Source organism: Tachysurus vachellii, chromosome 15 (assembly GCF_030014155.1).
Source record: "Tachysurus vachellii isolate PV-2020 chromosome 15, HZAU_Pvac_v1, whole genome shotgun sequence".
NCBI classification, from domain to species: Eukaryota; Metazoa; Chordata; class Actinopteri; order Siluriformes; family Bagridae; genus Tachysurus; species Tachysurus vachellii.
The window spans coordinates 13,494,731-13,704,561 of record NC_083474.1 but is presented as its reverse complement, the minus strand read 5'-3'; the positions used below and the strand labels follow the sequence as shown (position 1 = coordinate 13,704,561).

General features: G+C 37.1%; 12 protein-coding genes across 17 annotated transcripts; 9 read left to right on the top strand and 3 right to left on the bottom strand.

Moving 5' to 3' along the window:
* Positions 1-2,649: 2,649 nt before the first annotated feature.
* Positions 2,650-5,264, bottom strand: lpar6a (lysophosphatidic acid receptor 6a). The gene has a single exon (XM_060888038.1). The coding sequence runs from the start codon at positions 4,526-4,528 to the stop codon at positions 3,380-3,382; it is 1,149 nt and encodes a 382-aa protein (XP_060744021.1). The 5' UTR covers positions 4,529-5,264; the 3' UTR covers positions 2,650-3,379.
* A 7,729-nt stretch (positions 5,265-12,993) lies between these two features.
* Positions 12,994-25,680, bottom strand: rcbtb2 (regulator of chromosome condensation (RCC1) and BTB (POZ) domain containing protein 2). 3 transcript variants are annotated; one of them, XM_060887925.1, is made up of 12 exons: positions 25,538-25,680; positions 24,349-24,480; positions 23,523-23,673; positions 21,550-21,716; positions 21,175-21,333; positions 20,868-20,975; positions 20,003-20,145; positions 19,340-19,587; positions 19,105-19,231; positions 18,577-18,716; positions 17,850-17,980; positions 12,994-17,047 (listed from the first exon to the last, which is right to left on the bottom strand). In XM_060887925.1, exons 2-12 carry the CDS (start codon positions 24,472-24,474, stop codon positions 16,907-16,909), a joined length of 1,641 nt encoding a protein of 546 aa, XP_060743908.1. In that variant the 5' UTR covers positions 24,475-24,480; positions 25,538-25,680; the 3' UTR covers positions 12,994-16,906. The 3 variants fall into 3 exon arrangements, 2 of the variants coding, with proteins under 2 accessions (XP_060743908.1, XP_060743909.1); XM_060887926.1 differs by having other exon boundaries at positions 19,397-19,587; XR_009649607.1 differs by having other exon boundaries at positions 16,908-17,047; positions 17,850-17,952.
* Positions 25,681-28,765: 3,085 nt separating this feature from the next.
* cysltr2b (cysteinyl leukotriene receptor 2b) lies at positions 28,766-31,899 on the top strand. Its single transcript, XM_060888024.1, has 2 exons — positions 28,766-28,924; positions 30,320-31,899. Exon 2 carries the CDS (start codon positions 30,328-30,330, stop codon positions 31,360-31,362), a length of 1,035 nt encoding a protein of 344 aa, XP_060744007.1. The 5' UTR covers positions 28,766-28,924; positions 30,320-30,327; the 3' UTR covers positions 31,363-31,899.
* Positions 31,900-35,271: 3,372 nt separating this feature from the next.
* fndc3a (fibronectin type III domain containing 3A) lies at positions 35,272-99,179 on the top strand. Of its 3 annotated transcripts, none has more exons than XM_060888501.1 (26): positions 35,272-35,739; positions 46,829-46,964; positions 65,084-65,159; positions 80,569-80,645; positions 80,931-81,183; positions 82,295-82,519; positions 83,682-83,740; positions 84,743-84,912; positions 85,364-85,423; positions 85,518-85,656; positions 85,860-85,913; positions 86,119-86,243; positions 86,436-86,610; positions 87,050-87,136; positions 88,304-88,442; positions 88,529-88,597; positions 88,677-88,795; positions 90,538-90,643; positions 90,731-90,906; positions 92,336-92,449; positions 92,628-92,777; positions 93,229-93,605; positions 94,044-94,256; positions 94,497-94,663; positions 94,773-94,894; positions 96,514-99,179. In XM_060888501.1, the coding sequence occupies exons 2-26, from the start codon at positions 46,845-46,847 to the stop codon at positions 96,826-96,828; spliced, it is 3,687 nt and encodes a 1,228-aa protein (XP_060744484.1). In that variant the 5' UTR covers positions 35,272-35,739; positions 46,829-46,844; the 3' UTR covers positions 96,829-99,179. The 3 variants fall into 3 exon arrangements, with proteins under 3 accessions (XP_060744484.1, XP_060744482.1, XP_060744483.1); XM_060888499.1 differs by having other exon boundaries at positions 82,295-82,603; XM_060888500.1 differs by lacking the exons at positions 35,272-35,739; positions 46,829-46,964 and adding an exon at positions 62,628-62,720 and having other exon boundaries at positions 82,295-82,603.
* A 4,402-nt stretch (positions 99,180-103,581) lies between these two features.
* zgc:153184 (uncharacterized protein LOC751652 homolog) lies at positions 103,582-120,271 on the top strand. The gene is made up of 7 exons (XM_060888650.1): positions 103,582-103,814; positions 113,331-113,414; positions 114,486-114,560; positions 114,817-114,888; positions 116,596-116,796; positions 117,584-118,057; positions 118,916-120,271. The coding sequence occupies exons 1-7, from the start codon at positions 103,809-103,811 to the stop codon at positions 118,946-118,948; spliced, it is 945 nt and encodes a 314-aa protein (XP_060744633.1). The 5' UTR covers positions 103,582-103,808; the 3' UTR covers positions 118,949-120,271.
* Positions 120,272-122,730: 2,459 nt separating this feature from the next.
* LOC132858205 (uncharacterized) lies at positions 122,731-132,988 on the top strand. The gene is made up of 8 exons (XM_060888444.1): positions 122,731-123,048; positions 123,603-123,683; positions 124,394-124,468; positions 126,593-126,728; positions 127,372-127,505; positions 127,782-127,852; positions 128,383-128,561; positions 130,240-132,988. Exons 1-8 carry the CDS (start codon positions 122,986-122,988, stop codon positions 130,248-130,250), a joined length of 750 nt encoding a protein of 249 aa, XP_060744427.1. The 5' UTR covers positions 122,731-122,985; the 3' UTR covers positions 130,251-132,988.
* Positions 132,989-137,392: 4,404 nt separating this feature from the next.
* Positions 137,393-140,175, top strand: guca1c (guanylate cyclase activator 1C). Its single transcript, XM_060888179.1, has 4 exons — positions 137,393-137,713; positions 138,342-138,491; positions 139,181-139,268; positions 139,589-140,175. The coding sequence occupies exons 1-4, from the start codon at positions 137,519-137,521 to the stop codon at positions 139,744-139,746; spliced, it is 591 nt and encodes a 196-aa protein (XP_060744162.1). The 5' UTR covers positions 137,393-137,518; the 3' UTR covers positions 139,747-140,175.
* A 2,255-nt stretch (positions 140,176-142,430) lies between these two features.
* thrsp (thyroid hormone responsive) lies at positions 142,431-143,075 on the top strand. The gene has a single exon (XM_060888542.1). The coding sequence runs from the start codon at positions 142,515-142,517 to the stop codon at positions 142,929-142,931; it is 417 nt and encodes a 138-aa protein (XP_060744525.1). The 5' UTR covers positions 142,431-142,514; the 3' UTR covers positions 142,932-143,075.
* An 884-nt stretch (positions 143,076-143,959) lies between these two features.
* On the bottom strand, positions 143,960-146,722 carry ndufc2 (NADH:ubiquinone oxidoreductase subunit C2). The gene is made up of 3 exons (XM_060888543.1): positions 146,475-146,722; positions 144,259-144,402; positions 143,960-144,135 (listed from the first exon to the last, which is right to left on the bottom strand). Exons 1-3 carry the CDS (start codon positions 146,611-146,613, stop codon positions 144,086-144,088), a joined length of 333 nt encoding a protein of 110 aa, XP_060744526.1. The 5' UTR covers positions 146,614-146,722; the 3' UTR covers positions 143,960-144,085.
* A 624-nt stretch (positions 146,723-147,346) lies between these two features.
* On the top strand, positions 147,347-155,082 carry rab30 (RAB30, member RAS oncogene family). 2 transcript variants are annotated; one of them, XM_060888540.1, is made up of 6 exons: positions 147,347-147,504; positions 147,600-147,626; positions 148,887-148,985; positions 149,304-149,387; positions 149,859-150,042; positions 151,136-155,082. In XM_060888540.1, exons 3-6 carry the CDS (start codon positions 148,899-148,901, stop codon positions 151,384-151,386), a joined length of 606 nt encoding a protein of 201 aa, XP_060744523.1. In that variant the 5' UTR covers positions 147,347-147,504; positions 147,600-147,626; positions 148,887-148,898; the 3' UTR covers positions 151,387-155,082. The 2 variants fall into 2 exon arrangements, with proteins under 2 accessions (XP_060744523.1, XP_060744522.1); XM_060888539.1 differs by lacking the exon at positions 147,600-147,626.
* A 419-nt stretch (positions 155,083-155,501) lies between these two features.
* prcp (prolylcarboxypeptidase (angiotensinase C)) lies at positions 155,502-164,603 on the top strand. Its single transcript, XM_060888026.1, has 9 exons — positions 155,502-156,092; positions 159,188-159,328; positions 159,439-159,540; positions 159,628-159,809; positions 160,060-160,217; positions 160,403-160,572; positions 162,860-163,027; positions 163,135-163,322; positions 163,555-164,603. The coding sequence occupies exons 1-9, from the start codon at positions 155,925-155,927 to the stop codon at positions 163,757-163,759; spliced, it is 1,482 nt and encodes a 493-aa protein (XP_060744009.1). The 5' UTR covers positions 155,502-155,924; the 3' UTR covers positions 163,760-164,603.
* A 3,370-nt stretch (positions 164,604-167,973) lies between these two features.
* LOC132857978 (protein FAM181B) lies at positions 167,974-170,379 on the top strand. Its single transcript, XM_060888131.1, has one exon. The coding sequence runs from the start codon at positions 168,224-168,226 to the stop codon at positions 169,190-169,192; it is 969 nt and encodes a 322-aa protein (XP_060744114.1). The 5' UTR covers positions 167,974-168,223; the 3' UTR covers positions 169,193-170,379.
* The last annotated feature ends 39,452 nt before the right edge of the window (positions 170,380-209,831 follow it).

The window sequence follows — 209,831 nt, the reverse complement described above, 5'->3', positions numbered from 1 at the left end:
TGTTTTACAGAAATCCCCATGTTGAACTTTGCATATTTGCAAAGTGCTAGAGCTGCATATAGCCTTCTTCCTGTAAAACATTTCTAACAGGAAAGAAGACTGAAAAACACAAAATTCACTGGTATGTTGCACTCTGGAACCGTCACCCTTGGTATTTCTGTCAAACGATAGTGTGGTTAAAGACTTTCAAATTCTAAAACCACTTTTTAAATCTAAATCTTTCAGAATCTGTCAATTCCGGACTTTCTTCACACTCATACTACAAACAATAAGTCAATAATAAACTGGGACATAAAGGGTTTCTTGTCTATTTATAGTGCCTTTATATTCAGCACAGTGCTTTAAAGGTAATTTGATAAATTCATGCATGTGAAAAAAATATACTTGCTTAAAATACTGGAATAATATTGAGTTTAATTATTGAGAATTAAAAGATTGTATAAAAGTAAATAACAAATGAACCAAAGCAATATCAGTAATCACTTGACCTAAATCATCAGCATTTAACCTCAATAGTAGTATTTGTAAAATGTCACATATTCAGAACTAAATGTTAAAGAAGAGGCATCAGGCAGACTCCTGACTTAGGCCTCCTACACACTTTTACTTATTTGTGCCAAAGCAGTGAATCAATCTGATGAAGTCTAACCAAAACAGGATGGGGTGTTCTTTTTTTACTAACCCAGTCACAAACAGCAAACTCATATTGGGTTTGGATTTAATAATTGGCAGAAATGCCTACATACAATGTACACCACAATAAGCAATACAATGAGCCATAATTTCCATTTTCCATTTTTACTCACAAATGTCAATTGCAGGTGTTAAGTCTGAGCACACAGGAAAGAGAGGAAAAATATGTCTACATCATATACTGTGACTCCAGAAAGTATGCATGTTTTAGTGATGATCTTTTTTGCTGCATTTAACCATATTAGTTTATTTTCTTATCTGCTTAACTTTTGTTCTTGCAGATTTTTTTGTCTGCTACGTTTGAAATGATTCTCTACAGACATCAAATTTAATAATTGATTTAAATAGTGTTCTCTAATTAAAAATTTGATTCATCAGCATTCATCCCCTTTTTTTAACAGGCTAACCCAGGATTAGCATTTGATCCCTACATTGAAATATACTAATATGGGCACACATGTTTAGTTCCCCAGTGAATATCTCTGACTTTGGAAGGTCTCATAAGATGCATAAAGGTATTCCTGAAGTTTGATAGAAGGCATTTGACAAAATCCAAGAGTTTTAGAAAAAGATTTTGAGCCATTTGGTTTTAAGAAATAAAAGTGTTTAGATCAAATACAGCCCAACATCCATGTGTGGGAAAATAATTTTAAGTGATTGTTTTATTTCCTTTTAGTTCTAGCATATTTTTGTGGATCATGTAGAAGCCAAATCAAGTTACAATGCTAGTTAAATTCAAACTTTACATTAGACTTGTGGTTCCTGTATCTCATTAATATGAAAGGAAAGGGGCAAGGTAACTCAGCAGATCATTTGTCTCTTTGTGCCATTTGTCCCATTGTTTAAGGTGGCCATTTGATTCAAGGTCTGAGAAAGACTGTTATGTTAATGGGATTAAGGGTGAAATTCCAGGATCTGGTGTGGGGGCTGTTACATCCTCTCATGGTTTGATTGTCACCTGAGTGTTTTGTCTCTATCTGATGGGACTGCCCTCTAAAATGTGTATATTTACAATGTATTACAACTTTATGTCAGACTTGATGACTGCAGCGCCCGTGCCAGTACGCTCTGACTTGCAGACTCGTTTCATCGTGTATCTACAATAAAGACTACTGCACAAGGATATCCAAGTCTCCTGGTCTTCTCTGGAAAAAGTTTACAACACATGTAACACTATTCCTGCCATTGAGGATGGTGGTGGTAGCATCATGCTATGGGGTTGCTTTTCAGCAGTTTTGTGGATTGGAACAAAACAACAAAATAAAATTGCACATAACTCATAGCGACATGTAAAAAAAAAAGTCAAAAGCTATACATTTTTTGTGTGGGAGGTTAATACTTCATTAATAAATAATTCATTAAACATATATATATATATATATATATATATATATATATATATATATATATATATATATATATATATATATATATTGCAAGACAGCCACAAGCACATGACATACATAATATTATAGCTAAAGCATGCAGCAAACAGAAGGCCCATGATTTCAACACCTCCGTGTCAAGAGTTCAAATTTTTCTGCTTGCTCTGTGTTATTTGTACCTATCTGAAGAGTTAGAGCAGCTGCTTCTGGCTTCAAAATCGCCCGGATGAAAGGCTGGCACTTTGCCAATAGACTCTCCCTTCCACTGTATAAGCTTCAGAAAGCTTGTCATCTTTAATACAAAAAAACTCTCCGCAGACATATATCCGTTACCTTTTGTCAGCTCACAATAAACGGAATGATTAAGAAACTTCCAGCGTAACTCTTATTTCTGTCGTTATAATTGTGATTTACAGTTCGTCATTCATTTTCTGTTAAGTGAGTTACATGTTCTGCTTCATTTGCTTCATCTGTCTTGCATGTTAGAGACAAAAGCCGGTCAGTTTTCAGCGTTACTGTAGGCCAACTGACCAAGTGACCATATAACACCAATTGTTCTAACAGTAAACAGTGTTGTCAGAGTTCATGTTTATTCTGTACTTGTATTTCTTGATACACACCAGATCCAAAACACATCTGGCTTTCATCATGTGTCCAACGCAGTTAATGCCCTATAATACTGTATTATTTATACTTTAAAGTTTTTTATTCATGTTACAGGTAACAGAAATATAATCAGTGCATAAGAAAATGTGAGATGACAATGTACACTAACACTGTAGCATAAAGTGCTATAATGACTTTTATAAACACTATGACACGTCACGATGTTAAGATTATGATTTGTTAATATGCATAAAAAAAATAATAATAAAAAAAACATTCAATGTGACAAAGCCCAACTCACGAAGGATCAGTGATAAGAATCCCAAAACTGTCCTGCTAGGTGTTTCTAGTTTCAGATTGAGTCTCAAACCAATTTTCATATTTTTAAATACTGTAAATGTACTGATTAAATGCATTTACCAACTTATACATGTAAGTGCACAAACATATGGATTTTAAGTAATTTTGCTCTCTGGTATTCACAGTAAACTAATTACAATTCATTATAATACTTTATTCTAGATATTTTTACACATTCTGTTCTGATATCATGCATATTTAGCTGTTCTGATATGTTAAAATAAAATGGCACAGACTCTTCAAAACAATGTGGTAACAATTAACTGTTAACTGTCCATTAACGGAACAGATGTTTGTATCAAATATCCAACAGCTCAAAGAGTCAAGAAGTCTCCTCACGCAATGGACTCTTGCAATGGATTGAAGAACATCTTGTTTGTAAGGGACCTCAGGCTGAAATTAAAGCTTGAGCTTGTCTCTGATTGCAATGCTTCAGAGTACTTCATGCTATAGTTTGTATCTAACTGTGACTTCCTTCTTATGGAGTTTTGTATAGTTTCTGAAGTAAAATAGTACACGATAGGGTCAAAGCAACAGTTGGTTACAGCTATGCACAAAGCAATTGGATAAATGGTCCTGACTACAGTCTCTGCTGCACAGCCTTCCAAGATTTTGGTGCGCACCAGTGAGTAAAACACGAGGTTGACATTATAAGGAATGAAACAGAAGCAGAAGATAAAAAGGTGCACCATTATCATACGCAAGATCTTCGTCTTGTTAAGTTTCCCACCTCGAGTGACTGTCTGTGGCCTCCTCAGTGTCTGAAGAACCATTGCTGAACAGAAAACATTGAGGAGCAGTGGTATAAGGAAACCTACAGTCTCTATGAAAATCACCACTTTGGATAGATGAGACTTCCACTGCTTGGAGGAGAAGTTCTCAAAGCAGAACTGGGCAGAGGAGTTGTTACTTTGGCGGGGGGTAGAGTCCAGCAAGAAGCCTGTTGGCAGACTGCCTGAGAGCACCAGCACCCATACTGCTACACATACTATCTTAGCATTGCGCTTGGTCCGAAGCTCCCGCGAACGGAGAGGGTAAACGATGGCCAAGAACCGGTCCACACTGATGCAGGTGAGGAAAAGGATGCTGCCATACATGTTTGTGTAAAACAGGGAGACTGATAGCTTGCACAGCAAACCACCAAACGGCCAGTCTCGGCGGATGAAGTAAAAGACCCGCAATGGTAGCGTGAGAACAAACAGCAGATCTGAAACAACTAGGTTCATCATGTATGTGGTGGTTTCATTACGGACTTTCAGCGTGCAGGAAAAGATATACATGGCTATTACATTCATTATAAGTCCCACCACAAAGACAATGCTGAACACTGTGCTGTAGAGTGGATACTTGAATCCGTCATTCTTGGGGCACACTTCATTACTCTGCTCCGAGCTGTTAGAACTGTTCCAGTCGCTGAAGTGGAAGCTTGTATTGTCCATCTGTAAGGTGATGTTGTGCATCCTTACAGGAAAGAAAGCTAGCATATTTGGTTGAAATTATACAGCAGATATACTGTGGGGGGAATTCCCTTGATGCAGGATCCAGAATGAATGGCAAAAGAGAATAGAGGCATTCCTTTAAAGTGTCTTTGACCAAAATGCTCTTGCTGCCCGGAACACAGAGATCTCTTTCATGTGCTTTCTTTTAGAGCCGCATGTGGTTGAAAGCATTTAAACGCTTCCCCTCGGCATTCTTCAGTAGAGACACTGGGGTGAATGCAATCCTCCCTAGAGACAGGAGACAAGCTATAGCTTCCTCATTTCCTCCCCCCTTTCTTTACCCTGCCGCCCTTTGCGTATTTTCCCAAAAGGTAAGGAGCTTGCGCCGTACTCACTCAGAACCTCCAGTTCAGACAATTCATCCGTGCTAATTCATTTAGTCCAAGAGAAACATGCAGTCCAATTCAAAAGTCAACAATGGTAACACATAGTCTAGTGAAAAATTCCTTCCTGAAGACAAACCATGGATCCAAAATCAGTCACTTCAGTATTTCCAAAGTGATCCAGTAGCTGTTACTCCATAGTGTGTTTTCAAAATATTCCAACACTTCAAGTAGTCCCTTTTGTTTTGTGGAATCATGCAGCTGGTCGAGTTTAAGCAAAGATACACTGAAAGCACCTGCAGACTACAACTCGCTGCGCTCCCACAGCATGGATACAACACAGTGCCTCGGCTTTACTCACTGTGTGTACGTCAATGTGAACTCCTTACTTCTCTTTACAGAGACTATTTCCTGCCCCTGCCCCACCCTCTCTCTCTCTCTCTCTCTCTCTCTCTCTCTCTCTCACTTTCTCTCTCAGTATCTCTGCCTCCAACAGCCTGAGGAACATTCTGTCTTACATGTGTTGGGCGGGGGTGGGGTAATATAGGGCATTCGTTATCACATCGAGTTCATTTCTTGTCTCCTTCACTCTCAGTGTATTAAGTGGAAATTTGTTTTTATTAACACTATGTTTGGTCTGTTATTCATGTACAAATACATTTATCTCTGCCCTGGTAGTCTTTTGAGAGTTGCTTGGAAGGAGCAGATCATTTTGAAATTGTTGTATCATTATGTTTTGTCAATAGAACTTGTTTTCCTACCATTGAGTGTGAAATTCTCTGGCATCTTGCAAGGAGAGTTTTTGAACACTACAACTTGTGCGTGGGCTTGAGTAAGTCATTGCGGTCACTGAACTTTCTTAAGGAAGACTTACAAACATGGGGTGCAGGGTAGACTTAATAATGGTTGGTTTAAAAAGCTTTTGTTTTGTGGTATGCTTTTGTCCCGTCACTTTACTGAACTTTGCTCAAGTGAAAAGTTGCCTGCTTTCCACATATGCCCCAATGTCCACAAATCAATATTCTAACAGAAGATTTTGTTATTAATGACTTACAAAGTGAGAAAGAGACAGATGCAGATTTCTAATTATTTGTTGTTTAATTGCAAGTTGGCTGGTGATCAGCTTTATAACTGGATATGAATTGTATACAATTATTAGCTTAGATAGTTCTGGAAAATATTTTTCAGAGATGTATTATTTTATTTATTTTGAATTCATTTAATTGATTGACTGGGCTTTTTTGTATCCCACAAGCTTGTGGAACCTAGGGGACCTTAAAAACTGACACTGAACCCAAAATACACATTAAATCATATTTGTTCCACAATAATAATCTGCAACCTTGCTCAAGTTTTTTTCTTCATTCTGGATGTGTGTTAATTTTTCATTTCATGCATGCACGCACATGCAAAATAAAAAACACATTCACACATATTATGACAAGTAGCAGCTTTCACATGTTCCAACATGCAAAAGCTTAGATGTAGTAAGACGGGCAGACAAAAATCTTCCTTTCGTTAGTGATCTAACGTCTAAAAATTGCTTAATCCGATACCTGAATACACTATCTAGATAGTTACATTATCTAACTGTAAACCTAACCATAAGCCTGAATGTAAACCAAACTATAAACCTCAGTAAACAGCCCCTCCTTTGTTATCCCATACACAAACAAACACTCCCAGTTTGCCCCCGGGACCCATACAGTGCTCTAAACAATGAATACCACTGCACTGTAATATCTAACACATCTTTACAAATGCTCACATTGTCATGGCTTTGGAAAAAAGAGAACAAAATAAAATGTGAGCAACGTTAGTGCTGTACTCAACATCCTCTTGGAAATTGCATGCCACTCCTTCATGAGTCATCCACTTCACTTCTAGCATTAGTTAACGTTCTAGAACAATTGACTTTGTAATAGTGTAACATATTATGCTAGTGTGTGAGTTTAGACTTGTTCAAGAAAGTAGGATGATTAAACAGTTACACAGCCAAGCCTGCAACAAGTGTGCAAACCTTTTATTTGTGTGACCAACAATAAACTCATCATTTTGTTCCACAAATATACACACATTTTCTTTATATAGTGTCTATAATGCCTGTGAAATTACACATAAACAGTCCATACAGCTGTAATGTAATTACTGCTAACGTATGCACTTTTACAGATCTAAATCCATGTGTATCAACATGTGTATGTGTGTATGTTGTGTAATTTATGAAGTACTGCTCTAAACACATATAACAATAATGACCTCATCTGTAGTTAAACCAAAGTTGCCTGTACAGACTATGATCAACAACACAGGCATTAGAAAGTGCTAGAGGTGTAATGCAATGACACTAGCTACATCCTTATTTGTATATAACTGTCTTAGGGGGCACGGTGGCTTAGTGGTTAGCACGTTCGCCTCACACCTCCAGGGTCGGGGTTCGATTCCTGTCTCCGCCTTGTGTGTGTGGAGTTTGCATCCGGGTACTCCGGTTTCCTCCCCTGGTCCAAAGATATGCATGGTAGGTTGATTGGCATCTCTGGAAAATTGTCCCTAGTGTGTGATTGCGTGAGTGAATGAGAGTGTGTGTGCCCTGCGATGGGTTGGCACTCCCTCCAGGGTGTATCCTGCCTTGATGCCCGATGACGCCTGAGATAGACACAGGCTCCCTGTGACCCGAGGTAGTTCGGGTAAGCGGTAGAAGATGAATGAATGAATGAATGTTTAGTCTTATCTGTATCTGTAAGAATATTTGTAGTTATGCCTTCTTAACCATCTTAAATAGATACCCTGTGAACCCTTCTGGTAATAACAACCAGTGTGTCTCCTATTCGCCTTGCTGTTTCTCAGAACACGAGAAGCTGTGGGTTTCTTGGTTTGTTTTTTTGTCTAATTAACTTCAAGAGAAAGAAACAAGTGAACCTGGTAAGGGACTGACTATTTATAACTTCAAAAACCTAAGTAAAAACAGCACAGACATTCCACAGCATTGACGGCCACTAACAGATAAAGTATTTTTATTCATTATTTAATACAAACAGTTTATTCATTATTTAATACAAAATATAATGACTGGCAAATTCATTTATTTTCATTTGTATAGCACTTTTAACAATGGACATAGTCTCAATTGTTATGTAGATTTATTTGTATTTATCCTTATTTATCCCTGTCTTACAGCAAATTGTTGTGGTTTTCTGTCCAAATAATTAGATGAGAAATATCTGGACTGTTAATAAACAGGGTCAGACTGAGCAGTGTTATAAAATAATAATGTTATTTACAGTACTGAGAATGTTCACAGACAGCTGATGACATATTCCATTAGTTACAAAGCCTCAAGGTAATTGTGTGTTAGATATACCAGATGTTATGGTTTTCTTTTATGGAGCACGTTGCTACATGCTCCGCTCAATAGGTTTGGTGTGGTGAGACTGTAAATCAGGTAAAGAGCCGTTTTGAACAGTTCACTGACAATGTGCAAAGTGTAAACATGTACGATGTAGGCATTGTTCCTTCTCCCCTGCGGTTTTCTCCAAATACACATACCACTGAGGTCAAGGAGATGGCACACTTAAAGCCTTTAAGACAACTGAGCATGACGTCTAAATGAATCACATGTGGTCCCAGGTCAGTTAAACCACCTACAATGGCAGGAAACACCAAGGCTGAGACAGCGAGACGGTTTTCTGTTATTCTGTCTGAGACACGCTCACTTTGTTTTATGTAAATTGGGTTCAAAGTTGTTGGCCGTCTTCCAGTCTATTATATCTACAAACACTCTGTTGCTTGCTTTATTCCTTATATGTTTGCTTTCATTGTTTATTTCACTTTAAATCACAGTGTGGTTGAATTTCCTTTTGATCAGCTCTGACGATTGTCCCATAATATCAATAAATTAAATTACAGGTTAATATAATGTGTTAATTATGATTACAGAAGCCTTATGGTTTCATAAGTAAAGATGTAAGGATGCTCGACATAATCTGTGCCTAATAAATGGACATTTAAAAAATATATATTGTTATTTAACAAGGTAAAATGTATATCTGTTGACATATTATGCGTAAGGAGATGTGTATTTAATAATTAAGGAAGGAGTCTACAGTGTTGTGTAACTACATTTTTCACCAAAGGCTTGAGTTTTTTCTCATAATAATTAAATAAACACAAAAACAATGTGTTTATTAGCTTCGAGAGGCTTGTGATGGTATGAAAAGCTGTTATTACATGTGATTATAGGAACTGAAGCTTGCTCTATAGATATTCCACAATATTAAATATAATTATAAACAGATATGTATGACATAGAGCATTTCCTTAAAGAAGCAAGCCCTAAGGTTTCATTCAACATTCATTACATTGCTTCAAATAACTCAGTTACTTGAATGACTGCACTGAATTCCAAGCTCCATCATGATTTACAAAGCATGTCGTGACATCCTTAAAGTTTGTTTAAAGAAGTATCAAGCTTCCACAAGCTTCCATTACATGTGTCTCTTCCTGCAGCACATTGACAACATCCCAATAACCAGATCACTAAACATCTGCTAACTCTTATCTCAATGTATTCCTGAACTCAGCAACTTCATTCAACTGTGGGATGTTTACTTTTCTCACTAAGGTCACTGAAGTCAGCTGGTAGTGCCAGGGAGGACAGAATGTGTGGAATTTACAGTACGAGCCAAGGATTCTTTGACCGCACAGTATAATGCACAAGCTTCCACGTCAGCACAGTCGAAGTAAGCTTGAGTTCATCTCGGGTTTTCCACATCTGCAGAAGAGAGAGAGAAACTGTAGAGCTGCTTGACATTGGACAGATAAATACAGTAAGGCCAATGGAGGTCAGAGGTTTGAAAATGCTAGATGTTATATATGGAACACAAAATTATGGGAATTGTGGGAAGCATCTGTGCCAGCAGTCTTTGATAAATAACTAGATTATGACACACCGTTTTCATTTTGCTTTACCAAACAGGTTATTCAAATACCCTGTAGGTTACAGACCGAAGGGTTGATTATTAATGTAATAGTGATAGAGACATTTGCTTTTGATCACCACACAATGCCATGTGTACCTGGGATAGATGTTTATTGAGGATACAAATCATTTGGTATTCAGTTGATAAACCATTTTTGGTTTATTTATTTATTTATTTATTTATTTATTCTTAATTTAATTTAATTACATCCCACCTTATACTTTAAATTGTCTTTTTTCCAGAAAAAGACAAAGATAAAATTAATACACCAACCACAGTTTGAGAAAATGCAAGAAAAGTGTTGCTTAAATTGCAGATATTGCGTCATTGTCTATATAATATCCTGTGCAACCTTGAGCTAATAGTTTTCTCAATGCAAATCTTGTAATCAATTTCAGACGTCACAATGTGACACCAATAACATTATGCTGTTAACACGGCTGTTTGTTGTTGGTGTCAGGGGCAAGATGAGACGGCAAACTAGTGTTTTTAGTAAGGATTTTGCCAGAGATGATTCAGAAGATTGTTACGCAATGTGGATTTTTAATGCAACTCAAGTCAAAATGAGCACCATTTCATCATATATGGAGAACGTCTGATTCTGATCACACACACACAGACAGACAGACAGACAGACAGACAGATATCACTGCCAGTGCACTTCATCTTATCAGTCTTCATCTGGACATTCTATATATTCTTATATTCTACATGCACATGAGCTGTGCCAGGAACAGGAAACACACATGAACAAGAAGGGAACAAGAAGGAAACAAGAAGGAAACAAAGGCAGAACATTTCATTTACACATGAATTACACAAACATTTACACACAATTTTATGAAAAAAAAAAAAGATAAATAAGATTCCATGTTATAACGTGTGATGCCTAAACATTTATGAAAGGACTTGAGTATCTACTGGCTAGGTACTAGGTATCTGATAAGGAATAACTGTCGCTTATGACTGTTACATGATTACATGATATGATTCATTTGCAATAAGAACAAATACACAGAATAATTTCTCATTTGAAGGCCTTTATTCAATCAGTTTCACACCGCTGGCAATTGAAACCACAAATAAAAGCACAAAAGCACACTAACATGAATTGAACAGAAGCGAAACAGGAATTTAGTTTCATCATTTTTGTAAAAGGGTGAGGCAAGAGCCATTCTTGCCTTTTTTTAAATGACTTCCACATCAGTGTAAACATTTTTTTGACATTGCATCATTAACCAAACTTCTCATTATTTTTCGGTGTTTTCATTTCGTGTGGCGATGGCTGGGAAAATACGAATAGCAAATGATCTCACTTAAGAGATCAGGGAGGGAGCCGAATTTCTTGTAGTCAAAACAACTGGTATGTTTATTCAAAATTTCCTGGTTACTAACATTGTGATTTTTGCATAACGCTATTGTCTAACATTGAGATCATTGACAATGAGGTGGCTTTTTCTCTCAATATCCGAAGGCAGAGAGTCTATCTACTCATGTAAATCAATAAAGATGATAAATATCTATCTGTATAGTATAGTATACTTTGCTACACTATATAGATTGATAGAGAGGGAGAGGAGGAACTGGATAGCCTTACACCATGAATTTTAAATAGGTTTGTGTCAGTGTAATAAGTCCAACGGGAACCATTTAGTATCATGTGACTGATGGTAAGTCGGATTAAATTGCTATTTTTCTGTCAATAAGGGAAGAGCTGGAAGCTGGAACACATTTGCGGGTTTAAATGGATTAAATGTAATCCATATAGCATTTGAAGTCTTCTGGCTTTATGCACCACATGGACGTTATTTGATGACAATTACAAAAAAGATGACATGCGAAAAGGATTAACGATTGAAGTTTAGTACCATGATGCATTATAAAGCAAACCACTTTAGAAACAAAGTTTAGAGCCTGTTATTATATTCTGTACTTAAATGAATTTACAGCTCTAGTCTATTTGTACTGCACACACAAATTCAAGCTAATGTGCTGTTTGTTAATCTAAAGTACAGTTTTTCCACCTTCCCACTACAAGCTATAAGATGACAGTGACAGAGAAAGTGCTGGCAAAGTGATGACTGTGGGCAGCACTGAAGGTGAAGGATATCCTGTTTTTATGTTATGTTATTGTGATACAAACAGATCATTTTACAGATCATGTGAGATCTCATAGCCCTTCAAAGAAAATACTTGGCTATGTTAATCTCACAGAAGTAAAGTGTAAATTTCATTATAAGATAAGAGGTCTGATGTGAACAGTTTAGCGACAGTCTCACAGGTTCAAGTGAGACACATCATGTGTTTAAACAGAATACTGCCATCTGTTGGTGGGATCTTAGCACTCTTAAACCATATAGCACTAGCAGGGCTTAATTTTCATGGATGACAAACTCCACCCTGAAATACATTAATATGCTTATAATGATATATTTGCCATATGCTTACTAATTATGGTGCAAAATGGTTGCTAGGACAGAGAGCAGCTATATCAATATATAAACACACTCAAGGTTTCTATATCTATACCATTATATACACCGTATTTAGGAGTATCTTTATTAACTCCTAATATCCAAACAGCTCAAGCTTTTCATCTGACATTTTCCAGCACTGTGTAATGAAATATTAAAGCAAAATAACTAATATCATATAGAAGAGAAAACAAACACTGTCTTTACTCAAAGTTCCAGAAGTCAGTGCAGCTATACAACATAGATATACACAGTTATAGAAGAGAATTGGTGCAGATGGTTAGAAATCTGCGAGATGACAATGACGATGGTGTTGTTAACGTTAAAGTTGACACTTTGGAAGCTCATTTGTTTGAGCGGAGATTACAGATAAAGTGGTGAAAGAGAGCTGGACAGATTAAAGGACTAAAATCCTGCATCAGTCTCTTTAGGTAGAGATGAAGCAAAGACTAGGACTATCTTTCCACTACAGGTGGCAATTATAACAATTTCCAAACTTCCAAGGTAGACGTAAGGCAGCATAAGTCTCACTTGTGCCATTAACCACAGGACTTTAGACAGATAAAAGAAAAAGAAAAGAAAAAAAAAAGAAAACATCAACTCAGAATTCCAGCAAAGATAAAATGTTAATACTAGCACAAACAGAATTGTTATAAATCATCAACCACAATTAATTCATTGGACATATTCAGATCTTTATTTCAATACCATCAATAACATTACGCTGGGCAAGTTTAAGATTTATATATTTTTTAACTTAAATCTGCATCTAGTGAAGATGGAAAGGGAATGTGGTATCAGCTGCAGATTTGTATTAGACCTTATTAAGCAAGACATGAGCAATGGAGTTATTCAGCACGCCATCACTTGGCAAACAATAATACCACTGGCTATATAATAAAAATTTGTATAGTGAAAATTAATAACAAAAATAAATAAATAAACAAATGAAAGAAAAAACAGCTTTGAGACTTGTTTGGGACTCGATAATGCTAAAGAGAGATCAAACACAATCATAATATCTTGTAATGCAGAGATTATAAAAGAAAATTGAGCATGAAACATTTTAGTTCAAATACTAAAGATATTACAAACCTTATGTATGAATGCTATAGCATATGGTCCATCATTTCTCTTATAACTCTAAGCTCTAGAACAAAAACCTATCGAAATATTAGGTCTTTGAATGATCAAGGATATCATCAACACTTGTAAGACTATCCTGACTCTTTTGTTTATGTAACAAAGTATGATATATCACGTAAGAAGCTAGGCTTCAGAATAAAACACAAAAAAATGCTGAGTGACAAAAGAGGACATGATGCCCTTTTTACTCTGTTGTGTAAACACCACCTATGGGAACATATCCTTGTTGTTTCCATTCCCAACTTCCATCCCAACGGTCTGGACTCATGGACACACAGTGCACATTAAACAAACAGGCACACTTCTACAAAACAAAAACTGACCCTTCAATACTTCATTAAGAAAAAATATATGTATCTAATCTTATCATGCTGCTTTGAGCTGTAAATAAAGACATTTCTAAAAAAAAAAAAAAAATACATACATACAGATACTGTACAGAATAACAGACCAGTAAATAATCATGTTCTCTTGTCTGAAAAGAGGTCTAATACAAATGGATATCACACTGCAAAATTCCAAAAAGAGTTTAAATATGTTTTAGTATTGGGTATATCTTTACAAAAACATAAAATAAAAGTAAACATGAACACATTTACGAGTGCTTTAAATGCTGCTGGTTAAGTGGTTAGTTTAGTTATCTACACAATGTATTTAATCAAAGTCGGTACTGGAGGGAAATAAATTGAATTGTAATATCAATATGACCAAAGCATTTTCACAGAATCCCATATCTACTGTGTCATTCTTATTTTTTTCTTTGGTCCTGGGGTAAGCTTGTTCCTTATTTACTACTATTATCATCCTATTTATTCTCAGTCATCTGGTTTTTGCTATAAAACTTGTTATAGTTGCATGCTCACTGATTTCCCACCAAAGGAAAATACAATGTGTACAATGTTGAAAAAATAACAAAACACACAATTGGCCACTGTCCAGATAAAACCATAATGGAGTCCATCTGGTGTACTGGATGAGACAAAGCAGCCGACAGCCTCCAGAACAGGACTGTAGCAGCTTGTTCAAGATGCAGTAAAACTGCTGAATTAAAGGCAAAGGACGGTACGGCAGATAATGATCTGGGCTTGTTTACACCGAATATAGATCTGTTTTAGTATTACTGCTCTTTATTATTCCATGTCAGATAGAAAAGCAATTGCGCTAGGTGGGAAACAAGAAATCCAAGACACAGCAGGGATTGTTTTTCACCTGCGACGTGAGGATAACGTGCCTGAACTTTATTTAGTATGAATTAAATGCTGATTTGGGATCAGAAGTGAATGCTGCATGTAAAATCCCATTTGTACTGCATTTCAGTTTCACCTGTGCACTTCAGTCATGCCACACTGAAATGCAATCACTGTCCAATTACAGTGCCTTGCAAATTATTCATACCCACTGAACTTTTCCACATTCTGACACGTTACAAGCACAAAGAAAAATGTATTTTATTGGGATTTTATGAAATAGACCGAAAGAAAGTGGCACATAATTGTGAAGTGGAAGGAAAGTTATAAATGGTGTCCAATTTTTTTTTTTTTTACAAATAAATATCTGAAAAGTGTGCCGTGCATTTGTATTCAGCCCCCTTTACTCTGATACCCCTAACTAACATCCAGTGAAACTGACTGCCTTCACCTAATGAGTCACCTAATGAGTAAATAGAGTGCACCTGTGTGTAATTTAATCTCACTATAAATACAGCTGTTCTGTGAAGCCCTCAGAAGTGTGTTAGAGGACATTAGTGAACAAACAGCATCATGAAGACCAAAGAACACACCAGACAGGTCAGGGATAAAGTTGTGGAGAAGTTTAAAGCAGGGTTAGGTTATAAATTAATATCCCAAGCCTTGAACATCTTACAGAGCATTTGTACAATCCATCATCCTGAAATGGAAAGAGTATGGCACAACTGCAAGCCTACCAAGACATGGCCGTCCACCGTAAACTGACAGGCCGTGCAAAGAGAGAATTAAACAGAAAAGCAGCCATGGTACCACGGAGGCCCATGGTAACTCTGGAGGAGCTGCAGAAATACACAGCTCAGGTGGGAGAATCTGTCCACAGGACAACTGTTAGTCGTGCACTCCACAAATCTGGTCTTTATGGAAGAGTGGCAAGAAGAAAGTCATTGTTGAAAGAAAGCCATAAGAAATCCTGTTTGCAGTTTGTGGAGGACACAGCAAGCATGTGGAAGAAGGTGCTCTGGTCAGATGAGACCAAAATTAAACTTTTTGGCCAAAATTCAAAACGTTATGTGTGGCAGAAACCTAACACTGCACATCACCCTGAACACACCATCATGTTGTGGGGATGCTTTTCTTCAGCAGGGACAGGGAAGCTGGTCAGAGTTGATGGAAAGATGGATGGAGCCAAATACAGGGCAATCTTAGATGAAAACCTGTTAGAGTCTGCAAAAGACTTGAGACTGGGGCCGAGGTTCACCTTTCAGCAAGACAATGACCCTAAACATACAGCCAGAGCTACAATGGAGTGGTTTAGATCAAAGCATATTCCTGTGTTAGAATGGCCCAGTCAAAGTCCAGACCTAAATCCAATTGAGAATCTGTGGTGAGACTTGAAAATCGCTGTTCACAGACGCTCACCATCTAATCTGACTGAGCTCGAGCTATTTTGCAAAGAAGAATGGGCAAAAATTTCACTCTCTAGATATGCAAAGCTGGTAGAGACATACCCCAAAAGACTTGCAGCTGTAATTGCAGCAAAAGGTGGTTCTACAAAGTACTGACTCAGTGGGGCTGAATACAAATGCACGCCACACTTTTCAGATATTTATTTGTAAAAAAAAATAATAATAATAAATTGGACACCACTTCACAATTATGTGCCACTTTGTGTTGGTCTATCACATAAAATCCTAATAAAATACATTTTTGTTTGTGGTTGTAACGTGTCAAAATGTGAAAAAGTTCAGTGGGTATGAATACTTTTGCAAGGCACTGTACAGCCCTAAGCCACAGTCAGTGACATTGCTGAAAATTTCAAAGGAATGCAACAAGAAATTACATTCAATTCAGATGTGAAGCAAGCATTCAATTCCCTGCTGATTGTTTTTCATTAAAAAGTTAGAGTTTGACAAATTAAAACAGTACAATCTGCATATGCTATGCTGTGACTGTTTTTCTATCTGGCACAAAATCATCATATTTTATGGTCAGTGTTACATTATTTTGTTTTATGTGCCTGAGACCTTTGCACAGTACTGTATAGTGGTCAGCCTAACCAGGAGTCTACAAAACCACAAATGCATTTCTTGTTATTCTGGGATAGTGCAGCTTCAAAGAGCCTGTGGAGTGGTTTATCCAAAACAAGGACGTTCTGCCTCGCACTTTCGCATACCATGGAACACTGCCTGGTTCTGGTAAAGCTGATCCACAAGTCGTGTCCTGCCCTCACTCTTTGCTCTGCTCATGTTCCAGCTCAGTTTTTGAAGGCCCCATAGCGACTTGCTTTGCTAATAAAGTCCTTCAACAGGTCATGGTCCATGTCAGCGAAGGCCTGGGTTTGAGTGACGGCAGTCAGATGGTTGACGCAGAATTTGAAGCAGAACTCTTCCAAGTCCTCAAAAAAAGAAGAAGTAGTTTCACCAAGTAATACATCTCCAGATGCTTGATGTTTAACATGTGGAATAATGGGTTCTGTTTTTAACAGTAAAGTGCATAGTGTATGCTTTAATACTAAACATGGCAAAGTGAAAATCAACTAGTAGACATTAAAGCTCAGAGCTCCTCACTACCACGTGCCAGAGCCATCACTCAGCAAGTAAACAACCAAAAATTCCCTATTCAGTTCCCTAGTTGGTGAAAACTGTTTTCTATACAATAGTTTACTGTATAGAAAACTAAAACATGGCTGCAGATAACTATCATTTGATATATTTTAAATGCTTTCATCAATTATTTCAGTTTCTCTTGTATATTACATACAAACCATCTAATAGGATACCAACATTCAACAAATATTATTTACATCATTAAAATATTCTTTATGCTATTATATTATTATCAAGTTATTATAATTATTATTATACATATTTTAGTAAAAAAAATAAACAAATAAGAGGAATTTAAATATGTAGAGAATTTTACAGAAATTCTTTAGAAATACTCAACACAAGAAAAATTCCCTTATAAAAACTCAGTTTTCCACTTTCAGGTCCGTTTTGTAACTTACTCAAACTCATTTATGTGTAGCAAGCTGAACTTTCTCCACAAGAGGGCACTGTTGTTGTTTCTTCAGTCTTTGTTTGCTACCATCATTGAGGACACAGGCAGGTAGAAAGTTTTGTCTACATTCGGACTGAGTACAGGTGTGTGTGTGTGTGTGTGTGTGTGTGTGTGTGTGTGTGTGTGTGCGTGCTTACCCGTGCCTCATACTTAACAGCAGCAGATAGAAGTGTGATTGCATTCTCTTCCGAAATACCTCTTTTAATGGTTTCTTGGCAGAGCCTTTTTAGATGAGTCTCTCTGTAGTAGGTAGCAAGATCGAGAAGACCTGAACACCAGAGAGTCAATTAATTCTTACAAGATCAGTCAATTAACTCTTACTAGCTTTCATTTAATATTCAATATAAGTCTTACTATACGTTATATACAGCATTTCCTTGATACACACACACACACACAATGTGTGTGTGTGTGTGTGTGTGTGTATATATATATATATAAATAAATACATACACACACAAACATACCCACACACCAACTCCACACCAATATTAACATTATGAAATGCATGTATTGCATGCCTTGTTATGCATATGTTATGATAAAATTGTTAAATCAAATCTGTTTCATCTTTGAAATTATTATCAGCATTCCTCTGGAAGCGCTGCAACATTCTTGAAATCACACTGACTAGCTTCAATTGGAAGCCAGCCAGGAGTCTTTTATTAAAGTAAGCCAAGCAGATTTTAGTGCTACTTGTTTGGGGGCACAAATTACTTTGAATTACAAATATTTTAAAAAAATATATACTAATTTACTACTGAATTAATAAATTAATTTGATTGGTAGTTTTCTTTGATATTGATTACAGCACAGCTTCACACATGTATAGGAGTATGAATGCATATAAATGTATGAATTTACCAATGGCATCCTCAGGTGGCAAGTTAATAGTGTCAGTGTAGAGGTACTCCAGGAAAGCCCGGTAAACCATGTAGGAGAACTGATGGATTTCGATGGCTTCCTCATCGTTTTCATTTAACAGTGCACGAAAATGCTCACATCTTTTAATAGAGAAAAGCAAAATATGTATCAAAATATGAAAGTATATCCTTGTGAAGCCTGTAAACTTGTTCGCAAATATGTCCATGACAAATGAGCTCTTTTTTCCATACAGCTTAAAAGTTGACTTTACTTCCTTGAGCAGGCTGTAGCATGTTTCTCTAAAATTACTGCCATATTTTTGTTTTACCTGTTTTGCATTGCCATCGGGAAGTACATTTTTTATCTATTCAGTGTCTGGGAAAAGGAAATCCCCTAAAATCTGTTTTTCCAAGGACAAACATGTCATCCTGGTTCAATGACTTGTCCATTATATTCGCTATTCTATAATTCTATAGTTCCCATTATAAGTAAAACTAAAAAAAGGGAACTTTTGATGACAGACTTTACCTGATTTTGAGAAGAGCTTTGTGAACATGAATACATTTCCCATCAACTAGGAACTTAAGGTCTGAACTTTCTGGGCTGTCAAACTCTCTCTTAAGGGACTGTGCCACAGTTAAGTAGTCATCCCCATCTAACCAGGAAAGAAAAATCCAATTTAACATCCCAGGCATGATCAGACAAGGATTTAAAAAATACAAGTGAATACAAGTGAAGTGATGCTAGTGAAAACAAGATTTACACGCAATAATTCTTTTCGTGTCTTCACAAGACGAACCCAAACTGATTCTCTTCTTACCCACAGTGAGAAGACGCCAGGTTACGGCAGGAGTAGCAAAACAGGCAAACACATCATCTGTGCTGGAAAAATGTGTGCTATGTGGGACAGGAACAGCTTGACCTCGACACTGACCCCACATCAGCACCTGACCACTCTGCGTCTTGGCGGATGATGTGTGACTGGTGTGACACGCAGCCACTTCCACCATCCTGATGGACAGACAACACACAAAAGACGTTTGCCTGTTCCATTAAAAAGGATAATCAGGGTCTGTTTAGTCTGTTTTCACTCAGAGTTTTGAATAAAGATAAAACTCTCAGAGAGCCACTAGCTAATAGCAATAATTACATTTCCAAAAGTGATTTGTTTTGATTTCTGTTCATCGGTTTACGCATTATTCTGTCCATTACATACAGAATTTGGTTTTAGTATGAATTCACCTGCAAACACACACCCACCATCTCTATGCTACTATTTAAAAAAAGCTTAATTGAACAATCTTGACTATGAACACAATGCCACTCCTGCACTTAGATAGATAACACATCTGCACATGTTGAGTGCTTAATCAGTGCAGATGCATGGAGGTGGAAATGCTGTGTGATTGTGCATGTTTGTTCTCACCTCTCCTTGTCCATGTTGATGAGTACAGGCAATGCCTGATTGCTCTTGTTTCCTGTGCCTAGCTGCCCATAAGCATTGGCACCCCAGGCATAAACAAACCCCTCATCTGTTAATGCCAGCGTGTGTGCATAGCCACAAGCCACCTGCCGAGATAAGCAAGCAAAGGTTTACCTTTCCACTAATGTGAAATGTGAACAAACATCTCTTTATTCCAAACTGAGCTTGGCAGAGATTAACCTGATAAACATTAGTGAATTATAGACCTGAACCAAACTAGTACTTTCTTGTGGAATACAGGACACTGTATCATTTGTTTCAAACTGCATTTAGGGCTGTATATTCTGACAGTCACACTACAGTTTGTATTTTATCTACAGTCAACTTGTGTCACTGTAACTGTGGTCATGTACAGTACATGAAAAATTAAGTCATCTTAGTTTAGCTAGCTACATTATACAATCTGGTTGAACTCTGTAACCTCACAGCATGCGATGGAAGGTGAATACAGGGCTCTGTCTGTGGCTAATTTATCATTATTTTTGTGTGATCTATATGTTTTTTGTTACCAGGCTCCTATATATTATCACAATCAGAGCAAGTAAAAGCTTGTGTGCTTATTGCGAGACATGTATTTTTCAACCTACTGCTCATGTTGCATAACACACTCAGAGAAAAGTGCATGCACAGGCTTACAAACTCCCATGTTTGGCTACCCCTGTAACTGATAAAAATAATATTTTTACAAGTAAAGGTGCTCATTCTGAAGAAAAATAATATGTGGGTAAGAGTTTGGGAGCTTAAACAGTGATGTGCACACGTGAGTCATGCAGCTTCATTTATTCTGTGAACTTGTTTAATTCCTCACCTGGACAACGGTGATTCCCTGTAGAGCAGCAATACGACACGGTGTTTGTTGGTTGCCGTTATTACCCAGACCTAGCTGCCCATTACAGTTATAACCCCAGCCATAGATCTGTTAGCACATGACAGTCAGAGCACATAATGTCTATAAAATCTCACAGAAAGGAAGAATTATACCACTTATTCAACATAAATCCCTTTAATGGTCTGAATTAAATATAAGCACACCAGAACAAATCAGGTCATTGCTTTGTATTAGCATGATATCAATCACACACAAGAATAATTTAACATGAAACATGGGCCGTCACCTCTCCGTTGTCTAGGACAGCCATGGAGCAGAGCTGGCCGCAGGCAATGTTCACTACGACTTTGTTCTGCAGACAGCTGCTGACCCTGCGTGGTGTGGGTTGGTTAGCTGTAGAGCCTGAGCCTACCTGGCCAGAGTTATTGTAGCCCCAGGCATATACCTGAGCATGGAAGGATAAAAGGAAATTTGCAGGGTTACTAACGTACTTAACAGAGGAAATAATTATAATGATGTAAGTAGACTCAACCCTAGACTGGGGTGTAACAACAGTACAGTATATAGTAAATACAGGAAACCCAACATCCACAAGGATTAAACAGTTCAGTGAAATCAATATTAAAATGACTTCATTCTTTAACAAGTTTAAAAACAGTACCTCTCCATCAGTAGTGAGGGCGATGGTATGATGGGAGCCACAGGCGACCTCATTTACCCTCTTATTAATGAGGTTGGTGGACACCAGGGCAGGTATCAGGCCGTGGTTGGTGGTGCCATTCCCCAACTGGCTGTAGCCATTATGGCCCCAGGCATACACCTCTCCCTCTGCATAGTAAATAAAACAAACAAACAATGGGTTCAGACTGCATGTCAGTAAAATAGAACATTTGACAGGCATTTCATTTTATATATTTTGCATAATTCATATTTTAGATAATTAAACATAATGCAGAATGGTGTAAAAGTAAAGATCACATTTATATCTAGAACATTTCTAAAAACTTTTTTTTAATCCATAGTACTAATAAAGCCACGTTGTAACATTGTAATACATGGACTGTAAGCTATAAAAGTATTTTATCAAACATCTTTATTCATCTCACAATTCTGCATAGCTACAGTTTCCCTTCACTAAAACTAAATATCTGTTCCAACATGAAATGCCACTGTGCACAATGGGGTTCAAATAAAGACATCCACATAAACACTCATGGATTTGAGGTGTGACGTTAAGGTGCTGGTCAGCTGTAGACATATTTTTCACCATACAGGGTATTACAGCACTATATTAACAAATTAGCAGACGTAAATTGAGGCAAGTAGCATTTGTCAAAGGAAACTGTGCATAATGTGGGGTTAAATAGAAGGTATCTGCTTGCTGGATCATTAAAAATCAGTTGCAGTGCAAGGCTATAGACAAAATCAACTCAGATTAAATACTAAGCTTACAGATTGCTGGAAAAAATTTTTGCTTCGGTTAGCTATTGTTGATCAATTAGTTCAGGCACATAGAAGAGACCAAGTATGACCGGAGAGCTCTTTCTGTTTCACCACCACAGACTGGTATGCTGACTAACACTGCTCCCACTAACCTGAGCATTTGTCAACCTGAGACAGATGGAGGCTTTGGTACATTACAAGGATACCCCATTGTCAATTCTCATTACAGCTGCATCCCACTGAATGTGGGGACGTTGGGAAATACCCAGAATCTTCTGGACTGGACATGAGAGGTTAGGCCAGGAGGAGCTGAAATATGTAGCTGGGGATTAGTAATGTCCTCAGATCAATTAAAACGTTCTCAGTCTGTTGCCACTGCAACCCCCACCAACAGAAGCAAACGGAAAATTAATGAATTAGTACAGGTTATGCAACTGACAGCCGGCCAACCTAGAAAGTTTCATCATTGGTGATGGATGGTGTAGTGTAGTGTCTCCAGGTCTCCAGACAGTTCAACTTCCTGAATAACTGGAATGTAATTCATCCTCATTTTGGCTGGCATGGAAGGTCATTATCTACAGTGATACCATTGATTTCTATCTACCCGTGACTATTCTGCTAGTGCAGCAGCTGGTTCAATCTTTCTTACCCTTCTGGCTCTTTATAAATCTAATGCCATCATTTAAACCATATATTCTGGTTCAAACTGATATGGCCTTGGGAAAAAATATTAAACATTTTTGATACCCTCGTACTCTGAGCCTCAGTTTGATGGACACATACAGTACAGTAAAAGAAAAGCACTGAAACACACTTGGGAACAAACCCTTACAAATGAAAAGCCTCTAAAGCATCTGACAATGGATTTGCTAATATTTAAAGCAATTCAGTGATTATTCAGACTATTGATTAATGTCAGTGTTAATGTTGAAATCTAAATGGGTTTGTTTATTTCTCAACTTGTAAATTATGCAGAGATACTGAGAAACTTCTTGAAAAACCTTTAGGCAGAGGCTTAATTAACATATAGTCATATAAAAGTCATATTTTTCATTAGACAACAAAAATAAAACACTCCAGGTATTTTCCAATGTTAGTTCAAGTTCAAAGTTCAAGTTCGTTACCATATTATGACATCTTTTAGGACAAGGAAAGACGATTCATTAAAAGTGGAGTAGGCATATCACCAACCCGCAGTTGCAATGATGACATGCGGCCCGGTGCCATAGCTCAAAGAGATAATCTTCTTCCCACACAGGGAGTCTATCCGTCTGGACTCAATGGTGCTTTGGACATCTCCCAGACCCAAGCATCCGCTGCAGTTTGTTCCCAATGCAAACACCTGTGAACACAATCAAATTAAAATAGAAAATTATTTAATATATAATTATAATATAATTAAATTATATTCATAATTTAATTATATATTAAATATATATTATATATTATATATATAATATATTCAGTTTTTACACTTTCATAAGAAATTTCAATACATTCTGATATAGACTCATGCACACATGAATTTGGTGTATAGACAGGGATACCAGAGTTTTTATCTGCAAAAAAAAAACAAAACAAAAAAAACAACAAGTGCTAAGTGTAAAGGCAAAGTGTAAATAGCTTGACAGACACAGAGATTAATACAATATCCAGGATACAAACAAGGCTTGTGTTAGTATTACAGGCCTATTTTTAGCTTAACTCCATCTGTCCTTTCTGAAGAGTCAACCTGGAGGGGGAGGGGTTAAAGACACACACACACACACACACACACGCACATACGTATGTACATGTATGCACACACATACACACACATATGCACACACATATGAACATGTGTGATATGAGAGAGAGAGAGAGAGAGAGAGAGAGAGAGAGAGAGAGAGAGAGAGACCCCACCCCCACCACACACACACCTGCTTCAACTCAGTAAGGGCTGTTAATTAGGTCATGTGCAGGACAGGGGGTACCCTATAACCAGGGCTGGAAACCTGTGGTGGAGAGGAAAGCCTACCTCATCATTGACTGTAACATAGATGGCCTCATTAGCAGCACTGCCAAACACACAGGCCTGACGGATGAGACGTAGTTCCTCAGGAGGCAGAAGTGCAAACACTGGCCACTTTCCCACGTCAAGCATCCTACTCTGCAGCCAACAAGATAAACAGATGAATACAATATCTTTATACGCAAATCAACTAATGATAAAAACAGCCCCAGAAATTGGATCCTGAACAAATCACGTGCTGGCCTTCACACCTCCAGGCTGGTAGCTGTGTTACAGTGGGGCGAGCGATTAGTTAGTGTCTAGATCTCAAAGTTCCCTGTTTGACATCCTGTAATTCAACTGCACACGAAAAGTACTGAGATGCAAATTATAATCCACACTTGATTTGAATGGGTTTAATGCAACAACAAAAAAAGTAGACATAAAAAATCTGTAACTTTAATCTAGTGTGTTCAATCAGGTAAAAGTTAAATAGTGTAAAATGTCAATGCAAGTTTTGGACATTATGTTAAACAGTTCATGTCCAAAACAAACATTTATTTATTAATTAATAATGTACCCAGTGTTATGTTTGACATTCTGGAGGTCCAGTTCTCTACACTGTTTACTTTTCATGTCAGGTTATATACCTGAATCAGCAGGTCATAAAAAAGTGAGTTGAATCAGATCTTTCGGGGTCTGTGTTGTGTTGTGTTGTGTTGTGTTGGTCCAGAACACGTAAAAGGTAACTACCAGGAGCAGGAGAAAGCGGATGTTTCTGTGATTGAAAGCCTGTATCATTGTGTACACTATAATGTCTGCTATATGACAGCGGGGTTAAACTTTAAAGAATCCAACCGGTTAACTGCTGCTGTTGGTGTTATCATACAGCTCTATGTAGCATGAAGCAGAGTGACGTCTACTTTAGCTTTGACAGCTAGCTAGCTAACTAACTAACTAACTAGCTAAGCTAAGCTACGCTAAGCTAAGCTAAACTGCACCCGATGTTAACTATCTGCTGGCTTATCCACAATGTTCAGCCAGGAAACATTCACTTTTTACCCATAACAGACACAAATGTAAAGCTTTAAGCTAATTAGCTAACTTTGTGTCAAAGCTAGTTAATAGTAGTATGCTAGCTTGGTAAGATAAACACCGCTTAGCTAGCAATGCTAAATGTTAAGCTTTAGTCGTTTACACTGCACTATTACATTACCCCTTTGTCTGTGTTGTATGTTGTCCAGCTGCTTTAGCTTCCTTTATCAGTTTCGTGTCCATTCGCGGTGAACATGGACTTCTCCAAACTGACCGCTACACAATGTGTGTGTGTTTGGAAACACTGCTGTGAGATGGGGTTCACGTGGGTGTTCACGTGATCACAGACACACGCCGAATCCACTCAGGCTATTATACTGTAGTGAAATTACTCTTAAACATAAAACGGAACAAACCTTTTTCCTATAAAACACAATATATTATAACTATTCATTTTTTCTTGTTATACATGTTTGTATATGGTTTGTTATATTTCACATTATATATATATATATATATGTGTGTGTGTATATATATATATATATATATCACACACACATATATATAATCTTATATACATACACAGTTGTCTAGAATGATTTCCCCTCACTAGAAAGAAGAGGCACAAACATACTACAATTCCTCTTGCCCAAATGGAGGGCAATGAAGACATTTTTTTTGCCCAGGATGATGTGGAAGAACTTATGTTTCCTGAACCAACCCTGACATCAACTCTAATGAACCCCCTAATGTTAGTTGAAGCTTCTCAGATCTGTTTTTCAAACGATTTTTGCGTTTGGCTGTTCACATTACCTTTTAAAATGTGGCCTATATCAGATACCAGTGTGAACTGTTTGCTGTTTCGAACTGACCCGCATGAGCAAACGAACAATAACAATGACGTCACATGCAGCACGCCGTTGCGCTAAAGTTGGCGAGGTTATGGAGGAAGTAAGCATTTTCGCTTTTCTTTCTAAATGTTTGTGTAATGGCAACACAGAGACGCAGTGTTTTGAAAATTTTCGGATGTCGACGGCAACTTTTGATTATTTGATCCATTTTGTAGGCGTAGTCACGTTTGTGTGCGTACTCGCCGGCGCATAATTGTGACGAATGTCGATGTAGATTGACGTAAAAGTCGCATCAAATCCGCCTTGGTTGTTCACACTTTGGCCACATTGGAAAAAAAATCAGATTTGGGTCTGATTCAGGAACACATGGAAGTGGTCTGAATCTGATTTGAAAAAAATCAGATCTGGGCTAGATTTGAGTGTTCACACTACGCCTGAAGAAGTTTGACCTGGTCACTTGACCCCAAAAAAATCAGATTTGGGCCACTTTTACCTGCAGTGTGAACGTGGCCAATGCCTGATCTCGCTAATGCTCTTGTGGCTGAATGAACAAATCCCCACACCATATCTAATCTCTCTCCAGAAGAGCGGGGTTATATCAGCAAAGGAGGACTAAATCTTGAATGGAATGCTCAACAAATACATGTAGGTTGGATTAATCAGGGATCCACATGCTTTTGGCCATATGGTGTATCAAAATGTTGATGTTCATTACTCTACATACTTTGATTGAATAATCATAACATGGTTGATTTAAAATAAATAAAGTTGGAGCTGACACGTTGGTCTATTTTCACTTAAGAAATAAGAAGATAGTCATTTGCCTATCTGCTGATAGAGACAGCAGTGCTTCATCTCTAGCTAAAAAGACTAATGTAGTAACACTTTAGTCCTGTAGTCTGTTCCGATCTCTCACTCTTTTCACAATTTTTACACTCTGCTCAAACAAATCAGCTTTAAAGCTTACAATTTCATGCTAATACCACCATCAACAGCATCTGAAATCTGAGCCAAATCTCTGCCTTACTCAATGCAACTACGTTTTATACTGTAGCTGCACTGCATTTTGTTCCAGGGTTTGCTTTGGATTTCTTGTTAACTTTTCATTGGCTGTCATTGGAAAATTGTTCACTCTTTTGTTTTTAGAGGCTAACAGCAAACCTTGATCATTGTCATGAGTTTTTGCAATTTTTTTTCTCCTATAAAGACTCAAACAGCACACAACTTATCACAGAAATAAAAATACAACATACAATCTCACAAATTATCAGCAGAATTTCTAAACACATTACAAATATGGGGAAGTCATGTTTTCTTAACTTGTTTCAACTGTTTTTTTCTACCAGTTTGAGAAGTTTGATCTGAGTTACATTATACAGGATTTTAGCAAGGGATTTATTTTTGCTCAGCTACAGTATCAATAGAATGGCTCACGTGTGTGCATTTCTGACCTAAATTGACTGCTAGGTTTACTAAGAAAATTACTGTCAAAATTTCTGATATTAACTTATTCATTGCAGTCACATTTCAGCTTTTTAGTAAGTATAACACACCACATTTCAACTAATTGAGGAGGAGGAGGAAAAAGTTTCTTGAAAACGCTATATTATATTGAATAAAACTATATTATGTCTTAAATCTATTTTCAAACGAAAAAATAGAACTAGACAGAGACTGAGAAAATACACCAGACTGAGGAAATAAGATTTCCTTTTTCCGTCAACACACATTATTTACATATAATTAGCAATTAAGAAATTTCAATTAACACAAGCACGTCACAATTAGCAATGAACACCATTATGTAATGTTTAGCTTAATATTTTCCAAAACCTGATAAAATGTGTCTAAAAGTAGCCTAATTATAACTATTATAGTAATTATAACAGTATATTTCATTATTAGAAATATGGCAATTTTGGCAAAGTTTGTGTTATTACTGATAATGTCACATTCATGACCATGGTTGTGTGATTTGATATTTTTACTAATAGGTAACAGAAGAAAATACACATATTGTAAAATGCAGGTGTTAATGTATCCACACAAAGTTATGTTCCTGCAGTGTAAATACTTATACATATGGTGATTTAACCAAAATTCCAAGGAACATAGTCTTTTACTGTTAGCCAAAATCTTTCCATGTATGGTCATCGTTTGTGAGCTTGTTTTTAACAGGCAAGACAGGATCATCTGCTGCAAACAAACACATTTTCTAAGTGTGGTATACAGTATAAACTTCTTCAAGCAAGCTTGAACACGTCGCACTGTTCACCCTTTTATAGACATGACGCAAGACCTTTTATCAGATATTACATCTTTACAGGTTATAAAACAAATAAAGTGAGTTAAGAACTATGTGTGAATATTAGTTTAGTTTCCTTTTTTTTCTTACGTTTCTTACTTTAATGTAAACGTTTAAATACATTGTTCAGATTTGATTTGTTCAGATTATGTGCAACAACAGTATTTCATACCTGTGGGAGCAATTTTCATAGTAATTATGCCATTTCCTAATCATCTGGTGCATTTTTCCTAATCTTTTTTTCCTAATCAGTACACAGAAGTTTTGAAGCAGTATCGTTGTCTGGGTGTGTCTTGTGTAACAGATATGTATCACAGAGTCAGCAAAGGAAGTATTCGCTTTTTCCACTCTCTGTAAAGCTCTCATGATAACTTTTGCTTTCGTTCAGCATTACTTTTTCAACAATCAATAGGTAAGTGTGTTTTCTACAATGTGTACAGATGCCTCACTTTTGTAAGGGTTTGTTTTGTCTGTACATTGCATGTTAATATTTAATCATATGAACTCTCTTGATTAATAAACCATTGGTTTAATAGAAATTAAATAAAAGAAATCTTGGTCTAATGGATTTGATAGTGTTTGCATGTTTTATTTTCTTGGTTTGACTTTAATTTCAGTAATAATCATGGATTTATGAATCAGATTTGTTTACATAGTTTGGAATCTCTGATTGTTATGCAGACCACTTTTCAGGACGTCTGTGTCACACCTCATACCTGTGTTCATAATAAATCCAAATGTCTGTACAGACTCAGACATAGAAAAATAGGATTTTAATATTTCAGCATTTTGCATGATTTTGTGATTTTCTTTGTTGTTTATCTGCAATATCAGAAAATGTAAAATACCTGCATGTTTTACTACCATTATTCATACACAGTGAAAATCTAGCTCTTATGATTCGCAGTAGGGGACAACAATTTGTTTTTGATACATGCAATATTTGTACAAACTAAAATACAAAGTGAACTTTTAGATATAAAATAGGGGTAGTTTAATTTTATGTGTCATAATGGAGAACTTTGTGCTAGATCGAACACTGTTTTAGTTACACGATTCTCAAAACAGCTCAAATTTACATCTAAACTTTTTAAAGGAATTTTAAAGCCTTTTTTATTTTTTTTTTGTAATTTGTATGACTTACTGCAAGAAGTGTGTGTGGCAAGTCATCACATGAACATGAATTGCTGCACTGGTATGCTATCAGCATATCACCTAGTACCTACTTAGTGAAATCTTGTTTTAGAAGTGAATATTTATGCAGCATATTCAGGTTATGCACAAAATTCCCAATAGAGCAAGATGTAAGCAAGAGGACTTGCTCACTTTCCTAATAGAATAGAGTGTAAGAAGTTATATCATAAGATATTTAACATAAGATATTTAAGGTATATCTCCTGAAAATATGCATTACTTCACCTTCTCTTCAAATGAATAAGACAAAGTCGCTTATTATTTTACTCAGAAACCCCAAAGCTAAATGTCCACAGTCTTGAAGACTTTAAAATAGAGTTTTATACTGGAGACTTCATCTATAAATGTTAAAGAACCATCTCCAAACATTCAACATATAGATGATTTTTTTTTTTGTAAAATAGCAATTTTTAAAATAAGTCACTAAGAGACACTGTTAATTAATTAATTAATAACTGCAGGAATTACTTTAGCATGGTGCATTTATAAAAAAAACAAACTATGATTTGAACTACAGCCAGAACTACGGAAAATGAGTTTTCCTTGGTGATGTGTTATTATTAATTATAGCAATTAAAACGCACCTCATATTTTGTCTTCTTGTTTTTTCCAGCCACAACAATGAACCAGTCGCATAACACTGCTGAAGGCAACTGTTCAATCAGTGACTTCAAACGCAATATCTATCCAGCCGTCTACCTGTTTATCTTCTTCTTGGGATTATTCGCAAGTCTGCTCTCCTTATGTTTCTTCATTGGTGTGAGCAGGACAAGAAAGTCCTTCAGTTCAGTCCATTTATTCATGATGAACCTTCTCATTTCTGACCTGATGCTGGTGTGTTCCCTGCCGTTCCGAGCCGCCTACTATCTTATGGATTCCCACTGGATTTTCGGAGATGTCACTTGTCGCATCATTGGTTTTGTGTTCTATGTGAACATGTATGCCAGCATTTACTTTTTAATGGTCCTTAGTGTCGTTCGCTTTGTGGCCATTACTAAGCCCTACAGCTATGTGTACTTACAGAGTAACCAAGGGGCTTTCCTGGTTTGTGCCTTCATCTGGCTGTTGGTGTTGGTTGTCTCCATCCCTCTTTTGATGACAGGCACTTTCCAGGATCCATCTGGCCAGATTAAATGCTTTGAGCTGGACTTGTCTCAGTTGAAGCCCATCATCACCTTGAACAAAGCTGCGCTGTTCTTAGGCTTCATCTTTCCCTTTGTAGTCATTTCTGTCTGTTATTTAATTGCAGCTAGGAAGCTCCTACAGCTTAGAAAAGATTCAACGAAAAGGGCACCCCATTACAAGTCCTGCGCATTAGTGATCATTGTTCTCTTCATTTTTCTATTGTGTTTTATGCCCTATCATGTAGTACGCACTGTCTTTCTAGAAGCTGAAAATCAGGTTCAAAAGAATGCCTATCAATCATGTCACTACATTGAATTTGTAAGGAAAGCAGCTGTGGTTACGCATTGCCTGGCTGCTGGAAACAGTTGTTTGGATCCTCTTCTGTACTTCTTTGTGGGTGAAAACTTCTGGATCTACTGGTATAAGAAGAAAAAGAGGAAGCTGAGCACAAAACGATTCAATCACAGAGGAAAGCGATTAACAAATACAACAAGGACAGAGTTAAATGTGGTCCACGCTCAATGTAACTAAAGGGCCACTTATTTCAGTTATACAGAATTTCAGATAAATCTGTGGGGAAAAAACACAGCTAAAACTTGCATTATCAATTATATAACTGTACATTGTTTTATATGTTAAAATTGTACTGTAATGTATCTAGATTTCAATAAGACACGTTGACAGTAACACTTTAAAATAACGCCACATTGTGAAGCATTAATTGAGCACGAGTAAGTATTTGGTAATTGCATGTACATACTTTATTAATGATCAATTTTTATTTTATTTTTTTAAATTAGACATAAAGTTGTAATGTAATGATGTAAGAGGTTCATAAGATCATTTAGAAAGTGTAAGTTTATGATTAATATTAATTTCAATATATTTTATGTATTTAAAATGTATTTAAACTATGGAAAATTACATATCTAATTACTATGTATATGTAAATATATTGTAATATTACATATCTATTTAGACCTACTGTTAGTGTGTGTTAATAAATGCTTTTATTTACTCTGTGTGTGTTTTAACAAATGCTTGAATAAATATTTCTAATATAACCTATTTTAATTCAGGTCATTAAAAAAGATTTAGTACTTGTTAGTTAACTATTTTTGAGAGCTCATCTAAAGTATGTAAATGCCTTGTAAAGCTTTTACAAGGGAGATTTAAAGACCCAGTTATCTTCTCAACAGAAAAAGGAAACAAACAAGGAACAATGATAAAGAACAAAGAAATATTTATTTCAAGTGTTGAAGAATGGAACTGTACAACTGTACAACTTCATATAAAATCCAAAAAGCATCTGCAATCTCATAGAAATATAAGCAACAAAATAAGCAACAAAATAAACACAATAATAACAACAAATGCTACAAAATGAAGAAAATCAGCAAAATATGAAAAACACTGAAAACGTTTCATGTAACAGTAAACATTTGCTGTGGAGCACAAATATTGAGTCCTAAAAAAGTGCAAGAAAAGTGTAAGCAAACGTTACACATAAAATATTTGTGTGTGTCAAAATCCAAATAAATTCCACTTTTCAAACTAAAGACACAATTAGCAGAGACAGAAAAACAAATAAACTAAGTTAATCTCTCCCACAGAAATACATCAGTTCTGCCGTCTCAGTTCTAGTGGTTAAAGAGACTGAATTTGACTATTTGTACTTTGTGAATATCTCATGAATCAGTCTGCCTAATGCACCATCATGGTGTTTCTCTGCCAGCCATTCATTCCAGTCAATCACTGCAAGGTGGTCCGAAAACAAACTCAATCTGATTTCCTCTAAGCTTCTAGATCTGCTATTGTAGGATCCCTAGGCCAGAATGCTGGGCACCAGTGTGGGGATCTACATACCACCTGCTGTGGCTGATAGTGTGATGGTTGTACCCTATCGCAGTTAGTATGATACTTGCACTTTTCAATACTCTCTCTCCTCAATCTCATCAATCTCATCAATCTCTGATTGATGGTCAGCTCATCAATCTACTCCTTTTGCTACTCTACCCTCAGCTTACACATCTCCAACTCATGATTTTCTTTTGTCTGCAAGTTGTGCAGTAGGGGCCTAACTGAAAGTAACTGCACAACGAAACATAATTTAAAGCCTAAATATGGCCTGAATCAAGGTTTGCAATAATCAGGTTTGACTACGACATGTTTGAGTAGAACGATTTTTTTTTTCTCAAACCTGATCACCGGATTAGGGACTCTTGTTGTACCACAAAGTGTTGAACATGACATGGTATTAGGAAAATAGCTGTCAGGTAATATGAGATGCCAGAATCTTATTTACTGTGCTAAAAATGGTGCACACCACAAGAGGGGAAATTTGATAAGGCAAACCTGATGTACGTAAATAATTCATAGAATTCTTATTCAGACTAATTCTGTGGTCAGAACTAATATAACATGGTTTGGTAAAGCTTGAAAATTAATTTTAATGATGTAATGGTAAATATTGAATCTTTAATTTCAACAAGCTATCCACTCCAAATGGAATAATAGTCTGAAAAGAACAATGGTTATGACTGGATTTGTTATATTGCCGCTTGCAATGTATTTACTAACAGCTCCATCTGCTGGTCTGTCTCTGTAACACATGCACTGTACTGAATTACACACCAGGGGTTATTTGTAGGCCTGCTTTATCTGGCTATATTTGTTATTCGAATGTGTTAAATACATATATACGAGAGTATTATATTTCTGAATATTACTCTAGAAACCTCTTATTACTTTGTGAAACTGATTTTTTCAACAAATAAAAAACTAAAATACCCTTTTTTAGTTTATTTAAAAATTGCACCATGGACCTAGAGAAACATTGTTTACTGCATCAGCTATATATGGGTGAAATGACAATAAAGGCTTCTTGAATTCTTGACCAGTGAATTTATGAGTGTAGTAAATTTACATGTCATGCAGGCTTTTTAAAATTTGTGTTCGTCACCTTCTAGACAAACATAGCATATATAACTTAATAGAAACATATGGGTATTTGAGAGATGCATAAAAAAGATATTAAATTAATATAATAATATTCAAATATTAAAATAACAATTAAGTTTCTCATGAGATGAAGTATCTCATATCTACAACACCATAACAAATTTGCACCCTGCAGGGTATCACCTCATTCACAAGGAAAGGTGCAGTTTAGTACCTTTGAGTACTAAACAATGCAATAGTTGTATATTCACTATAAGCTAGAAAACGTGCTTGCGTACACAGTATGGCAGCCCCCCTCTACACTGTCCTTCAATGACTAAAAACCACCATATGACTATTACTGATCAGATATTATTACAGTGACGAACAATTCTCAGCACATCGGTGACACTGGCGAGTTGTGTTTGTGATGATGGTCTGAGTGTATCAGGCACAAAAGCTTCGTTCGAGTCTATTGACCGTGATGAGATGAGGTCAGCTCTGATGTCAGACAATGACAATGACAGTGAGAGTTTGGAACCTTTTTTTTTTGCAGTGTGTCTAACTGGACAGTTAGGAACAGTGTTCCATCCCTCATTTCAATGATGGATCATGACACATTGAGAACAATGAGCTTGGGTTACTGCCTGTGTGGAGTTTTACACATTTATATGTGGGTGATCTGTTTTCCTCCGACCTTCCAAAAACTAGCTGGTAGGTAGATTCGGTATGCAAAAATTGCTCCTAAGAGTAAACGTGTGTGCATGATTCGCTGTGATAGACTGATGTCCTATTCAGACTATATCTCTGCCTCTTGTCCAGTGTTTGTGGGATAGCCTCCGGATACTGAGAAGGACTAAGTGGACGAAGTGAAAGAATGAATGAGTGAGTGAGTGAATGATTTATTATTATTAGGGAAGCACAGTGGTGCAGTGCACACATTTGCTGCCTCATTGCTCCAGGCTTCCAGTTTCAACCATGAGCTCGGGTTATCGTCTCTGTGGAGATTTTTTGTGCTTGACAGGATCTCCGGTCTCCTCTCACCTGTGTAAAATATGCCAGTTGGTGGAATGCCCCTAGGTGTTAATAAGCATGTTAATGTGTGTTCATGGCGTCCTGTGATAGTGATAGTGTGTTCCTGGGATATGCTCTGGATCCACGAAGACCCTGACCAAAGTTTAAGTTGTTACTGAAGACGAATGAACAAATGATTATGATTTTTATTAATAACTATTAATAATAATAATAAGAAGAAGATTTAATTGACATTATAGATTAATATGTTTAGTAGTAGTTGTAATATTAGGCAGATCTATTGTATATTCAGCTACTGACTTTTAAAATAGCTTATTCTTCAAATATTAATACAGAAGTAAACATTAAATAGGAAAATCTTTGCAGTATTTTCACACAGTTAGCATAAAATCAGGAGCAGACAGAAAAGCTCGTGACATAAAAGCAGAAAGAGATAAAGGGCGCTGATACGCATGCGCAGCGGCTTGTGTACATTCTTGATAGAGAAGCATAATGGCGGGCGTCCAAACGGTTAAAGAGCCCAGCTCACGTTCAGATGGAGGCTGAGTTGCAGAAGTAGAGTAACACTTCGAAGCCGTGGTTTATTTCGGAGATAACGACGTGTCCCTTGACCTTCTCTAGTAGGGAAAACACGTCAGTTATGTCTTGTTGTGGAAGAGTGGGATTTTTTAAAGCTCGTCGAACAAGCTAGCGAGTCTTATGTTTAACTATTTTTATAGTCTAAAGCTTAGCTAATAGCAGTCAGACACGTAGATTAAAAGGCTAGCGCTCTGCTTAGCTCGCTCTGTGCTTTGTAAAGCACTTGTGTCGAGCGAAACGAGGTTCGATAGAGGGTTAAAAAACAAAACAAAACAAACAAGAACCAAAAAAAAAAGAAAACGCAATCCAGATATCCTGCGGTGAAAGAAGCGGAACGAAGAACAACTGCAGCGAGTGAGTACTGAGCATTAGCGATAGCTAGCTTGTGTACACACACCGCAAACGTGACAATGTACGCTTATTAACACGTCATGCGGTGAACTCTAACGCCAAAGTAGTTTGTTTTTGTTTATTTGTTTGTTTTCTTTTCGTGTGAACTCGTGTAATCGGTTGTCAACAGGGATTGAGCAAGCAAGCTAAGTGAAAATGCACACGTCAACGTTATCTGGAGCCGTGTAACTTAGCTCGCATAAACAAACTGGACTTTACACAGCATGTGTTCAGGGATCCTGTACCTTTAGGAGTTTTATGGAAAATTTGTATATATATATATGAGTATGATTTAAGAGACGAATTGCCTGTTGAATCAGTCACTAAGATAAGTAGGTAACTCGGATAGTTAGCTAGCACAAGTGTACGGTTTATATTGGAAGAGAAACTGAGAGACTATTTAAAGATCCACCCTCAGATTTCTCTCTGCTGTCTTGCCAATCTGTGCATTGAACTTTAAACTTTGTTATATAAATGTGGTGTTATTCCAAAAAAAAAAAAAAAAGTCTGGATTTCAGGGTCATGTGGGATAATAAACACACACAACTCCAAAAGAAGAAGAAGAAACAGCTTTATTGTCATTACAACCAAATTTTGTTTGGTCACCATATTCTCAGTAGTGATAAACACATTTTTTTTAAAATTCCACTGTGTTTTTTATATATATATATATATATATATATATATATATATATATATATTATATACACACACATACATGTATAAAAAAAAAAAATTAAATGTCAGGTTCACACATCACCTGATGCTTGACACTTTAAATTAAAAAGAACCTACAGAAAATGTGATGTACTGCGTAGGCCTCTGTTTCTGCAATAAGTGCATGTTTAAACTAATAAAGCTTTAAGTGAGAAGTGAAAATATTAGTCTTCCTTAAGTCTCGAAAACCCGGTTAAGATTTGCAGACAGGATTTTACAAAATGATTTGTGTGTTTTGTACAACAGCAGCTAGTTTTCACCGCTTTAGATTAATCGGTCAGCTCAGATAAATCAGTCAGGTTGTGTCAGAGCAACTGGATGTGCTGTATAGATCTCTGTTTTTACACTTGTATTTAATAAAATGTTTTATAGCAATCACTGAAAATAGTTTTTTGTCTTGGATGTTTCACAAATGGTTCAGATTTCTGTGCATTATTTCAAAGACTTGAATCCCAAAGTAACCAATATTCGCATCAGATATTTTATATTGGTGTCTCGGATTCACCGGTTTATTTTTCACAGCTGAAACCTTGTATACTTCAGTTATTTGACTTTTTACCCTTTTGTGTCTTTTCTGCTCCACTGCTGGTGTAACGCCTCACTGCTTTGCAACATACTTGTGCTCCAATAACACAGTGTCTATCTGTTTCTTTTCTGAGTCTCCACATTGTGTGTAGAGCAGTAGGCTTTTGTGTATGCATGGCAGATTGGGTTGCACTTAATCCTTCGGAATATAAGCAGGCCGTGATTTGGCCCATAGCCAGATTGTGATGAGAACTTCAGCTGCACCGCCATGTCTGCAGGAGTGAGATTAATGATGCCTAACCTCATAGGCTCAGTGTGTTGAGGCATGAGCAGGAGAAGTCCTGTACTGGAGTAAAGGTGGAAGTAAATGCAGCTTGCTGCTCATTGTTTGAATTACAAGCAATTCACCAAATGATATCACCAAAATTTTATGTGGATCTGATAAGACAAATCTTAAGCAAGGTAATGTGAAATTAGTGTTGTATCTACTTTCACAAAGACATGTTAGATGGGATTAGTGTAATGCCACAGCATTGGCTTGACCAACAATTGTAGTATTGATACTGATATGAGCCTGATGGTGATATCGGTATTCTTTAATTTCCAAGTAAAATAATTGCACCAAGAATTGCCCAGTTATTTTGTTCCTGTGAATTTCTGTCTTGTAATATACATCGATGAGTTAGCTTAAAGAAACCATCCAATTTTTTAGTGATATAGTAAAATGGTATTATTTGGTCCCCTCTAGGCTTCCTGCAAAGATAATATAGGGTAAAGAGACAGTTTAACAAATGTGGGGATAGAAGTCAGTTAAAAGATGTCTAATTTCTTGCTAGATACCAGTGATGGTCCTCACAAAGTGAATGTCGCATTGCAATTGACTATGCAATTGGTTATTATGAAAAAGACAAGCCTAATAAGTTCAGCTTGTAATCAAATACAAGCTGTAAAAAATGTCTGTGATTCTTCTGTGGCACAGTTGTGGTGCAGTCTTTAAACATCTTTGAGATTAATTAAAAAAATGTTAGAACTTCAGAGTGAAGTGCCTTCAGATTCAGTTGGAGAACATCTGTAGCTTTAAGAACTATATGATCGGAGTTGTTTGTCCAGCAGAATCCACAAATGCTTTAGACCATCCTTAAAGGATTTTTGCAGTGTGGCAGGATGCATTATCCTGCTGAAAGTGGCCACAGCCATTGGGGAATACTGTAGCCTTGAAGGAGTGTACTGGGTTTGCAGCAATGTAGGTGGTACGTGTCAAAGTAACATTTACATGAATGCCAAGACCCAAGGTTTACCAGAAGAGCATTACACAGAGCATCCCAATGTCCCACTTTTGTTGGTAGAGAGTGTTGAGCATGGGCACTCTGACCGGTCTGTGGCTACGCAGCCATGTCGTTTTGTGTGTCCTGGCACTTATCTTTCAAAACCAGCATTAACTGTCTCAGCAATTTGGGCATTTTTATCTGCTTCCAACTTCCACAAACTGACTGGTCACTTTCCTGCCTAATATATCTCAGCCCTTGACACATGCCACTGTAATGAGATAATCATTGTTATTCACTTCACCTGCCAGTGGTTTTAATGTTATGGCTGATTACTGTACATGTAGTCTCATCACACCTCTACTCCACCTGTCCTAGCTCTCTTCTGCTAAATAAGTACTATTGATTTAACAAAAGATTTATAAAAGATTTATGTGAGAGATTTCTTAACGTAGTCTATTAGCAGGTAACTGCATGCAAATGTCAACTGGATCACATGCAAAAAAGCTGTGATCTTATTTAAATAGCTTATTAATTCTGTATTCCACTGCTGTGGTGGTGTTTTGTAAGGACATTGTAATTTGTCAACTATGAGAGTATCTATCACACAAATGCTTACATTGCACTGTTTAAAGCGAATGTCATAGTTTTAATGTTTTCATTATTGCTAAACACGGTTAGGGCTGGGTTGTGGGGGTATTTTATTCTTAGTCATTTCTTAGTCCCTGTTTTCATTGTTTAATGCAATTAGCTACACAGCTGTACACGGACTGGTCCAAACCACAAAACGCCAGTCATAAAGCTCGCTTTTTCCTCATGAATGTATAATGATAATGCTTGTGTTTGTCATTTTTATGTTAAATATTAACAGAGGAGTTTTTCCCAAAGCACTGCATAGATGTCCCTGTGGATGGGAAAGAAAACACTCTGTTCATGCGAAGTCATATCTTTAAAGCTCTAGGCATTTTTTTTCTACTGAAAAGTGCTGTCCAGAGCACCTTTAGTGCCAACATGAAAAAAATAAACCAGCTCATATGACCCACTGAAACCATAGCAACTATCCTACCTAGAACAAAGCTAGTCGTCATAATAATAATAATAATAATAATAATAATAATAATAATAATAATCATCATTATTATTATTTTCAGCTTTTAGTCTGACGATTGTAAGCAGTTTTGGTTTGGAATACAAAAGTGAAGGAGTGCTTGTGAGACTAAGCAACATTTAGAACTTGACCAGAAAGTGACCTCAAGTACTAGATAGACAAAGGTCCAAAATCTAGCATTTGTTACAAAGCAGTGATGCTGAAACACAATATCTCAAACTGAACATCTTGTTAAACTCCTCATGTCCTCCATGTTTGTTTATTCTCACTTTGTTCAGAATTGCAGGCTGATTGTTTGAGATGAGATGCTAAAGATAACTTTAAAGATAACATTTCTAAAAAGGTGCACATTAACTTTTGGAAGTGCTCCACCACGGCAAACGCTCGTCTGCCACATGGCACATTTAATTACACTGGAGGTTCACTGGTGGTGCAGAAAGAAGTTTGCAAATAGCCGTTTGAAAAAAACTTATGAATGAAATTTTGCAAACAAAATTGTGTTTAATGGTATAGATTTTACTATATCCAATGTCTTTCAACTTTCCAGTGTGAACTTTTGAACAATGACATGCCAGGTCACGTCGTAGACCGATGGCTCAACTGCTTTGGCTGTTCTGACATAAGCCTTTCAATGTGAAATAAACCTTTCTGCTTAGATCTTTTTTCCTGTTTTGTTTTTCTGTTCCCCCCAAATTGGCAAATCGGCCTTCTTGCTAGCAAGTGCCTCAGCTGATTTGACAAGCAAGGTAGATTACCAATGAACTGCATGGACAAAGTCCCAACGTTTTTCCTGTTCATAGCTCTCTTTTTTTCTTTAAAAACATCACCACAATCCTACTTCCTTGTTCTTACCACATCCTCCATCACCACAGCTAAAATGCTATGTCACAGTTACACTGCTAAGGGAAAACCGCAAAGCAGACCTCCCTCTCCAGCCCCCAATACCCAAAGTTCCGGTCCCACATTGGTCATGTTTATTTCGCAAGCGGACTTAAGCAGCGCATTTCTTTTGTGTCCGTGACATGCCGATAAACCGCTAGTCAGTAATATGTACACAAATAGCTTATGTTGTTTATTTGCATTCGCTAGGAAAATTTACACCACAAGATACAATCCTCAGCTTGTAATGGAACAATTTCTTCTGTCAATATAAAGTCGGACGTCATGAAATGCTGGCATTGACTCACTGCTGAAGGCAGTGCATCTGCCAATAGTTTAATTTCCCAGGATGTGCTGAATATTTATTTATTTAGAGTTTCTAGCTTATGCAGCTGTACAATTATTTTGACATGAACATCAGACACCAGGTATTGACCGTTTTGTGTTGTGAAGCTAATGTTGTGTCTCAGTTGTACTGCTACGCAGGGCTAAACCCATAGTCACTAACCCAGAGCAATCTGTTCATTTTTTTTGTTTTGTTAACAGCATGTTACTCACCTCAATACTAAAGGTGTGTCGAAATCCCACTGAAAGTGTGATGTTGCAGGTAGTTTTTTTTTATTCTGCTAATTTGTCTGTTTTAGTGATAGAAGATGAACTCAAAGTACGATGGAAGTATGATGAAACATAACAGGTGCACGTTAGCGTTGCACTGGACGTCAAGATGGTAGTCGCATGGAAAGTTAAGAGCATTACAATTGCAAATACAAAACACTGCATTTTAAAAACATTGTTAGAAAAGGACAATAAATAAAGTTCTTGCTTTTTCCTATTTGTGCTAATTAAATCACTTATTTTTTTCGTTATTCTAAATCTTGAATCCAGATCACCAAAACACGAGTCTGGGCACACTGCAGCTTTTACTGGCTCGGCACTGCAGAGTTTTGCGCTTGTTTGAGTTAACTTCCATGCTTATTCTTCTAATTAACTCCAGCAGGAGTTGAATCAGGTTTGTTGGGACAGACGTTTAACTGTGCAGTGTGGTTTCTCTTCAGTTTTTGAGTTTGACAGTCCAGGTGCTGTCTGTATACACATAATTCAAGGTCTGAGCTGCTTATTTGTGCCTTGCTGTGTCATAGGACTAAAGTTCAACCAGATGTACATAGCAAAATGCTGGGAAAAGCTACTGAAACTGTGTAGTGAGAAACCTGATAAGCTCTGAGGGGTTAATCAATGAAACCGAGAGCCTAATAATAAAGTGAAGAAAAGCTGTTTAGATTTTAGGCTTTGTAGTTCTGTTAAGTTTAATGTGCTGTCACTGTTTATTTTATTTTGAATGGGAATACTGTACAGCCATTTTAATAGTTGTAGTTTCAATCCAGTGAAATGTAAATTATGTTCTCATTTTTACGTTTTCATTTCATATGTTTAAGCTTCTCTGCAAGGGAATCTGTGGTCATTCTTCTTTCGTCAGTTGCTGAGCAGATGTTTTCATGGGTCATCTCTTTTCTTATTTCATTCTCGTTTTGCTATTTTCCATTTCCCCACCCACGTAGTTTACTTTTTTTTTTTGGTTCTTGTAGTTTCAGTGTAATTTCTGGTAAAAATTAGGAAGTTGTGCATGTTTGAGCTTTGATAACGTTTAATCAAATGACTGACGTAGCGTTGTGTGTAGCCCGAGTTTGTCCCTGCATTTGGTCTTTCCTGTTGTCTAGAGAATGCCATTTTAAATACGGGATTCACCCTTTACATGTAGGTGTCATCAAAGAGACCTGGGAAAGTCCTTACAGCAGACAGATTTCCCCTGGAACTGTACAGCTGCTTATCTGTTTTAAGCAAATGGTCAAACTCTTTGAGGTTGTGTTTTTTTAAAAGTCGAGCTGTGAAGGTTTCTGGGCCATGAAACACAAAATGTGGATCGGTCATATAGGTGTATTGACAAAAACAAAATGAGCTAAATATGATGGTGGACTAATAACCAACCGTAACGTTTGTATAAGGGTTGGTGTGTATGAAAGATTAATATGATTAAAGAAGTTGAAGTCATAGGGTTTTGTATATAATGTTAAAATTTTTCAAAACCATTTGACAATCCAGATATCCTTAAACCACTAGTTTGTATATTATACTCTGTTCCCATTAATATGTTGTGTGTGTGTGTGTTTGTGTGTGTGAATAATTCTATAAAATAAGAAACAGAAAAGCGTTCACCCTAGTGAAGGGAGATTGTAAGTTTCAATCCTGATGATGCCACAGACAGAAGTATAGACCGCAAAATGGCGTGAAAGATGGAATACTCTCTCTTTCTTATCGATCACAGTGACAATAGCAGGTCATGGCATATCTGTGAGCCCATGCTTCCAGAAGTGGTTTGATAGAGCTGTCTCTGAATTGTAACACTTTCCTTTAATGCCGCATGAGCAATATGTATTGATGATGAAACTTGTATAATAAAGTGTTACGAGTGTAAAATAACAGGTACACATTTGTAATCAACTTTGTTACTCGGAATTATGTGTGAGAGAGAGAGAGAGAATTTGGTTTTTATAAGTTTCTTTGTATTCTTCAAAAAACGTTTTGTTTCTGTCAGTAAATGTGCTCTGTGCTTTGTGGACAGGTGACCATTACACCTGTATGCACCTTTTGAACATCCTATTCCACATTTAGTCCCCACTTTACTGTTACATTAAGATCTGTTCAGACACTTTTCTTGGAAGGCTTTCCTCTAGATTATTGTAGCATGGCTGTTGGGACAGAAACAAGGTCACACTGGAACAGACTTGGGCCTGTAATATCCAGTGAAGGAAAATGTTAATGCTACACCATACAGACATGCTGTAGAATTGTGTGCTTTAAACCTTGTGGCAGCAGTTTGGTCAAGAGCTACATATGGCAGAGGTGTCCAATCTTATCCACAAAGGGCCGGTGTGGGTGCAGGTTTTCATTCCAACCAAGCAGAAGCCACACCAGAGTCTACTAAAAGCTAAGAACAACAGATTAAACAGGTGGAATCAGGTGTGGCTTCTGCTTGGTTGGAATGAAAACCTGCACCCATACCGGCCCTTTGTGGATAAGATTGGACACCGCTGACATGTGGGCTTGATCAGGTGTAGGATTTTGGCCATATATTGCATATACATATTATGTGATTTATATAACAAACTATTACAGTTCTCTTATTTAGTTATATACACCTAATTAGGTATGTTACACACTGTATAGGGAGAAAAGATGACAAAGAAAATGATTAGATGTTAAAAAAAGACTTTTCTAATAATGAATGGAGCATATACCAAATTTTACCATGAGGCTATAATTTGGAATATAATTTAATCTTTTTTTTTAGAGTTTACTTGTCAATATAAAACAACCACCTTTTATCCTGTAGCTAATTCCCAGTGCAGTCTTTGCCTTATTGTAAGCCAGCAGTGCCGGGCTCGGTGGTGAAGAGCTGGCAGTCTTCTTCCTCATGAGCCTCTTTGAAGTAGTAACTTGTGTCTATTACCAATTTGCAGCTTCACACAAACACAGATAACCTGTAGGTCCTGATGACGTGCAGCAGAGTGTTTTGTTATTCTGGCTTTGTAGCACCTGCACACCATTAACCATTTTCTCGCTCTCGCTCACTGTGTCCCTGTTTTCTTGCTGACCTGTAATATCCTCATCATTGTGGAATTGTAGGGTTGTGTGGGCGTTGTTGAGTGCTGTGACATTGCAAACGAAAACCCTTGTGTGACCAAAGAGGGGTGGGGAGACAGCTCATGTCATCACCACTTGAAATAATTGCAGCTGACTCAGAGGCGTAGCACATGAGCCTAGCTGTCAGTGTTCCCTCTCATCTCTCACTTTCCCCAAGTCCTAATAAGAAGTCGTGTTTGCACTCTGGCCTCTTACTCAGTAGAGAGCAGATTTGGGCATTGAGGCTGCACGCCGTTGCTTGCGTCACCTGGTCACAAGGCTGAGAAGGATGGCGAGAGCACGATTGCACTTCGTGAACCATCTCCCCTCTAGCACTCTTGTGTTCTGACTTCTTCTGTGAGAATAGAACTAATATTATCGTAATATAAAAAATTTGCACAAACTTTCATACCACATTTCTTAAGTTATCAAGTTTCTTTTTCTTTAGGATGCTGCAAAAACACAACACGACAATACACATGATATAAGGCTATAATAAAATGTGTGTGTAGCTGCTGTAGTGAAAGTGATCAAATTGCAGGACTAAATTGCACACATGGTTAAAATGCATTCATTAATAAAAAAAAAAAACACAATTGTTTTGTAAATTCACTGTGGTATAAGAGGATTAAAACAAATGTACTCTTATAGGAATCTATTTGTCTTCAGGGTGGCAATAGTCCCCTCTATGGATTATTTTCCCAAAGCGGCGCGGCCCATTGTGTTCTGCTCGTCACACAAGTCTTACTGTTCTGAGATTTGCGTAGCTTTTTTGTGTGCTAGCTCTTATTCCAGCCCTCTCTTTTTGTTTTCCAGTTATCTGTGATCATATGGTGGAAAGTTGTAGTGTATATCACCATTAGCTCATTTCACATCTTTGTGTATCAATTGTATTTCACTTCACTTGTAAATTGCTTTTAATTAAAGCATCTGTCAAAGGAGTAAACCTTTTTAGGTACATGAACACTCTCCTACGTACTTGTCATTTTCTTACAGCTGATGAAATGACAATAGAGCTAACAAGGCATTATTAACACACACCTTCAATTATTGTAAAGTGTCCATTTCTTTGTGCGACACGGTTTCAACTAGAGCCGTAATCCTTGTTGTGCCACATCACCTTATAGTTAAACCAAGTCTTACCTGATTTCCAGCCTTATTGTAGTTTAGGTAGTGTTCTTGATTTGTATGGGAGAAGTTATCTTTGTACAAATCAGAGATCGAAGTGTCTTCACTCGTCTGGATTGTTGTCAGACTAAAAAGTCTACGTACTCTGCATTAACTCTAAGCACTTCTGGTTTATGATAAGCATTTGATCATTAGTAGTAGTTTACATGACCATGAACAATGAAACATCTTTGCCTGTGAACTTTAACTTGCCTACGACATCTGGAAGCATCTAGCAAGACTTTAAATATCACCTTTGGTTTTTATTGATTTTGGTTTTTAACTCTTGGCAGGAAATGTTGTAAGTGGTTTTTTTTTTTTGTTATTTTTATTATTTTATTTTTTTTAAAGATGTGTCTGTACTAAAGAGGATGTGTAAAGCCTCTTCTCCCATAGTGGATATATATTTTATGCAGTGTAATTTTTTTTTTTTAGATGCGTTTGTGTCAAAAATTGCTGGTATGATTGATATGGATTGCACTCCAATCAAATACAGATATTTCTGTAATTATTACATTTACTTCACCTCTCCATGCAAAGCTTGTCCAAAAATAGGCCTTTAGTGGGATTCATCCTTATAAACATCACCCCTGACACTTAAGCAGGGGTCTGGCAGGCTGATTAAGCTGATCATCATCAGCTCTGTCCACGCATGCGCTAGATACTAATTAGCTTCAAGGACACACGCCATTTCCTACTTATTAACTCCCTGTCTATGATTCACTTCAAGTCTGATTAATCTCTCTCTGTGTGTGTGTGTGTGTGTGTGTGTGTGTGTGTGTGTGTGTGTGTGTGTGTGTGTGTGTGTGTGTGTGTGTGTGTGTGTGTGTGTGTGTGTGTGTGTGTGTGTGTGTGTGCGCGCATCCATACTGTGACTGATGGGCTTTTATTTGCATTATATTGAATGCGTATGGTGGTATAAATGTGACCGGGAGAATAAAATAGATTTCTTAGGGCTGTTTCATGTCACCCAGGCAGCTCAGTCCTTAAATACAATGAGTCAGGCTAAAAATAAGCCCTGTTACACACACAGCTGTGTTAAGTGTGAACCGGGTGAAGAATAAGTGACGTTTGACATGTGGCTTATTCAGTATCCTACATTTGTTAACCCCAAGAAGCTAAATAAACTACATGAATGGTTAGAAACGTTAGAGATCGGATGCTTCCCATTCATTTAGTATTTAACTTTGCATTCCTGCTTGATTGAGATGCAAATAAACACACATTCAGTTTATAACATATCTACTATTTAAATGATCTCAAAGCATAACTATTTTAACGTAAGGTCATATTGCTAGTTTTAATATTCAACTATTATGGCACCTGTCTTGACAACTGTGAGTATTTTCGAATAACATCATGTGCAAAGTTTATTTTCTTACTTTCTCCTTCTGTATTTAAAAGAGCAGGAGCAAATGCATCTGTTATAGTTTTTGTTTTTGAATCTATTCTGAGCATCATGTACAAGGGTAAAGTTGTAAACATGCTTAAACACGATCTATTAGTGAATGCAGTTTGAGTTTTATTGCACTTTTTAGGTACATTGTTACTCAAAGTAACTATAGCACACTGGACTTGGGCTATAGAATATATAACACCTCAGTACTGACGGCCTTTCCTAAATCCCTGTACTGCTATATAATTGCTCTGAGGTCCTTTACGTTGTACATGTACATAACCGTCTTGACAGTGGTGCATTTTGTGCCTCTTCTAGGTTGAATGAAGGAGTCATGGCTGAACACACCCCTCCGCTGGAGTCCGGCCAGTTACTCAGCCCAGATCTGCCACTCCTCACCCCACCACCTTCTCAACCTCCACCCAGCATGGTCAACGGAGATGGGAGCCAACAAGTAGGCATACCAGGGAGATTAATGGTTCAGTTTGCATTTCGTCGTCAGATTCTTGTTTTTAATTTTTTATTAAAGTTGAGTTACCAATTTTCACATGATTCATGTTTGAATGCTCAGCATCAGTAGAATTGCTCATCATTTAAATAGACAAGATGGTGAGGAGTGCTGTTATGGCGTCGCTGTTAGTCATGGATTATGATCAGGCTGTTACCCATTCGTCAAAGTTCTCAAGATACCAGTTAAAAGAAATTTCTGGCTAGTGTCATCTACATCTGTGTGTTTTTTTAATATAAGTAAATGAACTTACTTCAGTTTTTCTTGTGCCTTCCCTCTCACTTCCTCTAAATCATGCTGCAGTAATCTCTATTTTATCTAATCAGGGGATGTGACTACACTAAAAACTCATGGGCTGTGTAATCCATTACTGTTGAAAACATTAACTTGCTGCCACTCACATGTACCTAACCTGATCATAAAAATGGCTATGAAACACGTAGAACCTGACATTGCTGTCCAGATCTCAGCAAAATCAACAGTCTGTTTTTCTTTCCTTTTTTAATAATGAATTATCAAAGCACAAATAAATGACACATTATCCCTTCATTTTGTTTTTAAATGGGGGATTAATATAAGTTAATTAGATTTGACTATAAGGTTGACATAACATGGAAATTTTATCCCTTTAAAAATCATACCGTTATGATTGTATGCAGAGGATTTAAAGCCTTTTAACTTGCTCATATCAAGGACAGGCAAATGTTGCACTCTGTGAAGGTTTTGGCAGGTATCATTGTGCATCATGTAGTGTATCAGAGAACAGTAAGCAGGTTCATGGTTCTATGCAGGCAGTGCGTCAGAGCCTTGTTCTGATGGTGAGCAATGTTAAAGGGAAAGATTTGAATGAGTTAGAAATAGCTAGAAAATGCAAATCCCATCATGCCATCCTTCTCTCGATTTTCCTTATTACCTCATCGACTTTCTCTCTGTTATTTCACTTGCTGCTTTATTTAATCATAAATCTTGCAGCTTGTTAAATGCACTAACTTCTTTTAGGGAAATTTCAAGCAAGCAGTCCCGTATATCTGTCCATGTCCTCCTTTATTGCTTTATTCCCCTCAGTAAAGTATAAAACTTTGTTTTTCCCCCCTTTTCTCTCAGGGGAAGCTGTGTGTAAGTTCTCTGATATGGTGTTGATTAGAAAAGGTTGTACCACACACACATTTAGCACAGGATTAGAATATTAGTAATTACTCTTGAGGTATAAACAGGAAAGGCTAGCTTGGTGTTAATTATAGAATATCTGTAGAGGAAGTCACATGCGTAACTCTGCGCTTTGGCATTTAAGCCTGTGGCTTTGTGCCCTCCTCTTCAAATCCTAGTCTAAGGGTCACTCTCCAGGTGTGAACTATGCTGCATGTTGTCCACTAATGACAAGTAGAGAGTGTGTTAGGGAAAGAGATAACGTATGGTAAAAATCAGGGTACGATTAAGTGGTGTGTTCTCGTGCATGGTAATATTTTAAGTGTTGCTAAAGTGATTGTGTTTGTGTGGCGTATGTGTAGACAGACTGTGTAAGAGAAAGATATACCAGGAAAGCTTATTTGGGCCTGGAGGAGTTGTGATGGTCTACTGGATGAGACTGTCGTCTGATGGTTGATCCTTCTGTCCGTGACCTTTTCCAGCTACACACTCACTCAACCGCCACCCACCACCAACGCACTTGTTGCCCAGTGTGCTGCTTGGTATTAACGCACCACTGCTCCATTACTCTTCAGCCAGATTAGAGTGGAAAATACTGAGGCCAGATATCAGTGTTGCGCAGGAGTCACTGCCTATCAGCATCGTCACCACTCTTTTACGAAAACCAAGCAGAATATGCAATTCACATTTTCCATTCATTTGCCACCCCCTCCCTTTTGTCTGCACTCTCCTCTTTTCTCTCTGCCTGCTTATGTGTCTGCAGCAGATTTTGACCCAGATGATTCAGACTCTTGACTATTCTTTACCTGATAACCAAGGTACCCAGCTGTTTAGCCACTTGTAGACTGTAGAGCTAAGAACCATTTTTCCTTTTTCTTTCCTTTGCAAGGCTCTGCAGATAAGCCCTGATACATGCCCTTTTATGTTTTTGTTATTTTTTTTGCTACCTCACACAGCTCATGATTTATACACGTCTTAAAACGTTTTTATTTTATGTGTGTGTACCTTTGGGGGTGTTAAGTATTGCATCTAACTGAACACTTGAGAGGAGGCACAATTGATATTACTTGTGAATGGCATTGGCTTTTGCTGTAGACATAAAAGCTATGTTTGTGTTTTATAACCCATTGCTAGCGTGGCTGTTACTGCCACAAACCTGAGCGCAACTCAGACCTCCTACTTGTCGCTAGAAAGGTGTAGCACAAAGAAGGGATCTTAGGATAGCAAGTCAGCTTTAGGTTTAACCTGGGCTTAATGGTGTCACAAAAGGGGTTCAATATCTAGGTAGCTCAATCACTATAGCAACCTGCTTCAGAGAAGATTATGTTGTAAACCACAATGATTAAATGGACCAAATATCCGTTTTTAGTCTTTAGTGTCTATTGTCCCTGCATCCAGAATCTATCATAAAAAATATTTACATTCAAATGTAGCCTGACATTTTGCTGCTGTCATCTCTTGTGTGCTTTGTTCAAAAGTCACACCCATCTGATAAAAATTCAGATTGGCCTAAAGTACGATAAGAGAATGATTTAGGCGACTGGCTCTTCTTGTGGAAGCCCCAATGTAAAACGCTGCCACAGTTGGAAGGTAGTTTAATTACATTGTGGTCAAATTAGGGCTGGGCAATTAATCGAAAAGTAATCGAAATCGACATTCAGAACCTATAATCGATCAAATTTTTCCAGGTCGATTATTTCGATTACTTTCCCATTAAAAACACTACCGCATGTGGAGTCACGTGACCCTGCTCCGTTACGTTACGTTATTCCGCCGACATGTCGAACATGGAGAGCTTAAACACTCAGACAACTGAGCAACAAGAGCAGCTTGTACCAAAGAAAAACGCAGTCTCCTTCGTTTGGACACATTTTGGCTTCAGTAAGGATGACATCGAACAAAATGAAGTCAGATGTAGACACTGCAGAAAAACAGTTTCGACGCCCAAAGTTAACACCACCAGTTTGTTTCAACACTTGGAGCGCAATCACGTTACTGAATATGAACAGTGCATTGCTCAAAAAAACAAAAAGAGACTGACAAGCGCCCAGCAACAAGTGCCTCCGCAAAGCAGATGTCTAACAAATGCATTCACAAATGCCACACAGTATGAGAAGAGTTCAAGAAGATGGAAAGAAATAACTGACGCTATTTATTACATCGCAAAGGATATGACTCCCTTGGCTACAGTGGAGCGAAGCGGGTTTAAACACTTCGTTAAAACTCTCGACAGAAGATACACTGTGCCATCGCGATCACATTTTTCTAAAACTGCGCTGCCAGACATGTACAAGACATGTTGTAAAAATGTAGCTGCTGAACTGAAAAATGTTCAACACTTTGCAGCCACATCTGATCTCTGGACAAGTAGGACGATGGACCCATTCTTGAGCCTTACTTTGCATTACATTGACGACGATTGCGCCAGAGATGCCTTGAGACGGCATATTTTCCAGCCAATCACACGGCAGATATGATTGCGCAAGGTCTGAAAGATATGCTTTCTGAATGGGACCTCGCGGAAGAAAAACTTTCAGCCATTATGACAGACAACGGTGCTAATGTTGTCAACGCTGCTGCACTTAATGGACGGATACGGCAGCAGTGTTTTGGACACCGACTGTAATATGCGAGCATATTTACTAAACAAAACTTGTCAGTGAACTATGAGGGCAAAAAAAATAAAAATAAAATAATCGTTCATTAATCGTAATCGAGTTAAAATGTTCAATTAATCGAGATTTTGATTTTAGGCCAAATCGCCCAGCCCTAGGTCAACCCAAATTTTATTACAAAATATCTGTTGGATGCCAATGAAGATCATGTTGTTATTGTAAGTGCATGCAAATACCAGTTAAGGTTTATAAATGAAAATTAAATTCAGATGCTGTGCTTTATACATGACATTTAAAGCTAATTAATGGAACATGCACATTCACAGGTAGGAGATGCAAAGAAAAGGTTCAGAAGTTGTCACTTTGATGGTTACAACAGTACAATATACACTGAGCAGGCCACATAAAGTGCTAGGCATCTTCTGCTATGATATTGTTCTCTGTTTAGGTTCATATTGGCCTTGCATACAATGAACTCTTATACTAAGAATAAATAGGAAGTAGGAATTGTCAATATCTATGACTCATAGTCATCTAGTTTTGTGCAAGGTTGTCAACGTCTAGTCTAATGGACAAGTCCCTCTGTCTGCACATTCAGTTGGTTGCTTTTCATCCACACTTTATCTTATGTCTATTATGATAAGTTTTCCAGTTGTCCTTGACCACGTGATTCTCATAGATATCTCAGAGAAAAGACTGATTAAATACCGCACCCGGCTGGGGCTCCCTATACAGTCCTGGGGTTGTTTAAGTAACTTAAATTTGTTTAAACATTTGTTCAGCCTTTCTTTACACTGTGGGAAAGATATATACACATTTCTCAAAGTCGAATGTAGACAGTATGCAAGAGATGAAATATTGAACTTATTGATGTCTTGGATACAATCATGCACGCAGTGACTCAACACCTAGCTGAGTGGACTAAAACTTAATAGGACTCTGCAATAGTCTGCTATGACAAGCCTTCATATTAGTATCTGCTTTTCTGGTGGATAGAAATAGTCTTATCCATATGAAGGACATTCTGGGAAAATGAACAGCTGGCCTAGTGTGAGTAAATGTGTCATGCATGCACCTATCAAAAAGTGCACAGATATTGGCATTCTGTTAAAGAAAATGTGTCTCATAGGTGCAGTGTGATAGGAGCTGAATTCAGAATGACCTTTATGGGGAAAAAGCTCAAAAGAAAGCAGCAGTAGTAGTGCATCTAGTACAAGTCCCTTGGTGGGGTTTAATGATGGGAAAGACTGAACACTCTTTTCACAAACTGGCAAATGAGACTCTTGAGCTGCTACGGTATTAAAATAACAATGTAATCAGAATTACATCCAGGGTGGCTCATTTAGAACTGGGTTTATGGAAGCACATTTGAGTGAGTCCTGTTGAATTTGGCTAGTCAATATATCTTTGGATATTTGCAAATTTATGGGACCCCATTGAATCAGTTCAACTGCGTCACTTGGGTGGGGTCCCCGCCCCCTTTCTCACAGGGGGCACTAACGACATTTCGACATTGAGGGCTTCACAGGAACAGGAACAGCAGTAATACTTATTGAAAAGGGGAAAATATTGATTAAAATCCAAGGTATACTTATGGGAACGGAAACAAAAAATGAACGCTAACACCACATTACCTGCAATGAAATAACAGCTGTCGAAGTCTCATTTAACACCAGATGCAGTAAACACATCAAACAACGTTGCCATGTTCAGTAATCGTCACCGTTAATCAGTGTGGCCTTTTAAACTGAAAGCACCGTTGAAGCGTAATCAAAGCATTTAAAAAAATATTCATGCTGTTAGATTATATGCCATTAGAAACTTATTACATCTCAATTAAAAGTTAAAAAAATGTTTATATCTTAATTATATTGCAATTTCTGAATTATGATGTACCCTCTTAGTAAAGTGGTAAATCTGTCTTTATTCCCCTCATCAGCCTTCAGCTGTGTGAAGAAGCAATATTTTGTTTTAGAGCTTGTTATAGATGTTGCCCTAATCTCATGGACTCCTTAGACACAACAGTTCTGTACATGGTACCAGCGTTCCAGTGAATTTTGTCTTCATCAAGAAAACTAATAACAAGCTAGCTGTAAATAGAACACAGTTCACTTAAAATGCCTCATACGACGACACCAGAGCAGTAAACAGAATATTGATATTTATTTCAGTTACACTCATTGGTGGTAAAATAATCATGTTGCAGCATAAACACTTTCTTCTGCCGTCATAGTCCAGTACAATGAGACTCTTAATTCGAAATTCAAATATAGTTTACAATATGTAGAAAGTGCCATGTGGATTGTGGCTTTGCTGTGAAATAAGTGAAATTTGCAGTCACTGGCCACTTTAATAGGAACACCTATACTTCTGTTTGTTGCATGCAGTTTCCTATTTTATTTATTTATTTATTTCAAAAGCAAAAACCATTAAGTGTGCAACCATGCTGTTAATGAAAGAGGTTAGTTATAACACAACCACTCTTTGTTGCCAGGGTGAGCAGAAAAGCATCCCAGAACACACAATGTACTGACCCTTGAAACGGCTGTAACACCAGAAGACCCATATAAAGATCCCATTCCTGAGTTACATCTATGAGGCATTTTTACATAAATGAAAGATCATGCACAAATAAAAAACATCATGCCGCATTGGACCTAAATGATAGAATTGCTGTACTTTAACCGAGTCCATGTTATATCGAAAAAAATGTTATATTTTTTTCATCATAGAGGAATGTTGAGAGCATTTGTGTGTAATGTGCATACAGCAGATGCTGTCTGTAAAGGAGTGCATCTGAATCTGTGTCTGTGAGATGTGTACGGCTACAACTAAGCACCCTGGGACACGCTGAGCATAGTGTTGCTGAGCCTGCAAACGAGAGAATCATGCATATGTGACCAGTATTGTAGCTGATGCAACTCTCTACAACGAGGAACCAATACACCTTTCTCCTGCAATGCCACAATACTAGGGTGTATTTTGTCTGGTAGAGTACAGAAGTGCTTCTTTTAAATCCCTCAACTTTACAAAAAGAACTCAGCCTGCTGTGCTAAGGCCAGATTTCAAGGTGTTTGAAGGCTAGATCTTCATCTATGAAAGTGAGACAACGGTGAACCCTTGAAGGTCAACCATTTACATAGAATAATTGATCAAAGCAACACCTCACTTTACAAGTCCAGACTTTTCAGCAGTGTCTTTAGAGAATATAAAAATCTTGAAATGGAGTGAAATTTGCTCTTAGCCTCTTTGTTCTTGGACAAAACTCAAACAAGAATATTTATCTCTGGTAAAACAATTGTATTGATCTTTCATTCAGCTATAAGGGCATTTAATGTTTGCGCACCCCAGAAGACCTAAACTTCTATTCCTCTGTAATTGTTGTCAGAACCAAAAGGGTAGATTTCATATGCGTTGTGAAAAGTAACTTCCCTTTTGGACAATTTCCCTGAAGACCCTCTAGGCAAACTGGGGCTCTTGGGAGACTTGCTAAACCTGAACTGTACATCCAAGCTGCAGGGCAAACTTTAAACCTCTCCTAAAGCAGTTCATTTTTAAAATTTCCAACTTGCTTTGTTCATAGTGAGTAGTACTTCTGGATGTAGTAGCTAGTTATTACATTAACTAGCTAGTTATTATTGTACATTAAGTACATGGATATCCTTGACAGAGATCAGGGACTATTGGATCACATACAGATCTAGTGCAGAGAGGTGAAATAGCAGCATGTGTTAAAGGTGCTCCACCTGGGATGATCATTTTGATAAATATTTATATTATTTATATCTACACACCCCTTTTAAATGACAATGTATGACTGTATTTTCAAACTATTGCGTACTTTATCTAGTTTTTTCTATGTTATGTTTTTGCAAAATGTTATGACTATTTAAATTTATCTCTGAACATTGTGACTTGGATTTGAAAACCGTGTATTTTTATTATTTAAGCGGCTGCCTTAAAACTGTCATGGGTTCAAGGACAGATGTCGATTTTCTTCTATAGCTGCTTTTCCATTTTAAAGTATATTTTTAAGGCTATTTCAGCAGTAAAATTAGTAAAAAGATGCAGGTTCATCTTCAGGGGAAAAAGGATGCTGAACCATCTTTTTTGTCAGACAGACACTGACAGCATCGCACCCATTTTAACATGCATCACATATGGGCCAGTGTTCACCAAATAGCCAGGAGTGTTGAGATTAGACTTTTTCTTGCCATATTCCATGGAGAGGTTTAACCGCAGTAGAAATTGAAGTCCATGCTGCTGCATCTATACTGTTGTGGCTTTGAGGCAGCATGGAGTCATGAATTACAGCTACCACAGCACCTGAGTAAAAGCTAAATCTGTGCCTGTGCAAATCATAAAAATTCAGAAGCAAACATTAATCTTGTTAGGCTTTCTTCCTAACCCAGTGCCATTTCTCCCTGTGGTCACTGCCGATCTAAGCAATGTTTCCATAGCAATGCGTCCTATCTTTTTCCGGTTCTGCTCTCTTTCAGTGTGTGTGCGTCATCTAAATGGAGAGAAATGGTAATGGTTGAGAATATTCTCAGTAGGGCTAGCAAAATGTCTCAAATAACAGCACCCTCTATTCAATGTGCTGTAGCAGGAGTTCTTACTCTTGTCACCAGGAGCATGTTGATAACACCAAAAGGATAAGGTTGCATTTGCATAATAGGGTTCAGTAGCACCAGACTGCACCTATTCAACTCTCATGATGTCCTGCAAAATGCAGGCAGAAATTTGGCTTTTGTGTTTGCCGTGACCTGATTTGTGAGGTGTAGTAGGCCTTTGAGACGTGTGAGGGTTTAGATCAGAATGAGATATCTGAATGTTCTCTTCCAGCTAGGTCTTGGGTTGAGGATATAGGATACACGTGTCTTATAGTTCATTTTTCTTACCTATTCATCTATTGTTTTCTGGTTTTTGCACCATGCTCATTTGTAGTATTTTTTAAAGCTGGATTATATTTAATAGGTTTATAGCTTTTTGACATGAAATCTAAGCTTGTGGGGTGCTTTCCCTCACATGGATAAGTGATGGTACTTGAGTTTGTTCAAAAAAAGCGAGTCACCTCAGAGATAAAGCTGAATAAACCTACATCATGCTTTATTAGTCCTACACTACCACCCACCCTGTCTGAGCATTAGGAGACTCCACAGAGAGGCCAGTCTGTAGAACAGTCATTCCTGGTCGCCTCCAGTCAGATTGATTTCATGGGCCCATCACCGTGTAAGTCAATACTCCCCACAGTGACGCTCTCCTTCTCTCCTGTCATACTCCTGCCTTCACTGCTTAACATGCTCACCTCACTTCTCACCACTGGCACCAAGTGGGCCGTGTGGTTATTACTGTGTTTTTTTTTGTTTTTTTTTTGCCAAAACCCAGTTGGATGCACATGACTACATCCAGCTCATTGCTAAGAAAAGCTTTATTTTAATTAATTTATTGTTTATTTATTGCTTGGGTGGTGTTCTTCTGTGTTGTTTGACAGCAGTACAAGCTTACAAGATAGACAAACATGCTAGGGCACCATATGTTGTTAATGCATATATCGTCTTGCCCAATATTACTGCAATATGCAAGCTGCATTTGTATTCTGTACAAAGAATTGTTTGGTGAGGTCATTCGCATTTTAAGTTAGGGTTATATTTATATCACTCTTCTTTGGGGTACTGTTAATTGCTGTGAAAATAAATCATATGCATGTTTGTAAGCTTGTAAATGCTAATTAGGGAAAAAATGGTTCCTCTGCTATAGCGTTAGAACTTCACAAGCCTTTGGCCCATACAATCAACCACAGAGGATCCAAATCTAAACCAGACACACAGTATGACTCAAAATCTTCAACATAATTTGACAATTTATTGCTGATGTACTAGAATTGCTGAATGATTATTTGAGATTACTGTACGGTGGTGCAGTGGGTAGCATTAACATCACTTGGCTGAGGTTTTTTCTTTTTTGGTGTATAGCAGCTCGTATCCGTTCCCACTTTAGAAATAAATTGTCACACTCTACAATAGTAGTTCAATAATAATCACAGTACCAAGTGGCTTTATTGATTATCTTATCAATGACAAAGCTATATGATTAGGTTCACCTTAGGCTGATTTAAAGTCTCTGCAAAGACTGATGCCAGGATGTCATCAAGGCTATATTCAGCTTCCACTCTGATTTTAGAGGTTTTCAAAAATACAGTTTATGCTGAACTCAGGTGATGGCTACATCATACAGCTACCTACATCATTTGGCATCTGCACAAATGCCATAAATGTAAACATACAGTTTGTTGCCATCTGTGGGCTCAGTAATGTACTGATTAGTTATTGATCACTGATCAATAATTGATTTCATTTTAAACATTTAGACTGCTCTAGATGTATGGATGCTAATACAGAGTACAATAATGAATTTTTCCAAGTCTGCAGTCTATCGGGGTAATGAAATGATCGATAAAGGCATCGGATAATAAAAATGATTAAAAACAAACAAAACACAACTCCATTCTAAAGCATGGAATTGAACATTTTAGTCAGTACTACCTACAAAACTTTCTCTAAAATTTCAGTTGCGTGGCATTAGCAAATGCCAAATCCTATGAAAGCTGGTTGTCCAGATGGTATTCTTTCTTGGGCCTTAAAGCAATGTGCATCTGACCTACCACTAGTCATCGCTCATTAATAATGCTTGTCCAGTGAACAGCGTGACTCGCCATGGCTCAGCAACAAATGCAAATGCGGTGACCATATCCCAGCCTACTGCTTAGCTTTGTGTTCTTATCACATAACACTACAGGAGGAGTTTTACCGGAGGTTATAGTTAGTGACTTGATTGGCATTAGTAATAAAATAATATCTGGCATTCACATAAATTAGTTTGAAATGCAAACAGGCAAATCTCATTCGATTGATCTCTGTATTTTCATGTAATATATTTGTTAATGTTTGTTAATCAACACCAATTATGCTAGATCTATACACACTGCTTCACAGCAAGATAACAGGAATTGAGAGAATAAAGAGGATTGATCAAGTGACTGGATCTAAGAACGCAACAGTTTTTATACTTCAGACAGATTTACTGTCAGTAAGTGTGCATACTGTAACCTACTTTGTGCTCAGTGCTCACAGAGATGAAGCGCTTGCAGCTCCTGCACTTGCTCCCATCACTGTTCTATATTAGCGAAACCCTTTTAACCTCCATTTTAATTTTCAATCCAATGTATTTGTATAGCGCATTCACATTGTCTCAAAGCAGCTTTACAGACGTATAGAAAGAGAGAAGAATAAATATAAATAAATAAATACATTTAAAGTTTTAAATTAAGTGAAAAATATTCATTTAAAATACTATATCTCTAGTATCTCTAACCTCTATCCATCAATGACCTGCTCAGTGCCCTCAGGTCAGCAGCTAACACACTTTTGACTCTATTGCATTTGAAAACCATACAGTTACTTGTGTCATTGGAGGATGCTGTAGTAGCTCCTCTAGATATTTTACACAGTCCACAATATGCTTTGGTTTAATGGTTAAAACCTCCTCCAGATAACTTGAACAATATTACATGATCATCGGATGCTATATATTTACAAGGAAGCGGAAATAAGCACAATATCATGTTGATAGGGCATCATATTATACCAGTATTATACGTGTGTATACAGTATATACAAGTATGTGTGTTTTTACTAGTTGCAGAGAGTGAAGTTGAAACTTTGTCTCAAACACAGCAGAGGAACATTGTGAAATATTTGTGGGATCTGCATCGAAACCACAAGTCATGATGGACAAGGTTTAGATAAAGGCCATCAAAATATGACTTTCATATGACTGCATTACATCTATTGACAGACTGTAAGGTCCAGGCTATTGCAAGACTGAGGAAATGCATCTGTTTAACTGTTTGTTCTAATGACAGGTGAAATCAGCTGTCACATAATATATAGATCAAATAGGCTGAGAAACTCCACCATTCCAGCCACATCAAGCTTCTTAACATTTCAGTACAGTTTATTTTTTTAGATGCCTATTTTATATACATGTACTGTATATTTAATGTTGTTATTGTTTCTAGCTTTACAATCTGCATCACTCTTCTTAGCAAATCCAGAACTCCACACACAGCAGTTTCACAGTCACTTAGCTGCAGTGTCACAGTGTTCAATGGTAAACAATTAAAGAGGAACAAATACTCAGGAACCTGAGCCTTGACTCATGGAAGGGGGAAAAGACGTCAGCCGTTAACAGACGTGAACGCAACACCAGCACTGGCGCATCTCCAGGGCAATAAAGCCAGCACTAACTGCTGGAGCCTTGTTTGCTAATCACTCTTGCTTCCCCCTCCCTGACAGCCTTGTGCTTCTTCCCAGCAAGTTCAGTGTGCCCATGACGCCACAGAAGGAATTCTTTGTCCCCATTTCTAATTTCTGGAAGCAAATCATTTATTAGTCATGCTGGGGAATATCTTGTACATCTTATCTTTGACATTTTCATTTTATAACTTCAGGTTACGTTATTACAATAATTTTGGCTGGTTTTTCCCACCTTGTAATCTGATAGCGAGAGAACTAATTTTTTCTCCAAATACAACTGCTTGCCAGTTCATTATTTCCTTCCGTTTATCAGGATCCTGATGGGGAGCACTGATGGGAAGAGAGAAGGGTTGGTGAGAGACAGACTGCTGCATTGTGATTCTAGCCATTCTTTGCCAGAAATGTTTTCTCAGATTTAAATCCACTTGTGTTATCTGAAACATTTGAAAAGAAGAGCTCTAAACCTGTGCCCCTGGTTCGCAAACACGGTATACAGTGGATTTGTGTACTGTTGTTATCTTGAGCTGTATGACTTGCCTTTTTGCGCAATATTGTGCTGTTTGTCTGGCACACAGTACTCAAGTTGTATTGTTTCATTCAAAAGTGCTTTCTAAGCTAGAGACAGTATGTGGTGATGGTGTAGAGCCAAGTGGAGTGTGCCTAAATTCATCATTCCATCACCTCACCATGTTCCTTAAGCCACTGGATTAGTGCCAAAACACAGCTCCTAATGAGACAGTCCTTTAAGACAGCAGAAGGGCCCCAAACCCATTTTCTTGCACATCGATCATAGTATTAATAGAAGCTGTGCAGCGGGTCCCTCTGTAAATTGAGAGAAGTGTAGGGGGTGGATGAGAGATGGTGTGCTGAGTGTGTCGTACGTGCAGGCAAGGCCATCCCATCACAGCTAAAGAGTTGAGGATAGCGGGTCTCACCTGGTATTTCCATGCGTCCTGGGTCTTACAACCCAGTGGTGCTTTACTTCTATCCAATACCAGCAAGAAAGTTATTTACTTATTTCAGTTCAAATGAAATCATTGCAAATGCAGAAAAAAGTCCTAAAATTGAGAGGCGTGTGATACTGTAGTTGTAGTCAAATATGGTATAGCGCTGAATCTTTTGATTCTGCTCATTTACAGCTGCTGTGCTGCTTGTAAAGGTTTAGGATACTTTTATTGGTACAGGAAGTCTTAAGATGCTTCTCTGGCTTGATGTAGAGAAGTACATGGCTTCATTGGAACAGCAAATAATTTTGTGAGAAGGCTCATATTTGCCACCATCTACTATTATGTTAAGTTTCAGTCTTCACACAGACATCAGCTTGAAGATGCAGGTAATCATAGCAAGAGGAAAAGTTAGCGGTGTTGCTCAGCTTCAGCCTTTCCTCCACACTGTTACCCTTCTCTCATGAGCAGCACACAGGTGATCATCTGTTCTCATCTCTTTTCTGCATGGAACACTACAGCCATCGGAACGGCTTATTTGTTGAAGGGGTTGCTGTGGAGACTGGCAGTGGCAGTGAGGCAGAGAGGGAGAGAGAGAGAGACACATCCATCTGCTGCAGAGAGTGCTGGTGAGGAGATAAAGAGAGAGAGAGAGCAAATAGGTGCTATGCTCTCTGTATCTAGCAAACAGATTCCAGCTAGCAGACAGAGTAGAGTCGTACCTTCTCGTCTATCGCAGGGTTGGGGGTGGGGGCTTAAGGGAGTTCAGGCGTGCCTTCCATGTGTCTATCACATGAGTGGCAGGTAAAAGAAAGAGAAGGTGACTCCAACCCCCTGGAGGTCTGTGTGTGTCTCTGTCTGTGTGTGTCTCTGTCTGTGTGTGTCTCTGTCTGTGTGTCTCTGTCTGTGTGTCTCTGTCTGTGTGTGTCTCTGTCTGTGTGTGTCTCTGTCTGTGTGTGTCTCTGTCTGTGTGTGTCTCTGTCTGTGTGTGTCTCTGTCTGTGTGTGTCTCTGTCTGTGTGTGTGTGTGTGTCTGTGTGTGTCTCTGTGTGTGTGTGTGTGTGTCTCTGTGTGTGTGTGTGTGTGTCTCTGTGTGTGTGTGTGTGTCTCTGTGTGTGTGTGTGTGTCTGTGTGTGTGTCTGTGTGTGTGTGTGTGTGTGTCTCTGTCTGTGTGTGTCTCTGTGTGTGTGTCTCTGTGTGTGTGTCTGTGTGTGTCTGTGTGTGTGTGTGTGTGTCTGTGTGTGTGTGTCTGTGTGTGTGTGTCTGTGTGTGTGTGTCTGTGTGTGTGTGTCTGTGTGTGTGTGTCTGTGTGTGTGTGTCTGTGTGTGTGTCTGTGTGTGTGTCTGTGTGTGTGTCTGTGTGTGTGTCTGTGTGTGTGTCTGTGTGTGTGTCTCTGTGTGTGTGTGTGTGTCTCTGTGTGTGTGTGTGTCTCTGTGTGTGTGTGTGTCTCTGTGTGTGTGTGTGTGTCTCTGTGTGTGTGTGTGTGTCTCTGTGTGTGTGTGTGTGTCTGTGTGTGTGTGTGTGTCTGTGTGTGTGTGTGTGTCTCTGTGTGTGTGTGTCTGTGTGTGTGTGTGTCTGTGTGTGTGTGTCTCTGTGTGTGTGTGTGTCTCTGTGTGTGTGTGTGTCTCTGAGTGTGTGTCTCTGAGTGTGTGTGTGTCTCTGTGTCTGTGTGTGTGTCTCTGTGTCTGTGTGTGTGTCTCTGTGTCTGTGTGTGTGTCTCTGTGTCTGTGTGTGTGTCTCTGTCTCTGTGTGTGTGTCTCTGTCTCTGTGTGTGTGTCTCTGTCTCTGTGTGTGTGTCTCTGTCTCTGTGTGTGTGTCTCTGTCTCTGTGTGTGTGTCTCTGTCTCTGTGTGTGTGTCTCTGTCTCTGTGTGTGTCTCTGTCTCTGTGTGTGTCTCTGTCTCTGTGTGTGTCTCTCTGTCTCTGTGTGTGTCTCTCTGTCTCTGTCTCTGTGTGTGTGTGTGTTGGAGGGGGGTGGGGTTGGAGGGGGTGGGGGTGTTGGTGTACGAGATTCCTGACACAGTGGCTAGCCTTGTTGAAGCACAGGTTTGAATGGGAAGAGATGCGGGCAACAGTAAGTAGCAGTTTGTTCTCGCTCTCTCGCACTCTCTCTCTCTCTCTCTCTCTCTCTCTCTCTCACACACACATACACACACCCACTTCTCTGACTCGCTCACACTCTCTCGCGCTTTCTCTTTCTTGCTAGACACTCACATTATTGTGTCTGACTCGGTGCATGCTTACGGAATTAGAGGAGCCAGAATCGTGGAGTATCCTGCATATAAAATTGATTTAGAGAGTTGTCATTAAGAGGAAAAAGGGGTGGATAAGCCAGCATTTTGCAGAACAAAGGAAAGAGGCGAGCAATAGAAGAGACACTGTTGCATGCGCGTGCAGCCAAATGACTGTAGCATCTTGACTCTAATTCAATAAGACTTCCCTCAGCCACCCCCTCATAGTACTGCCTTGCTAATGCATCACTGTTTACTGCTGCGTACGTAGGTGTACGCGAGCGTGAGTGTGCGTGGAGGGCCAGTGCGTGCGTGCCTGTGTCTCTCTGGCATTCATGAATGGGAAGAGGGAGTGAGAAGGAAGTGCAGAAGGATGGCTGTGTTGGGGGAGACCCGTAGCCGGAGCCCCATGCCGTGGGAGTATAGGCATTATGACAGCAACAAGACTGAGGTAAAGCAAATACACACAGCGTGGCTTCTATTTATTCATTAGCATTTTTAATACAAAATGTGCTCAGAGTGTAGAAAATGTCCTACTTCGTCTGTCACCATAACCTGATTAGATGTTTTAGCCCTGCTGTGTAATATCCTGTTAAACTTTTTTGCTGCATGTTGTGTTGATATAATATAGATGATGTGTCACCGAAGCTGTGCATGTTGTAGGTCATAGTGTATTGCTGTGGTCTTTAAATCTGATGTGCTTAATGCGCTAACATGGTCTGAAGCAGGTGCCACAAGCCTCTCCAGGTTGGTGATGATGCACATTTTATGTCTGCGTCTAGCTCCATACACTTCTGAACTGGGAGTTGAATTAGGTGTGGCTGTGAAGGATAAAAAAAAAAAATCTGGATAACCTTATCTATGTCTGGATAAGCAGACGTTTGAAATAAAAAAATAAAATAAAAAGGGTGCGTGCGTGTGTGTTGGGGGGGGGGGGGGTGTTTCAAGCTTGTTTACCTGTGTTTCCATGCAATGTCTAAATTTGTACCGAGTTACATGATTTGCATTCACGTCTATCACTTTTTTCATTTGCTTTGTTATTAAATGTTAAAGTTGTTTAGCATGAATGGCTATGACGATGAGCTCAGAATTAGTTTCTGTGTGAATGATGGGCTTCAATCTACTATGATCAGGCTGACAAATCAGTCAGTCTCTTTTGTGCTCACAAGGCAACAAAAGCTAATAATGTTTCAGCTGCATTGCATCTCATTCACCATGGCTTCACCTCAGCCTGTGATGTAGCCTCTATCCTTTTCTTTCTCTCTCCAAACCTTATATATAATCTGTGACTCCAGGCTATGAGTTAATTCACGACAGTGAAAAGTTTTGTTTTTTTTTGTCCCCCCCTTTCTTTTTTTTAATTTTTTTTCCCCTTTTCCCGGTAGAGCTTTTTGGATCAGGACCCCTGCATTGCTGAAACAGATCAGTGCTTCTGCTCTCCGCTAAGCCAGATGTGTCATGAATGCTCCTCAACAAAGGCTCAGTGGAGGGCTGACTCAGACTGATTTCATGGAACAAGTGTCCCTGTAATGAGTGCCGTTAGCGTGTCTCTGTGACGTGGGTTTGAAAGTCATAGCCAGGAACATGCTGTTATTTACCTTTAACTCCATTTCAAAAATGACTTATGGGTTCAAGATAAAATGGAGCAGCATGAAAGATATTTAGATTTCAGTTTTATTAACCATAAAATTGGTTTTATTAACCATAAAATTTATTGGTCAATGAGTTGCTGTTGATTAAAAATGACGTGCTGCTTTAAATTCAGCTTTTCAGGGGTTATTTGCTTATTTGTGTCTTTCATTCCGGTAGAACAGGATGATTATAGTGAAATTTGCTTTCAGGAGTTAAACACTGGTTGACATTTAAATAAGGTATAAGCTGAGAGAAATAATTCTGTAATAGGAAAGTAATTAACTCAAGGCAGGTTTGTTCTCATTGCCAACTCCAAGTTTCTAGTAATAACGGATAATGTGCCAGATTGTTTATTCCTCTTATACCACTGCAGTTTGTCAATTTATCCATGAATGACTTGTTACTTTTCGAGACAGAAAACGCACTGACGGCTAAAAACTCCCTCCATACATTAAATAAATGTTAAATAATCAATTCTGAATAGTTGCTCAACAGATCTTAAGTTACTTTTTGATCAAATTGGTCAGACATAGTTATTTCGAAATGTAATATATAAACTTGTGATTCGAAGGAAATCGATCAACATCTTAGAACTACTAAATTCTCAAAACAGATTATTCCAGTGTTCTAATGCATCTGAAAACAAAAAACAGTAATTAAACAGTAGAATGTGCGAGAACTCAACATGGATTGTACCACCGCATTACGTGTATTGTGTCTATACTGTAAACTTTCCTTATTTTACCACATATATAAGTAGGTTAAGAGTTCGTGTCAGATCCATTTAACAGAAATGAGTTCTGATGTTCTGCTTTTTTGTAGGTGTTGCTGTACTTTTTGGTCAGTCAGTAAATCAGTAAGGTATTTTTAGCTGGAAGCTGAGAATAAGGACAGCTGGTTCACTTGACACTGATGCACAGTCCTTTTTGTTGGCAACAAGTGTTCAACACAAAATGTACTTTTACTGCATATAGCAAGGACAAAACCATAAAACTGAGTTACAGCTGTTTATGTTCACTTTACCCTTCATGTTTATTTATCACCCCCGGTTTGCATAGTGTTGATAAATCTGTATAAATTCAGCTTATCGCTGTAGTCACAGCAGGAGGAGTGGAATAAAAAGCCTTATTCATTATGGCATTTCTGAAGCAAGTGACAATTTCATTTCTTTACTCTTCTCAGGTCATTTTGGTGCAAGTTAACCCAGGTGAGGCCTTCACAATTCAGAGAGAGGATGGTCAGTTTCAGTGTATCACAGGTAAGACTATTACTGATTTCTTACTGTTTGTTTTATTGTACATATGTTATTTCCTTTCAGGTTGAGCACTAAATAAAACTATTACAGCAAGCATGCATTGCCGTTTAAAGTACAGATGCTTTCAACAAGATTTAATCTTCATAGACCTGTCTATAATTAAACCCTCGCTGGTTTTATTCAAACGAAAAAGCAACAGTGGCTATATATTTATCATTACCGCAACTTCTTATTTTTGGTTTTAACTCCGATCTGATTTGAGCATTCAACTGTGCTATGGTATACACGTTTAGTCATTGATCTGTTTCCTTATCTCTTACTTGTATGCTAATGAGGGGGCATGTCCTGTTTGCTCTGGGCCGTTATCACCATGCACAAGATGTGCTTGACTGTTTTAACCCAACAACATCACTGCCATTTTGACTCCATTCAGTGTCTGAGAGATCGTAACTGGGCCAACATATTTTAGGAAGGTGAGTTTATTGGCTCAGAAACGTTTCATTTTCATGAACAAACAAACCAATGTGGGAGAAGAACACTCACGAACCATAAAGTGGAACATCTGTTATCTGTTTGAAGTGTAGTGCTTTATTAATGCAGCAGGATGATTAGAAACTGAGCTCCGTATAGACAGTCATTCGTGCTAAATCATGTAATGCAGCCAATTGGAACAGAATCTAAACTCTGTAAATATGGTGCTTTAATACTGCACTGCAAGATGTTGTAATATTTATTAATCACTGTTTAATAAAGCTTTTATTCTGATTCTTTTTTTTTTATTTTTTTTTATTATTATACGGTTTGCTTTCTACAAGCACTACCACCACAAATGCATTATTTCTTGTGTGTCAATAGAACATAGAGCCCAGGGACAGTCGAAATGAAGATCACTTGAAGTGTAATACGAGAGTGCGACTAATCAAACAGCATCATTTTATTTCTTCTGGTCTTCCATGTTGGTTTCCTCTTTCTTGTTACTTCACATTTGCACAATGTTGTTTTCAAGTGTTTTGATCTTAAAGCTTTTAGAAAGTGGAACCAAATGACTGGTAGGGATTTTTAAGGAACTTAAATTCCTAAATGGGCAGCAAAAAAAAAAAGAAAAGAGTTTTTAATGTTTGACACTCATGTCGCACTGTAGTTCAAATGAAAGCACAGGATCCATCTCGTCATGCACAACACAACATACTCATATATACGGTGAATGTGAAGTGGCTAATAATTATGTTGAGATGTTGTGATACTAGAAGTTGAAATTTGAGGTGGATTGAATAGAAACACTGGAGCCTTGTCCACTCAACAGCGACGGCTTTTTTTCTTCCCTCTCTCACATGCTCTACAATGCAGATTTGTCTTTATCTCTCTACATTGTAGCACAGCATCCAAAACTCTGAAGTCATTTTTATTTTTAATAGAATGCACTCTAAGCACTTTAAAGTTTCCCACTGCTTTTATTTTTAGTCATATCAGCAAATTAGAAGTTGGTAATGCCGTGCATTTTAAACCACCATGCTTTACAGAATGTATTTTAATTATGCAGCAAGCAAAACATTTCAGCATTTGATTTACCGCATGAAAAAAACGGACCATGTCTGATCAGATTCCTGGTATTCAGTAGCTACTGATTGTTGTATGAACTTTTACATGGCTAACTGCCTCAAAGTGCTTCTCGTGTTCATTATCTGTTTGGGCATTTTTCTTTTTCTTTGTGTTTATTTCAGTTTCTCCTTCTTCTATAACTTTCCAAATCTGTCTGTAGTACAGACTGGTCCTTAATTTAGATTTTCTATTAGTTTAAAAGTTTATTGCTGATGAACTTCTTGAAGCTTTGATGTAGCAAGTCTTGTTGCTGGATGTTTGAGGTAACTGTACTGGATATCAACAGAAGGCGCTAAATCCAGGAGCTTGTTTTTGTTTTGTAATTTTAGCTTTAAATCAGAGGTTGCATATATGTAGTCATTTTATCATCAATTATTGTGGGGAAATCCAAAGAACTTAACATAAATGTACATAAATGTAGATAGATGGCTAATGACCTGAACAACAATCAAAATCAAACCCAGTTGTTCAGAATCGTCTTGGTTATAAAACCATGTTTGGTGACAAATTGAGACTGCATCCGAAGAAAAGCACCTGATAGTCAGAGTATGGTTGTAGAGTGGAGGGATGCTTTGGAGTGGTGTGCTTTGTGTGCTCTTCACAAATCATGAATTCTGCTAATGAAAAAGACATTTCTATAGTGCCTGAGCCAAATGGTTCAGATTTGGTCGTAGATGGAGCTTCCAACAAGATGCTATTTGCAACTCAAGTGGTTAAAGAAACATTGCAGTGTTTTGCAATGACTGTCTCAGTATTTACATTAGAACCCTGTTGAAAGTCCACATGCACAAACCTCGGAACATAAAGATTACTTGTTCTTACCTTGTTATACATTATTATACTTTTTTTTTTTTTCTTTTTAGCTCTCAATTTTGAGACAGGTTAAGAGTTCTTTCTAAACTCTTTATTAACCTTTTTCTGTATGGGTCTTGATCAGTTTGTGTGTTGATAAAGCAATACTTTTAGACCACTTACTACTCGATAAGATGTGTTATATATTTATTTTGCATTCTGTAAACTCCGCTAACCCTTTGATTTAGAGACAGTAGAAAAGATGTTTGCTGGAGTGTCTCCATACTGTAGACAGAATTCTTACAAACCTCTCTATTTGGACTGGAGCCGTTTTACATAGAGTTAATTCTTAAAAGCTTTTGTAATCTTTCGAGATCTGGAATAGTTTGAGGTATTCAGACCTACTAAAAGGCCAGAGATATACCGATAATAATTACATTATCCTACCTGCCTGTGGGGCTTTTTACACCTGGTCGTTCAAACCACTTCAGGAGGTGGTCTGGGATGCATTTCAGATGAAATTGGACAGGTGTAAATGAATGTGGTTGTTCAAGCCACATACATCAGCACTATACTCCTCCCAAACGGAAGTACGTCACTTGCAAATGACTTGAGTCGTGCATCGTGTCAGAAACAAATAACATGGACAATGTTTTTTTTTTTGTAGCATAACCGTCTTTTGATTGCATTCTGAAAACTGCATACACCAAAGCGTGTTCCATTTCAATTACCCCGGAAATGAGGTAAAATATATTTGCATTTTGGGTGGGAGTAGAAAGATCGGATTGATATCAGATTGGCCAAGAAGCATTTACGTGGCCTAATGGAACAGTTTTAACAAATCAGATAGCTATCGGATCAGAGAAAACACATGAAGTGACCAGGTGTAAAATTAATCCAGTTTGAATGGAGGCTGTGTGAAAGTAAAACAACAGAATGTGTCTGAACCTGAAAGCACTGAGCCAAACAACACTCAGTCTGTAACCACCCTTGTGTTGTACTAACAGTGATGAACAGTGAAGGTGGCTCTAATTCTCCTGGAACATTGTTACTGCATCATTTATGGCGTTATAAAGAATGTCTGTACACATGTTTGACGTGAATGCGCTCTGATGCGTCAGATGATGAAAGTCATTTTGATGGAGATCCCTCTCAGCACAGCAGTGAGTGTCGGCTCTCTGTGGGACTGCTATGAGATGTCTTACACGTTCACTGTGTCTGAACGGTTCTTTTGTGTTCAGCCATTGTGTGGGATGTATGAAAACATTGTGAACCGTGTCTGACTCAAAAAAAAAAAAGACTGGCTCTGCCAGAGCCCCTGATTGGCAGCTGTTGCTACTGTAGTACGTGAAGTGTGTCTGAAAGTGAAAGATTACGGAGCACTGCAAAGCTTTTGATCAGGCAACCAGTAGTCCAGGTTATTTTGTTTGATTGTACTCTGCTGCTGTACCGTTGAGGATGTTGTGAATTCATTTGTACAAGCTTTAGTTGTGCTGCTATTGTTGTCTATACTGGTGGAGTCAATAGTGTCTCTATATCAAAGCATGTTGTTACTCCTGACATGAAAATGTTTTAGATTTCATAACATACAGCAGCACAAAGCTGTACAAACTTGAGGCACTGTAATGAAAGATTTAAGCTTGTTTTCGACAGCATTGAGTAAGAATTGACAGGTAAATTTAAAGCTTGGTTAAATGTAATATGACCATTTAATTGTGCACCTGTTACACACTGAAATCCCAACTGTACTGTTTATAATGTATTTGTATACAGCAGATTAGATACAGCTAACTAATGATATATTAATATATTCCGGTTCCGTTTCAGCAGACTATATCTAGTAGGGGCTGATTTTTGTGATGAGTCACAGGTGTGTCACGATATGCTTTTTGAGAGATTGTGTGGAAATTATGGAATCTTTTTATTAACATGTATTGAATGCTTTTTAATCATTTTTAGCCGAGTTGAATATTAAATACAACAGGTTTTAAAAATGTAAAATATTTTGTTTTACTGATTCATGTAAACTAAATAAATCAACCTCCCCAAGACACGTGAAGCCAACCAGCTACAGCTTTTTAGAACTTCTGCTGACATGGCAGTCTTACTCTCACAGAGAAGAGCGCCGTCTGCTCTCTTCCACATACTTGATCAGACAGGTGCCCACAAATGGACGGTGTCATTGAGTGATGGGCAGATAAAGCAAAGGCAATTTCGGTTCCTGCCCACAGATGTGTGGCATCATGGATTTCTCCTGATAATAGGATGAACACTTTCTTTTGTACCAAAGACACTGTAGATCCAAACTGTACTCAGTAAATATTCTAACCATATGTACATACTTTCTGCTTAAATATTTCTCTAAGCCCTAAGCAAGAAATGTGTGCTAGTGATGATTATAGGTCACTGAAAGAAATGATTAAATGCGGTGGCATCTACATCCCAAATGAGCAGAAAATAAATGCATTAAGCAAACAAATAATTGCACAGGTGTAACTTCAGATTATAGATAATGGCTGCAGTGTTCTTTAAAGAAGCTGGCTTTGGCATCCAGCTCCTCATGCTCTGTTTGGCTTGGACAACAGATATCTCTCATGGGTTATTCACACATGATAAACCATGTGTAGGGTTCTAGATGAGGATGTGGTACACTCGGATATAGAGAAAGCACTTCCCAGTAGTGGTTAACCTCAGACTTTTTCCGGTAAACAGCTGCTATTAATAGATCACCCCTTCCTGACTAAAACGGAGCGGCCTAAATTTACAAGTCTCTTTCCTGGAGGTGTGTGAAGAGCAGGACAAAGGATAGTGAGGCTAGTGCTAACTGGCATGTTTCTGTGAGCGCTTGTCTGTCAGTGACACTGGCAGATCGATGACTCACCGCTCATCGTCTGTTCAGGGAGGGAGGTGGCTGTGCTCAATTGTTCATTAACCTCGTTCGTTCCGAGGTTAACTTCTATCGTTCTTAACCTTAATATGAACTGGAGGCAACACTAAAATCAATGAGAGAACCCCTCCTCCCAATTTCCATCTCGGTCTATTTTAAGGATTCATTCATGTATTTTTAGTAGGAGGAAGTACGTAAACGCCACATGCAGGCCAAAGGCTGCATATCTGTCTGTTTAATATGAACAGGCAGGACTGTGGAAAGATGAGAAGGTGGAAAAAAGGGGAGGAGGGGTGGACCAGAGTTTTAATTGAAGGTTTATCGCAGGTTAGTGGCAAGCGAACCATAGTACCTCTTGTGAGAGAATATAATTCTGTCCTAATCGCCCCAAGTGTGCCCTGATTATTTATCAAGGTTTGCTCGCTTGTGATTCTTATCTTTTCCTTGAAACTTCTAACACAATGAGTGTACCACAAAATAGCTAACTGAAGCTTAAATCAGTGATTAGCAATATTCCCAGCTTTGAAAACATAGTCTGATTTCAGGGTATGTAGTGTAGCTGCAGACAACACAATGGGATTAGTAGGAACCCTAATTCTGTAATGAACACTGGGTGTGGTGTGATGTGTTAGCAGATTATATTTCTTTTATTTATTAATAAACAAATTATGCTTTTTTTTATTCATGTATTATTACATTTAATGTTTTTGACTTCATTAAATGTTTGTTCATTTTAATCATGCTTCTTATAAAAGCTATGGTCAGTTTCCTCTATTGCTTTTTTTTTTCTTTCCGTGTAAGATGATAGACAATGATAGAAATGTAGCTCATCTTGTTGCTGAGAAACAGCAAACCACTATGTTCTCAAGACTTGCAAAAGAGATTGTGAGTTTGAAACCATGACAAGGCCATCTGTGGCTGAAAGCCAAGGGAGCAAAATTCACCGTGCTCTTTCTCCCCTGTCAATCAGAGCAGCAGTAACCAATCCTTGGCATTTGTGAAGTCATGTATGCAGAAACAGGAAGAGAGCCACCTCCTCCAAGTGTGTCACATGTCTTGGTGGAAGCTGGGGTTTGCCCCATCATCCCCAGTTGGAACCCGCAATGTGATAGGGAGAGTTTGCTGGTATTTGAGGGAAAGGGAAAAGCTTTACCTCTGATTGCTAGAAAATGAAGATATCAAAAGTGGAAGAGATGCCAGGCGTCATCGGGCATCAAGGCAGGATACACCCTGGACGGAGTGCCAACCCATCACAGGGCACACACACACACACTCTCATTCACTCACGCAATCACACCCTAGGGACAATTTTCCAGAGATGCCAATCAACCTACCATGCATGTCTTTGGACCAGGGGAGGAAACCGTAGTACCCAGAGGAAACCCCCGAGGCACGGGGAGAACATGCAAACTCCACACACACAAGGTGGAGGCGGGAATTCGAACCCCGACCATGGAGGTGTGAGGCGAGCATGCTCCGGTTTCCCCCCACTAAGCCACCGTGCCCCCGATTATAGAATCCATAAGTGGTATTGTAAATGAATTATAGAATAGGATTTTCATACTTTGTTGCCTCAGGATCATTTCTATTGGCAGTATTGGGTTAAAATTTTAATTGTGTGTGTTTGTCATTACGTGCGCCTGCATGTGTGCACCTGCACGTACGTGTTTGAACGTGCGCGTGTGCGCCTGTGTGTGCGCGTGTGCGCCTGTGTGTGCGCGTGCATGCCTGCGTGTGTACTGTATGTGCGCGCGCATGCCTGCGTGTGTATGTGTGTGTGCGCATGCCTGTGTGCGCATGTGTGTGTGTGTGTCCTAACATGGATTTATATGACCTTTTTGTGTGTTCTAGTTTGGATCCCAGAAAGTCCATTTGTGCTGGCCTTTAACAGAGGTCACCAAATCTAGACTGGCACTGACGTCTGAGCTTTACAGCACTTTTCCACCAGATAGAGTGCAACAGCATAGCAAGCTTATTAATGCAACCCAGTACTGAACATCCCATGTGTCTGTTTCTCACAAAGCAAAACTACATGATGGGGAAGCAGCTGAATAATTCAGTGTATGGTGAATGTAGAGCCCCAGTGTTATGGATAAACTTTAGAGAGGCCATGTTTCTAATAAACGTGATCATTTTCATCTTTAGAAGGCTGAATGCTCTTGTTCTTTAAAAAGAAGCTCGTCATGCTTTATGCCTGCTTTCTAATCTGTGTTGTCATTTGTCTGTAGTGGTACAGTGTGACATTAACAAGGTTTTATCCCACACATGCATACAATGGCCATTCTAGTTCGAAACATGTAATGCTTCTGGTGTTGTAGTTGCCATCAGTTTTGTTGTTTTGCATTTATTTAAAAAAAAAAAAATCATTTCGATTATGTACAGTACAAAAGATTGTGTAGTAAGATGTGTGGTTATTATTTAGGTATTACGTGTGAAAGCAGTTGGCTATTTATTGTGATGGTCAGTTATTGAATAATGCTCTAAATAAAATAACAGATACACAGAAAAGACTTAACTTCTAGAATTTCCTGTGCTCAACTTTTCTCATTATGTTGGCTTTGTAGAAGCCAACATTCTGTTTTCCTATTTAAGCTTAGACAAATATTTATCAAGAGTAATTCCTCCTAGGGCTTTCGAGCCACATGCACCAAATTCAGATATGTTGTAGAGCCTGGTCTGAAGTTTGTTGCTATTACTTTTCTAAGCGATCTGAGTACCGGTACGTCCGGTACCGGGTCTCAAAATGGTCTTTTTTCCCATAGACTCCCATTATAAATTTTGGAGGTTTATAACTTGGCAAGCTTTCGAACTGTCTACACCAAACTCAGCCAACTCCTTTAGGGTGATACTCTGAACAAACTTTTAAATTGGTGTACCGACTGGCCTTCCAGTTGTCCCACAGCCCGGCCCACAAAATATGCAAAATCAAAAATCTTTTTACAACATGGACTTGTGACATATCAAAACACTCAGCACAATGAGGAGAACCTCCTCAAGAGTATTCAGATGATATCACATGCTTGTCTCCACTTGCCTCCAAATGTTTTGGCACCCTAGCTTTCTGTCCACTTGCTTCTAAAAGTAAAACTGTCCCTTATGTCCACTCGCCTCCATAAAGCACCGCCTTTGCGAATACTTGCTTCATCAAAGCCAACATCAAAGTTTGTTGCAACGAAATTTACAAATCTAGTTTTATATTAAAATATTTATTTGTCCCTTCACAGGATTCCTACTGAGCATAAGAGGGGAAAAAGGAAGCTGCATGTGCCAGTGCTTTAATCTTAATGACTCTTGTGTTTTTAAAAATGATTTATAGATTTTTTTTTTCCCGCACTATAAGGCGCACCTTAGAGCCTTAAATTTTCTCAAAAATCGGCCATGCGCCTAATAATCCGGTGCGCCTTGTGTGCACCGAGTTCCAAAAATCTGTAAAAATGTTGTTGTGCGACTTTGGTAAGCGCTCCGCTTGATTGGCTTTCCGACCATTTAACGCTGACACAGGGACGTAATAAATAGAATACGTACGCTGGCAGTGATAAACAAATCAGCGAACATTACGTAATATGTAATGCTTACCTCCGCCACGCCTCCGGTAGGTATACTACCGGTATGTTGCAAAACAACATTTGTTTCTTCCTAACCATTATATGCTCCACACTCCAGTCCAGTAGGTGGCGGTAAATGCACCTTAAGTTGGTTTGCCATCCACCAATAAAAATCAGATGCTTACGAGGCACAATTCAAACTATCTGTTACGCGGTTGTAAATGGGAATAGAGCAGCTGCGAAAGAATTCAACATCAATTAATCTATGGTTCGGAAGTGGAGGAAGCAAGAAAATGAACTGCGCCAAGTTAAGAAAACACAGTAGATGAGGACTTTGATAGATTTGTGGGAGAAGACTAATTAAAAAATAATGTGTATGTATTGTTAAATAGTAGAATGAAGTTCAACTAAACTCACTGTTTTGCTTCTGTTACCTTTTTTTTGTAGACCGTATGTTTTAGCATGCGCCTTATAATACGGTGCGCCTTATGTATGGGTTAAGTACAGAAATAGACCCCGTAATTAAGACTGCGCCTTATAATACGGTGCGCCTTATGGTGCGGAAAATATGGTACTTATATTTCTTATCTTTATAGTGTAAAGACTTTTAATTGTGAAGCACAGTTCAGAAAAAAAAAAAAGAAACCCATTTAAAAAATAAAACATTTGACAGATACTGAGAGCACTGATACTGAAGATAGCTGAGCTTTACTGTCTGCTGGAATCCTCACTAATCTGAGACATCGTTACCACGATTGTGTAATGATTGCAATTGTCTGTACTATTTCTGGCTCTGCCCAAATGTGCTCTTTCAGCACATTTTTACTTACTGTTTACTTAGTGATGGAAACATGGAAACATTTACTGATGCTGTGGCCTACGATCTAATCAGCGCTTTTAGTTACTGAGCTAAAGTTCCTATTCTCATATTCATGAAAGCATGTAAAATTCTGAATTTTGCCGGGACAGACTGCCTTTACAACTCGGCACAGATTTTACGAAACGCATAACATCAAGTTGGACGTGGACTTCAATACACTTGAGTGCAATCACATTAAGTCCAGACAAGCCCATGTGACTTTATTACATTCTGCATTGATGTGTCTGCACACACACCTCCTTTCCTGTTAATTCTCATGTGTATACACACACACACACACACACGCACACCATTCATTCACAGCGTCTGTAGCTCTGAGAATAAAACAGTCGGTGACTCATCCTTCTCTACATTTGCTGCATGCAGGAGAAAGATTTTCGATCTGTGCACCTTTTGTTTTATGTTTTGGTAATATTACTGTAAGAGGGCTATTTATGAAATTAGCTATAGCTTTCCTATTTTGGGGCCGGTTCTTTTCCTTCATCATACCTCTAAGGCTTTACCTAACTTCTGTTGCATAACTGCTGTCTATATTTGATAATAAATCTGTGTGGGTTTTCAGAGTTCGTCTCATCACATTCCCCTTTGAATTAGTTGAATTATCCCCTCAAGCCATTCAAGATTTTTATTTATTAATTTTTTCCTCTTGCTTTTATTTCAGGAGGACAGACATTGAAAGGTTGATTTGGGCATGTTTTTATGAAGTGTGTGCACTTTTTTTTTTTTTTTCCCCTTTTGGTTTTAGTGATGGATGTTTGGGACCTTTTACTGGGGCCTAGAAGACACACAAATATACAAATCATGTTCTTTGCACAGGCTTATTTACACACACGCATGCGCGCACACCAATAATACTTCAATCACATTTATTTTCTCTACCAGAATAATTCCTCCTTTTCTTCCAGGTAAAAAATATTACATATGAATGTTACATGTAAATGTTACTAGTGTCTACATCTTAAATGAAGGAGTATCAGCATTTTCTATACAAAACTACCATAAAACCCTGTTTACACACACTCTGGAGGTCAGAGTTTAAAACTGTCATTTTAGTTTCATATGTTGATTGACTTGTTTTGTTTTTTGTTTTTTTTTTGTTAAATTGAGGACAGTGAAGACTTTTGTGTGTGTATTTTAAGTGAAACAGTAAGCTGAGTGATTGTTTAGTATTCTGATGTTAAATGCAGAGTTCCTACACAGTAATAATGGATATCGCTCTTCTCTTAGGTGCCTGGGGTTTAAAGTACAGATTATAATGGTGTTGATGTTTTTTAGCTGCTAGTCTAGTGGATACATTAGAGATTGCGTGTTTGTTTTAATAATTTGAGGGTCTTTGTAATTAAACGCCAGCAGGGTGCCTTCTCTAACAGTGTGTTCTTCTGGATTAGCTGTAATTAAGAGCAAAGCCCAGTCTGCTCCCAGAGCCACGGTCACTCAGACCGTACTGATAGAGGCTGGCTAGATAAACCTGGCTAGATCTCAGATATTTTAGTGCTGGTGACTGTACAGAGAGAACAGTCTGGTGTCTACCTCCAGCACAGGCACAGATGACATACTAGACAGCGAACACAGTATAAGCCTTTAGCTTGTTTCAGCTTCGCCCAACATCCCTGTCGTCTTTTTCCTCTAACATGCAGGCACACACACAGAGTGCTGTTTGTCTAATAGGAAAAGAAGTTTAGCTGCTGTTCACATGCCAAACAGGCCTGCCTGCTGGTTTGGAGTTTGGCCTGTTCCTGACTCACCCTTTTTTTCTTCTTCTTCTTCTTCTTTTTTTTTTTATAATTTTTTTTAATGTGTGTTTTTCTCACTCTGTGTTTGTTGATGCTTCCTCCGGAAGGCTGTCTCTAGAGTCCACGTCAGCAAAGCAGCAGCTTGGCTCTGTTCCTGAGGGGAGGGGTGTGCGTGTATGTGTGTGTGTGTGTGGCTGAGTGTGTGTGTGTGGCTGAGAGAGTGAATGAATAAGAGAAGGGGGATGGGGATGAGGAAAAGAGGGGAGAGAGGGGGATGTGGCCTTTGTGTCTCATCTGCCAGTGCTTGTGCGTCAGACTGATGCAAGTATGGGTGTTCTGTTTTTTTAATACATCCTATTTCTTCCATATTTTCACATCCTGTCTCTCTTGATTCCTCCTTCCTTTTCCCGTCACTCGATATTTTGTCCTGTCACATTTTTCCTGTTTCTGACAGGATCAGTCTCTTAGAAACAAACTAAATAAGGGAGAAAACCTCTAACCCTCCTGTGATCTCCATTACAGCTATAAACACCTTTTTATCCTGCCGTTGAGCTTATAGCATAGAACATGCCTTGTATTGTTTACCTCGTCTTACTCAGTAGACCAGATCACCTCTTACACATCTTAATCTTCCCAGAACTAGGCTTTGAGGAACCCAGGAACTTCTGTTTCTGCACCATATAAGTTTCTACTCCAGGAGGTACTTTTCTTATTGGAATGAACCCACTTTGTTTTTCTAGTGCAAGCTTCACAAGCTTATCCATTTCTTGTATCTAATATTCAAATTCTCTCTCACGCTTTTTCTCTACCAGAAGTTGGTCAACACAATCTGAAAACCACAATTATGCATCATACACAGTAACATAAAATGTATGGCCAAAAATTTATATCCACCTGACCATCACACTCATACTTGCTAGCTGAAAATCCTTTTTCAGGCTCCTCACTAGATTGTGGAACATGGCTTTTGTGATGTCAGGCACTGTGGAGGTCTGGTGTACGTTCCAGTTCATCACAACGCATCTAATAGACATGAGGTCGGGGCTCTGTGCAGGACAGTTGTCTTCAACTTTAATCTTGATAAGCTCTTTTTTTCTAGTGAAATTGAATCTTCAAACTCCAGTGTACCAAGACATTTCTGTATGTTTGTGTGCTTGGAGCTTTTGGGTAGCAGTGTGCTGAAGCCCTTCTTCGGTGTCCTCATAGTTCTGAGCATTTGATTATTTGCACAACAATGTAAAATAGATTTTATTCCTAACCTTCTTTACATTGTTATTTGCACAACAATGTAAAATAGATTTTATTCCTAACCTTCTCACATTTGCTGCAATCCGAAATGTCCTACATGTTGCATGATTTATGTCAGTTTGCTTAATTGCCAGTGCAGTAATGGTTTATTAAGTTTTTTAAATTTCATGTCCCTGCACGTGTGCATGCTTCAGGTCCACTCACCTGTTACACCAGACTGACTCACTTCACATCAATTATGCAGATTCAGTCTGTCCAAATCAGACTTCAAAGCTAACACAGCACTCCACATCACTGTAAAGACATAATGGCTGTCTGTCTATAAAGTGCATGTGTATTTTTGCTTTGGAAAAACAGAACTGTCTGTACTGAGGCCAGCAAATAATGACTAATGAGCTCTAAACTTCATAGCTATTAGTATTTATATATATTTTATTTATTTATTTATTTATTTTTGGTTTAGCAGCTGGTTTGGTTTGGTTTGCCGGGAAATGCCTTCTAGGCTACGAGAATGTCAGAATGTAATCTGACATAAATTGCACATGGTCTGGTGTCATATTTTCTCCTATTAGGGCCACATTTCAAACATGTTTGTCTTTTTTTCTGTCTGTTATTTACACTGAAATATTCCCAACATTTACTTGGTAAATAAGGGAAAGGTTTTTACTCAATATAGCTAAGGACACAAAATTCCTTAAAAAATAGTAACAATACAATAAAGTCAAGAATTAAACTGTTTATAAGGATATGAACTTCAGTGCCAGGTCATCTAGGTGTATAGAGAATGTTAGCTTCTGATGACAGGCACATGGAGAAAGTTAGATTTCTACATCTTATAGATTTTTATTTGGTCTTGTGTATCTATCGGTTGTCTTTAATATTTGTTTTTATTTTATTTTCCAGGTTTTTCTGACCTCATTTGAGTTCTGTTTTTAGTTATACATGTGAATCACAGTCAAGAATGATGACTTGCTTTACTTTTACAGCTAAAAGATTCATTTACATAAAATGATCTACATACTAGACCGTAAATATATCCCTGAAATCCAAAAAGAGTTTTGTTTGTTTTATGTACCTGTCCCTTAGTATTAATGCTACAGTGCAGTCATGTACACTGTATATGAAGGGGGTATGAAAAAAAAATATTCATATGTATATGAAAAAAATAATTCATGTTTATTGTGCAATACTTCACAATATTTTTGATAAGCCTATCTGTACCAGGCTTGTGTTCATCTAATATGATCCTCTCTAGGATGTATTTGTCCTGCTATGTGGGCAGGTCTTGCTGTACAGTAACAGCTCATTAGCAGTAAACCTAGATTGTCTTGTGTTTTTGGCTCTTCCTACAGACATCGTTCCCTTTTTTCAGCCGTCTTTTGGTCGAGGGGAAAACAGGCTTGTGATGATAGGAGTTTATTCATTTCAAAGAGGTGGAGTTTGTGTAGGTTGGTGGTTAAGTGTCAGAACCTTTTCAGAGAAGCATTTTACCCGCTTGAAGATGTTCAATGCTGCAATGCCTTGTTACCTCAAACTGATAAAAGATAATTCCGTATTTATACACCATCAGGGTTTCTCAATCAGTAAAACTAAGTAATAACATTATATCATGTAGAGTGACATTTTACTAACTCTAGCCCTTTAGATATAAGTCTTCCAATTTCTTTCGGTAAGTACCCTGCACTTTTTAGCACTTCTGGCCTTGGCTCAAACATAACTCCTTGAAGAAACCGCATCTCTCGTCTAATATATGAACATAACCCATAGGTGGTGGGGTGTGTCTTGTCTCAGTGTGTGTCTTGTTTCAAATGCAGCTGGCTGTTTAGTAAAATCTGTCAGCCACTCAAACTCTGACTTTCTGACTGCTTACGGAATCAGATTTTGCCTGCAAATGCTCATTAACAGAGGGTCTTTAACTTGTAACGTGAACTTGTCTGCAGATCTTTTGAATCATGCCCGTTGGTTCAGCATTTCCAGAGTCACTCAAGGGTTAATTTTGCAAAGAGAATCCTAAAATAAGCATCTGTCATTGATTTAAGACTTGTTTATACATATGTACTTTGAAACTTGTGTATGTTTTTTTTTTTTTTTTGTGTGTGTGAGATTTAATCAGACATTATAAGATACAAGAGCAAGTAGTGTGATTTCCTTAACAGTACAAATCAATGTACATTTGTATGCCCCTGCTTCCAGGATTCGTGGACTTGTTTGTAGCATTGCAAGCCTTTAGTTTTAGCTTTCCCTGGAGAGTCTGGTACTTATCAACTTATCACTCACTGTGGCGAACACCCATTTGCTTTCATACACATACACTTGCTTTATATGATGTGTCAAGCATAAGTGTGTTTTTTTTTTTTTTAAATGTTACATTAACAGAATTGGAACAGTGCTAACAGAATAACCTGTCTGACAGAATAGGCTTAATGCTAATAGCGCTGATTAATAGCACTGATGAATGTCCTAAGTTTGTGTGATGTTTTTTTTTTTGGAGAGAACATGGGGTGACTGTCACCTAAAGACAGATGGTTTTAATGGATGCTCCTAGTATTTTTGTCTGAAAAGGTCTAAATAAAGTGTTGTAAGCGCATCACTTCTGAGAACTGTTTTTTGTTCCTTGCACTGGGACCGACTCTTATAGTGACTGCTTGGTAGAATAGAGTAAATAGAATAAATTTAGATATTTATGAGAGTGTGTATTGTAATGTGTGATTGATTTGTCTTCTTGCAGGTCCTGCTCAGGTTCCCATGATGTCCCCAAATGGTTCAGTGCCTCCAATCTATGTGCCTCCTGGTTATGTTCAACAAGTGAGTTTTTTTTTTTTTTTTTTTTTCTTGGGGCATGTGGCAGCCTTGTGGTTAAGGTGTTGGGCTACCAATCGAAAGGTTGTGAGTTCGATCCCAGGGTCCACTAAGCCGCCACTGCCCTTAACCCTCAATTGGATAAGGGTGTCTTCCAAATTCTGGAAATGTAAATTTTCATTTGTGATAACATACACTCAATCGAATTCACAGTGCATACCAATTAAGGAGCTTCCTTCTTTTTGGTTTTGTTGTCTTCATTGTATTTTTTTGTGTGTGATTTGTCCTAAGATCATTGAGGAGAGTGGAGTAAGGCGAGTGTTGGTCTTGCCTCAGGCAGAGTTTCATCCTGGGGGCCACTCTCCCCTGCACCACCCTCCCCCTCCTCCCACCCACCCCCACCTGCAGGCCTTCATTCCCCATCCGCATCCAATCTTGCCTCATCCTCCTCCTCACCTGTACTCAGGCATGGCCGGCGGAACTGGAGACATGAATGCCCAGTACATCTCTCAGTACCACCCAGCCCACATCTACACAGACCAGGGTGAGTGTACACACACACAGACTAATCTCACACATCTTGTACTGATAATCCATTCCATGTTTTCTCAAATCACTCAGTAAATAGTTGCTGTTGTTTACGCATTTTTGTGTAATTAAGAAACACAGATTTAGAGGTTGATTTCTTATTGGTTTTATAACTCCATTATCCCAGCAGCTCAGTTACTTAAATATCCTTAAGTTGTAGCTGAGATTAATAATGAGTAGATACACTAGTGAATAAACAAATTAATAGCTCAAATATAAGTTAGACTCAAATTAATAGACTCAAATATGAGTCACCACTTAATTTGGAAAGCTGCCTGAAGTCACCAAAAGACACATTTGAGCTTTGTTTATATAAATTGCTTGCAAACACTCAGTAAACTGCAATGGGTTTCAAGCTGCATAAATGTTTTTTTTTTTTTTTTTTTAAACTTTGCTAAAAATAACTTTTTGTTCACATGGTTTGACTGTCTGATCAAGCATGGCATGTTCTGACCATTTTTATGGGCATGCTGTTTATTCAAAATCTAGTTTTAGAAGTCAGAAGTCTCATAAGTCTACCTGTGTACAATTAACGTGTTATATGATCTGGATATAAATACAACTGTACATGGAAGGCTCCAGAGAGAGTTAGAGAAGGTATCTCTGGACAGTATTCTATAAATCTTATCGATAAGGGTTTGGCTATAAAACCATAACTATAAAGACTATTAAAACGAATAATAAAAAATGAAAAAAGAATATGGCATGGCTCCAACTCTTGCTAATGAATTCCATCAACCAAAAGAAAGTTGTTATATAATTATGCCCATCAGTCCAAGAAGTAGAAAGAAGCCAAGGATAATGCTCACCCTGGTGTTCACCATGTCTTGTGGAGATCATGTTTGTATGTTAATGAGCAGTTTTTCGGTTTCTCCCAAATGTGTTTTGTCAGTGTATGTGTATAATTAATATATATATATATATATACATATACATATATGTATATATACATACACACACACACACACACACACACACACACACACACACACACACACACACACACATCCATTGTGTGTGCACACAAGCTTTTTCCCATATGCAATCAGTCTGTCATGTGTTTCCAGTTTCTCCAGACACTCACCCGGCACATGGACGCGCAGCGTTTCACCGGGATGAAAGGGCTAACAAAGCGCATGAACGGCTGCAGAAGAAGTTGAAGGAGCGTCAGGGTGGTCAGGCAGGAGGAGGAGCGGGCGGTCAGGCTCCTACCAAAGATAGTCCTCCACTCTCTCCACAGAAGAACCGTGGAACCCCACCAGGAGGAGACCTCCAGAATGGCCTTCTCAAAGGTGTGGAGGAGCAAAGCCAGGCTGCTACACTCAGTGGCCTAGGAAAAGCATGTTCAGGAAGAGTGAGAGACATGGAGTCTGCTGGTAGGGAGATACTGATCCCATTATACATTGTGCCATAATATTCATTAACCACTTCCAGTAATTTCCAGTTATTCATCCGTCATGCAGTAATTCTTCTGTCAGAAGTCATGTAACTTCTGTTTATGTAATGACTCCAGTCACTATCAACTGCACTGGTGACTCAGGAGCACTACGTAACTCACTATACAGGGTTAGAGGACTTGAGATTCAAGTAAACTGTTTTAATCTCAGCGGTGTTCTTTCATATAAACACTTTTACAAAATACCAACTATTCCTTCACTGTATGCCTTCAAAATATGCATTGCATTCTGGGTATTCTTTACTTGTAGTTTAGGTTTGTGCATCATCACTGTGGAATATGTTGAACTAAATAGTTTGCTGTCAGGCATAAGCGTTGTATAAGAGACTGATGCCTAAACCAAAAGTCTAGCAATTCAGAATTGGGATAATGCGAGTTAATATTAATCATGTGACATGGGAGAGTTATTGCCTCATAACATGTTCTATTCAATATGACTGTTGTATGGCAGATATAATTACGGATATGTCCCATACCACCACAGTAGTGCATCAGATAGGAATGTTTTTGGTGACTTTAAAGGGTGTAAGGTCTTAGTGCATACTGTAAATTTGTGTTGTACTGTAATGTGTGAGCTTTATGGTCCAGTGCAGGATCATCCATAGACTGCCAAGGATTTGTACCAATGATGGTTCAGATCACTGAAGTTTGCCAGACTTCATGATTCTAATAACCTTAAACTGTTCTTTTTTTTTTCTTTTTAAAATATAGATCAGTTGGTGAGGCAGACAGTTAAATAGCAGAAATGATAGTCCTGTCAAATCTCCACTCTAGCGTGGGAACTGGTGCTACAGCTTTTGAGAGTTGTGAACCAGCTTTAGGAACTCACACAATCCTGTATGTAGCCTGACTGAACTATGCATCTTTGACCTCACTATCACAGCCTGACCTGGGGCTACAGAGTTTTCTGATCTTTTTAGAATGTCCTGTATAGAGAAGTGAGAAAGTAAACAATCATGTCGAAGCTATTGTTTTCAACTGTTAATTTCTCTTCTCAGAATCGAATGAAAAGATTCAGGCTCTTCGCGAATGGTTAAAGAATATTAGCAAGCCTGTGGTAAGTATATGGAAGATTTATCCATACATTATACGAGTGATCCTCTGGTTTATCGAAAGCCTCCAACGATCGTTTATTTGTCACTGTATACGATAGCTGTGACTTTATATTTTGTCAATTGCATGATTACACATTTGTGAGTATTGTGAGTTGTGTCTCTAGAAATCGAGTAATAACTGACTGTAAAGGCTCATTAATGCTCTATATAAAACATCAGCAGCAACCAAATTACTACATCCTTGTTTAAGTCTGTAGAACATGCCAGAATAATGTGTATTTTGCTCTGTGTAGTTTTATTACGTTAAACATTCTGAGGCTGTGCCAATCAGTTAAATTCATCTGTATTAGCAAACTATTTCTAAATGGGGGTTTCCAGGTTTTTTACTGCAAGATTAAGAATGATCGTCATATCAGGTTGTTCATATTTTTTATTTTTTTATTTTTTTTTTTGGACCTATGATCTGGTCTATAAAATAAGCATAATCGCTTTTAAGTGCTGCCATAAGTGTTGTAGTTAATAAAAGTTGTGATATTCTTGTGTAGCAGCTAGTTACATTGGTTTTGTTGTCACAATCTTTACAAGAGCCCTGAGAGGCTAAATAAAGAGACAGAAGGAAATGAGGCAGGCAGTCAAGCAAGGGCTTTGGTTGAAGGCTATCTTGGTCCAGATGGACTGATTATTTCCACAGAAATGGCTACAGGGATATAAGCAGCGGTTACAGAAGTAGAGAACAGTAAAATAGCACAAACTAGGGGACGCGAATCTGTTTTAAGCTTTCAGTGTGCTATGGATTTGTGCATCTGTTGTGTGCTTTGATTATTAAAGAATCAGAGATATCCACTGCCACAAAGCTGTATCTGCAGAAACAAAACATTCTTACTCTTACTTATGTTTTGTTTTGTTTTGTTTGTTTTATTTCTGGAGTACTCATGTGCCTGAATTCATCTTGTATAACTCGATACGTAAGTGACATGAGGGTCACTGATCTGTGATATCTTTAGGTGGCAGATATTCAGGCTAGAGGAGCGTGTCTCTGCTGGAACGCTCCAGTAAGGCAAACTGCAGATGAGGAGCAGAAAGAGCCAGAAGAGAATCCTGAGGAGCCAACTGTCAGCTATGAGGTGTCCGTCTCGTACAGTGGCAAGGATGGCAAATACAACACTGCCTACAGGTAATACAATATAAATTCAGTTTGTAGGCTGCACAATAGACATTAATGACATGTCCAAAGTTCATTTGGACCTAGAAAGATCCATATGCAATAACTTAACTGAATTGATGTGACAGTCAGGGTCTAACAAGCTGTGCAATATGCTCTGTGCAAGAAAAGAATGTGCAGTTTACTACTTGCCATGTAATTTTGATCTCGATGAAATGTTATTTAGTTCTTGTCAAATTAAATTAAAAGAAAAAAACAAACACATTTTGTCTTTGCTTGTTGCAGTGTTTAGGTCCATGTATTTCTGGGATAAACTGTAAAGACACTGTTTCTTTTTACTTTTTGAATTTATGAACACTTTTTGAACATTGATTTGGTTTAGCTACTTTTTTTTTTTAAACCATTTAATGTTTATGACTGACATTTTAAATGTTATTAATTTCCTTCTATCTTTTTGGACCAGTGGAAAGGAGCTTAGTGCAACCATAGAGAACCTAAGACCAGCAACAGACTACCATGTCAGGTCTGTAATCTGGTTAGATGCATCATTATACTCATTTACGACCTTCAGGATTTCTAACATTAAGTGGTAATAATATGTACATGTGCACCTGTAGGGTCCAGGCCATATGTAACTGTTTACAAGGAACCCCGTCTGAGCCCGCAAGTTTTACAACACTGAGCTGTGAACCTGACGCACCCATCCCACCTCGCAAAGCCAGCGGCACTAAAAGCTGTCTCGTCCTGCAGTGGAAGGTGTTCTTCGCACATGAAAGCACATAAATAATCGTTTGTGTTTTTTTTGCAGCACACAAGGCCATAATTCTTTCTCTGACTATGATCTTTTAAAACAAATATTAATTAGAAAATACAAATCAGTACAATTGGTGATTCAATGTTTTAATAACCACCTAACTACACCATGGACTATTTATTTTAAATCAAATATTTTCTTCCAGGCTCCATGTGACAACGGTTCCAAAATTCAAAACTACATTCTGCAGTGGGACGAGGTGATGCTTTACGCACCATCACAAACGTTTTGTGTGTAGGAATATAACCTAAATAATTAGATGTATAAAATGCCCATCATGTTCCATACTTTTGATTACCATTTTAAGTTATTTTATACTTTGGCTCTAAATTTGTTGTGTACATATTGTGTGCTTATTGTAACTTTGTGTCCTTTGGTGTATTTGAATTGTCATATCTAAACAGGGTAAAGGAACAGGAGTGTTCGAGCAGTGCTACTATGGCCCTCAGAAGCAGTACAGGGTGACCAAGCTCTCGCCAGCATCCAAATACTCATTCCGCCTAGCAGCCAAAAATGACATGGGTGTCAGGTGCGTGCTCTGTGTGGGTTGTGCGTGCTCTGTGTGGGTTGTGCGTGCTCTGTGTGGGCGTGCGTGCATGTGCGCTGAGCCTAATGCTACGTGATGGATGTGGATGTAGAAGTGTGTACTTATTCAGCTACTACTTAAGAGACTTTTTCTTGAGTTGTACATGGGTTTATGTGTGTTTACTCTCTGTTGTAGTGAGTTCAGTGAACCTGTAGACATGTTGACCTCATGCAGTGTCCCTGCACCTCCAAAGAGCCCTGAGCTGATCCAGGCTGGGGTCACTTGGCTCTCCCTGCGGTGGAACAGGCCAGACAGCTCACCAAAAGAAGACGATATCGGTTACATACTGGAAATGGAAGAAGAGGGCTCGGTGAGAACCCAGCACATATAATATATTGTATGTTCCCAAGATCACAAAAAAGTGCCCCATAGACACTTTGCTAAATTAGACTAGTTTACTGTCTGTGCATTCACAAGCTAATGTTGAGCTTATTCCCATAATTAACAAAGAAGTGAAAATTTTCCACAGCACATGTATTTGCAGTCATTGAAGGCAAACCTGGATTTAAGATTTTTGATTTTTCACACAGCCAACCATCCATTTTACAGCGTGAAAAGGGAATAGTCTATTCCTATCATGCCTATGTCTTTAATATCTTTATCTATGGTTCTCACAGATATGCCGGTATTCTAGACATTACTTGGTATTTAGATTCATGTGAAGGGAGTCTCACTTTTACAGACAATAGACAAGCAGGTACAAGATTATGTATTTTTAACTGCTCTGACTGTTGGGACTGGATTTACAGGGATATGGGTTCCAGGTCAGTTATGATGGTGATGACTTGTCATGCACAGTGAGGAATCTGCACCGGAGCACCAAGTACAAATTCAGGGTAAGAATAGTGTTCTCTTTGGTATACGTGTACTCAAAGATTGTGTCTGGAAGTGAAATGTATTGTTAAGTGAGGAAGTTATATTAGACCACAATGGCTAATATCAAGCTTTATATTTATTATTAACAACATCGTTTGCAGATTTATTAGTAACATCAGATGCAGATGCCTTTCTGCAGCAAGATAGCAGCTAATATATACATATTTATAATTGTAATAATCGGAGGATAGCCAAATGCTGATTGGCAGGTTTATTTAGCTGTCTAAAGTGCAGCTTCTGGCTGCATTCTATTCATATAGTAGGGTATTTATAGTTTCTGATTATTATAATCAGTCGTTTTGGTGTCAGCTTTTATCTGAAGTATTTTGATACCCTTCCTGGTACCCAGTTTCACAGTGGGAGGCTCAGTCTGACTGACTGTCCAGTCCACTATAAATGAATAAATGTTCATAAATAACAGGCAGTTTGCCCAGCATGTGATTAGCACAACTGTCATGATGATTGTGAAGAGCGTCTGGTCAAGTGAGGCACTGAAACCACTTAAGTCATGATATATTGAGCCTTAACCAAAAACAAGGAGAATGAGAAAATCTTAACCAAAATTAGATTGTAACCTTCCATTAACAACACTGACCAACTCAACTAACAAGTAGCTAATGGGACGTTAAACTTGTCACTGTGCAGCATTCAGAAGAAGGCCTGACTGTGGGAAAGGTCCTAAAGATTAGTCCGTTAATGTGATGATTGCATCTAGCAGGATGCTGATGAGACTGTTAGTACCTGCTGAGCAACTCTTCTCTTTTATTGGTCCAATTACACCCTGTCACCATAGGTTGTCAGTGTGCTTTGCTTAATACTGATTATAATAACTAAGCAGGATGATGTTGTCATGTTGATGTTGGTCGTGATTCTTTTGGAGCTTTTTGGTCCTATTATAAATGTGCAGTTGAAGTGATGACGTCTTTCAAAAGAACCAGTTGTAGTATTCATTTAAGTGCTCATTAGCCTTTTGTTCTTCACAGTGTTCTTCTGTTGATCATGGACCTCATTTTAATGCTGTTTCTTTTGTGTTGCTGTTTTGTTAGCAATAATACTGTACATTATACACTCTGAGTTATGATGCTGGTTAAAGTGCTGCTGTGACTTAATATGCTGGTATTATTCAGATTGCTGCATATAATACGGAAGGAAAGAGTAACCCGAGTCCTGTGTCAGAGTTTGCTACGGCCCCAGACAGACCTGGCTGCCCCTACAAACCCTGTGTTAAGGGCAAACAACATCCAACCAGCTTCCGCATGACCTGGGGTGAGTTCAGCTTTGAGTCGCAGGCTTTGAACTTGCATTAGCTGCGATGTATTTACACTGGCTGCCTGCTCCAACTCTTCCCACAGATCCCCCCAAAGAGACTGGTGGCTCAGATGTGACTGAGTATGTGGTGGAGCTGTCTGAAGGACTAAGTGGTATGTTCCAGTGGGATTCTTAAGTTTTGTGTAATTATTTAAGCATTTGATATAACTGTGTTTGTGTTTATGTTTTCAGGCTCCTCTTGGGAGGAAGTGTACAGGGGTTCAGCTACAGAATGTGTGTGTGATGGCCTGAAGCCAGGTGGGACATACCAAGCTAGAGTCTGCTGTCAGAGCAAAGGAGGACAAAGCCCAGTAAAGCGCACACATGCATACAAACACATTTTTTAAATAATTTAACGTTGCCTGCATAGACTTTGTAAATTTGGCATGAAACACACCACCAGAGATTCAGTGCCTCAGAGGTGACTATTTAAAATAGATATGTGATATATACCATATATGATGTATACGTTATAAACAAATGCATCTTATAAAGTAAACTATAAAAATGCTCAAAACTGTAAACGATGTACTGATCTATCAATACCGTATGTTTATTTTTAATTGTGAATGTTGAAAAGCGCTACATGCTAGATTATAGGGAACTTTTTTCTGAATGTCCCAAGTACATGAATAAAACATGTACTTTTTTAAAAGTTTTCTTTTAAAATCTCCATAACTAGACCCCCTTTTGGCATAGTGCTGTGAGTGAGCAAGAATTGAGATCTGGAGCCATGCTAATGACTGAGGAAAGCAGAATTCTCTGCTCAGTCACCTCACCATCTGAGCCATAGAAACACTGGTTTAGCAGTTTGTTCCAAAGTTGCAAACCCTATGGAGGCCAATTTAAAGCACTCAAATCAGCCATTTTTAAGGTTGAACTAAAGGGTTGGAAGAGAGATTTTACAGGGTCATTTTATATCACTTTCATTCTCACAAAATACTTTACAGTAGTACTACAGTGAATTAATTAATGGTGGACTGTTTGAGTTCATCTATAAGTTCTCTACAGATGTTCAAGTAGGTCTTTCAATTGCAGTACTTTTTTAATACTAGGAATTTTTACTGTGTTTAGAAAGAAATGGAAAAATCTAAATGTATAAAAAAAAAAATCTAACCAGTGACTAGCGAGGTAAAGTAGTCCAACACAAACATCCATTAACTCGCACACACTTTTGTTTTTGCAAATTAGCTTTAATTTACAGAACTAGACACAATAAAGACACTGGCCTCAGTGTCAAAGTCAAATTGAAGAGTAGCTTTTCTGGTAGGTTTCAGGTATAATTGTTAGTGGGCTGCAGCCTGAGAATTATGCAGTTGTGGAAGTCTTTTACCATCCTGCAGAAGGTTGTGTGGATGTGTTTTGTTTGAAAAAATAGTTATAACATTTCTGTATGCTGCTCATAACTTGCACATTTATCTTGATTCTAATGATAATGAAGGATTTTAGATTACAGACTAATTATAGTGTTTTTAAACAGCGACATAAGCTTTAAATGAATGGCTTTATAACGATGAGCTGATCAAAGTGTTGTTCCAACTGTACCTCATTAGGTGAAGTGCATTCAGTGACCTTTTGGATGATTGGCAAGGCATTTGCATGGCATGTCTTTATTGCACAAACTTAATTGCTGTTCACTGGCATCAGAATATTAATAAACAAAAGTGTGTGTTTGTCTGTATTTTTAATGCAATTTCTGAAGGTCCTGTTCTAACTCCCTTGCCTTTAGTTGTCTAAGCTGGTTCCTCTCAAGGTTTCTTCCTTACCATCGAAGGACGTTTTTCCTCACCACTGCTGCCTGAGGCACCTCAGACTTGCTCATAGGGGATAAATACATACACATTGTGAACTAAATATATCTAATATTAATCTTGAATTTTGTATTCTATTAATCTTTATATTATTCTTTATATTAACCTTTTGTTCCATGTTTATGTTCTGTAAAGTTGCTTTGAGACAATGTCAATTGTAAAAAGCGCCATACAAATAAACTTGAATTTAATTGTTTTTATCACTGCTGTTCTTTTAACCCTATTTTTATATTCTTTGTCAGTTTTCGGAGACCCTGCAGGTCCAGATTCCAGCTGTTCCTCCTGGCCCCTGTCAGACTCCCAGAGTAATTGGCAAGCCAAAAGCCAGAGAGGTGCAACTTCGCTGGGGTAATCATACAACATTTTTATTTATTTATTTTGTGCGTGTGTTTGTGTTTTAGTGTTACATTTACTTGTCCTGTTGTTGTGTGTCAGCTCCTCCTCAGGTCGATGGCGGGAGTGCGGTGTGTACTTACAGTGTGGAGATATTTGCCCCTCAGGCTGAGGAGGCCAGAGAGGTGTATCAAGGCCAAGAGCTTGAATGCACTGTGCACAGTCTCCTACCTGGGCGAACATACGGCTTTCGTCTGAGAGCAGCCAATAAAGCTGGGGTTAGAACTACACACCATTTAGACAGCATTCATTAATGGAAAACTAAAATAAAATGCCTGAACTGAAACTAAAAACCAGGCTGTTAGTCGCATTTGACTCCACTGCTCATGAGTTTAAAGATTTTCACTCTTAAGCATTTTCTTTTTTTATTTTTTTTATTTTGCAGTGCACACATTATACTGGGATTTGAGTCCTAAAATTCACTTATTGCTTGAAAAGTAATCGTGTGGTGTCAGATCTCACAAAAGTATATGCTAAAAAACCAGTAGTCATTGACTGTTACCATAGAAACAACCTCTCACTCTGACAGGCTTTAGTAGAATTGGCTTTACATAGAAAGAAAATACTATATGCAACTACACTAAACCATTATTTGTTGCATTTAAACAATAACATACACAGACAGCATACTAACAGAGTAGAACAAAGACTTTTAACATGGCAGCTGTTGTTTTTTCTTTGTAATTTACCATTGCTGGAAATCAAATAACTTTAGAGAGCAACATTAAAGAAAAGATTTGGTTTCTGATATTTTCCCAAATGTGTGATTGCTCTTGAGGACACTAAAAGTAACTCTGCTCTTAGTATGTAACGAGATCTTAGTAATCCGTCTGTGTGTAACGAGAGTAGGAATGGTCATGTGTCGGTAACACTTTCTGTCAATGTCTTATTTATAATTAACTACATGTGTATATATACATGTGTTTTATATATGTGTATATATAAACAGTACTCATCTTACGATGCATTACTAAGACCTTATACACATTGGTATAATTTATGACCGTGCATTAGAATTTATACTTTAGACATGTTACTTTATGATTTATTGCATTATATTACCAGCAACTTTGCATAATGCGGTATGATGGAATGAATGCCTGTTTTTTTTATTGTTCTTTTTTTTTTAAATTGAATAAAATTTATAGACAATTATTTAAGCATGATTAACAGGAAACCTGTTAATTGTAGCGTGATCTTTGAGAAACCATTGACGAGGCCATCGATTTAAAGTAGTTAAATAGTTCTGACAAGTACCATTTATAAGCAATTATAATACTCTCATATCTACTTATAGTCAGATTACTATCACTTTGGTATTGGCAGCTGTAAGTGTTATACCCACTTCTGTTGCATTATATTAATAATTTATACATGCATTATAGGCATAACTAAAAACTAGAATGCAACTGTAACATGTTTATAAAGGGTTATATCAGCATGTATGATGCCTCATGAATGCATTATAATGTTATGTATTCATAGTTCATTATACACATGGCCTTTACATTAATCGTGTCTTTTGTAGGTTTATTTTTAACTTCTCAAAATGGTTGTAAATGCCATCCTATTGACAGCTGTAGTGTTTCCTTCTGTCCATGACACTAATTTCATCATGTTATTCTTGTGTATTTTCACGGTTGCCAGTATGGGCCTTTCTCCGAGCGTATTGAGGTGACTACAGGACCAGGAGCACCTGAGCCTTGTCGACCTCCTCACATCACCTGCAAATCTCCTTCTTGTGCTGTGGTCAGCTGGGAAGTAAGGACCTGCTTTATATTTCATTGTACTGGTGAAAAGTTCACATCATGAAACTCATGTTGCACTTTTAAAAGAAGACTCAGCTGTTCATTCAGAGCAACTTTCTTCAGCCAGCATAACTATATACTGGATATCCATACACTTGGATTTAGCAGTTAAAACATATCCTGTCTTCCAGGCTCCTTCGTGTAATGGTGCAGCAGTGACTGAGTTTCGGTTGGAGTGGGGAGCAGCTGAGGGAAGCATGCAGATGATCTACAGTGGAGCTGCAATGAGCTATGAGCTGAAAGGCCTGCTACCTGCTACCAACTATTTCTGCAGATTGCAGGTGAGCATTAGAAAATGAAAGCACGTATTGTGGTGACCATTAGTGCATGATATTCCCATCACTTCTGTTAGCAGAAAGCAGAAACAAAAAATATCTACCATCTGTCTGTCAAAGACACATTAAACCTCAACTCTGGTATAAGAATATCCTTAAAATATGCCAGAAAAATGTCCACTGATTCATATTGTATCTTTTTAGTCTTTTTTAGTTTCCCTAATAAGTTTCTGATTTTACTTCATTTTTATGTGTAGAAAAAGTTAAACTGTTCTCATTTAGCTTTCATTGATGCCATTTGTCGATTAAGCACTCATCAATAGTTCTCCGTGATAAAGTACTTAAACATTCTTTTGCGTCCACAGCGGTTATAATAATCATTTTATTTCTTTTTTTTCCTTTTCATTTTTAGATAATGTTAATAATATTCACCTACATGTGTTTTGTCTGTGTTCAGGCAGTGAATGTGGCCGGCGTGGGACCGTTTAGCGAAGTTATACTGTGCCAGACGCCCTGCTCTGTGCCTGCTATGGTCAGTGTTGTTCATGCTCTCCGCGAGAGCGAGATGAGGATGGAAGCAAAGGGCCCTGACAGAGGAGAGGTAGAGGAGGAGGAGGATGAAGAAGAAGAAGAGGAGGAGGAAGAAGATGGAGAAAGACCCTCTCCTCCACTCTATTCCCCTTCTACTTGCCTGGGGCTCCGCTGGGAGGCACCGTGTGATCATGGAGCAGAGATTACATCTTACCTGATTGATATAGGAGAGAGACAGCCAATTTCCACCGGCCCTGTAACGAAGTACATTATACAGAACCTTCAACCTGATACCACCTACAGGTAAACATAGCAGTTAGGATTGCTACTTTTAGAGATTTCCTCAGAATAGGCATATTTAAGAAATTTATGACAATGTTAGCCGCAGCACAATCTATTGCTCTTTTTTATGCCGAGCCATATATTGTTATTATTGTTAGATTTCCAGATTGGAAAAGGCTGGAAATGCAAAAAAAAAAAAAAAAAAAGGAATTCCAATGTCTAAATGACAGCGTTTGACTAATGCTTATCTTCTTGCACTCTCTTCTGAGTCTTTGCATATTGTTAGTTAACGAAATGAGATGTGCTTTTCTGCCAAATTTCTTGGCTTCATTAAAATTAGGACATGGATAGAAACCAGACTAATAGTAAAACTCTGTTGTAGTTTTCACACTCCGTGTGAAGTTTAATGTACTGTATAAATACATCTGTGTGTGTGCGTGTGTGCGCGCCCCCCCACAGGATAAGGATCCAGGCTCTAAACAGCCTTGGTGCTGGTCCCTTTAGCCACACTTTTAAACTAAAGACAAAACCTCTGCCTCCTCTGCCACCGAGGCTGGAGTGCACTGCATTCAGCCACCAGACACTCAGGCTGAAGTGGGGTGATGGTCCAGCCAAGAATTCCCCCACAGACTCACTGCAGTACCAGCTCCAATTGGAGGACAGAAATGGCAGGTGAGGCCATACATCATGCATCACATACAGCATGGTCCTTGAAAAAAAGCAGAAGTAGTAGTAGTTATGAAAACCTCCCTAGTTATGTAGATGGATCATCAGTAAAATATTACAGTAGCTCTGGGTAAAATACCTGCTCCAATTGTCATTGCTTGATACAATGTCCCTGTAAAGTTTATTTAATCCCTCTTGCTTAAGACAGACAGACCAAGACTTGTTGCTGTGTCTGTCCTTCTGTAGGTTTATATCCTTGTATAAAGGACCTTGCCACACTCACAAAGTGCAGAGGCTAAATGAGTCTACCTCTTATTCGTTTCGCATCCAAGCCTTTAACGAGGCGGGCGAAGGGCCCTTCTCTCTTGTGTACACCTTCACCACCCCCCGCTCACCACCAGCTCCACTCAAAGGTACGTCTTTCCATTCTCTTACCATTCACCTGGAGCTTAGACCACTGTCCGGTTGTGTTTTGATGTATTTCACTTCTGGTGTGTTCTCTTTGTGTATATCTGTCTCTAGCACCACGTGTGGAACGACTGGATGAGTCCTGTGAGATTAGTTGGGAGTCCCTGCCACATATGAAGGGAGATCCAATCATTTACTGCCTGCAGTGCATGCAGGGAAATTCTGACTTTAAACAGGTACCTATGTTGATGAAACAGAATGGTTTTATCAGCAAGTCTGGTAACTGGTTTATGCTTCATCAGAAATGCTATTGAGTGTTTATGGTTTTTCAAAGCAGTAAAGAAACGTATATCTGTCAGAATAGGAGAGCAGGTAGCAAACAGCAAGTGTATGTTTGATTGTATATGAAAAATGACTAAATAATTTTGAAAAAAGTATGAATAATATTTAAATCGTCCTATTTCAAAATGTAAATGTGGAAATAGAAACAGCACTTTCAGGTTTAAAATCGTTATTTGTTCATTTACGTATGTTAATGTACAAGAAACTGCTAAACAAACTATGAGTCCAGTCTGATTCTTTGACATGAAAACAGAATGCAAATCTATTCAACTAAGAGAAATGAACATTGATGCATTACTTTGTTTTCTACAGTCATACATTATTTCTAAAACATATCAAGCAAATAAAATAGTAAAACGCAAATAAAATAAGTAGCCTTTATTCTCTGGACAACGTGATAATTTCAGAACATTTTCATCTTAACTTAATTTTCATCTTAACATCTTTCATCTTCATTTTTATAGAAATTTTAATAAAGCATTTTTACAGAAATCTGGATGTAGATTCAGATCCCTAATGACTGTCAAGGAGGTAACCATGTCCCTGGGACATAATCAGAGAGAATCCTTAAGAGGAACCAGACACAAAAGGAACCCTTTCCTCTTCAGGGTGATTGTAGATAGTAGGATTATAAATCGGAACTCTTCTTCAACTTTAAATTCAAACATTACTGAAGTTGTTGAAATGAGGAGCATATGAGGATACTGTGATGAAGGGTCCTGGGATTAGCAAAGGACAATCTGGACAGTTTTACAAGTCTGTAGTCTCCATGTGAAATTATACACCAAAGCAAGTTGTACATGGGCATAAAAAATATACAATTAAAAAATAAATAAAAAATAAAATGTATACTTCCCCCCCCAAAATACAGATCTTTGGGGTATATATGTAGGACATTCAGCATCAATAAAGTGAGTCATAAGCGTAGAAGCACCAAGCAGAAATAGGGCATCAGGATGAATCAGACAGATCTGTAGGGAGAGAAGAGCCACAGCACTATCTTGCTCTCGAAAACTGATATTTTCAGTATGACCCAATACTGACTGTAATAAACACATCTAACGATATGGGGTTGGACCTGTAACATTAAAGCCTCTTTCAGTTTCCACACATACATTCATTCACATGTGACTGTGAAGCAGTCTCAGAGGAGGTGGGTGGGCAGATGGGATGCTTTGGCTTTGTACACTCACTTTTGTTCAAACTCATCACAGGTGTCTTTTAAACACACCAAAAGCATGTGAAGTATGTTCAGAGAGAGTATATCAAACTTCTGAGCATCTGCTTTGTGTTCACTACTTTGATTTTATTTATTATATGATTAAAAGCCTATTTTTATTAGTGACCAAAATGAACATTATTTTAGCCATTGTTATCTGCCATTAAAAACCTAGACTAGGTGAAAATAAACTCCTGCATCTCTCTTTAATCTTTGTATTCTGAATTAACCAAAAAGACAAATAACTTTTGTGCTTTGTAATGAAGTCTCTTTTATTTGTTTTCTGTCTTTTAGATATACAAGGGCTCAGACACTCTATTCCGCCTCTCCTCCCTGAGCTCGTCCTCTGAATACCGTTTTAGAGTGTGTGCGATCCGCCAGTGCCAGGATGCTCCGGAGATCATGGGGCCGTACAGTTCCAGTGTCACTTTACTGCCTCTTCGCATCGAATCTCCCAGCTCATCCAGCAGCGTGGGGCCTAAAGCTAGCGAGAGCCAGCAGCCTCGACGCAGCCTCACAGACGAGCAGTTCTCCCTCCTCATCATCGCCCTGCTCGCTCTCACCTCTATCCTCATTGCCGTGGCCATCCAGTACCTCGTCATCGAGTGATCCGTGAAGACGCAAGGCCAAATCCTGTTGTTTTGGTTTAGTTTTTCTGTCTATTTCATTTTCTGTCTGTTTCATTCTCAGCACCAAAGTGGGTTGAGGAAACGGTGAGCAAAGGGAAGGATAAGGGGAAGAAAAAAGCTGAGGCTGTAGAATTTTTCCACCAACTTTTCTTTTTGATTGTTTTCTCTTTCTCTGCAGCGCTATTAGAAAGCACAGTATTGCTTTCCCATTAGCTGGGAGGTGGGTACTGAAGGATTAGGAACGAAGCTTACCACTCACTGCATACTCCTTTTTAACATTCATTTATGTCTGTAGCTATAGTTTTTTTATTATTTATATTTAGTTTTATTATCATTTGTCTGGTATGTGACTTTGGATCTGTGTTCCATAACTGGCATGGTGATTGTTCACGGTTTGCTGCTACGTGGTTTGCTGGTGCACTGTTCGCTCGTGCGCTGGTCATTTACGCTGGTGTGCAGTTTGCTGGCGAGCTGTTTGCTGGTACGCTGTGAGCTGTTGCTGGTGCATTGGTCATTTGTGTGCTGGTGTGTGGTTTGCTGGTGAGCTGTTTGCTGGTACATTGTGTGCTGGTGCACTGGCACTGTTCATTGGTAAGCTGTTTGCTGGTGCACTGGTCATTGGCCTGCCACTGAGCTGTTTGCTGGTGCACTAGGTGCTGTTCATTTGAGTTGTTCAACCTGTTGCACTGACCATTGGTGCCATGGCTGCTGTTCTTTGGTAAGCTGTTCACCGATGAGCTGGTCACTGGTGTGCTGTTAAGGGATGGAACTCAGAGGGCCAGTGAATACAGAGGAGAGGGATAAAGGGAGGTAGAGGACACCAATCTCCCACCAACATGTGGAAGAAAGTGAAGAGATATGAAAAGCCTTGAGGTCCTGAAGGTACCAAGCTCTCACTAGGAGATTAGTTTAATGACATCACTGAGAGAAGGGAGACTGATATACTTGTTCACCTTATAGAACATTCATTTAGCACTTTCCTTAAAACCCTTTTTTTTCATGTGCAGAATGTGTAGGGATGCAAAAAAAGACGAGAAATGGTAGTATATTTTTGTACAGCATGATGCAAGGACCTGCTCATTTGAGATCTGGGTTGGTATAGGGTTAGATCAATGACTATGGGGGTGGGGGGAGGGGAAAAAAACAAGGAACCTAACACAGTCAAAAGTTATTTTTATTATCTTGTAAGTATACTGTAGCTTGATTTTACATGCTTTGCTCCAGAATATTGTCCAGCACAAAAAAAAATGTATGCTTATCCGTTTATTTTTGCACCTTAGTGAGAAGAAAAAAATAACAACAGTACTGACTCCGTCTTGATCTTGTGATGCGTTTTATGGAACACACACTCTGGTTATGTAAGCCCTTGTGTTTTTGGATGTTGAGTTGTTGTACCATAAAACATGTTATTGAAATCTTTTGTTTCAAGAGTAATGATTTCAGATGTGATTAGAATCAACCATTTCTTCTGCATAGTATTTTCTTAATTTCTCTGATCATTTTTTGTTTATTTTTACCAACTTTTTTTCCTTAATACTGAATATATATAATGAATAAGTATTCCTTATTCACTAATGTTATTCTTATTTTCCTCATTTGAATCACATATTTGAAGGGGTTTTTTTTTTTTATTTATGCAACAAAGAAAATAAGGTTAATCATGCAGGGGAAAAAAAAAACAAAACAAAAAAAATGATGAAAGCAAAAAGCAGTTCTAAAATGTGTTGATTCTACATGTACTTCCTGTGAAACAGATTTGTTTGCCATTTCTCTGTGTAAAGTCATTGTGATGGATTGCCGAAGCTGCGTGATGGCAGTGAGACAATCTAGTTGTGAGGTCTAATGTCGTGAGTGGTTATGGCAGTGGTGCTGTCATCACCATGTAAGAACTACAGGTACCTTGCAAGTTTTGGTTTAATTACATGATTTGGTCTAGGTGGTTTGCAGATGTCTTCTCTGTCACTGAAGGAAAAAAGAAAAAAAAACAAATTCCTATTTTTGATAGTGATAAAACTGTAATTGCAAAATGTGCCATTTTAACATCTCCCCCACCATAGTAGGCTTCTACATTTGGTCCATGGAGGAGACTACAAAGAAAAAAACTACAAAAATATGCACAAAAATGAGACCATTTTTATGTAATTTTAATGGTTGCAGTTACCTCATACACCCGTACATTCCAAAATGAAAAATTTGTTATACTATACATAGTACCAGACATATCACTTTAAAATGTTCGTTATGAATTCAGAAATGTATAATCATAAATATGTATCTAAAGTGTATCTGTAAAGTCATGATATCTACAGAATAAAAATTTATAATTCTTAATTGTCTTTATGAATTCTTCTTTTCTAACTGAGCAAAATCAAAGAAATATTTAGCATTTTGCAGCACTTCCCTTCATTCACTCATTGCCAGTAACCATTTACTATTGTTTACTACTGGTCAGGGCCACAGTGGGCCCAGAGCCTGTTGTAGTAACACCGGCTGTGAAGCAGGAATACACCTTGGATGAGAATGTCAGTCCATTTCAGGGCTCCATGCACATATTCAAACCTAGTGGGCACCTAGCATAACCGGTTCATTTCCAGACATGTTTTTAAGAAGCAGACAGACAAACTCTATGCACCCTCTCTAATGTGAGTTACGTGCACCATATATAAAAAATGTGTGCATATATATGCACAAAGACTTTTTCTAGCAGGGATCATGTGCTTTATCTCAAACCCAGATTTCTCCAACATAAAGAAAAAACAAACTAATTGCCCTTGCTTTTCTAATACTTTCGGAGGGGAGTGTATATTTGAAGCAACACTTTAGATTTTTTTTTCCAGATGCAACCATAGCAACATGGAGCTCCATCAGAGATGAGGAGTTCTGGGTTCAATATATTCTACTTAAAATACAGATTACTCTGCATGCCACAGTTAGAAATAATTTCAAAAGGAGACTGTCACGTGAAAGATGGGTGAGGAAAGAATGAACCTTTTACTCGACTAATTTAAAGTATATAATTTCATAGTACGTAGTAAAATTCTAGTTGATAAAGGTTTCTGTTAAACAGATGAGCAAATGTATGTATTGTATTTTAATGTATGTAATGTATTTCTAGCTGTAAATAAAAGCTTGTATAAACTACATTAAAGTAGTATCACTGGGTGATACAAAGTTTTTTACACAAACCCCTTAAAATATGGTTTTATAAATATAGTGTTTTTAAGATCAGGTTAAGACCTCTGTCAAAGCAAATGTTTGTCTCCTCATGATTCCCATCTCTCACACACATCACTCACTAGAGAGCAGATGCTTGCACGTGTGTCCTACTGTGTAACGCTACACATCAGCAATACAAACCGCATCTCCTCCTGTTCTGTTGCTGTGGAATGTTAAACAATATATAATTCATAACAGCAGCTTTTTCACCAACAATAAAAACCACTCCATTTATTTACACTCCAAATAAAATCCAAAATAGCTGCATATCAAAGTGCATTAAAAAAAAATGCAGTCTAACCTAAGAATACAGGAAACCAAATTCAACCACATTGTCATCCATACCATTAGCTTATAGGATAAATAAAGATAAATGCATCTGAATGTAGGCATCCTCTAGATTATGAGTTATGTGATATCGTTTGTCATGTGGCATTTTAGCTAACACTATAAAAGTAAGTTTTTGCATTACAAAATTTAATTAAGTGTGAAGATTGCTGGATTTGGGAAGGTCCAGTTTCCTCTTCCAGTTAGAAGATTAGGATATTAATGGTATCTGTTCATCTCCCTTCCTGATTTTGATGTTAGCCCAAACCCAAGGCTAAAGCCCAAGGCTCTATTCCCTCACTGCCTTTTCTTAATTTTAGTATTTAATCTTTGTATTGTTTTGATTGGTGGTGTACCTGAATGCCAATTTGAAATAGTATTTTCTATAAAATTGTACATTTGAGGTATATTTTCCCATTTTAATCTTTTTAAACTATGAGGAATAAGTTCTCATCAATTATACAGATAGAATTCGTCATTATTACAACACGTCACACTACAGTATGTAAAACTAACATATGCGAATCACGTTTACTTTATCAGAGGAATTCAAGTGTTATACAGCTGAGAAAACCAGATTAGTTTAAAGATAAATAATTTTTTCAGCGTAATTACTACTGAGTGCCCTTTTTATTAGACAGCACTTAAATGAACTAAACAGGAAAACAACAGGCAACACTGATGTTTCATTCTTCCAAATGCACAACAGGATTATGGGTTTACACATTCTTCATGCAAGTCACAGTTTCACTTTATGGAATCATGGTGACATTCAAAAGCCTTTAAGCATTGTTGTGTTATTGCAGAATTAAGGATGTCCATTATCCTGGTTCATAGAGCACAGCTGTATTTCTATGCTTACTTAGATATACTTACTTGTTTTAATAAAAGTGGACCGTCTTATCAGTTATATGTCTAAGAAGATGCTTTTTGTCTAATTTTGTAGAATAGGAGCGCCTAAAGTATTTTATCTGACACCTTAACATGACATCTCAAAAAAGGTTTTTATAAATAAAGCCTTATCTGAATTCATTTAATCACAGGCCATTCATTACATTCTGTGAGAATTCAGATCCATTATTTTGGTGATTTTCCCACTTAGACACCAGATCCACATGACCAGTTGATGACCAACTAAATTGTTGTAGATATGAACATGTATGCTGCTTGTAATTCGGTCAGATGGACTAGGATTTTAAGGTTTTGCATTATGACAGTGTTTAGGTCAAATGTGTTTTTTCCCCTCATAAGATGAAAGTGTGTTTTACAACCTGAGTGAAGGGAGTGTGTGACTGGAGGTCGATGCTGTTGGCAATAAACAGTGTAGCTGAAGTATTTTTTTGTGTGTATTCTTTACAAAAAGGTGCATATTTATATAGAGTAACCTTCCATTAGCTGTCATATATAGATGGAGTAGTCGGGTTCTGTATTGAAAAGGAAATTGCATCAGATTACATACCTTCTGAACAAACCTTGCTAAAGAACCCTACTGTTATGTTGCCTTGAATTGACACCTTTTTCTACAGTTATTGATGTGTTTTCTTCTTCTTCCATATTGGGTGTTAGACTTTCACATATGGACAATCTCCTTTCAGCCTCACACTGTGTAAAACCTGGCCAGTACACAATCACTTGTTCAGGGAGAAGGTGTGAAATGCCACATTGACAGTCACCTGAGCTCAGGACTGAACTAAGGACCCTGGAGCTCAGAGGTGGTGACAACACCAGCTGTGTATGCGTGTGTGTGTGTGTGTGTGTGTGTGTGTGTGTGTGTGTGTGTGTGTGTGTGTGTGTGTGTGTGTGTGTGTGTGTGTGTGTCAGTGTCTATACAAGCAGTACTTATGTTCCAACAGAAGAGGGCACTATTGATTCACCACGATAACCATTTCTCTGTGTGCAGATGATATACTCATCGTTAACTGGTCCCTACTAGTTTTATTAATTTCTATAATTAGTTAAATATTGTTAAAAAAAATTACTGGGGAAACTGTTTGTCACATATAAATTACAGTACAGTGAAATGATCTTCGCATTTTACAACTTGTTTGGAATTTGGGGTCAGAGCACAGGGTCAGCCATGTTTCAGTGCCCCTGGAGCAGAGAGGGATAAAGGCCTTGCTCAAGGCCTCAACAGTGGCAGCTTAGCCATGATGGGGCTTGAATTGTTGCTTTATTATATTGGCAATTAAAAATAATGCATGCAGTTCACTACAATTGTTATAGTTTAAGCATTGATCTGTCCCAAATTCCTTGCTTCTGAGTGAGGAGACACTCTCCTTAAATTGTAATCCAGAGCTCACATTGGGTTAAGCATGTGTTTCCTTTGGGTTCTCTGGTTCCGTCCCACTTCCAAATAAATGATGGTGGAACCAGTCAAGCAGTGGTTGAGGATCGGAGAGAGCAAGGTACAGTGCACGATATAATAAGTACTTTCAGGTACTTGGATAATGGACTGTTTTATGACCAGATCAGTTATTAGAGAATGTTATGTAAGAATCAAAGCTAGCTTTTATGATAAAATAATCCAAGGTGCCATGGTGTGATATCAAATGCTGAAGTGTTTTATTCCCCTTATAGTATTAGACTGTAATGGTACAAAAATAAATGTATTTTCCTTATAACCAATAACATTAAAGTAATGTTGTATAAATGTGTGTGTTTGTATAAACACTTTGTGTATACACACTATGTGATGTCTGTGGGTTGATCTGTTCGCTCCATCCACAGAGACGAGCTACAGAAAATACCTGACATAATCTAATCCAAGTTCAGAAAGGTTCATTCAAATTAAACAAACATAGATATTTGCTTTTGGTAATGTATTTTAAAGGGATATATTTTCATTAAGAATGTGAAGGTTTTATTATGCAAATCTTCCTTCTGTGTTCCTTCTGTTTTTGTGGATTGTTTTATCACCAGACACCCTAACATGGGAATGAGTGGGGTTAAAGATGATACTGCTCTCATCCACTACAGTACATATGCACGCGTTAAGACACTATTCTGTGGTCCAACAAAGACAACAAACATAAAAACTCTCACAACCTGTTGTCGTCAGATAAAAACGCGTGCGTGTGCGTTCGTGCGTGTGCGTAAAGCGCAACATCGCCACAGTGCGGACTCTTCAGTGTCTCAGTGTTAACGCGCACATCCGATGATGTTGCGCAACCAAAATACAGCGGACCACATCAGTCAGCCAAACCCTCCTCCTCCTCCTCTTCCTCCTCCTTCTTCTCCTTCTCCTCTTTCTCCGCAGTCTCACACAGTGGATCAGTGTTGATCATTTAGTCTAATAGTAGAGCTGCTACTTTAGAAATGTGACTCAGGTTGTGTGAACCTAGGAAAGTTTATTGACTTTTTAATCAGAGTTACTTGGACACACCAGAGCGCAGCTGGGCAGATCGACACACTCAGAGGATGGAGGTACTGTACAGTTACGTTGTTCTTCATTTTTTGAATCGTTGCTTTGATTTTTCTTGATTTTATTTAGAAATGTACCACATGACATAATTGGAAGCTCAAAGTTTCTTAAAATTGAAATGTTTTCTTTAAACCGAATGGAAAGGGAACTTCACTTGAATGAACTGACTTCTAAAAGCACAGTTAAATGATTGGACAACAGATTTGTGAGGTATCACTGAGCTTAGCCTGTAATGGGGACTCTAATACAATCAGAATAACTGCACGTATAACAGTGTAAAACGATTATGACTCCACTGGGAGGTCTTTTAAAGAGGCTACTGAAATGTCTTGCAAATAAGAAAAACTTCCTCAGTTAGAATTAGTGATTGTGGGCATGCTTTTTTTGGTTAGGAGGTGTTAGTAGGAATAAGGTCCTGCAAACTGTGATCCTTGAAATATATCCATGCCACCTCTATACTCCGCATCTCTGAGAGGTCTGTTACTCTTATGCAGCTACTCTTACAGTATGTAGACTTCAAGTCATACTTAGCTCATGCAGATTTACTCAAGCCAAATCTTATGAGTATTAAGAACTATAGACCATCTCAGGGTAGGTTCTGGACACCCTGAAGAGTCCATAAAGCATAGCTTGGGTGTTTTTTTTTCTTTTCTTTTCTTTTCTTTTTATTAATATAAAATAATACTTATATTAAATAAATACAACTTGTATCTAAAGTGTTTTGTCAGTGGAAAGTTGAGGAATCCCCCCCCTTTTCCCCTCTAGTAAATACCCAGAATTGTATATGGAAATAATAAGCCTAATATTTGATAAGTCTGATTTTGTTCATAAAACAAATCTGTGTTGAGAAATTTAGTTTACAGTTAACAAGATCCTTGACAGTGCAATTTTGAGATACCCTGCTATAGAATAATAAAGTCAATGCAGTGATTCCATACGCACAACAAAGAAGATATTCTGCAAATGAAACCTTGTCCTAGACAGTGATGATGCTACAAATAGAAGCAGTGATAAAGAGTGCTGATTTCTGTTGTATACTGTTAACCAGTGCAGGTTTTTTGCTACTCATCTCAGTATGGGAACACTTCCTCACACACTCACATAGCACATGTTGCTTGTTCCCTTGCTGCCCTAAAAAGTGCCCAAGTGCATTTAATGAGTCTTTGCTGATGTTGGCAAAACGGATACGAAAGAAAATGTGTTATTCTCAGCTGAAATGTCCACAGGCTAGGAGCAAGTGGGGAACTCGAAAGAGAGAAGAATGGTGAATAGAAGAAAAATGAAGATTCTTTCTCACAGCACTGTATTGTTTACAGGATTGCTGCCTGACTTCCAGCAGATTAAGTCAGGGAAAGCTTGTGGAATCAGTAGGGAAAATTCACAACATCCTCTGGCCACTTACTATTCCGCTGAAAGCTTTGGGAGTCCCCTGTGTATTATGAGTGTGTGCATATTATGTGTGCATGTGTGGGTAGGTTGGGTGTGTACTTGGTCCCATATATAGCTGGATAAAGTAAAACTAGGAACAGAGCATAACTGCAGATGTGAGAGAATGGGCTGGATCTGCCAAGCATATGGGAATGAGCATGTATTAGTCATCTTAAGTGCAAAAACAAAAGTAACATGACTGCTGCCAGCATGAAGTATCTATCACTGGACAAATTAGAACCATTGCAAGTAATTTAGTTATAAACTGAGCTGAAAAAAATGTTAGGATTGTAGTAACAATAAAATAGGCAGGTGTAATTGATTAACAGTGGTATGGATATGAAGCTAGTGGGTGCAAGTGTTGAGGATGCAGAAGATAGGGATAGGTGGAGAGAGATGATTCGCTGTGGCGACCCCTGAAGGGAAAAGCCGAAAGAAGAAGAAGAAGAAGAGAAAAGTGTAGGTGGTGGGCTTGAAGAGTGAGGAATTTTGTGTTCTTTGATTGAAAAAAGGAATTTGAGAAACCCCTTTTTTAGTATTGTCTCTGGCCATGTCCGGTGCCGTGTCAAGCATTCAAGTGCAGTAGTCAGCAGATTAGCCACATTGCCATATGATCAGAACACTTCTCCTTCTCTTTCATTACTTCTCTTACATTAGTGTTCAATGTGTCATCTATCTATCTATCTATCTATCTATCTATCTATCTATCTATCTATCTATCTATCTATCTATCTATCTATCTATCTATCTATCTACTAGGTATAGTATATAGTATAGTATATAGTATACATATATAAAATAATATAAATATATTATTCAGTAATTTTACATAAAAATAAAAATTGTAATAATTGAATACACTATCAATAAGAAAAGTGTACACTGCTTATTCAAAGTAAACTTGAATTCCAGTAAGTCACCTACATATAATCATATATGTCTAAGACAACATGTTCTGACATGTCTCTTCTGTTTCTCTATCACCGTTTTCATGATAACCTGCTTTGTTGTCCATGACAGTGACTTCTTGAATGATTTAATGAGGATTTCAGGGTCACTCTATCTGTGTCAGTGTGTATAGGCCACATGCTTTTTATTTTCCTGATTATTGTCAGTTGCTCAGCACTAACAGCTAGCTCAGACTTCTAATATCCATGTCTCATTGAGTAAAAGAAAGAAACCAGTGAGGATCTGCTGACAACTGTGAGGGGAAACAGACAGAAAGAATTAAAAGGTTTCATACTTATCTGTGAGTCAACAGATGAGTGAATTGTTATTACAGTGGCTGTTTCAATCATGATTAGTTTATCAGTTGGTAAGGTTCCTGTTCATTAGGTCTAGAATCATATGACATGAAGCCTCCTCTACAAGATGGTTCTTAGACTCCAGCCTTAATACGACGACACCTTCAGACACATAATATTCAGCCCTTGGTAATAAGCCAGTGAGTTAAATTAGGTGTATTTTGTGAGATAGAATACTAAAAGTAATTTGGCTTTCTAAGGCAGGAGTCTGTCAGTTTGATGTGTTGGATGTCTTAGTTCCCTTGTCTGACTTATTACAAATCAGTGCTTGCTCATAGGTTAAGCACTTAGTGCTTTCTAGCATGCGGAAACTTAAAAAGATGTGTTACATGTAATAATAATGATAAATAGAAGAAGAAGAAGAAAAGAAGAAGAAGGGACTTTTTTGGAGACTTAGTATCTACCTTTGAGATTTTAGGAGCAAGAAGATCCCATTCAAAGCTTTTACATCTTTAATGTTGTATAACCTTCTGTTTTGCTAATGTGTATAACTGAGTCTGTCTGAACTTATAAGAACTCTCTATAGTCGGCCAACAAGACAACATTATCTTTGTGAATGCCCCAGACAAAGATTAGAAAGCCTAAAACAGAACTTTGTGGTGCACCATGTGGCATATTTTAAGTGTTTGAGGAGTCTGATCAAACTGTCAAATTGTCTTTTACATAGGATCTAAACCAAACAGGAACTCATCAGAGCATGGTTTCCAGTCTGCTGATAAAAAATATCAAGGTCAATAATGTCAAAGACTGCACACAAGTCAAACAGTATCAAAAAAGGACACATTGCACACAACTTTTTGAACACAAAAGCAATTGAACACAAGCAGGTCATTGACCAGTTAAGCCTGTTCTGAAATTTTATGTAATTTGATGCTACCAAATGTCATGAAGTCCGTCACACACACACACACACACACACACACACACACACACACACACACACACACACACACACACACACACACACACAAACACACACACAAACACACAAAGCTTTTTAATAGATAAACTACTAAAAGGGTTAATGATCCATGAAGATTGATTACAGTTTGAGGAGAGACTGTTCTTGCAGAAAAATTCCTATTCTTATAAGTACAGGAAGTATTTCATGGATAAATTAAGAAGCATTTCTTTTATCTCCTGAGGATCTTGAATGGAAGGGTCTTGAGAAAAGCAAGGCATGACTTTAGTTATCCGCCAGCAGTGCATTATCCTAGAATGGGGAAGTGGAGACATTAACCACTCAGAGCAAAAGCAGTGAGAGGAAGCTTTCTGTCTTCTGACGCTTCTAGGTTTCTGTATATAGAGCTTTACTCTGTGCACTCCTGTATAGTTAGAATGTGTATGAGTACATGTCTGCACTGCTGGTGTTCAAGCTCAATGTCTTGATACATTGAAAAGAAAAACCCTATGGCAACTATTTTTGCAGTATATCATTGTTTGACATTCCAGTGAATTTTTCAGGACTTGCCTTGACATTAGAATCCATATTTGGTATTGCTGAAGTGTATGGCTTATGTATAGGGCTTGATATCTGTTTTCAGTGCTTTAAGGCTTGTGCCATTAAAAATCAGACTGTTAGTGTCTATCTATTAGGGGTTTAAAACATTCTATATCTATATTTGTATAGTGCTTCAAATATCCGTTACTCATGGCCAAAACTGGAAATAAGAAAATTAAATAGGAATCCACCATTCTGTCCTGTGACACATTGGAAAACACACACAAAAAAAACCCTCAAGGAGAAATGCCTCAGATGGACAGTTCAGCCTCAGCTACATCACTTAGGTTTATAATTGCTTTCAACTATATTTTTCCCTCAAAAAATCCCACTTGTGAAGTTAGTTTTGTTTAGATCTGTCCACAACAATGTTAATGGTGACCACAAGCTCACACCCACACTAAAGTACATCTCTCAGATCCATGTGTCTTCTGTGGAATTCCAGGCCGGATGCACAAGCAGCAGGTAAGAGAATGAGGTGTAAATTTACCTGATGTAACGTAGAATGTAGAATCTGGTAGAATGTAGCATGGTTATTCTTTTTAATTACAGCAAGTTTGGAGATTAAATCACAGAGTAAAGCTTTATTCTCTAAACTGTTGTTGGACTTGATGTTCACAGCATAGAGAGAGTTGGCAGATATTGTTCTGTACAGTGTTCTTTTGACTCTGAAAAAGGGCAATTTTCTAAACTTGTTATAATTGTTTAACACAAGTGAAGGGCTAAACTTTTTCCAGTGGAAAAGTGATTTAATTTCAAGCGGGTCTCCTTGGAAACTTGGAGAAACAAAGGATATTTGCAAGTCTGCTGGTAGCATTAACAAGACTTGGTTGCTATTTTATATGATCATTCCAGGCAGCCTGAAATCAGTGTCCTTCAATTTAATCCAGCAGATTTAAATAAATATAAACTTCACTTTTCTCAATTTCTACTCCACAAAGACTCCATTTTATATACACACACACACACACACACACACACACACACACACACACACACACACACACACACACACACACACACATATATATATATATATATATATATATATATATATATATATATATATATATTAGAGTATACATTATACATATATATTAAAAATCTATATTAGATGTTTTTTAGATTAGATTCAACTTTATTGTCATTACACATGTACAAGTACAAGGCAACGAAATGCAGTTTAGGTCTAACCAGAGTGCAACAGCAGCAAGTGCAGGATATACAGTTTTTACAAGACCTAGATAAGTTAAATAAAATGATAATATGAAGTGATTTACAGATGTGTGTGTACTATGAACATAATATACAGATGGCTATAATATATAACTGAAATTTACAGAAGGATGTAATAAAATATATGGCTATTGCTAAAAACAGTAATTTACAGATGTGTATGTACTATGAATATAATATACAGGTGAATATATATGTACTATGAATACAATATGCAGATGGCTATTAGTATAAACTGCAATTTACAGAATGGTATGTCCTATAAACAAAATATATGGCTATTAGTATAATATATTGCTGTTACTATAAACAGAAATCAGGTAGATATATACAATGATATATTCTCCTTCACAGGCTTCATTGCTTTTAGGACTCATTGCTTTTGTCTTTGTCTTTCCTTTTTTAATCTGTTCAAAGCATGCAGTAAATAACTCAATGAATAAAACCTATCACAACTTGCCCTGGTGTCTATAATTAGACAAGATTCTCATATGAGCCTCTCCTCTAGAAGAGGTAACCCGTTCACCATATCACGTGTTTGCTGTCTGAGAAAGACTGCTTGTTTGATTATTTCTTAGTTCTCTTTGTTGTAGAATTTTGCACTGGTCAGCTGATCTGTAGCAAATGATTTTACTCTAGTGACCTCTTTCACTTTTCTAGAAATCTTTCACTTTTCATTACTTTAAGCAGAAGGAAGAGCCGCTTGATATTTTAGCATTTAATGTTTACTCACATTCTAACATCTAGTCTAATGGTAACTGAAAAGATGTTACTGTATTAAGAATACATACTGCATGTACATTTCTATCATGTTATACTATTAATATAATGTATTATCAACATCTATTTATTCAGCAAGTTGAACACTTTTTTTTTCACACTTTGTGTAATGTTTAATTTTTCAAAGTCCTTCTAGACCAGTAACGATCACAGATTGTACATTTTATAGTGAAGATTACAGCCTTGCCATACAGTAGATAATGGCAAGATAATGAATAAACTTCTGTAAACTTATACAGAATAAACTTCCCCATCCGGCACCGAGCTGCTGATCTCAGACCTCAATTTCTATTTTGTGGTGTGTGGTGGATATATATAATAAATAAAACATACTTAATTGAACGGAAATATCTTTCTCTTTTGCATGAATCACAACCAGAATCAGAGTTCTCACCTTTTTTAAATATAACAACTGAAAAGTTGCCCTTTAATACTACATTAATTACATTTAATACATTTAATACATTTAATACATTAATTACATTTAATACATACATACATTTAATACTACATTAATTAATACATTAATACTATTACATTTTAAAGCTGTAGTGTTGAATATGAATAAAGATGTCAGAGATGTCAGAAGGTAGAGGTAAGGAGTGAATTGCATTTGTGTCTGAGTGAGTGTGTGAGTGTATGGGTTCCTACAACGCTAGAGCTTCTAGTATTCAGACTCTCCTGAATGAAATATAGAATAAATATTTCCTCAATACACTACTTCTTTAAATCCCTGAAATGCAACGTACAATCTTGTACATAGTTGTGGTTATTTAGTAAAGTTGACTGTTGGGAAATATTTTCTATCTCTGGACATGGTTCATGTCAATGTCAACAAGAAACTAATGACCCAAGCCTTCGTAACCGCTTGGTAGAGTTTTTCTCAGGCTTAAAATCCTTAAAATAGATTTGGCTAGGTTTTCTTTCTCACAGAGGACCTTTCTGGCCTTCGCAGGGTCTTGAACTCATATATGCTATAGAATTGAGCACAGTCTTACTTTTGGGTGATTTGTAAATTTTGCCCTACATGGTGTAGGTATGACTGTGCTTACTTGTGATAATGATTGAATTGCATGCGAGCTGTTAGATAATGAGTGTGAATATGATCACATTTGGCAACAGTACTGAACTTGAGTGTTAGTGTGTTTAAAAAGGGGCTGGAAACTTGAGTCAGTAATTGTGTAAGTTATTTTTGCAGCCTTTGTGTCCGTCTAAGTCTGAAGGTCATTTCTGTAGACCAAGGAGTAAAGTCATGGCTGCTGTCCAAATGTTTTATACTAGAAACTATCAGCTTTGGTTAAACAACAGAAGCTTAAAAGTTTAATAAACATTCAACTCTATTGTCTTCCTGTGAGATTTTTCCACTGTGAGAACTTAGGTTTTGTTTTTAATAGACAGGAAGGAGTTAACAATCATGGTCTACAAAATAATGAAAGAAGGGTGGGTGGTCTCTGGGGGATTTTTCTTATCACCGATGAAAAAAAGGAACTGTAGGAATTTAAAAGGAAAATGTTTCTCTTTCTGTTTGTGTGTATTAGTGAACAGTATTTAGGTAACGTGTGCAGGATTTGATGTGTGCATGTAGTAATCCTTCTTTGGGTGGAGGGAACGTGGTAGGTGAGATCACTGTGTTTGTGTGTGGAATAGGGAATGTGTGTATATCTGTGAGACTAAGAATGTTTGTGGGAGAAGTGTGCTAATGTTTCCAAAGGGTTTGGCTCAGACAGGGCAGACACCCAAAGCTAGAGGTAATAAGGAGGATCTGTGTGTAAAGAGTGCTGTGTCCTGAATATCTTTCAGAGCAAAAGAAACCATGTGAGAAGAAAAATGGAAGTAAAGCAAAAGACGCTCAGTGTCAATATCCATAACTTTATAATGGTTATTCATTTTCTACTACAAAACTACCTTGAATGAGAAAGAGAAACAAATGGAAACTGTTATCTTTGTCTGTAATTCCCCAGGCAGTTAGCATGATGTTAGTCAGCTGTGTTAATGTTCTAGGAAACACCCAAACCTCCCAGCCCCTCTGTCCCTAATGCCCTTCTGGGCTGATGTCATCATTTCCCTGTGCTACATTTTCAGCCACTTTTCGTGCAAGACCCGCTTCATTTTCCTGTTGTTGTGAAAGCGGGAAATGTGATCGGCCTCATAAAACAAGTGCTGTCTGAGTCTGAAGGTAATTCTTGCATCATGGTTTATCTGATGTCTGTGAAAAATACAGAGGCATGTAAAACTACTATTTGGACACATTCTCTCCACTGCAGCCTTGTAATTCTTAAGCTTACTCTTTTGGTGGTCTGTTCATATTCTAGGTTCTGTGGGAACCCTGTGTCAACAGTGTGAAAAAAACAAAGTGAGGTTTAAACTGCCTCAGAAATGCACGGGTCAGAGAACATCCAGCAGTAACAGTGTCTGCGCTCAGTAAATCTTTTAACAAAACAAAGAGGCCAATGCATCAGTTCTTTAATTCATGAGGCACATTAGTAGGATATGTGGAAAAAGCACATAAATCAACACAGTTTAGCATACAAATCTAAATAGAGTCACTGTTCAATGACTGTGTCAGATTTTGAATACATCCTGGGCTTACTATCTGGACGAGGTTATGAAACAGAAAGCAAACCTTGGGTTAAAACTAAGGTAAAGGAGTTAATACGCAAAGCTTTGTTCAGGGTCAGTGCAAAATTACTTAAGTACTATTTACACTGCTGACAACTTTTGTGGTGCAATTCTTTGTTCTATGGATATATCTCAGTGATGAGACTGTGGACTTCAAGAAATACTCCAGTGTTTGTTTGTTTGTTTAACTTTTATTTTAAGATATTTCCCTGGATTTAGAAAGGAAAAGTGAATCTTTTATACATAAAACTAATTTATATAATGCATGGCTAAGGGCAGTTGTAGATCAAAAAGAAGCTGTGCTAGCCCAAAACACATTCTAGCCAACTTTCTAATACAAATGTAATATGTAAAATGCAATCCTGGTTATTTATGCTTTCCTTAGTGCAAAAATCTCATTATCAAAGGACCAGTGAGGTGGCAGGTTTTTTTATTCCAAACAAAATTCAGGTTAATATAGGTGTTACTGCATGTAGCTTAAGCTTGGGATTGAAATTAGGTGTTATGAAATGATGTCTCTGATAAAGGCATATTGACAATCTACATATTCTGTAGCTAAAGAGAATGATTAAAACCACAAATACTCCTTTAACAACACAAACCTGTAGGTATGCATGCATGAATTCATGAGCTCTCTTTTACCTTCTCAGGACGGGTCTCCAGTTAAGTTATCAGTGGCTGAACTGGCTGGAAAGTTCAAAAGTCCTCCACCGCCAGTGCCAAAGATAGATGAGGTAATCTTTCATTTAATTTATTCTCTTATTGACTCTATTCTTGCATGTTACTATAGTTTTTCTCAATTGCAGAAGAGACAAAACAGACATGTTAAGAATAATGTGCCAACCCCCATTGTAGTAATGGGGATGTGGTAGCCTAATGGTTAAGGTGTTGGCTTAACAATCAGAAAGTTGCGAGTTCAAATCCCAGGTCCAGCTGAGCAAGGCACTTTAAACCTCAACTGCTTAGTTTTATAAAATGAGATTTAAAAAAAATCGCTCTGAATGAGGGCATCTACAAAATTCCATAAATGTATGTAATGTAGTAGTCTGTTAACCATCTAATAAACTTTAAGACATTTTCACTAATAGTCCTTAGAGTATGGTCTAGTTGGCCTTTACATGAGTACTAAAATGTCTTTATGATTATAACCCAAGTCTAGACACACTGATGTTGAAGGACTGTATATCATCTGTGAAAGTTATAAAAAGACTTTAGGACTTGATGTTATTGAAAAATGATCAACAGCTGGGTGGAGTGATGCAGCATTGTTGAAGTGAGATATTGTTACTACTCCAACATTTATTTTCCTAAAACAGCACATCCAGAAGTCTTTTATTCCTCTTATACCATGACAATTTGCCAAGACGTGCAATTATTTTTAAACAGCACGTTTCTATATTTTTATATGCTAGTTATGAAACAAAAAAATTAGGTCCTGTTATCAGTTTTGTTAAAGGAGCTATAAATATTTCCCTCACTTCCTCTCAAAGATAGCAGCTTGTTACAGCTTTCTATTAAGTAAGAGCAATTTGTTTCCACCATAAGAGTGAATCTGTTTCACCACACAAGCCCTAGTGAATGATTTGTTACTATAGAAACGATAATATACAAGTACAAATGCATTATTATAAAATCGTGATTTTCTGCTGTTCTAGAAAATTAAATATCTTCACAAGTGCCATGGTATAAATATAAAAGTACTGTATATAGGTATATTGAATGGGTGAAGTCCATTATATATTGTTTATTAGCATTCTACATATTCTGTCTGATTTGTAATGCAAGTCCATCTCTTACTGTGTCAGAGAAAACGTGTTCAAAGGAGCCCTCCATGTTCTCTGAAATTACATGACCAGATGGAAAATGCGAGTGAGACGGAGGTGAGAATTGAACTAAGATACATCACTTCTGTGTGAACTGTCAGTGAATGTCTTATTCAGCATTATGTATAATCAAGAAGACAATCTTCCTCACCTAAGCCAAGCTTAACAGCTTATATCAATGTACAGAAAGAGCTGCACTCTGTACTTAATGTTAGCATGTTAAGTATACTGTTTACTTTAGCACTTAATGGTGTTTATGATTGTTATTATTTGGAGATATGTTCTGACCTACACCTCCATTTTTCTGTCAAAGAAACTGGCTTGTACTCCTCAACCTCCACCCAAGGCCAAGCTGAAGCATTCTCCCCTCATTGAGAAACTGCAGGTAAATATCCTGATATCTCACTGTAATGATTAGTAACAAATAACTGAATACAGAAAACGGATTATATTTGTACAATTTATACAGTTTTTTAAAAATAAAAATTAGTATCTTATATTTTATTTTAATACCAAATACTACTACACTGTGTGATGAATGCAAGCTCTTACTCATACTGGACCAAGAAACCCTGTTAGTTGTGTTGGTGTGTATGATTCAGCAGTGCTAAGGAAGCACTTTACACAGGAAATGCTCCATCTTGCAGCTTCCTTCATGAGTACTTTCAGTATTTATGACATACATGCAAACTGTATACATGCAAACCTTCAACACTCAGATGTCCCACAGTACTATTTCTGTCTAAGTCAGTTCCTCACAGATAGACTCGCGCTAATGAATACCAGTATAGCTATATATCATTTGGCTAGTATTAGGGAATAGCTGTATATCCTCTTCATGCTTGAAGAAATGTGCTATTCTACCAACTCTATGTATCTCTGCTGCCCCATAGTGTTTAACAGTGGCGTTTAAAGTTGTACTTACAGGTGTAACAATGTCATTATCTGCATCTATGCTCCAGATATTTATATCTTTATCTGTATTTGTAATTCAATTGAGATTGGTCTAGACAGGAAGGTTGTTGTTGTTGTTTTTGTTACTTAAACATGAACCCCACTATTATACCCTGGAAACACAGGTTGCAAGAAAAGGAAGTGATTTTTTTTATTTATTTATGCTTTATTTAAATTCCTGTACAGTTCCTTGACCTTCACTCAAGATCAGAATTAGTATCAACTGATTAGTCAAGCATGTTTGAACCCTCATCACATGAAAGTAAAACCATTTTTGTCGCTTCCTGCAGACTTCCTGTTTCCTGCTATTCTCAAATAGATGCATTTTCTCACAAACCATCTTAAAAAAAAAAAAAAAACCATAACTGTCTCTTTTTCTCTGGATTTTTATTAATTTAAGAAGCATTATCTGTTTATCCAAATAATGTATTTATATTTGGTTACATCCCTAAAACACATTGTACACATTGTGTGGTTATTCTGGAGGATTTACAGTAGCATTTAGGGATTTATAGAGTCCCTGTAGCTCGGGTTGGCCCAGCCTTGCTTGCTAATCAGATCAGGTCTTAGCCGTGTTGCCAGGCTGCTGAGTTGTCCTGCTCTTGACTTAGCAGCCAAGAGACAAAAGGGCTGCCACTTCTTTCTCTACTTCTTATCTCCTGTACAGGTAGGAAACATACCTAGTGCCACCTCTAATTCAAATAATGGCTGTGCAATTTAATTAAAAGTTTCGTTCTTCTTTTGGATAAACTGTGCTTGATCCAGGTCATGTGATTTTTCTGTCTTCTATTTTGTGAAACAACAAAGTTGTGAGCGAGAACCTGTGTTCTTCTAGAAATATAAATAGCTGATAGATATAATAATAATAATAATAATAATAATAATAATAATAATAATAATAATAATAATAATAATGACTATCACCAAGAATATCTCAACTTATTGTCTCTGATTATGTTTAGGATGATTATTTTTAAACAGTCATTCTAAAATATGAATGCATATTAGCTTAGGCTAGCTGATATAGCTTTAGAGGCACTCAACACATAATGAATCATGCTTCACATTTATCATACAATACATTAGCATTATGTGGCATTTATGTAGTGCAATGTTGCTTTTTTCTTGTCCCATGTAGGCCAGTCCCATACTGTTACCCACTATATTGCTCAACTCAGCCAAAAATCCAGAAGGGAAGCAACAGTCTGCATTCTGTCTCAATAAACCCTGCAGTCCCCAGAGTCCCACCCTGAGGCCCCCTCAGCAGCACGATGCCAATGAGGTGCCCATCAGCTTCGAGCAACCAGCTGAGGGCACCACACTGCCCAGTTTTAACAAGGTCTGACTGCTTTACTCAATTCCTAAATGTTAAACACCAAACCAGCTTAGAGAATATGTACTGTATATGTAATGCTGTTTTTATATTTTGAACTGTGTGAAAACTTAGGTTGTTCTGGGATTTAGTAATTTTAACCTATTGACTTCTCCTGACATTTATAAGCAAAAAGGTCACACAAATGAAACTATAAATTTAGGAAGAACAGATGTCATGCGCATGCAAACAAGGACACATTAGCAGCAGAGGTTGAGCTGTTTTCAGAGCCAAAGCTCCATATAAGCTCAAAGTGGCTAGCAATGGAGGATGAAAATGATAATCTATGTACAGGAAGTGGTCCTTCTCAAATCATTACCCCTCTCTATCAGTTAGATTAGCATCATTATAGTCAGTGTTTTTGTGGTATGATTTAAGTTAAGATCATGGATAATTATGCTCTAGACAAGGTAGCATTAAAAGCACAACTGTCTAACCCAGGTACACTGGGTGTGAGGCCCATTTTGGAGCATTATCCATATTTGCATTCACACATATCATAGACATGTTTTGTGAGGTGGGAGGAAACCAGAGAGCCAGAAGGAAAACCAGGCAGCGTGAGGTCAGGATGTGGAGCTGTGAGGCAGCAATTAGAGCTGCTGCAGTGAAAACTAGTGCCACCCTTTGTCCAATAATATAATATATACATTTCAAAGACACTGTACTGTACTGTATTTCAGTGCATACGGGGTAAGTAAGGGTCTGTTTAAACCTACAAAAAAAAATGACACTGTTTTGCTTTTTGTCTCCACAGAGTCGAATCCGGCTGTCTTTCAAGCGGCGGCCACCCACCCGCCAGCACAGGAAGTCAGCTGATGAAGAGCTGGTTCCAGACACACCTGAGGAAAACAGGTCTCTCTGTGATCAACACGGTGGTGACAACACTCCAGACAAGAACGGCAATACTAAGGATGCATCGAATGTCCCACAGGAGGAGACACATGAGAGCCAGGAAGACTCCACTCCTCCCATCACTGTAAAAGACACAGAGCTGCAGGAAGAACATGATGATGTGACCAAGCAAAATGAGGGGATTGAAGACAATGAAGGGGAGAACAAGGAACAGATAGCAGAGGAAAAGAGCTCAGGAATTCCAGAGGCTTCAGAAGCTGTGGACAACCAACAAGAGGAAAAGGCACTTGAGGAACATAGCACGGGGGAGATGGGAGGATCAAAGAAAGAAGAAGAAACTTTAAGAGACTCTACTGAGAAGAACATGGATGAAGAGGTAATTCTTTAACATTAATGGTACATGAGTGTACATTATGATAGAATACATAACCGCAAACGTTCGATGTAGACTAGCTGTCAAAAGTCAGCTTTGTTGAGTCCCTAAGCACATACTGTATGCACCGTACCCACTCAGTCACACTGTAGTTTGCATATCTACAATGTTGCTTATCTACCAACACGTCAAGACACACAACCATAGACATTACAATATGAATGTTTCTTTGACAACTGTCCAGTGATATAAAACAGAATGTACATGCATAAAGGTAGAAAAAGAAAAATATAATATAAAATATATTAGAGACAGATATCAGAGAAAGTATGAAACCCAAATGAGGGTGAGGTTCCCCTTTGAGTCTGGTGTCTCTCAAGGTTGTCTTCCTTTTACAATTCAAGGGAGTTTTTCCTTTCCGTTGCCACCCGAGTCAGCGCAGACTTGCTCATTGGGGATAAATACAAACACATTTAAATATTCATTCATTCATTCATCTTCTACCGCTTATCCGAACTACTTCGGGTCACGGGGAGCCTGTGCCTATCTCAGGCGTCATTGGGCATCAAGGCAGGATACACCCTGGACGGAGTGCCAACCCATCGCAGGGCACACACACACTCATTCACTCACGCAATCACACACATTTAAATATATCTAATATTAATCATTGAATGAACCCAATCTTCTTTATAAGGAACCTCAGATGTGTCCTTTTAGACAGGATCTCAGCTAACATTCATATATGAGCATTATTTGTCCATCTATAAATCAGTCCATTCTCAGGAAGGAGACTTATTCCTGGTTTTACTTCTAAATGTTAGATTTAAACTAAATCCAAATTGCTTTTTTTCCTCTCAGGATCAAGATCAGGTTCAAGCTTCTGGAGACTAAACAAACATGGACAAACATATATGAAAGATGGAGAGTATAATAGAGGACATCTACCAGAGGAAGACCCCTTTCTAAATGCAGAGACTTGTATTTTATAATGCTGGACCTGGATTTATATTTTCTGATTTATGCTCTAAGCCTTCACACTCAAATCAACAATGTAGCCACTACCACAGCTGTCAGCAAGCCTTGTATGGTTACGCATCTAACAGTGGCCTAGGAATACTGCAGTGTGTATTAAATTAGGAAAGGATATAAACCTTTCCTGACCTTTTTCTTCTCTTTCTGGATCATGATATCAGTGTACACTTCAGAACCTCTCATTGACTCTAATATTGTGTAACTGAAAATGTAGTCTTTAAACTGTTAATAGAATGCAACTCCATCAGAGTGGTGCAGATACTGTTAAAGAGGATGATGTTACTAGCAGCTCTTACTAAACCTCAAATACTATGCAAAGTATATAATGTGACAGAACAAATTTTAACCTTTTTAAAAGTCTAAGCATCATTAACTATGCAAATGGTCCTTCAGGAAGCTTTGTTTTTAACCTCGTTCCCCCAGATGATAATATGCTGTATAAGAATGACTATAGAGCTTTATATTGTAATTTGTTTTGGGTTTGAATTATTTCTTTTTATTATTTTTATGCAGTGGTTTGATACCACCCAAAAGCTTTCATCTAGCAGCCTAAAGTCTCACTTTCAAAAAATATTCAAGGTTTATGTCCATTCAAAAATTATGCACACCTACTGACCAATCAGATTTAAGAATTCAAGAGCACTGGCGTATTAATTAAAATGAACAAATGCTTCTGAAATGTTGTTACCAAAATAGTCTACTTAATACATGTAAATGGGTTATTTGTATTATTGATCTGCCATGCAGATGTATCCCCAAGAAAAATTTATCCCTCTGCAGTGCCCACAGGGGGGCAGTCTAGCATTTGTAAAACTCTTGATATTGAATCGAAGCCAATTAAAAAGTGCCCATAGACAAGCTTGTAAGTAATCAGTATAACTCCACACCATAATTAAACACACTTTTTGGCCAATTGTGTTTAACTTGCTAATAATAATAATAATAATAATAATAATAATAATAATAATAATAATAATAATAATAATAATAATCAATGGTTTTTAAGAGAGTTGACAGGATTCTGTTTGATGTATGTAAAACCATTTTAAATCATTAAATTAGCCTTTTCATACCTCACATATTTTCCCACATGCTTCTATGACCCACTCATTTTCTTCCTTTTGCTTTCAAAAATGAAAAATTGCTTTCATTTGTAAAAATGATCATGTAGCATCGTAGCAAGCTTTGTGATATTTTCCCTTCAAATGCAGTTCATTACATTGGCATTGCCATGCCTCATCTCATCTACCTCATCTACTGAAAGCCAAGATCACCTGATTTATCAGGTGGAATTGGGTGTGACTCCTGCTTGCCTGGAATGAAAACCTGCATGCACACCAGCCCTTTGTACACAAGAGTGGGAACCCAGACAGAGATTCTCTGGCAGTGTAGTTCTTACACCAGCAGTCATCAATTCCAGTCCTGGAGGCCCAGAGTCTCACACAGATTGATGAGCTCCCTTCTCAAAGACACCTGTTTCAACACACCAGTTAATTACACATTGCTTGTGAGAGTAGGGATTCTAGCCTTCTTGGACTTAATTGATGACCACTGCCCAACTGAATGAGAAGGGGAGAAGGAGCAAGAAGGGGAGGGGGAGAGGGAGAGGGAAGGGGAGGGGGAGAGGGAAGGGGAGGGGGAGAGGGAAGGGGAGGGGGAGGGGGAGAGGGAAGGGGAGGGGGAGGGAGAGGGAAGGGGGAGGGAGAGGGAAGGGGAGGGGGGAGGGGAGGGAAGGGGAGGGGGAAGGGGAGGGGGAGAGAGAAGGGGAGGGGGAGGGAGAGGGAGAGGGAAGGGGAGGGGGAAGGGGAGGGGGAGAGAGAAGGGGAGGGGGAGGGAGAGGGAGAGGGAAGGGGAGGGGGAAGGGGAGGGGGAGAGAGAGACCAGAGTCACCTGATTTGAATAGTGTTGCTTAGTAATATGATGCAGGGGGGCACGGTGGCTTAGTGGTTAGCACGTTCGCCTCACACCTCAAACCACTTTGTGTGTGGAGTTTGCACGTTCTCCCCGTGCCTCGGGGGTTTCCTCCGGGTACTCCGGTTTCCTCCCCCGGTCCAAAGACATGCATGGTAGGTTGATTGGCATCTTTGGAAAATTGTCCCTAGTGTGTGATTGCGTGAGTGAATGAGAGTGTGTGTGTGTGTGTGCCCTGCGATGGGTTGGCACTCCGTCCAGAGTGTATCCTGCCTTGATGCCTGATGATGCCTGAGATAGGCACAGGCTCCCCGTGACCCGAGGTAGTTCGGATAAGCGGTAGAAGATGAGTGAGTGAGTGAGTAATATGATAATATGATGCCTTCTACCCATTACAGCCCTGGCCTAGATAGTTACTGCTAAACAGTCTTTTCCCAGTCTACATGGGTGTATTGGAGGAAGGAAAATGCCAAAATGTATGAAGCCCAGGGATAATCCAGGAGCAGTGCTGGGACACTGATTTGGTGCCACTGTCTAGGTCATTACTGAAAGTCCTAGAGGGCTGGGGTACAGCTCACTTTGATGATTTCTCTGCTCTAATATACTTGTTCAGTAAAATCGGTAATTATGAGCATGCTCACTTGAACACCACTACAATATCAATTTAAAGGCAGTATTACACATTTGGTTCTGTTAAGTGACCAACCAGAACAGGGTCATAGCAACTTTGAATACAGTAGCCACATTCATCTATCTGGCTACACAAAGTAGCACAAGTAGCACCAAAGGAAGCCTGCTGCAGCTTTTGTTTGATAAAACATCACTCTCACAGAACGCTCACATGTCCTTTCATATTTTAAACTTCAATGCACCCTGTGATCCAACAGTAGCTAAATCTGTAATATAAAATTGTTGACGATGTTCCAATTTCTGCTCTGCTTCTTTCAGCCCTACTTTATCCAAATGGACATATGTTGATAGCAGGGAGAGAACACTTTCTGACCATTGTGATTCACCTTGCTGACCATGCTGATTTACCTTGTAGGTGTTAGCTGATATTTCCCTGCACAAATCTTTCATCTGTGTTCTGGCTCTGTCTTCTGGCCCTCATTGCTCAGTTTTTTGTTACAGGAGAAAATCCACTCAGGCACTTGGAGAACGTGTGAAACTCCACACAGACAGTAAACCAAGCTTGGGATCAAACCAAGGACCCTGAAACTGTAAGGCAGAAACACTGCAGCACTTGATGAACCACATTGTTTTCTATTTTTGTTTACATTGTGAAAAAAATCTTATTAAAAATTCTATCTATCCATTGTTATTATGTGTATATTTTTATTAATACATTCTCCCTTCAGGTGAAAGCTGTTTAGTTGTGGGAGGAAAGTTTTTTGTTTTGTTTTTTTTTTTACATAAAAGTACATACTGTATGGGTGTGATGGTACACATACATTAGCCATATAGTGTATTGGTTGGGAGAGGGTGTGTGTGTGTGTGTGTGTGTGTAATGCTTGGTTGACAAACACATATATCTTTCATATTGTGCATAGGAACATACATGCTATAGACAAACATATACAACCACAAATACACCCTATAAAGGGTGTACATTTACTCAAAAAAGTGGCTAACAAGTGTAGCTGTATCACAGTAGTTACAGTACAGTCCTAGTGGGAGGAGAGTCTTTTTTGGTGGGTGTGTGTGTGTGTGTGTGTGGCATAAGAAGCCAAACCGCAAGCTAAGATTACACATTGTAGTTCCGACGCTTTCACAGGCGTTTTGCCCGACTTGCTGTAAGAGCAGGAAGAAGAAAGCTTTACCATAACTTCTTAACCTGGACAGGAAGGACGTAGACTCAGTGTTCAGTGTTCACCTGTCCCACCTATGAAGGTGACTCTGCTCTGCCAGACTCTTGCGTAACCATAATATTGCAATAGCTGATTTCCGGGTAAGGACTTGAAAAGATATGATTTGAAAACAAGGACATGGAATTAAGTGTTTTAAACCAATCCGACAACAATAACGACAAAGACGAAAGTAGAATTGAGGTGAGTTTTAAAAAGGTTTTTGTTCCCATTTTGTGGATTTGGTTTTTGGTGTGAACTTTACGCATGAAATAGTGAAACTCAATTGCGCGTCAGATGACACGTGAGTGTGAAGCCGTAACACGTTTGAAAATATTGCTAGAATAATTGAATCCGACAGGAACATTTATTGTGAAATGCTAAACAAAGAGAGAGCAAATGTTTTGTGTGCGTTTTGGGCAAGTGCAAACGCGCCTGTAGCCTGGAGCACTGTCAACTTTAATGGACCTGAGTTTTTGTTTCTTTAGTAGTTCGAACTTGTATTGAATGTATTAAATGTTTAGTTTTTTTTTTTTGTTGTTTTTTTACACCTATTCACACAAATATTATTGAACGTGTCTAACAAGTCTAGGCCTATTGTATAAAGGGGCGCGCAGGTGAGACGCACAGCCACGCCCACTGTTTAGGGCAACATGGTGTGTACAGTGTAAGTGTGCATGTGCCTGTCTGTCATGTTATTCTGCTGCACTTTATTCAGCAAAAACAGAGATCATTGCTTTTTGTTGAACTAATTACAGGTTTGCCCAGGTAATGGAAGCTGCTCTGACCACAACATGCAGAATGCCACAGAAGACATTGGGTTACTGTCAGATGCACAGGTGAGTCTCTGTATGTCCAAAAGAATGAAGAAAAATCTATTTCTGTGTCAGTTTGTGTCTCTTTTAATTTTTCTATATCTATAAAACATTGAAGATGACAACTAAGAACGTAAAATGAATTCAAAACTGTTTGGTTGGGGAAATGTTATGAAGCCTTCAGTAATAATTGTAGTTTGTAGATTCCTTTGCTGTTACTGACTATTTATTAGCCTGTCCCTACAGTGTCAGACAGTGTTGGGTACCACTGTTGGTCGCATACAGTCTGGTTAAAATTGGGATGCTTTCACACCAATATGTGCTTGTTGAACATCCCATTCCAAAACTATGCCGTCCACCCCATCCTCATGCAGCTATTACAGTCTTCTATATTTTTTGAATGTGACCGTGGGGATTTGTGTTTTTCCATGGCAACACCCAATTCTCACTAGAAGCAAAGCAGGTTCAACTGCTTTTAATTGGAGTCGTTATGTGGGTGAAACAGAAACCTGACCCTGTGTGGCACAAAACAATGTGGAATGCCAACATGACATCCTAAATGAAAATACCAAGCATTAAACTACGCCACTCGCCTTATGCCTCTATGCATCTGCCAGAACACATTTTATGTTAATAGATATCATTTCAGCTTTACATCAGTCAGGTATTTTTCATTTTTCATTTCAATATACTGTATATGTGTAATGGTGTATTATGCATATTTGCATACTCAGGGTGCTGAGAGAAATGGTGCTCACTATATTGTGAGGAATCTCCCAGATGACTCATCAGGGCAATCTTCTGATAAGGTAAAGAAAGGTTTCTACAATTGCCCGTTTTCCATGCACTTGTTTGTGTACTTGATTTACAACCATGGAGTTTAGGGTACTTTTAGCTATTCCAGTTTTCTGGCTTGTTCCCTCTTAGTACAGTCAGGAACCCTGGTAATTTTGGGCTGTATAGTATTAATTACTTGCTTCTATTTCGGATAAGCAGTAGAAAATGAGTGCGTGAGTGACTTGCTTCTATTGTTTCGGGAGATATTTAAAAAATCAGAAACATACTTAACTATGTCACTGTTAGGGAAAACCTGATCTTTAATGCCTTTCATGCATTACAGGATATGGTTAAATGTTTTTGTCATTAAATAATGCTAGGATAGTGTTATACTCATATGTGTTAACATTTTAATAAATAGTCTTTTATTTGTATATTGGTATGTGGTTGATCATTTCCTTTGGGACTTTAAGTCTTTGCTTGATGTATAACTGAGGAAAGCCTGAGGCAAGTAGAGCTGGAGAAAATTTATTTTGTTTTCAGAGATTTATACAGTCAGGTCCATAAATATTGGGACATCGACACAATTCTAACATTTTTGGCTCTATACGCCACCACAATGGATTTGAAATGAAACAAACAAGTTGTGCTTTAACTGCAGACTGTCAGCTTTAATTTGAGGGCATTTACATCCAAATTAGGTGAACGGTGTAGGAATTACAACAGTTTGTATATGTGCCTCCCACTTGTTAAGGGACCAAAAGTAATGGGCCAATTGGCTTCTCAGCTGTTCCATGGACAGGTGTGTGTTATTCCCTCATTATACCAATTACAATGAGCAGATAAAAGGTCCAGAGTTCATTTCAAGTGTGCTATTTGCATTTGGAATCTGTTGCTGTCAACTCTCCAAGATGAGATCCAAAGAGCTGTCACTAACAGTGAAGCAAGCCATCATTAGGCTGAAAAAACAAAACAAACCCATCAGAGAGATAGCAAAAACATTAGACATGGCCGACTGTTTGGAATATTCTTAAAAAGAAGGAACGCACCGGTGAGCTCAGCAACACCAAAAGACCCGGAAGACCACGGAAAACAACTGTGGTGGATGACCGAAGAATTCTTTCCCTGGTGAAGAAAACACCCTTCACAACAGTTGGCCAGATCAAGAACACGGAACTTTGGCAAACAACATCTAAAAAAGTCTCCACAGTTCTGGAACAACATCCTATGGATTGATGAGACCAAGATCAACTTGTACCAGAGTGATGGGAAGAGAAGAGTATGGAGAAGGAAAGGAACTGCTCATGATCCTAAGCATACCACCTCATCAGTGAAGCATGGTGGTGGTAGTGTCATGGCGTGGGCATGTATGGCTGCCAATGGAACTGGTTCTCTTGTATTTATTGATGACAAAAGCAGCAGAATGAATTCTGAAGTGTTTCGGGCAATATTATCTGCTCACATTCAGCCAAATGCTTCAGAACTCATTGGACGGCGCTTCACAGTGCAGATGGACAATGACCCAAAGCATACTGCAAAAGCAACCAAAGAGTTTTTTAAAGGAAAAAAGTGGAATGTTATGCAATGGCCAAGTCAATCATCTGACCTGAATCCGATTGAGCATGCATTTCACTTGCTGAAGACAAAACTGAAGGGAAAATGCCCCAAGAACAAGCAGGAACTGAAGACAGTTGTAGTAGAGGCCTGGCAGAGCAGCACCAGTGATGAAACCCAGCGTCTGGTGATGTCTATGCGTTCCAGACTTCAGGCTGTAATTAACTGTAAAGGATTTGCAGTGGGAGGCGCATATGCAAACTGTTGTAATTCCTACACCGTTCACCTGATTTGGATGTAAATGCCCTCAAATTAAAGCTGACAGTCTGTAGTTAAAGCACAACTTGTTCATTTCATTTCAAATCCATTGTGGTGGTGTGTATATAGCCAAAAATGTTAGAATTGTGTCGATATCCCAATATTTATGGACCTGACTGTATCTATATCTGTTCATTCACTTGACCAGAGAGTTTTATTAGCTTTGTTTTTGACATAATTAAAATACTAGAGATGACCAGTATTATGAATTCTCCCTTTTGTGAAGTGTTTAGTCTTGTGTGAGAGTGTAATGTGTTCATATTTTTACATTCGTTTATTTGCAGCCCCTGGGAAATCTTGGCAGATTGAAAAATGAGCTGAGGGAACCAGTCTGTTGGAAGCTTAAAGTGTGGATGCTCATTCTAATCATCTTCACTGTAATCATCCTTGCCATCTTCCTGTCTATTTATTTCTGCTCAGGTAAACTGTTGCACATTGAGTTTATGTATATCACTAAAGTCAGTTAAATGCCTTGTTATGCATTATTCCATAAAGATGTATTTGCTTGTGCATAGAATAATAAAAATGGCAGTTGGATGAAAATGGCGGTGGGGGGGGCACTTTGTGTTTTATTAGCATTAGGCTCATAACTAATTATCACTTGTATAGGAATAAAAGGGTCAAGAGGCACAGGTTTTTTTTTTTTATGTTGTCCTAATACTTATGCTTATAATTGATTAAAAGTGGCTGCATAGTTGAACCTGTTTGACAAGATTCATACCAGTGCATCATTATCATAAATTCTCCTAACTATTATTATTATTATTATTATTATTATTATTATTTATGGTACATCCATTTTTGTACGATTTTTTCCAATTTATAGTAAATTCCTGGATCGTATTTAGTGTAAGCTGCCATAAATACGTGTGTGATGGCTTGGGGAAAAATACTTCACATACTGAAACAATTTGATTGTTTTACCCAGATTATGGGGAAATGTAGTACATAAATATATAAATCATGTCTAATGTACACAAATAATGTTTTGTAACCACACGCATCTAAGTGCAGACAAATTTCTTTCATGACACCTGACCATAAGTGCATTTTTCTTTCACAGTTCCTCAAAAGGATGTGGATGACGAATACAACATTAAAGAATTTATCATACCACGCTTCTTTAGAGGGAATTTTACACTTCTTAACAAGCACTCAACACTAGATGCAGAAGCACAGTCTGAGCTTGAACAAAAGGTGAGATTTGCCTTCTGTAGCATTTCTCACCAGCTTATGCTGTTTCATTTCCTCTTGCTTTCTACACATCCTTTTTAACATTATTGAAAATACAATCATACAATATTTTCCCCAATATCCTAGACTGTAACTCTTCCCAGCAAGCATGATTCAATAGATGGATCTATTTATAGGGATGTGTTTGAGAAACTTGGGGTATTTCCATTTTAGGTCAAGTAATTGTTCAAGTTGCTTATGCCAGCTTTCTTTTACTTTTTCTTCTCTCTTCTTCTAAAGCTGACTCATATCTACACATCCTCTTATGCCCTGGGCCGGTACTTCTCCATTGCTCAAGTTAACCCACTGAGGTAACCCTTTGTCCTTTTATAACCTTTCAGTATTCAGCCACATTGTTTTGTCTGGGTTAAAATAGTAGTATGTCAAAGCAAAGGTGTGGTTAAATGAGCAATTATTGTAGCACTGGGTCCTGTGTATAAAGCTATATATAAAATCTTCATCCTAATCCACATGAATGATATAAAGCAACTAAGAATGATGGAATTTCTCCAAAACAGCTTTTTCATAAGACCTTGATCTTTTCATGATCGAAATGTTTTGAATAAAACCTTTTTATCCTCTAGCATTTCAATAATTTGGCAACAGCTGGCACAGGTGTCTCTGAGTAATACACCATGAAATATCAAATATCAGATATCAAAGTGTTGAAGATAGAGGGTGTGTTCGCTATATCCTGTTTACATTTGAACACAGGAAGGCAGTCAGAAGAGACAGTGTTTACATAAAGTTACTAAATTCTGCACAAAGATCTTTTTAACATTTTAGCGCATACCTTTTGTAAAAATACAACAGAAATCCGTGTCTCTTCATTCTGTTTCAGAAACAGCAATTTTAGTGTTGAGTACAACCTGACATTTATGATGCCTACAGAGCACCAGCAGATTATAGAATACACTTTGAGCAAAGAGATGGTGTACAGTGTGCTTCTGCAACAGCTGTCTGACGTGGATCCTGGGTTGGACCCACTTTATATCGATCCGACTTCACTTATGATGGAAGGTATAAATTAAGCTCTGAATAAGGCCCTATTACTGTTTTATGTCTTTACCACTTTTTGAAAGTTAAATCTGTTTATTATATTTTGCATAATTATGTTTATTATATTTAACATAATACCTGGCAGCAAAAATTGATGGAAGAGTTTTGTAAGTGTCAGTTTAGCTGTTTAAACAGTGAGGGAGGCACCTCCTGTGCAATCAAAGTCACATGTCACATTATCACATTTCACATTCTTCTTTTCCCACCTTTAATGTGATTATATAACAACCAAAATATGTAAAGTGTAAAAACAAGTAGAAATGTTTTAGGGACAAAAAAGAAAACATGCATTAACATGGTTGCATGAGCATGTAACCTGCATACAACCCATCACTAATAAATTAATAAATTATTTAATTATTATTATATATATATATATATATATATATATATATATATATATATATATATATATATATATATATATATATATTATTATAATTTTTTTTTTTTTTAATTAAAAAAAAATAAAATCACAGAAGTTCTCTTGGTTTACTGTGCTCACTTTTTTAAGACAGGCAAATTTATTCCTATACATTTTATCAGGGGCGATTCTAGGGTCAGAGCTTTAGTACGGTGGCCGAGAAGTGCAAAACACTTTAACAAATCCGAAAACAAATTAACAAATTTGAAAACACTTGCTCATGCATTTTATACATATATTTATGCCATTTAGCAGACACCCTTATTCAGGGTTACTTACATTTTCTTCTCTCATTTTATACAACTGAGCAATTGAGGGTTAGGGGCCTTGCTCAGGGGCCCAGCAATGGCAGCTTAATTGACTTGGGATTTGAACTCACAACCTTCCATTTGGTAGACCAACACCTTAAGCACTAGGCTTCAACATCCCCTGCTCACATTCCTCTTCAAGTCATGAAACAGGTTTTCAAAGCCATTCCTTTATTGACTATTTGTGCTTTGGGTTGTTCTCATGCTGAAAGGTGAAATTCCTTCACCTTTAGCTGTCTAACAGAGGCCTGTTGGTTTTGTGCAAGAATGGGTTGGTCTTTGGATATAAGATTCTTTCTGTCTTGATTACAGCGCCAGTTCAACTGAAAAAATCAGCACCATAGCACGATGTTTGCACCACCATAGTTAACGCAAAAAGTTCAACCTTGGTGTTTTGTATTTTTATTTTTATTTTTTTCCTTCACATGAAAACCCTTTCTGTCTAGCCTCTCTGCTCAGTAGCCCGCATATGAACAATACAAGAGATTGTTGTCATGTGCGAGGGACCAGTATTTGCCAGTTATTCCTGCAGCTCCTTTAATGTTGACATGGATATCTAACAAGAGACAAGATCTCCCTGACAAGTTTTCTTCCAGCTCTTTCTTCAGTTTTGGATGGAAGCCACCTTCTTGTCACTGTGGTGCCTCATTGTTTCCACTTCTTTATTATGGCCTCCATGAAAAATACCCCTCTTCTTATAAATACCTTTCAGCAATGACATACTTTCTAAGCACTTTAGCTACAGCAGTCAGCTGTAACCAAGAATAAACCTTCAGTTGTTTAAAGTCAGACACATTTTAAAGATGTGTGTATTATTACTTACTGTACAGTGCACAGCTTAAACACAACTGTTTGCAATTCACCTTAATGCAAAATTTCAAATAATTTTTCTTTTTTCTTTTTACAGTTGGGAGTTAAATGAGCTGAATTAAAGCCACAAAGTGCAAATTTTGACATGCTGAATATGACGACACGACGACACCTTCAGTACGGTCTTGAGATTCTGCATGTGCCTGTCCTTACACTGGATCCACTGTTTTAAGATATGTTATTGAAGCCACTTAAATTTAATAAGGACACGCTCCTCAAACAGGTACATGCACAAGACCACATAACTGATGGTCTTGTCAGGTATTAGAAAAGGAAGTCTGTTCAAGGTTTATATTTACCTTTTATATTTTATATATTATATATCTTATCAGACACATATTGTGATTATCTTTTGGGACTGGAACTCTGGATCTAAAGTCAACTAACATTTCCACCCTGTTCTTTTTTTATTACACGGTTTTGACCTGTCCATATTGAGACACTTTTGTATCTGTAGCATGTCGTGTTTGTTAAGGTGTCACAAGGGGGCGCTATTTCTTCATATGACACCGTCAGTTTCAACAGCCTTTTCGAGCTCCCTGTAAACGCATTAATTTATTATTATATATTATAATATATTTTGGCAGGTGTGTTTGGACTGGATATATTTTGTTTTTCTTTTGCAATGTGTGAAAATGGCAGTTATACATTTTTGAGGGATTTGTATGTTTGTACAAAACATAAAATTAAATAGTAGATATTTTACAAGCATGTAGCTTATTACGTTTTAATTCCCCCAAAAGATAATAGTGAGCTGTAAAAGTAGCGGAGGATATAATGAGGGTCAACAAAAGTATTACAGTGCATATTGCTCCCCACAAAAGAATAAGATCATTTTAATCAGATTTCCTGGGATTCGTTGCATAAAACTACTCAGAAAATGTAAATTAGCCTTTGCTTTTAATTGTATTAAATAGTACTTGGGGTCAACCATCCAGTGTGAAAATGAGGTGAAGAGGCGAGTACAGGTGTGTTAGAGTGGGTGGAGAAAAGAGAGTGAGTGTTGTGTGACAGAAGAGTGTCAGAGAGAATCAAAGGAAAGGTATACAAGACAGAAGTGAGAGCAGCTTTGCTGTATGGGTTAGAGACTGTAGCAGTGAGGAAAAGACATGAGGCAGAGATGGAGGTAGCAGAGATGAGGATGTTGAGGTTCTCTTTAGGAATGATGAGGATGGACAGGATTAGGAACGAGCACATCAGTGGGATAGCTCAGGTTGGCTGTGTCGGGGACAAGGTCAGAGAGGATAGATTGAGACGGTTTGGAAAGAAGAGGGAGAGTGATTATATTGGTAGAAGGATGTTGGAGATGGAGCTGCCAGGTAAGTGGTCAAGAGGAAGGTTAAGAGGAGATATATGTATGTGTTAAAAGAGGACATGAAGGTAATTCTTGCGAGAGTAGAGGATGCTGAGGATAGAATTAGGTGGAAAGAGATGATTCTGTGGTGACCCCTAAAGGGAAAAGTAGAAAAAGAAGATTGCTTTTAAATTACCAGTTAAAATCCCATAACAAAATGTCACTCATACATTGTGAGCAAAATCAGTTGTGGTGTTTGTGCAACATTTCTCTTTGTAATACTCATTATCCAGAGATGGAACATGATTAACTCCAATCGTTTATTTTGATGCCCAGTGTGTGATGATTCAGGCAGGCAGGATATAAGCAGGATATTTTTTTTATTAACTTTATGTACTTACAGCTTCAGAGTAATTCTAAAGACTCAAAGCTCTGATGCTAAACATGTCCTGAATAACTGAATAATTGTGAGAGAAGGAGAACACTGTACACAATTAATTTTTGGTTGATCTGCTGATGCGTCATGACCCTGGTGCATCTTTTCCTAACTCTGCACCTGGAAAATCGCAGCATTGAATATATTTGTGTATTAGAAGTGTATCCTAGCTAAAATGTTTTGTCTTGCTTAAGGCAGAGTAAATCTAGTTTCTAATGAAGCTCTTAACAAGATCACCACTGAACTCAAGCTGTTACTTTCATCATACAGCAGTGACTACATTTGGAGCATGTGACCAAGGAGTTCTGATGTATTCAGTTTCATATCAATTTTTTGGCTTTATTCTGTTCATTGGCTGTCCCTTGTTATAAAACAATGACGTTAAATAGAAAAAAAAACATTTTTTTTTGCCATAAAGCCTGTTTATTTTATTACTTTCACTGATTTAAAACTTGATTGATGATTCTCTCTCTCTCTCACACACACACACACACACACACACAACACACACGCACACAATTTGTTTTACTATCCTTGTGAGGACTTTATCATAACATGGCATTATTATTATTATTATTATTTATTATTATTATTATTATTATTATTATTATTATTTATTATTATTATTGTTGTTGTTTTTCATTCATTCATTTAATGAACAAAAGGCACCTTTTAATGATTTCTGTCATTTTTGTCAAACGTCGATAGGACTTGCACTATATAAAAACATAACCTCACATAACACCCAATACACACACATCGAATACTGTTAAAAGAAAAACAAAAACAAACTCTGATTACATTAGCATATATTTAGCAGGTTAATTGTTAATATCCTTCACACAGTGTGTCAGCATGACCAAAACCTTCTGAGAAACGCTGTTCAGTGTCGGGTTCAGAGTCAGTCATTAATCAACCCACCTCTTAGTGAACTTTAATGCCTCACTAGTGACTCGCATTGTGAGCACCAGATTTTCCACTGCATGCCTAGAGGTCTACTTTTCTGTTTGTGGTTTTGAATAAAAATGTATGGTTGGATTAATATGTGAAATAATATCATTAGTAAAGTTTGAATTTTTTTTAGTATGTGTATGAGCAAATCCTGGGCTGCTTTATGGTGCACTTGCAATTTCAATATATATCATATATTCTGTATTCGGTATATACATATATAGACAGTATATATTTATATATACATATTTCTGTTACTGGCTGACAGACCTGGGGTCTCATTTATAAAACTGTGCGTAGGATCCCTACTAAAAGTTTACGTACGCCCAAAAGCCAAAAATGGCGTACGCAAAAAAAAATTCCGATTTATAAAACCGTGTGTACGCACTCCTGTAAGCAATGTTCCCTTTTCATAAATAAATCACACATCACCCGCAGATGTGCGTACGTGAAATCCCGCCCTGTACACGCCCATTTTTAACCATAAATAGTCAATGCAAATCACTGCGCGGGCACGAGAGTGGACCTCGTTATAATGAGTTTCCTCTGCGCTCTGCGTGTTTAAAAACGGGGTGAGGAGCCAGCGTCTCAGGGGGGTAGCCACTATCGCCTGCAGGTTATAATTATATTAAAAGCAACATTGTTATAATTATATTAAAAACAAAATTGTTACAGTTTCAACTTTTTAATATTGTTAAACTCACCAAGAAGCCAGCCATCACGTACTGCGCGTGCATTTAGTCTGTTCCCTACACTGTTATGTGTCATGATAAAGGAATCATGTGTTGAACCAGGCCAGCGTGCCACAATGTTTGTGAGGGTCATGTTGGAGTCACATATGATTTGCACATTAATAGAATGCACATGCTTTCTATTACCATAAGCACATTCATTTTCAGATGTGAACTTATAGCAACATAAGCGCAGTCAATTGCGCCGATTACATTTGGGAAACCAGACATTGTTGCAAATTGCATTTTAATTTCGGCCTGTTCTCACACAGTGTATGGGAACCTGACGTATCGACTACCCATATTAAGTATAGCTACCATACAAAAAGACAGATATTATGGCACTCAGGGACGGCTGTGATATACCAGACCTATAGGGTGAGATGATAGATTCCAATAGAATTATTTCATATACAAAAAGGTCTTAGACAAAGTTGAGGATTACTTATAGTTTTTTTTTATATAAATAATTTACCTGTCTGCCAATTCCCACTGGAAACAGCCGGTTGCCAAGAACCAGAGTGCATGGTGAGGACTTGTATTTGGACTGGGATGGCATGGTTCCGGCGTGTTGCCCTCTCTAATACTGGACCCAATTCAGCACATAGATCTAAGAGCACAGCTCTAGGGAATCTAAATCGGCTTATTAGCCAGTCATCATCATGGTCCCTGAAAACACGTTCTCTCCTTATTCTGCCATTGGCGTAATCCTCCAGCAGTGCCATCATGAAGCATTACATAACCGGGTCACCGGAGGATTTATATGTTTCTAGCAATTAGACTGATTGTTATCACCTTGACAAAATCACAGAATTAATTTGTGGTCGAAAATTTAAGACGAAAATGTTGTAGTGAACACATACTTCTTCATGACGGTTTTGTAATGAACACCGTAATAGTTAGGACCGATGATGAGTAGCGATTGTGCTTCATGACTGTATTTGCAGACTTTGACATTTTATGATAGCTATATGTACATTAAGGAAAATATTTCGTTTTTACACTGTGTTCTGCAGTTCTCTAATAAAAGGGTATTTCATGCTATTCTGTATCACATGTAGTCGCGCCATCTCCTCCTGCGCTCCCGTTGTGGACAATGTGACTGTAAGGCAGCGCTGATTATTCATTCATTCATTCATTCATTCATTCATTCATTCATTCATTCATTCATTCATCTTCTACCGCTTATCCGAACTACTCGGGTCACGGGGAGCCTGTGCCTATCCTCAGGCGTCATTGGGCATCAAGGCAGGATACACCCTGGACGGAGTAGCGCTGATTATTATTATTATTATTTTATTTTTAATACATTTTGAATTACGTTTGGATTTAACTAAATGTATATAGCCTAAAACAATCGGCACAAATAACACTGTTGGATTTAATCTTCATGATAATGTGGAAATAACGTATGAAATGGAGTGAAAATTAAATGTCATTAATTATAATCGTCCTTCTCACATGTATTTTCTACAATCTAACTTCAGTTCACGACCTCACCATCTGTGTCGCCAATTCCCTTTGTCTCCAGAATGTGCGTACGCACAGCTCAAAGTTTGCTTAAAGGTGCGCACATTTTCCCGTCAAGTTTGTTTTTTATAGATCACAACCCCCGTTTTGTGCGTACGCACGCCTTATAAATGAGACCCCTGATCTACCAGGCCATGTGTCTGAGATGCTTTTCTGTTGACCAGAACTGTAAAAAGTGGTTATTTGAGTTACCCATAACCCTTAGTTCGAACCAGTGTGGTCATTCATCTGTGATCTCTTTCAACAAGACATTCCCACCAACAGAACTGCTGCTCACTGGATGTTTTTTTTTGTTTGTTTGCACCATACTGTGTAAACTCTCGAGATTGCTGAGTGAAAAAATCCCAGCTCAGCAGTTTCTGAGAGTCACTCAGATCAGATTTTCCCACCATTCTTAAGGTTAATGTCAATATTAACTGAAGAAATTGACATGTATGTACATGATTTTATGTATTACGTCACTACCAAATCACTGATTTGAAAATTGCATAAACAATCAGGTATACAAATGTTCCTATTTATAGACAGCTACAGCTTCAAGTACTTTAAATCAAATTAGCAAAAGTGCCACTACATTTTTGGCATTTAATTTATTCAAGGGTTTACACACTACAAAAATATTAATTATTTATAATATTATTCATTTATTAAATCTAATCTATTTTGAAATAATATTATTTAGAGAAATCCTCACTGACACGTTTCTCAGACAATAGAAATATTGTCCAGTAACATAACGATGTCCAGTTATTTCATTATCCTTAAATTAATGTATTATACACCAAATATATTATACACCAAATGTATTATACACCAAATTCATATCAAAATAAATTGTTTCAGTGGTTTGTTAAGTGAAATCTTCCTGGTACTGTTTTGCTGTACAGTCTAAAAAAACAGGTGAACAGAAACAATCTGCCTTTCATTCAATCAGTTGTAGATTATGTTAATTGTCTAATACCAGATTTGCTAAACTGGGAGCACTGATCTTTGGCAGTTTGATTAATTGAAAACTCTTGGTCATTTGTGCCAAGTCTGGAGAACATGCACGCTGCACATGTAGTTGTTTTCACTTGTCTACTGCACCTGATTTAAAAAAAAAAACAGCTAATTATCATGCTTTTTCTGGATCAATATATGGCTGTTATATCAGAAAATGTGGAGTGTAATGGTACTTCAGGGGCAGGATTGGAAACCACTGACATATATGCTCATAAAGAGCTAAATACAAGTTGAATATATGTACTATTGATGTCTGTGTGGGGGGGCACGGTGGCTTAGTGGTTAGCACGTTCGCCTCACACCTCCAGGGTCGGGGTTCGATTCCCGCCTTCCACCTTGTGTGTGTGGAGTTTGCATGTTCTCCCCGTGCCTCGGGGGTTTCCTCCGGGTACTCCGGTTTCCTCCCCCGGTCCAAAGACATGCATGGTAGGTTGATTGGCATCTCTGGAAAATTGTCCCTAGTGTGTGATTGCGTGAGTGAATGAGAGTGTGTGTGCCCTGCGATGGGTTGGCACTCCGTCCAGGGTGTATCCTGCCTTGATGCCCGATGACGCCTGAGATAGGCACAGGCTCCCCGTGACCCGAGGTAGTTCGGATAAGCGGTAGAAGATGAATGAATGAATGTCTGTGTGGGTTTAAGTTGAGTTCTTTGCTTATCCAATCTTCCCAAAAACATGACGGTCACTAAACTGTGTGTTTGTGTGTGTGTCTTGCGATAGATTGGTGTCCTCTCCAGGGTGTATTCCAGCCTCACACCCAGTGTTCTTGGGATAGCCACCACAACATTAACCAAGATAATGTGGTTGACGGATTAATGGATTTATTTTACAACCTTATCCGACTATAGTAACTACTTGTGAGACATGCATTATAGCTATCTCCTAAGTGTTTCCCCAAACCACAAAACCCATAAAGGGAAATCATTTTGCTGGCTCTAAATGCAATGGACAGGACTTCAGAAATATCAGGAAGATTAAGAATATGTGAAAGCTCATTGGATGATTTCTGATCTTTTATAGGAAACTGAGAGATAAATATCTTTGAATGCCTTAATCCATCTTGGGTGGTGAATTAATTATAATGCCGCATTATTTAAAGAACTGGCTTGTGTAACAATTGTCCTTTTTTCGTAGAAGAGTTCAACAGTTATCTTGTTAAGGGGTTATCTCTCCTTTTAGTTGCCAAAAGGCTTAAGGGCTTTGGATAATACTTGCTCAGGTCTGGCATTTCCCAAGTCCAGCCAAGAATCAACAACATCTCCAACACTGTCTCCAAGACTATTTGTTACTTTTGCTTCTAGAGCACTGAGTCAAAAGGAAGGAGACATTCATCACTATTCACACCAAAGTAAAATAATTTGACTTTTGGAGTTATGGGTGCTCATGGATCCAACTTGGATGAAATCCTAGCTGAGGACATGCACCATTGGTACAATAAGTTCATGAGGGAGTCTCCATCAGGACTCATCACCCTGTTCGAACTAAAGAACATGCTACAGATGCAGGGTATGACCGAGGAGGCCAGCAGCTATGTTGACCAGGTCTTCTACACTTTTGACATGGATGGGGTAAGACAATCCACACTTCATCTAATTAAAGAGAATAGTGGAAAATAGAAATAATTTGCTTGTAACTGTAAATTCATAATCATTAATACATCACCAGTACTTCCTATATGACCCCAGATCCTAACAAGCCGGGATTATCGAAGAAAAGAATTACACTGTGCTGTAATGTTTTTGTGACAAATGAAGGCTTGTTCTGCTTCTTTTTCATTTTTGATAATGTTTTTTCTACAATTAAAAAAGGAAAAACAATAATGGACAGCAGCTTATAATAATTTAACTAAAAGGCATGTACAATGAGGTCACCAGTCATTTCCTAAGTATTCTAATATTTATTTGGCAAGCACCATAACTTTCATCCTTTCTGTTCAACCTATTCAAGCTTGATAGCCTAACAGCCAACAATCGGTGCTTCATGTGTCTAATGTAATGTTAATCCAGACCATTAAAAGCATTGGTACTGCAAATAACTTGTATTTGATAGTGACCACCACCAAACAACAGCAGTGACATTTCTTTAATGGATGACATCCAGTGCAACAATTGCATACCTAACGTTAAGACATTTTCATATATTTCTTCAACAGATTTTCTCCCAGGTATAACCTTGAATATCTCTCATTCTGTTTAGGATGGGTATATTGATTTTGTAGAATATATAGCAGCTGTAAGTTTGCTACTGAAAGGAGAGATCAACCAGAAACTGAAATGGTACTTCAAACTCTTTGATCAAGATGGAAATGGAAAAATTGACAAAGATGAGATGGAGACCATATTCAAGGTATCATTTTACTTGTGGTTTGGTATTCAGTATGAGAAGTGATACTTGTATAATGTATGAACTCTTCTGAATGTTACTTGGATTAGTGAGGCTTCCGTTGAAATGCTTGTATGTATGAAGATTTCTCTTACTGAAAAACAAATAGACTTCAGTGGCAGAGATTAACCATGAAGAAGGTTAACAAGTCTGATCCTCTGTTTCAAAGTGCTCTTAATCTTTGAACCCACTAAACTTAATCCTTACCTAAATCCATGTGGCATATTGCTTACTTCATTACGGTACTGCAATGCTCAGCTACTCGGTTGATCACAAACCTGCAATTAACATTTTCATAATTCTTTGTTTCATGATTAATAGGTTATTCTTCACCATTAGAAAAAAGATTGATAAAAGGTTTTCTGGATAGTTGGCATTTCTTTCCTAGAGGAAAACACTGATTTTAGCATTCAGCTCTAAATCTCTACATAGTTTTAGATCATGAAGTTTGAAACTGATGGTATTCATTTTGTAGTTTCCCAAGTTGTTCAGGTTCAGGATGAGTATTTGGCATAAAATACAAATTTTCCTCCATGGCTTAAAAATGAATTTTTGAACTTAAGGGCAACAGAAAAGAGTTTAATGTGGTGAGGATTGTTAAGAGTTGGATAACAAAGTGAAATCTAAGAGCTAAAATTGACATTTCTATTCAGGCTATTCAAGATATCACCCGGATCTATGATGACCCTCCAGAGGAGATTGTGACACTCATTTACGAAAGGATTGATGTTAATAATGAAGGTATGACCCGGTTCAAAATGTTCTATGCTGTAAGAGACATAAACATTTCTCACTAACTGATTAAGTTTACCAAAGAACACATTTGGGTTCAAAAGTGTACTATTAATCCAGATTATGTTTAACACTTGATAAGTTATACTAAACAACTAATTATCTAAATCTTAATAATAATGTCATTTTTTCCTGATTAGTGTGCTGGAAAAGGAAAAAACACAAATCTCCTACAGCACTGCAGGACTTTACTCTGACAGCTCTATCCTAGGCCACTGACTTCACTGACTTTAGTTTATGATGCCTTCTTATGATGCCTTCTGTTTTAGGTGAGCTAACCTTAGAAGAGTTCATCACTGGTGTTAAGGAGCAACCTGACATCATGGAGATGCTCACCAGGATGATGGACCTGACTCGTGTGTTAGAGATTATAGTCAATGGACAGAAGAAGTTGGTTAAAGACAGTGTGTGCAATGCCAAGTCATAGACAACAAGCCTTAGTCCCTTCACAACGTGCAACCTTAAAAATCAATTTGTTATAACTGAATAAAATGAATGTAGGTGATGGGGAGGTAAATGTAAAGGATTTCACATATATATATATGACATGTCTCTGTTTGTATCTACAGATTAAATTGTTTTCCAGAATAGGAAACTGGAACTGACCAAATGAATTGTGTTGAAACCAGCAGAAACCTGTAGCAATATTGTTTTAACATTATTATTATATATCCAAATTTATAGCTTAAATTTTTCTGCAGCATTTCTCCTGTGTTTTTTCTTCTTCTTAGATTAGACCACAATCTCACTGTGTACTTTGTCAATATGTGATTGATGTTTATTGTATGTGGGCTTGTCAGGTTTTGAACACCTTTATGAAAATTCCAATATCCTTTTTTTATTGCTATATAATGTATTTAATCGTTGCCTTAAATAAATCTGAATTTGCAAATCCCACTTTTATTTTATTAATCAACATGTGATCAACATATTTGCCTTCTAAAATGTATCCCAAAGCCTACAGGAGTAGTTTTAGACTGTTCTAGAAATAAAGCAGTGAATACAAATACCTTTGACACATTTTAGTGTCTAAAAGCAGCAGTTTTATGCAGAACTCAAGATAAAATATGTTGCCGAAGTAGATTACAATTTGATTAAAATCAACAGGCTGTGACAATATTAAAAACTAAATTTAGAGTAGCCTCACTAGATCTATCCTATGAAAGAAGCTTTAAGATATATCTGACCCAAGTATAACTAGTTTTATAACTGCATGTCGACTTATAATCACATGTAACCTGCCTTTGTCAATAAGGCTCTGTTGATTTAAAAAGGTTCACTAAAGGGGATATGGAAAGTCTTGTATGTAAAGAAGAGAACCAGCTTTGTTCACTCACCATATAAAGTCACTGAGCTCTTTGAAACAGAATTGCCACACATTTCACTGTTGTGGGTTGCCCGCTGTTACTGGTGATTGTGTTATTGACCGCCGCAGAACTCACATTAGCTAACCGTTTGTCTTTAGCAGATATTTCACATAGGTGCCAGTCTGGTGCTGGCAATTCTGTAAATCAAACAGTAATATTTCAGAAGACCAAAAAGCAAATATTTCATTAGGACATGCAATATTAGTAATGCCAGCAGCGAATGCAGGACAAAGTGACAGTTCCAGACAGTATTAAGCTGCAAATTGCTGCCAAATCTGAGAGCAACATTGTGCATAGCAACAGGACAATATGCAGTTACTGTGTACCTATAAAGTGCTTCTATACATTACGTGGACTCAATCAAAGGGCCAATTAATGTTTAGGAACTTAGTTAATAAAGAAAATTTTTCAAGCATTTCCTTTCTTTGAGACTTCTCAGGGAACATTTTTAGTGTTTAAATACACCTTGTAATTAAACCTAACTCCATGAGACATTTACAGCATTGTTTAAAAGTAAGGGACTAACAACACTGTTAAGGCTAAATGAACGAACATAGATGATACTTGGCCACACAAAACAATTATATAAAATTTGCTTTGCATTAATACTTCTAAAGGCCTTCATTACCTAATTTGTGCCACTTCACAGAGCCTTTACAAAGTTCAGTCATTGCAATAAATAGGTTATGAATATAAAGAAAATGTATTGTTTATTTATTTGTTCAGTAACCGTATTATTCTGGTCAGTGTCACAACAGAGACAGTGCCTATCCTAGCAATGGCATTTTTGGGAGATGGGAGAACTTTGATGAAACCCAAGCAGGCATAAAGAGAACTGCAAAACTAAAACTCAAAATCCAAAACTCAAATCCAAGTCAGGATCAAACCCAGGACCGGATCAAGCCCTAAAGCTGATGTTATCTAACGTGACACTCAAATACATCTCAAACATTTTCCTGTAGGCTTTTAAAACATTTCCGGTTGTCTTAAAAAACAGATCTTAGATCTGTTAGTGCAGATATCTAACAAATGTCTAATGACAACAGATTTTGTGTCCTCACTTTAACCACAGAATATTTATAGTGTTAGTACATTTGACACCCAGATACATTACTGTACATCTGCTTCAGTATCACAATTGCCTGTACAGCTAAAGGTCACTGGTATATTCTTAAGTATATTCAGTGACTTTCTTCGTGTCTGTATGTGTCAGTCTTTCATCTATCTGTTATTGTGTAAACAGAAGGCCACGGTGTCCCTTCCTGGTCCGTATGGGTGTGTGCGATTTATCTAAAATGATTTTTTTCAGCTACTGTTGTCAGAATCTTGATTTTGTGTTTATAACAAGAAACCCTTTTTGCTGTTGAACATAAATTTATCATTAACTATTAGTAAACTTGTATAGAATGCATACTCGGTCCAGGCGAATACTGTGCTATACAATGACAAGGTAAACATTGCAGCTGAGGTTGAATTCTGTACATGATTTGCTGAAGCGCATGGTCTGATGTCGAGCATTACATTAGGGTCAATGGCCTACAAAAGGCCTTCATGTCCTTGATGGCATTAACCAATCGAATGTCCTTGGAATCAAAAAGTAAACCTGAAAAAAAAATCATCAAATAAAGAATGCTTGTTGCTACATACTTAGTCAACTTCGAATGTTCCAATCTAATCAGCAACATCGCTACAGGCTCCCCTCCCTCACCCTAACACACACTATTTAAGAACACCAAGTCCTGATGCTCTCTCACTGCACTCAGGCCCCTTTTGCCTCAACACCGCCTTTCCAACATCACAGGAGCTGCCTGAATTTTCCAGATTAACCATGCAGTGTGAGGAGACCAGGCTGAGCAAAAACTCCTTGCTGCGTGCGCTGAAGCGCTACAGCACTGCAGTCAATAACATGGAACAGACCATCCTGCTGCCCAGCCTACTAAGAGACGTCCAGTCTGAAGACGACGTGGACTGCGAGGCTGTAGAGAACAGCAAGGACCTGTATGAATACTATCACATGCTGAAGGTAATCAGGAACACAGCAGAGAGCGGACCGTTGCCCTACGATGATGGGCACACGAAGACTCAAGCATCTCTGTTCAAAAGCCTGGAGCCGCTGCTGGAGGCTGACCCAGAGGCGTTCTTCTACTTTCACCTGAGAGGCCTGTTCTCTGTCATGGGTACACTCACGAAGAAATCACAGCATCTTACACACAAATACCTGGACATTGTGGGCGTCGGAAATTAGATGACTAAACTTCAACAGTTTGGCAACCGTATTTCAGCAACAATATCAAAGCTGTAACATATGACATGAAAATTCCACTACATCTTTTCTTGTACATCTGTTTAGAAAGTAGTGTCAAGTGCAATAAAATCATTGTTGTCATCACTTCAGTCACCTCTTCATTCTGTTCACAGCACAAAGGAAAATTGGTAAAGTGACCTAATTAGTCAAACTACAGAAAAATGTTTAAGGCAAGTATCCCCCAGTTTCAGCCGTTCACTTTATTTTTTTTTTTTAAATTGATCTGGGTTGATGTGGATAAAAAAAAAAAAAAAAAACAGTGTATAAAAGTGATAGTAGTGAACATCCACAACAGCAGTTTCTAGCTTTCTTTTTAACCCACATGAACACCTTCATAAACTACATAAAAAAGTCTACTGGAAAGTCAAGAAATAACAGTCAGAATTTGCTTTTGAGGTTTTCTGACATTTGATAGCAACATTCAACATCACATTATGTCATATAGCAAGGAATTAGTAAAGTCAGCAAAGTGTGAGAATGCAACGTACCTGTACGAAAGAGTTGGAGAGTTGAAGCTGATCAGTTTGTTCAAAGTGCACAAATAAGGACAAGAGAGCTGGACAGACTAAAGCACTGCTGCATGGGTGTCTAGGTAGAGATGAACCAAATCTTTCTAGCACCAGAAATGGTATGGTAGGTAAATACACCAATGTCAGCAGACAACCTAAATTACTTTCAAATAAAACATTTGCACAGCTAACAATGACATCTATTACGAAAAATAAAAGATATGTATCCAGGAAAGTTAGCATATTTATACCTAGTTCTTAACCTCTCCAAAAGAAAATTAATTCCAAAATGATTTCCGAGTTGAAGCACTGGGAGTCTCACTAATGTCTACAGACAGATTTAGAACGGACTCTTATCAGTTTTCAGATGAGCAACAGAACTTTCAGAATTTTCCTGAAATGTTTTCTGCTTTATATGAACATCAGATGTGTAAAAAAAAATTACAAAAATGGAATCTGTGCCTTTTAAACTGTTTAATTAAATATTAGAAACAATATATTCAATAAGCATTGTCTTATACACGTGTACATGGTAGACAGAAGATGTCCAGAAATGTTCTCCACATCTGTGAAAAGCAGCTCCACTCAGCGGATCGGGTGAAACGGCTCTACAATCTCTGCAAACGTCTTCTTTTCTGAAGAAACATTTTTCAGTCATCAGTCACTCACATGTACTAATCACTTTGTGTAGTGAAATCATAACAGAGTAGCTGCATGATTGACTATTAAATATATATTACATATTTCCTTGTCATTACCTTTCTCTGGAAACTCTACAGGGTGCAGTCGGATGTATTCATTCATCTCTCTGTCCAGCTTGGCATATTTGTAATTTTCGATCTTTGTTAAATGGTAGCCGAGGAACCAGCCAATAGTTATGAACAATGCTTGTCGATGGACACCTGCAAAAACACAAAGTACAAAAATACCAGTGTTTTAGCTGCAAGAACCTTAATGTTCCCATTAATTACAGTTATGACATTTAGCAGATGCGCCTATTTATATCCTCTTACATACATCTCATTTATATCAACCGAGCATGTCAGGGATAAGGCATTGCTCAGGGGCCCAGCAGTGGTGGGATTTGAGCACAAGACCTTCTGGTTAGTAGCCCTGTCATAAATACTGAGCAACCGCTCCCCTAATAAGTAAGAGGACAGGTCAAAGCAAATAAAGGCCTACAACATACATTTTCCAATATCAAAACTTGTATTATTATACGAACTTGCAGTAGAATTTCAAATGTCACACAATTTGTTTAAATATATTCCAATTAGCCCAAACCCGCATCTCCAGACAAAAATAGGCTACTGCAACACAAACATTCTTTTCAGTATTTTATTAAAACCCCTTACAATTTCACTGAATAATATGCAGTCCTATGAGGTTGTATGCTTGGTGCTGCTCTGCTCGTCTGTGCCTTTGTCTTACTTTCTGCTTCACTCTATCCATCCATCCATCCAATCATACTTTTCTGGCTCCTAGCTGCTGTGGATATAAGGATAAACTGCACAGCACTGTGTCAAAAAACTGACATATTAGCCTGTCTGGAAAGTTTTTATCCCCTATTACTACTTTCAATCATTTTAATTCTTTTCTGTGGAGTGGACAAATGTATTTTATTAACCTTAACATTATAACAGGTGATTTGACAGTTCATGTTTTAAATGGTGAATAATAACATGAAATATTCTGAATACCATCCTCACTTTAACATCCTCACTGAATAACATCCTCACACAATTTTCCTCTTTCCCCTCTGAAATTATTCCCATACAACTCCCCAAGCCTCAAAAAGTTCTATTATGCAAAGTACTATTTACGAGTGATGATGGCAGACAAATACAGACCAAAACAAATCTTAGTGTTTTTTTTGTTCAATGACAGATCATTCCTTAAAAATAATGACAATACCCACATGTAAACCATCATGGACTAAATAACAAACTACTTTGAACAGGTTTGATGATCTATCTGTCCACATTTCAAAATCAGCAGTTTAACACCAGTTTCATAACCTGCTGAAAAATCGATGTAAAAGCCATTTCAAAATTTGGCGGCTAAACTTTACCAGTGACATTAGACCTTATAAATGTGGTCAGACATCACTCCATGATTGTGAAATTTTATGGCATCATGAATTCTGTTACCCTGATTATGTTTCAGTACAAAAACCTGGTTAACTCTCTGCCAGGAGGGTTTGAAAACTTTCACCAAGATGATGAGCCAAACTTCAAATGGTTAAAGAAAGACAAGATCGTTGTTTTGCAGCGAACGTTTCTGTCTCCTGATTTGAACATTGTGGTCTAAAAGCGAGTGAAGTCCACATTCACAAATCTAAGAATTTAAAGAGATTTTAAATATTCTGCACAGTGCAATGGACCAAAAAGTCCAACCTGGTTAGGACCTTAAAGGAAAGACCTTTCATTCATTCCAGGGACATTATATGCATTTCAAGGGCCCTAAGAATGTTTTAGATAAAATATATTATTGTACAATGTCCCTGTAGCTGGAGCTCAAACTCACTTATTGGTTTCATTCTTATTAATTTTGTAGATTAGCTTTTTTGCTATTGTTTATGAAGAGTGTCAGTAAATCTTTAGGGACCTTTATTGGTCTAAACAGAAAGAAACAAAGCAGTTTTTTCACTTCTGAATAATTGTATGCTATATGACTGAGAAAACAGAAAAAAATGAACTTAATTATGCCATTTTGTTCTGTTATGTTTTCAATAAGAAAAACAGTATAAAATGAACACGTATGTACATAATGAACTTTGTTTATGTTGCATTATAAGTCACACAGATAAAAAAAAAAACCACTTGCACTAAACTGTACACTGTAAAAGAAACACACACAGAAGTCCTCAGACTACTGATTATATTCCCATCATAGAAAGAAAAGCTTTAGTGTAAATATGCTAAAGGGATATTAGCATAGCTAGCGTTAGCTTGTTAGCCTTTCAGTCACTCACCCGCTTTAATCGCAGGCCTTCGGTTAAGCGAGTTATGAAGCATAGCTGTGACCCAGCCGGTAAACCCGAGCCATACCGAGTTTCTGTTTATGATTCCCGGTGGAGGGAGAACTTTTGCCTCATCGGGGAGAAACCCCATTTCCGAGGATTAAATGTACGGCTCCGTTAAAGTGCTACACAGCGCTAGCTCTTTAGCACATCACCTCTCAATGCTAACCAAGGGCGATGTTTAGGATCTGGCGCAACATATGCGGCCGTCCGGGGGGAAAACACTGCGCTCTGTAAAGGTTCCGGCTTCTTGTAAAATAAGCAGTGGTCTATATTGGCTGAAGGTTTATTTGTAACCATAAACAACAACAAAAAAATAAAAAATAAATAAAGATTCATTAATTTCCTTCTATATAACCGTGATATTAATATCAGAACAGCTATTATCCAAGTTGTTAACGTTGCTAAACAGAACATTATCAGTTTATTCTAAAGCTTAATCATATTAAAGACCAGCACAACAAATATTAATAATTTGTTCCAATTTTCCATCTGCAGAACAACTGCTCATCTTTATTGCACCATTTCATACACGATTTGCATGAAAATCCCAGAAGATCAGCAGAATATCTTGTTCATTTGTCCGACGAGTTGGTGAAACATATACCTGAATTTTATCAAACTTTATAAAACGTCTCAGAGCAACATGAGAACCAAACCACAACGTTAAGAAACGACTGCACATGTTTCAGTATTGCACACAAAACTCTTATGCTTGTAACAACATGGCTCAGTGTGCATGCTCAATGAGCAGAACTACATTTCCCAGAGTTCAACGCGCTCCATTTCCCCTTTTTTTTTTGGGTTTGCACCGTAGAGGCGATGATGTCATTGTAAAAAACGAAGGAAACTCTGCATTTAGAGGGAGCACATACTGAGATTGAGGGAAGGACTAGATTTGAGATCACGTTTGCACAAACCCTCAGGACAGTCTGGATGCGTGTGGAGTAACACATTGTCCGGGGTGAAACCCCTGTATTCAGTAAGTGGATATATATATTTTCATCACCTTTCTCATCTCATATGAAGATGCTAACTGGTTAGCTGAATTGTCTGCTGTTTTTTCCCCCGTGCAAGCTGAAAAGAGATCAATCTGCTTGCAAGGTAAGGAGCACAAACAGATTCACACTGCAATTGCAGTAAATCACAGCATGATCAAGATCATGGCTTGTTGAGATCTGAAGTGCGTCTGCTGTTGCTACATTGGTGCAAGAACACTATTGATCCATCCATGGTGCTCAAGTGCCAATGCATTTTTCATGTGTTCACTTTATTCCTCTATCCATCTATAAAAAAATGCTTCATTTATTTCTTCTACAGTGCTCTTTTTCACAGCTGTGTGTGTGTGTGTGTGTGTGTGTGTGTGTGTGTGTTGGCTTGGCTTGGCAAACCATGCTAGGCCCCTTCTTCTTTACATTCCTGGTTTCATTATTGCAGTCCTCTCAGCATCTTTCTACATGCCTTGGCAACGACACCATTAACACACATGCACAGGAGCCTCAGCTCATAGCAACATAGAACACTGACTAAACAAAAGCAAATGGGGCTATCATTCTGTCTAAAAAAAACAGACTGCTCTGAAAACAAAATGATGCTCTTTAATTAAAGCCTGCAGGGATGCGAGGCCTTTGTCCCCCCTTTGTCACTGATGGCTTTATAGAGGGAAATGAATCAAAAGTCAATTTAATATTATTTGCATAATGCTTTTAACAATAGTCAGTTTCACAGGACAGATTTACAAAAATCTAAATGTCCATGTTCTTGATGAGTAACTGCTTTTCTCTGGTCAGTTAGGGATCTAGATTGTATTCTGTGAAAGCTAGGTGTGACCCTGAAAGGAGTCACGAACCATCTCATGGCAGATAGTAATAAGTGACCCACATGTGACAGTGTCAAAAAGATCCCTGAGACAACACAAGGAAGAAACCTTTAGAAGAAACAGACTCTGAAGTAAACACACCCTCTTCTGGGTGACACACAATAGTGGGATTCTAAGTCATGACAGAATGTAGGTGTAGAACAGAAAAAGAAACAGTACTTTATGGGGTGGAAAGATGTTCAGTGTGAGCTGATTATGAATCTCACATGAGAACAGGACAGTTTTTATTCTTACAGTTGCATATACAAGGCTATATTATCCAGGTAAGATTATACAAAAGAAATGGGGTGCTTTGGGCATAATTCGTTCTTGGAAAGCGTAACAATTAAAGTGATTGCGTTAAATATTTGTCAGTCAGAAGTCATAGGAGATAGACACAGCTCGCATGATGCTGTCCTTGCACAATTTTGTTAAAGCTGTGATTTTTGGTATATCATATTGAGCGGAGTGGCTCTAATGCACACTTGATACTCTGTTTTTCTCAGATAATTGTGACCATGGAGGATTACGATTACCTCTTCAAAATAGTGCTGATAGGAAATGCAGGAGTGGGCAAAACCTGCCTTGTCCGGCGCTTCACTCAGGTCTGTCCAATTATATTTGAATATGTTTTCCTTAATCAACAAGGCACTCAGTAATGCTAATAAAGCTTATAATGATCGAAAGTGGGTGAGTCCAAATGACGTTCTGCATATTAGTCATGCTGATTTCTTGCTGCTTGGATAAGTTAGCATTTTAGCCAAATGACAGGATTGAAATTTAAACTCCTAACACATCTAGATCCTGTTTAGAACCTTGTCTTGGAAATTCTAATGTTGTGTACAGAGTGTAGTATACTACATATCAGGTGGAATAGTGTATATTGACTGTTTGTATATTCTACCCCTTCTTTCTTGTTCTAGGGTCTGTTCCCTCCTGGTCAAGGTGCCACGATTGGGGTTGATTTCATGATTAAAACTGTGGAAATAAAAGGGGTGAAAGTAAAGGTACTTAAATGGCACTGATACACAGCGTTAAAGATTACACTCATGAATATATTAAAGTTGCAGTGCCATACTTTCATGCAGTGCCATGTTGATGTATACCTTACATTTTAGGCATTTTTTAACACTTTTACTGTTGATTATTACATTCTTTATGTATGTGCTGCAGTTATATAAGTTTCTATATTAAAAAAATAAATAATTAATAAATAAATGGCATGTTTCACACAGATCTTTCATCTTTCACACGCTTCTTATTATAAACTGGTCTGTTATATAGTTTTATTTAAACACTTTAATTTTCCCCATAAAAATAATAAAAGTTATTTTCTAAGTTTTAAATAATACATCTTATCTTTCATTGTAGTCTGTGAGAGATGCCATATGCATGTAATCATGTATTAGAGTTTCAGGGCGGGTGAAGTCCTGATTCAGCTGCTATGTGGTGACTGATTGATTTACTGATTTGTTCAGCTTCAGATCTGGGACACAGCGGGGCAGGAGAGATTTCGCTCCATCACACAGAGTTACTACCGTAGTGCCAATGCACTCATCCTCACCTATGACATCACCTGTGAGGACTCGTTCCGCTGCCTCCCAGAGTGGCTGCGGGAGATCGAGCAGTATGCCAACAATCAAGTGGTGACCATCTTAGTAGGTGAGCATTCAAACTGTTTAACTAATTCAACTGTTTCTTGTGTCTTTTCTGTTTATGATGCATTAAAAAAATTCTGTGGATTGGAGAACTATTATATTGTTTCACAGTATTTTTCATATAAAATATCAGCTCTCTGTGAATACTTTAACTTCAAACATTTCTTGAGAATAAACGTGGATTGTTCTATGGCAATTCTGAACAGACTTATGCACAGGATTCTGACACCTTTTCCCTTTTTAATAATCCAAAGATAAATCAATGTATTATTAGCAATTAGCTCCTTTAGCTTTTTTTTATCCCATATAACTATATGGCTAGCTTATTGCTTGTAAACTAGCTTACATACATATGTCAATTTCTGATCTGAACCATGCTTTAATCACACTCGTGGTAATTGTATGTGCCATAATAACAGTATGTGATATGAGCTGTAGTTTTGGTCATTACTAACATTAGCAAAGTTAACTAGTCTGAATGAGCATAAACTAGCTTACATTTGTCACAGGTAGACTCGAGTAGGGTGTCGGTATGTGACTTTTGATTTGCATTGTAATGTTCTACATAGATGATTTAAATTTAGCCCAATCTAGCAAAAGTTACCACAACAAACAAAGAATCCTGTTAATCATTAACATTATGAAATCTTGCATAGTAAACATAGCGTAGTATCTGTGATGTCATTCTTTAATACCTAGGCAATGTGATAGATTCAAAGGTGGTGAGGCATTCAGTTTGGAATCAGTTTTTTTGTTTATATAATTTGTTTTTCATGTTTTTTTAAATTTTATAATTTTTTTTTAAGAGATGTTTTAATACTGTTTGCTTAGTTAACTGGGTTCTGACACTGATGCACACATAATGCCTTGAGAGCACTATTTGATATTCAGCCACAGTAAACACGCTAATTTTTTTTATTTTGATTTATTATAATGCTGTATGATACGACTTGCACTCAAAATATTTTTCAGTTAACACCAAAAAATCATTTCAAATGATCAGACCAAATGATCAGATCAGAGCAGCTATCGTGAGTCTCAGCTTGAGGACTTGCCTCTTAGAGAATTTAGTGACCACTTGTCTTCTTCTTGAACAGGAAATAAGATTGACCTGGCTGAAAAGCGAGAGGTCCACAGACACAGAGCGGAGGAATTTGCTGAGGCCCAGAGCATGCTCTACTTGGAGACGTCTGCCAAAGAATCTGACAACGTGGAAAAACTCTTCCTGGATTTGGCCTGCGTACTGATCCGTGAAGCCAAGCAAAACACGTTGGACAACAACGAGTCTGCGCCTATGCCTGGAGAAGGCAAGAACATCAATTACCTAAGCTGCTGCAACATTAACTAGGGATCTTGTCTGCTAATCTGGCAGTGGGAACTTTCCTGCCCAATGGGGTGCCAAAAATGTGGTTATTTTTGACGTCTCATGAGTAGATTCCTCGTTGTCACCACTATTGAGGTCTTGGATGCTTTTCGACCCATATGTTAAACTGGGTTTTTTAAAAGCTACTGACTGTACCACTAGAAAATCAAGAGGAGACGTATGCTGACACCACTGAGGAGAACCTAAGCTACATGGTACCAGCTAGCTGGTATATTTACAGACCAGACAATGAGTTTTCTATAATTCAATACAACACTTAAAGATGCGTAGGCCAATTTGCCTACTATATAAATGATATGATCAAAAACACACATCTTCACCAGCAGCAGTCTTGCTGTTTAAATGGAAAAAACGTGCATCACACAAAATAAGATATGAAAAATGCATAGTGAAAAATTATGTCCCAGATTCAAGTTTAAAATGCACTTCCACAAATTTACTGGTAAGAATTTAAATGTAGGAAGATTATTCTGTGGCTGAACATTTTAGAAAGTCTTAGAGAGTCTTAAACAATAGGGAGAGAAGTTTATTATAGATTGTGATGTTTTTCCATAAGGGAATTACCTAATTATTCGCTTAGAAGCATAATCTGTTTTGTTCATTTTTCATCTTGTTTTAATTTTGAGTGAATTTGAGTGAAAAAAGACAGTTGCACAGTTAAAATTGCATCTCCAATACATTTTAGCAGACATCAAGTAAATGTTACAGTCACGTGTAAGCAAGACGTTGTTTAACTCAGCATATTTCTGCTTCAGGTTGATTGATACGATGCATATTACAAATATATTTTACAATGCACAACTGTAAACACTGAATGAGGACATATAAAACACCTCCACTCACCCACCCATAATTTACAGTCCGTATATAATTAGGCAGTAATAGAATTTACTTTTAAAAATGTTTAGCTCTATACTACAGTACTTTGGATATGAAATGAAACACTACTGTTAATAACATGTTCCTATTCCTTCCCATTAGCTGTGCACTATTGTATTGTTAGTTTATAGACAAGAATATTCTTTCTGTTTTTTAAGAAGATTCTAGATGTGGTCGAAACAGTTGTTTCTCTGGGAACAACAAAAATGAAAAAAGTCACCATAATTCTGAAAATCAGTGACTACAAAACATAAGTTGTATTTAAACTGTTTTGTACTGTATCTGGTTAGAAAGCAAGTTGGGTGGGATGGATTTAAAATGGTAGGCATCATGTATGAAACATGGTGGTGGTAGTGTAACGGCTGGTTGGTAGAACTGTCCTGTATTGAAGATGTGATTGGCAATGCCAACATTTGCCTACTCCGATCCAAACAAATTACAGAACGCTGTTAGACAGTCCCACCACCTGCAGCAGGACAATGACTCCAAATCTACTGTTAATGCAAATATTAACCTTTTCAGGGCCAGAAAGTGAAATGTCAGTTAACAACTCAGCTTTAAATTATATTCCCCTTACAGAAAATCCCATTCAGAAAGTAGGATGTGAAATGGCTGTAGTACAGGCCTAGCAGAGCATCACTAGGAAACAAGAAGACGCTATTTATATTTAATACTGATGCTTTGTCTGCTTTTCTTCTTCCTTGCAGACTTCAGTCAGTCATTGAAGTGACAGTGACAGTTCAAGTGACAGTTCTATTTATCATGGTGATTTGCCCAACTTATTGTTGTACTTTTTTTGAAGGGACTAAGTATTGTAAGGTCCGTAATGACAGAGTGATTTGTTTAGCCTCTATTACAGTGACTTGCCCATAATTACACATTGTTCAATACACTATCTTTAATGTTGTGTAATGTCCAAAAAACAAGAAACTGACTAGAAACAACTGATCTCTCTTTATTGGCACATCTCTAATTTTACACAGCAAAAATATGAAAAAATACATTAGACTGTTACAAAAATTTTGAGACTCTTCTATAAACATTCTGGTCAATATAATGATTATAAATTTGTCTTTATTGTTCGGTTACATTAAATGCAGAGACACACCAAGAAGTCCTGCTCAAATAGTTATTAGAAGAACTTAATGCATTAGTGCATTAATGCATTAATATGAATGTTTGATTTGCCCTGTAGCTGTTGTACTTTTCAGAGTTGTAATGTTAATATTAATCATCAACCTTTTAACCAATCATCCTAGAGAACTGAGCAGACCTGTGGTCTAAACTGCAATATTGTGCACCTGATTTCAAGGTCATAATAACTGTTTCATTACAAATCCAATTTGCTGGACTGCAATGACACTAATACAGATCATTTTGGCCGGTGTCTGTAACAGAAGAAAAACTGTATCATACTATAATGTTATGCACAAGTTTCTCGCTACAATACTTTTATTAATAACACAACAGCATTTTTGTCTTGTGGAACCTCCTTGGTATGTCCTCCTATTCATTTCCGACATGTAGACATACTGCGGTTATAAACATGTATACGTTACTATATACTCTAATGGAAAACTTTGATTATTCAGTGAAGCTTTGGTGCTGTAACTTACTCAGTAATGTTTTAAAGCATTTGACATGGGAGTGTGCGTAACATTTAGTTATTTTCAGCACATGTATTAAAACTGTCTGCACAATCAGTCTTGATCTTTAAATACATTATACAGCAGGATTAAGCAGATTTTTATGTCCACAATAATATGTAATGTTATCAATTTTGACTTGTATCCCAGTGTTTTCTTTGCTTTTTTTAAGTGTTTGTTCATCTTGACTTGAGTTTAAAATCGTTAAAAAGTGTACCTCCATGTTGTCTTCACTGTTTTTAATTTCATCTGTATTACAACTGTGAATCTTATCTTTTACAAGTGTTTTACCTGGCTGCTAAAAACGTGTTAAGTTCACTGCCTTCAATTTGATCCATTTATTTTAGCGAAATACTTAGTTTTTTTCCTTTCTTTTTTTAAATTATTTTTTTATTACAAAAGCCTTTTTTGAGTTAATGTGTTTAATTTTGTTTATTAAATCACATCTGTTCACACTATCTCCCAAATACACAAATGACATGCGATCTGCTTAAATGATCTTTTGTATGTGATCTAATAGTCATGTTTCTTTCCTCGTCAGCATCTTAGCTTTTGGTTTTGCATTTAAATTAGTTTAGCATATCTTCCTATATACCCTTTTAGCTGTTTCAGTTTTTTTGTGCTATATTTTCTATTAAGACACTTTTAAAATGCTAACCTTTTCTAATTTTGTATATACACTATTTTTTAAGTTTTAAGTCATGTCATGTACATTATGCTTTTTGTCCAGCTTTATTTTACAGAAAAGTGCCATGTTGTAATGTTTCACATTGTATATGAGTGGGACTTTGTTTATGCACTAAGCTTCATTATTAGTATTATTAGTATTTTACAGTTTTATTATTCTAATTATCATCTTTTTATGGAATATTTCATCGCTAAAAATATACCGTTGTCAGAATATATATATATTCTTTACATAGTGAGAACCTGATAGTATTATTTTAGAGGATTTCGTTTTTCATGTTTAGTGACAAATAAGTCAGGATGATAGAAAACCTGTTATTGTTTATTAATTATAGAAAAATGACCCGAATCTACATCTGTTGAGTTTAATTTATGTTTAAGATATTTAGCTTTGTACAATTTTGGTAACATGTTTTTGTTACTTCTCACAATGCAGGTAAATATAAAAACTTTCCCTGATTAAATATAAAGTTGTGACATTTGTTTATATATATTTTAATATTATTTTCTTATTGTGTGTGTATATATGTGTATGTGTGTGTGTATATATACACACACATATATATATATATATGTGTATATATATATATATATATATATACACACACACACACACCAATATTTTGCTTTATGTATGATATCTATATATAATGTATGTATAGACACCAATAATTTGTTTTATATATGATCTCTATATCATACATCACACACCCGCGTCACTGGAAGACTAAATACTGTTAGGTAAAAGAGCCCGGATGTTAACTTCAACTCCCATTAACCATTGCGCTCGAAACTGAAGCACGTCTTTACGACAAGACGTAAAGCGTACCGCTTTTGTTATTGTCGGGCATGTGGAGTATTGAGCAAGTGAGCTTTGTCTTTTGGGGGAAATACACACAAAAGCCGCTGTTATATTGGACTTTAATCGTTTTTCTTGTTCAATATATTTTAAGATAGAGGCTTTTAAAATAATACTGACTAAATCTACCAAAGAGTAAACTTTTAGCCTTCCTTGGTGATATAATTAGAGTTGTTTAGCTCTGCTCATAGTTGCTGTTGCTGAGTGTATTTGTCCACTTTTCTCGAGTCATGTGTCAGCTGACTTCCTTCTTCCTCAATCTCCAGTCAAACTGCAGGATTTTGTTCTCCACCGCATTTTAGGCACAGCCACGCCCCCTGTAGGGGCAGTCCAAGGGCATGTCTAGACCGGAAAAGAGGTGGGAAAACTAACAAGGCTGTACAACCACCAAACACATTGTCTTGGCTTTTCTTTCTGCCTGTCCATCAAGTATGCGAGCACCGGTCAGAACTGCCTCTCTCCCATGGGTTCTCCTAATATTCCTCAGTATTTTCCACGTGGAAGCTCTTACACCTCAGCTTTTAGGAAGACGCAGCGTGGGGAGAAGTTCCTCTGAGCAGAGAAAAGTGATTTATAAAACTTTTTATTTTGATCAGCAGGTAAGTTATCACGTGACATCTGAAAGGCATTTCAACAAATATCAAAGTCTGGCATATGAATTTAATTCAGTAGCATAATGTCATTAATTCACTGCATTGAATCAAACGTTCTAGAGAAAACATAATAGCAATAAATAATTTTATTATTACATTAATACTATATTTATAGAAGTCATATGTTTGCTGAGTGCTTATAGTTAGCAGCCTGTTTGTTTGTTCTCTTATAAATATGATCAAAATGATAATAATACTGTAGTGAAAGGTCCATCCATGACAGTGTAGCAAGAAAGAAATGCATGCATTTGTCACTTGTAAAAAAAAAAAGGTGTAAGACCTAATGGTATTTGTACATGTGTTAAAATATTCACATCTGTAACTGTGTACGTTTGTATAAGTCTAATTATTGAAATCACTTGAGTCAGCAGTAATAATCTATTTGTGAGTCATAGGACATTATTATGCAGTATCCATCAGTTTATATTTATGGTTTACTCATAGCCTACTACTGGGTTTCCTGTACGGATTTCCTTAATTCTCTGTGCAAATAATCTCTGCGCCACTGCTTCATATTGTGTCTGCAGACAATCACGTTTTATTGTTGGTCTCTTAAGTACAATAGCAAAGAACTTATCCTATTTGGTACAGCTCTTGCGCCTATACCTCAAAGAGTATTAAATTTTTTTTAACTGAATTGTTATGCCTCATTCACCTCATATGCTTCATATATAGTGTGAGACACTATACTTTATTTATTGATTTTAATTCCAGTACCAGAAATGTTTCAGAATAAATACCTAATAATTTATAGTTGTTTTGCCACTCCCATATTGCGTGAGAAAGACTAAGACAGGAAAAGCTCATCTTCTTTAAGACAAAAGCAAGTCTTTGGTCTGGGCTGTGAACATCATTATGCCTCTAACATCATATGTTCACTCTGCCAGATTTATCCGCTGAGGCCTGAAGAAGACTGAGCCCATTTCCTGACCTTCTCACTCCTTATTGTCCTGTTGTTTTCCCCTTCGTCAGCACTTAAATGGTTGCAATCAGTAATCTGCAGTTGTGCTGCCTTTAGATAGTCTTCAAAGGTTCAAAGTGAATAATGGGTCTATGTTGGAAAATGTGTAATGGCCTGAGAAAACCCTTAAAATACATAGTCAGGTTTTTTCCACTATATGCTAAACAAAACTACAGATTATTATTTTACGTGAGAGAACCAGAAATAAAATAGAATGAAGTAGAATTTTAGTCTGGTTACCTAAAATATGAGAAAGCTATATTGTAAATTTTAACGTAAGGTTAGTATATTTATGAGGCATTATAAATTTACTATTACTTTATTCATCAGCTTTATCTATATCACTTTGTCTCATTCCTTGAGGTAAAAATCACTCGCAGTGTTTAATCACAAGCATAATATAAGTAATATTTTTTGTTATCTTTTTTCACAGTGTGTGCAAGCACTCTTCTCTGTTTTGATGAAATCTAGACCAACTAAATTAGACATATTTCCGTCTATTTGTGACTCATAGAAATTGTGAATATAAAGCACGAGTATATTTGAACCTCAAGGGATTTGTTTAAATGTTGTTACTTAAGTAAATTGGTGACTCTGTTCATTACATTATTACATTACATTACATTATCAGCATGACATGTTACATCAGAGACTCCCTGCAAATCCAAAAGCATTACATGTGGTTTAGTTTAAAACCTTTATTTTTTCCAGAATGTTCTCTTTTCATCCTAGCAGGCTGTTCTCATTTTCTGCTGTGCTGTATTAATAGAGGGGATTTCCAGGCGAGTTCAATATAGAAACTAAAAAGTAGAAGCTGCGTTAAGATTTTCTGCCAGGTTCCAAAATGGGGAAGTGGCAGTTTAGTGGTTGAGGCAGTTGGAAGTTTGTGAGTTTGAATCCCAAGTCCACCAAGCTGCTACCGCTGGGCCCATGAGAAAGGCCCTCAACTCTCTATACAACTGCTCAGGATAAAGGTGTCTGCCAAATGCCATAAATGTAAATATAAGGAAATATGTAGATATTTCTATTTTATATTCATTTTTGTTTTCAGCCACACTGGATAATGGATAAGAGTAATTAGTTAAAAAACAGATGAATAAAGGAATTAAATGTTAATTGTATTTTAGTCGATAATATTTAAAAATTAATTTAGTATCGTGTTCGTGAAAATTATTTACAGATTGATTTCTTCCAACGACGACCACAAGGTGGCGCTAAAGCAAGTGATTTTTTTTCAAACCATGTAAGGAAATGTTGAGAATATCTGGCTTTCAGTACGACACATGACATAAGATTTGTATAAATATATAATTGTTTCATAATTATGTATTTATACAAACTCCATCTATCTATCTGTATGTCTGTCTATCTGTCTATCTATCTATCTATCTATCTATCTATCTATCTATCTATCTATCTATCTATCTATTTTCTTCTTTATGTATATTTTATGTTAAACAAGTGATGAACATATGACCAAAAGCCAAAATTTGAGTTTCAGATCAATACAAATCTTGGTTCTGGGAATCCATTGACTCATTGGCTCATAAAATATCTGCCTCTTTTTATCCAAAGGGAGGGACAGAAAGTGTTAGGGGGACAACACCACAAAAGAGAACATTCTTTGTTTATTGGGTGGGATTCAAGAAGGAGGGGATGACAGTTGAGAAACACAGTGGCACAGCATTGCAGCACTTGGAATGTACTTCAGCCTCCCCGTCTTTTTTTTCACTAAATGCAGAGAGAGGGAATAAAAAGGGATGACAGAGGACAAGTTGTGGGATTGAAAGAAAGGATGTCACAGGGATGGTGAAGCCGGAACTAATGTGGCATCCCTGAGGCCTGGCATTGGATTTTAATACAAATTGAAGCTAATTATCTCTCCGTCCTCCTCCTGAGAATTTCCTCTTTACAGTATACAGATAGCTTAGGGCTGCAGGATCAGTTAGAACACTCAGGAATACCTACATTATATAAAGGCAATGGCAGTGTGTGCATTCATGTAAAGATCCATTAAGACATTATGTATAAAGGTATTGTTAGGCCTAGATATGCTATTCTGATTTCTGTTCTTTCACAGATCGATCACTTTGGGTTTTTGGAGAATGGCACGTTCAAGCAGAGGTACCTTGTCAACGACCAACACTGGCACAAGAAAAATGGGCCAATTCTGTTTTACACGGGCAATGAAGGAGACATCACCTGGTTCTGTAACAACACTGTAATTATCGAATTTAATTGCTTTGTTCTGGTTCATATAACATAGATATCCTGTCAGGAATTTACAGGATTATCATCACTAATGTTGAGTGCTTGTCGGATTTGACACAGGGCTTTATGTGGGACATAGCAGAGGAACTGGGTGCCATGCTTGTTTTTGCAGAACATCGCTATTATGGAGAATCCATGCCATTTGGAAACGAGTCTTACAGCGTAAGCAAAATTCCTTTAATAGTGTCTAACTTTGTTGTCTCTGCTACGTTGATTTGTTGAAGACCTTGACATGTCTCTTTCTTTTAGAATGCCAAGTACTTGAACTACCTGACATCAGAGCAGGCATTAGCTGACTTTGCAGTGATGATTAAGTCACTAAAGAAGACGCTGCCAGGAGCCCAGAACAGCCCCGTCATTGCCATCGGGGGCTCCTACGGTGGAATGCTGGCCGCTTGGCTGAGGATGAAATACCCCAATGTGGTTATAGGGTGAGATATAAACAAATGGTCCTTGTATAAAATGGTGTTCAAATTGCAGAGTGATTTACACTTGAAAACTGTATAGTTGATTGTTTGCAATTTGCATATTACTGAAATTCATTGTGTGTAGTGGTGTCTATGCCCCTGGGAATATGTGAGCATAGGAGAAATGAGAAAGGGATAACTGTAGGGAAGTGTAAGATTAATGCTAAAATCTGGAACAAGAAAACATTAAGTCTTGTTATTGTTTTCTTTCCAGAGCTTTAGCTGCGTCTGCTCCAATCTGGCAGTTCCCTGGCATGGTTCCTTGTGGTGATTTCTACAAAATAGTCACACAAGACTTTGCCAATAGTGGAATCAACTGCAGCAAAAACATCAGGAGGTCATGGACAGCGATCAACAATGTGTCCTCAACAGGTTTGTACTAGGATTAAACTTCTGAGGGTTAAACAACTTCATCAGGCTTGCCTGTAAGATTCATACAATAACGCACTACTGTGACATTCACTGTTTAGTCACTTTTTAGTCTTTTAGGCCTTAAAGTTGCACACTTCGGAGTATCTGTGCTGAACCTATGTATTACACTCACTGATCGATCACAGCTGAAGGTCTGCAGTGGCTGTCTCAGGAGTTTGGCCTGTGTTCTCCACTGAAGGGAGAGGATATAAACGACTTCAAGGCCTGGCTCCAGGAAACCTGGGTGAACTTGGCGATGGTTGATTACCCTTACGAGGCCAACTTCCTCCAGCACCTCCCACGCTGGCCTATTAAGGTACAACACATTGAACTTATTCTAACAATTTGCCCTTTAGAAAAACAAGACCTTTGATTTTTAATAGAATCATGTGGTGCTATTTGCAACCAAATGAAATTAAATTCACAGAGGTGGACAGAGGTCAATGCCGACAAATTGCTTTGCCATTTTTTTAGTGGCTGTTTTCCTAAAGTGGAAAAAGAGTTAAATGTTCTGGCTCTAATAACATGATAAACAATGCCATTGAATCAACACTGTTACATACAGAGCTGTCACATGTTTAGATACTTCTTCTACTTTTGGCTTTTCCTGTTAGGGGTCACCACAGAATCATCTGTTTCCACATAAAATCTATCCTCGGCATCCTCTACTCTCATGCCAATTACCTTCATGTCCTCTTTTCCATCCATATATATCTCCTCTTTGACCTTCCTCTTGACCTGGCAAGCTCCATTTCCTTACCTGGCAGCTCCATCTCCAACGTCCTTCGACCAATATAATCACTCTCCCTCCTCTGTACATGTCCAAACCATCTCAATCTATCCTCTCTGACCTTGTCCACAAAACAGCCAACCTGAGCTGTCCCACTGATGTGCTTGTACCTAATCCTATCCATCCTCATTATTCCTAAAGAGAACCTCAACATCCTCATCTCTGGTACCTCCATCTCTGCCTCATGTCTTTTCCTCACTGCTACAGTCTCTAACCCATACAGCAAAGCTTCTCTCACTACTGACCTGTACACCTTTCCTTTGATTCTTACTCTTCTGTCACAAAACACTCCTGACTACATTGATTAGATTATAGGTGTTTATTTAGCAGGACATTCTTAGATATCAAATTTGATAGAAAATAACTTGTTTTTTCACTTGAATGTTCTTGCTCTCTGGTTGTTTAAATTAAAGCACACATTATTAAAATACGAGCACAATTTAAATAGTGGAATAAACAGACTTCCAATAAGAGAAAAGAGAAAGTGGTAATTGTTGTAAAGTCCTACCAAAATCTGATAATGTATGCAACCCCTATGGGTGTTTAAAGTGGTTTAGACTGTGGTCGCTGAGATGGGCCCTTTTAATGACAAAGCTAATGTGATTATGTGAGTGACTGTGAGAAAGGCCCATTGAGGGCTTAGAGGAGGGAAATCTGTTAGCGGAGATGAATGTATAAGCCTAATCCCATCTGAAAAGTAGAGAGAGGATGCTTTAGAGAACTACTGCATTTTTTTGTCATGGTATAAGCCTTAGCTTAGACATGTCTGTAGCCTACCTTGTGCACAGACCACCTCCCCTTTTAGGTGCCTAACAAAAGCCTTAGCAACAAACTCCATGCTAAGTCCAATCTGTTTGAACTGTTTAGTCAGTGAACACCCAGGCACTGGCACATCGGGATGGTAGCAGAATCCTGGAGCCTTCAAATACCCATCAAATTAACCCCTTCACTGACAGCATGCAGCATAATTATTGGGCTGGTTGTTTTCCAGGGATCATGGAAATAATTAGCTTCTTCAGAGCCATTTTCTTTTAGGGTCCTTGTCTAGCTGAAACAGCTTGTGATTCTTTGACCTACAAAACAACAAACTTGACTGAAGCTAAATTGCATTCCACACATTTTTGCCTGCAAATCAGACCTCGATTCCATAACAAATAAAATAAATCATATGGATTGTTTTCTGTTTCGGTACTTACGATAAAACGAATTATATAAGGAAGGATGTAATGCATGTTTGTTAGTTATTACATCTTGTAAATAGTATTTGTTTTCTGTATACCCAGATTTTTGTGGACACCCATATGTGTTTTTTGCCCAAACTGTTGCTTTAAAGTTGGAAGCACACAATTGTATGGCATTTACAATTTTCCTTCACTGGAAAAAAGAGACCCACACTTTCAGCATTTTAATGCCTCAGACCTAAAGACATAAAGCTCGCTGTGACCTGTGGATTTAATGGGATGTTGAACAAACATACAGATATGATGGTCAGCTGTCCACATACTTTTGACCATACTGTTTAGTGGACTATTTTCCAATTCAACACAAATTTTCAACTTAAGTTTAATGTTTGTGGCAGAGTTCACTTTTTTGTGAAGGAAAATAAATTCCAACTAAACTGACTTCAGCATTTAAAATTTCCACATATGACTCACAAGATAAGGTACAATGAAGTCTAGTGCTATTTTGTAATGCATAACTGTAAGATTTCTTTCTTTCTTTTATGTTCTTTTCTTTCAAATGGCTGGTGTGGTTCTTACTTTGGCCATATGTGCACCTCTAATGCACCTCTAATGTTATTTGGATCTTTCAGGTTGTCTGCACACACCTTCAGTTTGATACTGATGCTTCACACAAGCAGCTTTTACATGGCATCTCACAGGCAGTCAGAGTATACTACAACTACACAGGCAGTGCTGTTTGTCTTAATGTGTCTGAGACTGCTACTGGAAATCTGGGAATTATGGGTTGGTTTTACCAGGTAGTAATTTCAACGAAACATAAACAGAATTTATCGGTATGTATTTATACGACACACTGAATGGTTGATTTATTGATGTGAATAAATTGACTTGGCCTATTTGTCAGTCTTGCACAGAGATGGTGATGCCCATGTGTACAGATGGTGTTCAAGACATGTTTGAGGCTATGGCATGGAACTTTCAAGCTTTTTCTGATGAGTGCTATGCTCTGTTTGGAGTACGGCCACGGGAGGACTGGGCTGACACTGTATATGGGGGGAAGAACATAAGCTCCCACAGCAACATCATCTTCAGGTAATTATTTTACTATCTATGGACTGCTAATTTTGTCATTGGCCTTGCTGGTGGATTCATACTTTTTTACCTACATTTGTAAACCCCAGATATGTTCAAGTACCCTGTTAGTAGCAAATAACACCCTTTTGGCTTTCGGTGCATTTCTGGAATATAATGTAATGCAATATGTATGAATCAGCGATGATCCATTAGCCATTCATATGCGTTTTGTTTTTCACATGTATGCCAGTAATGGAGGCCTTGACCCCTGGATGAGTGGTGGAGTAACTAAGAGTCTTTCTGACTCCCTGGTTGCCATTTTGATTCCTGATGGAGCTCATCACCTTGACCTACGCTTCAACAATGAATATGACCCACAATCGGTCCTATTTACCCGGGAACTGGAAGTGAAGTATTTTAAGCAGTGGATCAAACAGAATGCAAGGGCACAATAACCACAGGACAGTATATAGAGACACATTAGATCCTAAACTAACTGAACCCTACCTTAAGGATATCAACAGGTTCTGCTAACTACCAAAGATTATTTTTTACTAAACCCGACCAAAGAAGGTTTTTATGTTCCTAGACTCTTTAAAAAATGGTTTTTGAATGATCTTTAAAATATTTTTGTGAGCCAATTTAGTGGTGTGTGTGAGCCAAAGTTTCAAATCAGACAGATCCCTTGTTTTTACAGTATGATTAATTATACATATTGTACTCATTTTGTTCTGTATAAAATCCAAAATATCCTTGTGTGGAAGGAATGATAAAAACATTAACTTGAAAAAAAAACTGTAAGACCACAGAATCCAAACAAAATTCTAATTTCCTACCTTTCCTCAGCTGCTCTTGTGTGATTTAATGAAAATGCCACAACAGACGATGAGCAATAAAGTGGCTAGTGGGAGGCTAGTAGTGGAAAGCAAGGAGACCATGCCCCATGTGGTCTGAGCCACAGGATCCCCCAGACTCCGATTCATTCACTAGCAACACAAACCCCTCTGAATTGCTCTACCTTGACATCCCTTCATCTGCCCCCTGCTAGTAGGATTATTAATACTACAGCCAGAGTGCAGAGGAGTATTTGGGCTTGATGGTGAGCTAGGGTTGAGAGTTGATGCCTCAGAGACAAGTGACATTTGAATGGGAAGTGATGAATGATAATCAACCACAGTAAAATGTTGGTAGCTCCTAGTGATCTATTGCTTTGTGATCTACAGGTATTATTTTGTAATTATACATCACAACATTTGATTCTGTTTAGTAAAATAAAGCTTTAATGTCATTATTGCCTAACCTGAATATTGTCATCACTCATTTGGTTAAAATATAAGCATTTTTGTGCAAAAAGTACTGATAACTATCCATAGACTCTCATGTGGTTCATTTTCAAGGATGTATGTCATATACTGTATCATTAAGTGTTCATTATAATAACTGGCATATATATTTAAAAATCCTCAATTCAGGATTGTGGGCTAGGTAAGTTGTTTCATAAATTTATACTAATAGAGATTTCAAATGGATAAAATAAACAAAATGTTTTTTGTCTAGGCACAACGATCTTTCGCATGATCTTTCGATTTTCACCCATAGACATGAAAAAAAACAAACAAACATGGGTGGTGAAACAACCAATAATGTGGTCAATATCTCACATTTCACAGAACCGACCTTAATTTCAGCATCCTTTCTTCTCATCTGACACATCCATCAATCAAATTTGTTATTTGTATTCTGCTGACCCTTGGATCGTTGGCTGTGTCACTGCTAATGCAGACCACACACTAGGGAGAAGAGATTAGGCATGTGTGTGTCTGTGTGTGTCTGTGTGTGTCTGTGTGTGTCTGTGTGTCTGTGTGTCTGTGTGTCTGTGTGTGTGTGTGTGTGTGTGTGTGTGTGTTGAACAGGGTGCCCTAGGGGTAAAAGAGGGAAATGGGGAAAACTCACAGTGGGTGCTGAGTGTGTAAATTCCCCAGACAGAGGGCGGGGTACACAGTGTGTAACGATAAGCAAACAATATGCAATCTGTTTGCTGAAGCGTCTTTCCAGGGACGTGAATCGAAAGCAGAAAGATGAATGGTGTTCCTCTGCTTGTCTCATTTGTTCCCCCACTACAACACTCGTTCACCTCAGTTTGACCTTCGGTACTGTTTGGGTTCTTTTAAAAATTGGTTTTATGTGAGATAAAATGAACACAGATATTTTGAAAAACACCTGTGTCAAAATAATTTAGACATGTTTTTGTTTGCTTTAACAACAAGAGTTGGTTACAGACAAAACAGTCTGGGAAGTTTTTTGGAAGTTCAAGTGGTTACAAATTCCTTCTTGTGTGTTTTCTATAATGTAATGCAATTCTCATTTCCCTTGTCTCTTGTCAGTATTCAGCTCCCCACCCCCTCTGATCCCCTCATCCTTTTTGTGGCCATAGAAACTTGTTTCCGGAATCAGTGCGTCAGGCCCTCAAATCTGAATGACTAGCATGTACAAAAGCTTTGTGCAGGAAGAGGAGAAAATATCAGCCATCAGTTTGGTGATGTCATTGTGCCAAAATTAGGCCTTGAAAGAAAGAGGAGGATGTGGAAACTAGTTTTAAAAGCAATGAATGGGCTAAGTGCGCTGCCAAGGCCTTGATGTTTAGCGCTAGAATGATTAACAGATTTTAATGGAAATTAAACTTTTAATACTCTTGTGTAAGTATATCCTTAAAAAACACACAAAGAGTAAAAATATTTATTTATATGTATTTTACCACATAATAAGAAATAAGGAAAACAGCTCTATAACCAGAAAAGAAAAAACCTCAGCTTTTTCACAATGTTGCTATTTATCCACTGCAGCTGTTAATTGTAAGGACGATTGCACTCCCTTTCAGGCCTGTAGCTTGAGCTGGGCTACAGATAATTAGATCAGTGCTATCAGTTTCACTGTTCCTTTTCTTTATTTAAATTTACATGATAATAACACTCTCTTAACGGTCCCTCTTTCTCAAAAGTGCTTAGGCTTTTTTTTTTCTCCCCTCTCTCTAAACATCCAAATGATTCAGTGCATCACCTTAAAATGCACTTGTGGAGGGGGTAAGGGGGTCGGGAGGGGTAGTAATGCCTGGGAAAATTCCAAAAAAGATAAAAAGATGGACAGAGGCATGTGACTGGACAAGTGGACAAGCACAAACTTTCATAAGTAAAAATGTGTTGAAACATTACAGGAGTCCTATGACTACATAGGTAAATATATTCGTTTTTATGTTCATGATTGGGATTGAGTCTATTAATGCGCTATTTATATATATATTTTCTATACCACGTCTTTATTCATTTCTTTTTTCTTTTTTTTCAATTGCATTTTATATATATATATATATATATATATATAAATATATATATATATATATATATATATATATAGAGAGAGAGAGAGAGAGAGAGAGAGAGAGAGAGAGAGAGAGAGAGAGAGAGAGAGAGAGAGAGAGAAAGGCATATACACACACAACCGCAGCACTCATGTCCCTTATTTCTTCAGCCAGGACCAGGCTTTGGGCCCCTATAGACATTTCCCCGTTAGTTCATCTTCTATTTCTGCATTCACTGTTAGCCAAGGAACTTCCTGTAAATAATGGATTATTTACAGCAGCCATTATAGTCATACCCAGGATTTCTTAAGGTCAACATTACTTTTGGCACACTGGGCTCGAACTGCACTTTGGTCCCCTTTAATTTAACAGCTCCGGCAGCTTTTCTAGTTAAATCGACTGTTCATTATTGAGCCCCATTTTACGAAGGGGCTGTGAGGTGCAGTTTAATGAATCTCTAGCACAAAGATCCCTTTCACTGCAGAAGGAAGAATAGAAGCTATTTAGGCCCTGTAGGGTTGTATGTCAAAGGCAGCCCATAATAGTTGTCAGGCAGAGGCTAAAATTCCCACTGGTGCGGGAATCAACTTTTACCACTAACTGATTAAGACGCAAGTAGGAAGTTTGGGAATACATATACGAGTCTGGTATTATCAGCTTAAAACCACATACTTTTTTCCAGCATTTGCTATATAAAAATTATTATTATATAGTTTTCTGTACCACATATAATTATAATACTTTCACATTTACATTAGAGTAAAATGAGCTCAGAGTGTCATACAATTGCTTATGGTTTAGTTGTAATCTCTCACTTTGGAGGGGCCCATTAATGGAATTTCTTCAGGAAAAAAAAATCACAACCAACACTTACCAATACAGACAACGGTGTCTTATAAAATGCAATCGAAAAAAAAAAAGAAATGAATAAGGCTTGCTATAGAAAATCTTTGTATTTGGCTAAATAACTATGTAACACAATTAATAATGCACATAATATACAACTAACATTGTATAAACATTATAATCATTAGAACTTATAAACTTTATTTTGTTTCTTTTCATCTAGAAAAGTATACAGGCCTTCATATTTATTAGTGTGCATGTCTGGATACATTTAAAACTATTATTGAACCTTCACTGCCTTTAATGTCATGACATTGTACTGATCACATACACAAGGAAAACACTCTGGGATAGTTGAACAAGTAGCTATTGTCTTATTGCTCAGTAGGATGCCTTGGACAAATCCCTCTTAGTTGCAGGTGGTCAGGCGTGAGCAAAGAGTTAAGTCCTGGGGTCCCTCTGTCCCTCCCTCCTAATGTCCTGACATCATTGGCCCTGCCTCCAAAAACTCCTTGCTTTCCCCCAAAGTAAGTTTTCCAGTCCTGCTTTCATTAGAGTCAGAAAGAAACACTGTGTGCTCCCAGTGTTAAGACCAAGCATTAGCATATAGTTTCGTGCCCTGGAACTATAGATTGTAAAACTATGTTTTAATGATAATCTAAGGACCTTTTGGTTTTCAGAGTGGACAGCTTGGGTGTTATATGCGGTTCAGCAGGAGATGGCTGTTCAGGCTGCTATCATGAACTCACAGTTCCTAAATTTCTGTTTTCCTGGTTCGGTTATGGAGTACGAGGTGGAGAAGGGTCTGGATGGGACATTCCTGGGTGAAGTGGACTGTGAGGGTGAGTTCAGGGAGGCAACCAGTGACTTGCTCAGCTTCATTGACTCTGCTTCCAGTAACATCAAACTGGCCCTGGATAAGCCAGTGAAGTCCAAGAGGAAAGTTAACCACCGCAAGTATCTACAGAAACAGATCAAAAGATGCACAGGAATCATGGGACTGGGGAATGGATCACCTCATGATGCTTGCAAAAGTCATGACTCCACACCAAGTCCGAATAGCATCATCCAGAACAAAACTCCTAAGCGGGACGGAGCTCAGGCCAACCTGCAGAGCAAAAGTCTGGCTGCTCTCTTTAACCATGCCAAGGATTTGCGGGGAGAGAAAACAAAAAAGCCTCCACTACGACATAGAAACCTGCCACCATCCTTCTTCACAGAGCCAGCCAACAATGCCAGAGTTACATCCACTTCTGGCATGTCCCTCAAAGATCTTGAGCGGGGGAATCCAGATGCAACAGAATTCTTTGAGCTCCTGGGGCCTGACTACAGCAACATGGTCTCTGAGCAGGAACTCTACCACACCATGCCTAACAGGGTCCAACAGCAGGGAACCACAGGACCGGAAACAATCTCTTTTGACTCCCACAATTTTGTGACAGGTGGGTTTCTGTATGCAGAACCATGGACCACAAGTGCTGGGATGTCCAAAAAAACAGGAGACATAAAGATAGTTCCAGGGCAGTCATCTCTATATGGGAACACAGACTCATCTTGCCCAGTGCCTATGGAGCAGAACTCTACATGTTCGTTGACCTTCCCAAACTTCTTTACAGACTGCTCCGTGTCCCAGGTCTCATACGATCTGGCTAGCGGATACAGCCGAGGTAGTTTTCCATCTCTTTAAGTGAAGCAACTTTTTCACTTTTTGAAAGAACTTTTTGAAACAAAAATCTGCAAAGGAAATAATTTTTAACTATGCATCTATATGATGATTAATCAGAAAGAAACATTTTGGACCAACTTATTTAGTGAAATGTTAATCTCAGCCTGTGCAGAGGGATAATCTTGCTGCTTACTTGATGTCAGGGACTTTTACAACAATCTCTATCATTTACAACAATCTTTATAACAATCTCTAAGTTCTATCACACCTTATAAATTGTTACAGGAATCGATTAATAATTTTTCATATGCTTTTTCATAGAGATGAAATCACCATGGATAGGGTGAGGGATTTTTTTTTAGAACATTATCTCAGGGTGTTATCTTGCTTGTTTCATATATTGAAAAATAACAATAATCATTTAGTCTAAAAAGAAAAGAAAAAAGACAATTAAGGCAGAGTAATAATCACTTTTAACTGTTACAATTTATTAGGAATAAAAGCTACAAGAACCGTGATTAGAGATTTATGTTTTTCAATTAGAAATATGGAAATAAAGTCATATTTTATAGAGCAATTTGGTGCTTTCATATTCAGAAAGATGCTCGGCATCCTCATGCTTTCCTCATAAAAATCAGTCAGTAGTAGATTTTACTGTTTTATATAAAAGGCTTGTTTATTAGCATGTGCTCTCGGCTCTCTGCAGTATTTTATTAAGATAATGTTGTATGTGGAGTATATATTCCTTTAAATTTGGAATAAAAGCAAATCTAAAACAGTGGATGTAAAGCTTCTTAGACGGGGACTACAAAGTGGATCTTGGATTATCACTACAGTCTAACTTTGGTTTAGGATAGAAAATGAGAGTAGATACTGGATATTTCAAACTTGAGTACAAAACTGAGTCCAAAATATAACACATTATAATGGGTAGTAAAATATAGTGATATATATTCTTTTTATGGCAAGTGCCTTGAATGTATTTGGAACATATAAACTGTTGAAAGCACTGACAATTTGCTTTATTGTAAATAACCTCAAAGTGTCAACAAAAGCAACGTTCAAGTAGTTAAAGGATTGTGTTTTAGGTTCTTACACTTGACTGCTCTCTTGCTCTATATCACTTCACCTGATATGAGCAGTAAGAGCAATATGTTTGTTCTTGTTGAGAATGTAATAAGGCATAATAAAGCTGGTCTTTATTTCTCTTATAATCCTATTTTCCTCTTACTTTACTTTGTGCCTACTGGTAAATATACTACAATATTAGGAATATGTAGAAAAGTAGGAAATTTCACATTTTAAACTGGATTGCATGAGACTCTATATAACGTTCATGAACATATAGCTCCCTCTACAGGCTACAAGTTAGAGTTTATAATATAGAAGTTATTTCACTGCTTGTCCAGTTTAGTATTGAGCACACTTGTAATGTATAATTCTGTCTTCTATGTTTTAAAAGCAAATGATTGTAAATCATTCACTTAATAACCTCTAGGGTATTGGTTCTGGTCATTAAATATTTAATATTTATTTTTGATATTTATTGCTGTATCACAGATCAGAAAAAGATTGTTTACTGTACATATTTGGCCTGAAATAATACACATTGTACAGATGGTGCTTTTTAATGGAATAAATAGCATTTGGCAGATGCCCCTATTCAGAGTGGCTTACTGTAGTACTGTAAATAAATGTAAATCTATTTAAACATTTAAACAAAATATTCTGTGATGATGATGATGAAGAAGAAGAAGAAGAATGAATAAACCTGATTGGTGACAAGATACCTTTAGATTTAGAACCTGATTGCCAAAGCTAGCAAACCTGGTTGTTTGTGATGAACAATTTAGTTTTGATTGTTGTAGTAAATTTGACAGGTTTCATTCATTTATTCGATTTTTCATTCATTCATTCAGTTACCACTTTATTCTATCGGGATTACAGAACACTGTGTCAAAGTGGGATCAAATAAGCCTGATGGGAGCCCATCCGTTGCTGGGGTCCATTAACACACATATTCAGAAACTCATATACTCACTTAGGAGCCATTTAGAGTAACCAATTCACCTACCTGACATTTTTCTTCTCTATTTTTGAGAAGTTTGACAGAACAATAAAACCTCAAGGAAACTGTTCAAACACATGGAGAAACTAAAGCACAGTAATGTGCACTCACTGCACCATCATGCTGCCTTTTAGAGATTTGGAATCAGACAATACAATGCACAAAATAAATGGGGAAAAAAGGATATAAAAAAATCCTAATATATCTGTTATTGTAAATATCCATTATGGAAACAATTAACTGCAACAACTGAGAGAGAGAGACAGAGAGAGAGAGAGAGAGAGAGAGAATAATAGATGTGTTGGATAGCCTGCAGGTCTAAGTGGTCAGATTAAGCTTTAAATCACCTCTATTCTCCTCGTGTCTCACTCTTTACTCAAAGCAGGAGTTATTATACTATATATAGAGTAACACCGAGGTGCTGTTTGCCTTATACAAGCCTGATTATTCATAACAGTGTGTATTTGTGTCACATCTGATTTGACCTAATTTAATGCCATACCATATTTATTTATTACCCTATATATATATATATATATGTATTAACCCCTTAAATCATCAAAAGGTCCGAACATACATCAGTTACTCTTGTAACTATCTACACTATTAGAAACCAGAAATACAGAAAAGAGTGCTTCGCTGTCAGGGAGTTGCCTTTCAAATATGAAACCTACCCCCAAAGAATGCCCTTTAAATAACATAGAGTAGTAATGAGGTAAGATGTATAACTAAATAATAGGCCATGAGTTTAACTTACAGAAAAATATTAGTGCACATTACATTCATTTAAAATGCTATTTTTATTATTTTATTTTATTTTATTTTATTATTATTTTATAAGCTAGCAGGTTATGTAAATGATGGTGACTATTTATTGTCCTTCTTCTAACACTGAATGATTAAAGCAGCAAATGAAGAAAAAAGGAGATAGAAAACAAAAAAAAGACCAAAAGTTCCAGTGTTGTTTTGTTGTGACAGGAACAGAAATAAAAAAAAAGTTTCTTCTGGAACAGGAAGGGTTCGAGCTATAAAAGTGAACAAAAGGGGTGAGAGCTTTGAACTCATTGTCATGTTCATAAAACCAGATTGAATTGACTTTTGCTTTGTGACATATTTGTGCAGTATCTTGCTGGGAGGAGTCACTAGAAGATGGTTAAATTGTGGCCATGAAGGGATGCAACTATACTCAAATAAGTTTGTCACATTCCAGCAGTGATTTGGTGCTGCAGCTACTGCTGCTGCTGCTGCTGCTGCTGATGATGATGATGAGGCTATTCACAGTTGACCTTTCTCATCTCTGTTTTTTGTTCCCAGAACTGTCACTCACAGCATTATATATTCTTTATTTTAGCTTTTTCATTATACTTTAGAGACGGCTGTGCCTGAAAATTCCAGGAGATTAGCAGTAGCACCTAAATTTATGCCATTTTTTCACCATTCTAAAGGGTGAAATTAGGGTTAGTGTAAATATAGCCTGAATTATATCAGTGTGATTTTATGCATTGGCTGATAAAGAACTTGGATAAGTAGGATATGATGAGGGAGGTTGTGTAGATCAGGTGCTGTCTAAACTAATGCTGAGAGTTTTGAGGACTGAGCTGTTTTTGCTATGGTTTTAAGTGCAACCATTACATTAGCATTGTATGTCTGTTTTCACAACATGCTGCAGTTCCTTTCTTTTACACAAGATGACAGTATTGTAGTTTTGGCCAATTTCCTCTTATTCCTGTTTGTGCATTAAATTAACACATTCATGTCTAGAAGTTTTAAGCACATGTATCTAATTAGAAACATTATATGCGATCAGTTCATGTACGATTTATACAATTAGAAGTTTACTTTACCCAACATAAAATAAAAACCTAATTATAGTAGAAATTAAGATTTCTTGAATCTGTGCTTAGTTTGTAATATTAATGCAATACTAAAGACTAACGTGTTCACTATATATGGTCCTTTAGTGTTTTCTTTTTAGATGGCTTGCTTTGACTAATAAATCATGCCTGCAACAATTCCAGTTCTCTTTACACTACAGCAATTTACTTTATTACTAATTTACTGATATTGTTTATCATTCAAAACTTCAGAAAATATCAGATGCTGTATAAAAGCATACGATTTAACATGAAGCTAGGGTTGAGATGCAGTTTTACAATTCTCCACATCACATTAAACTGCAAGTGACAATAAAATATACCACACTTGACCTCCTGTCGACAGACATTTGTTCACTGTGTCGTTGTGGCTATGGTGTACAGTGCAACACGGCTCTCCTCTTCACTCATCACACCCTTCTCCATCTACTTCCTATCACTGCCTGCTTGATAACGTGTGAAGCCTCTATGTTGGAATCAGTGTGTGATCTAATAGGTATTCAAAAACACAGAATTCAGTGTACTGGGTTATATGTATGATAAACTAATATCCAGCTGTCCTACTGGTATAAATAGTTCTTTTGTCAAAAGTATTCTTTGCCTCTGAAATTGACTGACACCAAAAGCATTTATGCAAACATTATAAATTTTTCCCTTAAAGCCATTTTCTCTCTGACAGTGTCACACTACACTTATTCACACCCACACAGTATATATATATACATAGCTACTTCTGTTTTTAGAATCCACTAAAATTGGCATTGAAATAGTGCATACAGTTCAGCTATACTTTTACTGATCAAATCAGAACATAAGGCTCATGGAAACTTGGAAGAGGAAATCTTTTAATGCTAAAAACATTAACAGTGATGATGGTGATGATAATTATGATGATGACGATGGGGTGACACATAATTAAAGCTGAATTATGAGAATTAAGCCTCATGTCTGCATGCTCTGCTCCTGCAACTGAAGGTCGGCTAAACATCAAGAACATTCTTATGTGGAAAAAGCAATAATGAGCCAAACAGGGAACCTGCTGACATTTTTATAGATTAGTTTTTTCAGATTCTAAATATAGCAAATACAGTTGGCTGTTGTGGTCTCAAGTAAAGTAAGTAGTTGGTTGTCAAACTGCTTGGATATGATATAAAGTTAAAATTTTGTGAAATAGGGGGACTGATTGTTTCACATAGTGTAAGACACTGAAATGTCGGTCACTCAAACAGAAGACTGGTCACTTACATTAAACGATTTAACATTTCTTACTATTATCATTTATAATCATTTTTAAATTTATGTAAACCGATATAAAAAATACTTTATATATTAAGCTAATCATTATTTCTTATTTATATGTTTTTGCAGCCTGACAAAGATCCAGCTTGGTCAGGTCTTCCACCAGCTTTTCCATCTTCCTTATTAGCAACAGATATTTGACATTTATTTACCTTAATGCTGTGTTCTGGGGGCACGGTGGCTTAGTGGTTAGCACGTTCGCCTCACACCTCCAGGGTTGGGGGTTCGATTCCCACCTCCGCCTTGTGTGTGTGGAGTTTGCATGTTCTCCCGTGCCTCGGGGGTTTCCTCCGGGTACTCCGATTTCCTCCCCCGGTCCAAAGACATGCATGGTAGGTTGATTGGCATCTCTGGAAAATTGTCCGTAGTGTGTGAGTGTGTGTGTGCCCTGCGATGTGTTGGCATTCCGTGTATCCTGCCTTGATGCCCGATGACGCCTGAGATAGGCACAGGCTCCCCGTGACCCGAGGTAGTTCGGATAAGCGGTAGAAAATGAATGAATGAATGAATGCTGTGTTCTGTTCCTAAAAATGACCTATCTACAATGTATCATCACTAGCAATAATTCAGAAATTGTTTTGTTGTCAAGTTGGCATATGTTCTTTGAAACACAAGTGATATTAGATGGGTTTCCACAGATGTACCGTAATGCTGTTACATAAACGTTGTGAACAATTTCATTCCTGAAGTACAAGTGGCTCTAAAGCACAATTTTGAAAATATGCTTGGTGTTGTGTTTGTTTTTCATCTCTGTAAAATAAATAGCTGTTAAATATTATACTGTGCACAGTATTGACTGGATAGATGGTTGTTTAGTCGGGTTGAAGTCAAGATCTCCAACATTCAAAAAGCAGTGAAGAAAATCTAAAGCTTCTTAATGACCAACTTTAAGATACCTCACTTCTTTTAGTAGATACAAATAAACAAAAGTTGTCACTCTGTTATCTTCTTCTTCTTCTTCTTCTTCTTCTTCTTCTTCTTCTTCTTCAGCTTTTCAAAAGAATCCTTTCTAGAGCTTTAGGATACAGGCACACAACAGCAAAGGGGAGAGATTTGTCCTGTTTGTCATACAGGTCATGCTTATTCTAGTGGCAGTAATGATGCACAATTGGGGTACAGCCAGTTGTGTAACAGTCGTGTAACTGTCAAGAAATCTGTGATTGTTGATGTTGGTGCTGATGATGTAAATAAAATGCAAATCAGCCTAATCCACTGAATAAACTCTGCTTATATGTAACATTCGTACAATCTAAACTCTCATTACAATATGGTAGTTCATGTGGAAATTGGAAGTTTGGCTGAATCAAAGCTATTTCTGTAGTTACTGCAGGATGTACAAAGATCTAGAACAGTTTAAGGTTTCATCATCTCACAAAGTAGAGATAATAGGTCATATTTGCATCCATTTGCCAAGTGACATTAGTAAGATTGAAAACATGACAGATTAAACACTTTGTAAGACAGCAAAACAGGAGTAATAAGCAATATGTGAGTCTTCTGTCATGGAATCTGGTGACACATTAAATGCAGAAATACTGCTATTACTGTAATCGCAGGCATCCTTTGCTCTGGGGCTTGAAGGTCAACTAAACATCATGAACATCATTATGTGGAGGAGACTGTAATGAGAAGTAAAGTATGTTCATGACGATAATGTAGATTAGCTTCGCTACAGTTTTGAAGCCACAATCAAGTAGCTTACAGTAGAATGGTAAAGATTTAAAATGGAAAACAACCAAATCAAAAATTTTTTTTTTTTTTGCACTGCAGCATATACAATACTCTGCATGTTGTGTTATTACTTCATTTTGTCTTCATTCTGTCTTCAAACTGGCTTATATTCTCTGTCACATTTTAGTCTGATTTATGACTTTCCTCCATACCCATAGTACTAAAACCAAGATGAAAACCTAACTTGCAAATGATGTCCCAATGTCCCCAGGAAAAAGACCAGTGCAATAACCCAGACGAGTCCTCTGAGAGGAATAATAACCCATAAGAATGCAGAAAATCCCATTTGCCATCATAGACTTCTCTCACATAATTACCAGAGCCACCTCTTCTCAAAGGTGAAGGACTCTCTCTCCTGCACACTCTAAGATGTGGGACAATTTAATCTCAGGTGGGAAACCATGTACAAAACTGCCTTATGTCTTAAACAACTTCCCATCGCCCGCCTCATTCACGGATCTTTTTCAGCTGTAAAATTATCCATTAACAGAATGGAGCCAAAAACGTTTACATGGACATGTTGTAGTTGGCATGCAAATTGTGTCTAGTTATTCATTCATGCCTGTGAATATGTGCATTGTAATATTTGTTTTTCATGGTTTTGATACAGCATCTGTTTTACTGATGAAGTGTTTCACTGAATGTTTAGGAAATACTAGAATGAAACCAACTGGGAGTCTCCTTGTTTGCCACGTCTTTTCATTTTCAAAATAGCCACATGTGCAGTTTAATGAGATCACTTATTTTTTGAACAAACAGTGACCTTCATTTTGAATTAATTGTTTCATAAAGTTTTTATAATTTATTTATTTTATAAATAAATAAAGTATTTATTTATAAAGTTTTTTTTTTTATATTCTTTTAGGTCTCTCAGCATGTAGTGATTAATTATTGCAACCTCCATTCTAAATTTCTGTGTCCATGATATTTTGTTTCTTTATTAGCACTTACACAATCTGTGTCTGTACCTGTTTATTATTATTATTATTATTATTATTATTATTATTATTATTATTATTATTATTATTATTATTGTAGCCTACCACTACATCCCCTGTTAACAATGCCATTTTGTTGTCCACAGTGCACATCTCTACATCACAACCCTTTGAAGCCTTGAAAAATAAAAATGAAACAAATAATAAACCTCCTAATTGTATCTGTATTTGCATCCATTTAGAATGCATTATCTGTTCAATCTGCATAATGTATCCCTTATCTATATTCATGTTCGTGTTCCACGACCTATCTAACGACATCAGCAAACTACCTCTTTATATCCATAATTGTTTGGGTCCTTGCTTTAATAAACAGTGTAATGTTAAAGCTGCGGACAGACATAACCATTTGGTTATCCAATGCCTTTAATTGCATATATCTTTTATTTGTTTACTTGAAGGAGCAGTTTGGGTTTTTTAGATCTTCCCTCTGTATATGTGAATAAAACTACGAAATGCAATTAACAGAAACAGATTTTCTACTTCCCTTTCCCCAAACATCCCTACCCTCTCTGTTAAATTCTACATATACCTGTTAAAGAAAAGGAAAGAAAAGAAAAAAACAACAACCAGATATTTGAAATGACACTGTAAGATTAAATATAGGTGTAATGTTTATATAAAATCTTCTCAAATCGATCCCAAAATGATTATTTTCCTTCTGAAATATTCTGGCATATCCACCAGTTTAGCTGGGGATGTCCTAGCTTAGCTCGACCTAGCTACCACTTCTTAGCCCTTGAGCAAAGACCTTAACCCTCATTTGCTCAGATGTATAAAATGTAAGTTGCTCTGGACAAGGGTGTCTGCCAAATGATGTAAATGTAGATTGCCTTTCCCCTGCTTTACACAACAGCAATGTTAGAAGTCATTTAGCAGTTTTTTTTTTATACTGCTGCTGCCCTAGAGTGGAAGATAAAGAGACTGCTTTAGACAGAGCTAATAAAGCAGAAGATCTCTCAGGTAAAGACTTGAGGGTAGTGAAAGCTGAAGCCAAATCAGAAGAGCTGGCAAAAAACTAAGGAGCCAGCATGAATAGATCCTTGTGACTCACTAGAATCCCATCTTGGCTCTATGACTAAAGGACCCTGACCTTGAGCTGAGTAGGAAGCTGCTCGATGTCCAAGCACCGGATCAGATTAAGAAGCTGGAGTTCTGGAGGCAAAATAGAACTGACTTAATAAACAGACTAAAATTAGACTACAATCAAGATGAATAGACTTACAAAATATCTCCATCTTTTCCTTGGGCTTGTTATTTATTGACTTAAATCAGAAACCTTCGTAGTTCTCCAGTAGGAAATCTCTTGCTTGACAGATCAAGAAAAGATAACGGTCTTATCCTTTGCTGAAAATTTTCTTCCAGTAAGAATTTTTGAAAGGCTACTGGCTAAGACACTGTACTTCCCCAAACAAAGAATGCTTCTCTAACCCTAAACGTCAATAAATGAGAACTTGACCATGATCATCTTTGGAAGCTATTTGGAGGAAACTTTGAGTCAGATTGTGTTTGTGTGGTACCTTCACTGAACAGACTCGCCAATCTTTATTGATGATGTAACTCATGATGGTAGCAGCAGGATGAATTCAGAAGTCTAAAGATTGGCCAAAAGACATCTGCCAATCTAATTAGGGGAACTTTATCATGCAGAAAGACAATGACTCACAATGCAATGGCAACACAAAGGACTTCATCAGGGGAAAAAGTCAATGGTTTTAGACAGGCCAAGTCAATCACCAGAACTTAACTCAATCAAGCAGCATTTCACCTCCTGAGGATGAAAAGGTAGAGGAATGAAAAGATAAACCTTCCCAGAATAAACAACTGAAATGATGGTGTATCCTGCCTTGATGCCCGATGACGCCTGAGATAGGCACAGGCTCCCCGTGACCCGAGGTAGTTCGGATAAGCGGTAGAAAATGAATGAATGAATGAATGAATGATCTGTTACAAGCCACAAAAGAAGAATGAAATCAGCTTGATTCAGTCTTATGCAATAAAATGTTAAGTGTGATCACTTTAATTTACTTTAATCTATCTGTTCAAATATATTTACCCACTTAAAATTGGGTCTTCTGTCACCAAAGGTGCCATGTTCTGAGTTGTTTAACACGTCTCAAAATTAAAGGTGTCAATTCATATCCATATTTTGTCATCAAACTCAAATATCTTCAGTGCACTAAGTAAGCTGCTTGCTCACAATGTGTAATATGCGTAATATTATACTTTACTTTACCTGCTCTAGATAATAGTGTTCTGTTTTTGTTTTTTAAACAACAAGCATCAATTTTATACTTTGATGCCTTTCAAAAACCTTTGAAGGCACTGGTTTCCCATCTATAAAGGTTTAGATCGCCTGCACTATGACTCATACCGGCTCATGAGCCCTATTTCATTTCCATCACAGACCCACTGAGAAGAAATCCTCCATTTTTATGCAGTGGCATAAATTTAGGCTGCATGAATCTGTCGATACTGTAAGCCTCATGAGCCTTGCCACTTTGCGAGCTATATCGAGGCTGCATTCAGGAGTGTGACAGACATTTCCTTTGCTCCTACTGTCTTTTATATATATAAGAATGAACCCCAATACTTCCTTTGCACATTCTGTTGAAGTAGATTACTGCCCCAGTACAGCCTCTGCATGCCACAGTGCTTATTCAAAGTAATCCGTCTAAGACTCTGATAGTGCGTAGTGTAATCCTTCCTCATTAGTGCAGCCATTGCCATGGTTTCTGCCATGAAATAAGAACAGATGCATATGAACATGGCAAAGCCGTGACTTTGCAACTGATCAGTCACTTTACTGGCTTGGGTGAGGGATGAATGTTAAAGGAAAGACACTAAAAATAATAGAAATATTATATTAAAATAAAGTTATAGGGACCGTAGAAGGGATTGCTAAGCATATGAAACTATGATATTTGTCTACATCTAAAACTAATCAGTGATTATAATTAAAATCAGACCTAATGGAATTTATCAGATTTATCTAACTAATGATAACACATGTATTCATCTTGTCTGTACTTTTAATTTTATTGCATGTTCTCTTAGAGTGAATATTAAAAGTTTGTATTAAAGGTGGGGTCTCCGTTGTTTGAGAAATGCTTCAGAAAACTGCGTTGGACCGGCAAACAAAACAAAAACAAAACAAACGTGTAGCCAATGATCAGAATGGGGTGTTTCTTGTCAATATGGGCGGAGAGAGTGTTCAGTGCGCATGTGTGACATTAGCAGAAAGCGATTGAAACATTGACATGGTGGATAAATACAAAGAAAGAAATCGAAGAGAGGCTTATGATAAGGCAAGAAGTAGGACCCGTGTTAATATAGGATCAGCTTTCCAGCGCTGGAGAGAACTGAAGGAGCGGGAAGGCCTGCGATGGGACCCCAACGTTGCTTTTTTCCTTCTCGATAGGTGAGTAACATTGGTTTTGCTTTGTTTCACAGAACTAATATATGCCGTCCTTTGCATGATTATGCTTGTGTGTCATTTTTGCTTGTTTGTTTATCTGCAATCGTATTGTTCTTCCCTTCAGCTATGATAAAGACACATTTCTTTCCATTAGTTGCCTGGGTTACGTATGTATGTGTGGGTGGAGCTATCAATACAGGGGTGGGACCCATTTGGGTCAGAGGGGTGTTTGTTTTGATGATTTAAAATGTCAACATTGGCTTTCAAACAACGACCCCACCTTTAAACATTGATCAGAAAATATTTCAGTGAAACTGGAAACTGCTGATTCCTTTAATATTCTATTCCCCAAATCACAGAAGCTGTATCCTATAATTGAACTTTACCTGTGATCTCCACCTGTCATTGGAGAGACTGTCAGTCTCAAGGAAAGTAGTGAAAATGAAGGCTATGGAGCATTTGAAGGAAGAAAAGTTTAGGCAATATAATTTAATTATTTAGGGATAGGGTATAAAGTTACACCCGACATTTCAGTGAGTACTGCTGCATCAACAATAATAAAGTGGAAATTTCGGGGTTGAATACTTAGCAAGGCATTGTTGTTGGAAAATGTGGTGAAGGTCATCTCTAACAACTGTTCTTAGCAAAACTAAAATATATACAGAGTTGCCCAATTATTGTTTAACAACTTGCCTTTAGTATTAGTGACATGAAACTCCAGTGGTTCTAAGGATAGGATAGCTCCACACACACACACACACACACACACACACACACACACACATTTTCGAGTGTTACATTTTTTTTTACAACAGTGTATGAACATTATGTTCATCTTTGAGTATATTAACATATTAAAACAGAGGTATAAAGTCATGCCCTGCATTTTAGTATGAAACTGTTATTATCGTTATTATTATTATCTATAACCAAAATTATAGATAAAACACTAAAACACAGTTTCACTTTTGAGGTTAATAAAATAGAATATTTATTAATAAAATGACTGAGTCTTTATTCAGATATGCATTTCTGTGTTTGCATGTGTAATAAGGAAAACTCTGGAGAGTGCTGTGGATCCATTAACAGAGCTGTATTTAGATATTCCCTAAAATCAGTATGAGAGTTCATAGTAAGGTTAAGCAAGCAGGCAAACAAGGTTAGCAAAAAAAGGCAAACCCATAATGAGAAACCAAGAGGGCAGGAAACAGTAAACATTAAACAGTATAAAACAAGACCTAGGACACATATGGAAATATATGACAGGATGACAGTGATGGGTTCTGTAAGAAGAGAAAAAGCTTTCTACAAAATACTAAAATTCCTCTTCACTATTATATGCTACTTCTCACGGCACATGTAGGTGTACTAATGTTTCTTAATAACTCACACTTATAAATAGTCCATGTTAATAAGCAGTGACATTAAAATGAGATTTATTCTCGTGGGACAAGCAATGCTGGAGTAGAAATTATCCCCGGATTGGCATTTGGAGTTTAATCTAATCAGGGTAGACACCATGGAGGCCTGTAAAGCAAAGAAGAGAGCAAATGAAGATCGTTCAAAGTTTGAAACAAAATAGCCACATATACTGAACACATACACGATCACACTTAAGACACAGGGCTAAAACAGAGTGGTTTTATTAAATGAAATTCATACTTTTGTTCTTCTGCTGTTCCAGGTAGAATATTGACTCAGAGTGAGCTGTAGCATGTGTCCTCAAAGGTATGGCTGTATAACTGCATTTTAGAAACAAGGTTATTTTCAGCTAATTTTGCTCCTACACATGCCGCACTGGTATTGCATTGATGTGGCTAAGACACTGTGCCTTTCCGTTTCCATCCAAGTTTTTCAGAAATGTAAATTTAGTCAAAATTACTTTACCATATACATGCTTATCTCTGTGAATCTGTCTATATGTGTAATGTACAGTTTTGATCTGATCTTAATCATGTGTTTAAATTTAATCTGGTGAATAAAGCTAAACAGTTCTCAGTTTAATCTCAAAATGTATGCTCATAAAAAGGACATCTAAATGGTATGAATGTGTTTGCTGGATTTACACCTGGTTATGTGAATCCTACAGGAACAGCAAGATCTAGAGAGATAATACTGACAATATAATGATATTAATCAAATAGAAATAAATCCTTGTATTCAGTGCAGGCACTATGGCAGACGGACACCAAGGAGAGAGGTAAGACTCCACAGGCTTCATCAAGGGGCCAGAATTGATGCAAGGACAGAAAGGACGATTCATTATGTACCCGACATGATTTATTGGAAGGTGGAAGGAAACAAGAGTGAGTAGTGAGCTCCTGGCCTCATTTGTGGAAATTTTCCTGTCAGGAGAAATTTCAAGGATGTATCTTTTGTGGATGACAAAAAATGATGAAGCTTCTCTTATTTGTGAAGTGGTACACAACAATATTCTGTTTTCAGACATTCACACAGAAAAGAGAAAATAATACTTTAACAACTTTTATTTTCTTCTTGCCAAAAAGTTCCATTAGCTTGATAAGTGCTACCCAGAGTCCAATGTGTAACAGATGTGCTTAATAAGTAGGATACTCAGGAGCAGCTGTATGTTGAATACTGGTTCATTGACCATACAAAGACAAATGGCTAACAGCTGGTTTCTCCGCTGCAGTCAAAGTCTCTTCACACCATCATTCAGCAAATCCCTTGGCAAGGAGATGGTTCTCAACCAAGCTTTCATTCTAAGGCTGATGGAGTTCTGCATTCATCTAGAACTGATAAAGATGACTGTGCTATATGCAATAGTTTTTGTCCTAAGGAAAATAAATTAAGCTTACTCATAAATGTAAGGAATAATGGTTGAATAATAAAGTCTTTATGAAAATATTGAAACAGCACATTCTCCCCTACAGTTGTGGTTATTATACTTTTAAAGAGCTTAAAATAGAGAATATCAAAATGAGTATATTTAATATTTATTGAATTAGACGGAGAACAGAGAAATGGGTGTTATAAGGTGTTTAAGTAATTACACAAGCATTGCATGGTTAGAATAGTAGAGGCTATGACCACTCACTACAAGCCTTTATTTATATGCCCATATATTTACATAATAATGCTGAAATTATTGAAAAAATCAACACTCTTCTATAAAGAAGTGTTAAATTAGCCATTAACTAAAATAAATAAATACTCACAAACTAGAACTTGACATGTAAGCATGATGTGCATAAATTATATCCATTGCATGTTAGTTGAAGAACACTGTGAACACACAAAAGCCTTGGAGCAATGCCTGTAGCACTTGTTTAAGGAGGATTTATCCACACAAATGTACTCCCATAGAGGTTGGCATATTTTTCCCCAGTTTTAAGTGCCTGTCATAAGATAATGAATACAGCTTCATGGACAGGAGACAACTGATTGTAGATCAAAGCATCATCATTCCTATTAAGCTGAACCATTTACTTGATGTTATTTATGGTAATGTGTGCTACTTCCTGATTTGTGTTGCAGTGCACCTTCAGCTAATCATGTCAAAATGCAAAGGCAATCTATTTTTTATTTCTTCCAGCTGAAACATGTGCACACAGGGTGAGGCTTGGTTTGGAAACACAAACATAATTTCACAGCATTTCAGGAGGGCTGTCATGAAAAAGTTACGACTAGATTGTGTAATAATTGGGCTACTCATTGCCAAAATTCTGTTGTGATGGTGCTGTTGGAGATTTTGAGTTCCTCCAGAACAACAGGGCAGTGTTTGGTCAGAAGTCAAGACTCTGGGCTATTGAGTCAGATTCTGGTACCAACCTGAGACTGATGTTCTAGAAGAAGACCCTTAATCTTGATCTGCTCTGCTCAGTTGTAAATTGTTGTTGTTGTTGTTGTTTTTTTAATGAAAATGAATCATATTCCTCAAACCTCATATACCTCACCTCATTTTCATCACCCCATATTCATCATAAGATGTGTGGTAAGTATTTGACCCCTAGGTTTCATCTTTCGTCTGTTTTTAAATTTATGGTAAATATTTCACTAACAGGTTCCAACAGTAGCTTTTTATTTATTTATGTTAAATATCAACCCTTTAACCATGGGAGGTGGTGAGTCACTGTTCTGTTCTGTTGTCACAAGGTCATCATTCTCCTTTTCCTCTCACTTTGTAGACGTCAGAGCCCAAGTACACTTTGTACAAAATAATCTGAAAAATGAAATGAATTTACATAAAAACCACTTGTAACATAGGTTTTGTGTTTTGTCTTGTGTTCTGGGTTTCATGTCTTTTATTTTGTACCCTGTGCTATTTATTTTGTTTATTAAACAAAAATAAAAAAAAGATCCTCTGCCTCTTTGTTCTATGCACATGACACCACTTCATAAGTTTACATACCCTTGATTCTTAATACTGTGTGTTGTTAACTGGATTATCAGCAACTGATTTTATTGAAACTTTCTGTGGGTAGGACTAACGTACTTAAGTCCTTAGCTCTGTCTTGTTTTATGTAGCTCTGTCTCTGTTCTATGGAGCACCATGGTCCTGGAGAAACATTGTCTCATTTCACTATGTACTGCATCAACTATATATGGTTGAAATGACAATAAAATCTACTTGACTTGACTTTCTTGTATTCATGAGTCCTATGTTTGTTCTATCCAGTAAAACTATCCACAGTTCTTTAGGTGGATAGTTTTTCTTTAGGTGGATATTTCAGGTCCTGCACATTCATTACTTTCCATCATATTTGCATATTTCACCCTTTTTCAACAGAGGCTACATTCACTGATGCTCAAAAAGGCAACGTGACACATTAAGAGCCTAACATAAAGAGGTTATAAAATTTTGAACAAGATGATTGTTGTAAACTGTTATTGAACATTCCTGTGCTTCCAATACATATTCCCAGATTTTTATCCTGCCAAATTTCTGATTCTATTTGTCATGGTGATGTTTTTTTGTTGAAAGATTACTATAAAGTTATCTTTGACTTGGTCAACTACCCAGGTGATGCTAATAAATAGAGTGAGTAGAGTAAACATATCTTGACAAAGATAGAGCACGTAGTCTCTCTAACAAACCCCAGTCTGAATTATGATGAGATTGCTGAAAAGATATTAGGGTGTTACAAGGACAGGAGGCTTCACTGGACTCAAATGCAATAATTTAGAGATTAATGAAAGAAAAAACAAGCAAAAACAAATTACTGACTGCTCGTACATTACAGATCAGTTAATCCCAGTCTGACAGATAATAATAATAATCTATACAGTTTTAAACTAGATAAATATATGAGAGAAATTAATAAATTAATCTTCTTTGTAATACACATATAGTTCTAGCATGAAGTCTTCAGCTATTGCAAAATTAGAATGCTATGGATATTAACTAAACCAATGTCTATATGATTAACATAACCACTGAGAAAATTTTTGCAACAACAACAAAAAAAAAATGGTGTGACTTAACACCTGACATTCTAATTGAACATTTATTAGCATATAGTATTTGCTTAAATTCACCATTTGATGAATCAATGTATGGTTGAAAACATTTGCACTTTATTGATTAACACATTTAATTAATAATGGTATTCATATTAAAAGCTGAGGAACTCCAAGGTTACCAGAAGTCATTAATAGATCTGCTAATTAAAAAAAAAAATTAATTATTAAAACCTAATGACAAATTAAAGTACACTACTAGAAAGGAAGCACATAGTCTGAATTATTAATATGACTTTTTATAACATGTTCAAAAGTCATTAACAGATGATGCATTAACCATTAATTAAGGCTTTAAGCCTTTTATGACTATAGGTTTATAATAAGCAGCCCATATGTCAACAGCTATGTAAATAATCATTTTTCATTCATTGTCCTAACATTGTTCATAAGTTTCTTTGACAATAGTTAGTAACCAAAGCTCATCTATTATGTATTAACATTTCTAGGTCATTTAATAAATAAAAAAAGCTTAAACAGTTCTTACTTAAAATCAAGACCAAATAAACACCAAAGAATCTACAGAAAAAGTAGATAAAATTTTTAATAATACTGTAATAAAAGATATGTAAGTAGTGATATGTCTCAAATGTACACATGCATATGGAAAGTTAAGTATTTACTTTTAAATTTGCTTTGTTGCTTTAGTTTTTGTTTTAATCATTTCTTACATTATTTGTAAAATATTGGGAAGAAACAATGATTGCATGGATTTTTAGATTGTTTAAAAGTGTTTTACAAATATTAAAATTTAATAAGTCAATTATTTACCATTGATACTATTGGCACTGAGAATTTTTCCCTCTGCTTTAGGGGTTTCCTCCATGTGTAGCAGGTTGATTTGCATTTCTGAATTGTCCTTAGTGTGTGAATGGGGGTGTGTGTGTGTATGTGCAATTGTGTCCTGTAATCCATGGTGTCCCCTGGGATAAGCTCCAGTCTCCCATGACCTGTAGGACTGCGTAGGAATAGCAGATCAGAAAATGGATAAAATTCCATGGTGTTTCCCAATGTCTTAGTCTTATTGTACGACTTGTCTTGGAACCGAGAGAGTTGCCCAAATCATGAAGAGCAAGATTGTTTATTCAAATTAAAGCTTATTCTAGCATAGTTTCCATATATTAAACTGTATGCAGCAAGTGGCCATTTGATTTCCTTTAAGATTCAGATAACAACAATGAACACAATTCTTTTATAATATTGTGAGCAAATTAACTGATTAAAATTACAATGATCAAACATGGCACAGTTTCATTCAGGTGGTATAAATATTATATTTAGTGGTTAATTAGTGCATGTAGTTGTTAGCTGTTCTCAATTTCAGGACTCCCTCCTTTTTTGTACTTAAAAGCTCTGCCTCATTTCTTAACATGCAAGTGTTTGTGGGTGTTAAATATTTATGTCATGCTAGTTTAAACAGAAATAAGCTAAAAACTGATCTAAACTACTAAACACAATAATGTACTCTATGAGTTCCTTAACTACAGACCTTACTGATGTGAGATTTATGAGTCAAATGTAATCATATATCACTGTGAATAATTGAGCTGCTGGCACACTGTATTCTCTCCATTGTAACGGAAATGATTTGAGAGGCTCTCGTAGAAACAAGCCCGACCAATTCTCTTAATGCATTTATTGTAACTACATACATTGCTTAGAATTACAATGCTCAGTGCCAGGTTACTGCCTGCACCTACATTATAATCACAAACTGCCACACCACATCTTGTAGCTTATTTTGGGGTTTACTTTGTGATCATGAAAATGAGTCCAATTGGTTAGTATACCGTTTTATAGAACAGTACTTAACACTATGATAAAAATGCACAAGCTATGTTTAAACTTATTATTTTGAAAATTGAAAATGATTGTGCTAGTATGAAAATAACATTAAAATAGCATTTAAAATTCACCTTAAAAATATGCATACAGGTGTGTATACAAATTGTAAAATAGAAAACATTAAAGTGTCTTTATGTAACCAAAAGTTGGGCCAATCATAAGCATTCTTTCACTTGATCTGAAAGCCATCAATCACATCTGTCCAAAATCTCCAATAAGTGTTCAATTTATTTTAGATCTGGTGACTGACAGCCATAGCATATGAGTTGCAGGATTTTTATTCTCGTTAATCCATCCATTGTGTTGTTGAAGTTCCGTGGTCATCCTTGATGAGACCACTGCCATGAGGATAGAAATATTTTACCACAGAAAATACAGGGTATCATTAGCATAAGAACTTGAGTGAAAGGTACACTCTTTTATATTTTTTGGCAATTAATGCACCTTCTTTTTTAAGATCAGAGATTGTTTTTTTTATTTTAAAACATTAGCAACAGCTTTATCTAGCTTTATTAGTTTTAATACATTATTTAAGACTTCCAGTTGAAATCTTAGTTGACCATCTCTTTAAACAGCCTAGAAGATTTTAGAAATTTACATATTGACTTTCAGAAGCTTTTTAAATAATTGGTATTGGGAGAAAGGAGTGGAAATAGCCGTGGAAGTAAACCTTCCTTAAGCAATTTCTTAATTTCTTAAGCAATGTCCTTAAGCAAGTACCACAAGTATCTGTACAAACAATTTTATTATAAAAAATCTATAAAAATCTTAATGACCACACAAACACTGCATCATTCATGAAAGAAGCACAAATTAACACCAACGGATGAACTTTGGTTTGACACTGAACCCCAAAACAACAAAAAAGAAACCGGCGAAAGAGTTAGAGGAATTATGTACCAAGGTATGAACAACCACCATTAAGAGAGTTCTACATCTACAGTACATGGCCTAAAAGACTGTCATGCAAGTCTTTATGTTCATTAATGAAGATGCTATATGTTTGAAGTGGCAGACTCCACATAGGTGGTAAGATGTAGGCAGGACGCTGAAGCTGTCCATGGCGCTTCACTAACTTTGTTAGGATTTTTTTTAACACAGTGCACTGCTCTAAGCAGTGCTAAAATCAAATCAGTGGGTTTTAGTGGCAGAAAATAGGATTAAGGAGCTTATTATAAATGCTATTGGTAAAATACTTGCAATTATATACTGTAACCGATTGAATATTGTTTGTTAGATTCCAAGGTACCAACATTGTTGACCTCTTTCTATTTTTCCTATGGCTATTTTGCACTTGTTTCTGATCACTTGGTAAATATTTACTTTACCTCTTGCTTAAATTTGATTCTTTTGTTCTGGTTAAAGCACAAATGTATAAGTATAATGTGAAGTCTGCACACTAATTCACAATAGCATGCAATGCTAATATTCTAAGCCCTGAGTTCAAAGAATTCTTCTGAAATATAAAATGTAAAAGCTTCCAATGCATGGAATATATTAAAAATACTGATAGAATTAAATGAACCAAAATACTGCAATGATATTTTGTTGTTCTGCATTTTACATCAAAAAAACCTTTATAAGAATAATGGACAATATAATAAATATGCATTCATAGAGGTTACCAGCTTAATACTTACTGCTTTCAATTTTCCTCCAGTGGTACTTACTGTCTCTTATTAGCATTATTTGGATTGTTAGAGTTTATTAGTCTGTGAAAAGTCTGTCTAATGCTGGATTCTAGCATAGTTTCCTATCATTTTCAGCCTTTTGTTGTTTACAGTTTTGCTTTCTCCTTGTTTTTCCCTGTATAATAAACCATGTTTTCAGCCATTGTTTTACTTTCATACATATATTTATGTATGAATATCTTTTACAATCAAATAGAATTATGAACCAAAATGAGCAAACATATAACATTATGTAAAATAAATGTACAAATAGTGGCATTTGTAGTTTACAACATTAATTAAATTATGAGAATGAACTTGATATAAATTCTTTAAATGTAGTGGAGACATGCAGCTTAAAATGGATGTTGGGTTTTATTATAAATGGGCTTTTACAGCCTAAAAAAATCAGGCAAATTTTAAACCGAATGAACAGGGCAGCTTTCCTGAACCATGAATACTACCCAAAACACAGTGGACAAAGGTCATAAAACCAGAGAAAACAGCTTTAAAGTCACATATGCTAGAGAAATACTGGGAAAATGGGCTTTGAATTATCAACTGATGGAATGACCAACCTAAACTGAGACGTATTTAAAGGCTGAAGAGGTGATTAGTAAATGAGGTGCAGGTGAGTGTGCTTAATATGCTGTTGAATTCATGGGAAAACACAGCTAAAGTCTGTGAGTAGATCCATGTCTTACAGCTAATAGCTATTGCTACTTAAGAAGGATAATCTGTCTGTTTGTGCTTGAGGCAAAAGCCATGCCCCTCTAGAGACCATTACAACAGTGGATCAAGAATAAAATGTTGTGACCGTCAATGGAGGTCTGAGACGTAATGATCGCAGAGACGTCTTATACTGCTTAGCATAAAAGCAAGCTAATGTAACATTAGTGCCACTGCACAGAGTTCCTCTTACAGGAGACAGCATATGATGTGTCACTTCCATTCTATTTTGCTGCAGCTTCCTATACATTGAATTTCTAACATAATGTTTTAATGATGGTTATTTTTCAGTCATGCACATCAGTGAGTGCTTGCAGCATGCCACTGTAGATGTTTTGGTTTGTTGCAAGGAGGAATCCAAAGTTTAGCAATGAAAGAGCCATAATTCTGTTCTGACTTTGCAGCCATAAACTGATAAAATGTAAACAGTAATAATGACAAGGAGGTTAGAAGCATCTCAAATAACCTCTTACTTGTTTCAGTTTCTTGCATAGTTCTTGGTTATATCTTATATTGATGCAGTGATGGTACTCATTTTCCTTCCAAAACACTTTAGAAAACAAAATGTTTGTTTTACTTTGGGCTAAATTACGATCTACTGCACAGTATCTATTGCACCATGATGGTGTATCGCTCACAGCACAATATATACTGATTCTGAATAATATCTTTCCTTCCTCCTGCTCCACTTCTCATCTTTTATGGTTTACTTGCTATCATGCAGATATACAAGATACAGTACTTTGATTCACAGAGATCTTATCTTGGGAAATATGGGAAAGTATAAAAAAAGATACAGGGAGAAAAAGCATTATATACTTCTTTATTTATATTGCTGTTCTCCTGATTTGCTATCCCAAAGCCTCATAACAATAAATTAGCAATTTAAGTCATCAATGTAGTGAATGTGACAACTTTATCTAATGTTTAAAAACCCTTTCTGGTAACTAGGGTTGGTATAATGCACTTATGCCTGCTAATTAAATAGGCTGGGCTTCTTCACAGATCATTGGTTACTGCTGATTAAGGAATGATTGGAAGGTTATATAAATCAAAGACAACTAAGCCAGCTAATTGTGTGCCACAGCCATTACACAAGCGAACATCCTACAGTGAAAAGGCACCTTTATTCTACCCAATCATCTCTGCTATTGGATAACATTGCCAAGGGCTTGCCCTGCATGATCACAGTGGTGATGAAACATACTACAACATACATATTGAGTATGTGTTTTTAAGGAAAGAGCAACTCTACAAACTTGAAATTATATAAAAACATATTTGATGCCTTTGTCTTTTAGAACTTATTGACTAACATAACAAATTTGCATTTGTAATGGGATAAAATGCACAAAAAAACTGAGCATACTGGGGGTGACTTGGTCATAATTACAGGAATTGCATCATGTACAAAGTAGAAGAAGAAATCGATATGGAAATGAAACTTTTGCATGTGCCATTTTGTACTTGATAGAGGGCAAGGTCAAAGCTCCAAAAGAAAATCAGAAATGTCAGACTGAAACTAAACCTTTCTAAACACACAGAACTGCATGTCTGGTATAATGACAGTTAAGGGGTATGAGATATGACTCAGAATACAATGAGAATTCAAAATAAGTGTACATGGTTCATAAAGAGTATGCGAATGAAAATCTTGACATCAGAGGTATAAACATGTGGGGAACATGAAATTATGCCAAAGTAATATTTATCATTTTATGAAGCTTTCTGATTAATAAGGTAGAATTCTGATAAACCTTCTCATGATTAAAACCAAGTGAAAAAACCTTCTTTGTCTTTATCTGGTGGATCTTTATATTTCTGGCAAAAAAAGGTTATTTTGCTCATTTGCTTGACCCAGTCCTTGCCCTTTTAAAGCCTGGCAGCCCATCCAGTGTGTATTCCCACCTTGAATCCAGTGCTCATGGAAAAGGCTCCAGGCCAACTTTGAGTCTGACCAGGATACATCGGCTTATGAAAATAATAAGATAATCATAGAACTGTTAATCAGAACCTGTTTTTACACCTACAAGCCTTACTTTATATTGCTCAGCCTCTATAAAGGCATTCTTCATGTTCAGACTCACTTGAAAGCTCCTTGTGCTTCGTTTGGAATAACAATATCAGGCTGTAATGTCCTTTAGGATTTTGTCATAAAGCCAATAGACACTTGTGATAAGCTCAGCATAGCATCAATCATCTTTTCACTGACTGTCATTTCATGAAAGTTTGCTGCTTCTTGTCATGAATCATGCAACAAAGTGAAATCCACACACTTCAACTGACTTGGATTCTCATATGTCAAAATTATAGAGTTCTGTAAAGTGGATTTGTATGATAGATATTTGTAAGTAATTGTCACCATTGCTTTAAAAAAAAAAGCACTGTGAGCTTTAAAAAGCATTTTTAAATCCTCATAGCAGTGCTTCTCAACTGGTTGTGCTTAAGCACTACTCTAAAGTTGTTTAACAAACAGTATGTTAATGAAGAAATACATATTAATTTTGCATAATAATTTATTAATACTACTAATAATCGTTCATTGCATAGGACTAGTAAAGTTAGATAATTTTTACGGAGGATAACGGGAAACAAAGTCCAAAATTAATTATTTATGGCCTTAATATGCAAGTGGGCTACTATATAAATACATACACATAATCCTGAGTGAGTGCAATTCACCTAGACTTATAAACAAATAAAACAAAAACTGAGCCAAATATTAAATTGCATTCTCAGTATAAAAACTGTTAACTGCATAAATGTAATAGTGAGATTTATGTGCAGCAAACAAGATCAGAGCTGAAATCATAGTCTGTGCAAATCAAATGGAAACCTGTGGGTGTATTTTATTTTTTTGCCTTAAAATCAGTATCCTAAGATCTTTTGATTTGTCTATTCAAAGTGCTTGATAGTCACTTGGGATAATATTGTTTGTTGTGTACAAATAGCAGTATAACTGTACTGTATACTCCTCCTCATGGTGTCATTGGGGATTGGGATTTCTTTCAACTAATTAGTGGCAGATTTGCACAGAGGAGCTTTCTGGTCATGTTGATTGCTGACATTGATTCAAGATCCTCTGTATTTGTGTGGGCCTTTTTGCATTTGGCAATGTAATGAGCGAGTTTTTGTATGATGCATAAAGTGCTTGTCCATAAAGTGCACACATTTTTGAACTAAGAGGAAATCAAAAGTGAACACGCTTATGTTTATGGTTTGAGTGGTTTGTCTCTAAATACCAAATCACAATGTAGTCTGCACAAACTATCCTTGTGTTCTGGGTAAGTAAAGCCATATTTTGTGTAATCTCTGTTAGCACCAACTGTTTATAGACGAATTATAAAAACATTGACAGAATTAAATTGTATGTACATGCCAACAGCCAAATTTGTTACTATCAACAGCTACAGGGAGGATTCCTTTTGTGACCCAATCATAAAGGACCCACCAGTTGAGAAACACTGTGTCATGGATGGCTTGGTTTGTTTATATCCTGTGCCATGTGCTTTTGTTGGTGTTCTCACATGTGTTTGCCCCACCCGACCCTTATCTTTACCTCTGTACACCTGTTCTTTATGTTGTGCAAATTACCCTCCCTATTTATACCTTGTCTTGTTTCCTTGTGTTCTCTGTTTTATGTTATTGGTTTTCATTTTTCTTGTATCTTGATTTGTATTTTAGTTGCTCAGTTTTGACCTTGTGTTCCTGTGTATGTTGGTCTTGTTATTTTAATAATAAAACTCCTGTCTGTTTTCTATTCCTGCATTTGGGTCTGGTTTTTGTTCCCATGGATGTACACTGCTCCTGATACACTGCCTGAAATGATCCAATATTATACAGTCAATTGCTAATATACACCAATGTGAATTAAAATCATTGACACCTACATTAATTTGGGTACAAGATATAAGTATGAAGGACATGACATTACCATTTAATGTTAATTTTTCAATCCAGCCTGATAGGCCATTAACATATCAATCTTTATTCACCTCGTTTCTTTCATAGAAGCCACTGCAGGGAATAAAGAAAGAGATAAACAGAATCGGAAGCTTAGACTCTGTTTGAAACAGGTTTAAGCCAGAGATGTCCTTAAAGTTTCACCTTCAATGGTAGCCCTTTACATTTGCTTAAAAAAAGAATTGTGGCTTCTGAAAAGAAAGAGAGTGTGTAAGAAAATGAGAAAATGTTGATGAGGATCAAACAGTCTTATCACCCTTTGGCATCTCAGCTCTTGCACTTATGTCCTGCATAAGCCCTTAGCATTATTCAAGGGCTTTATGAAAGCCTACATAAGATAATTAGAAAAAACAAGAATGTCATTCATTCCACAGATGGTGAGGTCAGTAGAGTCTTTCTTTAGTAAACACTCCACTATCAATAACCTGACATCAGGGGATTCGTGAATTTGCAGTTCATCTTATAAAATGAAGGCCATAATTTAGGTCTGTTTTTAAGTCTAATATCTTATTTAACATGTTTATTGAGTTGGGTCACTTGGAAAAAATTGATAGTTGTGCTACATTCTGTGAACTTCAGAACGATTTGTTTCAGAAGAATGGGCAACGATGATTCAAATTTTCCACTTGAAGAACTTAAAAAGGTATTTACATTTCTCTAAACCAAAAATCATTTTCTCTAAGAACGTTTCTTAATTTAGAACATTCATAAGTTGAAAAATGTTTGACAGCCCTAACCCACAGAATGCAGAATGCCATTATTGGAGCTGTAATTGGAAATGTACATTCTTGTTAGAGAAAACCAAAATCAAATGTTTTGGCTCAGAATTGGTAGTGGGTGATGAAAATGGTATAAAATAAATGATCTCAATAAAAAAGTTTAATCTTAATTAAAAGCAGTCTGCTTGTACAGATCTAAAACTAAAAGAATGTGGACATGTTTTGCATCGAGGAGTATTCAAAGGACATTATATATAAATTCATTATAATTCTCTCTAGTGTACAGGGTCTGTAAATAATAAGTTAGGAAGTATACTATTATTACTACTGCTTCTACTAATCAAACACTATATTACATTGCCATATGGTTAAGCATAGTTTATTCAGTTTATATATGTAGGTTTTTTCTTTTAAAACTGATAAATCTTTTGCCTGTATCTGGGGTGGACATGTTTGATAATGCTATGTGTATAAATTATGTCTATCTGTATCTCTAAGGAGATTTTTTCCTAGTTTTCAGATTTTCTTCTAGTATACAGTGAGTAGTGGGAAATCATAGATAGAAGTAATCTACCTGCCTCTGTAAGAGACCCTGACACAAGGCTTTGTGCCATGACCAGGAGCTGTTAGCGTCTATAATTCTGTGTGTGTGTGTGTGTGTGTGTGTGTGTGTGTGTGTGTGTGTGTGTGTGTTTGTATATGTGTGTCTCTTGAATCAATAAAGTGATAAAATTTAAAGGCAGGAAACAATACAGCCAAGAATCCTTTGAGAATTAAAACCATAAAAGTGACACAAGCCAGGGGTATAAGCAAAGACTGCAGCCTATGAATTCTGAATTTCAACAAGTTATAGGCTCACAAGTTCAATAAAAGTGCAAGAATGCAAGTAATTTTTTTCTCTTTATGGAGAATTGGGACACAGTATTACTTTCTAACTATGTCTGATGAGGCTGCATTAAAGACACCAGTAGCTTGGTCTTATGTTTGGGTAATTAGTTCATTATAGCATGCATGGATGTCTATGACTCTCTTTAGACAGAATAAAAGACCCAGAAGAGTGTGACTAAGTAGCTAATCACTCATTCTGAGTAATTGTGCAGGTGAAATGTAAGTAAACTCTGCAAGCATGCCTGAGCACTTGGGCACCAGATGCCAGCTTTGCTTGCCAAACATGTATGCACGTGACCACTTCATTAAGAGGAAAGATATGGGTTCATTGGTTGACACCTTTCGATCTTTAGTGAACCTTGGCATCCATTTGTTGGGTCATTCCTGATCAGGGAATGCAGCCAGCATTCATTATGGATAAAAACAAAGGAAAATAGGAAATAAATATGCATGGCACACATGGGGAAGGCAGACCATGGAGAGCAGGCAATGACGTTTATAATCTGGATTGGAATTAAAACATTTTCCTCTGTGCAGCAGATTAAAGAAACATTAAGTAATAATTACCGTAATGAAAATTATTGGAGCATCAGAGATGGCAGGGAAACTGGGTACATTATGCGGCTGGCTGCAGAGGTGTTCAAGGGAGGAGGGAGATGGCATTCATTTTATTTTTCTCTCAGTTACTGAAGCAGGGGAGAAAAGAGGAGTCATGCTGGCACACGTACAGATTGAAAATGATCTCAAAGGCTGATGAACTGTACCTTGTATTTTTATTATTATTTTTTTAATTATGGTTTGGCATGCTTGTTGTGCTCTCCGTCTGAGGATAGTTTAATACATCTACAATACAGGGTGTGTGCCAGGCTTTATTGAATTATTCGCATGACAGCATTTTCTTTCTGGTTAAATTACTTGTATTAAGATGAAACTGATAGAATTAGACAAAGGCATGGTCCATTTCAAAATAAACACAATAATGCTAACTCTAAGAATGAACCAAAACAGATCATAAGCCATTGTAAAAAAAAAAAAAAACCACTAAAAAAAATTATATGTACAGTAGTTTAATGATTTTCAAGAACAATAAAGGGGATACACATATATAAGTTTACAGGAGACTTGATTTATGTTAATGTAAATGCTAGAGCTAATGACATAAACTATTGTGCATAGAGGTTAGTAATCACTGAAGTAGAAATTAAATTAATAAAAAAACTAAATCATCACATGACTCACATATGAGCATCTTCATACTTAACAGTGTAATTTACTTCACTGTAAAAATACTTAAGTATGAAGATGCTGAGTGTTCAAAACAAATTCATGCTAGATAAAACTGCTTCCATCTTGTCAGATTTTATTAGGCCAACTCTAACACAAAACAGATCTGAGAGCGCACAGCTTGTACTCATCACCTCAACCTGTGATTTCAAGAGAAACCTTGGTAATTACAGCTAATTTCATTAACATTCACACATACCATCCTATTCGCAGCTCTTGATGTTGCACATGTGCTTTATATAAACAGGTGGTGGAGCAGACATGGAAAAAATTTACTCGTTCTCTAGGGACCACAGGGTCTGATTCTAGCGGGGTTTGCTAAACATAGAGCTCACGAAGATGTGATAAACCATATTAAGCACATGTCAGATCTTAAGGAGACTTTTCACAAATGTCAGTTTAGAGAAAACATCATACCTGCTGAAAATGAAGCTAAACTGTCCTCAACACCAGAGGTTAGGGTTAGGGTTAGGGTTAGGGTTAAGTATAGAACAAGATGAGGTGGTGGAATGAACTTATGATGTCTAAACTACAAAGGAAGACCTTCCTCTTCCTGAAATACTTGAACTAGCACGTTTCCCTGTTTGTTGTATGTGTATATTAAAAAAAGAAAGAAAAAAACCCTGAACGTGTTTTAGTTGCCGTAAACGTGAACGGTAATGTAAACACCAAAAATCTTTGGTACCTGAAATTTTTGTGTGTCCCTAATAATATTATTAACTGATATTAACAGTATACTTGTTTGATGTTAGCTAATCATATCATACACTGATAGATTTGATTTCACAGAAAAATCAGTCAGGATGAAAGCACTAGCCAGAAGATCACTAGTGGGGGGAAATGGGTGGAGTTTCTCCACAGACATTTCATATACGAGAATTCCGAGAGTTCTACTGGACTGCAAAGAGACAGGTCTGCTAATTCTTCAGATAGAAGCAGATGTTGCTTACAAATGAGATTTTCTAACTTGATTGAATTTTTAGTTTCTATGTTATGTTCTTTTGCAGAGACACTTGTCTAAGCTGGGAAAAATGATGCTAATGCTATTTTGCAGCTTGTACTATTAGCAGAGATGAACTCCAGAATGTGTGTTTTCATTTCAGAAAAGCAAAACTGCTGTACCAGAGTCTGCTGTATTACAGATCGCTTTGTATTTTTCCTTTCAGAAACGTATAGTATAATGCAAACATTATTAGAGTAATGACTTACCATGGACTGTGTGATGATCTGAATTAAACTTTCAGATCTGCTGTTGTATTAATTGCATCTGCCTGGCAGGCTCACAGTAATTTACTATGACGTATCGAGTTTTGCCGTTAATGTGGCCATTAAATCATGGTGCCATTATTAGGACTAAGGAACCTGGCACCCCTCGATGAGATGTACAGTGCCGCAGAACAGCTCAAGCACCAGAGCCAAGATGGATGGGCCATGGTGTGGGCAGGATAAGATGGCCACCGTTGGGCGGTTTTGGTTAGCAGAGGCTATCAATCAGAGTGGCAGCAGAGATCTAGGCTCAGGTGGTGTAATGATCCGGGTAGCATGTGGTCACCCTTTCTTTGGCCGCTGGGTTCGAGGGTCTGCCCACTTCGCTGGACTCTGTGTTCCGTCGTTCATCACCAGAGTCATCTGCACAGATGCAGTAGAGTTTGCAGCTTTGTGGTCATTGTCTAAAGATAACTTTGGTTTAAGTCAGACATGATGACCTGAGGAAAGCAATTACTAAGAGTGAAGAGGCTGGAACTATTTATTGACCCAAAGTTCAGAGGGAAATTTCATAGGTTTCACCGTAGTCCATTGTTACACACAGTTGAACATTGCACAGAAAATCTTCATTTTCACTTGTGCTCTTTTTTAAAAGATTGATCAAACTAGTAAATGCTGCTGTGGTATTTTCTAATAACATGCTTTTTATTCTTATATTATTTATATTCTTATTATTCTGTTGTTGTTTCACATTGAATGACCTAAACATCAGGTTTGACAAAGTGTTTATATATAGACAAACTATACCTTTGACCATCAGTGAACCAACAATTACAATTCAATTCATTTCATTTCATCTGTCAAAACATATTATTAAAGCCACAAAATAATCAAATTAATTTTGTGATATTTTAAAATTGTCTGAAATGATCTAGAAGATTTTACTACAAATTACTGAATGTGCTTTAAAACTATACAACAAGATCAAACTATATGACACCAAAATCTTGCACCACACATTCAACTTACTAAATACACTGTTTCACTTATCTAGTCAATTTCGATTAATGTTATATAAAACTTCTGTATCAGATCCACAAGTAAACATATTTAAATACTTAACTAATAAGTTGATAATGATGAATTATAATATGAACAAAACGTACTTTCTTAACCCAGGAAATAATCAAGACTTTAGTGTGTAACACATAAATCAATTAACAGTGGTATTAATTAAATATCGGTTTGTTAATTCATTCTGGTATTAGCTCATTTAAGCATACTGTGACATTGTATATTACTATAATGTTTTTTTTATAATAGATATAATGTTTTTATATAATGTTTTAAATAATTTTTTATAATAAAGTTATAATAGAGAAATAACTCAAATTTTGGGTTAACCCATGTTATACAAAAACTCTATTATAATGTGTATGCCCTTCATCAACAGTAAGCAGTGAAAGTACTTTGCTATTCTGGCAAAATATACATTTATGACTCAGTTGGCTGTTAATTTAAGATCTTGATTAAATCATACATTAAGAATTACTATATCTATTAATTAATTATTAAGGTTAATATTACCTAAAATTAAACTTCAGTAGTTTATATACTGTAAATGCAGTATATATGCAAATATTCTATTTTATCATGTGAAACTAGCTTCATTATAATCAAATGTATCTGGTATTCTCTATTTTAAGATAATAATAAACCAAATATATCATTATTCAGCCATTTTTAGACATTTTTCTCGTTTCAAGCTTGAAAGTTCAAACATTCTAACTACAATTCTGTGGCATTACCTTGATATCATGTCATTTTTTTTGTGATGCTGATATAAAAAAAAAGTTTTTCTCATTATCTCAACATAACACAAGTTGCTTTGTATGAGTGCACAATTTGCATGCATACCATGCATCATGGATAAGTATCTGTTTTTGCTTTTCAGGGAATAAGAACCGGGACAATGCAGCATGTTTACTAGTCATAATAATAGTCAGAACCAGACTATAACTACCTTGTCTGTCACTTGACGAGGTGACTTTACACCATTTACACTTATGGTATAATGACAGACGCCATTATCCATAGCGACTTACATTTTATTTCATTTTTGTACAACTGAGAAATTAAGGGTTAAGGGCCTTGCTCAAGGACCCAGCATTGGAGTCTTGGTGGACTTGGAATTTAAACTAAATTAAGTGTAAACTAAAATCAGTAATAGAATGTAATTACTGCCTAATCAACATAACACCAATATTTAACAGGCTTGTGTCTCTGTCATTCACTGCATGGAAATATCCGCATAATACTTTTAGATTTAAAAATCCAAAATGGAAGCAGAAACAGAGATGAACTTTAGGGCATTCTCATGGGGATGATAATAAGATAAATACTAAGATCCTGGTAAAGGTAGTGAAATAATGAACAGTCAGTAAGGCGTATTTTATACTAGACACAGTAAACACATCATCCGTGGGTGCTGCATAATTGTGACTCACTATTAACCAAGATAGGCTTTTACACTGTGTGAACACATAAACCATTTTTTTCTGCTTGACTGATATTTCTGATTAGTAGCACTAAATGTAAAAAATATACAGTATTTTTCAAGAGTGCAGTGTATGTACAAAATCTTTACCTATTGCCTTTCTTGCAGCTCCATATTAGAGAGTTAACACCAATGCTTTGAAATTCAACTTATGTCAGCCTTTTAACTTTAATGAAATCAACTTCTTTCTCTGGATTGTAAAGTGGCAATATTAAACGGATTAGTACTGCATTTCTGTAGACATTAATACAGATGATGTATTAATGAGATGCATAATGACACATAATTTTGATAAATATTTACGATAATATTTTGAAACAAAGCGCTTGAAATATCGGTGCCGTTTTTAGAAGAGTAATTATGTTAATAATTAATAGGATGAGAAGTACTGTGATGGGGAGACTACTGGATTGCTGCAGAGATGGGTTGGTGACGGTGGGGATGTTCAGGGCCGTATTATTGATATCATTGTGCCTTTGTTGATTATAACGAAAGACCAACCCTCAAAACAAACACACAAATGTTTTGTTGCTATAAAATACATGTCTTCATTTGGTCCCCGGTCTATTTAATCCTCAGCACTAAACTGTATTTATTATATATATATATATATATATATATATATATGAATGCACTTATCTATTGATAATGAAGAGGACGGCATTAGATAATGTGTACTGAAATGTTGTGATATTGAATTTAAAAGACTGGAGCAGTGGAAAGGCAAATCTTATTCATATAATAATATTGATTTAATGTTTATTCATGCTAAATAGAAAGTTGCCCTTTTCCATTCCAAGTTATAGCAAGGTTTGCACCATTTATGCAGGAATTCCCAGGAAAAGAAAAATCTGGCATTTGAAGCTAAACAATTACTTGATCTGCCCTTTAGCTGAGATGCGCTATGTCGTAGATGCTCTTCACACAGGAAGATGCAGAGAGAGAGACTACTAATAGAAAGAGCACTCAGGGAGTGTGTGTGTGTCTGTGTGTGTGTGCGTGTGTGTGTGTGTGTGTGTGTGAGAGAGAGAGAGTCAGTGAGAGAGTCAGTGAGAGAGAGAGAGAGAGAGAGAGAGAGAGAGAGAGATATGCTTGCAAGACAGATCATTTTGTCTAATGGGAATGTTTAATGGGTCTCTCCATCATTTACTCTTTATATGGCCTTCGTCCTCAGCACTTTGAGAGACTACTTCTCCTTCCTCATTAAAGGACAGATTTTATGATGCGTCATATTCTTTATGTTCAGCACACAAACATATTATGGCCCAGAAAAAGATGTCCTTGGAGATAAGCTAGGATGGAGGCACCGGAAATCTGTTCACTTGAATAAGGCTGGACTAAGATTTTGAAGTGCAAGCATTATTTTCTGTGACAAAAAAAGTTTCTTCTTAACATTCTCTGGATCAATTCCTAATCGTGGCAATGCAATAAGGGGGAAAAAAAATTAATGATTCTTTCTTGATAGGAAAGTATTTACAGGTGCCATCCTTTGTCTTCCTATTACCTTCTCAGGTGTTTGTTGAGGTCTGACATTTTAAAGGATAGGATAGTTTGAATTGTACTGTGCAGGCCCAGAAGTAAAGGACTAAGCAAAGCAATTCTGCTTTTAGCATCACTAGCTAGACGGTTTTCTCACTGTGTGTGCACAGTTTGACGATGGTTTTGCATAGTCTGTCGTTTGAAACCTAAGGAAATGTTAGCTTGTCATTTGCTTTATACAGTCAGCACAAATACAGATATAAAGGCATCTTGCTGTCTGCTAAGCCAAACATAAACAGGACAGGAGCTCTCAACTTCTATGTATACTTTCAGTCCTGAGTGTGGAAAATAAAGGATTTGGATGAATTCAAATGACCTTCAATGTATTAATTCCTCACTATTTTGATGCAATCTATATTTGTTTTCTGAATATTATTTAAATATGAATAACTGAGCAATGAATTGGGGGTTTAAAAGAGTTAAGGGATAGTGGAAAGCTTATTTGCATCTGTTTTAAGACACATTTCTTATTAAGAGTGAAGTAACACATAAGACAGTCTGCTGAGCTTTTTAACATATGCCCTTTAAAAGATGTCTTTGTCTGATGTTTAAATGACGTCCATTCAATAGTCTTTTTAGACATCTCCTGAATGCCCACTATTGACATACACAAGACATCATTGCGAAGATCAAAATGAGTTGTTACAGCATCCTTTTTATGTCATAAGGCAGACTTTTATTTTACATAATTAAGCTCAACTCTATGTTCAACTTTGTTTTCCACTTCTTCAGTGCCATAGAGTAAATTAATTCATTGCAATATCAGATATTTTGGTTAAATCTTAAAAAAATATGAAGCTAATTATTTACCACACAATAAATATAACAAGTTTCAAAAAGCTAAAAATAAAGCACATCTTATTAAAACAACTTGCCTTTTACTATATCAGTTACGTTGCTGTTACGATGTATATCTCATTCCTTAAGTTATGTTGAATTGTAACTAGCAGATGTTGGAATAACACTGATCATTACTAACGAAAGCAGCTAAACAGGAAAAATGTATAACAATTATAAAAAGCATTTTGTAGGATGTCCCAGAGGTTGTGTGGATAAGTTGCTTGGACTCATCTTTTCAAACTGATCCAGTTCCTTCCATATACAATAGAATGGACATTGACTAGTCAGACCATTTCACTACAGACAGCACCTCCTCTAGATTACTGTATATCTCTCACAGGGTTTCAATGTGTGTTGGAGGGATTTGTATGATATAATATACCGATATGCATTTAAAACTGCCCAAATAATCCACAGAAAAAGCCTTTATATGTCGGATTAAAATGGAGATGGCTATCTAAAGAATCTGTAAGAATCTTCCAGGCCTTATGGCTAACACATTTCTGTTAAATCTTTGCCTTCAAGCCCTTAAACTATTATGTGTTCACAAATAATCCACAATTGGAAAAAAATATTATTTACTTAATAAAATGTATCTGTTCACCAAGGGCATTGAGTATCTAAAAAATATGATTGCTCACTGACACCTTTGGTCCTCTTGCAATTTTCTGGAAATTATATTTTCCAACAGCTAGTGCATGGTAAAAATATATTTGTACACTTTTTTAATGCTTGATGCACCTTATTTTAAAGTCTTCATTGTAAAGTGGAATTCTTTACTTATATTTTCAACATATTTACTTGCATTTACTACATATATTTACTACATTTAAATACAAACTACATGGATAAATGTTCATGTGTAATCAACTACAAATTGAACCTAAAGATATAATATTTTCATAGTCCTTCAAATGACTGTTATATGTGTAATGTAAGTAAACATTACCTTACCTGTGCCTTGTAACTTTGTAATAAGAATGAAATTCACACTGTGAAAAATTAATATATGATTTCTTAATATTGTTTTAAATTTTTTTACTGGAGTAAGGTTTATTAGGCATGACATTGTTTTGGTTCTAATGTACAATAGATGAAGTTATATATATATATATATATATATATATATATATATATATATATATATATATATATATATATATATATATATATATATATATATATATATATAAATAATTTTCCTATATGTTCGTATTTTATAGTTTTCTTTTTTCATGTGGTCTACTGAACACAGGTCTCTTATGATATTTGTGTAAACAGTGCAAAATTATCAGTCTGTACCAATGGTTATGGAGACATGCGATTTCATATTTAAAACAAATTGGATTTTCTAGGTAAAATATTTACAGAGTGTAAGTTCATTGCTTGTCTCTAGAAAACCTTAATTAGCATTTCCACATAACAAAGACATTACTGACTTTACCAACTACCCTATCCAGTAGACTATGAGCAACAAAGAGCATAATCTTCCATTGCTAGACTATTTCCAATAATCTGTTTTGTACAGTCATGCAGTCATGCTAATTTTCATTTATGTGAGAGAAAGATCAATGTATCTATCACATAAAGGCACACACACACACACACACACACACACACACACACACACACACACATACACACACCCTAAGCTGACATTCTCAGTATTACTTCCATTTTACCCTTTTCCATATCCTGCTAATGCATGAGCATCACAGTCATTCAGTATGTGCTTCTGACCCTGTTTACTGATGTCTTTTCTATGTGTTTCTAAATGTAGATGTCCCTTTACACACTCCTTGAAGCAATAATGAACCCTGTTTCAATTTTTCTTTGATATTTTTGCCTTTTCATTATTCATACATGTCACAGAGAATGATAAGATTTGAACTGACTCATGCAGTAATACTGTTAATGTGTGATTCTGTGTTTGTGTGTGTGTGTGTGTGTGTGTAAACAGATGTGACAAAAGAAATACCTGAATAATAATAATAATAATAATAATAATAATAATAATAATAATAATAATAATAATAATGATTAAAATGAATGCATTATATAGTATAGAATACAAGCTGTCTGTGATAGAGGACACACTAAATGATACCTGATCTTAAAATTATATGCACTATGGAACCTACATTAAGTATAATTAATCTTAATATTCATGTCCATTTCTTTTCATGAAACGAATGGTTAATCTGCTGACTACACTAATGCTTTAATTGACATTCAGTAAAATTCAAAGAATTTGTCTTTTATATTACTACATTCTTTTCATTCCATTGCACATACACTATATGGCTAAAGGTTTGTGTGCTTCTGACCATCACACCCACCTATAGTCCTCAAAATATTGCCAGAAAGCTGAAAGCAGACAATTATCCAGAATGTTTTTGATTGCTGTATCTTTAAGATTTCCCTTCATTGTGATGAAAGGCCCAAACCTGCTCCATCATTACGCTGGCACAAAGTGAACTCCAGTTTTCTTAAGGTTTGGAAGATTGGAAGCACTCGAATAGCCTTCACAGGGCTATGACCTCAACCCTCCTAAACACCTCAGGGATAAATTGGAATACTGACTGTGTACCTGAACTCATTACTGTAGTTTTATTATTGGAACGCAATCAACTCCCAGCCTCCGGTTGAGTATTTTCCTCTATTTTCCTCTATTTTCCTATACCTGCTTGGTACAGGACTTCTAAGGTCTTTTTGAAAGTTTGTGTTGTACACACACACACACACAGTGAAGAATAGAAGCAAAGGAAAACAAACCAGGTTTCTTTAAGTATAAAAGTTGTCATGTTTACAGAGCCCACTTTGCTTTGTGATGATGAGAGTGAAGGTCTTCACAGAGAAAACTGTTGAAAACTCTCCAACAGGAATGTGAGCGTTACACAGAAAAAGCAAACTGCTGTGACAGACTGCCATAGAGGGCACTGTTGCGCTGCTGACATTCTGACAGAAACAGATTGTGGTAATGTTTCTGATGCAGCCGGTGGACAGTCCATTTGATGGACGTCGTGGAAATCCTTCCCCTAACATGCATGAACAGGATGTTAAACTGTTTAATCCTCAAGGGTACAATTGTCTTTGTAGCTCCTGATATTCACTCACTTTTCCTAGCAGTTTTCTTTGAAATAAACAAATTGGGTGTCGTTTTGAAAAGTGAGGAGGCTGTTTTTCAGTACTTGTCGCTCTGGTAGTTGGTACTCTGTCTTCATTTCCTCTCGAGTGAGGTGGACCGGGTTCCATTTTGGCTGCTGGTTTGCTGTGAATTATACATACAAATGGAAAGCGTCACTCATCCTGACAAGCCTATTTTCTGCCTTGTCATTCTGAACAGGAGAGTTAAGAGCGGTTATATAGCCTTCATTACATAACCTACATAAGTGTAAAGTGGGAATTTAAATTGCATATGCTACTTTCTAGCTTGGTTGTTTTGAAGGGTTAGAAATGAGGTGTAGATAAAAGCAAATTATGATGTAAGTTTTTATTCTCCTCAACTCTCAGGTGGCCCTTGTGAACAAATATTTTGCTTATAAGATCCTTATATTTTTGCTTAAAGCAAGAAAAAAACCTCTCCATGAATTTTATGACTAGTGTTTCTTGCCATATGTCACGTTTAAAGCAAGACAAAAGAAAGAAAAAGCCACAAAGAAAAAAAATTATCAGAATATTTATAATACTTTAATACTTTCATTAAATTTCAAGGTGTTGATTTCCGATAACAGCTCAGTTCTAAATGCAGTTCCAGCTGTAATTTAAATGATAAAGTTATAATAATGTACTTGGTTTAACACATTATCATTTCTATAGTAACAGCTCATTCACAGGATCTTCTATGGTGGACCATCCACATAATCTATGGCTAATAGAAAATGATGTTATAAAATGTGTTTTACAAAGAAACTCATTGCTATTGTGAAGATTTCTGTTAGGTGATGATTATTTAGCCTTTATGGAAGGAGTCTCCATTGTCACTCTCAGTGCTTGTTTTCCACCATGGAAAAGGACTTCAGGACTTTGCACTTTACACTTTCTCTGTATCATGGCAGTGTTTTATTAAATTGCTGGTGAGGGAAAAACTGTTTAGAGCTGCGGTAACATAAATGATAACAGAAAACCAACTTGTCTTGTGGGTGTTCTACAACATTAACTGTGTCATGTGTCACACTATGTACTGTGTCAATCATTATTATGTTAAACATTGTAATCATTGGCAAACCGCTCTAGTTGACGAATGAAATATTTTGGCATGATCTGTTATTGGAAAATAATCCAGTTATCCCATTTGGGTTGGTAATACATTAATACTACCCCCAGGCTGTATTATCTTTCTCTGTTAACATGCCTAATAAAATAAAAATGTTAATAAAAATGTGTTTTATATTATTTTCATATGTTGCACAATATTGAATTTTGTGTACTTATAAGCTAATTAGTATAATTGCAGCTACACTGAGTTTTTTTAGCACAGAAATGTCTCCTTTGGGCAACACTGAATGATCAGTAATCCCATGGCCACTTCTATAACTAAGTATTTTTATTTGAAAAGGCAATTGAAGATTTAAATATCATTAAATTGTATAAGCATAATAACTTTTAAATGTGTAAGATAAGATGATGGTGTTGCAGCCTGTTGTTTCTTGGCCTTCAGCCCATACCCATTCAGTGTATCATGATCATTGAGCTATATTAATTTGCATTTTAATCAGTTTATTTACGTTAATGTCCCTTTCTTTGGCCACCCTTCAAGATGGTTGGAGGCAGTTTGTTGAACTGGATCTCTGAGCACTGGAGCTTTCAGATAATTTTAAGTTTATAAGTTAAGCTTTTAAGATGAAAACTTTAAGGTTACAATTTGTATCGGGTATCTATATACAGTATTTATGTAAAGCTGCTTTGTCACAATGTCTGTTGTTGAAATCACCATACGAACTGGTTTGAATTAAGTATATTATAGCTGCAGTTCAAAGCTGCATTCCATATGTGTGCACAAAAGATCTAATTGTATTCACATGAAGCAAAGTAAACAATACTTAGCTTACTTAATGCCAAACTAAAGTGATTCTTTTAAATAGATGATTGATAACCATTATAATCTACATGTAGCTATATACACTTATATACTATGAATGCAAAATTCTATCAGTGTAAATGTAAAATCAACTTTGAAAAATTGTCTGAAATCTCTTCAACTGAGCTTTAATGGAATATTTGTTGGTTTTAAAAAGTTGATGGACTCATTATCAAGCAGCAAATTGTGTAAGGAAGAGTATAACTAACTAGAAAACACATTTTAAAACTTCTTAATATCATTGAACTTAATGTAATATCATTTTAATTTATTTTGCTCTATAATACAATGCTTCAGTGTAATATATAATGTCATGAATAGTAATAGGTCCATTGATTTTTAATGCATTAGCCAAATTTTGATGGATGTACACATAATTATATAATCATAAACTGAACTGGGTGACTCTCAGGATTATGATTATGCAAACCATTTTTCTTTAGAATTAATGAATGCAAAGTCTAACTTCTTTATATTGTGCTAGATTCTAAAGTATAAAACCTGTTAGAGAGAAAAAGAATAGTATACGACAGACTTGGAAAAGGGTTAAGAGATAAGGTTGCTAGTGTGTTCCACGGCATTGGGTTTGCTAGTCTCTAGCAATCTGTAATTTGTAAATAAACACAATGCTAAAAAACATAATGCTACTTAATATACATACATACATTAAAAAATTATGTAAAAGGGAAAAAAATCAGTTAACCTGATATTACACACTGTACAGTCCATCTAGAATAAAACTCTTCCCGTTATGATACATATTAGACACATGAGGAATTTTCTCTATGAGGTTGGGAAAATTAAATTAAAACTCAGTACCTCAGCAAATCTAATTGCTCCATATTATTGGACCCCCTGTTTCTTTGACAGACAGCTCAGCCTGTCATTCTTAATGACCTAGTGAGGGCAGACACCTCATGTGTCTTAGTTCAGCCATGCCACATTCATCATCTCTGCTGCAGTCCACAGTAATAAACATGCACGAGCAAAAGAGTTTAGTGCTGACAATAAGCATAAATCTTTGAAACTGATATTTCACTTGCTGTTGGCAGTATTTGCAAAGTGAACCTCCAGATTTGTAATAAGGTCTTAAGGTGAAATTCATATCAAAAGTGCTTAAGTGCATATTAAAGCAGCAGTTTGTTATTTATAGAGCCCTCTGCTGCCTGTGAGGCAAACTGCAATTGCAGTGCCAACACATACGTTGTACTTTACCTTCACCTTAACAAAACTAGCAGAACTAATTTTCAGGCTCAGAATCCAACAGAACACTGAAGCAAAAAAGAAGCTAGTGTGATTTTTTCTAAGGAACACCTTTTTCTATGGTATCTTAAATCTGGATGATTATAAGCCTTATAAACCAGGGCTGAGAATAGAAAATCAATGGGTTTGCTCTGAGCAGAACAAATACTTTAACATTTCATTTCTTGTGTTTCAACCACAAGAAAATGGTTAATTCTCTTTCTTGTGC

Excerpts from the sequence above, each read along its gene's own strand:
- thrsp (XM_060888542.1), top strand. The coding sequence starts at position 142,515 with ATGCAGTGTGAGGAGACCAGGCTGAGCAAAAACTCCTTGCTGCGTGCG.
- rcbtb2 (XM_060887925.1), bottom strand. The coding sequence starts at position 24,474 with ATGCTTGACGTGGGAAAGTGGCCAGTGTTTGCACTTCTGCCTCCTGAG. Across the intron at positions 20,976-21,174 it reads CTGTCCTAGACAACGGAGAG|ATCTATGGCTGGGGTTATAA; the intron begins GTGACGGCCCAT and ends ATGTGCTAACAG. Across the intron at positions 19,232-19,339 it reads CACGAAAAGAATTATTGCGT|ATGGGGATGACTACTTAACT; the intron begins GTAAATCTTGTT and ends TTTCCTGGTTAG.
- cysltr2b (XM_060888024.1), top strand. The coding sequence starts at position 30,328 with ATGAACCAGTCGCATAACACTGCTGAAGGCAACTGTTCAATCAGTGAC.
- rab30 (XM_060888539.1), top strand. The coding sequence starts at position 148,899 with ATGGAGGATTACGATTACCTCTTCAAAATAGTGCTGATAGGAAATGCA. Across the intron at positions 148,986-149,303 it reads TTGTCCGGCGCTTCACTCAG|GGTCTGTTCCCTCCTGGTCA; the intron begins GTCTGTCCAATT and ends TTCTTGTTCTAG. Across the intron at positions 150,043-151,135 it reads AGTGGTGACCATCTTAGTAG|GAAATAAGATTGACCTGGCT; the intron begins GTGAGCATTCAA and ends CTTCTTGAACAG.
- fndc3a (XM_060888499.1), top strand. The coding sequence starts at position 46,845 with ATGGCTGAACACACCCCTCCGCTGGAGTCCGGCCAGTTACTCAGCCCA. Across the intron at positions 90,907-92,335 it reads GAGCAGCCAATAAAGCTGGG|TATGGGCCTTTCTCCGAGCG; the intron begins GTTAGAACTACA and ends CACGGTTGCCAG. Across the intron at positions 92,778-93,228 it reads ACTATTTCTGCAGATTGCAG|GCAGTGAATGTGGCCGGCGT; the intron begins GTGAGCATTAGA and ends GTCTGTGTTCAG.
- LOC132857978 (XM_060888131.1), top strand. The coding sequence starts at position 168,224 with ATGGCTGTTCAGGCTGCTATCATGAACTCACAGTTCCTAAATTTCTGT.
- zgc:153184 (XM_060888650.1), top strand. Across the intron at positions 114,889-116,595 it reads CCCTCATTGAGAAACTGCAG|GCCAGTCCCATACTGTTACC; the intron begins GTAAATATCCTG and ends TGTCCCATGTAG. Across the intron at positions 116,797-117,583 it reads CACTGCCCAGTTTTAACAAG|AGTCGAATCCGGCTGTCTTT; the intron begins GTCTGACTGCTT and ends TTGTCTCCACAG.
- prcp (XM_060888026.1), top strand. The coding sequence starts at position 155,925 with ATGCGAGCACCGGTCAGAACTGCCTCTCTCCCATGGGTTCTCCTAATA. Across the intron at positions 159,541-159,627 it reads TTGGAAACGAGTCTTACAGC|AATGCCAAGTACTTGAACTA; the intron begins GTAAGCAAAATT and ends TCTTTCTTTTAG. Across the intron at positions 163,028-163,134 it reads TTATGGGTTGGTTTTACCAG|TCTTGCACAGAGATGGTGAT; the intron begins GTAGTAATTTCA and ends CCTATTTGTCAG.
- LOC132858205 (XM_060888444.1), top strand. The coding sequence starts at position 122,986 with ATGGAATTAAGTGTTTTAAACCAATCCGACAACAATAACGACAAAGAC. Across the intron at positions 126,729-127,371 it reads GTCTATTTATTTCTGCTCAG|TTCCTCAAAAGGATGTGGAT; the intron begins GTAAACTGTTGC and ends TTTCTTTCACAG. Across the intron at positions 127,853-128,382 it reads GCTCAAGTTAACCCACTGAG|AAACAGCAATTTTAGTGTTG; the intron begins GTAACCCTTTGT and ends ATTCTGTTTCAG.
- guca1c (XM_060888179.1), top strand. The coding sequence starts at position 137,519 with ATGGGTGCTCATGGATCCAACTTGGATGAAATCCTAGCTGAGGACATG. Across the intron at positions 137,714-138,341 it reads ACACTTTTGACATGGATGGG|GATGGGTATATTGATTTTGT; the intron begins GTAAGACAATCC and ends CATTCTGTTTAG. Across the intron at positions 139,269-139,588 it reads GATTGATGTTAATAATGAAG|GTGAGCTAACCTTAGAAGAG; the intron begins GTATGACCCGGT and ends CTTCTGTTTTAG.
- ndufc2 (XM_060888543.1), bottom strand. The coding sequence starts at position 146,613 with ATGGGGTTTCTCCCCGATGAGGCAAAAGTTCTCCCTCCACCGGGAATC. Across the intron at positions 144,403-146,474 it reads AAGGCCTGCGATTAAAGCGG|GTGTCCATCGACAAGCATTG; the intron begins GTGAGTGACTGA and ends GTGTTTTTGCAG. Across the intron at positions 144,136-144,258 it reads TGTAGAGTTTCCAGAGAAAG|AAAAGAAGACGTTTGCAGAG; the intron begins GTAATGACAAGG and ends ATGTTTCTTCAG.
- lpar6a (XM_060888038.1), bottom strand. The coding sequence starts at position 4,528 with ATGCTAGCTTTCTTTCCTGTAAGGATGCACAACATCACCTTACAGATG.